This window comes from Anomaloglossus baeobatrachus, chromosome 8 (assembly GCF_048569485.1).
Source record: "Anomaloglossus baeobatrachus isolate aAnoBae1 chromosome 8, aAnoBae1.hap1, whole genome shotgun sequence".
NCBI lineage: Eukaryota > Metazoa > Chordata > Amphibia > Anura > Aromobatidae > Anomaloglossus > Anomaloglossus baeobatrachus.
The window spans coordinates 147302501-147590858 of record NC_134360.1 but is presented as its reverse complement, the minus strand read 5'-3'; the positions used below and the strand labels follow the sequence as shown (position 1 = coordinate 147590858).

Genomic DNA, 288358 nt, shown 5'->3' with positions numbered 1-288358 from the left:
CGCTTTGTTTTTTGTTTTCTCTAATATGATATTTCTTCCATTTAAGCTTACGGATGAATAGATTTAAATCTTTCACCCCTTCAAACTTGTCAAAATCAGATGTAGGCACAAAACCCAGGCCCTTACTCAAAACCGATTTCTCTGCCTCTGTTAAAATATGCCCTGACCGATTAATTATCTGGGCTGACCAGGTGGTGGGGGAATATTGTTTTGTCTTTGCTTGTTCCTTAGGTAGTAATGCGTCTGTTCTAAAAAACGGAAATTACCCCGTCCCTTTCCTTTATTTTTCCCTTTTCCGAGGGAAGCTGTATTTCTCCCTTCTAAATCTGATGCTTCTGTGTCCGTAGAGGTACTTTCTGGCTCACTCTGTCTTATTAATCTATTGGAGAAGAAAGTATAAGCCTTGTTGATCTCTAAATTCTTGTAGATCTCTAACATAGAACTTCTGTTTTTTTTCTTTTAGATGATATTGGAATTTTTCAATGGTGTTCTGCAAAGTCACCTCCTTCGCTGCAAATTCACCGTCACCAGAAATTTTTTTTGTTATATCAATCTGTTCCTTCAAGGCTAACTCCAAGCCTGCCAGGTTTTCCGTTCCTCCTCCAATAAACATGCCATCAGCCTGAGTGAGCAGTCAGTAACCTCTTTTTCTCATTTTAGGGCCAATTCAGGGCCTTTATACCTGAAACCGGGTGTGAGAGATATCCTTACATAGCTAGGGACTATTCTATCCTTTAGATAATTTTCAAGCGACTGTACTTCTCACCAAGAGGTGGTTCGCTCCTTATAAATCCTGGTTAAATCATTAAAAGCACCATTGAGAGTTTGGATTAGTGCACCCTGCCACACCAAAGCGGGTGAGTTTGTTCCTATTCCACATTCTTAGACATCCTGGACATCAGGATAGGTGTCTGGATGTCTGTTTGTTAATGTGCACTAGCCCCCCTTAACAAGCAGGGGGTATTGTGGCACTGTCGTGCAGGCAATGTTATAGTGGAAATAATTGTATATAAGCCCTGGACATTGCCACTTGTGCAGAACCAATGTGTGCCTGCGTGGTCGAATATAATATCTGATAGTACCATCTTTAATATCTTGACATGTCATGTGGCAGGGTGCACTAATCCCTTTATATGGTTGAAGGGTGTTGCAGCACTTCAGTCTCTGCAGCAGACATTGTTTTTAAAATATAGAGGTAAGGTACTCCTTTCCTTTTTAGAGAAACTAATAAAAGTTACATTGTAGGTATTTTTGCTGATTTAGTCTCTACTGTACCTCTAAATACCATACCAGTGGCTGTATTAAGTTGTTTGATGTGATATGGCGGGTTTCTTAACCGCAGGCATTAATACGAATAGCTGGATCTCGGAGGCAAAAGAAGTATTCTCGGAGAGAAACTTTGTACAAAAAAAATATACACCAACTCTCAATGGTGCTTTTAATGATTTAACCAGGATTTATAAGGAGCAAACCACCTCTTGGTGGGAAGTACAGTCACTTGAAAATTATCTAAAGGATAGAATAGTCCCTAGGTATGTAAGGATATCTCTCACACCTGGTTTCAGGTATAAAGGCCCTGAATTGGCCCTAAAATGAGAGGAAAAAGAGGTTACTGACTGCTCACTCAGGCTGATGGCATGTTTATTGGAGGAGGAACAGAAAACCTGGCAGGCTTGGAGTTAGCCTTGAAGGAACAGATTGATATAACAAAAAAATGTTCTGGTGACGGTGAATTTGCAGCGAAGGAGGTGACTCTGCAGAACACCATTGAAAAATTCCAATATCATCTAAAAGAAAAAAAACAGAAGTTCTATGTTAGAGATCTACAAGAATTTAGAGATCAACAAGGCTTATACTTTCTTCTCCAATAGACCAATCAGACAGAGTGAGCCAGAAAGTACCTCTACGGACACAGAAGCATCAGATTTAGAAGGGAGAAATACAGCTTCCTGCGGAAAAGGGAAAAATAAAGGAAAGGGACGGGGTAATTTCCGTTTTTTAGAACAGACGCATTACTCCCTAAGGAACAAGCAAAGACAAAACAATATTCCCCCACCGCTGGGTCAGCCCAGGTAATTAATCTGTCAGGGCATATTTTAACAGAGGCAGAGAAATCGGTTTTGAGTAAGGGCCTGGATTTTGTGCCTACATCTGATTTTGACAAGTTTGAAGGGGTGAAAGATTTAAATCTATTCATCCGTAAGCTTAAATGGAAGAAATATCATATTAGAGAAAACAAAAAACAAAGCGCCGAGTTGGGTATTCCTGAGGACATATTGGAGAACGTTAGACTGTTGTACAGTATTGGTGAGATTGATCCGTACCTTAATGGCCGGGGCCCATTTACACACCTTAAACAAAAAAGTGACAAGATGCCACCATCAGTGAGTGATGTAGCCTCTATTGAAATCTTCGGCAGTATGGTCACTCGTGATATTGAAAATCTTTAATTGGGACGTTCACGAGATTTTAATCTCTCCAAAAGAGAAATGGAGGGTCTGCTGTCACTAGAGATGAGCGAACCGGTCGTGGTTCGGCTCGAGTTCGGTTCGTCGAATGGAGGTCTCGTTCGAGTTCAGTTCGTCGAACGTTCGACGAACCAAACTCGAACCGCATAGGAAACAATGGCAGGCAATCACAAACACATAAAAACACCTAGAAAACACCCTCAAAGGTGTCCAAAAGGTGACAAACAACTCACAACACAACACAAACACATGGGAAAGTGACAAGGACATATACTCATGCGAAAACAAAAGAGCTGGACAAGGAAAAAGAGGAGGAGACACAGATATAGGCATGGCACGCCCTTCTAAAATCATGTAAAACACCGGAAGGTGTCTCCCTTTTTTCCAAAAATTGGGCCACACACATACCCACCCCTTCAGTGGCAGCACTTGTGCCCCAGTTGTACACTTCACAGCTAGATTTGCATCAAGCACATTCAAAAATACGCCATACTTAACCGTTCCCAGGATGACCCCGGGGTAGGTAGCAAAGTCTTTGCTGAACCATGACTTGTTCATCTTGGCTCCTTGCTAAAAACACGGCAAGCAAGGGTTACTCCAAGCGGAGTCTCCCTTTTTTCCAAAAATTGGGCCACACACACACCCACGCCTTCAGTGGCAGCAGTTGTGCCCCAGTTGTACACTTCACAGCTAGATTTGCATCACCACATTCAAAAATACGCCATTCTTAACCGTCCCCAGGATAACACCGGGGTAGGTAGCAAAGTCTTTGCTGAACCATGACTTGTTCATCTTGGCTCCTTTTTAAAAACACTGTAAGCAAGGGTTACTCCAAGCGGAGTCTCCCTTTTTTCCAAAAATTGGGCCCCACAGACACCAACCCCTTCAGTGGCAGCAGTTGTGCCCCAGTTGTACACCTCACAGCTAGATTTGCATCAAGCACATTCAAAAATACGCCATTCTTAACCGTCCCCAGGATGACACCGGGGTAGGTAGCAAAGTCTTTGCTGAACCATGACTGTTCATCTTGGCTCCTTTTAAAAAACACGGCAAGCAAGGGTTACTCCAAGCGGAGTCTCCCTTTTTTCCAAAAATTGGGCCCCACACACACCCACCCCTTCAGTGGCAGCAGTTGTGCCCCAGTTGTACACTTCACAGCTAGATTTGCATCAAGCACATTCAAAAATACGCCATTCTTAAACGTCCACAGGATGACCACAGGGTAGGCAGCTAAGTCTTTCCTGATCCCAGCTCTGTTCATCTTGGCTCCTTTTTAAAAACACTGTAAGCAAGGGTTACTCCAAGCGGAGTCTCCCTTTTTTTCCAAAAATTGGGCCACACACACACCCACCCCTTCAGTGGCAGCAGTTGTGCCCCAGTTGTACACTTCACAGCTACAGTCAGGGCCAGAAATATTTGGACAGTGACACAAGTATTGTTATTTTAGCTGTTTACAAAAACATGTTCAGAAATACAATTATATATATAATATGGGCTGAAAGTGCACACTCCCAGCTGCAATATGAGAGCTTTCACATCCAAATCGGAGAAAGGGTTTAGGAATCATAGCTCTGTAATGCATAGCCTCCTCTTTTTCAAGGGACCAAAAGTAATTGGACAAGGGACTCTAAGGGCTGCAATTAACTCTGAAGGCGTCTCCCTCGTTAACCTGTAATCAATGAAGTAGTTAAAAGGTCTGGGGTTGATTACAGGTGTGTGGTTTTGCATTTGGAAGCTGTTGCTGTGACCAGACAACATGCGGTCTAAGGAACTCTCAATTAAGGTGAAGCAGAACATCCTGAGGCTGAAAAAAAAGAAAAAATCCATCAGAGAGATAGCAGACATGCTTGGAGTAGCAAAATCAACAGTCGGGTACATTCTGAGAAAAAAGGAATTGACTGGTGAGCTTGGGAACTCAAAAAGGCCTGGGCGTCCACGGATGACAACAGTGGTGGATGATCGCCGCATACTTTCTTTGCTGAAGAAGAACCCGTTCACAACATCAACTGAAGTCCAGAACATTCTCAGTGAAGTAGGTGTATCTGTCTCTAAGTCAACAGTAAAGAGAAGACTCCATGAAAGTAAATACAAAGGGTTCACATCTAGATGCAAACCATTCATCAATTCCAAAAATAGACAGGCCAGAGTTAAATTTGCTGAAAAACACCTCATGAAGCCAGCTCAGTTCTGGAAAAGTATTCTATGGACAGATGAGACAAAGATCAACCTGTACCAGAATGATGGGAAGAAAAAAGTTTGGAGAAGAAAGGGAACGGCATATGATCCAAGGCACACCACATCCTCTGTAAAACATGGTGGAGGCAACGTGATGGCATGGGCATGCATGGCTTTCAATGGCACTGGGTCAATTGTGTTTATTGATGACATAACAGCAGACAAGAGTAGCCGGATGAATTCTGAAGTGTACCGGGTTATACTTTCAGCCCAGATTCAGCCAAATGCCGCAAAGTTGATCGGACGGCGCTTCATAGTACAGATGGACAATGACCCCAAGCATACAGCCAAAGCTACCCAGGAGTTCATGAGTGCAAAAAAGTGGAACATTCTGCAATGGCCAAGTCAATCACCAGATCTTAACCCAATTGAGCATGCATTTCACTTGCTCAAATCCAGACTTAAGATGGAAAGACCCACAAACAAGCAAGACCTGAAGGCTGTGGTTGTAAAGGCCTAGCAAAGCATTAAGAAGGAGGAAACCCAGTGTTTGGTGATGTCCATGGGTTCCAGACTTAAGGCAGTGATTGCCTCCAAAGGATTCACAACAAAATATTGAAAATAAAAATATTTTGTTTGGGTTTGGTTTATTTGTCCAATTACTTTTGACCTCCTAAAATGTGGAGTGTTTGTAAAGAAATGTGTACAATTCCTACAATTTCTATCAGATATTTTTGTTCAAACCTTCAAATTAAACGTTACAATCTGCACTTGAATTCTGTTGTAGAGGTTTCATTTCAAATCCAATGTGGTGGCATGCAGAGCCCAACTTGCAAAAATTGTGTCACTGTCCAAATATTTCTGGACCTAACTGTAGATTTGCATCAAGCACATTCAAAGATACGCCATTCTTAACTGTCCCCAGGATGACACCGGGGTAGGTAGCTAAGTCTTTCCTGATCCCAGCTCTGTAAATCTTGGATCATTTTAAAAAACAATGTAAGCAAGGGTTACTCCAAGCGGAGTCTCCCTTTTTTCCAAAAATTGGGCCACACAGACACCCCATCAGTGGCAGCACTTGTGCCCTAGTTGCAAACAGGATGTTTTGATTTGCATCAAGCACATTCAAAAATACGCCATTCTTAACCGTCCCCAGGATGACACCGGGGTAGGTAGCAAAGTCTTTGCTGAACCATGACTTGTTCATCTTGGCTCCTTTTAAAAAACACAGCAAGCAAGGGTTACTCCAAGCGGAGTCTCCCTTTTTTCCAAAAATTGGGCTCCACACACACCCACCCCTTCAGTGGCAGCAGTTGTGCCCCAGTTGTACACTTCACAGCTAGATTTGCATCAAGCACATTCAAAAATACGCCATTCTTAACCGTCCCCAGGATGACACCGGGGTAGGTAGCTAAGTCTTTCCTGATCCCAGCTCTGTTCATCTTGGATCATTTTTAAAAACACTGTAAGCAAGGGTTACTCCAAGCGGAGTCTCCCTTTTTTCCAAAAATTGGGCCACACAGACACCTCTTCAGTGGCAGAACTTGTGTCCCAGTTGTACACGTCACAGGTAGATTTGCATCAAGCACATTCAAAAATACGCCATCCTTAACCATCCCCAGGATGACACCGGGGTAGGTAGCAAAGTCTTTGCTGATCTCAGATCTGGTCATCTTGGATCATTTTTAGAAACACTGAAAGCAAGGGTTACTCCAAGAGAAGTCTCCCTTTTTTCAAAAAATTGTGCCACACAGACACCTGTTGAGTGGCAGAACTTGTGCCCCAATTGTACACTTCACAGGTAGATTTGCATCAAGCACATTCCAAATTAACAAGCATTTACTCTCCCTAGGATGACACAGGGGTAGTAAAGTCCTTGCGGATCCATGACTTGTTCATTTTGATGAACGTTAGTCTGTCCACTTGTCCTGATCCCAGCTCTGTTCATCTTGGATAATTTTTAAAAACAATGTAAGCAAGGGTTACTCCAAGCGGAGTCTCTCTTTTTTCCAAAAATTGGGCCACACAGACACCCCATCAGTGGCAGCACTTGTGCCCTAGTTGCAAACAGGATGTTTTGATTTGCATCAAGCACATTCCAAATCCACAAGCATTTACTCTCCCCAGGATGACACAGGGGTAGTAAATTCCTTGTGGATCCATGACTTGTTCATTTTGATGAACGTCAGTCTGTCCACATTGTCACTGGACAGACGCGTGCGCTTATCTGTCAGCACACACCCAGCAGCACTGAAGACACGTTCAGAGACAATGCTGGCAGCTGGACAAGACAAAATCTCCAAGGCATAAGTTGAGAGCTCTGGCCATTTTTCAAGATTTGAAGCCCAAAATGAGCAAGGCTCCATTTGCAAAATCATGGCATCTATGTTCATTTGGAGATACTCCTGTATCATCCTCTCCAGCCGTTGACTATGTGTCAGACTTGTTGTCTCTGGTGGCCTTGCAAAGGACGGTCTAAAAAAATTATGAAAAATTCCATAAAATTGCTGTTACCAGCACCAGATACGGTGCTACTGGTACGGGTAGACTGATGAAGATGATGAGACCGTCCCATGTTTGTCAAGTTACAACTGGGAGATTCACTCCCTGCACCAGCACAGTTGTTTGGTGAAAAAGCCGAGCTAAGATCAAGTAACAGCTTCTACTGATACTCCTGCATACGTGCGTCCCTTTTTATGGCTGGAATTATGTCACAAAATTTGGACTTGTACCGGGGATCTAATTGTGTGGCAAGCCAGTGGTCATCATCACTTCTAATTTTGACAATATGAGGGTCATGTTGGAGGTAGTGCAGCAAGAAGGCGCTCATGTGTCTTGCAAAGCCATGCGGACCAAGTCCACGCTGTGTTTGTGGCATAGAGGTGCTAACCGTTCTTTCTTCCTCTGACATCTCCCCCCAACCTCTTTCAACAGAAATTTGACCAAGGTCTCCCTCATCCGCTGAGTCTTCCATGTCCATGGACAGTTCGTCCTCCATTTCTTCATGTTCTCTTCCACCTTCCTCAACATTTCGCCTGCTACCATGCGCCCTTGTTGATCCCTGTCCCCCATGGTCCCATGCCTGCCGCGTTGGTGATGATGAACGTCTGCACCTTGGTGATGTTGTTGTGACTTGCGCATATGAATCCTACTCCTGTAGTTCCTCCCCTTCCTGTTGTCTCACCCCCTGACTCCGAATAGTGTTTAGCGTGTGCTCCAGCATGTAAATGACTGGAATTGTCATGCTGATAATGGCATTGTCAGCGCTAAACATATTCGTCGCCATGTCGAAACTGTGCAGAAGGGTGCATATGTCCTTGATCTGAGACCACTCCATCAGGGGGATCTTCCCCACCTCTGCATCTCGTTGGCCCAGGCTATACGTCATGACGTATTGCACCAGGGCTCGGCGGTGCTGCCACAGTCGCTGTAACATGTGGAGAGTCGAATTCCAGCGTGTCGGCACATCGCATTTCAGGCAATGAACCAGCAGGCCGAAAGACTTCTGGAGCGATGCAAGTCGCTCAGCTGCGGCGGTTGAACGGTGGAAGTGAGCAGACAGTTTTCGTGCCCTGGTCAGAAGGCCATCTAGGCCGGGATAGTGTGTTAAAAATTGCTGGACAACAAGGTTCAACACGTGAGCCATACAAGGCACGTGTGTCACCTTGCCCAGGCGAAGGGCCGCACCCAGGTTTGCAGCATTGTCGCACACAGCCTTACCAGGCTGCAGGTTGAGTGGAGACAACCATTTATTAAACTCGGACCGCAGAGCTGACCACAACTCCTCAGCTGTGTGACTCCTATTCCCAAGACATGTCAAGCTAAAGACCGCCTGATGCCGTTGCGCTCTGCTGCCAGCATAGTAATGAGGGGTGCATGATTCCTTCTGCGCAGTGAGAACGCTGGTGGCCTGACAAGGCAGGCTTGGGGCGGAGGTGGAGGACCCAGATGAGGTGGAGGAGGCAGAAGCAGTGGCGGAACTTGGACAGACAGAGGATTGACACACAAGTCGTGGGGACGGCAAGACTTGTGCAGCAGACCCTTCACCATCTATCACCATAGTTACCCAGTGCCCAGTCAGCGACATGTAACGTCCTTGTCCATGCTTACTGGTCCAAGTATCGGTGGTGAAATGCACCCGTTGACACACAGAGTTTCTCAAGGAAGCGATGATGTTGTGTGCGACATGCTGGTGTAACGCGGGCACACCTTTCTTAGAGAAGTAGTGGCGACTGGGCAAATGGTACTGGGGCACAGCGACAGACATAAGGTCTCTAAAATCCTGTGTGTCCACCAGGCGGAAAGGCAGCATTTTGGTAGCCAAGAGCTTACAGAGGGATAAAGTCAACCCCTTAGCTCTGTCATGGGTCGCAGGAAATGGCCTTTTATTTGTCCACATCTAAGGGACAGAGATCTGGCTGCTTTGTGTAGACGGTGTTGAGTAGGGTGTCCCTGGAAAAATGCAGCTTTGTGAGGAAAGTGCAGGCGTAGACATGATGTTGCCTTCATCCAACGGTTGTGCTATCGATGTCTGAGAGAGCTGTACACACGTACTTGTTTCCTCTTTGATAACAAACTGACGACCTACCAAGCAAACTGCCTGTTGCGGTTACAGTGGTGGAAGTTGTGCGTGGAAAACCAGGTGTGACAGCTGTCCCCACTGTCCTAGAAGATGAAGAGCGCGCGGATGCACTGGAAGGGGCAGGCGGTGGATGGTTCGCTCCGCTAGGACGCATTGCAGCACGGTGAGCTTCCCACCGGGACATATGATATTTATTCATGTGACGATTCATGGAAGAAGTTGTCAAACTGCTGAGGTTTTGCCCTCTATTAACAGAATCATGACAAATTTTACAGATCACATAATTTGGGCGATCTTTTGCTATGTCAAAAAAGGACCAGGCTAGGCAAGGCTTAGAGGGTATGCGACCTGCTGATCCACCCCGACTAGTGCTCAGAGGCACAGTGGTGGCTGAGGATGCATTTGTAGACGTGCTACCAGTACTCCTACTCTGTCCAGGAAGGCGCAAGGTAACTTCGTCGTCAGTTGCATCCTCCTCCATCGTCTCTGTTGACCTCCTCGAGTGCCTGACTGTGGGTTGACAGTAGGTGGGATCTAGAACTTCCTCATCAATAGTTGTGTTTGCACTCCCCTCACCCTCAGACCGAGCCTCTTCTTGCCCTGTCCGAATATTTAAAGTTGTCATCCCAATCTGGTATCTGCGTCTCATCGTTATCAGTATGTTCCTCATTGTCTATAACAACAGGTGTTACACTTTGTGAATAAGGGTCAACATTATGCTCAGAAACTTGGTCCTCACGGCCTGAATCAGAGTCACAAAGGTTCTGGGCATCACTGCAGACCATTTCCTGGTCTGTACTCACTGTACCTTGGGAGCACACCTCTGATTCCCAGGCTACAGTGTGACTGAACAGCTCTTCAGACTCAGCCATCTCAGTTCCACCATACTGTGCAGGGCGGATGGAGACTTCAGAACTGGGAGAAAGCAAGTTTGATTGGGATGACAACTCAGAGGACTTGTGTTTTTTGGATGCGGTAGTTGAGGTGGCGGAGAGGGCACTTGTTGAACCACTTGAGATCCATTCAAGCATTTTCCTTTTTAGGCCATCATCTACCTTTGTTCCAGTTGTTCGTGTCCGTAAAAAAGGGAGCACATCGGATTGTCCACGGTAAGTAGTAGACATCTTACTTTTGCTGGAAGATGGTCTATCTTCAGCAGATGTTAATGGAGCTTTGCCACCTTCCCCAATGACAAACCCTTTTTTTCCTTTTCCAATACGCCTCTTCCCCTTTCCACCAGCATCTGTCATTTTGCCACTCATTTTGATTGCGACAAGATTGTGCACTTAAAATGTGGTAGTAAATTGAGAGGTGGTGTAAATTTCAGCGGTGGTCTAGCTTTATTAACAGCAGAATAAACAACAATAATTATCCCTGACAATGCAACTACGGCCCTTAAACTGGCAGCAGTGTTTGCTAGTATAATGGATTAGTAACAATGAGTTTGAGTGTACAATGCAGGCAGACGTGCTGCAAATATCTTTGCACTAGTGGAACAATACAGAAGTCCAACAGCCACGTTTAGGATGCCACTAAGTTCACTCAGTTTTTGCTAGTATAATGGCTTAGTAACAATGAGTTTGAGTGTGCAATGCAGGCAGACGTGCTGCAAATATCTTTGCACTAGTGGGACAATACAGAAGTCCAACAGCCACGTTTAGGATGCCACTAAATTCACTCAGTGATTGCTAGTATAATGGCTTAGTAACAATGAGTTTGAGTGTGCAATGCAGGCAGACGTGCTGCAAATATCTTTTCACTAGTGGGACAATACAGAAGTCCAACAGCCACGTTTAGGATGCCACTAAGTTCACTCAGTGTTTGCTAGTATAATGGCTTTGTAACAATGAGTTTGAGTGTGGAATGCAGGCAGACGTGCTGCAAATATTTTTGCACTAGTGGGACAATACAGAAGTCCAAAAGCCACGTTTAGGATGCCACTAAGTTCACTCAGTGTTTGCTAGTATAATGGCTTAGTAACAATGAGTTTGAGTGTGCAATGCAGGCAGACGTGCTGCAAATATCTTTGCACTAGTGGGACAATACAGAAGTCCAACAGCCACGTTTAGGATGCCACTAAGTTCACTCAGTGATTGCTTGTATAATAGCTTAGTAACAATGAGTTTGAGTGTGCAATGCAGGCAGACGTGCGGCAAAAATCTTTGCACTAGTAGGACAATACAGAAGTCCAACAGCCACGTTTAGGATGCCACTAAGTTCACTCAGTGATTGCTAGTATAATGGCTTAGTAACAATGAGTTTGAGTGAGCAATGCAGGCAAACGTGCTGCAAATATCTTTGCACTAGTGGGACAATGCAGAAGTCCAACAGCCCCGTTTAGGATGAAACTAAGTTCACTCAGTGTTTGCTAGTATAATGGCTTAGTAACAATGAGTTTGAGTGTGCAATGCAGGCAGACGTGCTGCAAATATCTTTGCACTAGTGGGACAATACAGAAGTCCAACAGCCACGTTTAGGATGCCACTAAGTTCAATCAGTGATTGCTAGTATAATGGCTTAGTAACAATGAGTTTGAGTGTGCAATGCAGGCAGACGTGCTGCAAATATCTTTGCACTAGTGGGACAATACAGAAGTCCAACAGCCACGTTTATGATGCCACTAAGTTCACTCAGTGTTTGCTAGTATAATGGCTTAGTAACAATGAGTTTGAGTGTGCAATGCAGGCAGACGTGCTGCAAATATTATTGCACTAGTGGGACAATACAGAAGTCCAACAGCCACGTTTAGGATGCCACTAAGTTCACTCAGTGTTTGCTAGTATAATGGCTTAGTAACAATGAGTTTGAGTGTGCAATGCAGGCAGACGTGCTGCAAATATCTTTACACTAGTGAGACAATACAGAAGTCCAACAGCCACGTTTAGGATGCCACTAAGTTCACTCAGTGATTGCTAGTATAATGGCTTAGTAACAATGAGTTTGAGTGTGCAATGCAGGCAGACGTGCTGCAAATATCTTTGCACTAGTGGGACAATACAGAAGTCCAACAGCCACTTTTATGATGCCACTAAGTTCACTCAATGTTTGCTAGTATAATGGCTTAGTAACAATGAGTTTGAGTGTGCAATGCAGGCAGACGTGCTGCAAATATCTTTGCACTAGTGGGACAATACAAAAGTCCAACAGCCACTTCTATGATGCCACTAAGTTCCCTCAGTGCTTGCTAGTATAATGGCTTAGTAACAATGAGTTTGAGTGTGCAATGCATGTAGACGTGCTGCAAATATCTTTGCACTAGTGGGACAATACAGAAGTCCAACAGCCACGTTTAGGATGCCACTAAGTTCATTCAGTGTTTGCTAGTATAATGGCTTATTAACAATGAGTTTGAGTTTGTGAAGGGCAGGAGGGTACAGTGGCAGGGTTGTGGGTCTCTGGGTAGAGGAAAGGAAGCCTGCCTTTCTATCCCTCCTAATGGGGAAATGCAGCGAGGAAATCCTTGACCTTAGCTACACAGACGCTGTCATCTTGTGTAGCTGTTAAACTCTGTTTTCACGGACCTGTCACCTATGGCTCTGACCCTGCCGGTATTAGCCCTTAAAAGGACTGATAGAAAGTGCTATCCCTATTCTGTACAACGCTGTGTATAGAGCGTACACAGCAGTATCGGAGATAGGCGCTGCGCTAGCGGTGACTGACACCAAGGACGCAGAAGAGATAATGGCGTCCAGATGGGCAGATACTCGTTTTTATAATGCAGGGACATGTGACATGGACATCCTATCACACATGCCGTTGCTTCTCTGGCTAAAAGTACACTTAGCTGTGTGTGTGTCTGGGATTGGCTGACATGCTGGCCCGCCCCACTACACGCGCGCGCTTAGGGAAGGAAGACAAGGAAAAAAAAAAAAATGGCGATCGCCATTATCCATACAGCAGTGATCTGAATGCACTGTTCCCTCACACTATACACTGAAATTTCATAATAATGTTAGTCACAGAGTGACTTACATTATTACAGCGGAAAGCCAGATAGTAATTAGCTGGTCTTTTTGCTGCTAGAACCGTTCTCGAACGTATCTAGAACTATCAAGCTTTAGCAAAAAGCTCGAGTTCTAGTTCTATCTAGAACAGCCCCCAAAATCACTCGAGCCGCGAACTGTAGAACCTCGAACCGCGAACCGCGCTCAACTCTAGCTGTCACTAGAGCGTTCATCCGATATAGTAATAAAAAAATCGGATAAAGGTGGAAATGTTGAACTAATGGATGTTGATAACTACATCTGGCCCTGATACAGTCAGGGCCAGAAATATTTGGACAGTGACACAAGTTTTGTTATTTTAGCTGTTTACAAAAAACATGTTCAGAAATACAATTATATATATAATATGGGCTGAAAGTGCACACTCCCAGCTGCAATATGAGAGCTTTCACATCCAAATCGGAGAAAGGGTTTAGGAATCATAGCTCTGTAATGCATAGCCTCCTCTTTTTCAAGGGACCAAAAGTAATTGGACAAGGGACTCTAAGGGCTGCATTTAACTCTGAAGGCGTCTCCCTCGTTAACCTGTAATCAATGAAGTAGTTAAAAGGTATGGGGTTGATTACAGGTGTGTGGTTTTGCATTTGGAAGCTGTTGCTGTGACCAGACAACATGCGGTCTAAGGAACTCTCAATTGAGGTGAAGCAGAACATCCTGAGGCTGAAAAAAAAGAAAAAATCCATCAGAGAGATAGCAGACATGCTTGGAGTAGCAAAATCAACAGTCGGGTACATTCTGAGAAAAAAGAAATTGACTGGTGAGCTTGGGAACTCAAAAAGGCCTGGGCGTCCACGGATGACAACAGTGGTGGATGATCGCCGCATACTTTCTTTGGTGAAGAAGAACCCGTTCACAACATCAACTGAAGTCCAGAACACTCTCAATGAAGTAGGTGTATCTGTCTCTAAGTCAACAGTAAAGAGAAGACTCCGTGAAAGTAAAAAAAAAAGGGTTCACATCTAGATGCAAACCATTCATCAATTCCAAAAATAGACAGGCCAGAGTTAAATTTGCTGAAAAACACCTCATGAAGCCAGCTCAGTTCTGGAAAAGTATTCTATGGACAGATGAGACAAAGATCAACCTGTACCAGAATGATGGGAAGAAAAAAGTTTGGAGAAGAAAGGGAACGGCACATGATCCAAGGCACACCACATCCTCTGTAAAACATGGTGGAGGCAACGTGATGGCATGGGCATGCATGGCTTTCAATGGCACTGGGTCACTTGTGTTTATTGATGACATAACAGCAGACAAGAGTAGACGGATGAATTCTGAAGTGTACCGGGATATACTTTCAGCCCAGATTCAGCCAAATGCTGCAAAGTTGATCGGACGGCGCTTCATAGTACAGATGGACAATGACCCCAAGCATACAGCCAAAGCTACCCAGGAATTCATGAGTGCAAAAAAGTGGAACATTCTGCAATGGCCAAGTCAATCACCAGATCTTAACCCAATTGAGCATGCATTTCACTTGCTCAAATACAGACTTAAGACGGAAAGACCCACAAACAAGCAAGACCTGAAGGCTGCGGCTGTAAAGGCCTGGCAAAGCATTAAGAAGGAGGAAACCCAGCGTTTGGTGATGTCCATGGGTTCCAGACTTAAGGCAATGATTGCCTCCAAAGGATTTGCAACAAAATTTTGAAAATAAAAATATTTTGTTTTGGTTTGGTTTATTTGTCCAATTACTTTTGACCTCCTAAAATGTGGAGTGTTTGTAAAGAAATGTGTACAATTCCTACAATTTCTATCAGATATTTTTGTTCAAACCTTCAAATTAAACGTTACAATCTGCACTTGAATTCTGTTGTAGAGGTTTCATTTCAAATCCAATGTGGTGGCATGCAGAGCCCAACTCGCGAAAATTGTGTCACTGTCCAAATATTTCTGGACTTAACTGTATGTGTTTAAACATTTTGAGCGAAGTCAATGGGTATGGCAAGCTTGCCATCAACTCAACCAAAACCTTTTTGTGTGAGTTGAGGGACATTCTTGTGAGAGCAAAAGAAAACGGTTTGATAGATAAAAAGGAATTTGAGTTCCTACTTCCGAGATTTCCAGTGACCCCCACCTTCTATTGTCTCCCAAAAATACATAAGGGAACTAATCCACTTAAGGGGAGGCCTATAGTCTCGGGAGTGGGTGGCCTTACCCAGAATCTGGGAATTTATCTAGATGAACTTCTGAAACCGTTTGTTTGTTCCCTCAACTCACACTTAAGGGACACGACGGACCTCTTGAGAAAACTTGAGGGTATCACTCTTGAAAAAGATGTGATATTAGCCAGTATTGACGTCGAGTCATTGTACTCCTCAATTAAACATGATATAGGTCTCAGAGCTGTAGCACACTTCTTGAATGGTCGGGGTAAGCAATTTAGTGAACATAATGCCTTCTTATTGGAAATTTTGGAATTTTGCCTTACACATAATGTCTTTACATTTGGGAACCAGCTTTACCACCACCTCAGTGGCACCGCGATGGGCAGCCCTTGTGCGCCATCGTATGCAAATCTACTCCTGGGCTGGTGGGAGGAGACATTGGTGTTTGGCGATGACTCTGTCCTGCCCACAGACAAAATTCTGCTGTGGTGCAGGTTTATTGATGACATCTTTATCCTGTGGAAGGGCTCAGAGTTAGAACTATCTCAAATGGTAGGGAAATTGAACAAGAATGATCTTGGTTTGTTCTTTACATTTGAAGTGAATAATTTCAAATTACCTTTTTTGGATGTCCTCATTGAAAAATCAAGTCAGGGGAACATTGTCACCAGTACCCACCATAAGGAGTCGGCAACTAACTCACTATTAAGATGGGAGAGTGGTCAACCAATTGCTCTTAAAAATGGCATCCCCAAGAGCCAGTTTTCCAGAAATAAGATAAATTGTTCGAGTGAAGAGAAGTGTTTGCTACAGTTTGATGACCTTGAGAACAGATTTCGTGAAAGAGGATACCCAAGTAGGGTTATCAGAAAGGCACGGGAGGAGATCAATGGTGTAGGTAGGCCGTCTCTACTCTGCCCCCCACCAAGAGAGGGAGGTACGGCTGAACTGGTCCGCTTTATTACAACATTCAATAATGGCTCAAAGGCTATGAGAGAGATACTGGAGAGACATTGGCCCATTCTTAAAATAGGTCTAGATATTGGCAAGTTTGTCCCTGTTAAACCCCAGATCACTTATAGGAAAGCAAGATCACTGCAGGACAGGTTGACGCATAGCCACTTCGTCGATGACAGAAGAACAGGATGTGATTGGCTTAAGAGTAATTTGAAAGGATTCTTTCGCTGTAGTGGGTGTCTGGCTTACAGTGTGCTGAAGGTGGGGAAGACGTTCTAGAGTAACAATACAGGGAGAAATTATGACATCTGGTGTTTTGTCAATTGTCGGACAAGAGGTGTTATTTACAAAGCTGCATGCTCTTGTGGACTGGAATATATAGGCAAGACGAGGAGAGAATTCAGAAGGAGAATAGGTGAGCATTTAAAGGACATTAGACTAAGAAACGATGCCCCATTGGCGAAGCATGTGAATTCAATTCATTGGGGAGGCACTGGCCATGTAACGTTCCAGGGTATTGATGTTGTGTCCCACCACTTAAACAAGGAGGTGACTGGGACAAGAAGATCCTCCAGAAAGAATGTAGGTGGATTTTTCGACTTAAGACGGTTCACCCCCTTGGTCTGAACAAATCCCTGTACTTTGCATCCTTTTTGTAGGTGGAGGATTGATAACAGCTAGGAGGGAAAGCCGTCGTATGAGCGGGGGCGCCAACCACTGCAATGTAGGGTGCCAACCTCCGCAGGTAGGCAGGGTGAGCTATATTAAGTTAGTGCAGCTGGTATTGGAGTTGATAGGTTGTCTCCATTTTCCTTTCCCTGGGGTACCGTCAGATTTTCCTGATTAAAACTAGGACCTTTTGAATTCCCTACATATAGATACAGTTAGGTCCAGAAATATTTGGACAGTGACACAAGTTTTGTTATTTTAGCTGTTTACAAAAACATGTTCAGAAATACAATTATATATATAATATGGGCTGAAAGTTCACACTCCCAGCTGCAATATGAGAGTTTTCACATCCAAATCGGAGAAAGGGTTTAGGAATCATAGCTCTGTAATGCATAGCCTCCTCTTTTTCAAGGGACCAAAAGTAATTGGACAAGGGACTCTAAGGGCTTCAATTAACTCTGAAGACGTCTCCCTCGTTAACCTGTAATCAATTAAGTAGTTAAAAGGTCTGGGGTTGATTACAGGTGTGTGGTTTTGCATTTGGAAGCTGTTGCTGTGACCAGACAACATGCGGTCTAAGCAACTCTCAGTTGAGGTGAAGCAGAACATCCTGAGGCTGAAAAAAAAGAAAAAATCCATCAGAGAGATAGCAGACATGCTTGGAGTAGCAAAATCAACAGTCGGGTACATTCTGAGAAAAAAGGAATTGACTGGTGAGCTTGGGAACTCAAAAAGGCCTGGGCGTCCACGGATGACAACAGTGGTGGATGATCGCCACATACTTTCTTTGGTGAAGAAGAACCCGTTCACAACATCAACTGAAGTCCAGAACACTCTCAGTGAAGTAGGTGTATCTGTCTCTAAGTCAACAGTAAAGAGAAGACTCCATGAAAGTAAATACAAAGGGTTCACATCTAGATGCAAACCATTCATCAATTCCAAAAATAGACAGGCCAGAGTTAAATTTGCTGAAAAACACCTCATGAAGCCAGCTCAGTTCTGGAAAAGTATTCTATGGACAGATGAGACAAAGATCAACCTGTACCAGAATGATGGGAAGAAAAAAGTTTGGAGAAGAAAGGGAACGGCACATGATCCAAGGCACACCACATCCTCTGTAAAACATGGTGGAGGCAACGTGATGACATGGGCATGCATGGCTTTCAATGGCACTGGGTCACTTGTGTTTATTGATGACATAACAGCAGACAAGAGTAGCCGGATGAATTCTGAAGTGTACCGGGTTATACTTTCAGCCCAGATTCAGCCAAATGCCGCAAAGTTGATCAGACAGCGCTTCATAGTACAGATGGACAATGACCCCAAGCATACAGCCAAAGCTACCCAGGAGTTCATGAGTGCAAAAAAGTGGAAAATTCTGCAATGGCCAAGTCAATCACCAGATCTTAACCCAATTGAGCATGCATTTCACTTGCTCAAATCCAGACTTAAGACGGAAAGACCCACAAACAAGCAAGACCTGAAGGCTGCGGCTGTAAAGGCCTGGCAAAGCATTAAGAAGGAGGAAACCCAGCGTTTGGTGATGTGAATGGGTTCCAGACTTAAGGCAGTGATTGCCTCCAAAGGATTCGCAACAAAATATTGAAAATAAAAATATTTTGTTTGGGTTTGGTTTATTTGTCCAATTACTTTTGACCTCCTAAAATGTGGAGTGTTTGTAAAGAAATGTGTACAATTCCTACAATTTCTATCAGATATTTTTGTTCAAACCTTCAAATTAAACGTTACAATCTGCACTTGAATTCTGTTGTAGAGGTTTCATTTCAAATCCAATGTGGTGGCATGCAGAGCCCAACTCGCGAAAATTGTGTCACTGTCCAAATATTTCTGGACCTAACTGTATTTTCCACCATGTGTGGCTATTTTGTTTCTCCAGTATGTCTCTCAATATAAAGTCAGTCGGACAATACATTATAAGTCCTCAATTATGAACAGTTATCTTATTTGTTATATCTGTTAGGATTTCTCTCTAGAAGCTTACTTAAAGATTCAGTTTATATTTGAGCAATCCCTGGGTCATTGTAGGCCCATACATATTGTCTGGTAAATTATCTGCCCTGTTCCTTCTCCGCTATATGTGATAGACGTGGCTTAAATATACATAGAAGGAATTGCCCTTTTAAGGTCTCAGCGCATGCGCAATTAGGTCATTTGCTGAGTACTGTTTCTTGTATATGGAGGTTTGGGCTTTGTGGACGCTAATGCGTTCTGGTCATGCTCCTCAGTTTGGAGACGTCATGATTGCACTGGGAGGCTCTGACGTCGCATCTAAAGGGACTTGCGTTCCACCGCGTTAGGCGGAAGCGGGGAGCGCAATTATGGATATGACATCAGACGCCGGCGGGAGAGCTACGATTATTTAAACATGGTGACTGCTGACAGGATTCGTGCTGTCACTGTCTGGTAAGTCTGCTTCTCCGGGTTTCTTTGCTAAGGGAAAGCTATATAGGGGATTTGTGCATGTGGAACCCCTGCTCTATTGTCCCGTTTTTCTCTTTATATTTTCTAGTTAACCCATAAAAGGTTTCATACTAGATACCTATATCTCTTCAAGCTCCCCTGATGAATAAAAATTAGGAAATGCGTCGGGAGGAGGAGAATCTGGGATGGGACAGCAAGTCTATCCTAAAGGGATCCTGGGCCCAGTTTAATGAGGGGCCATGGAGACGCCTATAATGAGGAGAAGCTGCCCTTGTGGGAAAAGGTCACACCAAAGCGGGTGAGATCGTTCCTATTCCACATTCTTAAGGCCCAGTCACACTAAACAACTTACCAGCGATCCCAACAACGATCCAACCTGATAGGGATCGCTGGTAAGTTGCTAGGAGGTTGCTGGTGAGATATCACACTGCGACGCTCCAGCGATCCCACCAGCAACCTGACCTGGCAGGGATCTCTGGAGCGTGGCTACACGGGTTGCTGGTGAGCTCACCAGCAACCAGTGTCCCAGCCCCCAGCCAGCAGCGCCGCGTGGAAGATGCTGCGCTTGGTAACTAAGGTAAATGCTACACGTGCAAGAAGCAGGAACCGGCACTGACAGTGAGAGCAAAGGAGGCTGGTAACGAAGGTAAATATCGGGTAACCAAGGACAGGGCTTCTTGGTTACCCGATGTTTACCGTGGTTACCAGTCTCCGCACAAGCCGGCTCCTGCTGCCTGCACATTTAGTTGTTGCTGTCTCGCTGTCACACACAGCGATCTGTGCTTCACAGCGGAACAGCAACAACTAAAAAATGGCCCAGGACACTCAGCAACAACCAACGACCTCACAGCAGGGGCCAGGTTGTTGCTGGATGTCACACTAAGCAACATCACTAGCAACATCGCTGCTACGTCACAAAAGTTGTTCGTTAGCAGCGATGTTGCTAGCGATGTTGCTCAGTGTGATGGGGCCTTTAGACATTGCTATGGTTGAGATCCCTATGTATGGTTATCTCAGAGCACTGTCAAGTCTTATCAGAACCTTGAGTACATGTTTTCGTCTGATACCTGAACATCAGGATAGGTGTCTGGATGTCTGTTTGTTAATGTGCACTAGCCCCCCTTAACAAGCAGTGGGTATTGTTCCTGTTGTGGAGGCAATGTTATAGTGGAAATAATTGTATATAAGCCCTGGACATTGCCACTTGTGCAGAACCAATGTGTGCCTGCGTGGTCGGATATCATATCTGATAGTACCATCTGTAATATCTTGACATGTCATGTGGCAGGGTGCACTAATCCCTTTATATGGTTGAAGGGTGTTGCAGCACTTCAGTCTGTGCAGCACACATTGTTTTTAAAATATAGAGGTAAGGTACTCCTTCCCTTTTTAGAGAAACTAATAAAAGTTACATTTTAGGTATTTTTGCTGATTTAGTCTCTACTGTACCTCTAAGTACCATACCAGTAGCTGTATTAAGTTGAACATTGTCTATACCTAAAGCATAGCTGTTTCTCTGTCCCCAATCATGACAAACATAATGCTCTACTGTATTTCTACTGTCCCATAAACCCAAGAAGCAACAATATTCTGTGAAACCTCATTGCATTCCCATTAGCAGACCAATCACTTTCAAATCTCCACAGATATTCCATTGATGATGCTTATATTGTATAGCATCCAAAACAACTGACAGATCATCATAACTTTCCTTTAGATGACATGAGTGAGCAATAGGGATTGATGGTTTCAAATTTACATTGTAAAGCAACAGTGCTTTAAAACTTCTCTGGGATTTTATTATTATTTGTCACGCTCCCCGGGTCCTCGGATCCCCTCCCCGGGTCCCCTGCTCCGATCCCCGGGTCCTCAGCTCCGCTCCCCGGCTCACCTGCCACGCTCCCCGCTCTCCAGCCTCCGGTGCCCGCACTTCCCAGGCCCCCTGGTCTCCGCTCCCGGCGCCCGACGGCTTCCCAGTTCCTGGCCGGCTCCCCTGCGTCCTCCCTTCAGCTTCCTGCCCTGGCTTCTGGCACCCGGGCCGCGCGCATGTGCATTAGGGCGCGCGCGCGGTCACTGAACCTTTCTTAAAGGGCCAGTGTCAATTAACAGGAAATGATGCACTCAGGTACAGGGTATATAGGGGGTTAATGTCCAAGGGAGCGGGGCCTGTTCTTCGTGTTTTCCCAAGCTAGGAGTCAGGTCTCCTTGTGTTCTATGAGATACTTACCTCTCTGTCTTCTAGAGCCGATCCTGCATCGCCATCCGGTCCTGCGGTACCTCGAACCCCGAACGCTGCCCATCTGCCATCCTGACAGTCCGTACCATCTCAGATCCCTGCGGTGACCCGTCATCTCGCTCCAACGGTTCCGGACCCTGCCTGACACCATCACGGCTTCCGAACCTGAGCTCCGTCACCCGGACCACCATCCGTGACCTCGTGGTCCCAGGGACTTCTCCATTTGCTCTCAGTGCACGGACTGTCCTGCTACCCACAGTGCTCCGGCTACCGGACTCCTTTCCCTCATCCGGGAGTTCGGCCCAGTGGATCCACCTCCAGGGTCTACCCGTCCATCTGGCCCTAACATTATTGTTATTATTATTATTATTATTGTTATTATTATTTATTATTATAGCGCCATTTATTCCATGGCGCTTTACAAGTTAAAGAGGGTATACGTACAACAATCATTAACAGTACAAGACAGACTGGTATAGGAGGAGAGAGGACCCTGCCCGCGAGGGCTCACAGTCTACAGGGAATGGGTGATGGTACAATAGGTGAGGTGGGATGAGTCAATAAACAATCGCCAATCTGCAACAAAATACTCTTAATTTAATTCTTCAAAGAGGTCATTCACATTGTAACAGTACACCATTGGTTCATCAACTGTTAAACATTCTGTTAAAGTGTTACTTTTGTTTCGGTAATAACACACTATGACATCATCATGAAGAAGATTCTTCTGCTTTAGCCTAAATGCAAGAAGTTCAGCTTTATCTTTTGACAATGAAAGGTCTCTGATGAGATCATTTAATTCATGTTGAGTAAAGCGTTCTGGCTGCTCGGCTGCTCGATCAGGTACATACTCATCTTAATTTTAGGTCTCCATGTCTTCACCAGTAGCTTCAGCTCAGTCTTCATATTCTACTTCATTTGCATCCAGTCCAGACAGCAGTGGTACAGAAACTGGCAAGGTACCATCATGTGGAACTGGCCAAATCGCAGATTCAAGTTCGGGGTAATTAATCTTATGTTTGTTCTTTGTAGAAAAGCCCTTCAGTTTGACAAAACAAAAGTTGCAGTCATTACTATGATTTTTGGGTTCTCTCCAAATTATGGGAACAGCAAATGGCATAGCAAATTTCATCATATTCAACTAGTCATGAAAACCATTTGAACAACTTGAGCATATAACAAGAGGGGCCCAGCTTACATTGAAAATGCAGAAATAACTAAGCATATTTTTGAATCTGCACTAGAGTTGAGCGTGGTTCGCGGTTCGAGGTTCTCCAGTTCGCGGCTCGAGTGATTTTGGGGGCTGTTCTAGATCGAACTAGAACTCGAGCTTTTTGCTAAAGCTCGATAGTTCTAGATACTAGAGATGAGCGAACCGGCCGTGGTTTGGCTCGAGTTCGGTTAGTCGAACGGAGGTCTCGTTCGAGTTCAGTTCGGCGAACGTTCGACGAACCGAACTCGAACCAATAGGAAATAATGGGAGGCAATCACAAACACATAAAAACGCATTATAAATGTACACATACAGTTAAACATTGCCATAACATTTAAGCCCGCTACACACGCTTCAATATATCTCACAATCCGTCGTTGGGGTCAAGTTGTAAGTGACGCACATCCGGCATCGTTTGTGAGGTATCTGCGTGTGACACCTACGTGCGATCAGGATTGAACGCAAAACCGTTGATCGCAAACACATCGTATCTTGGTCTAGAATTGGGCGTTTTGTTGCACGAACCTAGTCAATTGAAACGTGTGACATCCCTCATACGATTTTGGTGTCTGATGCTATGTGCGCAGGTGTGCGCCATGCACCGCAGCTTAAAAAAGGTCCGCTTCAGAGCGCAGCTGAAAAGCTGTGTTCTGAAGCGCCTCACAATGTCTGTCATTCACTAATCTCTGTCAGTCGGTCACTATCTCTGTCCCTCACTCTCTGTCCATGTCAGTCTATCCCCCTCTCTCATATACTCACCGATCCCCGATCCCCGGCGCTGCACGGCATTTACACTGCTCCGGCGGCTTTTACTGTTTTGAAAAAGCCGGCCGCCCATTAAACAATCTCGTATTCCCTGCTATCCCCGCCCACCGGCGCCTATGATTGGTTACAGTGAGACACGCCCCCACGCTGAGTGACAGGTGTTACACTGCACCCAATCACAGCAGCCGGTGGGCGTGTCTATACTGTGTAGGGAAATAAATAATTAAATAATTAAAAAAAACGGCGTGCGGTCCCCCCAAATTTTAAAACCAGCCAGATAAAGATATACGGCTGAAGGCTGGTATTCTCAGGACGGGAAGCTCCACGTTATGGGGAGCCCCCCAGCCTAACAATATCAGCCAGAAGCTGCCCAGAATTGCCGCATACATTATATGCAACAGTTCTGGGGCAGTACCCGTCTCTTCCCGATTTGCCCTGGTGCGTTGGCAAATTGGGGTAATAAGGAGTTATTGGCAGCCCATAGCTGACAATAAGTCCTAGATTAATCATGTCAGGCGTCTATGAGACACCCTCCATGATTAATCTGTAAATTACAGTAAATAAACACACACACCCGAAAAAATCCTTTATTAGAAATAAAAAACACAAACATATACCCTGGTTAACCACTTTAATCAGCCCCAAAAAAGCTCTCCATGTCCGGCGGAATCCAGGATGCTCCAGCGTCGCTTCCAGCGCTGCTGCATGGAAGTGACCGGAGCTGCAGAATACACCGCCGCTGCTCCGGTCAGCTTCACACAGCAACTGAAGACAGCCGCGCGATCAGCTGAGCTGTCACTGAGGTTACCCGCTGTCACTGGATCCAGCGGTGGCCGCGGGTAACCTCAGTGACAGCTCAGCTGATCGCGCTACTCACCTCAGTTGCTGCGTGGAGGTGAGAGGAGCGGCGGTAAGTAGCGCAATCAGCTGAGCTGTCACTGAGGTTACCCGCGGCCACCGCTGGATCCAGTGACAGCGGGTAACCTCAGTGACAGCTCAGCCAATCGCGCGGCTGTCTTCAGTTGCTGTGTGGAGGTGACAGGAGCGGCGGTGTCTGCTGCAACTCCGGGCACCTGCATGCAGCAGCGCTGGAAGCGACGCTGGAGCATCCTGGATTACGCCGGACATGGAGGGCTTTTTTGGGCTGATTAAAGTGGTTAACCAGGGTATATGTTTGTGTTTTTTATTTCTAATAAAGGATTTTTTCGGGTGTGTGTGTTTATTTACTGTAATTTACAGATTAATCATGGAAGGAATCTCGGGGAGACGCCTGACATGATTAATCTAGGACTTATTGGCAGCTATGGGCTGCCAAAAACTCCTTATTACCCTGATTTGCCAACGCACCAGGGCAAATCGGGAAGAACCGGGTACAGTCCCAGAACTGTCGCATCTAATGTATGCGGCAATTCTGGGCGGCTGTTGGCTGATATTGTTAAGCTGGGGGGCTCCCCATAACGTGTAGCTCCCCATCCTGAGAATACCAGCCTTCAGCCGTATGGATTTATCTGACTGGTTTTAAAATTGGGGGGGAACGCACGCCGTTTTTTTAAATTATTTAATTATTTATTTCACTACACAGTATAGACACGCCCACCGGCTGCTGTGATTGGGTGCAGTGTGACACCTGTCACTCAGCGTGGGGGCGTGTCTCACTGTAACCAATCATAGGCGCCGGTGGGCGGGGTAAGCAGGGAATACGAGATTGTTTAATGGGCGGCCGGCTTTTTCAAAACAGTAAAAGCCGCCGGAGCAGTGTGAATGCCGTGCAGCGCCGGACATCGGGGATTGGTGAGTATATGAGAGAGAGGGCTGCTCAATTCAGTTACTCAGGAGTTTAGCGGTCACCGGTGAGCCCTTCACAGGTGACCGCTAATCAGGGCGCGACACAGACAGAGCCGCAGCATGACAATGAAGTAGGGGGAAGTTAACCCGAGTTCATTCTGATCGTGCGGCTCTGTCTTTGTCTGCTGTCATCTGCCATTCAGCTCTGCTACATGGCTGTCTGTGTCTGCTGTCAGCGGCCATGTAGCAGAGCTGAATGGCAGATGACATAGTAAAAACGCATCCCTACACATTACACACGCTTGTCAAGTCAATAAATAAAAAAAAAAAAAAAAGGTGCCCAATGCATACGTCACAGAACACATGATCTAAAGGATCGCACACAAAATTGATCAATTTAACATAGACTACTAACGCTCGTGTGACAGCAAATGAACGACCTACGTGCAATCTCATAAGATCCCGTATGCAACCTGGGCATGTCACATCGCAAATGCGATTGTACAACTAATTGCAACATGTAAAGCAGGCTTTACCGGTCCATGCGATCCCTCCTGCACTCTGTCTCCTGTCGCTATTCCGTCCGATGATCGCTGACTCCTCCCAATGACCAGCACTGTCAGCAGTGATGCAGGACCTATCGTGACGTCAAAATAGCCATGTGACTAGTCACGTGGCTATTATCTCATTGGCTACAGACTGGTCACATGGCTTTGACATCATGTCCTGTCCTAGGTCCTGTCATTGCACTCTACGGTACACGGTTCACATTTGTGTATCGCCGTGTACCGGCGACATGCTCTAGCACACGGTTGACTCCCCATTCCGTTAGGGACCGGCTGACACAGCCGGTCATTAACGGAGATCACCGTTGCCATAGCAACACAGTTAGCGGTGACGTCACCGCTAACCGCGGCTCCGGGAAGTACATGATCGGAGCACCATTGCTATGGTAACGCGTCTGTCAGCATTACTGCTGTTACCGCTAACAGCCAGCAGCACTGATCACTCACGGAGTGAAGGCTGCACGCTGCTTCCCGTGCAGCCTTCATGGAGTGAAGGCTGCACGGGAAGCAGCGTCTTCCCCCATGCAGCAGTGATGGAGCAGAGCTGCATTTGTTGAACGAGAAAGACAGAAGACCATGAATCGTGGAGGGCTGACAGGGGGTAATAAAGATGGAGTCTCTAATGTGTCTGTGTATTTATTTCTATTAAAGTATTTTTTCTCTGTGTGGTGTCTTTTTTTAACCCTTTATTGGAGATTCTTAATGGCCGGGTCAAACGTGCCTGACATTAAGAATCTCTGGCTTAATACTAGCTAGTAAAACAAAGCTAGTATTAACTCATTATTACCCAACAAGCCACCCGGCTTCAGGGCTGTTGGAAGAGTTGGATACAGCGCCAGATGATGGCGCTTCTATGAAAGCGCCATTTTCTGGAGCAGCTGCGGACTGCAATTCGCAGCAGAGGCGCCCAGAAACCTCGGGCTAACCTGTGCTGCGGATTCCAATCCCCAGCTGCCTAGTTGTACCTGGTTGGACACAAAAATGGGACGAAGCACACGTCATTTGTTTTTTAATTATTTCATGAATTAATGAAATAATAAAAAAAAAACGGAAAATAGGTATGGACCCGTGAAAGCGCCCCTAGAGGTGCGAAACGGTACCGTCGTCCTCGTGCTCCCCTCCCTCAACTCCCTCATGTCTGTTACACCTGTCAGCATCAAAAAATAAAGCTGTCTGAAGCTACCTGCAGAGTGCTGCCCGCTCCTTTATTTTCTATGAATTGATGGCTTCGTCTGGGCAATAGCACCATGGTTGAGACAGCAGCTTCCATCATACCAGGAATTTTTTCAGGATTGTGCCCGATGTCACAAAGCAACAACCACACTGCTTAGTGGTGAAACGAGATCATCTCACTACCTCTTGAAAGGGTAAGCAGTGCTGTGCACTTTTCCTTCTATGTTATTTCAAATTAAAAAAAACGGGCTTCTGGGGGCTGTACCTGGCTAGCATACAAAAATATGGCGAAGCCCACGTCATTTTTTTGGTGGGCAAAAAACTTCTGCATACAGTCCTGGATGGAGTATGCTGAGCCTTATAGTTCTGCAGCTGCTGTCTGCTCTTCTCCATACAGACAGACAGCAGCTGCAGAACTACAAGGCTCAGCATACTCCATCCAGGACTGTATGCAGAAGTTTTTTGCCCCCTGAAAAAATTATGTGGGCTTCGCCATATTTTTGTATGCTAGTCAGGTACAGCAGGCAGGTACGGCTGCCCCCAACCCCCAGTTGCCTATTTGTACCTGGCTGGGAACCAAAAATAAAGGGAAGCCCTTTTTTATTATTTCATGAATTTCATGAAATAATTAGAAAACAAATGACGTAGGCTTCGCCCCATTTCTGTGTCCAGCCAGGTACAACTAGGCGGCTGGGGATTGGAATCCGCAGCACAGGTTGGCCTGAGCTTTCTCGGCCCCACTGCTGCGAATTGCAGTCTGCAGCCGCCTCAGAAAATGGCACTTTCATGGAAGCGCCATCTTCTGGCGCTGTATACAACTCTTCCAGCACCTGCCTGCTATACCTGGCTAGCATACAAAAATATGGCGAAGCTCACATCCTTTTTTTGTAGTTTTTTGGCAAAAAACATAAAAAATGCTTCCCTTGATTTTCCATTGCCAGTGAAGGTAACACCAAGCAGTGGGGGTTAGCAGCCAGTAACTGCTTGGATTACCCTTAGCTAGCAATAAAAAAAATGCAGCGGGAGCCCATATATATTTTTTTTAATTATTTATTTAAATAACTAAAAACAAAATGGGCTTCCCTGTATTTTGATTGCTGGACATCACAGTGCTGTAAAAATAAATCTTTAAAAAAAATGACGTAGCGCTCCGCGGTATTTTTGATTCTCAGCGCAGATAAAGCAAACAGCTATGGGTTGCCACCCTCATCTGCCTGCCGTTACCTTGGTTGGCAATCAAAATACAGGGAAGCCCATTAATTTTTTCTATTTAAAAAATAGTTAAAAAAAATGACTTTGGGTCCCCCCATTTTTGATAGCCAGCTAGGGTAAAGCAGACGGCTGTAGCCTGAAAACCACAGCTGGCAGCTTTACCGTGGTTGGGGATCCAATGTGAAGGTCCCCCCAGGCTCTTTTTTTATAATTATTTTATAAATATTAATAATTACAAAAAACAAGTAGGGTCCCCCCCAAATTGGATCACCAGCCAAGGTAAAGCGGACAGCTGTGGTCTGGTATTCTCAGGGTGGGAAGGTCCATAGTTATTGGGCCTTCACAGCCTAAAAATAGCAGGCCGCAGCCACCCCAGACGTGGCGCATCCACTAGATGCGCCAATCCTGGCGCTTCACCCCAGCTCATCCCGTGCCCTGGTGCAGTGGCAAACGGGGTAATAAATCGGGTTGATACTAGCTGTAAAGTCACCTGAGATCAAGCCCAGCAGTTTGTGATGTCATGGCGTCTATTAGATACCTAACATCATAAACTGTCAGTACTAACAAAAAAAAAATGAAAAAAGAAATTTATTTGAAAAAACAGTCCCCAAAACATTTCCTCTTTCACCAATTTATTGTAAGAAAAAAAATAAAGGGGTCCCACGATGACTCTGGACCATCTAGAATATGGGTGGGAGACACTCAGGGAACATATCCCCCATTTTCTAGGAGTGCAGACCCTTCAGGGGAGGAGTGTGGGTGCAATGAATCTGCACTCACTCTCCCCGGGTCCACAGCAGCAGAGTCCATGTCGTAATGGTTGCTACCAAAGCTGCAATGCCCTCCTCATGAGGTAAGGGCATGCCTAATCAGGAGAACTATTCTACATTTCCAAATATTGGTATTTGCTGATATTATTGCTATTCCACCTACTATATATTGGGGATAGGATCTTGGAGATGGAATACCCCTTTAAGTCCAGTTATCCAGCTGAATGAATACTTAACAACAGAGCTCGCTATTTAGATGTGTTTTCTTGTGGCGTATAACGGACTCTCATGTTTGGTAGTCGTTCAGCAGGGAAACTATAAAAGCAAATCCCTCCATTTGGAAATGTAGTATAGCTCTCCTGATCAATTATGTTCCTTTCCTCATGAGCAGGGCATTGCAGTAATAATTATAATTTATTCATTTATATAGCGTTATTAATTCCATAGCGCTGTATGTCTTTGGAGTGTGGGAGGAAACCGGAGTACCCGGAGGAAACCCACGCAAACACGGGGAGAACATACAAACTCCTTGCAGATGGTGTCCTTGGTGAGAATTGAACCCAGGACCTCAGCGCTGCAAGACTGCAGTGCTAACCACTGAGCCACCGTGCCACCCATTTAGCTTTCAGATGCATAACCACCACTCACTGTGTCTGAACACAGGAAGCTGAACTGACAGCCGCTCTGTGCATGCGGCAGCGTCTATTGTGAAGGGGAGGGCCGTGGGGGGATAAACGCTGCACAGGTACCGTGGGACACCGGGGAACACCGGTGGGGTTATAGGGGGTGACCTGGCAGGGCCTGGGGAGAAGTTTTCTGTCGCATGTGTTATGGCACATGCGACAGAAATCAGAGGAGTAGGTTGAATGCGGCCGGCACGCTGCTGTGCGCGCGGCCATCTTGGATTTCTGGGAGGGCATCAGGGGGGCACTATGGCGACACCGGGGGACCGGAGGGGACCGGGGAGGAGATTTATCATGTTTGTTCATGCCAGATGGGAGATAAATAATTTTTTACCAGCGCTGTCATTTACTGTAACGTGATCATCGGTGTACGGTGTATACCTGTGATCACGTGAGCGGGGACCGGAAAAACCGTCCTGAATCATGATCTCCAGGGTCTCAGCTAGCCCTGAAACCCCGGAGATTTTCTGACGCTGGGGGCGTTAGTCACTCATTTCTGCCTGCTGTTTATAAACGGCAGATCAGAATAAGGCTACATTAACACGACCGATCCATTTTTGCGGTCTGCAAAAAACAGTCCGTTTTTTTTCACGGGTGCATCCGTGTGGCATCCGTTTCCGTTCCGTAGACGGTCCGTATGTCATCTGTTTGTCATCCGTGTGCCTTCCGTTTTTTGTGTACTGCAAAAAAACTGAATGAGGGAAAATACATAAATTTACCCAGGATCCATAGCTTCATCCTACATGAGGCGGTCACATGTTTACTCCAGTGCCATTTTCTACTGCTTTTCACAGCGTAGAGCGCTCTGGTTATTTTCTTGTGCTTGTGCACTTCATATCAGTCTTTTCTGCCATTATAATGGCAGAAAGACACATAATGTCCCACTCTCCTGCATTTTGTAATTTTGCACCCTTTGGTGCCTTTCATGTGGCACTAAGGGGTGCTTAGCTTTGTATTAAGCCAAAAAAATGAAAAAAAAATGACGTAGGGTTCCCCCTATTTTTGTAGCCAGCTAGAGTAAAGCAGACGGCTGCAGCCTGCAGACCACAGCTGGCAGCCTCACCTTGGCTGGTAATCCAAAACTGAGGGCACCCCACGCTGTTATTTTAACTTAAATAAAGAATTAAAAAAGAAAACACGTAGGGGTCCCCCCAAAATTGGATCACCAGCCAAGGTAAAGCAGACAGCTGGGGTCTGATATTCTCAGACTAGGGAGGTCCATGTTATTGGACTCTCCCCAGCCTAAAAATAGCAGGCCGCAGCCGCCCCAGAAGTGGCGCATCCATTAGATGTGCCAATCCTGGTGCTTCGCCCCAGCTCATCCCGTGCCCTGGTGCGGTTGGAAATGGGGTAATATATGGGGTTAATACCAGATGTGTAATGTCACCTGGCATCAAGCCCTGGAGTTGGTGAGGTCAGGCGTCTATCAGATACCCGACATCATCAACCCAGTCAGTAATAAAAAAAAATAGACGACAAACACATTTTTATTTGAAAAAACACTCCCCAATACATTCCCTCTTTAACCAATTTATTAGAAAGAAAAACAAATCCAGGTCTGGTGTAATCCAAGGGGTTGCCATTACGATCCACACTGTCCCAGTCAATGAAGAGCAGGATGTTCCCCATTGGCTGGGAGAGCAGTGCAGTGACCTGCGCTAACATCAATGGGTCAGCCCAGGTCACTGCAGGGGATGACAAGTGCTGCTGTCAGTGAGGTACATTACCTGCGCTGATCTCCTGCACTGTTGACAGCAGCTGTCACTGAGTTCAATGACCACCGCCTTCACAGCCAAGTATCGAGAGCGGCCCGTAACGTCACCGCTAGTCAGTCTCGGGTCGGAAGCGAGAGAAGGTGATGTGACAAGCGGCGGCCATGGAGGACAGTGACAGGCTGAGGTCGGGACTTCATCACCGCAGGTAAGCCGAGCGGCACCATGAGTGCAGGTGGGCGGAGCCATGTGTGCTGGCGGCGGAGTGCGAAGTGGGTGGCGCAGAGGACGTCAGTGTCGTGGACTGCTTGGCTGGGGACAGGTGAGTGTGTGTGTGTGTACATGCCACATGCAGGAGGGGGCGGAGTGATCTGAGCGGGGAAGTGTGGGCTTCCTGCACGTAACTAGGATAAACATCGGGTTACTAACCAAAGCGCTTTGCTTGGATACCCGATGTTTATCTTAGATACCAGCTTCTGGCAGGCTGCCAGCGATGGCTCCTGCACACTGTAGCTGTAAAAAGCCCTGCTTTTTGCTACTAGAACCGTTCTCGAACGTATCTAGAACTATCGAGCTTTGGCAAAAAGCTCGAGTTTTAGTTCAATCTAGAACAGCCCCCAAAATCACTCGAGCCGCGAACTGGAGAACCTCGAACCGCGAACCGTGCTCAACTCTACTAGATACGTTCGAGAACAGTTCTAGCAGCAAAAAGACAAGCTAATTACTAGCTGGCTTTCTGCTGTAATAGTGTAAGTCACTCTGTGACTCACACTATTATGAAATTTCATGTATAGTGTGCGGGAACAGTGCATTCAGATCACTGCTGTTTGTATAATGGCGATTGCCATTTTTTTTTTTTTTCCTTGTCTTCCTTCCCTAAGCGCGCGCGTGTAGTGGGGCGGGCCAGCATGTCAGCCAATCCCAGACACACACACAGCTAAGTGGACTTTTAGCCAGAGAAGCAACGGCATGTGTGATAGGATGTCCATGTCACATGTCCCTGCATTATAAAAACAAGTATCTGCCCGTCCGAACGCCATTATCTCTTCTGCGTCAGGGTGTCAGTCACTGCCGGCGTAGCTCCTGTCTCCGATACTACTGTGTACGCTCTATACACAGTGCTATACAGAATAGGGATAGAAGTTTCTTTCAGCCCTTCTAAGGGCTAATACCGGCAGGGTCAGAGCCATAGGTGACAGTCAGGGCAGTGAAAACAGATTTTAACAGCTACACAAGATGACAGCGTCTGTGTAGCTAAGGTCAGGGATTTCCTCGCTGCATTTCCCCATTAGGAGGGATAGAAAGGGAGGCTTCCTTTCCTGTACCCAGACCCACAACCCTGGCACTGTACCCTCCTGCCCTTTGCACACTCAAACTCATTGTTACTAAGCCATTTTACTAGCAAACACTGAGTAAACTTAGTGGCATCCTAAACGTGGCTGTTGGGTTTCTGTATTGTCCCACTAGTGCAAAGATATTTGCAGCATGTCTGCCTGCATTGCACACTCAAACTCATTGTTACTAAGCCATTATACTAGCAAACACTGAGTAAACTTAGTGGCATCCTAAACGTGGCTGTTGGACTTCCATTACTGTCCCACTGGTGAAAAGCTATTTGCAGCACTTCTGCATGACACCCTCATGCACATTTTGCTACGCTAATTTTATAGCAAACTCAGGGAATTTCTTGCTGCATTTGATCATTCGGAGGGATAGAAAGTGAGGCTTCCTTTACTGTCCTGGTGCCAACAGAACATGGCCACTGTACCCACCTGTCCACTTTTGCCACGCTATTTAATTTGCCCAAAGAGCTGACTGTTTTTCTGCCTTCCTAAAATTGTCTGTAATACTAAGTTAGTGTTCCTTTGCTGCCAAGCAAGGTACAACACATGTGCATTCTACACTCCTTTCCATTTCTGGAATGCAAATATTAACTGCAGGTAGTCCAGCCAATCTGTGACGAAGGTGCAGGTGTGGATATAATGTAGCCTGCATCAAATGTTGGTTTTCTCGATGTGTGAAAGGTCAACAATACCATCTGTTTCCACTTCCAAAACAAGTGATGACCTGCCAATCACACTCCCTGTTGCGTGTAAAGGGGTGGAAGTTCAGTGTGAAAAACCATGTGAGACTGCTGTCCCCACAGTCACAGAGGATAAAGAGCACGCAGATGCACTTGATGGGGCAGACGGTGGTTGCACAGGCACGCTAGGCCGCATTGTAGCGCAGGGAAATTCACATTGCGACTTATGCTTCATTTTAAGTCATGTACAGGGTGGGCTCCCCAGTATGCAGCAAAACCAGGCAACAGGAAAAGAACTCTAGTCAGTTTGGTTGATAAATGATTGTTTAACTTTACCAAAACAAACAATAAGAACCATGCATACAATTTAAATAATTGAACAATCTATTCTGTTGCCTACTACCTGCTAATCCCTCTGCGTAGCAGTAATTGTGTGTTTGTGCGTGTGTGTGCGAACACGACTTACCAGTGGTGCATCACAAGAGCTTCCCAGTTATCTACGTAAACATAGACAAAACACATTACCCCCCCCCTGAATACCCTTGTTAGCAGAAGCCTCACAGATAAGGCAGATGATAACAGTGTGAATGCAAACCACACAGCTCTGCAACACAGTCATGGAAATCTTGAAAATCAACAGTCAATGCAAACATGTGTCGCTGACCCTCTATGATTAAAACTGTACGTGACAATTTGACAGTTTAGAGGCAGCAAGTCTTATTGTCTATAAATAGTCGGCCTACCCAGAACAGATATGTGTTTTGCTAATAAAACAAAGTGTTGCGTGCCCGCATTATTGTCTGGGCACAGCCTACCGTACCCAGGTACTGTGATGTCCAGTTGCCAGAAATACAGACTTTACGCTCCTCTCACGGTAAGCAGTATAGACAGCACCGTAAGAATGTTGGTCTGTGGCACAGGATGCTGCTCACTGGCGTTACGGTACTCCTCACCAAACTCCAAAATGACTCCCCTCACAATTGAACGAAGAGTTTCCGCGGTGGCTCCTTGCTGTAACACACACCTTTAGCTTTTCCTTCTGTTCATAGACAGCATCTTCAAGTCCACACCCGAAGAGCAATTTCTCCTCCACGTCTAAGTGTGGAGAGGCAGCTAGTGCGCATGCGTGTGCCGATTTTCCCTAGCCGCAGCCTAACTACAGTGTTTCGCCTAGTGAGTATGCTCAGCCTGACTGTACCATTGCTGAGGCTAAGTTTTCATTTCGGGATACAGCGCATGCTCCCACACTTAGTGCGAAAAGCCTCTTTGCACAGGTAATTGCATTCCGTGCCGGGTCTAAGTCCTGTTTTGTGCCTAGACACCATGCTAAAGCTGATAGTCTTTTTTCAGAGACTGTATTTCATGCTACTGAGCATGCTCAGGCACTTACTGCATCAGAGACTAGGTCCGGTAATGAACTCTTTTGCCCTGCCCCTGATGTGGGGGGCCCATGTAGACCACAGGGCATCAGCTGTCCTGACGATGTGGCCAGGCCACTCCCAAATGGCTTGCAGAGGCCCGCCCCTATGACTTGTCACCTCATTATTGATGGTCAGACGATGACTGGTGAGGTGTTTGTGTCGTGGCAGCCATGAGGTCATTATTGAAGTTGCGGTTCCAAATAGGACGCTAGTTATGCCACTCATGACGTGTCACTCTGCTTTTGTCTTAAGGAGGTGCATTGTGGTCCACCCTAGTTTGGGGCGGACCCAAGTTATAAAACGGGCTGAAGCCAACAAGGAGGTGCGCAGTCTTCTATTATGCTCCGAAAGAGCACACCTCCATGTGTTAAACCCTTTGCGGCTTTAGGCCAGAGGTAGGCAGGGATAGGGCGTCGATGCAGGCCGCCACCGCAGTTGGTAACGCAGATCGGTTAAGACCAGCTCCTGTCCTACAAGTCCTGCTTGTGCAGCCCAGTGGCATTAACAGGCCTGCTGGTGCTGATGCACCTGCTGTCCACAGGTGTGGCCCCAATGCACACGGTCAGCGTACTCAATGGCCCCTGTGATGTTAACAGGGAGTTCCTGGGCTGGGTAGGCGTGTGGACCCTGTGACGCTAACAGGGCTCCCAGTCTCCAGATCTGAGTGGCGTCTAACTCGGTTCAGGATACTATTAGTTTCATAGCCACACAGCTCTGTATCCTCCACCTAACCTTCCAGTTGCCAACCTCTCCTTTTCCATCTGGGAGCACGGTGGACACTGACTGCTGATGGGGATATATACCTTTCTCTTTCTTTTCTTATTAATTTTCGTTATATAGCGGTAACATAGTATATACCACCTTATCCAAATCTGCCAGTCCCACCGTAACAGATGGTGTTTCTTCAGCAAATGTTACTTTTGCTTAACCATCAAACCCACGGACAAAAACTTGTTCCCCCTTTCCAACACACCTGTTCCCCTTTCCACCAGCATCTGTCCTTTTTCAACTCATTTTGTATATGACCAAAAGTGCAACTCTGCAGGGACACCGTACTCAATGCCATCTCAGCACAGCAGCCAGCCCTCGGTCCCTCAGATGTGGACAAGTAAAAGACCATTTCCTCCTATCCATGACAAAGCGTTGAGATTCACTCTGTGCAGCACTGGTGTTTAGTGGAAAAGCAGATCTAAGATTGCGTACCAACTTCTGCAGATATTCCTGTATACGTGCGTCCCATTCTATGGCAGGAATTATTTCGCCAAATTTTGTCTTGTACCGGGGATCTAACAGTGTGGCAACCCAGTAGTTAGCATTACTTCGAATTCGTACAATCCGAGGGTCATGTTGTAGGTAGTGCAGCAAGAAGGCGCTCATGTGTCTTGTGCATCCAGGAGGACCAAGTCCTTGGTGTGTTGGTGGCAGAGAGGTGAGAATCGTGCCTCTTTCCTCTGCCCTCTCCCCCCAACCTCGCACAACCGAAATGTGAGCAAGCTCCCACTCATCTGCTGAGTTTTCCATGCCCATCGCCAGTTCGTCCTCCATTTCTTCATGGGCTCCTGCACCTTCCTCAACACTTTTTGCTGATACTATGCGCCCTTGTTAATCCCTCTCCCCCACCATGACTGCCGCCTAGGTGCCGCTGACCATCTGGACCTCGTAGATCTTGTTATTCCTTCCGCATATGACTCCTCCTGTACTTCCTCCCCTTCCTCTTGTCCCAACACCTGACTCCGAATAATGCTTACACTGTGCTCCATCATGTAGATGACCAGAATTGTCACGCTGAGAATGGCATTGCCAGTGCTAAACATCTTCGTCGACATTTGTAAACTGTGTAGAAGGGTGCATAGGTCCTTGATCTGACACCACTCCAGCAGCATGATCTGCACCACCTCTGGATCAAGTTAGGCCAGGCTATATGTCATAACGTATTGCAGCAGGGTTCGGCGGTGCTGCCAAAAACGCTGCAACATGTGCAGATTCAAATTCCTGCGTGTCGGCACATCGCATTTAAGGCGTTTAACCACCAGTCCTAAAGACTTCTGGAGAGACAAAAGTTGTTGAGCTGCTGTGTGCGAACGATGGAAGTGAGCACATAGTGAGCGTGCCCGCTGCACAAGGCCATGTAGGCCGGGATGGTGTTTTAAAAACTGCTGGAGAATTAGATTCAACACGTGAGCAACACAAGGCCCGTGTGTCACATTGTCACGGCGAAGGGCCGCACCCATGTTTGCATCATTGTCACACCTGGCCTTCCCTGTCTGCTGGTTGAGTGGAGACAACCATTGATGAAACTTGGTCTCCAGAGCTAACCGTCCACAACTTCCCAGCGGTGTGACTCACATTTCCCCTACATTTCAAAGTAAACATTTGACCGCCTGATGGCCTTGAGCTCTGCTGCCAGCATAGTAAGGAGGTGTGGGGGATTCCTTGGGTGCAGTTACAAGGATGGGTGGCCTGACCACAAAGGGTTTGGGCTGAGGTGCAGGAACAACACGAGGTTGATGAGGCAGAAGCAGTGGAGGAACTTGTACATACAGAGGAAGGATTAAAGCACACAACTCGTGGGGACGGAAAGACTTGTACAGCAGACCCTTCTCCATCTCTCACCATAGTTACAAAGTGCCCAGTCAGCAACATGTAACTCCCCTGTCCATGCTTACTGGTCCAAGTATCTGTGGTGAAATGCACCCTGTCACACACAGAGTTTCTCGAGGAATCGGTGATGTTGTGTGCGACCTGCTGTGGTAGCGCGGGCATGCCTTTCTTGGAGAAGGAGTGACGAATGGCCATCGGCTCTTGGGGCACTGCAATGGGCATAAGGTCTCAAAAATCCTCGGTTTCAAAAGGGTGTAAAGGCAGCCTTTCTGTAGCCAACAAGTTGCAGATGCTGAAACTCAACCTCTTAGGCATGTCATGCCCTTCGAAAAGCATGTAAAACACAGCGAGGGGACTCCAACCACAGTCTCCCTCGTTGCCACTAATTGGGCCACACACACCCCACTTGACTGGCATCAGTTGATGCCCCTTTTCAAAATGAAACAGATGCTTTGCATGAAACACTCTCAAAAATACGCGTGCCTTTCACCTCCCCTGGCTGAGCCAGGGGAAGAAAAGTCCTCTGAGAGCCATGACTTGTTCATCTTGGTTCTTTTTTCAAAAGCGAGGAAACTCCAACCACAGTCTCCCTCGTTTCCTCTAATTGGGCCACACACACCCCACTTGACTGGCATCAGTTGACCCCATTTTCAAGATGAAAAAGATGCTTTGCATGAAGCACTCTCAAAAATACGCGTGCCTTTCACCTCCCCTGGCTGAGCCAGGGGAAGAAAAGTCCTCTGAGAGCTATGACTTGTTCATCTTGGTTCTTTTTTCAAAAGCGAGGGGACTCCAACCACAGTCTCCCTCGTTTCCACTAATTGGGCCACACACACCCCACTTGACTGGCATCAGTTGACCCCATTTTCAAGATGAAAAAGATGCTTTGCATGAAGCACTCTCAAAAATACGCGTGCCTTTCACCTCTCCTGGCTGAGCCAGGGGAAGAAAAGTCCTCTGAGAGCCATGACTTGTTCACCTTGGTTCTTTTTTCAAAAGCGAGGGGACTCCAACCACAGTCTCCCTCGTTTCCACTAATTGGGCCACAGACACCATACTTGACTGGCTTCAGTTGACTCCATTTTCAAGATGAAAAAGATGCATTGCATGAAGCACTCTCAAAAATACGCGTGCCTTTCACCTCCCCTGGCTGAGCCAGGGGAAGAAAAGTCCTCTGAGAGCCATGACTTGTTCATCTTGGTTCTTTTTTCAAAAGCGAGGGGACTCCAATTACAGTCTCCCTCGTTTCCACTAATTGGGCCACACACACCCCACTTGACTGGCATCAGTTGACCCCCATTTTCAAGATGAAAAAGATGCTTTGCATAAAGCACTCTCAAAAATATGCGTGCCTTTCACCTCCCCTGGCTGAGCCAGGGGAAGAAAAGTCCTCTGAGAGCCATGACTTCTTCATCTTGGTTCTTTTTTCAAAAGCGAGGGGACTCCAACCACAGTCTCCCTCGTTTCCACTAATTGGGCCACACACACCCCACTTGACTGGCATCAGTTGACCCCATTTTCAAGATGAAAAAGATGCTTTGCATGAAGCACTCTCAAAAATACGCGTGCCTTTCACCTCCCCTGGCTGAGCCAGGGGAAGAATAGTCCTCTGGGAGCCATGACTTGTTCATCTTGGTTCTTTTCTCAAAAGCGAGGGGACTACAACCACAGTCTCCCTCGTTTCCACTAATTGGGCCACACACACCCCACTTGACTGGCATCAGTTGACCCCCATTTTCAAGATGAAAAAGATGCTTTGCATGAAGCACTCTCAAAAATACGCGTGCCTTTCACCTCCCCTGGCTGGGCCAGGGGAAGAAAAGTCCTCTGAGAGGCATGACTTGTTCATCTTGGTGAACGTTAGTCTGTCCACATTGTCAGTGGACAGATGCGTGTGCTTAGCTGTCAGCACACCCCCAGCAGCACTGAGGACACGTTCCGAGAAAACGCTGGCTGCGGGACACAACAAGATCCCTAAGGCGTACGTGGTGAGCTCAGGCAATTTATCAAGATTGGAAGCCTAAAATGAGCAGGGCTCAAGTTGCACAGTAATGGCATCGACGTTCCCTTGCATATGCTCATATCTGTGTCTCCTCCTCTTTTTCCTTGTCCTGCTCTTTTGTTTTCGCATGCGCATATGTCCTTGTCACTTTCCCATGTGTTTGTGTTGTGTTGTGAGTTGTTTGTCACCTTTTGGACACCTTTGGACTTTTGGATTGCCTGCCATTGTTTCCTATGCGGTTCGAGTTCGGTTCGTCTAACGTTTGCCGACCTGAACTCGAACGAGACCTCCGTTCGACGAACCGAACTCGAGCCGAACCACGGCCAGTTCACACATCTCTAATCTGCACATCAAACTCTATAAAATAAACATATTACTTTTGCTGGTAATTTTTTTCTGTTAACCAGTTTTATGTTCACACATAGCGTTTTTGCTATATTTTTGCTATCTCATTATTTCAAAAAAGTCTGGAAAAACCACTACAAAAATGCTTAAACAATTGACATGCTTCTTTCAAAAATGCTGCAGTTTTCCATTTCAGTCAGGAAAAAATAGGGATTGCGGGCATGAGATTTTTCAATTATTTTCCCATTTGTAAGGAGTGTGACTTCCAGACTGGTGAAGCCCATGCACTAAGTGCAAGGCCTATCAAAAATTGAAAGGAGGGATTGCAATACTCCTTGGAATATATGCAAAGAATGGCCACAGGAAACATTTTTTTCCCCCGTTTGGTAGGAGTGAGACTCCTAGACTGATAAACGGAAAGCTGAAGGGGGAAAATAGTGCAATACGGTCTTATCCAACTGACATGCACAAGTGATAAGGGAATGCGCTCACCTTCTGGGGTTGTGTGTCACACAACCAGATTCAAAGAATGTAATCAGCTGCTGCAAAGTACACACGCTTAACAAGCTGAAACAAAAATACAAAGAAGATCTAATGAAGGGGGTTAGAGGAAAACCACCTTCATTTGATCTTCATTGGATTTATGTCATATCTTCGGCAGTGCAGTATTAGCTCCACATCTCTTTTGTTCCTGATCTCCTAGACTGATAAAGCATATGCACTATGTGCAAAAGCTTTAAAAAATTTGGAGGCACTCCAATACACCCTGGAGCACACATAGAGTAGGGTCTCAGAGAACACATACATTTAGATGGAGTTGGACTGCTGTGGTTAACAAATAATAGAGCTGCTTTTGAGGCCACTAGTCAGGGTACAACTGGTACAACAAGAACTTTCAAGTAGTTGACTTCAATAATGCTCCAGCTAAGGTAGGTTGCAGTAGCTCATGTGCCTGCTTAGGGCAAAAAAAACTAAAAAAAGAGGAGTGAATTAGGGTGTTATCTGAAGTACAAGTATAATTCAAATTAGGAAATGCTCATCTTGTTTAGCTGTGTGAGACACAACTACAAGCACTCCTAAAAGGCTGCTGCAGACTCTTGGAATAAGCAATATGAGACGAAAGGAAAGGATTAAACCTGCGCTGCCAGGTGAAGAGATATTAAAACAAGATTCCTTGAATGTGATTTATTATTCCATTGCATTTCATAGAAAATGGTGATGGGCGATTCCAAACGGTAAAGTTCGAGGTTCGCACCGAACACATAGTGGTCATGTACACAATCCCGAACACAAGCTTTCTTGGGAAGCCCGTTTTACAGTTTGGGTTCAGTTTGGGTCCAGGGGCTGTAAAAAAAAAAGCACATTATTAAAAAACATTCTTATTATACTTACAGGTCCCGCAACAAGTCCTGCAGACTCTGTTTCCCAGCCGCTTCTGCTTCCGCGTCTGATCATTGCTGTGCCCCCCGGTAAGCACCACTGACTAAAGGACCTTCCATGACATCATGGCCATGTGAATGTGACCAGTCTGGTGTGACTGTTGTCCAGACATTGGCTTACAGACTGATCACATGGCTATGACATCATCAAAGGTCCTGTTAAAAGTGGTATTATTAGAGAATATAATCTATTTAATTTAGCCCTGAAAAGGACTGTTGGTTTTACGTTGCAGCAGCAAGGTCTGTAAGGCTAGACTCCTTGCCTACTTGCATTTAATACACTATTGTCATGAAAAACTCTTGAAGGGTCCTTACCCCCCTCCCCACCATCAGCCACAGATTGTCATGATGATTATCTGATTATCTGATGGTACAACTACAACCAAGGTAGTGCACGCAGAAACATCTCTTTGTTCTGTTGGAGGCAAAACTTCTAATACAGTTTTTACGTGGCCCGTTAATGCTAGAATAATAATCTTTATTATTAATAATAATAATCTTTATTTCTATAGCGCCAACAAATTGTGCAGCGCTTTACAATTCAGGAGGATCATATACAAACAAGTAACAGTTATAGAAAGTACAATATTTAGAGGGAAAAAAGGCAACCCTGCTCATGAGAGCTTACAATCTACAATGAGATATGAGAGGGGCACGTTACATGTGCTTATTTACAATGACAATCCAGCCATCTCAAGGAAATGGGGGATAGATAATGGCTTCCAGGACCAATTGGCCAGAACTTTGAGATGCATTTGGGTGCCATGGAGTTTGGCCTTGGGGTTATGTTGTGAGAATTTGTAGAGGGACTATGTGATTTGGATTTTCTTAGGGAGTGTGATAGGCTGCCCTACAAAGATGCGTTTTTAGGGTGCGTCTGAAGCTGAGTAAGTTGTAATTCGTCCTAACTTCTTGGGGTAGAGCATTCCAGAGGATTGGTACAGCTCGGAAGAAGTCTTGGATCCGGGAGTGGGAGGTTTGAATTAGTGTGGATGTTAGTCGAAAGTCATTTGCAGAGCGTAGAGAATGGGTGGGGTGATAGAATGAGACAAGGGCAGAGATGTAGGGGGGTGCCGCACTGTGGAGAGCTTTGTGGGTGAGAACAAGCAGTTTGAATTGGATCATGTGATATATGGGCAGCCAGTGCAATGACTGGCACAGAGCAGAAGCATCTGAGTAGCGGTTAGCCAAATAGGTGACCTTGGCTGCTACATTAAGGATGGACTGTAGAGGAGAGAGTCTTGTTAGGGGGAGACCAATTAATAGAGAGTTACAGTAGTCAAGGCGAGAGTGGATCAGGGCCACGGTGATGGTTTTTCTTGTTTCCATTGTGAGAAAGGGGCGGACTCTAGAGATGTTCTTGAGGTGCAAAAGGCAGGAGTGGGCAAGGGATTGTATGTGGGGGGTGAGGGAGAGATCAGTGTCAAGTATAACACCCAGACAGCGGGCCTGCGGCCTAGGACTTATCGTTGTGCCACACACAGAGAGGGAGATGTCAGGTTTAGGAAGGTTGGAAGACGGAGGGAAAAGAAGAAGTTCATATTTGGAAAGGTTAAGTTTCAGATAGAGAGCAGACATTATGTTGCAAACTGCAGTCAGGCAGTCACTTGTGCTCTGTAGTACAGCGGGGGTGAGCTCAGGAGATGAGGTGTATAGCTGTGTTTCATCAGCATAAAGATGGTGCTGAAAACCAAATCTGCTGATGGTCATTCCAACTGGGGCAGTGTAGAGGGAGAAAAGAAGAGGGCCAAGAACTGAACCTTGAGGGACCCCAACAACAGTGAGTGGAAGAGAAGATGTGGAGCCAGCAAATGATATACTGAATGAACGGCCAGAAATATAGGAAGAGAACCAGGAAAGCACAGTGTCCTTTAGGCCAATAGAATGGAGCATAGAGAGAAGGAGATGGTGGTCAAAAGTGTCGAAGGTGGCAGAGAGGTCAAGAAGAATAAGCAGAGAGTGGTCACCGTTATGTTTTGCTGTCAGTAGGTCATTGGTCACTTTGACAAGGGCAGTTTCTGTTGAGTGTAAAGCGCGGAAGCCAGACTTGAAAGGATCTAGAAGAGAGTGAGTGGAAAGGTAGCAGGTGAGTCGAGAATAGACCAGGCACTCCAAGAGTTTGGAGATGAAGGGGAGATTGGAGACTGGTCTGTAGTTGCTTGTGCAGGACGGATCAAGGGAAGGTTTTTTATAATAATGGAGTAATGATAGAGTGTTTGAGGGAGGAGGGAAAGATACCAGAAGAGAGAGAGCGATTGAAGATTTTAGTTAGGTGAGTGGTGACAACCGGAGAGAGGGACTGGAGTAGGTGTGAGGGAAAGGGATCAGTAGCACCTGTGGTAGGACGAGAAGAAGAGAAGAGCATGGAGACTTCCTCCTCTGTGACTGGGTCAAATGTGGAAAGTGAGCTGGATGGGATATGGGGAGGGATGGGATTCACAACACTTGGTGACTGGGAGCTGATCTCTCGGCGGATGTTTTCGATTTTCTCTAGAAAAATGAAAAACATATTGCCAGAATCCCTGCAGAGCGCTGAATCGCTGAAAGCGCACCGTTTGGCTTTACTAGGAGATCGCTGGTATCGTGACAAATGAGTATTGGCGAATAAAATCATGCTAGATGCGTTGTGTTTGGTATCTATGTAAATGTAAAATCGAGATATAAAATATGACGCCAATATCTTTCACCTGTGTGGCCCAGGAGCAAATATATGTGAAAAGCTACAATTAAAGAACTTTGTGACAATCTTGGCACAGCCCACAAGTGATGATAAAATTAGGTCACAGAGAGGGGGGTTACCTGAGGACAGAAGAGCGATTAGCTCGTTGCTGGGGGCAGTCCGTATTGGAGGGCATCAGTAAGTGGTGATGCTGGCTCTTTCTACCATCTTTTTCTCTTGGAGCCCCTCCCTCCATAAATACGGATGTCACATCTATGGCACGAGTTTAGTAAGTTTCATGTTTATCCCTTTTATTTTTATGTAACTGTCTACACTGTATTTCTATTGTTCCCTTATGAAAAATCTTGTATATTTTTATAAACACTGCATATTTTTGGATTAAATATATAAACTTTAATAGTTTCTTTCCTTATGCTCTAGATATAAATCCAAAAACCCGTATGGCCTTATGCTATCTGTAATGGGTGACCAAACTGCCTGTACAAAAGGTTCGATGGTGGCAGCGGAATTATTGTGTAGAATTATTGGGCTGCTATCAGCAACGGGTACCGAGGTATATATATATTCCATTAGCAGGAATCGGCGATATATACATTACCCATGCTGGCAGACCTTCAATATCTGACATTAGTAGATCAGCAGCCTCACTTTGTTATTGTCCTGCAGTACCAAAAGTGGCCTACCTACTAGAGGGGCGCTAGAGAGCAGTCTGATTTTGACAAATGAGTGAACAGCATTGGGATATCTGAGTGACTCCCCCGGCTGTTCATGACAACTATCAATACTCCAGAAGCAGTATTAATATATTGTAGAATCAAATCTATTTCAATAAGCCCTGAAAAAGACTTATAGTTTAATATTACACTAGAAGGTACTGTCACGCTGTAAGACACTCTCTCTACACTATTTCTGGATATAGTGCACCGAGCATGGTGTCACAAAGTTGTATATAGACCCAATGATGCTATGCAGCCAGCCAATCACTGTAATGTCAGAAGCCAACATGGCTACGGTATTACCGTGATTGACAGCCAATCCTTGCATGTTTAGTGGCTAAAAAACAGACTCAAAACATGTGGGGCAGGAACACAAGCATGGCACCTGAGTACCAAGACACTTGTTTGAGTATCAAGAGTCTCGAGCACCTCAATGCTCAATCGAGAACACTTGCCAATCACTACAATGTAGAGAAGCAGCAAAGAGGTCCGTGGAGGAACGTGCCCTGGCTAGATAGGTCCAAAATAGAACTTTTCAGGCTAGATGCAAAGTGCTACGTGTGACAGAAAACTAACACTGCTTATTACCCTGAAAGCACAATTCTCACCATTAAAACATCATGGTGGTGGCAGCATCATGCCATGGGGAGGCTTTTATTCAGCAGGGACAGGGAAGCTGGTCAGAGTTGATGGGATAATGTTTTAGAGCTAAATACAGGGCAATCATGGAGGAAAAGCTGTTAAAGTCTGCAAAAGACTTCAGACTGGGGTAGAGGTTCACCTTCCAGTAGGACAATGACTCTAAACATACTGCCAGAGCTACAATGGAAAGGTTTAGATCAAAGCATATTGATCTAATATGCCCAGTAAAAGTGCAGACATTAATCCCATGAAAATCTTTGGCAAGACTTGAAAATACATTTTAACAAATGTTTTCCATTCAATCTCACTGAGCTAGAGCTATTTTGCAAAAACAAAATAGGCAAAAATTTCATCCTCTAGATTTGAAAAGCAGGTAGAGACATACCCCAAAAGACTTGCAGTAGTACAGGGAAAGGTGGTCCTACAAACTATTGACTCAGGGGTGAATCGAAGTTTACATCCCAATGTTCAGAATTATATTATTAAGATATTTATAGAACCATATATAGTTTCCTTTGCACAAATTATTGACACTAAGGGGTACTTTGCACGTTGCGACATCGCTACTGCGATATCGTCGGGGTCAAATCGAAAGTGACGCACATCCGGCGCCGGTAATAACGTCGCAACGCGTGAAGCCTAGATGTGCCGATAAATGATCGCAAAAGCGTCAAAAATCAGTGATCTGTGTAGCGTCGGTCATTTTCATAATGTTGCACCAATAGGAGATACGATGTTGTTCCTCGTTCCTGCAGTAGCACACATCGCTGTGTGTGAAGCCTCAGGAGCGAGGAAGATCTCCTTACCTGCCTCCACCAGCTATGCAGAAGGAAGGAGGTGGGCGAGATGTTTACGTCCCGCTCATCTCCGCCCCTCCGCTTTTATTGGCCACCTGCCGTGTGACGCCGCTGTGATGCTGCACGACCCGCCCCTTTAGGAAGGAGGCGGGTCACCGGCCAGAGCGACGTCGCAGGGCAGGTAACTGTATGTGAAGCTGCCGTAGCGATAATGTTCGCTACGGCAGCTATCACAAGATATCGCATGTGCGATGGGGGCGGGTACTATCGCGCTCGGCATCGCTAGCCAAAGCTAGCGATGCCGCAGCATGCAAAGTACCCCTTAGCGCTGGTATAAAGCACAAAAGCACAATAAAATAAATTTATATTTGTGGGTATAACGTAAAAAATGCTGCAAAGTCAATAGTTTTTGAATACTTTTTTATGCACTGTATGTGACAGTATTGTGACATTAATAATATTCGTGACACAAACATTACTGTTCTCATCAGCAGATGGCTCCTATACACTGGTATTGCTTATTTACACTTAATTTTCAAATATTAATATGTCCTATTTATACTAGGTGATAAGGTAACAAACCTCCAGGCACACGTTACACTTCTTCATTTAACATAATTTCCTGCTTTGATGTGTTAAATATCTAATAGTTTGTAGCTGATTTTCTAGAATGAAGTCACAATCAAGTAGAGGTGTCAGAAATGAAAAAAATAAAAATAAATGAGTGCCAAGAAATTTTATTGATTATTTAGGAAATTGATTTTAAAATAGATCACACATTTTGAATAACATAGCTTTGTAATGAGTATAATATCATAGAGAGATATAATTATTTGTCCCTTTTCACATTATTTTGTAATATATTACAAAACTATGTATACATTTTAGCTATGAACAGTACTCAAGTCATTTTAATGTTTCCTGAAGAATTGCATATATAAAGTATACATTTTCATTTAGAAATTAGAACAAAAGCCAAAAGTTAGCTGCTGTAAAAAAAAAATTGGATTTATTCTCCCAAAAGAGTGCAGATAGTTTTTGTTGAAAAATTGATATGTTAAACATACTGTAGATATCCTTCTAATAGTTTTTCCAACTGTATGAGCATTGGCTTTATACACAATAGCAACAAGTTAGCGGCATACTGTATGTGTATTATGTTGTGTGAATATAGTGTATCAGTATGTCATGAGTATATAATCAGAATTACATTAGAAATATGTACATTTCAATAAAATAAAATAAATACATTAGTCAGCCTATATGACACTTTATGAGATATGAATGTAATACAGATCACATATTGATGCAATATCAAAAAGATATAGGGTGAAAGAAGAAAGCTTTGTCTTTTGCTGCACCTGGAAAAATTCAGATCACAATCAGAAAAATGTGTAGCTTTTTTAAGTGGTGAAATTACTGCTTTTTAGGCCAGACTGGTTCCTTTGTCATGACAATACACCATGCTAAGAATTTTTTATACATCTAAACACAGTAGATAAAAAGAAGTCATAAACCTTTATTGATGGGTAGAGTTGTCTAAGGTCATTACAATTCTCTACCAATAAGTTTGGCATTTTCATAAATGAAAAGTATTCTTTCATGTGGGCCCGGCTGCACAAAAGCAACAGCAAGCTATCCTCAGGAGAGTGTATCTCAAGTGTATCGTCTGTATCCTCTGTATCCCCAGCCATACTCCAGTGATACATGTGAGCTGCTTTGAGTGATGTGAACATGGGTTCTCCTTGTCATATTCATCATCCTTCAAAACTGTCCCCATAATACAGTTATGTACCTGGCCGCTGTTGGTAGAAAAACCCACCCTCCAAGCCATGTGCGGACAATTGGCCTGATATTGGTGTAAATGGTCCCTCTTCCTCCTCATCTTCCTCCTTTTTCACCACCTCATCCATCATTGCCTAAAGCAATTTTTCAAGAACGCATATAAGTGAGATAGTAACGCTCATAAAGGATTCATCAGCACAGACTATGTTAGTGGAGTACTTGAAGCAGCGCAACACGGTACACACGTTCTGCGTGAAGGCCTACTCGTTGGTCGTAAAGTGGTGTTGTTCCGCAAAGCGACTCACCTGTGTATCTTGCAGCTAAACTTCCAATATTGCCTGGTGCTGCTCACACAGTCTCTCCAGCATATGCAAAGTGGAGTTCCAGTTTGTGGGTATGTCGTATATGAGGCAGTACGTAGGAAGGTAGAAGTGACACTGCAGTGCACACAAGTAGGCAGCAGTAGGATGAGGCTGCTGAAAGCACATACAGACAGCCTGCACTTTCTGCAGCAGCTCTGACATCTTAGGATAATATTTCAGGAACCTCTGTATCACCAAATTCAGCATAGGCACCAGGCAAGGGATGTGCATCAAACTGGCTAGATCCAGCACTGCTATGAGATGTTGACTGTTATCGCACACAATCAGGCCTGGCTCAAAGTTCACCAGCACCTACCCCTCATCATTTGTTTATTCACTATCCACAACTCATGCTCGATGTGGCATTTTTTTACCCAAATACAGAAGTTTCAGAATAGCCTGCTGTCATATCCAACTGACTGTGCTGAAATTAGTAATGAAGGTGTTATGCTGACCGGATGAGGAAGAGGTGGAAGGTGGAGAAAGCGAAGTAGGAGGAGGCAACATGGATAGAGAAACATCCAGCAATTAGTGGTGGTATGACATACACCGATATGTTTTCCGCCTCAGGCCCAGCCACCACTACATTTACCCAGTAGGCAGTTCTGTAGATGAAACTTCCCTGCCCGTGCATACTGATGCACGTATCTGTGGATATGTAGAGCTTTCCACCGATATCACTGCACAGTGCACACCTGATTTTGTCTGCAATTTGTCCATGCAAGAAAATGATTGCTCGCCTGAAAAAGTAGTGGTGGCTGGGAATCTCTATAAGTTTTTTATAAGTGTCAATCTCCACCAGCCTAAATAGTAGCATTTAAAAGGCCAGGAATTTGGAAATGCTGCCATTTGGGACCAGGGCTCATAGGTGGGTAGGGGGTTATTTTCCTTTCTCTACATTGTTTGGGGGTTAAGCAGCTGAACGCTTCAATGGGATGGTGTGGAGATGCTCAGTGACACTACTGGTGGTGGTAGTGCTGTCACATCCTTTCATTTTAGGGAGCCAGGGGGCCCTTTTGTTTTGGGGGTTGAGGAGGAAGCCAGGACCATAGTAGAAGAGAGAGCAGGAGGAGTCTCAAATCTTTCATGTTCTTTTCAGGCGTATACTCCACTGCAGCAGGTCATGCTTTGCATTCAGATGCCCTGTCGTGCAGGTGTTTTTCAGGTTAAGAACATTAATGACTTGCCTCTGACTCTGACAGTACAGACCACAAACCACCTATCTCTTGTTGTCAGCACATCGTCTGAAGCAATTCCACAAAAGAAAGGTCCTTTGAACTGCCAATGGTGGTCATTGAGTACAGGTCTTAAGTTAGATTTAACAAATATAAACACCCATCCACCTTTTTTGTCTTACCTGTCCCTCCTGAATGTAGTATAACCCTCTACATTTGTCACCCAGTCATGGCTGATCCAGCCAGATTTCCGTAATGCCCACCACATCATAATCTATGGTTGACATAAGAGTCTCCAATTCATTCATTTTATTTACAAGACTTCTTGCATTTGACAATAGACATCTAATAATATTAACACATAGTTTACTCCTTGCCTCCCTACATTCCTTGCATTTCCCAGCCCTCTAATCCTTCATTGATCCCTATTGTCTCACTGCTTCTATCTGCTTTATCTATCAACTTATTTGCTCCACTACTCTCCCCCCAAGATCCTAGTTTAAAGGCTCCTACATCTGTCTGACAATTTTTCTCCCAGCACAGCTGAACCCTTCCCATTGAGGAGCAGCCCATACCTACCATAGAGCATGTGGCTAACAGAGAAGTCTGCCCAGTTCTCCATGAACCCAAACCCCTCCTTCCTGTACCAAAATCTAAGCCATGTATTTATCTCCCTAAGCTCCAGCTGTATTTCTAGTGATGCCCGTGGTAGTATTTCTGAAAACATCACCTTGGAGATCCTGGACTTCAGCTTTTTTCCTAGTTTAGTGTATTAATTTGAAAAGACCTTCCACCTCCCTCTATCTTTGTTATTAATACTAATGTGCACTATGACCGCTGGGTTTTCCCCAGCCCCACCCAGCAATCTGTCTCTCCGATCCACAATATGCCGAACCTGAGCACCTGGCAGACAACACACTGTTTGCTATTCACAGTCTAGGCGATAGATGACCCTCTCTGTCTGCCTAATTATAGAGTCCCCTACCACCAACATTTTTCTGGTCTTTGCTGCACTCCTATTTCCCCCTTCCTACAGCAGTCATTTTCCTGGTTGCTAGGAGCAACATCCTGCTGTAGTGATCCTAGTCCTGGGCCTGCATTGCTAATATCAGGCAAACAGGCATATTTACTAGATTATGCCAGATCAGGACTAGGCATAGATTTCTGCAAACCCAATTATATGTGTTGAATACTTACAAACATTTATTTTAACAAGTCTACTGTGTGTGAATAATATATCTCCATAACATAACTGAAATGACAATGAGCAAACCAAAATGACATGTACATATATATGAGACAGAGTGACGTTTGTTACTATTGTTTCAGATATTTGCTGGCTGCCCTATGGAAAACTGTATGGATCACTTCTGTATTAACTGTCATTCATTTTTCCTTAAATTCCATTTTGACATTTTTTTGCCAGTCATACTTTCTCGGCTCTGTGCAGTCTGTTTACCAGCTCTTCCACACCACTACACAAAGTAGCCGATGAAAATCTAATTTTGTCAAAAGTATTTTTTTATTACTAAACCTAGAAAATCCATTCTATGCTCCATCAGATTATTTTGTCACATATCAGTAATTTCCTTAGCCTGCCATTATTGTTCCACTACTGTATAATTCACTATATTGCTATCCATTAATTACCCACCATTAAGTCAAGTTCACCAGTTCAATGAAATAATATGTAATTGTATAGTGGTTTTGAATTACAAAATTAATTATTATATGTACCGCACACTGCTTTTCTAAAGGCCCTGTCACACACAGAGATAAATCTTTGGCAGATCTGTAGTTGCAGTGAAATTGTGGACAATCAGTGCCAGGTTTGTGGCTGTGTACAAATGGAACAATATGTCCATGATTTCACTGCATTCACAGATCTGCCAAAGATTTATCTCTGTGTGTGACGGGGCCTTTAGTGCCGAATGATCTTTATGGTGCTGTGTGTGGATACATACTTATTATGAAAGTTGCACTTGAACTATTAATGAATGGAAATGTCTACTTAATATTTTTTGGAATTCCAAAAAATCTTGCATTAGTGAATTCAATTTTACCAATTTGTCATTTGACACATCTTTACTAGGGATGAGTGAATGTTTTCACCATGATTCGGTATCCGACGGATAACAGGCTATTCGCACCATTCGTTATCTGATAAAACAACATCCGCTCCAATACTTTCATTTTCATTTCTGACTTCCTGGCGCCTGTTTTCCAGCCAATGAACACATTTGATGTTGCTTGCCCCCACAGTAACGCCGCAGCCATCTTTGTTGTGGTGTCACTGTGATGCACAGCGTCATAGGGGCTATATACGCCAGTGGCCATTTTGTGAATACGCAGTGATAGGGAGCTGGCGGTGGTGATAGACTGTATTGTGTGCAGGAGAGTGCTCTTAGATCCAACTAATAAATAGTCCTTGTAACGGCTGAACACAGTGTCCAGTAGCTGCTAGCAGCTCCATAAATCATTTTTTTGACAAACAGAAGGCAGGTCTTTCAGTCTCTCTCTGTCTGTTGGTCTCTCCCTCTCCCACCCTCTCTCATACTCACCGATCACTGGCACGGCGCTCCATGGCTGTCACACTGCTCTGGCGGCTTCTCCAGCTTTTGAAAATGACGGTCTCTCATTATTCCATCTCGTATTCCCTGCTTCCCCCACCCACCAGCGCCTATGATTGGTTGCATTTAGATGCGCCCCCACACTGAGTGACAGCTGTCTCACTGCAACCAATCACAGAAACTGGTGGGCGGGTCTATGTAGTGCAGTAAAATAAATAAATAATCACATACACCGGAAAAAATCATTAATTTGGAATAAAAGACAAAAACCACCCTCTTTCACCACTTTATTAAAATCCCCAAATACCCCTCCACGTCCGGCGTAATTCTCAGAGGTCCAACGACGCATCCAGCTCTGCTACATGAAGCTAAGTGTTCTACGGCCGCTCCTGTGAGCTCCACACAGCAACTGAAGTGAGCCGCGCAAATAGCGGTGACATCACTCAGGTGACCCGTGGCCACCGCTCTCAGGTGGAGGACTGCAGCTGGCTGCAGGTAACCTGAGCGACAGCACCGCTGATCACGTGGCTCACTTCAGTCACTCAGAGGATTTGCAATCACCGGTGAGTCCTTCACTGGTGACCACAAATCATGCAGCGGCACATAGACAGAGACGCGCGATGACAATGAAGTCAGGTGAAGTCTCATAGCCAGCCATGCTCTATGCACTGCTTGCTGTCAATAAATAGAAACATTCCTCATCATCTCTGCTTGCTGTCATTGAATGAAAACACTTCCCAACACGTCTACTTGCTGTCAGTGAATGGAAACATTGCCCACCATCTCTGCTTGCTGTCAGTGAATGGAAACATTCCTTAACATGTCTGATTGCTGTAAATGAATGGAAACATTCCCGGACATGTCTGTTTGCTGTCAGTGAAAGGAAACATGCCCCACCATCTCTGTTTGCTGTAAGTGAGTAGAAACATTCCCGATCAGCGTTTTAGATGCATTTTTGACAGTGCGGTCCCACTCGGCTCTGCTACATCCCTATACAACATGGCTGGCTGCGAGACAGAGCCGCGCGATCAGAATGAACTCGGATGAACTTCACCCAACTTCCTTGTCATCGAGCTCTTTCTGTCTGTGGGACTCGGCCTGATTTGCGATCACAGGTGAAGGACTCACCAGTGACTGAAAATCCCCTGAGTGACTGAAATGAGCTGCACGATCAGCAGTGCCTTCACTCAGGTGACTCGCGGCCAGCTGGAGTCCTCCACCTGAGAGCTGTAGTCGCGGGTCACCTGAGTGACGTCACCGCTGATCACGCATCTCACTTCAGTTGCTGCGTGGAGCTCACAGGGGGACCGCATGCCGTTTTTTTAAACTATTCATTTATTTATTTTACTGTTCTACATAGACCAGCCCACCAGCGGCTGTGATTGGTTGAAGTGAGACAGATGTCACTCAGCGTGGGGGCGCGTCTGAATGCAAGCAATCATAGGCACTGGTGGGCGGGGGAAACAGGGAATACGAGATAGAATAATGAGCGGCTGGCATTTTCAAAAGCTGGAGAAGCCGCCGGAGCAGTGTGACAGCCGTGCAGCGCTGTGCCAGTGATCGGTCAGTGATCGGTGAGTATGAGAGAGGGATGCGGAGGGAGGGACCAACAGAAAGAGAGAGAGACCGAAAGACCTGTGTTCTGTTTGTCAAAAAAGCGATTACTTTGGTTTGGGAGCTGTTCTCGTGACTAGTAAACGCCGCAAGCTGCTCTGAGCATGTTATTCCAAGACACCAGAAATGCAGTCACGCACCTTCTACAGGTTGTGCCCATACTGTTTCTGCCTTTTCCCATCCATTGCAGCCTTTTCCTCAGTCACCACAGCTCGCCGTTAGGTCCAACGTGAAATTATTCAAGTTTCCCATAGACTTACATTGCACATCGAATATTCGCGAATAGTGCCAACCTATTCGTCGGATATTCGTCGAAACGGATATTTTGGAATTCGATCAACCCTAATCTTTACCATATTTCCATATTCATGTATGGGTTTTTTTAAGTTATTTAATTCTAAACAGGGCATTTAAGAAAAATGCATACAGGTGAAGTACCTTCTATTTATTCAAGACTATGCTTTATAGTGTGCATTTGTATGGCAATAATCTGTATTTGTGCCATACCGTGTACTCACAGTGCTTTGATTGTCAGGGGAGAATCCCTAAGAAGACACAAGAGAATGGCTTTTTTTTAAGAACAGATGAGTATTTTAAAACCAAAAATGATGAAAGTGTGTTTTGTATAACCTTAAAGGCCGCTTTACACGCTGTGACATTGCTAGCCGATAGCCCCCATCGTACGGCCAATATGTGGTGATCGCTGCCGTAGCGAACATTATCGCTACGGCAGCGTCACACGCACATACCTGCACTGCGATGTCGCTGTGACAAGCGAACCGCCTCCTTTCTAAGGGGGCGGTTTGTTCAGCGTCACAGCGACGTCACTAAGCAGCCGCCCAATCAAAGCAGAGGGGCGGAGATGAGCGGGACGAACATCCTGCCCACCTCCTTCCTTCCTCATTGCTGGCGGGACGCAGGTGAGGAGAAGTTCCTCGTTCCTGCGGTGTCACACACAGCGATGTGTGCTGCCGCAGAAACGAGGAACAACATCGTTACTGCAGCAGCAACGATTATTGGGAAGAGCGGGGCATGTCACCGATTAGCGATTTTGAACGTTTTTGCAACGATTCAAAATCGCTAATAGGTGTCAAACGCAACGACATCGCTAAAGCGGCCAGATGTGCATCACAAATTCCGTGACCCCAAAGAGATCGCTTTAGCGATCTCGTAGCGTGTAAAGCCACCTTAACCCTTCACCACCCAGCCTGTTGTCGCCTTCATCACCAGGCCAATTTCTTCAATTTAAGCAAGTGTCATTTTGACAGGTTATAACTCTGGAACACTTAAATGAATCACAGTGATTCTGAGAGTGCTTTTATGACATATTGCTCTGCATTATAATGGTAAATTTAGGACAATATGTTTTGCAACTCTTCGTGAAAATGTCGGAAATTTGGTGATTTTTCAAAATTTTCATTTTTATGCCCTTAAACCAGTAAAATTGCCAATATGACCACAATTTTTTTGATCCATCATTTTTTTTTGTTAAGAAGGTTCAAAGTTCATCAACAATTTCTTATGTTTCCACCAAAATGTGCAAAACCATTTTTCGGGACCATATCCCATTTGAAGTAACTTTGAAACGCCCAGCTAACAGTGCAGCTCCCCCACAACTGACCCCATTTTGGAAACTAGTTTCTTAAAGGAATTTATCTGGATATTTGGTGAGCACCTTGAACCCCCAAGTGTTTCACAGAATTTTATAAAGTTGAGCCGTGAAAATTAAAAAAAAAACAAAAAACATTTTTACCACAAAGTGTTGCTTTAACCCCAAAACTTTTATTTTCATAAGGATAACAGGAGACAATTCACCAGGCAATTTGTTGTGCAACTTCTTCTGAGTACACCAATACATCATATGTGGTGGAAATCTACTGTTTGAGCACACAGCAGGGCTTGGAAGGGAAGGAATGCCATTTAACTTTTTTAATGCAAAATTGGCTATAATCATTATCGAACACCATGTAACATTTGGCGAGTGCCTCATATGCCTAAACTAAAATAATGAGCTCCCACACAAGTGACATTATTTTGGAAACTATTGTGTAACAGTAACAGGAGATAATTCCCCATACAGTTTGTTGTGCAATTTCTCCTAAGTTTGTCAATACCCAAAATATCAGTGAAAACTACTTTTGAGGCACACTACAAAGTGAAGAAAGGAAGGAGCGCCATATTATTGTTCATATTTAGTTGGAATGATTTGCAGGTGCCATATCACATTGGCAAATCCCCTGAGGTGCCTAAACAGTGAAGCTCCCCACAAGTGACCCCATTTTGGAAACTACACCACACAAGGAATTTATTTACATGTTTGGTAAGCACCTAGAACCCCTAGGTACTTCACAGAATTCTCAAACATTGAGCCAAGAAAATGAAAAAAATACATTTTTTTACCACAAAAATGTTGTTTAACCGCAAATATTGAGAATTCTGTATGGTAACATGAGATAATAGACAGTATCATTTTTTTGTGCAATTTATTCTGAGTACGCATATACCCCATATGTGGTCAGAAACAACTTTTGAGGCACAGTACAATGTGAAGAATGGAAGGAGTGCCATATTTTAGTTCAGATTTATTTGGAATGGTTTGTGGGTGCCATGTCACATTGGAAGAGCACTTAAGGTGTCAAACAGAAGAAATCCCCTGCAATTTACCTAATTTTACAAATTGCACCCCTAAATGAATTCATCCAGTGGGGCAGCGAGCATACTGACTTTACAGGAGTGTCACCAAAATTTATACTATTGACGGTTAACAAAAAATAATTAACTAAAATGTTGGTTTAACCACAGATTTAATAATTTCACAAGGGGAATAGGTAAAATGGCCTCTAAATGTGTTATACAATTTCTCCTGAATGCACTAATACTCCCCATGTGATTGTACAGTATCGTTTGGGCGCACTGCAGGGCTTTGGAAAGAATGCCATCTGATTTTTAGAGCACAGATTTTCCTAGAATAGATTGTGGACTTCCTTTTCATAGCTCCTAAGTGCCAGAACAGAAGAAATCCCCTCAAATGACCAAATCTTGGAAATTACACCCCTTTGGGAATTCACCTGTGGGTGTAGTGATGATTTTGTCTCTGGAAAACACCCATGGTGTCAAACATAGTGATTGTTGCAGCTCAGAGAGCAGGATAAATATGAGCCTCGCCCTACTGTGATCTTTGGGAGGCAGAGTAAACAAATGAGCAGCAGTTAAACAATTAGTTTTACTTTTTTACGCTGTTTACATTGCGTTATTTTTATAGGGTAGCTTTCTTCCTCAGGTCAGTACAATTACAGTGATACCAGATTTATACAGGTTTTTTAGGTGTGGCTACTATCCCACTAAAAACACTTTTTTACAAAATAAGTTTTTTGCATCACTGAATTTTGAAAGCTATTTTTTTTTTATTTTTCTACCAACAGGGCCATTTGAGGGCTTGTTTTTTGCAAAATGACTTGTAGATTTTAATTTGTACCATTTTGAGCTATATAATATTTTTGGATGTCCTTGCTATTCCACTTTTTGTGTGACAGAATCATGAAGAAATGGCAATTTAGGTTTTTTAATTACGGCATTCACCCTGTGGTGATAGGACAGCTTTATTACTTGGTTCAGTTTTATTATAGCGACACCACATTTGTATAGTTTTTTTATATTTTGCCTCTTATACCATAAAAAATATTTTATAGGAAAAAAATAGTTTTTGTATTGCTGTATTCTGAGTGATATAATGTTTCTTATTTTTCACTGATGGAGCTGTATGGTGGTTTGTTTTTTACAGAACAATATTATGTTTTCATGATCCCTGAGGCTTCCCATAACTGGGTGACTCGGAGGTTGTCAAGATAACCTTGAGTCACCATGGTGATTATCCAGCCCTCAAGGTTACATCATGGTGGCGCTGATCAGAATTCAGAGGGAGGTCAATCCCTCTCCCAACCATCTAAGTGCCATGATCAATATCAATTGTAGCATTTAGGGGGATAAACAGCCAGGGATAGTCCCCGTGCCATATACCAGGTGTCTGTTTCATAAAGAAGTCGGGGATCAGCGCCGCGCTTATCACCATTCAATCCAAAGGATAATTTTCCGAGTCATTTATTAGGAAGCATGAACAAGTCTACGCGTTTCGGGGTCTCTACCCCCTTCCTCAAGACAATGCAACAATGACAGAAGATTTCTGTCATTGTTGCATTGTCCTGAGGAAGGGGGCAGAGACCCCTGAAACGTGTAGACTTGTTCATGCTTCCTAATAAATGACTTGGAAAATTATCCTTTGGATTGAATGGTGATAAGCGCGGCGCTGATCCCCGACTTCTTTATGAAACTGCTATCTCATTGTTACGGGTCCGCAGCTGTCTCCACTGACCTTTATGATTCATGAGGTGTTGTGACTTTCACAACATCCATAGGTGAGTGCACCCTAATATCCCTTCTATTGTTTTTATCAGTTAAGACCCTATGCGCCTGTCTTTCCTCCACAGTTTATAAATGTGCGAGTAGTCGGGATAGCTGAGTCCTCAGCGGTTTTCACAGGGGCACAGTTATTGTAACAGTTGATCATTCCGCCAATTTTTTTAATACAGCGGGCGGTCCTCTGATGTATTTGTATATGTATATATACAGCACAGACCAAAAGTTTGGACACACCTTCTCATCTCTAGAACAACTATTAAGAGGAGACTTTGTGCAGCAGGCCTTCATGGTAAAATAGCTGCTAGGAAACCACTGCACCACTTGGGGTGAGCTGGACCGCAGAGTGAAGGCAAAAGGGCCAACAAGTGCTAAGCATTTCTGGAAACTCCTTCAAGACTGTTGGAAGACCATTTCCGGTGACTACCTCTTGAAGCTCATAAAGAGAATGCCAAGAGTGTGCAAAGCAGTAATCAAAGCAAAAGGTGGCTACTTTGAAGAACCTAGAATATAAGACATATTTTCAGTTATTTCACACTTTTTTAAGTATTTCATTTCACATGTTTTCATTCATAGTTTTGATGCCTTCAATGTAAATCTACAATTTTCAGAGAAAACTCTTTGAATAAGAAGGTGTATCCAAAATTTTGGTCTGTACTGTATATAGGTTCTTCCTCCTCTGTAATAAACTGTTGATTTTCTTTGATGTCCTGATGAAGGAGCTGGTTCTCTCTGAAGCGTGTTGATATGAGCAAAAAATAAAGAGATGAAATAATCAACAAATGTTCCTTTAGTCATAATGCGGTATACACCCGATCTCCCCTTCTTACTACTTTTTTGGTATTTCTACACTAGCAGTTAAAATGGGAAAAATTATGGCTTTTTTGCTAGGGCTGATAAAAAAAATATTCCTTTTTGGTGACCGTCACAAACGTTTTTCTGCTTAATGAAGAAGCAATATTTTTTTTACAACTATGCAAAGTTGATCTCTTTATTTTTGAAACAGAAACAGATAATCCATTTGTAAAGTGAAAAATCAGTAATGCGGGAGCTGGAGAGACAAAAAAGGTGCAGATGAGGTCTTACCGAGGTCGAAATCGAGTGGGAGATAAAATCAGGGGTTGCTCACCCGGCGTGGTTGTGAAAGTCACAAGCAATGTATGGGCATGTGGTAGAAAATGCAAGTCTGCTGCAGTCCAATAGGTGAAATGTTTAATCGGGAGTAGGATGAGAATGGGTTAACCAACCAATGTATGAGGTGTAAGCTTCTTAGAAATTATGGTGATTTATTTCTATGTGTTTCAGAGCTGTAACTCCTTTTTCAGGATGAAGTTGTACATCTGTGATTTTATCCTGAAGAAGCAACTAGAGCTCCGAAACGCGTACAAATAGATACCATGTTTTCTAAAACGTTATCAACCTCATACATTATACAGCAGGGCGATGGTTAACCCCTTCTTCTCCTGCTGCCTCTTGAACATTTCACCAAGGGGACTACAGCAGCTGGAGGATTTTCTCCCACATACCCATACAGTGGTTGTGACTCTCACAACAACCTCAGGTGAGCAAACCCTGATTTCATCTTCCACCCGATCACGTCGGTAAGACCTGATTTGCACCTCTTTTGTCTCTCCCTCCTGGAAAGGAAAGAACTAATGTTTCTCATGCAGTACTGAAAAATATCTCTTTTTTTAGAGATCCATAACAGGCTTGCTTTTCACAAAATGATAGTTCAATAACAAAGGCTTTTATTAAACTGTCCAAAAATTATCTTTTAATTTGTTTATCCCCAAGTTTGTGTGGGTTTTCTCCAGGTACTTCAGTTTCTTTCCACACTCCAAAGACATACTGATAAGGACCTTAGATTGTGAGCCCCAATTGGGACAGTGTTGCCAATGTATGTAAAGCACTGTGGAGTTAATGGTGCTATACTCATATAAAGGAATAAATATTATTGTTATTGCACGTAGATGGGTATTCACAAGGAGGAGAGATCACAAGGCATCAGATAGTACGTCCTCAGGAAGGAAAAAGATATTGGTAAAAAGTGGATTTCAAGCAGAAAACCTAGAGGAGACTAAAGGAAAGGATGAGTTTCTTGGTGCAGGCCAAGGAGGCAATTGAAATGGTACGAAACTTTGCTCAGGAGAAGCAGAACTCCCAATTAAAGATGATTGAATGGAGGCAATTGGATAAATTGAATTTTGGAAAATGATTGTACTGTAGAGAAAGCTACATGGTCACCATATTGGTACATGAGTTCACTTATGGGGAGCTGTGGGTGACTTATAGCCAGTAGTGTGTGACTCAAATCAAATTTACTTGAATGAGCTAGTGGGATGCTGTACTGACATACATTCACTATTGTTGACCCTCTCATTTCATCTGGGAACTAAGAGTATCTGTGTGGAACCATTGATTTACACCTTGACCCGCAAGGTCCTCATAGGGAGATGTAGCTTTCATTGATGGTTTGCTTCACTTTTGTGAGTTGTAAGGAAAATAATGTATCATTATATGTAAACAGAAAGTTTCCACAACTGCATACTGTAAATGAAGCGTTCTTGAATTGTTGTGCCTACAATCAGATGTACATTGTTCTTAACAAGTTATTGATTAGCAAACAAGAGTTTGCTGTATTTGGCAGTCTCATGTGGGTGGGCCCAATTAATCAAGCAGTTTTTTTTAAATAATTCTGATATAAAACCGCTTGAAATGTCACAAAAGTGGCATAAATTATGACTTAAATATTCTTCAGTCCCTGAGTGGCATATATTCTTTACAATGCTGTATTGCAGGTGAAATACACTCAATATTAATTAAGGGGAACAAGTGTATTAATTCATTTGGCAAATATTACTCCAGTGCACTTGTTCATTAAGCCTGTCATGCATAACGGGGACAAAGATTTTAAAAACCTTAAAAATAAAGAGATAAAAATTTGAACTACACCTTTTTCCCAATTGAAAAATAAATACATTGTAAAATAATATGTATAGTTGTGATTCTCACATCCATAAAAGTCTGAGCTATCAAAATATTGTTATAGAACCTATAAACACCATAAAGAAAAAAAACCATTAAAATGCCAGAATTGAAAATTGATCAATTTTTTATTACATACCTCAAAAACTCATCATATCAAAGCAGCCTAACACAGGTCAATGGAAAAAATAAAAAAGCCACAGCTCTCAGAAAATGGTGACATGAGCCACATTTTTGTTAGAAAGTTCAGAATTTTTAAAGCCACTAAATCAATAAAAAAAACTAGACATGTTTTGTATCACCATAATCATATTAAACTGAAGAATCCCATTGCCAATTTAACACACAATGAAATCCATAAAAATGAAAATCATAAAAACAATGCTGGAAATGTGGCGGTTTCTTACCATTTTTACCTCACTTTGACTTTGTTTTTTCTTTTTTTTCAATTCATTTTGTAGAAAAGTAAATGGTGATGGAAAATGAAAAAAAAAGTGACTTTTGGAAGAGAAAAAAACGAAAGCATAAAAATAAAAATTGGCAGCATCCGGGGAAGAATGCAATATCGAGTGGTTGTCTCAAATTTACAAACAAAATAATTGATCTTTAGAAACATGAGAAATGTGACCTTCATGTTCTAACCTGATAAATGTCTGTACTACATTTTAGGCATTTAGCTCCAGTGATCAATTGCCCTCATTATCTAGTGCAGAATTAAATGTCCAGCATATAAAGTGTTTTTAGCTCCACATACAGTATGAATTGTTCCGTATATCCTTTGTTCATTTTGTAAATGAGACTCAAGCTATATAATTGTTTAAACTGCCAATATTCTGCTGACAAGATCACATTGCGGCAGCTGAGACGATCCAGAATGTTTCCATTTGTTAGATGATGTATTATGGAAATACCCCCACACTGGTTATTTCAGAGAAAAATACACCTGCGCTCTCAACCTGATTTGTCAGAATAAGAAAAGTAGTGTTTATAAAGTGAGTGGTGCACAGATGTAAGAAGCACCAAACACAAATTCACTGTGCCAAATTAATATTTGCAATGCACCATGCTGCACTATATTTGTGTACCATAACTGCTGTAATACAAAGTTAAAGCCGTTGTTCACTACTAATTTGTAAAGTTGATCCAGGCTGCTGCAATATTGAAAAGATATTCCGGAGACAGTCTGCTAAATCTTTTCTGGGGTAAACGGAAAGTGATTGCTGCAGGTAATGAGCAGCCTAGTTGTCCTAAAGTCTGTTTCAAATGCCAGTGAAAGATATTTTTCACTGACGGGTTACAAACGCATATATTCCTCCGTGTGCCGTGATTCATGGTACACATGGGTTGTCCATGTGCAATCCGTGATCCTTGATTGCACATGGAGATGAACTCACCTGTCCCCGCTCCTGCTGTCTGTGGTGCTGAAGTCTTCGGCTCTGCTGTGTCACTTTGCAGCTGCTTCCGGGTCGCCTGTGTGGTGCTTGAATAATGCATGAGAATAATGAGCCAGCCAGGAAGCAGCAGCCAACAGAGGCCAGAAACAGCGTCGCTCTAGAAGGTGAGTTAAAATGCTTTTTATTTTCACTGTCCATATTTTACTGGTACGTGTTTCACGGATCACGCCATAGTGTGGTCTGTGGAACATCAGTGATGCAAAAAAAAAAGGACATGTCTCCCTGCGGCAATCACAGACGCGTGTTTGCCGCACGGAGACAAGGTCAGTGAAAAATCACTGATGTTTGCGCAGACCCAATGATTATAATGGGTCTACGCATATCCGTGATTTTGGTACGTATAAAAACTAGCACATACGTACCAGAATTACCGACGTGTGAAAGAGGCCTAACAGAGTAAGCAGAATCTGTATGACTGTTCACAAGTATACAACAGAGGTTTGTGTGCTGTTTGCTACATAATTATGAAAAAAAATAAAAAATGAATAGTTACCCTGCAGTAAGCAAATAAACAGTAGTAATACTTGTAGAAAAGATAGTTTAACCCCTTTACCACCCAGCCTGCTTTGACCTTCATGATCCATCCAATTTTTTCAATTCTGACCAGTGTCACTTGCTAACATTATAACTCTGGAACGCTTTACTATTCTAGTGATTCAAAGACTGTTATTTTGTGACATATTAGAAACCATGTTAGTGGTAAATTTAGGAAGATTTTTTTTGTGATTATTTGTGATAAAAAATAATGGAAATTTGGTGAAAATGTTGAAAATGTAGCAAATTTCAAACTTTAAATTTTTATGCTGTTAAACCAGAGAGTTATATCACACAAATTAGTTAATAAATGACATTATGCACATGACTCGCCCACCCCAGGGCTTTGGGTGACCCGGTGTCAGGCCGGACTAGTCCCGGGTAGTCAGCGGTGGCGGGGCCCGACTCCGTGACCCTGGCGTGGTCAATTAATATGGCGGCTGTGGGTGTCATGATCAATAATAAAGTTTGTGGAAATATATATTCGTGATGCCACCTGTAGATTGCGGCTATGGAGCCACCGCTGCTAGATGGGGTCTCCAAGGCTGACGTAATGGCAGCTATGGTGGTTCTGCTCCCCACAGGTGGAGCAGTACTCCGGGGCAACCGTTGGTGCTTGTTAGAGTCTATGGTGTTGATAGATGCAGTGCAGGATAAAACAGACGACACAGGGTTGCAGTTCAGATGTTTTACTCACTGTGTGCCAGGATCCACTGTCAGGGACCTCCGCCGATCCCAGGTAGTTCAGGAGCCAATGCCGGTGCACCCCTCTCTGTGTCTCATTCCCTGACTGTCTTCTCAGCCTTGACTCTATTAGATGAACTGGTCTTGGCCTCCACCACAGGGCCTGAACAAGAGGGCTTGCCACACTGGTTTCTTGCCCTCTTCCCAGGGAAACTGTGGCAGGTGGTGGCCCTGGGCGCTTGCAACCACCCCGGGCCTTCGGTGTTACTTTATGAGGAAATGTCTTTCTTCCCTCTGTCTGGGGACCGTCCCCGAACGCAGCCAGATCCCTCCACCTGATCTTCCTGTGGAACAGGCCATGAGCCAATATGCCCTTCCGTGGCCTGGAATCCTTTCTTGCCTTCTTTGCCCACAGCAAATCCCAGCACGTCCACGGGCTGAAACAAAAATACAGTGGTGTTAACTGCAAAAAATGTTATATGGATTGTAACTGGTAAACAATAAAACATTTCATCCCTTTATGGGAGGCACTTTTACTTGAGCGTTCCAAACTTAGGAAAATAAACCTTTAAAGTCTGTGGGTGCACTTTACTGTCCAGTGCACTAGTGCTACAGGCACATTCCCACCATAATTCTGGTAGGGGGCACAACTGGTGCAACTATATACAATACTAAGTTCTGGGCACGCATAGTCCAGTGGCCCAAATGTCTTTTAAACTAGAACAGACCAGCCACATTACGTCCAGTGGCCTGGTAATTTATGCACATAACATACATTTATACATATCAAACATTTAACCTCCGACCACTCTAAGTCCAGTGGTCCGGTACAACAGAAACAATGGGGGGGTTAGGGACGTCTTCAAAAAGAATGCGGGGCAGGATGATGAAAAGGGGCTTTCTTCAAAAAGAACAATTAGCAGGGCGGTGCAGAGGGGACATCTTCAAAAAGATTGAGGGACAAACAGGAGCTATTTACTGTTCAGTTACTGTTCTTTTATTTAAATCTTGGGATCCAGCTCTGGCATGGCCCCGGACTGCAAGTAGGCCATGCTCAGACTGGTCTGAGTCCCTTGGTCCTGTTCTCCAGCTGTTGTGGGGCTGCTGCGGGGTGATGGTATTGGAGCTGCGTCCCAGTCCACCCAAGGTGAGACGGTGCCGGATGCGCAGGATGGAGGGCTGGGTAACGGCCCCACCAAGCAGTCTAGAGGCATACTGGGCCACGTGGCAGCAACCGAGGGCTCATCGGGTGCGGTGGTGACAAGTGCACATGGCGGAGGACTGGGCAGGAACCCCACCTGGCAATCCGGGCTTCGCCGGTCAGGAGTAACACTCTCCTTAACCGGCTCCGCAGCGGCTGCTGGATCCTCTCCACTCTCCAGGATGCAGGACGCCGCCCGGTTCTCAGGTGCGTGTCCCGGCTCGGTCACTCCTCTTCTGGCCGCTCCTTGCTCGGTGTCCATCAGACTCAAGCGTTCACCGCTAGTGCTCGGCTGCACCCTTCTCCACTCTGGAGGCGGGGCCGGGGGCTGTACCAGCTCTTGGCGCCAGGCTGGCAGCCAGCCCACCACAGCAGGCATCCCTCCGCCTACGATCCAGTACATTCTGGCAGTATTCTGGTCTGGCATCTAAGGTCACTTTGCCAGACTTTCAGTTTCTTTTTGCGCCATTTTTCAATCCTCCTTTTTGCATAGCGGAGGCGGGGCTTATTTTCAGGCTCTTTTGTCAGGCACGCCCCCCTTCTTCCCGCGCTTAGCAATTTTAATGGCGGCGGCAACTTTTTCACACAAGTTAAACAGTCTATTAAGCACAGTTCTGTAAGGCGCACAATACTTGGTGGGACCGGGCACGAAATCCTGTTCGTGATGCCAAAGTTGACTCACCCACCCCAGGGCTTTGAGTGACCCGGTGTCAGGCTGGACTAGTCCCGGGTAGTCAGCGGTGGCGGGGCCCGACTCCATGACCCTGGCGGGGTCAATTAATATGGCAGCTGTGGGGGTGATGATCAATAATAAAGTTTGTGGAAATATATATTCGTGACGCCACCTGTGGATTGCGGCTATGGAGCCGCCGCTGCTGGATAGGGTCTCCGGGGCTGATGTAATGGCAGCTATGGTGGTTCTGCTCATCACAGGTGGAGCGGTACTCCGGGGCAACCATTGGTGCTTGTTAGTGTCTATGGTGTTGATAGATGCAGTGCAGGATAAAACAGACGACAGAGGGTTGCAGTTCAGATGTTTTACTCACTGTTCAGTTCAATTCGGCCGTGGACCGGTTGCCCTTGGCGTGCCAGGATCCACTGTCAGGGACCTCCGCCGATCCCAGGTAGTTCAGGAGCCAATGCCGGTGCACCCCTCTCTGTGTCTTTTTCCCTGACTGTCTTCTCAGCCTTGACTCTATTAGATGAACTGGTCTTGGCTTCCACCACAGCACCTGAACAAGGGGGCTTGCCTCACTGGTTTCTTGCCCTCTTCCCAGGGGAACTGTGGCAGGTGGTGGCCATGGGCACTTGCAACCACCCCGGGCCTTCGGTGTTACTTTATGAGGAAATGTCTTTCTTCCCTCTGTCTGGGGACCGTCCCCGAACGCAGCCAGATCCGTCCACCTGATCTTCCTGTGGAACAGGCCACGAGCCAATATGCCCTTCCGTGGCCTGGAATCCATTCTTGCCTTCTTTGGGTGTCACCTGGGCCTTACTAGACCCCAGGGTATCCACCAGGAACTTCTTGCTGTCACTTTCTCTCCTTCACTCTCCTGAGGTAACTACCTCCCTCTCCTTCTCCCTCTGTCTCTCCCAGACTAGACTCAACTTGAACTTCCTGGTTCCCTTTTTCTGCTCTTACTTTCTGACTCCTCCCCCACACCCACTGGCTAGGCCCCACCCACACTATTGGGGACCAGGAATGGGACTTACGGCCCCATGAATACATCTATGGGGGTGGCTGCCACTATCCCTGACCCAGTGTATGCCTACCAATTGGTGTGTGCAAGTTTTAGTCTGTGGACCGGCATATGACCCAATTTTTACCCGGGATGGGATACCACACCTCTGACTGAGGTGCAATATCTCTGTGATGACGGAAGCCTCAGGGGCGCCACACACATGTCTACTTTTCATTAACAGTTTTTTTAAAAAAAATTGTTATGAAGTTAGAAGGGTTCAAAGTTTATCAGCAATTTCTCATTTTTCCAACAAAATTTACAAAACCATTTTTTTGGGACCACATCACATTTGAAGTGACTTTGAGAGGCATACGTGACAGAAAATACCAAAAAGAGACCCCATGCTACAGGGGCGTACAAAGAAATCAAGAGGCCCTATACCTGAATTTCTAACTGCCCCTTTCCCCTCCCAAAAAATTGAAATAATAATATTTAGCTGTGTTACAGAAGAGCAAATGCACAACTTTGCAACCCTTGCAAAGTAATTTCCGCCTATTGAAGCCCTTAGATTTTTCTTTCATTATAGCCATAAAGTTTGATGGCAGCAAAAGTGCCCCACAAACACTGTATGATACCACACAGTAAGTTCCTTAACAGTACTCTCCACATACACAGTATGATGACCTCCCTTCAACTACTCCGGCAATGAATGGTGACTCCAACACAGTAGGATCCAAAACTGTGACCTCCAAATAGTCTTCTATATAATATAATGCGCCCATATTTCTCCATATAGTATAATGCACTCCTCGTAGTCCTCTATGCATAATAATATACTCTCCTAGTTTTTCATATAATATAATGCACCCCCATAGTTCTCCATGTATTATAATGCACCCCCATATTCCTATATATATTATAATGCATGCCCATATTCCTTCATGTAGTATAATGCATCCCATATTCCTCCATGTAATGTAATTCACCCCTATATTGCTCCATATACCGTAGTATTACGCAGCCCCATACTCCTCCATATAGTGCTATGCGGCTTCCAAATACCTCCATATAGTATTATGCAGCCCTCATATAGTATTAGCAGCACCAATATTCCTCCAAATAATATAATTCAACCCCCATATTCCTCCATATAGTATTATGCAGCCCCCATATTCTTCCATATAGTAGAATGCAGCCCCCATATTCCTCCATATTGTATTATGCAGCCCCCATATTCATCCATATAGTATTATGCAGCCTCTATATCCTCCATATTTCTCCCATATCATTCAATGCACCCCTATAGTGCTCTGGCTACCGTGTACTCACTGATCAGATATATAAATAAATACTGTAAATGCTGACCTCTACTCCATTCCCTGCTATTGCGGTCTCTATGAAAGTGTTCGGTGCTCTGCACATCTCAGCACAGCAACACACAGTAGTGATGTCATCCTGCTCCGCTACTGCTAAGACATCAGAGTGCAGAGACAGCAAAAGAATCATTAGAGAAGGAGCACGTCTCTTGCTCTTTCATCAATGTTTTCAACTGTATTGGCATCTGAGATGCAGATACAATTGAAAGTGCGATACTGAGCGGAAAGGCCTGCGGACATGGAGGGTGGTGCTGGTGCTAGCACCGGGCTCCCTTACTCATGTGTCCCATAGCGGCCAGATGGTATACAGCATTGATGGTACGCCACTGTCATTCTAAAAACTGCACACCTCAAAGTACTCAAAATAATACTCATGAAGCTTATTAACCCTGTAGTTGATTTACAGGAACTAAAGCAACGTGGAAGAAAAAAATGTACATTTTACTTTTTCCCACAAAAATGTAACTTTATCCTCAAATATTATATTTTTAGAAGGGAAAAGCACCATAAAATGTGTTCTCTAATTTCATCTGAGCACACTGATACCGCAAATGTTATGTGATGGAAATCTAATGTTTAGGAGCTCAGAAGGGCTCGAAAGAGAAGGAGCGTCATTTGAATTTTAATTTGGAGAGCCTCTGATGTGCCTAAACAGTGGAGCTCCCATCTCATAACCCCATTTTGGAAACTAGACCCCTCAAGGAATTTATCTAGATGTATGGTGAGCACCTTGAACCCTCAAGTGCTTCATTGAATTTCATAGCAATGAGCTGTGAAAATAATAATAAAAAAAAATAATCATAAAATGTTTCTTTAATCCCAAATCTTTCATTATTACAGGGGTAAAAGGAGAAAATACACAATTTGTTTTGCAACTTCTCCTGAGTACACAAACACCCCAGACATGGTGGAAATCTACTCTTTGGGCGTATGGAAAGGCTGGGAAAGGAAGGAGAACCAATTAAATTTTAGAGAGCAAATTTGTCTGGAATAGATAGCGCACACCACATCTCATTTGGAGAGCCCTAATGTATCTAAACAGTGGAGCTCTCCCACAAGTGACAACATTTTGGAACAAGACTGCTTAAGGAATTTATCTAGCTGTTTGCTGAATTCTTGAAGCCCCAGGTGCTTAACAGAATTTTAGAAATTTTAGAACGTTGAACCATGAATATAAAAAAATCTTTTTTACCACAAAAAAAGGTTGTTTAACCCCAAATCTTTTATTTTCTCAACAGTAGCAACAAATTCTAGTGGGTACTTTGATACCTCGTATGTATATGAGGCGCTATATGAGTTTTTGAATGCAAAATTGGCTGGGATCGTTAGCGGACACTATGTCGTGTTTGAAGACCCCCTGATGTGCCTAAACAGGAAAGTCCCACAACAATCAACCCCATTTTGGAAACTAGACCTCCTCAAGAAAATTATGTAGATGTTTTGTAAGCACCTTTAACCTCCAGGTACTTTACAGAATTTTATTGATCATTATTGAGATTATTGAGTTTATTGAACATTGAGCAGTAAAAATAAAAAAAAAATACTTTTTTACCACAAATGTTGCTTCAACCCGAAATCTGTTATTTCACAAGGGTAACAGCAGAAAACGCACTAAACAATATGTTTTGCAATTCTCCTGAATATGATGATAAATATGGTGGAAATCAAATTCTTGAGTGCACGTCAACGCTTGGAAGGGAATGAGCGCTATTTGACTTTTTGAACTTGTTGACTTTTTGAAAATTGTCTGGAATCATTAACGGACACCATGGCACGTTTGGAAAGCCCCCAGATGTTCCTACATATTAGAGCTGCCCCAAAAGTGACCCCATTTTAGAAATTCGACCCCTCAAGGAATTTAGCTAGATGTTTAATGAGCACCTTAAACCCCCAGGTGATTTACAGAATTTTTGAGTGTTGAGCCTAGAAAATAAAGGACAATATTCTTAACCACAAAAATGTTGCTTTAATACCAAACTTTTTCAAATTCAGAAGTGTAATAGGAGATAATGCACCAAACAATATATTGTGCAAGTTCTCCTGAGTATGCCAATATCCCATATGTGGCCCATATGAGGCACAGAGCAAAGTGAAGAAGGGAAGAAGCATCATATTTGAGTTCAAATCAGATTTAGTTATAAAGGATTGTGGGTGCTATGTCACATTGGCAAAGCCTCTCAGGTGCCTAAGCAGTAAAGCTCCCCCACAAGTGACCACATTTTAGAAACCATACCCCTAAAGGTATTTATTTAGATGTTTGGTGAGCACCTTGAACCCTGGAGTGATTCACAGAATTTTATAACGTTGAGCCATGAAAATGAAAAAATACATTTCTAACCACAAAAATGTTGCTTTAACCTCAACTTTTTAAAATTTTGAACAATATAATTTTTTGCTCAATTTCTCTTGAGTACGCAAATACCCCATATGTGGTTGGAAGCTACTTTTGAGGTACTGTACAAAGTGAAGGAGGGAACAAGTGCCATATTTGAGTTTTATTTAGTTGGAATGGTTTGATGCCATGTCCCATTGTCAGAGCTCTTGAGGTGCCATTACAACAGAAACCCCCACAATTGACCCCATTTTATAAACTGTCAATGAATTCATCTTGTGCTGCAGTGAGAATATTGACACTACAGGTGTGTCACAACATTTTATACTTATACTATTACATAGTGAACAAAAAATAATTACATTTTTACCAGTAAAATGTTGCTTTAACCCCTGATTTCCAATTTTTACAAGGACAATAGGAAGAAAATACCCCATGGTGTGTTAATCAAACTCTATGTAGGCAATACCCCACATGTGACTGTATAGTGCTGATTGGCCATGCCACAGGGCTTGGACGGAAGGAGCACCATTTGATTATTGGAGCACAGATTTACTAGAATATTATGCAGACTTAATTTACATAGCCCCTAAGTGCCAGAAAAAAGAATCCCCCTTAAGTGACCACATTTTGGAAACTACACCGCTTTGTGAACTGTTCTATTGGTGTCAAACGCATCAATGTTGCAGAATTAAAAACTATAAATAAGCCCTTGTCATGCCCAGTACATTTTAGAGCCTGTACATTTTGCCTGGAGACCTGCACCCCATAAATTAAGCGGGCTCTCCTCACTACAATGCTAAAAATGTGGATGCTAATTGTTCTTTAAGCACATTATGTGGTTTAGAAGAGAGGGGGACATTTGGATTGGTGAGTGCAGATTTTGCTCTATTTCTTTTTTGAGGGAGGAAGCCATTGCATTTTTTCCAGAGCCTTTGTGCTACCAGTAATGTGGAAGGCTCTTATATTTCTATTAACAAATTATGGACCTGGGTGGGGACTTGTATTTTTGTGGCTTGACTTGGGGTCCACATTTATCCAATGCTCTATGTTGATCACTTACATCAAGCTTTCCATCTACATCTATGAAAAATGGGATTCAGTTTAAACCCTAGATGGATCCATTTACAAATGAGGCAGAAAATGTACATTAGACTCTGTTTGTTGTCTGTTCAGCAGTGTTTGTTTTTTCAAAGGTGAAAAAAACTGTTGATGACCGCACTTTTGTGTACATCTAAAAAGGCGCATAAAAAGATGGACACCATTACACCACAGGCCACACATAAGGTCTAAGTGACTGTCTCTGCCTCATTAAAGTGAATTTTATGTTGGGAATTTTGTCTCAATCACATTTTTTACATGTAGTCCCCGGTGTAAGTGCTCAGCATAGAGCACAGGAGAAATATAAGCTGTGTCAGATTGCGATCTTTGGGAGGCAGAATTAACAAATCAATAATTGCAGAAGAATTGGCTCTGTTTATTAATTTTTTAAGACGTTCACCTTGCGGTGTAAGTGATAGGGTGATAGCTTTTTTAGTTTTGACTACTATCACACTAAAAATGCTATTTTACTAAATAAAGGTTTTTCCATCAATGAATTTTAAAGCTATGGGTTTTTTTTATTTTTCTGCTGACAGAATCATGTGAGAGGATGTTTTTCTGAGATAAGTTTGACTTTTTACTGCTACCATTTTTGTGCACATAATATTTTTATTATCACTTTCTATTTCATTTATTGTGAGGCAGAATCATGAAGAAATAACAATTCAGGAATTGTTTTTTTTTTATTTTTTTTACGCCATTCACGGTGTCCAAAAAATGATCAGACAGCTTTATTATTCGGGGCAGTACGATTACAGTGATACCACTTTTTTATGTTTAGTAACTTTTACATCATAAAAACTATTTTATAGAAGAGCAGTCTTTGCATTGTTGTATTTCGAGAGCTATGGCTTTTTATTTTTTCGCTGATGGAGCTGTATGGCAGATTGTTTTTGTGGAACAAGATGACGTTTTCAGTACTATTTTTATTTAAGGTGCTTTCACTCATCTGTTTTTCGACATCAGGCACAATCCAGTAAAAACCGGAAAGAATGGATCTGGCGTGTGTTTCTGCTGGATCCGTTCTTTTCCCCATAGATTTGTCTTAGCGCCGGATTGTGCCGAATGGCCTTGCGTTGCATCCGGCTTTTGCCGGATCTAGCCTAATTAGCTGATCCAGCGGGCAGACGGAATGCTGATTGTAGCGTTTTTTTTCTCCGTCGAAAAACCGTATTGCGCCGACTCTGGCGCTGTGCGGTGCAATTTACAATGAAAGCATCTGGACGCCGGAACCAGCGTAATGCGGCAAAATCCAGATCTGGAAGCCGGATCCGTTTTTTTTTTATCTGAGCATGCTCCAATTTGCCTGATTTTGATAACATATATAAAGCCCTTCACTCCTCAATGACCACACTGCCTGCCGCCCTGTCCAGAGGTCCTGCCGTCCTGTCCAGAGGTCCTGCCATCCTACTTACAGGTCTTGCTGTCCAGAAGTCCTGTCCAGGGGTCCTGCCTTCCTGTCCAGAGGTCCTGTCGTCCTGTCCAGAGGTCCAGCTGTCCAGAGGTCCTGCCATCCTATTTACAGGTCTTATTTGCTTAGAGGTCCTGTCTAGAAGTCCTGTCCAGAGGTCCTGTCTGAAAAGTTAAGTTTTTTTTAATTTCCATAATGCAATTTTTTTAAATAAAGAGCTGTGTGGCTCCTACCTTGCAGAATTTTTTTTTTTTTTTTTAAAAAGTAAATACATTTTTTTTAAAGTTTTTCAAAAACCTTTGCATCCATTGTGTGATGTCACCAAGGTAACTTTATATTTTTGGGTTATGTATAACAGGAAAGCACCTATGGTACTTTAAGGTGTTATTTTAAAAAAAGCAAACATTTTGTACAATTTTTTTTTTATTTTACTAGGGTTTATAAAACATTACATCTATGGTAAATATATAATAAAGTGGGGTTTTAGGGGTTTAAGGTGGGAAGGAGGGTATTTAGTGTGTAGCGGTCTTTAGGATAGGTATAATCATATTTATTTCTTGCAGAAAGTTGCCCTGAAAACAGCATCAAGCTAAAAGCAATAAGAAAATATGTCTTTTTATTGGAGCCCTCCCTCACGTTCTTAGCGAAATTAGATATTTTTGTGGTAACATTTTTTGTAAACAAAAAATATTGCATTAATTATTTTTTAACAGGAAGCTGAAGCATCAGAGATGCTTCCAGAAGGAGAGGGACGGGGTGAAGAAATACCCGGAGCGGGCGCTCAGAGTGTAAGTTTCTTTTTACATGAACCGCTCATCACAGCACACCCAACACATCAAAGCAGATCATTTTTTTTTGTTTTTTTTTAAAGGCCTCCGATTCTAGGTCTCAAGGTAGAGCTCCTACAAGCGTGTCCCTGGGTCGTCGGCGTGAGCGTGGCGGCAGTAAGTGGAGAGTAAGTTTTTCTTATTTTTTTTTTGTTGTAACTTTCTACTTCATATTGATTTCAGTGTAATTTTTGTTTTTTTTTTCTTTTGCAACAGGCTTCACAGTGTGCTCCCGAATCTGACGGGGAGGAGGCTGGATGTATAAACATCGGCCTCCTCATCGATGAAGTCCAAGAGTGAGAGCCGCTGTGGAACATGGGGGACAGCCGCCATGCAGATTCCATCATTACCCGTCGGCTCTTGGACGAAGCATGCCGCGCAGTGGTAGAAGGTTGGGAGGACCTTAATCCTCGGGCCCAGAATCAAGCGCGTAAGTATTCACAGTTCAGTAGGTTATGTTGCAGGATTTAATGTGTTGTATACTAACCAATTTGTGCTTTCACCTTCCAGGTGACAAACTTCAGAAGCGGTGGCGGTCAGTAAGGGATTGCTTCAATAAGGAGTTTAATAAAGAGATGCAGGCCCCAAGTGGATCCAGAGGACGCAGATCCAAATACAAATACGCAAGATCTCTGTCGTTCCTCCAGACAACTATGGTGTGTAGAAGGTAAATATTCCCCACAACATGTACTAAGTAAAAATGTTTACATGTATAACCTTTTTTTGGCTTCCAGCCAGGGCCAATCAATAACAATATAATGAGTATTGGTTTTTTTTTCCCTTCTACCACAGCACCGTATGTAGCACTCGGGAGCCTACATCGAACCCTTTTGAGTGATGCCACAGGAGTCCGCCACTGGGGAACACTCCACCCATCTGCACCTTCCCTGCCTTCCCTCACATCTGGTCCCTCTCTCCCATCCACCAGCATTGTTCAGACTTCATTACATGAAGGTGCTGGTGATGATGTAGCTTTTCCCCTACCCCACCCCACCCCTCTCATACTGCTGCCCTCAGTAGACCATCTTTGGGTTCTGTGCGGCATCGCCAGAGGGGTCAGGATAGGAGCTATGCACCCGAGTTCTTGCATCTAAATGCAGCCTTCCAGAATGCAATCAAATTGTTATCTGAACAAACGAGTGCCGGTTTTAGCCTCATGCAGAACACTATGCATGAGTTGGGCACGCATCTGGATAGAATGCATTTAGATGTCAGGAAATCGCCGAATCAATGTCTTTCCAAACAGTACTCAAGCGCATGGAAAAGCTGTCTCCTGATCAGCAGATCCATGTAATGCAAGCCTGCCAGTATGCTCTGGTGAAGGTTAGCTCCCAACCCCCTCCACCCACCCCTCCTCCTGCACCTGCTCCCCCTCCAGAAACTGTACCTCCTCCCCCTCCTGTACAGTACCAGCATCCTGCCCCATACCAGCATCCTGCCCCGTATCAGCATCCTGCCCCATACCAGCTCCCAACCACATCTGTCCCTCCACTCCCTGCCCACTACTATTACTCTCCTCCCACACCCATCATGCCCCAAATACAACCCGCTTCTCCACCCACCACCTCTTCTGTCTCCCAATCCCTACACTCCACCCTTCAATCCTTACCAAATCCCATCCCATCTCCCGTTTTTCCTCTTGGTTTCTCCACCAGCCCTTCACCTTCTGTTAATTCTGTTACTTCACCACCACCACCACCACCACATTCCACCCTCCATACTCCTTGTCCAAGTGTTCCCATCTGACAGCCCCTCCAGTAATATCGCCACCCCATACTATACGAATTTATAAAGTTTTATAAAGTTTTATTTATGTAATAAATAAAAAATTTTGTTTGGTTAAATGATTTATTTTAATTCTTTTTTTTAATCATAAGGAAGAAAAACTTTGGATAACATGGTAACAAATCTTTGGTAACAAGGTAAAATACTTACAAAATCTAAAGGTACAATACTTACAAATCTAATAGGTACAATAATTGCAAAATGTAAAAAGGTACAATAATTACAAATTTAACAAGGTACAGAAATATTACAAATGAAAAAGTTTTTTAATCTACATAGAAATATTAACCCTGCTGTTCTGTTCGCATTTGCTATACACTTGTACTGTTCCCGGGTCAATATGACCCGATCTATTAATTCTTGATTTTTAGCTACTCTAATTGTTTTATTTGAATACTTTTTTCATTGAAATACTGTATGTGAACATGGTTGATCATAAACAAATGAAAAATTTAAATTCAAACTTAATTATTTATTTTTTTTCATAAAAAGGTTACACAGGCTTTTTGCAAATATTTTCGATTGTTGACATTCTGCACACAAATAATAAAGAAGCTTTACATTACTATTACTAAAACATGAAATTTTACTTTTTGAAAACAAATTTTATAAATCAACAAATGAAAAATCATAAAAACTTCAACCTTTTTAGAAAGAAAAAAGAAAAAACTGAACATGTTCATGCGTTTTTACACTGAACACAATAATAAGACACATGTCCTTTACACAGATATTTTGAACATCCAGCACATGGCAGATTAGTCTTATTGTCACAGGAAGATGGACAGAAGCTACATCTCTTCCTTTTTTTGCTGGTAACTGTGCTGGTTGAGGCCGTGAATGTGTAGTCTCTTTCTTGAGCAGCATGCTGGACACTTTTTACAATGGCTGTTGCTCCATCACTTCTGGGGGTCACTTTTCTGCTCTCAATATATGGCCTCACCAGGGATTTTCCCAATTCCTCAAGAAATAATCTTCTTTTATGCAGCTTATTCCGGTTACAATCGGGGTCGATTTCTCTCCATAAGACAAATGCATTGTATGCAGAAACGTCCAGTATGTTATAAAATAAAATCATTGGCCACCGATTGGTTTTGCGTTTGCATGTATATGTTGATATTGCTTAGTCTAAAGTATCAACTGCTCCCTTTGTGGCATTATAATCCAAAATAATGAAAGATAGATTATATGATAAGTACTCGGTGAGATGGAATCTTTGGTCAAAGAAGTTCAATCCCAATCTTATTATATTAAATCCTTGAGTTAGTGGAGCTACTAGCTGTAAAAATGATTTAAATATATTCTCCGTCTTTTTTTATTCTAATAGTTATGTTTAGCAATTTATGTGTTAAGAGATTCAGTTTAAAATTTCAGCCAAAACTCTACTATAACTCTAGTTTACCTTTTTCTTTAATCATATAACCTTTCCCTCTCCCCCCCCTTTTTCTTCTTCTTTATTTGTTTTCCCCCTTTCCCGTGCTCCACTTTTTCTATTTCAAAAATTGAATGTTAATTTAACTTTAGATTGTAATTTGACTAATTGTTGTTAAGTTTTACTGTGTGAACAATTTGTTTTGTTTGACCAAAATTTTAAAATAAAAAATATGTAAATAATCCAAAATAATGTCAGGCTTTCTGTCTTCTCTACCACTTACAGCATTGTCATGGTGCATTGTGCTTATTAGAATTACCTGTTTGGTTTTTTTTGGAACATAAGATACAACAGTTGTATTTCCAGAAAAATAAAAAGTAGAACTGTTCACCTCTCTCTTGCTAAGGATACCTTGCGGTAGTTCAGGTTTGTTTTTTCTCATAGTACCCAGCATGATAAGTTGTTTTTTCTTCAACATCTGGCCTAGTTGATAGGATGTAAAAAAGTTGTCACATGTGACATTTTGTCCTTTTAGTCCATGAGTCAAATCTAGAACAGCACGCATACCCTGATTTTTTTCAGGTCTTTCATCAGGTGTTTTTCCTGTATACACCATTTTGAGATGAAGTACACATAAAAAAACATAACTTTTGCAGTCAGAAATAATCAGAGACCTGTAGAACAGTATAAAATGCTATCGGGTCATATTGACCCGAACAGTACAAGTGTAATAATCAGGGTGTAGCAAAAAGTAAACAAAAAAAAAAACAAAAACAAAAAAAAAATGTAGAGCTCCACAAATGAGGAGAAGTCAAGGAACCACTAGTTTCAAATCCTCATTAAAAAAAATCTGCATGGTCTCAAAAATCATTTCGGGTCATAGTGACCCGAACAGTACAGCAGGGTTAAATCATTTGAGCCTGCCAACAAATTCTACCTTCAGATGACATAAAATATTCAGCATATTTGTCCCTGATTCTTGAAACTGCAACACTACTTCTAAAACGAAGATTAGTATAATCACACAAAAAGATTGGTTCCAGATTTATGTCATCCAAGGCGATTTGTTCCTTTGATATTACAAAATTATACAGTGCCACACATGCTTTTACGACCTCATCCACAGTTTGTGTTTAGGTTGATAGCAGTTAATAACACTCTCCATTTGCTTGTCAGGATCCCAAATGTGCATTCAACCATTCTTCTTCCTCTTGATAAACGGTAATTCAAACTTTTAGTGTTGGCGTCAAGCCACAGATTGAATATGGCTTGAGAAGATGTTCTGAGAGTTGAAATGCTTCATCTATGACAAAAACAAATGGCATTGGTGGCCCAGAGGTGTCTAAAAGCGGTCTTGTGGTTGGAAACTCAAAGGTGTTGCCATATAATTGTCACCACATGGCAGACATTTTAAACACTTGAGAGTCATTTGACCTGCCATAAGCTCCAATGTCCACTGCTACAAATTTATACTGGGCATCGGTTATTGCTAGAGTTGAGCGCGGTTCGTGGTTCGTGGTTCTCCAGTTCGCGGCTCGAGTGATTTTGGGGCATGTTCTAGATCGAACTAGAACTCGAGCTTTTTGCAAAAGCTCGGTAGTTCTAGAAACGTTCGAGAACGGTTCTAGCAGCCAAAAAACAGCTAAATCATAGCTTGGTTTCTGCTGTAATAGTGTAAGTCACTCTGTGAATCAAACTATTATCACATTTCAGTGTATAGTGTGCGTGAACAGCGCCTTCAGATCACTGCTGTTTCTATAATGGCGATCGCCATTTTTTTTTTTTTTTTTTCTTGTCTTCCTTCCCTAAGTGCGCGCGTCTTGTGGGGCGGGCCAGCATGTCAGCCAATCCCAGACACACACACAGCTAAGTGGACTTTGAGCCAGAGAAGCAACGGCATGTGTGATAGGATCTGCATGTCACATGTCCCTGCATTATAAAACCGGACATTTTCTTCACGGACGCCATTATCTGCCTTCTGCGTCTTTGGTGTCAGACATCACTGTCGCAGCTCCGTCTTCCTGAGTCCTATAGCCGATACAGCTGTATGCGCTGCATACACAGCGTTAGACAGCTTAGGGAGAGCACTTTATAGCAGTCCTTTTAAGGGCTCCAACCGGCAGGGTCAGAGAGCCATAGGTGACAGGTCCTGCAAACAGCAACAGCGTCTGTGTAGCCCAGGTCAGGGATTTCCTACCTGCATTTCACCATTAGGAGGGAATAGAAAGGCAGTCTTCCATTCCTCTACCCAGAGCACCACAATCCTGCCACTGTACCCTCTTGTCCTCTGCACACTCCAACTGATAACTAAGCCATTATACTAGCAAACACTCAGTGTACCTAGTGGCATCCTATACGTGGCTATTGGACTTTGCTATAGTCCCACTAGTGCAAAGACATTTGCAGAGCGCGTCTGCCTGCGTTGCACACTACAACTCATTCTAACCAAGCCATTATACTAGCAAACACTCAGTGTACCTAGTGGCATCCTATACGTGGCTATTGGACTTTGCTATAGTCCCACTAGTGCAAAGACATTTGCAGAGCGCGTCTGCCTGCGTTGCACACTACAACTCATTCTAACCAAGCCATTATACTAGCAAACACTCAGTGTACCTAGTGGCATCCTATACGTGGCTATTGGACTTTGCTATAGTCCCACTAGTGCAAAGACATTTGCAGAGCGCGTCTGCCTGCGTTGCACACTACAACTCATTCTAACCAAGCCATTATACTAGCAAACACTCAGTGTACCTAGTGGCATCCTATACGTGGCTATTGGACTTTGCTATAGTCCCACTAGTGCAAAGACATTTGCAGAGCGCGTCTGCCTGCGTTGCACACTACAACTCATTCTAACCAAGCCATTATACTAGCAAACACTCAGTGTACCTAGTGGCATCCTATACGTGGCTATTGGACTTTGCTATAGTCCCACTAGTGCAAAGACATTTGCAGAGCGCGTCTGCCTGCGTTGCACACTACAACTCATTCTAACCAAGCCATTATACTAGCAAACACTCAGTGTACCTAGTGGCATCCTATACGTGGCTATTGGACTTTGCTATAGTCCCACTAGTGCAAAGACATTTGCAGAGCGCGTCTGCCTGCGTTGCACACTACAACTCATTCTAACCAAGCCATTATACTAGCAAACACTCAGTGTACCTAGTGGCATCCTATACGTGGCTATTGGACTTTGCTATAGTCCCACTAGTGCAAAGACATTTGCAGAGCGCGTCTGCCTGCGTTGCACACTACAACTCATTCTAACCAAGCCATTATACTAGCAAACACTCAGTGTACCTAGTGGCATCCTATACGTGGCTATTGGACTTTGCTATAGTCCCACTAGTGCAAAGACATTTGCAGAGCGCGTCTGCCTGCGTTGCACACTACAACTCATTCTAACCAAGCCATTATACTAGCAAACACTCAGTGTACCTAGTGGCATCCTATACGTGGCTATTGGACTTTGCTATAGTCCCACTAGTGCAAAGACATTTGCAGAGCGCGTCTGCCTGCGTTGCACACTACAACTCATTCTAACCAAGCCATTATACTAGCAAACACTCAGTGTACCTAGTGGCATCCTATACGTGGCTATTGGACTTTGCTATAGTCCCACTAGTGCAAAGACATTTGCAGAGCGCGTCTGCCTGCGTTGCACACTACAACTCATTCTAACCAAGCCATTATACTAGCAAACACTCAGTGTACCTAGTGGCATCCTATACGTGGCTATTGGACTTTGCTATAGTCCCACTAGTGCAAAGACATTTGCAGAGCGCGTCTGCCTGCGTTGCACACTACAACTCATTCTAACCAAGCCATTATACTAGCAAACACTCAGTGTACCTAGTGGCATCCTATACGTGGCTATTGGACTTTGCTATAGTCCCACTAGTGCAAAGACATTTGCAGAGCGCGTCTGCCTGCGTTGCACACTACAACTCATTCTAACCAAGCCATTATACTAGCAAACACTCAGTGTACCTAGTGGCATCCTATACGTGGCTATTGGACTTTGCTATAGTCCCACTAGTGCAAAGACATTTGCAGAGCGCGTCTGCCTGCGTTGCACACTACAACTCATTCTAACCAAGCCATTATACTAGCAAACACTCAGTGTACCTAGTGGCATCCTATACGTGGCTATTGGACTTTGCTATAGTCCCACTAGTGCAAAGACATTTGCAGAGCGCGTCTGCCTGCGTTGCACACTACAACTCATTCTAACCAAGCCATTATACTAGCAAACACTCAGTGTACCTAGTGGCATCCTATACGTGGCTATTGGACTTTGCTATAGTCCCACTAGTGCAAAGACATTTGCAGAGCGCGTCTGCCTGCGTTGCACACTACAACTCATTCTAACCAAGCCATTATACTAGCAAACACTCAGTGTACCTAGTGGCATCCTATACGTGGCTATTGGACTTTGCTATAGTCCCACTAGTGCAAAGACATTTGCAGAGCGCGTCTGCCTGCGTTGCACACTACAACTCATTCTAACCAAGCCATTATACTAGCAAACACTCAGTGTACCTAGTGGCATCCTATACGTGGCTATTGGACTTTGCTATAGTCCCACTAGTGCAAAGACATTTGCAGAGCGCGTCTGCCTGCGTTGCACACTACAACTCATTCTAACCAAGCCATTATACTAGCAAACACTCAGTGTACCTAGTGGCATCCTATACGTGGCTATTGGACTTTGCTATAGTCCCACTAGTGCAAAGACATTTGCAGAGCGCGTCTGCCTGCGTTGCACACTACAACTCATTCTAACCAAGCCATTATACTAGCAAACACTCAGTGTACCTAGTGGCATCCTATACGTGGCTATTGGACTTTGCTATAGTCCCACTAGTGCAAAGACATTTGCAGAGCGCGTCTGCCTGCGTTGCACACTACAACTCATTCTAACCAAGCCATTATACTAGCAAACACTCAGTGTACCTAGTGGCATCCTATACGTGGCTATTGGACTTTGCTATAGTCCCACTAGTGCAAAGACATTTGCAGAGCGCGTCTGCCTGCGTTGCACACTACAACTCATTCTAACCAAGCCATTATACTAGCAAACACTCAGTGTACCTAGTGGCATCCTATACGTGGCTATTGGACTTTGCTATAGTCCCACTAGTGCAAAGACATTTGCAGAGCGCGTCTGCCTGCGTTGCACACTCCAACTAATTATAACTAAGTTGCATTGTCAGGGATATTTATTCTTTATTATTCTGCTGTTAATAAAGCTAGACCACCACTGCAATCTTCACCACCTCTCAATTTTTACTACCACATTTTCAGTCCACAATCTTGTCGCAATCAACATGAGTGGCAAAATGACAGATGCTGGTGGAAAGGGGAAGAGGCGTGGTGTAAAAGGCAAAAAAGGTTTTGTCCGTGGGGAAGGTGGCAAAGCTCCATTATCATCTGCTGAAGATAGACCATCTACCAGCAAAAGTAAGATGTCTACTACTTACCGTGGACAATCCGATGTGCTCCCTTTGTTACGGACACGAACAACAGGAACAAAGGTAGATGATGGGCAAAAAAGGAAAATGCTTGAATGGATCTCAAGTGGTCCAACAAGTGCCCTCTCTGCCACTTCAAGTACCGCATCCAAAAAACACCAGTCCTCTGAGTTGTCATCCCAATCAAACTTGCTTTCTCCCAGCTCTGAAGTCTCCATCAGCCCTGCACAGTATGGTGGAACTGAGATGGCTGAGTCTGCAGAGCTGTTCAGTCACACTATAGCCTGGGAATCAGAGGTCTGCTCCCAAGCTACAGTGAGTACAGAACAGGAAATGGTCTGCAGTGATGCCCAGAACCTTTGTGACTCAGATTCAGGCCGTGAGGACCAAGTTTCTGAGCATAATGTTGACCCTTTGTCACAAACTGTAACACCTGTGGTTATAGACAATGAGGAACATACTGATGAAGATGAGACGCAGATACCCGATTGGGATGACAACTTAAATATTCGTTCAGGGCAAGAAGAGGCTCGGTCTGAGGGGGAGGGGAGTGCAAACACAACAATTGATGATGACGTTCTAGATCCCACCTACTGTCAACCCCCAGTCAGGCACTCGAGGAGGTCAACAGAGGCGGTGGAGGAGGATGCAACCGACGACGAAGTTACCTTGCGCCTTCCTGGACAGAGTCGGAGCACTGGTAGCACGTCTACAACTGCATCCTCAGCCACCACTCTGCCTATGAGCATTATTCGGGGTGGATCAACAGGTCGCATGGCCTCTAAGCCTTGCCTAGCCTGGTCCTTTTTTCACATCGAAAAAGATCGCCCAACTCATGTGATATGTAACATTTGTCATGATTCTGTTAGTAGAGGTCAAAACCTCAGCAGTTTGACAACTTCTTCCATGAATCGTCACATGACTAAATATCATAAGTCCCGGTGGGAAGCTCACCGTGCTGCAATGCGGCCTAGTGGAGCGAACCATCCACCGCCCGCCCCTTCCACTGCATCCGCGCGCTCTTCATCTTCTAGGACTGTGGGGACAGCTGCCACACCTGTTTTTCCACGCAAAACTTCCACCACTGTAACCGCAACAGGCAGTTTGCTTGTAAGGTCGTCAGTTGGTTTGGAAGGGGAAACAAGTGAGTGTGTACAGCTCTCTCAGACATCGATAGCACCAACGTTGGATGAAGGCAACATCATGTCTCCGCCTGCACTTTCCTCACAAACCTGCATTTTTCAAGGGACACCCTACTCAACACCGTCTACACACAGCAGCCAGATCTCTGTCCCTCAGATGTGGTCAAATAAAAGGCCACTTCCTCCGACCCATGACAAAGCTAAGAGGTTGACTCTATCCCTCTGTAAGCTGTTGGCTACCGAAATGCTGCCTTTCCGCCTAGTGGACACACAGGATTTTAGAGACCTTATGTCTGTCGCTGTGCCCCAGTACCAGATGCCTAGTCGCCACTACTTCTCTAAGAAAGGTGTGCCCGCGCTACACCAGCATGTCGCACACAACATCACCGCTTCCTTGAGAAACTCTGTGTGTGAACGGGTGCATTTCACCACCGATACTTGGACCAGTAAGCATGGACAGGGACGTTACATGTCGCTGACTGGGCACTGGGTAACTATGGTGATAGATGGTGAAGGGTCTGCTGCACAAGTCTTGCCGTCCCCACGACTTGTGTGTCAATCCTCTGTCTGTCCAAGTTCCGCCACTGCTTCTGCATCCTCCACCTCATCTGGGTCCTCCACCTCCGCCCCAAGCCTGCCTGGTCAGGCCACCAGCGTTCTCACTGCGCAGAAGGAATCACGCACCCCTCATTACTATGCTGGCAGCAGAGCGCAACGGCATCAGGCGGTCTTTAGCTTGACATGTCTTGGTAATAAGAGTCACACAGCTGAGGAGTTGTGGTCAGCTTTGCGGTCCGAGTTTAATAAATGGTTGTCTCCACTCAAACTGCAGCCTGGTAAGGCCGTGTGCGACAATGCTGCAAACCTGGGTGCGGCACTTCGCCTGGGCAAGGTGACACACGTACCTTGTATGGCTCACGTGTTGAACCTTGTCGTGCAGCAATTTTTAACACACTATCCCGGCCTAGATGGCCTTCTGAACAGGGCACGAAAACTGTCAGCTCACTTCCGCCGTTCAAGCGCCGCAGCAGAGCGACTTGCATCGCTCCAGAAGTCTTTCGGCCTGCCGGTTCATCGCCTGAAATGCGATGTGGCGACACGCTGGAATTCAACTCTCCACATGTTACAGCGACTGTGGCAGCACCGCAGAGCCCTGGTGCAATACGTCATGACGTATAGCCTGGGCCAACGAGATGCAGAGGTGGGGCAGATCACCCTGATGGAGTGGTCTCAGATCAAGGACCTATGCACCCTTCTGCACAGTTTCGACATGGCGACGAATATGTTTAGCTCTGACAATGCCATTATCAGCATGACGATTCCAGTCATTTACATGCTGGAGCACACGCTAAACACTATTCGGAGTCAGGGGGTGGGACAACATGAAGGGGAGGAACTACAGGAGGATTCATATGCGCAAGGGACAACAACATCACGAAGGTCCAGACGTTCATCATCACCAACGCAGCAGGCATGGGACCATGGGGGACAGGGATCGACAAGGGCGCATAGTAGCAGGCGAAATGTTGAGCAAGGTGCAGGAGAACATGAAGAAATGGAGGACGAACTGTCCATGGACATGGAAGACTCAGCGGATGAGGGAGACCTTGGTCAAATTTCAGTTGAAAGAGGTTGGGGTCAGATGTCAGAGGAAGAAAGAACGGGTAGCACCTCTATGCCACAAACACAGCATGGACTTGGTCCGCATGGCTGCGCAAGACACATGAGTGCCTTTTTGTTGCACTACCTCCAACATGACAGTCGTATTGTCAAAATTAGAAGTGATGATGACTACTGGATTGCCACACTATTAGATCCCCGGTACAAGTCCAAATTTTGTGACATAATTCCAGCCATAGAAAGGGACGCACGTATGCAGGAGTATCAGCAGAAGCTGTTACTAGATCTTAGCTCGGCTTTTCCACCAAACAACCGTGCAGGTGCAGGGAGTGAATCTCCCAGTTGTAACTTGACAAACATGGGACGGTCTCGTCATCTTCAACAGTCTACCCGTACCAGTAGGACCTTTTCTGGTGCCGGTAACAGCAATTTTATGGAATCTTTTCATAATTTTTTTAGACCCTCTTTTGCAAGGCCACCAGAGACAACAAGTCTGACACATACTCAACGGCTGGAGAGGATGATACAGGAGTATCTCCAAATGAACATCGATGCCATGACTGTGCAACTGGAGCCTTGCTCCTTTTGGGCTTCAAACATAGAAAAATGGCCAGAGCTCTCCAGTTACGCCTTGGAGATTTTGTCGTGTCCAGCTGCCAGCGTTGTCTCTGAACGTGTATTCAGTGCTGCTGGGTGTGTGCTGACAGATAAGCGCACGCGTCTGTCCAGTGACAATGTGGACAGACTGACGTTCATCAAAATGAACAAGTCATGGATCCAGAAGGAATTTACTACCCCTGTGTCATCCTGGGGAGAGTAAATGCTTGTGGATTTGGAATGTGCTTGATGCAAATCAAAACATCCTGTTTGCAACTAGGGCCCAAGTGCTGCCACTGATGTGGTGGGTGTCTGTGTGGCCCAATTTTTGGAAAAAAGGGAGACTCCGCTTGGAGTAACCCTTGCTTGCTGTGTTTTTAAAAGAAGCCAAGATGAACAGAGCTGGGATCAGGAAAGACTTTGCTACCTACCCCGGTGTCATCCTGGGGACGGCTAAGAATAGCGTATTTTTGAATGTGCTTGATGCAAATCAAAACATCCTGTTTGCAACTAGGGCCCAAGTGCTGCCACTGATGGGGTGGGTGTCTGTGTGGCCCAATTTTTGGAAAAAAGGGAGACTCCGCTTGGAGTAACCCTTGCTTGCTGTGTTTTTAAAAGAAGCCAAGATGAACAGAGCTGGGATCAGGAAAGACTTTGCTACCTACCCCGGTGTCATCCTGGGGACGGATAAGAATAGCGTATTTTTGAATGTGCTTGATGCAAATCAAAACATCCTGTTTGCAACTAGGGCCCAAGTGCTGCCACTGATGGGGTGGGTGTCTGTGTGGCCCAATTTTTGGAAAAAAGGGAGACTCCGCTTGGAGTAACCCTTGCTTGCTGTGTTTTTAAAAGAAGCCAAGATGAACAGAGCTGGGATCAGGAAAGACTTTGCTACCTACCCCGGTGTCATCCTGGGGACGGATAAGAATGGCGTATTTTTGAATGTGCTTGATGCAAATCTAGCTGTGAAGTGTACAACTGGGGCACAACTGCTGCCACTGAATGGGTGGGTGTGTGTGGGGCCCAATTTTTGGAAAAAAGGGGAGACTCCGCTTGGAGTAACCCTTGCTTACATTGTTTTTAAAAGAAGCCAAGATGAACAAGTCATGGGTCAGCAAAGACTTTGCTACCTACCCCAGTGTCATCCTGGGGACGGCTAAGAATAGCGTATTTTTGAATGTGCTTGATGCAAATCAAAACATCCTGTTTGCAACTAGGGCCCAAGTGCTGCCACTGATGGGGTGGGTGTCTGTGTGGCCCAATTTTTGGAAAAAAGGGAGACTCCGCTTGGAGTAACCCTTGCTTGCTGTGTTTTTAAAAGAAGCCAAGATGAACAGAGCTGGGATCAGGAAAGACTTTGCTACCTACCCCGGTGTCATCCTGGGGACGGATAAGAATGGCGTATTTTTGAATGTGCTTGATGCAAATCTAGCTGTGAAGTGTACAACTGGGGCACAACTGCTGCCACTGAATGGGTGGGTGTGTGTGGGGCCCAATTTTTGGAAAAAAGGGGAGACTCCGCTTGGAGTAACCCTTGCTTACATTGTTTTTAAAAGAAGCCAAGATGAACAAGTCATGGGTCAGCAAAGACTTTGCTACCTACCCCAGTGTCATCCTGGGGACGGCTAAGAATAGCGTATTTTTGAATGTGCTTGATGCAAATCAAAACATCCTGTTTGCAACTAGGGCCCAAGTGCTGCCACTGATGGGGTGGGTGTCTGTGTGGCCCAATTTTTGGAAAAAAGGGAGACTCCGCTTGGAGTAACCCTTGCTTGCTGTGTTTTTAAAAGAAGCCAAGATGAACAGAGCTGGGATCAGGAAAGACTTTGCTACCTACCCCGGTGTCATCCTGGGGACGGATAAGAATAGCGTATTTTTGAATGTGCTTGATGCAAATCAAAACATCCTGTTTGCAACTAGGGCCCAAGTGCTGCCACTGATGGGGTGGGTGTCTGTGTGGCCCAATTTTTGGAAAAAAGGGAGACTCCGCTTGGAGTAACCCTTGCTTGCTGTGTTTTTAAAAGAAGCCAAGATGAACAGAGCTGGGATCAGGAAAGACTTTGCTACCTACCCCGGTGTCATCCTGGGGACGGATAAGAATGGCGTATTTTTGAATGTGCTTGATGCAAATCTAGCTGTGAAGTGTACAACTGGGGCACAACTGCTGCCACTGAATGGGTGGGTGTGTGTGGGGCCCAATTTTTGGAAAAAAGGGGAGACTCCGCTTGGAGTAACCCTTGCTTACATTGTTTTTAAAAGAAGCCAAGATGAACAAGTCATGGGTCAGCAAAGACTTTGCTACCTACCCCAGTGTCATCCTGGGGACGGCTAAGAATAGCGTATTTTTGAATGTGCTTGATGCAAATCAAAACATCCTGTTTGCAACTAGGGCCCAAGTGCTGCCACTGATGGGGTGGGTGTCTGTGTGGCCCAATTTTTGGAAAAAAGGGAGACTCCGCTTGGAGTAACCCTTGCTTGCTGTGTTTTTAAAAGAAGCCAAGATGAACAGAGCTGGGATCAGGAAAGACTTTGCTACCTACCCCGGTGTCATCCTGGGGACGGATAAGAATAGCGTATTTTTGAATGTGCTTGATGCAAATCAAAACATCCTGTTTGCAACTAGGGCCCAAGTGCTGCCACTGATGGGGTGGGTGTCTGTGTGGCCCAATTTTTGGAAAAAAGGGAGACTCCGCTTGGAGTAACCCTTGCTTGCTGTGTTTTTAAAAGAAGCCAAGATGAACAGAGCTGGGATCAGGAAAGACTTTGCTACCTACCCCGGTGTCATCCTGGGGACGGCTAAGAATAGCGTATTTTTGAATGTGCTTGATGCAAATCAAAACATCCTGTTTGCAACTAGGGCCCAAGTGCTGCCACTGATGGGGTGGGTGTCTGTGTGGCCCAATTTTTGGAAAAAAGGGAGACTCCGCTTGGAGTAACCCTTGCTTGCTGTGTTTTTAAAAGAAGCCAAGATGAACAGAGCTGGGATCAGGAAAGACTTTGCTACCTACCCCGGTGTCATCCTGGGGACGGATAAGAATGGCGTATTTTTGAATGTGCTTGATGCAAATCTAGCTGTGAAGTGTACAACTGGGGCACAACTGCTGCCACTGAATGGGTGGGTGTGTGTGGGGCCCAATTTTTGGAAAAAAGGGGAGACTCCGCTTGGAGTAACCCTTGCTTACATTGTTTTTAAAAGAAGCCAAGATGAACAAGTCATGGGTCAGCAAAGACTTTGCTACCTACCCCAGTGTCATCCTGGGGACGGCTAAGAATAGCGTATTTTTGAATGTGCTTGATGCAAATCAAAACATCCTGTTTGCAACTAGGGCCCAAGTGCTGCCACTGATGGGGTGGGTGTCTGTGTGGCCCAATTTTTGGAAAAAAGGGAGACTCCGCTTGGAGTAACCCTTGCTTGCTGTGTTTTTAAAAGAAGCCAAGATGAACAGAGCTGGGATCAGGAAAGACTTTGCTACCTACCCCGGTGTCATCCTGGGGACGGATAAGAATGGCGTATTTTTGAATGTGCTTGATGCAAATCTAGCTGTGAAGTGTACAACTGGGGCACAACTGCTGCCACTGAATGGGTGGGTGTGTGTGGGGCCCAATTTTTGGAAAAAAGGGGAGACTCCGCTTGGAGTAACCCTTGCTTACATTGTTTTTAAAAGAAGCCAAGATGAACAAGTCATGGGTCAGCAAAGACTTTGCTACCTACCCCAGTGTCATCCTGGGGACGGCTAAGAATAGCGTATTTTTGAATGTGCTTGATGCAAATCAAAACATCCTGTTTGCAACTAGGGCCCAAGTGCTGCCACTGATGGGGTGGGTGTCTGTGTGGCCCAATTTTTGGAAAAAAGGGAGACTCCGCTTGGAGTAACCCTTGCTTGCTGTGTTTTTAAAAGAAGCCAAGATGAACAGAGCTGGGATCAGGAAAGACTTTGCTACCTACCCCGGTGTCATCCTGGGGACGGATAAGAATAGCGTATTTTTGAATGTGCTTGATGCAAATCAAAACATCCTGTTTGCAACTAGGGCCCAAGTGCTGCCACTGATGGGGTGGGTGTCTGTGTGGCCCAATTTTTGGAAAAAAGGGAGACTCCGCTTGGAGTAACCCTTGCTTGCTGTGTTTTTAAAAGAAGCCAAGATGAACAGAGCTGGGATCAGGAAAGACTTTGCTACCTACCCCGGTGTCATCCTGGGGACGGATAAGAATGGCGTATTTTTGAATGTGCTTGATGCAAATCTAGCTGTGAAGTGTACAACTGGGGCACAACTGCTGCCACTGAATGGGTGGGTGTGTGTGGGGCCCAATTTTTGGAAAAAAGGGGAGACTCCGCTTGGAGTAACCCTTGCTTACATTGTTTTTAAAAGAAGCCAAGATGAACAAGTCATGGGTCAGCAAAGACTTTGCTACCTACCCCAGTGTCATCCTGGGGACGGCTAAGAATAGCGTATTTTTGAATGTGCTTGATGCAAATCAAAACATCCTGTTTGCAACTAGGGCCCAAGTGCTGCCACTGATGGGGTGGGTGTCTGTGTGGCCCAATTTTTGGAAAAAAGGGAGACTCCGCTTGGAGTAACCCTTGCTTGCTGTGTTTTTAAAAGAAGCCAAGATGAACAGAGCTGGGATCAGGAAAGACTTTGCTACCTACCCCGGTGTCATCCTGGGGACGGATAAGAATGGCGTATTTTTGAATGTGCTTGATGCAAATCTAGCTGTGAAGTGTACAACTGGGGCACAACTGCTGCCACTGAATGGGTGGGTGTGTGTGGGGCCCAATTTTTGGAAAAAAGGGGAGACTCCGCTTGGAGTAACCCTTGCTTACATTGTTTTTAAAAGAAGCCAAGATGAACAAGTCATGGGTCAGCAAAGACTTTGCTACCTACCCCAGTGTCATCCTGGGGACGGCTAAGAATAGGGTTTTTTTTGAATGTGCTTGATGCAAATCAAAACATCCTGTTTGCAACTAGGGCCCAAGTGCTGCCACTGATGGGGTGGGTGTCTGTGTGGCCCAATTTTTGGAAAAAAGGGAGACTCCGCTTGGAGTAACCCTTGCTTGCTGTGTTTTTAAAAGAAGCCAAGATGAACAGAGCTGGGATCAGGAAAGACTTTGCTACCTACCCCGGTGTCATCCTGGGGACGGATAAGAATAGCGTATTTTTGAATGTGCTTGATGCAAATCAAAACATCCTGTTTGCAACTAGGGCCCAAGTGCTGCCACTGATGGGGTGGGTGTCTGTGTGGCCCAATTTTTGGAAAAAAGGGAGACTCCGCTTGGAGTAACCCTTGCTTGCTGTGTTTTTAAAAGAAGCCAAGATGAACAGAGCTGGGATCAGGAAAGACTTTGCTACCTACCCCGGTGTCATCCTGGGGACGGCTAAGAATAGCGTATTTTTGAATGTGCTTGATGCAAATCAAAACATCCTGTTTGCAACTAGGGCCCAAGTGCTGCCACTGATGGGGTGGGTGTCTGTGTGGCCCAATTTTTGGAAAAAAGGGAGACTCCGCTTGGAGTAACCCTTGCTTGCTGTGTTTTTAAAAGAAGCCAAGATGAACAGAGCTGGGATCAGGAAAGACTTTGCTACCTACCCCGGTGTCATCCTGGGGACGGATAAGAATGGCGTATTTTTGAATGTGCTTGATGCAAATCTAGCTGTGAAGTGTACAACTGGGGCACAACTGCTGCCACTGAATGGGTGGGTGTGTGTGGGGCCCAATTTTTGGAAAAAAGGGGAGACTCCGCTTGGAGTAACCCTTGCTTACATTGTTTTTAAAAGAAGCCAAGATGAACAAGTCATGGGTCAGCAAAGACTTTGCTACCTACCCCAGTGTCATCCTGGGGACGGCTAAGAATAGCGTATTTTTGAATGTGCTTGATGCAAATCAAAACATCCTGTTTGCAACTAGGGCCCAAGTGCTGCCACTGATGGGGTGGGTGTCTGTGTGGCCCAATTTTTGGAAAAAAGGGAGACTCCGCTTGGAGTAACCCTTGCTTGCTGTGTTTTTAAAAGAAGCCAAGATGAACAGAGCTGGGATCAGGAAAGACTTTGCTACCTACCCCGGTGTCATCCTGGGGACGGATAAGAATGGCGTATTTTTGAATGTGCTTGATGCAAATCTAGCTGTGAAGTGTACAACTGGGGCACAACTGCTGCCACTGAATGGGTGGGTGTGTGTGGGGCCCAATTTTTGGAAAAAAGGGGAGACTCCGCTTGGAGTAACCCTTGCTTACATTGTTTTTAAAAGAAGCCAAGATGAACAAGTCATGGGTCAGCAAAGACTTTGCTACCTACCCCAGTGTCATCCTGGGGACGGCTAAGAATAGCGTATTTTTGAATGTGCTTGATGCAAATCAAAACATCCTGTTTGCAACTAGGGCCCAAGTGCTGCCACTGATGGGGTGGGTGTCTGTGTGGCCCAATTTTTGGAAAAAAGGGAGACTCCGCTTGGAGTAACCCTTGCTTGCTGTGTTTTTAAAAGAAGCCAAGATGAACAGAGCTGGGATCAGGAAAGACTTTGCTACCTACCCCGGTGTCATCCTGGGGACGGATAAGAATGGCGTATTTTTGAATGTGCTTGATGCAAATCTAGCTGTGAAGTGTACAACTGGGGCACAACTGCTGCCACTGAAGGGGTGGGTGTGTGGGGCCCAATTTTTGGAAAAAAGGGAGACTCCGCTTGGAGTCACCTTGCGGTGTTTTACATGACTTTAGAAGGGCGTGCCATGCCTATATCTGTGTGTCCTCCTCTTTTTCCTTGTCCAGCTGTTTTGTTTTCGCATGAGTACATGTCCTTGTCACTTTCCCATGTGTTTGTGTTGTGTTGTGAGTTGTTTGTCACCTTTTGGACACCTTTGAGGGTGTTTTCTAGGTGTTTTACTGTGTTTGTGATTGCCTGCCATTGTTTCCTATGGGCTCGAGTTCGGTTCGTCGAACGTTCGACGAGCCGAACTCGAGCCAGACCCCCCGTTCGGCGAACCGCCTCGAGCCGAACCGGGACCGGTTCGCTCATCTCTAGTTATTGCCATGAGGACGATAGAAAAAAACTTTTTGTAGTTATAGTACTCCGACCCAAAAGCTGCTGGTTTAACAATTCGGATATGCGTCCCGTCAACTGCCCCCAGGGAATTGTGAAACTTACATATCTGGAGGAATTTCCCGGCAATGTCCAGCCATCTTTCCTTAGTGGGCTGTGGGATGAATTCCTCCTGGAGACAGTCCCACAAGGCTCGGCAGGTATGTCTGACTATTCCGGGGATGGTAGAAATACCTAGTCTAAACTGGTAATGCAGGGATGAAAGCTATTCTCCTTTTGCAAGGAATCTGTAAAGGAAAGACAATAATTAATAAAAAAATACCAGCAACAACATTACAGTTAAAAGTCTCCTTAACAGGAGGAGAAACAATAAAAAAAAAGGCTTACCTAAGTGTAACCAGCAAACGCTCCACTAGTGATATAGAGTAGTGGCCGCAGGTGTCCATCTTCTGGAGCTGGTCTGCAATGTAGTCAACAAGGATGCCAAAATTCTCCACTAACATCTGTACATAGTTGGAAAATTTTTCAGGGTTTCCACTTAACTCCATGTAGAGTTTGGAAAAAAACCCACGGGTGATTCTCTGTGCCATCAGTGGATGTATCCAAAAGCGACGGCGGCGCTGACGCTTCATGCGCTGTCGCTCCTTCTAATGGACTATGACAGCGAACCGCTTGGCCTCAAATGCGAAGTCAAGCGATATCCTTGTGATATTTGCCAGCACAGCTTCCATGTTTGTCTCTTTGCCTCTCTCTTCAACCTGTAAAATATGCTTTAAACCACTGTATATATAGGTTTTCAGTAGCCAATCAACGTTTTGGAACTGGTTTGACTTTTTTTTTTTTAAAAAAAAAAAAACGGATCCGGCATAAAACAGACGTAACGGATGCAAAAACAGATGCACCGGCGCATCCATTTTTGTATCCATTTTGTCTGTTTTATGCCGGATCCGTTTTTTGACAGATCCAGTATACTGGTATACCGGATCCGTCAAAAAACGGATCTGGCACATTTGTTTTTGCACATTCTGCGCTGAATCCGTTGCAACAGGCACACCCCGGATTGTGCCTGACGCCAAAAAACTGATGTGTGAAAGCAGCCTTAGGGCCATCTCACACATCCAGCTTTTCACCAGATTGCCAGATCCGGTGCACTCCTGTACAGTGTGATACAGTACAAAGGCAGCACGACAAGCTCTGGTCACATGCTGTCATATGACCAGAGCATGTGTTCTGGAAGTTGCCGCTCTGCCATTGTACTGTATCACAGTGTACTGGAGTGCATGGGATCTGGCAATCCGGTGAAAAGCCGGATGTGTGAAATGGCCCTTACATGTGAGTTTTTGATTTATGTTTATTGCACTTTTTTTGTCAGTTGTATGATGAAAAGACAGTTTATTCCACGATTTTTTTATAACGGTGTTCACTGAAGGGGTTAACTAGTGTTACAATTTTATAGATCAGGTTGTTACAGGTGCAACAATATCAAGTATGTGTGCTTTGGGTTTATTTTTTGATACAATTATAAGTGTTTTTTGGAAATGGTTTTGTTTTATTGTCAGATTTTTTAAAAATATATTTTTCGATAAATAATTATTTTTTTTCCTTTTGTACTTAGACCCTATATGGGACATTACGTTTCACTTCTCAGATTGCAGCTGCACTGTATTGCAATGATCAACCATTACAGTATAGTGCAGCTGTCAGAGCTGCACTGTGAGAAGCCTCAGTGATCATGCTGCAGGCATGATCACTGAGGCTTCCCATAGTCTGATGACATGGAGGTCGTCATAATGACCTTGTTTCACCATGGCGATGATTGGGCCTTCATGACTACATCGCAGGGTCACCGATTGAAAGAAAAAGGGAGCATGAGCTCTCTCTCAATCCCCTAAGTGCCATGATAGGTATTGATCCTGGCATTTAGGGGGTTAAATAGCCAAGGATGGCCCATGGTTCATCCTTGGCTGTGAGAGCTGGGGTTTACCTTTGTGGAAAGCTGAGTTCCAGGCATTGATCGTGACAGGCATGGCACCAGTGCCCTCATGTTTGCCAGTATGTACCTCTACATCCTAGTACCTCTAGGTATGTCCAAGGTTGTGAGGGGGTTAATTGTCACACATTTGATCAAAGAAGCATAACAGCCATCCAACCAAGGCAAGGTGTACCCACTTGACATGGTTCCTAACTCTAATATTCCATCTTACAATATGCTGGCAGGCCTCAAAATAGACAGGGACGGAGAAGAAACTGGGTTTACCTGTGGAACCTTTTAGGCTTCATTCATTTGTTTGATGAAAGAAGCATAAAAGCCATTCCACACTTACATCTGTAGATAAAAGAGAGCTACCAGCGTAGGCGGATTATAATGAGGGCAATCTGGGCAACCGCCTGGGGCCCGAGGCTCCAGGGGGCTTATGCTACAAAAAGTAAATTGCCCCCGTTATAATCCGCATGAAACATTTAAAAGACGCTGAGTCATCCGCCCGCCCTGCAGCACGTCAGCAGAATGGGGGGCGCCATCAGGGTAATAAGGGGGGCCCAGGTCGCTCATAGAGAGCTGTCCTCTTTTTCTACTCTGATCTATGTGATCAGGGCACAGCAGGACAGGAAATGTACTGGAGCAAAACAGAGGCTGAGAAGGTGAAGGACCTCGCTTGATCACATGACTGGTGATGTGGCAGGTCCTGTTATCAGCTGCAGCAGCCTCCCTGCAGCTCCCAGTTTCTGCTTTCCTGCACTGCACCGATGAAGAGCTGCAAGATGTGGTAATGTATAGTGTGTATAAGGAGATGTGCCTGTGGTAGAGCTATGTGTGTATATGTGCAGGTAGTCTGTCTGTCTCTCTCCCTGGCAGGCTGTCTCTTTCTCTCTCTGGCTGGCTGTCTCTTTCTATCCATGACTGGCTGTCTCTTTCTCTTTCTCTCCCTGGCTGGCTGTCTCTTTCTCTCCCTGGCTGGCTGTCTCTTTCTCTCTCTGGCTAGCTGTCTCTTTCTCTCCCTGGCTGGCTGTCTTTTTCTCTCCCTGGCTAGCTGTCTCTTTCTCTCTCTGGCTGGCTGTCTCTTTCTCTCTCTGGATGGCTGTCTCTCTTTCTCTCCCTGGCTGGCTGTTTCTCTTTCTCTCCCTGGCTGGCTGTTTCTCTTTCTCTCCCTGGCTGGCTGTCTCTTTCTCTCCCTGGCTGGCTGTCTCTTTCTCTCCCTGGCTAGCTGTCTCTTTCTCTCCCTGGCTGGCTGTCTTTTTCTCTCCCTGGCTAGCTGTCTCTTTCTCTCCCTGGCTGGCTGTCTCTTTCTCTCTCTGGATGGCTGTCTCTCTTTCTCTCCCTGGCTGTCTCTTTCTCTCCCTGGCTGGCTGTTTCTCTTTCTCTCCCTGGCTGGCTGTCTCTTTATCTCTCTGGCTGGCTGCCTCTTTCTCTCTCTGGATGGCTGTCTCTTTCTCTCCCTGGCTGGCTGTTTCTCTTTCTCTCCCTGGCTGGCTGTTTCTCTTTCTCTCCCTGGCTGGCTGTCTCTTTCTCTCCCTGGCTGGCTGTCTCTTTCTCTCCCTGGCTGGCTGTTTCTCTTTCTCTCCCTGGCTGGCTGCCTCTTTCTCTCTCTGGATGGCTGTCTCTTTCTCTCCCTGGCTGGCTGTTTCTCTTTCTCTCCCTGGCTGGCTGTTTCTCTTTCTCTCCCTGGCTGGCTGTCTCTTTATCTCTCTGGCTGGCTGCCTCTTTCTCTCTCTGGATGGCTGTCTCTTTCTCTCCCTGGCTGGCTGTTTCTCTTTCTCTCCCTGGCTGGCTGTCTTTTTCTCTCCCTGGCTGGCTGGCTGTCTCTTTCTCTCCCTGGCTGGCTTTCTCTTTTTCTCCCTGGCTGGCTGTCTCTTTCTCTGTCTCTTTCTCTTTGTGTCTTTGTCAGTCTCTATCTGTCTCTTCACAGACATCTTATTACCTCACACATAAGCTTCTTATACTAAGAATGTCTTTCATTGGCTATAGCAACCAATCAAAGCTCCATTGACTTTAATGTAAGCAGGTTTTTTGGCAAATAACTGTAACGCAAGGGGTTCAATTTTCCCCTCAAAACGTAGTCTATGACATTCCCTGAGTCAAATGGGGTGTCTGTGCAAAATATTGTGATTGTAAATGTGATGGTGTGGATACCTTTAGCGGACACACACACACACACATATATACATAAATACAGACACACACACATATATACACATAGCTTTATATATTAGATATACACATATGGCTGACGATTCTGCCTGGGGCTCGTCATTTTGATGTCCTGAAAAACGGTGCATGCAGCTTTTTTTGGGCTGTCAGAATGATGACTAGAGGTTAATGTGTGATTGGTGAGGACTGTCTGCAGAATTGGAGATTTTCCAGTGATCGTGGGACTGTGGAGGGTTGGAGGTAAATATGCAGTAGAGGATCTCCGCTCACCTGGTAAATGCATCACCTGGGTCCTTTCTCTGGGGGATGGTGCAGGGAGGGCAGGTCCATGTTCAAAGAGACAAAGTCCGGCAATAGACAAAGTTGTTTCCAGCATCACGTCCAAGAAATAAGGGTAAAAACCAATTTTATTCCATAACTTGTGCAGATCTAGCAGGATATGTCCAAGTCAAAGAACCTCTTTTAGGTGTGAAATGCGTAAGACATTGTTTTATACTTCGTGGATGTTCATCCAGCCTAGTGCTGGTTTTACCCTTATGGAATAAAATTAGTTTTTTAACCTTATTTCTTGGACGTGATGCTGGAAACAACTTTTTTCTATTGCCGAAGTTTCAAAGGGTAGAGGCGGAGCTGTGGTGGAGGCGGAGTCTGAAGGGGCCCCGAAAATGTTGGCAGTATGAGGCTCTAAAATTCCTGGTGGCAGTCCTGGGCAGGACGTACTAACAACATACAGGGTGTGGCGCGGCTGAGGGGGTCCTGCCCACCTGTCTTCCAAAGAGGAGCATCCTCTGCAATGGTGACGGCAGGTGGCGTTGTTGCAGGCCACGCTGGAGTCCAGCAGCCTGAAGAGTGGAGACAGACCAGTGACCTGTTCTGTGGATGTGCCGGCCGACCTGTTCACTATCAGCAAGCAACGGCGTCACACTATGTGAAAGGGGGGGCAATGGCGGCACACTACGTGAAAGGGGGGCAATGGCAGCACACTATGTGAAAGGAGGGGGGACGAGGGTGTCTTTTATCAAAGTGTTCTGGGGCATCTGATCTATGTAGTTTCAAGTCTCCATTCCCAATACATCCACTGTGTATGTATAGATTGGGAATGGAGGATTGAAACTGCATGGGTGAAACGCCTCAGCACACTGTGCCCCACTGGCCCGCCCTTCATCTTGGATATTTCCAATGTCTGACTCTCCATACTGTGTGTGCCCCTCTATCAGGATATTCTGCATGTACATGATGTATGTAGTGGATATAATGGAGGGACACACACAGAGTGCAGACCGGGGATAACTGCCCACACCAATACCATACCCCATATATATTTTCACTAATATAATAAAGCCATGCACGCATTGAATATTTGGTGAGTTTTTTTACCTCAGTATTTTTTACAAATATGGAGGTAGAAAAGTCACTAAATGCTGAACGTGCAGACAATGCATTACAAATAATGAGGTAATGAACTCACCAAATACTCAGTGTGCACATGGCCCAAGGCCTCATGCACATGTTCAGTATTAGAGTTTGTGTTACCGTATTTGTTAAGCTATGTTCACATAGGGCAGTTTCACAGTTTTTTTTCCATTGGTTTAATGTAAATACATGCTAATAACAAGCTGTAGCTTTTGCTCAGATTTTGCTGCAGAAAAAAAAACACCCTGTGTGAACATAGGCTAAGGTCATGAGCACACGTTCAGTATTGGTGAGTTTTTACCTCAGTATGTATAATCACCAGCAGCGTATAGCCTGGTGATTACATGGTGGCATGGGCCCCCTGACAGTATGTTTATAGGTGTTTCAAGTTTAAGTTGTGGCATTGAGCGGTGCCAAATTCAGTATGGGGAATGAAGGGTTAATTCCCTTCATGTGGTAACACGAGCAGGCTGCTGTGATTGGTCAGCCTGCTGCGTGGTGGTAATGGAAGTTGTTATGATGGGAATTTATGGGGTTAATCTGCCCCCTGTGAGTAACGCGAGCAGGCTGTGTGATTGGTCAGCCTGCTGCGCGCCAATTTTAAAGTCTGTCATTGGTGGACAGAGGTAAATATGCAGGAGACTTGCCTTTATAAGGAGCCAGCTGTGAGCCAGCTGTGTCAGTTTCCAGCTGTGAAGAAAGAAGAATCCAGATGGAGTCCCTCCTGGAGAAGATGATGGCTCGGGTCGGCGCAGCGGACGGCGAGGAGTGGCTGAAGAGGTGTCTGGCGCCGGTGAACGAAGCCGCCGAAGTGGTCCTGGATCCAGCTTCGGATCTCGCCGGCGTTCCTGCGCGGAGGGAAGAACTTCTGCGGCCCGGAGAAGAAGATGTCCGGAGATCCCTGCGGAAGAAGAGGAAGAAGAGCGACGTCTACTCACCGCCTGCATCATGCTCTCAGCGGTCCGGCGGAGGGAGGAAGAGGTCGGCATCTGCTCGCGGTCGGCGCGGCGATGGGAGGAAGACGCCGGAGACATCGCGAGAGGCGGGAGTTCCGGCGAGAGGAGGGTCCGGAGCATCGCGAGACCGCCCAAGAAGCCGACGAGATTTGGCCGCGTCATCAGGGCGCGACTCCCAGAAGGCTCGGCGGGCGATTATCCCGGAAGTCGCCGTCGGGAGTTCCGCTCCGGCTGTTGTGGCCGGGTATAGCGGAGATCCTGGGTCGCTCACGGGCCTGTACGCGCCGCCAGCCCCATTGCAAAAGAGCTCAGCTGGGGCTTTGGCGGTGGCGACGCAGGTCTGGAGCTTGACAGAAGAATCCGAAGAGGACGTCGCAGCGAGCGGAGGTCGTCAACCCCAGTACAGCGCGTTGGATGGACCCGGGAGCGGAGGACATGGTGAGAGCCCCCTTGCTGGAGCACCCAATGTTAATTGTGTAAAGGACATGGTCATTAGGACTTTGTCTGAACTGCTTGGGGGCCATGTAGTGCTACCCCAGGCACCTGTTGCTGAAGTTTCTATTCAGGACAGGTTCCCTGGGGTGGCAGAGTCTCATTTAAAGGAAGCACTGACATGTGATGTTTCCCCTTTGGGTTTTCATCTCAGTGCTTCCCTTAAGGAAAAGATTTGGAGACAAGAATATGTAGAGATCTTTTCTCTGTTACCGGTTGCTAGGGAACTGCAGCATAAAGTGGAGAAACCGGATGGAAAACAAGAGGTTGAGTCAGAACGAAAGAAAAATTTTAAATCATTTTATTCATGGTTACAGGCTTTCTCCATTTATGCTGCAGTTCTTGGGGAGAAGTTTCCTAAATTGTGTAGTGGTTTGTTTCAGCACCAAGATTGTATTCTGGAGGCTTATCGTAATTTCGGTGGCTTAGCGTGGCTGAATTACGATGAGTCTTTCAGGCAGAAGTTGGCGGTTCACCCTGCTGTCAAGTGGGGTGTTAAGGATGTCGGGTTATGGCTGAATTTAATGCTGCCTCAGCGACAGAACCCTCACAGACAGCAGGTGAATGTCAATTCAAAAAGGGGGGTGTGCTTTGCATTCAATGAGTCCTCATGCAAGTGGCAGGGTACCTGTCGCTTTCGCCATGAGTGCTCGTTTTGTGGCGGGGCTCACCCCTTGTTTAAATGTTTTAAAAAGCATGGTCAGTCCACGGTTCAGCCATCTGGTGTTAGGGAGCAGTTTTTCAAAGGCTCAGACTCCAGTGAGCCTGGAAGGAATGCTCCCGTGGCTAGACCGTTTTCCAGACAGGCCGAAGGCAGCTCTGGTTCGTAGTGGGTTTCAGGCAGGTTTTCCTGTACCTTCTTTTGAAGGTATAGGTTGTAATGTAACTAGGAATTTACAATCAGTTGATAGCCATAAGGAGGTAGTCAGGGCACATATTGAAAAAGAGCTGTTGTTAGGCAGGGTGTCTGGTCCTTTTGAATTTCCTCCGTTTACAAATTTTAGGATATCACCTTTGGGGGTTGTCCCCAAGAAGGAGGTTAATTCTTTTAGGATCATACATTACCTGTCTTATCCAGCAGGTAGCTCACTGAATGATGCTATTGATCCTAATGCATCTTCGGTGAGTTACACATCCTTTGATGAGGCTGTGGATTTGTTACGGAAGTTTGGCCCGGATTGTTTCCTGGCCAAATCTGATATCAAGTCTGCCTTCCGGCTTCTGCCAATTAACCCCTTGGGTTTTAATTCTTTGGGTTTTTGTTTTGAGGGCTCTTTTTATTTTGACAGGTGCCTCCCTATGGGTTTTTCTTTATCATGTTATTATTTTGAGTCCTTTTCCACGTTTTTGCATTGGTCAGTTCAAGAGGGGTTTACAGAGGGGGGTATGTTACATTATTTGGACGATTTCCTTTTTGTTGGTAGGTCAGGACGTTGTTTGCAATTGCTAAATAAATTTTTGGGTTTGATGAAGTTTTTTGGGGTGCCGTTAGCTCAGGATAAAACAGTTTTCCCTTGTACGGAGCTTGAGTTTTTAGGGATTGTTCTGGATTCACAAAAAATGGAATTGAGGCTCCCTGGCCAGAAGATTACGAAGTTAAAAGGCTGTATTGCGAGTTTTTTAGTGAAGAAAAAGTGTACCCTGCGAGAGCTCCAATCTCTGCTGGGTGGTTTGAACTTTGCATTAAGAATTCTGCCAATGGGGAGAGTGTTTTCCAGACGTTTGTATGATGCAACTAAGGGTGTTAGGTGTTCAGGTTCACACATTAGAATTTCGTGTGAGATGAGGAAGGATTTAAGAATTTGGTATGAATTTTTAGAAAGTTTCAACGGGATTAGCTGCGTTCAACAGGATTTTATGTTGTCTCAGGATCTCCTTTGGTTTACAGGGGTGTCTAAGGAAGTGGGGTTCGGTACGATTTTTCGTACACACTGGTGCTTTTCTTCATGGCCTTCATCTTGGTTGTCGGAAGGTTTGCTGGAGAAGCAGGTGTTATTGGAGCTTTTTCCGGTTTTTGTTTCAGTGCATATTTGGGGTAAGGAACTAGCGAATAGGAGGATTATACTCATATCGCATTGTCAAGGTTTGGTTTTTGCTTTGAACACCTTGGTGGTGAAGTGTAGGTTTCTGGGTGGTGTGTTGCGCAGATTGGTTCTATTGTGTCTGAAGTGGAATATTTGGTTGAAGGCTCGTTTTGCTCCTGAGTGCAATAATGCTTCCGTTTTTTACCTCTCTTCTCAGCGGTTAGAGGAATTCAGGAAGAGTTCAGGAAAGATGGATCCCCTTTTGACTGCATGCCCGTCCCAGTTGTGGGAGGCAATTTTGGATTAGTAGCAGATTCCATTAAAAATTCTATTGCACCAGGGACTTGGAAGGCATACTCGGCTGCTTGGTTGGCATGGAATCAATTTTGTGATTCCAGGAATCTGGTTCCCCGCAAGTGTGATGTGTCGACAGCACTTGGTTTTTTGAATTTTTATGTTGGTTTAGGTTATCGTTATAATTTTTTGTATAAAACATTTTGTGGAATTTCTTTTTTCTTAAAATTATATGGTGAGGAGTCTCTATTAAGCTTATTTGTGGTTCGGCAGGCGCTAAAGGGTTGTAAAAAAGGTTGTGTTGTGCCTGATCGCCGCAGGCCTATATCCGTGAATCTCTTAGAAAGATTATGGTTTATGTTGAGTGAAGTTTGTTTTAACAATTTTGAGTTATGTTTATTTCGTGCAGCTTTTGTGCTTTGTTTCTTCGCAGCACTCAGAATTAGTGAGTTGTTGTCCCATAGTCGGTACAACACCTCGGGTTTATATAGAAAGGATGTTTATGTATCTGACTCTTGTGCGGTGTTATTTATTAGTAGGTCCAAAATGGATCAACTTGGTAAAGGGTGTTCTGTGAAGTTGCGTCCTTTATGGGATTCATGTATATGCCCCGTCACCAATTTATGTAAATGGCTTACTGTACGGGGGGATACCCCGGGTTTGTTGTTTTTACATGTAGACGGTTCGCCTGCCACTAAGTTTCAATTTAATACAATATTAAAAAAATGTATGGTTAAGTTGCAGCTAGATAGCTCCAACTTCTCATCACATTCTTTTCGGATCGGGGCGGCAACCGAGGCAGCAAGAGCTGGCCTCTCGGGAAAAAGAATTGGTAAAATTGGCAGATGGGCGTCAAAACGCTATCAGTTGTATATACGCCCGAATTTATTATAATTAATTTATTCTGTCTCTCTCCAATTCTAGGCCCAATGGTGATTTGGCTTGTAGGCCATTCGTTTATACACTGGGCGCAGAGGAGAGCGGCTTGTAGAAGTTACACAGAGAACTTATCTTTTCAGTATGAACTGATAAATGTTTTTTGGTACGGTATAAGGGGTCTGAAATTTTCTAATTTACTTGGCACCTTAAAAGGTATGCTGTTGACTCATCCGTATCCTGACCTTATAATTTTACACATTGGAGGGAATGACTTGGGTAAAATAAAGACTTTGGACTTGTTATCTAATTTCCGCAGAGATTTTGCGTTATTAAAGAATCTTTTTCCTTATTCAGCATTGATTTTTTCTGAAATTGTTCCGAGACTGGTTTGGAATGGCCAGCTTGCCTTTTTGGAAAAAATAAGGAAACGTGTCAATCGCGACATGGCAAAATTTTTTGTTAGTTTGGGCGACTTCTCATATCGCCATAGTGATCTGGAAGGTTTTACGGTTGGCCTGTACAGGTCTGATGGGGTACATCTCTCTGACGTTGGTCTGGACATTTTTAATGTGGGTATCCAGAATATGATAGAAAAATGGCTGCGGTGTTTGGGGGGGGCCTCGTATTGTTAATACTCGGCCGTTTGGGAAAAAATCGCCCAACTATGTTGGGTGGATTGTGGTTTTATAAGTGGTTAATGGTACTTTATGGTGGTATTTATGGAATTTTATGGTTATTGAATTTCAATAATATGGTGAATTTAATTTATCAAGTTACCAATAATAAAACACCACGGCCATTTTTATCCAAATGTCATGTGTCTGAGTATTTATTCTTTATTAATGGTAAGTTAATTGGTTATAGTGGGCTTTATGCTACCATGTATAATCACCAGCAGCGTATAGCCTGGTGATTACATGGTGGCATGGGCCCCCTGACAGTATGTTTATAGGTGTTTCAAGTTTAAGTTGTGGCATTGAGCGGTGCCAAATTCAGTATGGGGAATGAAGGGTTAATTCCCTTCATGTGGTAACACGAGCAGGCTGCTGTGATTGGTCAGCCTGCTGCGTGGTGGTAATGGAAGTTGTTATGATGGGAATTTATGGGGTTAATCTGCCCCCTGTGAGTAACGCGAGCAGGCTGTGTGATTGGTCAGCCTGCTGCGCGCCAATTTTAAAGTCTGTCATTGGTGGACAGAGGTAAATATGCAGGAGACTTGCCTTTATAAGGAGCCAGCTGTGAGCCAGCTGTGTCAGTTTCCAGCTGTGAAGAAAGAAGAATCCCCCGCCCGCCCTCCCAGTGTAAAGTCATGGTTTTTAACTGTTTATTATTTTTGTCGTGATGTTTTATTAGTTGGGAAAAAATCGCCCAACTATGTTGGGTGGATTGTGGTTTTATAAGTGGTTAATGGTACTTTATGGTGGTATTTATGGAATTTTATGGTTATTGAATTTCAATAATATGGTGAATTTAATTTATCAAGTTACCAATAATAAAACACCACGGCCATTTGTATCCAAATGTCATGTGTCTGAGTATTTATTCTTTATTAATGGTAAGTTAATTGGTTATAGTGGGCTTTATGCTACCATGTGTAAGGCCTCGTGCACATGTTCCGTCTTTGGTGAGTTTTTACCTCAGTATTTTTAAGGCCTCGTGCACATGAGTATTTGGTGAGTTTTTCACTTCAGTATTTGTTAAACTATGTTCACACAGGATGTTTTTGATCAGGTTTTTTTATGTTTTATTTATTTATTTTTTTTGGGCAGTAGTCTTGTTTCAAGCTGGACTGTTCAATGCTCTGCCTTATTGTTTGTTTTTTGATAAACTGAAGGGTATATTTACTAGATTAGTGGCTGTTTTTAAGGTTTTAGTTTCTGCAACTATTTTTCAGAAATTATCTGTTTCAGGTGTATGATGATGGACCTGTCACATGACCCGTGTGTAGGGATGGGGGGGCCCATGAATCCTTAACAGCCCGGGGCCCTGGTTACCCTTAATCCGCCCCTGCCTACCAGTGTATGAATTAAAATAGACTTCCTACCAAAGTAATGTTTTTTTTGTTTAGGACATAAAGACTGGTGTTAGACTGCTTTTATACATTCTAGAACCTTTATCCAATTCCCTATTACCATGTTTTGTTCAAAGAAAAGATGGTTTATTGGACAATGGCTGTATATCTACTATTTATTTTTCTTAAAACAAAAATCAAACTGTTTTATTACAATTGTCAATATTAAAAACCCATCAAACAATTGAAATAAAGTTTCAATGTAACATACTCATCTGACCCGATTCCTGCTCTCATTATCTTCAATGTGTCTCATTAGGTAAGTTAGGTTTTATCACCACTAGAGTTGAGCGCGGTTCGTGGTTCGTGGTTCTCCAGTTCGCGGCTCGAGTGATTTTTGGGCTGTTCGAGATCGAACTAGAACTCGAGATTTTTGCTAAAAGCTCGATAGTTCTAGATACGTTCGAGAACGGTTCTAGCAGCAAAAAGCAGGGCTTTTTACAGCTACAGTGAGCAGGAGCCATCGCTGGCAGCCTGCCACAAGCTGGTAACCAAGATAAACATCGGGTATCCAAGCAAAGCGCTTTGGTTAGTAACCCGATGTTTATCTTAGTTACGTGCAGGAAGCCCACACTTTCCCGCTCAGCTCGGTCCACCCCCTCCTGCCCGCGGCATGTACACATACATACACATACACAAACACACACACACACACATCCACCCCCCCCCCCCCGCCCCCCGCCCGCTCGCTCGCTCGCTCGGCTTACCTGCGGTGATGAAGTCCCGCCATCCCGACCTCAGCGCTGTCACTGTCCTCCATGGCCGCCGCTTGTCACATCACCTATCGCTTCCGACCCGAGACTGACACTGGCGGTGACGTCACGGACCTCTCGCGATACTTGATGTGAAGGCGCCGGTCATTGACCTCAGTGACAGGGGCTGTCAGTGTGCTGGAGATCAGCGCAGGTAATGTACCTCACTGACAGCAGCACTTGTCACCCCCCTGCAGTGACCTGGGCTGACCCATTGATGTTAGCTCAGGTCACTGCACTGCTCTCCCAGCCAATGGGGAACATCCTGCTCTTCATTGACTGGGACAGTGTGCATCGTCATGGCAACCCCTTGGATTACACCAGACCTGGATTTGTTTTTCAATCTAATAAATTGGTTAAAGAGGGAATGTTTTGGGGAGTGTTTTTTCAAATAAAAATGTGTTTGTCGTCTATTTTTTTTTTATTACTGACTGGGTTGGTGATGTCGGGTATCTGATAGACGCCTGACCTCACCAACCCCAGGGCTTGATGCCAGGTGACATTACACATCTGGTATTAACCCCAAATATTACCCCGTTTGCCACCGCACCAGGGCGCGGGATGAGCTGGGGCGAAGCACCAGGATTGGCGCATCTAATGGATGCGCCACTTCTGGGGCGGCTGCGGCCTGCTATTTTTAGGCTGGGGAGATTCCAATAACCATGGACCTCCCTAGTCTGAGAATATCAGGCCCCAGCTGTCTGCTTTACCTTGGCTGGTGATCCAATTTTGGGGGACCCCTACGTGTTTTTTTTTTTTAATTATTTATTTAATTTAAAATAACAGCGTGGGGTGCCCTCAGTTTTGGATTACCAGCCAAGGTGAGGTTGCCAGCTGTGGTCTGCAGGCTGCAGCCGTCTGCTTTACCCTAGCTGGCTACAAAACTAGGGGGAACCCTATGTCATTTTTTTTTCATTTTTTTGGCTAAATACAAAGCTAAGCACCCCTTAGTGCCACATGAAAGGTACCAAAGGGTGTTCCACTTTTTCTCCATTTTTTTCTCCACTTTCTCTCCACTTTTTCTCCACTTTTTCTCCATTTTTTTCTCCACTTATTCTCCACTTTTTCTCCTCTTATTCTCCACTTTTTCTCCACTTTTTCTCCACTTTTTCTCCTCTTATTCTCCACTTTTTCTCCACTTTTTCTCCACTTTTTCTCCATTTTTTTCTCCACTTTCTCCACTTTTTCTCCACTTTTTTCTCCACTTTTTCTCCTCTTATGCTCCACTTTTTCTCCTCTTAATCTCCACTTTTTCTCCACTTTTTCTCCACTTTTTCTCCACTTTTTTCTCCACTTTTTCTCCTCTTATGCTCCACTTTTTCTCCACTTTTTCTCCACTTTTTCTCCACTTTTTCTCCACTTTTTCTCCTCTTAATCTCCACTTTTTCTCCTCTTATGCTCCACTTTTTCTCCACTTTTTCTCCACTTTTTCTCCACTTTTTTCTCCACTTTTTCTCCTCTTATGCTCCACTTTTTCTCCACTTTTTCTCCACTTTTTCTCCACTTTTTCTCCACGTTTTCTCCACGTTTTCTCCACTTTTTTCTCCACTTTTTCTCCTCTTATGCTCCACTTTTTCTCCACTTTTTCTCCACTTTTTCTCCTCTTAATCTCCACTTTTTCTCCACTTTTTCTCCACTTTTTCTCCACTTTTTTCTCCACTTTTTCTCCACTTTTTCTCCTCTTATGCTCCACTTTTTCTCCACTTTTTCTCCACTTTTTCTCCACTTTTTCTCCTCTTATGCTCCACTTTTTCTCCACTTTTTCTCCACTTTTTCTCCTCTTATGCTCCACTTTTTCTCCACTTTTTCTCCACTTTTTTCTCCACTTTTTCTCCTCTTATGCTCCACTTTTTCTCCACTTTTTCTCCACTTTTTCTCCACTTTTTCTCCTCTTAATCTCCACTTTTTCTCCTCTTATGCTCCACTTTTTCTCCACTTTTTCTCCACTTTTTCTCCACGTTTTCTCCACTTTTTTCTCCACTTTTTCTCCTCTTATGCTCCACTTTTTCTCCACTTTTTCTCCACTTTTTCTCCTCTTAATCTCCACTTTTTCTCCACTTATTCTCCACTTTTTCTCCACTTTTTCTCCACTTTTTCTCCACTTTTTCTCCACTTTTTCGCCACATTTTCTCCACGTTTTCTCCACTTTTTTCTCCACTTTTTCTCCTCTTATGCTCCACTTTTTCTCCACTTTTTCTCCACTTTTTCTCCACGTTTTCTCCACTTTTTTCTCCACTTTTTCTCCTCTTATGCTCCACTTTTTCTCCACTTTTTCTCCACTTTTTCTCCTCTTAATCTCCACTTTTTCTCCACTTTTTCTCCACTTTTTCTCCACTTTTTCTCCACTTTTTCTCCACTTTTTTCTCCACTTTTTCTCCTCTTATGCTCCACTTTTTCTCCACTTTTTCTCCACTTTTTCTCCACGTTTTCTCCACGTTTTCTCCACTTTTTTCTCCACTTTTTCTCCTCTTATGCTCCACTTTTTCTCCACTTTTTCTCCACTTTTTCTCCTCTTAATCTCCACTTTTTCTCCACTTTTTCTCCACTTTTTCTCCACTTTTTCTCCACTTTTTCTCCTCTTATGCTCCACTTTTTCTCCTCTTAATCTCCACTTTTTCTCCACTTTTTCTCCACTTTTTCTCCACTTTTTTCTCCACTTTTTCTCCTCTTATGCTCCACTTTTTCTCCACTTTTTCTCCACTTTTTCTCCACTTATGCTCCACTTTTTCTCCACTTTTTCTCCACTTTTTTCTCCTCTTAATCTCCACTTTTTCTCCACTTTTTCTCCACTTTTTCTCCACTTTTTCTCCACTTTTTTCTCCACTTTTTCTCCACTTTTTCTCCTCTTATGTTCCACTTATTCTCCCCTTTTTCTCCACTTTTTCTCTACTTTTTCTATGGTCGGTCTACCCATTAGCTCTGCCATGCATAGTGTAGCTCTACACCTACTGCACATGTTACTTTATGATTGACATCTCTTTCGTACCAGAGCTGTCTAAGTCTACTCTGACCCCATATTTGTCATTACTATATTGTCCTTGTACTGTATTATGACATTTGTATCATGTGTTTCATTTCTTGCTGTGTTGCAATTTTTTTGCTGCATCCCAATTGTACCTCTACATTGTTCGAGTTTATGTTATTGTTCTCTCACTCTTATGTGATACTGATTATTGTCATTTTTCATGATTACATGCAGATAAGTCCAATCTGACGAAGGCTCAGGCCGAAACGTCATTTGTAACTTGTTTTGGACAAAAACATATATGCTTATGAAAAAAAAATTTTCTTAATACGGACCAATAAAGAGTGATTTTGCATTACTATCCGTTGTGACTTACTGACTTAGTCTGGGAGATATAGAGTGCCGAGGTTACTCACTAATTTTATCTATTATTACCTCTGAGCACCTATATACCAGTGAGCAGAGCTTCTTCTACAGTAGTTCTCCTGATTAGGCATGCCCTTACCTCATGAGCAGGGCATTGCAGCTTTGGTAGCAACCATTACGACATGGACTCTGCTGCTGTGGACCCGGGGAGAGTGAGTGCAGATTCATTGCACCCACACTCCTCACATGAAGGGTCCGCACTCCTAGAAAATGGGGGATACGTTCCCTGAGTGTCTCCCCCCCATATTCTAGACGGTCCAGAGTCGTCGTGGGACCCCTTTATTTTTTTTCTTACAATAAATTGGTGAAAGAGGAAATGTTTTGGGGACTGTTTTTTCAAATAAATTTCTTTTGTCGATTTTTTGTTTTTGTTAGTACTGACAGTTTATGATGTTGGGTATCTAATAGACGCCATGACATCACAAACTGCTGGGCTTGATCTCAGGTGACTTTACAGCTAGTATCAACCCGATTTATTACCCCGTTTGCCACTGCACCAGGGCACGGGATGAGCTGGGGTGAAGCGCCAGGATTGGCGCATCTAGTGGATGCGCCACGTCTGGGGTGCCTGCGGCCTGCTATTTTTAGGCTGTGAAGGCCCAATAACTATGGACCTTCCCACCCTGAGAATACCAGACCACAGCTGTCCGCTTTACCTTGGCTGGTGATCCAATTTGGGGGGTCCCCTACTTTTATTGTGTAATTATTAATATTTATAAAATAATTATAAAAAAGAGCCTGAGGGGACCTCCACATTGGATCCCCAACCACGGTAAAGCTGCCAGCTGTGGTTTTCAGGCTACAGCCGTCTGCTTTACCCTAGCTGGCTATCAAAAATGGGGGGACCCAACGTAATTTTTTTTTTTTAACTATTTTTTAAATAGAAAAAATTAATGGGCTTCCCTGTATTTTGATTGCCAACCAAGGTAACGGCAGGCAGATGGGGGTGGCAACCCATAGCTGTCTGCTTTATCTGCGCTGAGAATCAAAAATACCGCGGAGCGCTACGTCATTTTTTTAAAGATTTATTTTTACAGCACTGTGATGTCCAGCAATCAAAATACAGGGAAGCCCATTTTATTTTTAGTTATTTAAATAAATAATTAAAAAAAATATATGTTAGCTCCCACTGCATTTTTTGTATTGCTAGCTAAGGGTAATCCAAGCAGCTACTGGCTGCTAACCCCCACTGCTTGGTGTTACCTTCACTGGCAATGGAAAATCTAGGGAAGCATTTTTTTTTTTTTGCCAAAAAGCTACAAAAAAAGGACGTGAGCTTCGCCATATTTTTGTATGCTAGCCAGGTATAGCAGGCAGGTGCTGGAAGAGTTGGATACAGCGCCAGAAGATGGCGCTTCTATGAAAATGCCATTTTCTGAGGTGGCTGCAGACTGCAATTCGCAGCAGTGGGGCCCAGAAAGCTCAGGCCAACCGGTGGTGCGGATTCCAATCCCAGCTGCCTAGTTGTACCTGGCTGGACACAAAAATGGGGCAAAGCCTACGTCATTTGTTTTCTAATTATTTCATGAAATTCATGAAATAATAAAAAAAGGGCTTCCCTTTATTTTTGGTTCCCAGCCGGGTACAAATAGGCAACTGGGGGTTGGGGGCAGCCGTACCTGCCTGCTGTACCTGGCTAGCATACAAAAATATGGCGAAGCCACATAATTTTTTCAGGGGGCAAAAAACTTCTGCATACAGTCCTGGATGGAGTATGCTGAGCCTTGTAGTTCTGCAGCTGCTGTCTGTCTGTATGGAGAAGAGCAGACAGCAGCTGCAGAACTACAAGGCTCAGCATACTCCATCCAGGACTGTATGCAGAAGTTTTTTGCCCACCAAAAAAATGACGTGGGCTTCGCCATATTTTTGTATGCTAGCCAGGTACAGCTGGCAGCCACGGGCTGCCTCCAACCCCCAGTTGCCTATTTGTACCCGGCTGGGAACCAAAAATATAGGGAAGCCCGTTTTTTTTAATTATTTCACTTATTTCATGAAATAATTAAAAAACAAATGACGTGGGCTTCGCCCTATTTTTGTGTCCAGCCGGGTACAACTAGGCAGCTGGGGATTGGAATCCGCAGCACAGGTTAGCCCGAGGTTTGTGGGCGCCTCTGCTGCGGATTTCAGTCCGCAGCCGTCCCAGAAAATGGCGCTCTCATAGAAGCGCCATCATCTGGCGCTGTATCCAACTCTTCCAACAGCCCTGGAGCCGGGTGGCTTGTTGGGTAATCATGAGTTAATACTGGCTTTGTTTTACCAGCCAGTATTAAGCCAGAGATTCTTAATGTCAGGCACGTTTGACCCGGCCATTAAGAATCTCCAATAAAGGGTTAAAAAAAGACACCACACAGAGAAAAAATACTTTAATAGAAATAAATACACAGACACATTAGAGACTCCATCTTTATTACCCCTGTCAGCCCTCCACGATCCTGCTCTTCTGTCTTCTTTCTTTCTAGTGTAGTAGTAGTGACGATTGTAGTGAGGGGCATCACTTGGGGCTGGGGAACCTCCATCCTAACTACAATGCTCACTACAATCGGGAAGCAGCGTGCAGCCTTCACTCCGTGAGTGATCACTGCTGGCTGCTAGCGGTAACGCTGACAGACGCGTTACCATAGCAACGGTGCTCCCGGAGCCGCGGTTAGCGGTGATGTCACCGCTAACTGCGTTGCTATGGCAACGGTGATCTCCGTTAATGACCGGCTGTGTCAGCCGGTCCCTAACGGAACGGGGAGTCGACCGTGTGCTAGAGCATGTCGCCGGTACACGGCGATACACATATGTGCACCGTGTACCGGAGAGATGCACTCGCAGGTCCTACATGACGTGTCATAGTCATGTGACAGTCTGTAGCCAATGAGATAATAGCCACGTGACTGGTCACATGGCTATTTTGACGTCACGATAGGTCCTGCTTCTCTGCTGGCAGTGCAGGTCACCGGGAGGATTCAGCGATCATCGGATGGAATAGCGGCAGGAGACAGAGTGCAGAAGGGATCGCGAGGACCGGTAAGTGTTATGGCAATGTTTATTAACTGTTTGTGTACATTTATAATGCATTTTTATGTGTTTGTGATTGCCTCCCATTATAGCCTATACGTTCGAGTTCGGTTCGTCGAACGTTCGACGAACCGAACTCGAACGGGACCCCCGTTCGGCGAACCGGCCTCGAGCCGAACCGGGACCGGTTCGCTCATCTCTAATCACCACCCCAAAAATGGACAGGTTAGTAGATCAATTATGATCTGGGTACAGCTACAAAGTAGTGGGCAAATCTCCCTGTTTACATCCTTTAATAACATCCAGTCCCTAGCCACTTACAGTCATGAATAAAATGGTTGGCAATCTTGAAAATGTTGCAGAAAATAAAATATCTCTCTCAGACAAATATTGCAGTTACACATGTTTTGTTATCGACATGTTTATTTCCTTTGTGTGTATTCAAGCAGTACGAAAAAAAATGAGAAAAAACAAGAAAGCGAACATAATTTTAAACAAAATTCCAAAATTGGGCTGGACAAAACTGATGGCACCTTTTCAAAATTGTTGGTAAACAAATTTGTTTCAAGCATATGATGCTCATTTTAACTCACCTGTGCCAAGTAACAGGAGTGGGCAATGTGAAAACCACACCTGAAACCAAGTGAAAACTGAAAACATTGACTTAAGGCCACTTTACACGCAATGACATCACTAACGAAATGTCGTTAAGGTCACGCAATTCGTGACGCACATCCGGCCTCGTTAGTGATGTCGTTGTGTGTGAAATGCACAAACGACCATTAACGATCATACTTACTTACGTAATCGTTGATCGTTGACACGTCGTTCCTTCCCGATTATCGGTACTATTGCAGGACGCAGGTTGTTCGTCGTTCCTGCGGCAGCACACATTGCTATGTGTGACACCGCAGGAACGAGGAACATCACCTTACCTATGGCCGCTTGCAATGAGGAAGGAAGGAGGTGGGCGGGATGTTCGTCCCGCTCATCTCTGCCCCTCCGCCTCTTTTGGACGGCCACTTAGGCTAAGTTCACACATCCATTTTTTCCAATCAGGCATAATCCGGTTTGTGCCTGATGCAACGGATCCGTCTCCGATTGTATAAAAACTGATGCGACAGATCCGGTAAAAAACGGATCCATTTTTTTTTTATGCTGAGAGAGAGCCCCCATCATCATCGAACAAACACCGGCACTACCACCCCCACCATCACCACACACGCAGGCACTACTTCACGCATCATCACTGCACACTCAGGCACTACCGCATGCATCATCACCGCACACACAGGCACTACCGCACGCATCATCACCGCACACAAAGGCACTACCACACACATCATCACCGCACACGCAGGCACTACCGCATGCATCATCACCGCAGACGCCCCGGCGCTACCTCAGTGACATCACCGCTGACAGCACGATTCACTTCAGTTGCTGCATGGCGCTGATAGAGAGCGGCGGTGTTCTACTGCCGCTCCTGTCAGCTTCATGTAGCAGGGCTGAAATCATCGTGGGACCTCTGTGGATTATGTCAGACCTGGAGGGGTATTTGGGGATTTTAATAAAATGGTGAAAGAGGGTTTTTTTTGTCTTTTATTCCAAATAAAGTATTTTTTGGGTGTATGTGTTTATTTACTTTCGCTTACAGGTTAATCATTGAGTGTGTCTCATATACGCCTGCCATGATTAACCCCTTATTACCCCGATTGCCACCGCACCAGGGCAATTCGGGATGAGCCGGATAGATTCCCGGGACTGTCGCATCTAATAGATATGGCAATTCCGGGCGGCTGCTGGCTGATAATGTTAGGGTGGTGGGCTCACCATAACATGGGGCTCACCATCCTGAGAATACCATCCTTCAGCCGTGTGGCTTTATCTTGGCTGGTATCAAAATTGGGGTGGACCGCATGCCGTTTTTTTAAATTTTTTTTTATTTTATTCCTCAAGATATAGACCCGATTGGTTGCAGTGAGACAGCTGTCACTCAACGTGGGGGTGTGCCTGACTGCAACTAATCATAGGCGCTGGTGGGCGGGGGAAGCAGGGAATACGAGATTGAATAATGGGCGGCCGGCATTTTCAAATCAAGAGAAGCTGCTAGAGCTTTGTGACAGCCGTGCAGTGTCACGTCGGTGATCGGTGAGTGGGTGAGAGTGAGTGAATGAGTCAGTGAGTCAGGAGTCAGTGAGTAAGTGAGTCAGTGAGTGAAAGAGTTTGAGAGAGAGTGAATGAGTGAATGATTGATTTTCTGATGGGCAATGAATTTATATCACTTCTGGGCATGCTCAGAAGTAAAAACGGGATACGGTACATGCTTCCAGCATTTGAAGCATGCCACCGTATCCAGCTCGCATAGACTTTAATTATGCACCATGCCGCATAGCACTGCACTCGACGTTATGCAGTTTTTTGCCACTGCCAAAAAACGTTCCTCTCTGCGTCCTGTGCGGCCGCCAGAGTGACGATTTTTGCCGCATCTGGCAAAAAACGGATCAAACGCAAGTACATTGGGCACAATACGGTGCTAATAAAAGTCTATTAGGAAAAACCGCACCCAGCGGCAAAAAAAACTGAATGCGTTTTTCCCACAAAGCGCCGGATTGTGCCGCACAGCAAAAACCTGATGTGTGAACATACCCTTAATGATGTCGCTATGACGCCGTACGAACCGCCCCTTTAGAAAGGAGGCGGTTCGCCGGCCACAGCGACGTCGCTAGGCAGGTAAGTATGTGTGACGGGTGTAAGCAATGTTGTGAGCTACGGGCAGCAATTTGCCTGTGATGCACAACCGACGAGGGCGGGTACGCTCGCTAGCAATATCGATAGCGATATCGCTGTATGTAAAGTGCCCTTAAAGGCTACTTTACACACTGCGATATCGGGCGCGATATCGTCGTATGTGCGGCACGCCCTGTTCGTTAGTGCGATGTGTGTTCATCGCTGTGTGTCCATGTTTTAGTCGTGTGCTTACGGTCACATGTCACAATCTCTTTTATAGTCACCTTCCAAGCTATCTCGTTTCCCGATGTAATGAGGAACATTAGCATCGTTGTGTAGCGGTCTCACCGCATGGATTTCAAATTGTCATGGCGATATGGGCGTTGGTTCCCCACACAAAGTGCATCTTGATGTAGTAGAATTGTAAACTCGCTACACCCCTTCTTGCCGCGACTCATTTGTTTAATCAGCGCTATTGATTTTCATTGGATGTTGGTAGTATAAATGTGCGCAGATGCGTGTTCATTCTTGCAGCTTTTGTCTACCCATCAGCGTTTGTCCTCGCACAAGTGAATTTTGAAAACAACTGTAATCTGGACTTGCGAATCTTTGCTGCAAGGTATGTGTTATAGTATTTACTCAATATGTTTTTTTTTTTTTTTTGTTTAATTATTGTATTCTTTCTGTTGCATGATATTTAGTGCATATTTGTGACAAAAAACAAATTTGTAACTATACCAATTTCCCTAGAGAATAAACATGGTATATGAAATAATGTGTTGTTTTAATCAATTACGCACATATTTTTTAAAAACTTGAACATTTTTTATTTTAATTTAGATTCATTTATGAACTTGTATAAATTTTTAATATTTTAAAAATATTTTTTTGTTTAATTATTCATTTAAAAAACTTTCTACATACATGTTAAACATAGAAATATACAAAACAAACATCATTTATTTATGACGTTGATTAATATATTTATGGATTAGGGCATCATGCGCCGCAGAGGCTTCTTTTAGTCGGTTAGCAGACACATAAATATCATATAGTGTAATTATTTCTGAAAAGAATCAAAAACAAATGTCATTATTTGGTCAATATTTTAGCGTTTGGTTTTAAAAAATTATAAAAAAATAAAAAAAATTAAATTTTACATTGACCATTATGTTGTACAATCATGAAACTTACCATTACTGACAACTTGTTCTTCACGTTCATCTCCGGATGATGCGCTCATGTCCCAACCTGATCCTTTCCCACCTAATTTCAACATAAGTTAATTTTGTTAGAGTTTTATCCATCTAGCAAAAAATTTACCACTGAACTAAGTTTGCCAAACCACATCAGTACCATTGTCCTCCATATTCTCTTCAGACATTACATCAGCATCAGCATGTCCTGATGATGGTGAAATAACATCATAATCAAGGCTGTCTGCTTCCTCATTTAAAATGGGTAGGCTATTTTCACGGTTGGAATCCATGCTTGGAGCCAGCTGCTGACCCACATTTTCTTCATTATTGTTAGTGGGCTGGCTTGATTCATTATTCAATGAATTTACATCTGTTAACATTAAATAAAAAAAAATTTCATTAAACCAAAAAAAAAAAAATATGTTGTGATTATTTGATAGAAAAAATCACAGCAGACCTTAAATGATTTTAACAACAACAACTGTAATTTTTTCATATTATAAATCAGAAATATATATTATGTAAGGATGAAAAAATATCTTACCAGCTATCACTACCAGGTTACTTCGAATTTCTTCTATTCTCTCCTTATCCCTGTACTTTAAATCAGCCCATTTCTTCAGTACCTGCGTTGATGTGCGTCTGATATGAAATTTACGGTACAGGCCCCTGCATATTTTTTTAACAACACTTCTTTTATGTCCCATAGGACGTTGATATGTCTTTGCACATATATAGTCCAGTGCATCCATCCTTTTCACCAAGTATTGGACCTCCCCTTGGCCCCAGACCTTAGCACGTTTGTTGGTTGCCATTTTCCCTTTCAGTTTCGCTTTAGATCAGCAGGTACACAGTGTGGCGTGTCACATGGTCCTTTAGACGTTTGGACGTCATGACGTTTCTTTATTTACATGTTAACAAACTGAACATTGTATTACGCCGTAATGTACATTAATAAGACTTATGTGCTCATTTTTGTATCCGCAAATGCGTTGTTTTTTTTAACACTTTGTTGTTTAATTTATAAAAAAATTTGTATGTGATTTATATTTTAGTAAAGGAAATGTGGCGTATATTTTGGAAATCATAATGGTTTATGTCATGTAAAATTCTAAAATATTATTAAATCAAATTTATCATACGAGATAAATGATTGACAGAATGCTTGTAATGCTTAATTAGTTATTTATTGTTTTTTGTTCCTTTTTAAATTAATATGTTTGCCAGAATAAATATTTGGTTTACAATCATACATTATTTTGTGATGATTACAAATGTTTTGACCATAAAAAAAAAACCATATTCCCAATGTTGTATTAAGTAAAAATAAAAAATTTACTTTCATAACAGAATAAACATTTTTCCCTTCAAAATCATATTCTTTACACCCTTAAGGCAATTTTTTAAAAAATAATACCATTTTCAAAAATATTACTTACATTATTTTAACACAAACATGCTATCTCATGTTTAATGATCACCTTAACTCATTAATTAATTAGAAACATGCTGCCATGACACAGCCCCTGGGCCATTAACAAAATAACAATAATTGGTTCTGTTTTCCATTGCATCCATCATACTACGTGTCAGGGGTGGCTGTGGCAAAAGATTATCCAGTGGGTTAACTTGCTGACGCCATGCCCCAAGCTCAACAACGCCATTACTTTGATTTTCTACATCAACAAAGCCAGGTGGAACATATTCAAGGCCATCTCTTTTTCTGAGAAAATTATGCAAATAACAGCATGCAAGCACAACATTGTCAATGGATTCCAGTTTTAAGTTGATTGGCATGGAAAAGATACGAAATCTACTGCTTAAGATGCCAAAAGCATTCTCGACAACTCTTCTAGCTCTGCATAGACGATAATTAAAAATGCGTCTTTCTACATTCAAGCCTGTAAGTGGATATGGGTGTAACAAATGACGTTGTAATGGAAAGGCCTCGTCCGCCAAAAAAACAAAATTTAAATTTCCAATGGTATTTTGGTTGGTAGGTAATTGTAGTTGATTTTGTTTTAGCCGTAATGCAAACTCCGTATGTTCAAATACCCCACCATCAGAAACTCGCCCATTCATGCCGATATCAATGTACAGAAAATCATAAGTGGCGTTGACAACCGCCATAAGGATAATGCTGTGGTAGCCCTTGTAGTTGTAATAATATGAGCCAGAATTATGTGGCTGCATTATCCTTATGTGTTTGCCGTCAATTGCGCCACCACAATTCGGGAATTGCCATAATAGGTTGAATGTATTTGAAATATTTTCCCAATCACTTGGACTATTTGGCAAATGCATGTAGTCATGTAAAGCATGTGCTATTGCCAAACATGTCTCTGGAATTAATGAGCTAAGTAGAGAGCGGGACACTGCTGATGAATATTGAAGGTCAGTCAAACTGCGTCCTGTAGCCAAGAATCGAAGAGTCACCCCCAAACGCTCGTCTACAGGTACTGCCTGACGCATTACTGTATTATTGCGCATGATATAAGGGCGGACTTTCTCTAAAAGGTATGAGAACGAGCTTTCAGACATGCGTAAGTAGTTTCGAAAGTCATGTGGGTTATGCTCTTGTAGGTCTCTTACAAGGTGCATGTGTGTATAGCGTTGTCTCTCTAGTAGCCATTTGCGTGCCCAAATTCGTCTTTTTCTAGTTCTGCTTCGCATGTCATGATCCTCAGCAAGTGCAAGGGCTCCTCCGGCTACAAGCATGGCAGCTATGACGGCATTTTCAGGCTCACTACGCATATTTAGCCTGTATAACAGAGAATAATATAGTAATTTTTGTGTATTTTTTTTTTTTTATGTTTAAAATAATACAACATTTTTTTGGAGTCTCACAATAAAAACCTTTAACAGATATGAATCATATTCTTATTGGTCACAGTAATGTTTGACGGCTTTTAAACTTTAAAGTTTGGATGCCTGCAATCTTGATTAACATACAATAATGCTTAATATAATATATATAACTGTCATGTATTAAAGAAACACAAATACAGTCATAATATAGGCTATTTACTAAATTATGATTAACCCAATTTAAAAATACTAACATATTTAAATGGTATAATACAAAGGAAGACATAAACCAAAAAAAAAGAGGAAAAATATACAACAATTATTGAAACAAAAAAAAAAAAACAAACAAACTCACATGCGAAGTTTATCTCACGGACGAATGACGCCAAACTATACGCCGGACACGGAGGCAGCAGGACACGTCCAAAAACTACGAAATTAACCTAGGAAATGAACCCACCAAATGGAAAAACGCTAAAAGGATGTTAGCGTATTACATATATTATGGTCCAATCATGGAGCAGATGCGTTAGCAAATAGGAAACAAGTAGGCGTATTGAACATTTAAAACACCATACACGCCCGTATCGATGATGACGCTAGAGGCAACAATTTTTTAAGTCGCTTTAGTAGTGTCACACGTAACGAAAAGTATGTTGAAAGGAACGAGCAACGATAGTTACAACGAAATAACAACGATTTTTAGGAATTAGGACCCGTGTAGCCGATTAGCGATAAATCACGCTTTTGCGACGATTTTACATCGCTGAACGCTGTTACACAAAGCTATATCGCTAACGATTGCGGAAGTGCGTCACTAAAACCGTGACCCCCAACAACAAAGCTCGGGCGATATCGCAGTGTGTAAAGCCCGCTTTAGTCTTTGCATTGTTTGTCTGTGTTCTTAGCTAAGCATGAAGAACAGAACGAGGAAAAGAGAAGTGTCTGAGGACCTGAGAACTACAATTGTAACTGTAAGGTTACAAGTCAATTTCGGAATCTTGATGTTCCTTTGTCTACTATTTGCAACATAATCAAGATATTCACAACCCATGGCACTGTAGCTGACCTCTGTGGACGGCAAAGAAAAATTGATAAATGGTTGTAATGCAAGATAGTCTGATTTGTGGATAAGCAGCCTAAAACGTTCCAGAGAAATTTAAACTATGCTGCAGACTCATGGTGCATCATTGTCCGTGCTAACCATAAATAAAAAAGAGGAAAAAATATCCTCCAAAAATTAAGCAATTACTTACAGCAAAGAAAGGCAGCAGTTGTAAACCGCCCAGGCCCAAAACTAATAATTTAGCTGCTAGAGTATTAGTTTTTGGCCTGGGCGGTTTACAACTGCTGCCTTTCTTTGCTGTAAGTCAGTGCTAACCATCCATCGACTTTTGAATTATATTAAATACTGTAGCAGGAAAGCCAGGAGGACCCGAATGCTGACGCAGACACATAAAATTGCAAGATTGCAGTTTGCCACAATGTACGTAAGTAAGCCAAAAACCTTCTGGGAAAAGGTCTTGTGGACAGATGAGAACACCATAGAGATTATTGGTAAAGCACATCATTCCACTGTTTACCAAAAATTGAATGATGTCTAGAAAGAAAAGTGAAAATATGGTGAATATTCAAAGCTGTTTGGGGTTATTTTTTACCTCTGGCATTGCATTCCTTGGCTTTGTAGAAAGCATCATGAAATATGAAATATAAGATTACCAAAGGATTTTGTGTTTCAATTTAGTGCCTAGTGTCAAAAAGCTGGGTTTACGTCCTAGGTCATGGGTCTTCCAGTGGTACAATGACCTCAACTGTACTTCAAGAAATACCCAGAAATGGATGCTAACAAAACGCTGGAAAATTATATAGTGGTTGGCAATGTTTGGATTTAATTTCCATTGAACACCTATGGAGAGATCATAAAATTGTGTTGGGAGAAGGAAACATTCAAATATGAGTGATGTGGAGCAGTTTACAAAAGCAGAGTGGTCCAAAATTCCAGTTGAGAGGTGTAAGAAGCTTGTTGATGGTTATTAATGAGCGGACCCATGGATGCTTGGGTTTGCCTGGTTCTGCCAGACTTTAAAAAAAAGATTATTTTGGGACACAAACTTCATCCTGGATGCCAAACTCCATCTACATAAATGGAGAACCGAACTTGTGTGCTGTACAATGGTTGTATTAAGGGCATGTGGGGTTGCAAAAGGAAGCAAATTGGTGCAAACAAATTTGGATAAGGAATAAATATAAAAAGAAATCATTGGCTCACACCTGTTTTTGATAACAAACACAAGTAAAGCAAACAATGCGCACTGCAACCATCATCTGTCACCTTTACACTGGCTTGGTATCCAAAATAAAGGGGATCGTATGCCATTTTTTAAAAATTATTTAAATAAATATTTTTTTTAAAAAAAAATGGTGTGAGCCCAATTTTTGATAACCAGATAAGGGAAAGCAGACAGCTGGGGGCTGATATTATTATGCTGGGAAAGCCCATGGTTGTTTAGCCCCTCCCACCCTGAAAATAGCACCCAGCAGCTGTCCGTGAGATGCAGCATCTATTATATACACCAATTCTGGTACTTTGCCTGGCTCTTCCCAATTGCTCCTGTGTGGTAATTCTTTTGGGGCTGATATTAGCTGGGAATTGAGACACCATCATCAGATAAGTTAAAATTGTTACACTGCAATGGGGGTTACTGTTAAGTTGTGTTTATGGTGTTTTTAGTCAGTGTAGGGTCTAACAGGGTTATTTAGGGTTTCCCGTCGGTGAATGGGGGCGCCACAACTCTAGGGCATCATACCCTCCATTGCTAGGCAGAGAGACAAATTAGGGCTTAATTAGGGCCAGTTTGTATTTATTTCCATCTCCCACCTAGCTACTTGTTTCTATACACCCTGCACCCTACTTTTTCTTTGCATTTTGAGTTTTTGGTCACTTGACTTTTTAATGTATTTATTAAAAGTTAATTTTTAATGGGGTTATTTTTTCCTTGCAATTCTCACCAATTTATTACTTCAAAATAAACCCTGGAAGTTCTGACGCCCATTGTTTGCTACAGAGCTGCATTTTAAGAATGTTCTCAGAACGAGGCTTCATAGGTCCCTGCCAGTCAGCAGCAGCCTAGAATTTCTCACAAGCAATGATGTCATTTAGTTATTGATGTCACATCTTGTGAGAAATTCCGGGCTGCCACTGACCGACAATAACCTATGGAGCGTTGTTCTGAGAAAGTTCTCAGAACTATGCCCCATAGGAATTTCTGGACATCATGGGACATTACTCTTTGGATTACCCATAAATGACAAGAGGACAGTGGCGCTCAAGAGGGGATGAAATTACAATGGGACAAGGGGACGTGAGTATAAGTGGTCGGGGTAGTGCACTAGCAGGTATGGAAAGGGGGTTTTACACGCAGCGATATCGCTAGCGATATCACTGGTCAAAACACCCGCCCCCGTCGGTTGTGCGTCATGGGCAAATCGCTGCCCGTGGTGAACAATATCGTTAGGAGCCGTCACACGGACTTACTTGCCTATCAATGTCGCTGTGGCCAGCAAACCACCTCCTTTCTAAGGGGCCGGTTCATGCGGCATCACAGTGGCTTCACTAAGCGGCCGCCCAATAGAAGCAGAGGGGCGGAGATGAGCGGCCGTAACATCCCGCCCACCTCCTTTCTTCCTCATTGCCGGTGGCCACAGGTAAGCTGTAGTTCGTCGTTCCCGAGGTGTCACACATAGCGATGTGTGCTGCCTTGGGAATGATGAACAACCTGCATCTTCAACAATCAACGATTTTTTGAAAATGAACGTCGTGTCAACGATGGACGATTTGGTGAGTATTTTCCATTGTTAACGGTCTCTCGTTTGTGTCACACGCAACGACGTTGCTACCGATGACGGATGTGCGTCACGGAATCCGTGACCCCGGCGATATATTGTTAGATACGTCGTTGCGTGTAACAGGGCCTTAAGGGTGCCCAGGAGGAATACATATCATCCCTGAGGAAGAAGGTTTGTGCGCTTTGAATCTCATAAGATTGCATAACTCTTCATCTTGTTCAGGCTTCTCCACTATTAGCTAGTGATATCACTTTGCTCCGTAGTGTGCACCAGGCTGAAATAGCAGTCTCCGGCTGGGACTCTGCATTACTACACAACCTCCACTTCTTGCTCTGCCACATACATGAGGCTCCTACCATTGCTGCCAGTGCACCACTGACCAGGTCTCCTGGTAAATCTCCCATAGCAGGCACAGTACAGGCAAGTCTCCCTCTTGTCTTCATCTGCAATAGATGTACTCCTTATCTATAATTGTCCTGTACTAAATTTTAATTTAGTTATCTGTTCATTCATCCTGCAAATGTTCTGTTTGCACAGTCATCAATGAGAGTCAACAGTGCAGCATCTACTCTAAAGGCCCAGTCACACACAACGACTTACCAGCGATCCCGAAAACGATGCGACCTGATAGGGATCGCAGGTAAGTCGCTGGGAGGTCGCAGGTGAGATGTCACACAGTCAGATCTTACCAGCGATGCAGAACAATACAGGTCGCAGTAGCGACCTGTATAACGATCTCAGCAGTCACTGTGACCCTGTCACACAGTGTCAAACACAGCGATGTGTCCTGCACAGCAGGACATCGCCTTTGAAGAAACAGGCCTGGACCATTCTGCAACGATTAGCGATCTCACAGCAGGGGCCTGATCGCTGGTAAGTATCACACATAACGAGATCGCTAACGGGATCGTTACTGCGTCACCAAACGGTGACTCAGCTGCGATCTCGCTAGCGATCTCGTTATGTGTGACAGTACCTTAAGGGGTATTTCTCACATAGCGAGATCGCTAGTGAGATTGCTGCTGAGTCACAGGTTTTGTGACCCACCAGTGACCTCATCAGCAATCTCGCTGTGTGTGACACTAAGCAGCGACCTGGCCCCTGCTGTGAAATCACTGATCGTGCTGGGTCAATTTTTGCTTATTGCTCTCCCGCTGTGAAGCACACATCGCTGTGTTTGACAGCGAGAGAGCAACGATCTGAATGTGCAGTTAGCAGGGAGCCGGCGTCTGGAAGCTGCGGACGCTGGTAACCAACGTACACATTGGGTAACCAAGCGAAGCGCTTTGCTTGGTTACCCGATATTTACCTTGGTTACTAGCGTACGCTGCTCTCAGGCTGCCAGTGCTGGCTCCCTGCTCCCTGCACGCATAGCCAGAGTACACATCGGGTAAATAAGCAAAGCAGTTTGCTTAGTAACCCGATGTGTACCCTGCCTACGAGTGCAGGGAGCCAGCGCTAAGCCTTGTCAGCTGGTAACAAGGGTAAATATCGGGTAACCAAGCAACGCATTTTGCATAGTTACCCGATATTTACCTAAGTTACCAAGCGCAGCATTGCTTCCACGCGTCGCTGCTGGCTGGTGGCTGGTCACTGGTCGCTGGGGAGATCTGCCTGATTGACAGCTCACCATCGACCATGTAGCGACGCACCAGCGATCCTAACCAGGTCATATCATGGTCGGAATCGCTGGTACGTCGTTTAGTGAGACGGTACCCTAAGGCGGGCTTTACACGTTGCGACATCGCCAACGATATATCGTCGGGGTCACGTCATTAGTGACGCACATTCGGCGCCGTTACCGACATCGCAGCGTGTAAACCCTAGGAGCGACGATCACCGATCATAAAAACGTCAAAAATCGTTGATTGGTGACACGTCACTTCTTTTCATAATATCGCTGCTTCTGCCGGTACGATGTTGTTTGTCGTTCCTGCAGCACCACACATCGCTGTGTGTGACACCACAGGAATGACAAAAATCTCTTTACCTGCCTCCACCGACAATGCGGAAGGAAGGAGGAGGGCGGCATGTTATGTCCCGCTCATCTCCGCCCCTCAGCTTCTATTGGCTGGCCGCTTAGTGACGTGGCGGTAACATCGCTGTGACACCAAATGCACCTGCCCCTTGAAGGAGATATTGTTCGGCGGTCACAGCGACGTCGCCGACCAGATATGTGCGTGTGAAGCTGGCGTAGCGATAATGTTCGCTACGGCAGCTATCACCACATATCGCATATGCGACGGGGGCGGGTGCTATCGCGCTCGACATTGCTGGCAATTGCTAGCGATATCGCAGCTTGTAAAGCCCACCTAACTTTCTGAGGTCTGTTTCTCACAGTTCTAATATATTGATCCTTGCTGGTTCATCGTTAGCATATATTTGAAGGCAAGAAAACACCAACCTACAGCATTAGTTGTTAGTAGTTTTATATATATATATATATATATATATATATATATATAAATATATTTTTTTAGTTTTTTTTTAGTTTTTATTTTTTTCATCTATATGCAAATATAGATGATATTACATACACAGCTTTTATTTTATTACATACACATTTTGTACACAGCTACCTCCAGCAGTTTTAAGGCACAGCGCCCTTCTGCAGTATGTCCCCTACGAATTCTGAGCAGTCTCTGCTGCTGTAGACGAGAATCATTTTTATCGCTTATAGGTGTATTCATTTATTCGTCTATTTATTACCGCAGTCATTTGATTCCTTCATAATATATTTATACACACAGCCATCCACACATCAATTGAAGCTCATCTTCTGCATGTATTTTTTAACAGCACCCACCTACTGTTTTTTATACCATTATACCACCCTTCCCCCAGCAGGAGACTCTTTCCACCAAACATATACAAGTACTTTTATTTCTTCTAGCACGTTTCAATTATTTTTTAGTAATTTATTGGTAGGTCTGAAGTCCTCAGCATCAACTCTTTGGATTAGATTGGAGAATCCGAGATTGGTGATTAAGGGAGTGTGAGGAAGTCTTTATTTAAATAAACTTAGTGTGTGTTTTTTAACTCTGTGCTTAAAAGGTTAGTAATGGAAATGTCTAATAAACATCTCCCCATTACTTACCCCTGGGTTTGATGTCCGCTGTTAATTTGGAGCTGGCATTAACCCCAACGGTATTGCCCTTATTGCCTCCGGACCAGGGAAATTTGGAAGAACTCAATAAAGCACTAGAATTTGTACATCTAATGCTCTACTTCTGGGTGGGATGTAGGGTATTTTTTTAAGGCTGGGAATGGCTAAATAACCATTGACCTTCCCACTATCATAATTAGAGATGAGTGAACCGGACGCGGTTCGGCTCGAGTTCGGTTCGCCGAATGGAGGTCTCGTTCAAGTTTGGTTCGGTGAACCGGATCGGCGAACCGCTCGAACCGCATAGGAAACAATGGGAGGCAATCACAAACACATAAAAACACCTAGAAAACACCCTTAAAGGTGTCCAAAAGGTGACAAACAACTCACAACACAACACAAACACATGGGAAAGTGACAAGAACAAATTCTCATGCGAACACAAAACAGCGTTGCGAGGAAAAAGAGGACAAGACACAGATATATGAGTATATGCAAGGGAACATCGATGCCATTACTGTGCATCTTGAGCCTTGCTCATTTTAGGCTTCCAATCTGGATAAATTGCCTGAGCTCGCCACGTACGTCTTGGGGATCTTGTCGTTTCCTGCAGCCAGTGTTCTCTCGGAACCTGTCTTCAGTGCTGCTGGGGGTCTGCTGACAGATAAGCACACGCGTCTGTCCACTGACAATGTGGACATGGCTCTCAGAGGACTTTTCTTCCCCTGGGTCATCCAGGGGAGGCGAAAGGCACGCGTATTTTTGAGAGTGCTTCATGCAAAGCATCTTTTTCATTTTCAAAAGGGGGGGTCAACTGATGCCAGTCAAGTGGGGTGTGTGTGGCCCAATTAGTGGAAACAAGGGAGACTGTGGATGGAGTCCCCTCGCTGTTTTTTACATGATTTTCGAAGTGCATGACATGCCTAAGAGGTTTAGTTTCAGCATCTCAAACTTGTTGGCTACAGAAAGGCTGCCTTTACACCCTTTTGTCACCGAGGATTTTCGAGACCTTATGCCTATTGCAGTGCCCCAAGACCCAATGGCCATTTGCCACTCCTTCTCCAAGAAAGGGGTGCCCGCGCTAACACAGCAGGTCGCACACAACATCACCGCTTCCTTGAGAATTTCTGTGTGTGAGAGGGTGCATTTCACCACAGATACTTGGAACAGTAAGCATGGACAGGGGTGTTACATGTCGCTGACTGGGCACTGGGTAACTATGGTGATAGATGGAGAAGTGTCTGCTGTACAAGTCTTTCCATCCCCACGAGTTGTGTGTTTTAATCCCTCCTCTGTATGTACACGTTCCTCCACTGCTTCCTGCACCTCAGCCAAACCCTGTGTGGTCAGGCCACCCTTCCTTGTAACTGCGCCCAAGGAATCCCACACACCTCCTTACTATGCTCGCAGCAGAGCTCAAGGCCATCAGGCGGTCAAATGTTTACTTTGAAATGTAGGGTAAATGTGAGACACCGCTGAGGAGTTGTGGACGGTTAGCTCAATAGAGTGAGACCGAGTTTCATCAATGGTTGTCTCCACTCAACCAGCAGCCAGGGAATGCCGGGTGCGACAATGATGCTAAACAGTCTGCGGTCCTTCTTCAGGGCAATGTGACACACGTGCCTTGTATGGCTCACGTGTTAAATCCGAATCTCCAGCAGTTTTTAAAACACTATCCCGGCCTACATGTCCTTCTGTCAAGGGCACGGTGTAACGCCTGCCTGGATCGACACACTCAGACGGGCTGTAAAGGATAGGCTAGAGGGAACCCACTCACCAAGCTGGACCCCAAGAACCCTGAAACCCTTTAACCCCTATACAGTGATTTGGAATGACACAGGGCCCAAGTTGATCAATACCTGTGGAAGGCTGCAGTTCCAGAGAATAGTAGTCATGCATGGTCAAAACATTAATTGAGAAAAGAGGAACAGAATGGGAGGGACAGGACTTAATCAGAAAACAAGCAGAGGTGAAATGCAAATCGGCCAATGAGGTACCTAAACAGCAAGCAGGAAAAGTAGTCAGGTAACAAGCACACAAACTCATAAAACTAAAGTGGGGGTAACAGTAACCAGAGGTTAATAGCTATGTCTGGCAGTGGTCTTCAGACAGGAGGGGCCTAAAAAAGGGTGTTGTGTCTTCCCATTGGTTGTAGCTGAATGATGGTACTTTATCTGTGAGATACCCACCACCTCCATTCAGCCATTGGTTCTGCATATGTCAAGGTAACGCAGCCCAGTGGGTGAGCATAACCTGAGTCCACCTGCGCCGCTGGCATTGACTCCTCTCCCATCATCAGCACCATGTACGAAAGGAACACGTTGTCACCTTGCGACAGGAGTACAAATTGATGTAGCAGACTACGGTGGTGACTTAACAGCCGTGTGCGGCAATGATGCAAACATGGCAGCGTGCCTTCGTCAGGCCAATGTGACACACGTGACTTGTATGGCTCACGTGTTTAATCTGATTCTCCAGAAATTTTTAAAACAACATCACGGCCTACATGGCTTTATACAGCGGGCACGCTCACTATGTGCTCGCTTCCATCGTTCGCACCCAGTAGCTCAACAACTTTCATCGCTCCTGAAGTCTTAAGGTCTGGCGGTTAAACGTCTGAAATGCGATTTTCGACACGCAGGAATTTGAATCTGCACATGTTGCAGCGTCTGTGGCAGCACCGCAGAGCCTACCTGAAATACGTTATGATGTATACCCTGGGCTAACTTGATCCAGAGGTGGTACAGATCACGCTGCTGGAGTGGTGTCAGATCAAGGACATATGCACCGTTCTACACAGTTTACAAATGTCGACGCAGATGTTTTACACTTGCGATGACATTCTCATAGTGACAATTTTGTTCATCTACATGATGGAGTACACTGTAAGCATTATTCGGAGTCAGGTGTTGGTCCAAGAGGAAGGGAGGAAGTACTGGAGCAGTCATACGCGGAAGGGATAACAAGATCTACAAGGTCCAGATGGTTAGTGGCACCTTGGCGGCAGTCATGGTACAGTGGGGGAGAGGGGTTATAGTTTCAAGGGCGCATAGTATCAGCAAAACAGTTGAGGAAGGTGTAGGAGCCCAGGAAAAAATGGAGGACGAACTGGCGATGGGCATGGAAGACTCAGCAGATTAGTGAGAGCTTGCTCACATTTCGGTTGTGCGAGGTTGTGGGGAGAGGGCAGAGGAAGGAGGCACGATTCTCACTTCTTCGCCACCAACACACCAAGGACTTGGTCCTCCTGGATGCACAAGACACATTAGCGCCTTCTTGCTGCACTACCTACAACATGACCCTCGGATTGTACGAATTCCAAGTCATGATGTCTACTGGGTTGCCACACTGTTAGATCCCCGGTACAACACAAAATTTTGCGAAATAACTCCTGCCATAGAAAGGGACGCACGTATGCAGGAGTATCAGCAGAAGGTGGTACGCAATCTTACATCTGCTTTTCCACTAAACACCAGTGGTGCACAGAGTGAATCTCAACGCTTTTTCAGCGATAGGAGGAAATGGTCTTACTTGTCCACATCCGAGGGACCGAGGGCTGGCTGCTGCGCAGAGACGGCATTGAGTACGGTGTCTCTGCAAAGTTGCATTTTTGGTCATATACAAACGAGTTGAAAAAGGACAGATGCTGGTGGAAAGGGGAACAGGTGTGTTTGAAAGGGTAAAAAAGTTTGTGTTCATGAGTTTGGTGGTTAAGCAACATTAACATTTGCTGAAGAAACAACATCTGGTATGATGGGACTGGCAGATTTGGATAAGGTGGTATATACTATGTTACCGCTATATAAAAAATATTAAGAAGAAAAGAAAGAGAAAGGTAGATATCCCAATCGCCATTCGGTGTCCACCGTGCTCACAGATGGAAAAGGAGAGGTTGGCAACTGGAAGGTTAGGTGGAGGATACAAAGCAGGTTGACTCTCAAACAAATAGTAGCCTGAACCGAGTTAGACGCCACTCGGATCTGGAGATTTGGAGCCCTGTTAGCGTGACAGGGTCCACACGACCATCCAGCCCCGGAACTCCCTGTTAACAACACAGGGGCCATTGGTTATGCTGTCCGTGTGCGTAGGGGACACACCTGTGGAAGCAGGCGCATCAGCAGCAGCAGGCCTGTTTATGCCACTGGGCTACACTGGCAGGACTGGTAGGAAAGGAGCTGTTCTTAAATGTTCTGCATTACCAACTGTGGTGGCGGCCTGCATCGATGACCTATCCCTGCCTACCTCTGGCCTAAAGCTGCAATGTGTTCAACACGTGGAGGTGTGCTCCTTCGGAGCATAATAGAAGACTGGGTAGGCACCTTCTTGTTGGCTCCAGCCCCTTTTATAACCTGGGTCCGCCTTAAACTAGGGTGGACCACAATGCACCTCCTGGAGACAAAAGAAGAGTGACACGTCATGAGTGGCATAACTAGCATCCTATTTTGAACCGCCACTTGAATGATGACCTCATGGCTGCCACAACCAAAACACCTCAACAGTCATCGTCTGACCAACAACAATGAGGTGACAAGTCATAGGGGTGGCCCTCTGCAAGCCTGTTGGGAGTGGCCTGGCCAAATTGTCAGGACACCTGATGCCCTGTGGTCTATATGGGCCCCCCACATCAGGGGCAGGGACAAAGAGTTCATTACCCGACCTAGCCTCTGATGCAGTAAGTGCCTGAGCATGCTCAGTAGCATGAAATACAGTTTCTGAAAAAAAGACTTTCCGCTTCAGCATGCTGTCTAGCCACAACACAGGACTTAGACCCGGCACGGAGTGCAAGTACCTGTGCAAAGAGGCTTTTCTCAGTCAGTGTGAAGCCCCACAGGTGTTGTGTTGGTGCATTACCTTCAGGGACTCCACGTGGAGGAAGAGTCTGGTCACACTTAGGTTGCTTCTTTATATGTATTTTCGTGACGCCACTCTCGGTATTGCAGTCAGTGGGGACCGCCACTGCAGTGTAAGGGGACGCCTGGGGCTGATGTTGTGTGCAGTTAGTTTTAGTGGCCTCCCGAGAGTGAGTCAAGCCCCAGGGCCCTGTGTAAGTGTGTTGAGCCGCAGGTCGCAGAATAACTCAGGCACAGTCCAAACGAGCATGCGCTGTAGCCCAAAATTAAGACTTTGCCTCAGGAATGACACAGTCAGGCAGAGCATACTCAGTTTGCGAAACACTGGAGTTAGGCTGCGGCTGGGGTAAATCGGCACACAGGAAGGAGCAACTGCGGAAACACTTAAAGAAGAACACTTAAGGGAAGCAATAAAAGAAAAACAGAAAGCCTTAAAAGAATTAAAGAGGGTAGGTAGTGATGAGGCATTATATAATTATAGAAAATTAAATAAAATATGTAAAAAGCAAATTAAGTTAGCTAAGTTTGAGACAGAGAGACTCATTGCGAGAGAAAGTAAAAATAATCCTAAAATATTCTTTAACTACATAAACAGTAAAAAACTGAAAAGCGATAGTGTTGGCCCCCTTACAAATAGTCTTGGTGAAATGGTGGAAGGGGATGAGGGTAAAGCCAACCTGCTGAATGACTTTTTTTCTACGGTTTTTATACAAGAAAATGCCATGGCAGATGACATGACCAGTGATACCATAAATTCACCCTTGAATATTACCTGCTTAACCCAGCAGGAAGTACGCCGCCGCCTCGAAATCACTAAGGTTGACAAATCTCCGGGCCCGGATGGCATACACCCCAGAGTACTACAGGAATTGAGTTCTGTGATAGATAGACCATTATTTTTAATCTTCTCAGATTCCTTAATAACAGGGTCGGTACCGCAGGACTGGCGCATAGCAAATGTGGTGCCAATATTCAAAAAGGGGACAAAAACTGAGACGGGAAATTATAGGCCGGTAAGTTTAACCTCTACGGTTGGTAAAATCTTTGAGGGTTTCTTGAGAGATGCTATACTGGAGTATCTCAAGAAAAATAACTTTATGACAGAGTATCAACATGGGTTTATGAGTAGAGATGAGCGAACCGGTCCCGGTTCGGCTCGAGGCCGGTTCGCCGAACGGGGGTCCCGTTCGAGTTCGGCTCGTCGAACGTTCGACGAACCGAACTCGAACGTATAGGCTAGAATGGGAGGCAATCACAAACACATAAAAATGCATTATAAATGTACACAAACAGTTAATAAACATTTACCGGTCCCCGCGATCCCTTCTGCACTCTGTCTCCTGCCGCTATTCCATCCGATGATCGCTTAATCCTCCCGGTGACCTGCACTGCCAGCAGAGATGCAGGACCTATCGTGACGTCAGAATAGCCATGTGACCAGTCACGTGGCTATTATCTCATTGGCTACAGACTGGTCACATGACTATGACTTGTCATGTAGGACCTGCGAGTGCATCTCTCCGGTACACGGTGCACATATGTGTATCGCCGTGTACCGGCGACATGCTCTAGCACACAGTCGACTCCCCGTTCCGTTAGGGACCGGCTGACACAGCCGGTCATTAACGGAGATCACCGTTGCCATAGCAATGGAGCTAACCGCGGCTCCGAGAGCACCGTTGCTATGGTAACGCGTCTGTCAGCGTTACCGCTGTTACCGCTGACAGCCAGCACTGATCACTCACGGAGTGAAGGCTGCACGCTGGTTCACGATTGTAGTGAGGATGGAGGTTCCCCAGCCCCAAGTGATGAGCTGGTGCACCTCATCCTCACTACAATCGTCACTACTACTACACTAGTGAGGATTGTACTGAGGATGAGGTTCCTCAGCCCCAAGTGATGATCTGGTGAACCTCATCCTCACTACAATCGTCACTACTACTACACTAGTGAGGATTGTAGTGAGGATGAGGTTCCCCAGCCCCAAGTGATGAGCTGGGTAAACTCATCCTCAATACAATCCTCACTACTACTACACTAGAAAAAAAGAAGACAGAAGAGCAGGATCGTGGAGGGCTGACAGGGGGTAATAAAGATGGAGTCTCTAATGTGTCTGTGTATTTTTTTCTATTAAAGTATTTTTTCTCTGTGTGGTGTTTTTTTTAACCCTTTATTGGAGATTCTTAATGGCCGGGTCAAACGTGCCTGACATTAAGAATCTCTGGCTTAATACTGGCTAGTAAAACAAAGCCAGTATTAACTCATGATTACCCAACAAGCCACCCGGCTCCAGGGCTGTTGGAAGAGTTGGATACAGCGCCAGATGATGGCGCTTCTATGAGAGCGCCATTTTCTGGGACGGCTGCGGACTGAAATTCGCAGTAGAGGCGCCCAGAAACCTCGGGCTAACCTGTGCTGCGGATTCCAATCCCCAGCTGCCTAGTTGTACCCGGCTGGACACAAAAATAAGGCGAAGCCCACGTCATTTGTTTTTTAATTATTTCATGAAATAAGTGAAATAATTAAAAAAAACGGGCTTCCCTATATTTTTGGTTCCCAGCCGGGTACAAATAGGCAACTGGGGGTTGGAGGCAGCCCGTGGCTGCCTGCTGTACCTAGCTAGCATACAAAAATATGGCGAAGCCCACGTCATTTTTTTGGCGGGCAAAAAAATTCTGCATACAGTCCTGGATGGAGTATGCTGAGCCTTGTAGTTCTGCAGCTGCTGTCTGCTCTTCTCCATACAGATAGACAGCAGCTGCAGAACTACAAGGCTCAGCATACTCCATCCAGGACTGTATGCAGAAGTTTTTTGCCCCCTGAAAAAATTATGTGGGCTTCGCCATATTTTTCTATGCTAGCCAGGTACAGCAGGCAGGTACGGCTGCCCCCAACACCCAGTTGCCTATTTGTACCCGGCTGGGAACCAAAAATAAAGGGAAGCCCTTTTTTTATTATTTCATGAATTTCATGAAATAATTAGAAAACAAATGACGTAGGCTTCGCCCCATTTTTGTGTCCAGCCAGGTACAACTGGGCAGCTGGGGATTGGAATCCGCAGCACAGGTTGGCCTGAGCTTTCTGGGCTCCACTGCTGCGAATTGCAGTCTGCAGCCGCCTCAGAAAATGGCATTTTCATAGAAGCGCCATATTCTAGCGCTGTATCCAACTCTTCCAGCACCTGCCTGCTATACCTGGCTAGCATACAAAAATATGGCGAAGCTCACGTCCTTTTTTTGTAGTTTTTTGGCAAAAAAAATAAAAAATGCTTCCCTGGATTTTCCATTGCCAGTGAAGGTAACACCAAGCAGTGGGGGTTAGCAGCCAGTAGCTGCTTGGATTACCCTTAGCTAGCAATACAAAAAATGCAGCGGGAGCCCATATATATTTTTTTTAATTATTTATTTAAATAACTAAAAATAAAATGGGCTTCCCTGTATTTTGATTGCTGGACATCACAGTGCTGTAAAAATAAATCTTTAAAAAAATGACGTAGCGCTCCGCGGTATTTTTGATTCTCAGCGCAGATAAAGCAGACAGCTATGGGTTGCCACCCCCATCTGCCTGCCGTTACCTTGGTTGGCAATCAAAATACAGGGAAGCCCATTAATTTTTTCTATTTAAAAAATAGTTAAAAAAAAAATGACGTTGGGTCCCCCCATTTTTGATAGCCAGCTAGGGTAAAGCAGACGGCTGTAGCCTGAAAACCACAGCTGGCAGCTTTACCGTGGTTGGGGATCCAATGTGGAGGTCCCCTCAGGCTCTTTTTTATAATTATTTTATAAATATTAATAATTACACAATAAAAGTAGGGTCCCCCCCAAATTGGATCACCAGCCAAGGTAAAGCGGACAGCTGTGGTCTGGTATTCTCAGGGTGGAAAGGTCCATAGTTATTGGGCCTTCACAGCCTAAAAATAGCAGGCCGCAGGCACCCCAGACGTGGCGCATCCACTAGATGCGCCAATCCTGGCGCTTCACCCCAGCTCATCCCGTGCCCTGGTGCAGTGGCAAACGGGGTAATAAATCGGGTTGATACTAGCTGTAAAGTCACCTGAGATCAAGCCCAGCAGTTTGTGATGTCATGGCGTCTATTAGATACCCAACATCATAAACTGTCAGTACTAACAAAAAAAAAATCGACAAAAGAAATTTATTTGAAAAAACAGTCCCCAAAACATTTCCTCTTTCACCAATTTATTGTAAGAAAAAAAATAAAGGGGTCCCACGACGACTCTGGACCGTCTAGAATATGGGGGGGAGACACTCAGGGAACGTATCCCCCATTTTCTAGGAGTGCGGACCCTTCATGTGAGGAGTGTGGGTGCAATGAATCTGCACTCACTCTCCCCGGGTCCACAGCAGCAGAGTCCATGTCGTAATGGTTGCTACCAAAGCTGCAATGCCCTGCTCATGAGGTAAGGGCATGCCTAATCAGGAGAACTACTGTAGAGGAAGCTCTGCTCACTGGTATATAGGTGCTCAGAGGTAATAATAGATAAAATTAGTGAGTAACCTCGGCACTCTAAATCTCCCATACTAAGTCAGTAAGTCACAACGGATAGTAATGCAAAATCACTCTTTATTGATCCGTATTAAGAAAAAAAAATTTTTCATAAGCATATATGTTTTTGTCCAAAACAAGTTACAAATGACGTTTCGGCCTGAGCCTTCGTCAGATTGGACTTATCTGCATGTAATCATGAAAAATGACAATAATCAGTATCACATAAGAGTGAGAGAACAATAACATAAACTCGAACAATGTAGAGGTACAATTGGGATGCAGCAAAAAAATTGCAACACAGCAAGAAATGAAACACATGATACAAATGTCATAATACAGTACAAGGACAATATAGTAATGACAAATATGGGGTCAGAGTAGACTTAGACAGCTCTGGTACGAAAGAGATGTCAATCATAAAGTAACATGTGCAGTAGGTGTAAAGCTACAGTATGCATGGCAGAGCTAATGGGTAGACGGACCATAGAAAAAGAACGGAGAAAAAGTGGAGAAAAAGTGGAGAAAAAGTGGAGAAAAAGTGGAGAATAAGTGGAGAATAAGTGGAGAAAAAGTGGAGAAAAAGTGGAGAAAAAGTGATTAAGAGGAGAAAAAGTGGAGAAAAAGTGGAGCATAAGAGGAGAAAAAGTAGAGAAAAAAGTGGAGAAAAAGTGGAGAAAAAGTGGAGAAAAAGAGGAGAAAAAGTGGAGAAAAAGTGGAGCATAAGAGGAGAAAAAGTGGAGAAAAAAGTGGAGAAAAAGTGGAGAATAAGAGGAGAAAAAAGTGGAGAAAAAGTGGAGAAAAAAATGGAGAAAAAGTGGAGAAAAAGTGGAGAAAAGGTGGAGAATAAGAGGAGAAAAAAGTGGAGAAAAAGTGGAGAAAATGTGGAGAAAAAGTGGAGCATAAGAGGAGAAAAAGTGGAGAAAAAGTGGAGAAAAAAGTGGAGAAAAAGTGGAGAAAAAGTGGAGCATAAGAGGAGAAAAAGTGGAGAAAAAAGTGGAGAAAAAGTTGAGAAAAAGTGGAGAAAAAGTGGAGAAAAAGTGGAGATTAAGAGGAGAAAAAGTGGAGAATAAGAGGAGAAAAAGTGGAGAAAAAGTGGAGAAAAAGTGGAGCATAAGAGGAGAAAAAGTGGAGAAAAAGTGGAGAAAAAGTGGAGATTAAGAGGAGAAAAAGTGGAGAAAAAGTGAAGCATAAGAGGAGAAAAAGTGGAGAAAAAAGTGGAGAAAAAGTGGAGAAAAAGTGGAGAAAAAGTGGAAAATAAGTGGAGAATAAGAGGAGAAAAAAGTGGAGAAAAAGTGGAGAAAAAGTGGAGCATAAGAGGAGAAAAAGTGGAGAAAAAAGTGGAGAAAAAGTGGAGAAAAAGTGGAGAAAAAGTGGAGAAAAAGAGGAGAAAAAGTGGAGAAAAAGTGGAGCATAAGAGGAGAAAAAGTGGAGAAAAAAGTGGAGAAAAAGTGGAGAATAAGAGGAGAAAAAAGTGGAGAAAAAGTGGAGAAAAAGTGGAGAAAAAAATGGAGAAAAAGTGGAGAAAAAGTGGAGAAAAAGTGGAGAATAAGAGGAGAAAAAAGTGGAGAAAAAGTGGAGAAAAAGTGGAGAAAAAGTGGAGCATAAGAGGAGAAAAAGTGGAGAAAAAGTGGAGAAAAAAGTGGAGAAAAAGTGGAGAAAAAGTGGAGCATAAGAGGAGAAAAAGTGGAGAAAAAAGTGGAGAAAAAAGTGGAGAAAAAGTTGAGAAAAAGTGGAGAAAAAGTGGAGAAAAAGTGGAGATTAAGAGGAGAAAAAGTGGAGAAAAAGTGGAGAAAAAGTGGAGAAAAAGTGGAGCATAAGAGGAGAAAAAGTGGAGAAAAAGTGGAGAAAAAGTGGAGATTAAGAGGAGAAAAAGTGGAGAAAAAGTGGAGCATAAGAGGAGAAAAAGTGGAGAAAAAAGTGGAGAAAAAGTGGAGAAAAAGTGGAGAAAAAGTGGAAAATAAGTGGAGAAAAAGTGGAGAAAAAGTGGAGAAAAAGTGGAGAAAAAGTGAAGAAAAAGTGGAGAAAAAGTGGAGATTAAGAGGAGAAAAAGTGGAGAAAAAGTGGAGCATAAGAGGAGAAAAAGTGGAGAAAAAAGTGGAGAAAAAGTGGAAAAAAAGTGGAGAAAAAGTGGAAAAAAAGTGGAGCATAAGAGGAGAAAAAGTGGAGAAAAAGTGGAGAAAAAAGTGGAGAAAAAAGTGGAGAAAAAGTGGAGAAAAAGTGGAGCATAAGAGGAGAAAAAGTGGAGAAAAAGTGGAGAAAAAGTGGAGCATAAGAGGAGAAAAAGTGGAGAAAAAGTGGAGAAAAAGTGGAGAAAAAGTGGAGATTAAGAGGAGAAAAAGTGGAGAAAAAGTGGAGCATAAGAGGAGAAAAAGTGGAGAAAAAAGTGGAGAAAAAGTGGAGAAAAAGTGGAGAAAAAGTGGAGCATAAGAGGAGAAAAAGTGGAGAAAAAAGTTGAGAAAAAGTGGAGAAAAAGTGGAGAAAAAGTGGAGAAAAAGTGGAGAAAAAAGTGGAGAAAAAGTGGAGAAAAAGTGGAAAAAAAGTGGAGCATAAGAGGAGAAAAAGTGGAGAAAAAAGTGGAGAAAAAGTGGAGAAAAAGTGGAGAAAAAGTGGAGAAAAAGTGGAGCATAAGAGGAGAAAAAGTGGAGAAAAAAAGTGGAGAAAAAGTGGAGAAAAAGTGGAGAAAAAGTGGAGAAAAAGTTGAGCATAAGAGGAGAAAAAGTGGAGAAAAAAGTGGAGAAAAAGTGGAGAAAAAAGTGGAGAAAAAGTGGAGAAAAAGTGGAGCATAAGAGGAGAAAAAGTTGAGAAAAAGTGGAGAAAAAGTTGAGAAAAAGTGGAGATTAAGAGGAGAAAAAGTGGAGAATAAGAGGAGAAAAAGTGGAGAAAAAGTGGAGAAAAAGTGGAGCATAAGAGGAGAAAAAGTGGAGAAAAAGTGGAGAAAAAGTGGAGAAAAAGTGGAGATTAAGAGGAGAAAAAGTGGAGAAAAAGTGGAGCATAAGAGGAGAAAAAGTGGAGAAAAAAGTGGAGAAAAAGTGGAGAATAAGAGGAGAAAAAAGTGGAGAAAAAGTGGAGAAAAAGTGGAGAAAAAGTGGAGAAAAAAATGGAGAAAAAGTGGAGAAAAAGTGGAGAAAAAGTGGAGCATAAGAGGAGAAAAAGTGGAGAAAAAAGTGGAGAAAAAGTGGAGAAAAAGTGGAGAAAAAGTGGAGAAAAAGAGGAGAAAAAGTGGAGAAAAAGTGGAGCATAAGAGGAGAAAAAGTGGAGAAAAAAGTGGAGAAAAAGTGGAGAATAAGAGGAGAAAAAAGTGGAGAAAAAGTGGAGAAAAAGTGGAGAAAAAAATGGAGAAAAAGTGGAGAAAAAGTGGAGAAAAAGTGGAGAATAAGAGGAGAAAAAAGTGGAGAAAAAGTGGAGAAAAAGTGGAGCATAAGAGGAGAAAAAGTGGAGAAAAAGTGGAGAAAAAAGTGGAGAAAAAGTGGAGAAAAAGTGGAGCATAAGAGGAGAAAAAGTGGAGAAAAAAGTGGAGAAAAAGTTGAGAAAAAGTGGAGAAAAAGTGGAGAAAAAGTGGAGATTAAGAGGAGAAAAAGTGGAGAAAAAGTGGAAAAAAAGTGGGAAAAAAGTGGAGCATAAGAGGAGAAAAAGTGGAGAAAAAGTGGAGAAAAAGTGGAGATTAAGAGGAGAAAAAGTGGAGAAAAAGTGGAGCATAAGAGGAGAAAAAGTGGAGAAAAAAGTGGAGAAAAAGTGGAGAAAAAGTGGAGAAAAAGTGGAAAATAAGTGGAGAAAAAGTGGAGAAAAAGTGGAGAAAAAGTGGAGAAAAAGTGGAGAAAAAGTGGAGATTAAGAGGAGAAAAAGTGGAGAAAAAGTGGAGCATAAGAGGAGAAAAAGTGGAGAAAAAAGTGGAGAAAAAGTGGAGAAAAAGTGGAAAAAAAGTGGAGCATAAGAGGAGAAAAAGTGGAGAAAAAGTGGAGAAAAAAGTGGAGAAAAAAGTGGAGAAAAAGTGGAGAAAAAGTGGAGCATAAGAGGAGAAAAAGTGGAGAAAAAGTGGAGAAAAAGTGGAGAAAAAGTGGAGCATAAGAGGAGAAAAAGTGGAGAAAAAGTGGAGAAAAAGTGGAGAAAAAGTGGAGATTAAGAGGAGAAAAAGTGGAGAAAAAGTGGAGCATAAGAGGAGAAAAAGTGGAGAAAAAAGTGGAGAAAAAGTGGAGAATAAGAGGAGAAAAAAGTGGAGAAAAAGTGGAGAAAAAGTGGAGAAAAAGTGGAGAAAAAAATGGAGAAAAAGTGGAGAAAAAGTGGAGAAAAAGTGGAGCATAAGAGGAGAAAAAGTGGAGAAAAAGTGGAGAAAAAAGTGGAGAAAAAGTGGAGAAAAAGTGGAGAAAAAGTGGAGCATAAGAGGAGAAAAAGTGGAGAAAAAGTGGAGAAAAAGTGGAGAAAAAGTGGAGAAAAAGTGGAGAAAAAGTGGAGAAAAAGTGGAGCATAAGAGGAGAAAAAGTGGAGAAAAAAGTGGAGAAAAAGTGGAGAAAAAAGTGGAGAAAAAGTGGAGAAAAAGTGGAGCATAAGAGGAGAAAAAGTTGAGAAAAAGTGGAGAAAAAGTTGAGAAAAAGTGGAGATTAAGAGGAGAAAAAGTGGAGAATAAGAGGAGAAAAAGTGGAGAAAAAGTGGAGAAAAAGTGGAGCATAAGAGGAGAAAAAGTGGAGAAAAAGTGGAGAAAAAGTGGAGATTAAGAGGAGAAAAAGTGGAGAAAAAGTGGAGCATAAGAGGAGAAAAAGTGGAGAAAAAAGTGGAGAAAAAGTGGAGAAAAAGTGGAGAAAAAGTGGAAAATAAGTGGAGAAAAAGTGGAGAAAAAGTGGAGAAAAAGTGGAGAAAAAGTGGAGATTAAGAGGAGAAAAAGTGGAGAAAAAGTGGAGCATAAGAGGAGAAAAAGTGGAGAAAAAGTGGAGAAAAAGTGGAAAAAAAGTGGAGCATAAGAGGAGAAAAAGTGGAGAAAAAGTGGAGAAAAAAGTGGAGAAAAAAGTGGAGAAAAAGTGGAGCATAAGAGGAGAAAAAGTGGAGAAAAAGTGGAGAAAAAGTGGAGAAAAAGTGGAGCATAAGAGGAGAAAAAGTGGAGAAAAAATGGAGAAAAAGTGGAGAAAAAGTGGAGATTAAGAGGAGAAAAAGTGGAGAAAAAGTGGAGCATAAGAGGAGAAAAAGTGGAGAAAAAAGTGGAGAAAAAGTGGAGAATAAGAGGAGAAAAAAGTGGAGAAAAAGTGGAGAAAAAGTGGAGAAAAAGTGGAGAAAAAAATGGAGAAAAAGTGGAGAAAAAGTGGAGAAAAAGTGGAGCATAAGAGGAGAAAAAGTGGAGAAAAAAGTGGAGAAAAAGTGGAGAAAAAGTGGAGAAAAAGTGGAGCATAAGAAGAGAAAAAGTGGAGAAAAAAGTGGAGAAAAAGTGGAGAAAAAGTGGAGAAAAAGTGGAGAAAAAGTGGAGCATAAGAGGAGAAAAAGTGGAGAAAAAAGTGGAGAAAAAGTGGAGAAAAAGTGGAGAAAAAGTGGAGAAAAAGTGGAGCATAAGAGGAGAAAAAGTGGAGAAAAAGTGGAGAAAAAAGTGGAGAAAAAGTGGAGAAAAAGTGGAGAAAAAGTGGAGAAAAAGTGGAGCATAAGAGGAGAAAAAGTGGAGAAAAAAGTGGAGAAAAAGTGGAGAAAAAGTGGAGAAAAAGTGGAGCATAAGAGGAGAAAAAGTGGAGAAAAAGTGGAGAAAAAGTGGAGAATAAGAGGAGAAAAAAGTGGAGAAAAAGTGGAGAAAAAGTGGAGCATAAGAGGAGAAAAAGTGGAGAAAAAGTGGAGAAAAAAGTGGAGAAAAAGTGGAGAAAAAGTGGAGAAAAAGTGGAGCATAGGAGGAGAAAAAGTGGAGAAAAAAGTGGAGAAAAAGTTGAGGAAAAGTGGAGAAAAAGTGGAGAAAAAGTGGAGATTAAGAGGAGAAAAAGTGGAGAATAAGAGGAGAAAAAGTGGAGAAAAAGTGGAGAAAAAGTGGAGCATAAGAGGAGAAAAAGTGGAGAAAAAGTGGAGAAAAAGTGGAGATTAAGAGGAGAAAAAGTGGAGAAAAAGTGGAGCATAAGAGGAGAAAAAGTGGAGAAAAAAGTGGAGAAAAAGTGGAAAAAAAGTGGAGAAAAAGTGGAAAAAAGTGGAGCATAAGAGGAGAAAAAGTGGAGAAAAAGTGGAGAAAAAAGTGGAGAAAAAAGTGGAGAAAAAGTGGAGAAAAAGTGGAGCATAAGAGGAGAAAAAGTGGAGAAAAAGTGGAGAAAAAGTGGAGAAAAAGTGGAGCATAAGAGGAGAAAAAGTGGAGAAAAAGTGGAGAAAAAGTGGAGAAAAAGTGGAGAAAAAGTGGAGATTAAGAGGAGAAAAAGTGGAGAAAAAGTGGAGCATAAGAGGAGAAAAAGTGGAGAAAAAAGTGGAGAAAAAGTGGAGAATAAGAGGAGAAAAAAGTGGAGAAAAAGTGGAGAAAAAGTGGAGAAAAAGTGGAGAAAAAAATGGAGAAAAAGTGGAGAAAAAGTGGAGAAAAAGTGGAGCATAAGGAGAAAAAGTGGAGAAAAAAGTGGAGAAAAAGTGGAGAAAAGTGGAGCATAAGAGGAGAAAAAGTGGAGAAAAAGTGGAGAAAAAAGTGGAGAAAAAGTGGAGAAAAAGTGGAGAAAAAGTGGAGCATAAGAGGAGAAAAAGTGGAGAAAAAGTGGAAAAAAAGTGGAGAAAAAGTGGAAAAAAAGTGGAGCATAAGAGGAGAAAAAGTGGAGAAAAAGTGGAGAAAAATGTGGAGAAAAAAGTGGAGAAAAAGTGGAGAAAAAGTGGAGCATAAGAGGAGAAAAAGTGGAGAAAAAGTGGAGAAAAAGTGGAGAAAAAGTGGAGCATAAGAGGAGAAAAAGTGGAGAAAAAGTGGAGAAAAAGTGGAGATTAAGAGGAGAAAAAGTGGAGAAAAAGCGGAGCATAAGAGGAGAAAAAGTGGAGAAAAAAGTGGAGAAAAAGTGGAGAATAAGAGGAGAAAAAAGTGGAGAAAAAGTGGAGAAAAAGTGGAGAAAAAGTGGAGAAAAAAATGGAGAAAAAGTGGAGAAAAAGTGGAGAAAAAGTGGAGCATAAGAGGAGAAAAAGTGGAGAAAAAAGTGGAGAAAAAGTGGAGAAAAAGTGGAGAAAAAGTGGAGCATAAGAGGAGAAAAAGTGGAGAAAAAGTGGAGAAAAAAGTGGAGAAAAAGTGGAGAAAAAGTGGAGAAAAAGTGGAGAAAAAGTGGAGCATAAGAGGAGAAAAAGTGGAGAAAAAAGTGGAGAAAAAGTGAAGAAAAAGTGGAGAAAAAGTGGAGAAAAAGTGGAGCATAAGAGGAGAAAAAGTGGAGAAAAAAGTGGAGAAAAAGTGGAGAAAAAGTGGAGAAAAAGTGGAGCATAAGAGGAGAAAAAGTGGAGAAAAAAGTGGAGAAAAAGTGGAGAAAAAAGTGGAGAAAAAGTGGAGAAAAAAGTGGAGAAAAAGTGGAGAAAAAGTGGAGCATAAGAGGAGAAAAAGTTGAGAAAAAGTGGAGAAAAAGTTGAGAAAAAGTGGAGATTAAGAGGAGAAAAAGTGAAGAATAAGAGGAGAAAAAGTGGAGAAAAAGTGGAGAAAAAGTGGAGCGTAAGAGGAGAAAAAGTGGAGAAAAAGTGGAGAAAAAGTGGAGATTAAGAGGAGAAAAAGTGGAGAAAAAGTGGAGCATAAGAGGAGAAAAAGTGGAGAAAAAAGTGGAGAAAAAGTGGAGAAAAAGTGGAGAAAAAGTGGAAAATAAGTGGAGAAAAAGTGGAGAAAAAGTGGAGAAAAAGTGGAGAAAAAGTGGAGAAAAAGTGGAGAAAAAGTGGAGATTAAAAGGAGAAAAAGTGGAGAAAAAGTGGAGCATAAGAGGAGAAAAAGTGGAGAAAAAAGTGGAGAAAAAGTGGAAAAAAAGTGGAGAAAAAGTGGAAAAAAAGTGGAGCATAAGAGGAGAAAAAGTGGAGAAAAAGTGGAGAAAAAAGTGGAGAAAAAAGTGGAGAAAAAGTGGAGAAAAAGTGGAGCATCAGAGGAGAAAAAGTGGAGAAAAAGTGGAGAAAAAGTGGAGAAAAAGTGGAGCATAAGAGGAGAAAAAGTGGAGAAAAAGTGGAGAAAAAGTGGAGATTAAGAGGAGAAAAAGTGGAGAAAAAGTGGAGCATAAGAGGAGAAAAAGTTGAGAAAAAAGTGGAGAAAAAGTGGAGAATAAGAGGAGAAAAAAGTGGAGAAAAAGTGGAGAAAAAGTGGAGAAAAAAATGGAGAAAAAGTGGAGAAAAAGTGGAGAAAAAGTGGAGCATAAGAGGAGAAAAAGTGGAGAAAAAAGTGGAGAAAAAGTGGAGAAAAAGTGGAGAAAAAGTGGAGCATAAGAGGAGAAAAAGTGGAGAAAAAGTGGACAAAAAAGTGGAGAAAAAGTGGAGAAAAAGTGGAGAAAAAGTGGCGCATAAGAGGAGAAAAAGTGGAGAAAAAAGTGGGGAAAAAGTGGAGAAAAAGTGGAGAAAAAGTGGAGCATAAGAGCAGAAAAAGTGGAGAAAAAGTGGAGAAAAAAGTGGAGAAAAAGTGGAGAAAAAGTGGAGAAAAAGTGGAGAAAAAGTGGAGCATAAGAGGAGAAAAAGTGGAGAAAAAAGTGTAGAAAAAGTGGAGAAAAAGTGGAGAAAAAGTGGAGCATAAGAGGAGAAAAAGTGGAGAAAAAGTGGAGAAAAAGTGGAGAATAAGAGGAGAAAAAAGTGGAGAAAAAGTGGAGAAAAAGTGGAGCATAAGAGGAGAAAAAGTGGAGAAAAAGTGGAGCATAGGAGGAGAAAAAGTGGAGAAAAAAGTGGAGAAAAAGTTGAGAAAAAGTGGAGAAAAAGTGGAGAAAAAGTGGAGATTAAGAGGAGAAAAAGTGGAGAATAAGAGGAGAAAAAGTGGAGAAAAAGTGGAGAAAAAGTGGAGCATAAGAGGAGAAAAAGTGGAGAAAAAGTGGAGATTAAGAGGAGAAAAAGTGGAGAAAAAGTGGAGCATAAGAGGAGAAAAAGTGGAGAAAAAAGTGGAGAAAAAAGTGGAGAAAAAGTGGAAAAAAAGTGGAGAAAAAGTGGAAAAAAGTGGAGCATAAGAGGAGAAAAAGTGGAGAAAAAGTGGAGAAAAAAGTGGAGAAAAAAGTGGAGAAAAAGTGGAGAAAAAGTGGAGCATAAGAGGAGAAAAAGTGGAGAAAAAGTGGAGAAAAAGTGGAGAAAAAGTGGAGCATAAGAGGAGAAAAAGTGGAGAAAAAGTGGAGAAAAAGTGGAGAAAAAGTGGAGAAAAAGTGGAGATTAAGAGGAGAAAAAGTGGAGAAAAAGTGGAGCATAAGAGGAGAAAAAGTGGAGAAAAAAGTGGAGAAAAAGTGGAGAATAAGAGGAGAAAAAAGTGGAGAAAAAGTGGAGAAAAAGTGGAGAAAAAGTGGAGAAAAAAATGGAGAAAAAGTGGAGAAAAAGTGGAGAAAAAGTGGAGCATAAGGAGAAAAAGTGGAGAAAAAAGTAGAGAAAAAGTGGAGAAAAAGTGGAGAAAAAGTGGAGCATAAGAGGAGAAAAAGTGGAGAAAAAGTGGAGAAAAAAGTGGAGAAAAAGTGGAGAAAAAGTGGAGAAAAAGTGGAGCATAAGAGGAGAAAAAGTGGAGAAAAAAGTGGAGAAAAAGTGGAGAAAAAGTGGAGAAAAAGTGGAGAAAAAGTGGAGCATAAGAGGAGAAAAAGTGGAGAAAAAAGTGGAGAAAAAGTGGAGAAAAAGTGGAGAAAAAGTGGAGCATAAGAGGAGAAAAAGTGGAGAAAAAGTGGAGAAAAAAGTGGAGAAAAAGTGGAGAAAAAGTGGAGAAAAAGTGGAGCATAAGAGGAGAAAAAGTGGAGAAAAAAGTGGAGAAAAAGTGGAGAAAAAGTGGAGAAAAAGTGGAGCATAAGAGGAGAAAAAGTGGAGAAAAAGTGGAGAAAAAAGTGGAGAAAAAGTGGAGAAAAAGTGGAGAAAAAGTGGAGATTAAGAGGAGAAAAAGTGGAGCATAAGAGGAGAAAAAGTGGAGAAAAAGTGGAGAAAAAGTGGAGAAAAAGTGGAGCATAAGAGGAGAAAAAGTGGAGAAAAAAGTGGAGAAAAAGTGGAGAAAAAGTGGAGAAAAAGTGGAGCATAAGAGGAGAAAAAGTGGAGAAAAAGTGGAGAAAAAAGTGGAGAAAAAGTGGAGAAAAAGTGGAGAAAAAGTGGAGATTAAGAGGAGAAAAAGTGGAGCATAAGAGGAGAAAAAGTGGAGAAAAAGTGGAGAAAAAGTGGAGAAAAAGTGGAGCATAAGAGGAGAAAAAGTGGAGAAAAAGTGGAGAAAAAGTGGAGAAAAAGTGGAGATTAAGAGGAGAAAAAGTGGAGAAAAAGTGGAGCATAAAAGGAGAAAAAGTGGAGAAAAAAGTGGTGAAAAAGTGGAGAAAAAGTGGAGAAAAAGTGGAGATTAAGAGGAGAAAAAGTGGAGCATAAGAGGAGAAAAAGTGGAGAAAAAAGTGGAGAAAAAGTGGAAAAAAGTGGAGCATAAGAGGAGAAAAAGTGGAGAAAAAGTGGAGAAAAAAGTGGAGAAAAAGTGGAGAAAAAGTGGAGCATAAGAGGAGAAAAAGTGGAGAAAAAGTGGAGAAAAAAGTGGAGAAAAAGTGGAGAAAAAGTGGAGAAAAAAATGGAGAAAAAGTGGAGCACCCTTTGGTACCTTTCATGTGGCACTAAGGGGTGCTTATCTTTGTATTTAGCCAAAAAAATGAAAAAAAATGACGTAGGGTTCCCCCTAGTTTTGTAGCCAGCTAGGGTAAAGCAGACGGCTGCAGCCTGCAGACCACAGCTGGCAACCTCACCTTGGCTGGTAATCCAAAACTGAGGGCACCCCACGCTGTTATTTTAAATTAAATAAATAATTTAAAAAAAAAACACGTAGGGGTCCCCCAAAATTGGATCACCAGCCAAGGTAAAGCAGACAGCTGGGGCCTGATATTCTCAGACTAGGGAGGTCCATGGTTATTGGAATCTCCCCAGCCTAAAAATAGCAGGCCGCAGCCGCCCCAGAAGTGGCGCATCCATTAGATGCGCCAATCCTGGTGCTTCGCCCCAGCTCATCCCGCGCCCTGGTGCGGTGGCAAACGGGGTAATATAAGGGGTTAATACTAGATGTGTAATGTCACCTGGCATCAAGCCCTGGGGTTGGTGAGGTCAGGCGTCTATCAGATACCCGACATCACCAACCCAGTCAGTAATAAAAAAAATAGACGACAAACACATTTTTATTTGAAAAAACACTCCCCAATACATTCCCTCTTTAACCAATTTATTAGATTGAAAAACAAATCCAGGTCTGCTGTAATCCAAGGGGTTGCCATGACGATCCACACTGTCCCAGTCAATGAAGAGCAGGATGTTCCCCATTGGCTGGGAGAGCAGTGCAGTGACCTGAGCTAACATCAATGGGTCAGCCCAGGTCACTGCAGGGGATGACAAGTGCTGCTGTCAGCGAGGTACATTACCTGCGCTGATCTCCTGCACTGCTGACAGCACCTGTCACTGAGTTCAATCACCGGCGCCTTCCCCTCAAGTATCGCGAGAGGTCCGTGACGTCACAGCTAGTCAGTCTCGGGTCGGAAGCGAGAGGTGATGTGACAAGCGGCGGCCATGGAGGACAGTGACAGCGCTGAGGTCGGGATGGCGGGACTTCAACACCGCGGGTAAGCCGAGCGGGGGGGGGGGGTTTGTGTTTGTGTGTGTGTGTGTGTGTGTGTGTGTGTGTACATGCCGCGGGCAGGAGGGGGCTGAGCGAGCTGAGCGGGGAAGTGTGGGCTTCCTGCACGTAACTAAGATAAACATCGGGTTACTAACCAAAGCGTTTTGCTTGCATACCCGATGTTTATCTTGGTTACCAGCTTCTGGCAGGCTGCCAGCGATGGCTCCTGCACACTGTAGCTGTAAAAAGCCCTGCTTTTTGCTGCTAGAACCGTTCTCGAACGTATCTAGAACTATCAAGCTTTTGAAAAAAGCTCGAGTTCTAGTTCGATCTCGAACAGCCCCAAAAATCACTCGAGCCGCGAACTGGAGAACCACGAACCGCGAACCGCGCTCAACTCTATTTATGAGGAATCGATCCTGTCAAACTAATTTGATCGGCTTCTATGAAGAGGTAAGTTCAAGCCTGGACCAGGGAAATGCAGTGGATGTTGTGTATATGGACTTTTCAAAAGCTTTTGATACGGTGCCACACAAAAGGTTGGTACAGAAAATGAGAATAATGGGGATAGGGGAAAATATGTGTAACTGAGTTAAAAACTGGCTCAGTGATAGGAAACAAAGGGTGGTTATTAATGGTACGTACTTGGACTGGGTCTCAGTTCAGAGTGGGGTACCACAGGGGTCAGTATTGGGCCCGCTTCTTTTCAACATATTTATAAATGACCTTGTTGGGGGCATGCGGAGTAGAATTTCAATATTTGCGGATGATACTAAACTCTGCAGGGTAATCAATACAGAGGAGGATAATTTTATATTACAGGGAGATTTATGTAAATTGGAGGATTGGGCTGAGAAGTGGCAATTGAAGTTTAATGTAGATAAATGTAAGGTCATGCACTTGGGTAGAGGAAATAACATTTATGATTATGTACTTAATTGTAGAACACTGGGTAAAACAGACACAGAAAAAGACTTGGGTGTATGGGTGGATGGTAAACTTCACTTTAGTGGACAGTGTCAGGCAACTGCTGCCAGGGCTAATAAAATAATGGGATGTATTAAAAGAGGTATAAGTGTTCATGAAAAAAATATTGTTCTACCTCTGTACAAGGCACTAGTGCGACCGCACTTAGAATACTGTGTACAATTCTGGTCACCGATATATAAGAAGGACATAGCTGAACTGGAGAGGGTGCAGAGAAGAGCCACCAAGATTATTAGAGGAATGGGTGGGCTGCAATACCAAGACAGGTTATTAAACTTGGGGTTATTTAGTTTGGAAAAACGAAGGCTTAGGGGGGAACTAATCACAATGTATAAATATATGAGGGGACAGTACAGAGACCTTTCCAAAGATCTTTTTACACCTAGGCCTGTGACTGGAACACGGGGGCATCCGCTACGTCTTGAGGAAAGAAGGTTTAATCATAATCACAGACGAGGATTCTTTACTGTACGAGCAGTGAGACTATGGAACTCTCTGCCGCATGATGTTGTAATGAGTGATTCACTACTAACATTTAAGCAGATCATTTAATATAAGTCACTTCCCAACCTCATTGAAAGTGCCAGAACACCACTATCACTATAATAAACAAGCGAACTTGTGGTATAATTCTTAAATAAAATAAAATTTTATTGTTTATGCATTTAATATTGCCTCAGCAAAGAGTCCTCAAGGGGTTAACAGAATTGCATGTAATTTATTTACAACAGTTGAGATCGATTGACATATCAAAATACATACAATGTTAGGGTCAGTTAAAGATTATAAGTCACTAGCATAGGTTTTGGGTAGAATACATAAAAAAAAAATATCAATACATATTGTAATTTCCCATTACCACCTATTAATAGTAAGCCCAGCATCAAGGCTGCCTATACTGAACGCCCAACTGCGTTTCAATAGTATAACAAGGCCCTATATATATAATAATTGGAAACCACAATTGGTTTGTATTAAAGCCCGTAGAAAAAACAACTGTATGATCACAACCATATTACAATACTGACCAATTGCAGCAAGTCCGGATACCCCACCAGTCCCTACGCGCGTTTCACCTCTTCTTCAGGGGACGTATGGTGGACTGTGTGTAGGTCGGGTATATATAGTGCGGGCAATTAGTTTTAGATTGAAAAAAGTGGACTTCCTGTTGCGCCACGTGGGCGGTGTCTGACGTTCCCATAGGGGAGATCGAATGTCCATCACTGCATAGTGGAATCCCGGTCAGCTGTGCTCAAGCTTCCACATAGTTTATTTTACTACGCCCCATGAATGCAGCAAGCCGGCGAATCACGTGATACAGCCTTAGCCAATGGAGCGTCCAGGTGGAACAGTAAGAACCTCCTTATACCAGGCGTTTCAGTCGCCAATGAAGGAGGCCAGGTCAGCTCCCCACAGCCGCGTCATAGAACGTGACGCGTGTTGTCAAGGCAACCCCTAGCGTCCGACTGACAGACATGTGTTCCGAACATGACCTCATCCAAGGACAAGTATATACTTATATTACCAAAGTGCGGTCAGCCGGGATACAGACATCTGCCAGCATAGCGGGCGAACTGCAATTAGTTACAGTCAGCATGTATCTAACAGCCCGTAGCTGCACTCTTTAGTAACGGAGAAAGCAAAGCAAATCACGTGATACGGTTTTAGCCAATGAAGAGTCCTGACAGGACTGCAAAGGCCTATGTATACTAGACGCTTCAACCGCCAGTGAAAGAGGCCAGGTTAATCTATCACAGCCACGTCATAGGACGTGACGTGTGTTGTCACAGCAACCTCTAGCGTCTCACTGGCAAAAATATGTCCCAAACACGATTCCATCTAAATACGCGTGTGAACCTATGTTTCCTAGGTGCAATCAGGCAGGGAACAAATATACGTCAGTATAAAGGCCAAATCTCAGACCAACCGATTATAATCAACACATACATGACAACAAAAAGCTGCGCTCTTTAGCAACTCACGTGATACTTCTAATCCAATGAGGAGTTTTTTATCAAAACACCACGAGGTGCTCGGCCGTAAACAACTCACTCACCAATAAGGGAGGCCCAATTCACCCATCCTATCTACGTCACAGGCCGTAACATGTGTACCTATAGCAACCTCCATAATTTGTATTGGCATAAAAACGCCTCAAAAATGTGCCGGATCTAATTCTCCAGACCGCACTCTGTCCCTGTGGTCCTATAAAAGTCACCTCTAATCTCGGGTATATCCACCAGTTTGCAACACTACTTATATAATTCTAAGTATTTCTTTATAAGTAATTCTATATAATTCCAATAAACCATCCACCCATTACACACATAACAAAACACATAACAAAACCGCACAAGCGCCGCCGTTATAGATACAAGAGAACCTAAACTAGAATGCATATCTATATTGAATATACACCATACTTTATGCAAATTATATACAGTATATATAGAATGTGCATAACTACCCATGGTTCACCACATATCTCAATTTTAAAGATGAATTGCGTCCACATATAGACCAGGGCAATAGTGGCGGTGCTGTCCCTCCGAGCGTCCTCAGATAGCAGCAACACCCCACTATGCCTCCTAGGTTACACGGCGTGGCAGCTAAAGGAGACTCCCAAAACCGTCTCCCCCACCCGGTCGACGGGACCGGATGGGGAAGACGGATCCGGACTCAACCCAAGCCCCACGCACAACCTTGGGTCGCCCCCCATACCTATAATATAGCAGCAACCAACCACCTAAATATTCTTGAATATGTTCATGCAAAAAACCGTTAATACATTATAGATGTTCATAATAAAGCGGAAGCTGCATCCAGAGTAGTAGTTGACGCCAATTGCGGTTACTTCTTCGCAACATCTAACATTTAAGCAGAGCCTGGACGCCTTTCTTGAAAAATTTAATATTACCAGTTATGTATATTAGATTTTATGACAGGGTATTGATCCAGGGAACTAGTCTGATTGCCGGATGTGGAGTCAGGAAGGAAATTTTTTCCCCATTGGAACTTGTTTGCCACATTGGGGTTTTTTTTTGCCTTCCTCTGGATCAACATGTTAGGCTACGGGTTGAACTAGATGGACTTAGAGTCTCCCTTCAACCTTAAAAACTATGAAAACTATGATACTTCGTTCAATTGTGAGGGGAGTCATTTTGGAGTTTGGTGAGGAGTACCGTAACGCCAGTGAGCAGCATCCTGTGCCACAGACCAACATTCTTACGGTGCTCTCTATACTGTTAACCATGATAGGAGCATAAAGTCTGTATTTATGGCAACTGGACATCACAGTACCCGGGTACGGTAGGCTGTGCCCAGACAGTAATGCGTGCACGCAACACTTTGTTTTATTATGAAAACACATATCTGTTCTGGGTAGCACGACTATATAGACAATCATACTTGCTGCCTCTGCACTGTCAAATTGTCACGTACAGTTTAAATCATAGAGGGACAGCGACATATGTTTGCATTGAATGTTGCTTTTCAAGATTTATATGACTGTGTTGCAGAGCTGTGTGGTTTGCATTCACACTGTTATCATCTGCCTTATCTGTGAGGCTTCAGCTAACAAGGGTATTCAGGGTGGGTGATGTGTTTTGTCTATGTTTAGGTAGATAACTGTGAAGCTCTTGTGATGCGCCACTAGTAAGTTGTCTTCGCATACACACACACACACACACACACAATCACACAATTACTGCTGCTACGCAGAGGGCTTAGCAAGCAATAGGCAACTGAATAGATTGTTCTAATATTTCAATTTAATGCATGGTTCTTATTGTTTGTTTTGGGAAAGTGAAACAATCATTTATGAACCCAACTGCAAACAGTACTTTTCATCTTGTGTGGTTTTGCTGCATACTGTGGATCCCACCAAATACAAGATTTAAAATGAAGCATAAGTCGCAAAGGTAATTTCACTGTGCTACAATGCGGCCTAGCGGGCCTGTGCAACCACTGCCTGCCCCATCACATGCATCTGCGTGCTCTTCATCCTCTGTGACTGTGGGGACAGCAGTCACCCATGCTTTTTCACAATGAACTTCCACCCCGTTACCCGTAAGCGGGAGTGTGATTGGCAGGTCGTCACTTGTTTTTTAAGTGCAAACGGATGGTATTTTTGAGCTGTCAGACATCGAGAGAACCACCATTGGATGAAGGAAACATTATATCCACGCCTGCACCTTTGTGAAAGATTGGCAGGACTACCTGCAGTTAATTATTGCGTTTCACAAATGGAAAGGAGTGTAGAATGCACATGTGTTGCACCTTGCTTAGCAGCAAAGGAACAATAACTTGGTATTCCAGACAATTTTAGGATGGCAGACAGTGTCAGCTCTTTGGGCAAATTAAATAGCGTGGCAAAAGTGGGCAGGTGGGTACAGTGGCTGTGTTCTGTGTGTACCAGGACAGTAAAGGAAGCCTCACTTTATATCCCTCCTAATGATGAAATGCAGCAAGGAATTCCCTGAGTTTGCTATAAAAAATAGCGTAGCAAAATGTGCATGAGGGTGCAATGCAGAGGTGCTAGAAATAGCTTGGCACCAGTGGGGCACAAATGGAGTAAAACAGCTGGCAGCATTTTTTGCTATTATTATAGCTTATTAAAAACAGAGCAGGAGGGTGTAATGCAGAGGTGCTAGAAATAGCTTGGCACCAGTGGGGCACAAATGGAGTACAACAGCTACTTTTTGGATGCCAGTAACTGGCAGCATTTTTTGCTATTATTATAGCTTATTAAAAACAGAGCAGGAGGGTGCAATGCAGAGGTGCTAGAAATAGCTTGGCACAAGTGGGGCACAAATGGAGTACAACAGCTACTTTTGGATGCCACTAACTTTTTTTGCTATTATTATAGCTTATTAAAAACAGAGCAGGAGGGTGTAATGCAGAGGTGCTAGAAATATTTTGGCACCAGTGGGGCACAAATGGAGTACAACAGCTACTTTTTGGATGCCACTAACTGGCAGAATTTTTTGCTATTATTATAGCTTATTAAAAACAGAGCAGGAGGGTGCAATGCAGAGGTGCTAGAAATAACTTGGCGCCAGTGGGGCACAAATGGAGTACAACAGCTACTTTTTGGATGCCACGAACTGGCAGCATTTTTTGCTATTATTATAGCTTATTAAAAACAGAGCAGGAGGGTGCAATGCAGAGGTGCTCGAAATAGCTTGGCACCAGTGGGGCACAAATGGAGTACAACAGCTACTTTTTGGATGCCACTAACTGGCAGCATTTTTTGCTATTATTATAGCTTATTAAAAACAGAGCAGGAGGGTGAAATGCAGAGGTGCTAGATATAGCTTGGCACCAGTGGGGCACAAATGGAGTACAACAGCTACTTTTTTGATGCCACTAACTGGCAGCATTTTTTGCTATTATTTTAGCTTATTAAAAACAGAGCAGGAGGGTGCAATGCAGAGGTGCTAGAAATAGCTTGGCACCAGTGGGGCACAAATGGAGTACAACAGCCACTTTTTGGATACCACTAAGTTTCCTCAGTGTTTGCTAGTATAATGGCTTAGTAAAAATGAGCTTGAGTGCGCAATGCAGAGGTGCTGCAAATAGATTTGCACCAGTGGGACACTAATGGAAGTCCAACTGCCACTTTTAGGATGCCACTAAGTTTCCTCAGTGTTTGCTAGTATAATGGCTTAGTAACAATGAGTTTGAGTGTGCAAAGGGCAGGAGGGTAGAGTGGCAGGGTTGTGGGTCTCTGGGTAGAGGAAAGGAAGCTTGCCTTTCTATCCCTCCTAATGGTGAAATGCAGCAAGGAACTCCCTGACCTTAGCTACACAGACGCTCTTATCTGTAGCTGTTAAAACCTCTTTCCACGGACCTGACTGTCACCTATGGCTCTGAGCTTGCTGTAATTGGCCCTTACAAGGACTGAAAGAAACTTCTATCCCTATTCTATATAGCGCTGTGTGTAGAGCGTACACAGCAGTATCGGAGACAGGAGCTTCGCCAGCGGTGACTGACACACAGACGCAGAAGGCAGATAATGGCGTCCAGACGGGAAAATGGCCGTTTTTATAATGCAAGGGCATATGACATGGACAGCGTATGACACATGCCCTTGATTGTCTGGTAAAAGTCCACTTAGCTGTGTGTGTGTCTACGATTGGCTGACATGCTGGCCCGCCCCACTACACGTGCGCTTAGGGAGGGAAGGAAGATCAGAAAAAAAAAAAAATGGCGATCGCAGCAGCAGTGATCTGAACGCGCTGTTCCCGCACACTATACGCTGAAATTTCATAATAGTGTGAGTCACAGAGTGACTTACACTATTACAGCGGAAAGCCAGCTAGTAATTAGTTTGGCTTTTTGCTGCTAGAACCGTTCTCGAACGTAACTAGAACTATCGAGCAAAAAGCTCGAGTTCTAGTTCGATCTAGAACAGCCCCCAAAATCACTCGAACCGCGAACTGGCGAACCTCGAACCACGAACCGCGCTCAACTCTAATCATAATACAAACATTACCCGAACTCCAAACTCAAACAAGGTCTTCAGCCATTCTACAAGCGTTAATTGGCTGGCGATCCCAAATGATAACACGGACATCCGATTGGAAAACAATGTTCGAGTCAGAGACTCGGACACCCATTGCTCGGTACAAATCTTGAACTTTACAGCTCGGGTTGGTTCATCCCTAATGATGGTTATAGGAAGCTATTGACTGCAGTTATTTAATCCAAAGGATGTGCAACCAAAGGTTAGGTTGAAATTGCCATCAAATTTGTCCCATTCATTTTTGGAGCTTTGTGTGAAATAATGTCAAATTTGCCTTTTTTCCAGTTCTTTTGTGTTATTCCAATATACACAAATGAGATAAATGTGTTTAACAAAACACATGTAATTGCAATAATTCTCTGGGAAAAATACTTTATTTTCTGCAACAATTTCAAGGGTGCCAACACTTTTGACCGAGACTGTAAATACATGGATTCTACTATTCAATTTAATAACTCATCCAGTTTTCTACAGTACTATCATTCTGTATGGTCCTCGCATAGATACATGGATTTGACTCTTGACTAGGATTCACATAGCTAATTGGTTTGTCCTACTTTTAAATTGCTAAAGCTACATGTCACAGCAGCACCTTGCTTTTCCTTAATACTGTAGACCATTTCCTATTTTTTGTGCTCCTGACTAAAGGGGGCTTTACACGCTACGATATCGTTAATGTTTTGTCGTCGGGGTCAAGTTGTTAGTGACGCACATCCGGCGTCATTAACGATATCGCAGCATGTGACACTGACCAGCGAACTTAAGCGACCTCAAAAATTCACCATGGAGAGTTCGTCCCAAACTCAAAAATCGGTAAGGGTTGTTTATCCAGGTGGTTCATCGCTCATGCGGCAGCACACATCGCTATGTGTGACACCACAGGAGCGAGGAACGTCTCCTTACCTGCCGCCGGCCACAATGCGGAAGGAAGGAGGTCCTCCTCATCTCCGCCCCTCCGCTTTGATTGGCCGGCTGCTTAGTGACGTTGCGGTGACGTCGCTGTGATGCCGAACGTCCCTCCCCCTTGAAGGAGGGATTGTTCGGCAGTCACAGCGACGCCGCCGACCAGGTAAGTATGTGTGACGCTGCCGTAGCGATAATGTTCGCTACGGCAGCGATCACAAACAATCGCATGCGTGACGGGGGCGGGTACTTACACACTCGCTATCGCTACAAATTGCTAGCGATATCGCTACCGTGTAAAGCCCCCTTTAGGCTAGATTCACATGATGGTATGACATCCGATGCGAATGCATAGGATGTGATATGCTAAAGACTCTCGGCTCCTGCTGTACTGCCAGCATCAGCCGAGTGTCACGCAACTGTGATCCAATCCTGCAATTGGATCACAGCTGCGGAGGTGATATAGAGATTAATCCCTCCATTTCCTCCATTGTCAGCTAATGCGATTATCGCACTGCATTTGAATATTATCCGAGTGCAGTCCGATGTTTTACTTGCACCCACAGATTTGTATGGGTGCGAATGACACAGCCCTCGATAACAATCGCAGCATGCTGCAACTTTTCTCTCATCCATAATATGGATGAGAAAAAAGCTATCCATCTGCTCTCCCTCACTGAATAACATTGGTCCAAGTCCAATGCAAGATTTTACAGCATTGCACTCACTCGATTCATATGCTCGTGTGAGCATACCATAACCCCAATTGTTTTGGAGGAAGGTGTTGTTAGTCTAATCTACGTTTAGAATTCACCTTATGCCTCTGTGTACTCCACTCCTGTACAGTACCCTGAAGGACAAATCTGTTCTTTTGTCATCTACAACAGTATCGCAACCTGTGTGTTTTTATATCATCATTACGCATCAGTTATAAAACTTCCTTCTCTCCTGAAGCATATGGCAAAGGATTATTTACTGGGAGATATACCAACAAAACAATATTTGTAATTTCACATCATTCAGCACAAGTCAAGAAACAGAGTCATGTCTGCACTGCCTGGTTATTTCAAGCTCAATTGTGGAGGAGGGCAGGAAAGTTGAGCTCTGCTGAAAACCAGCTAACAATAATGTAAAACCACAAATCAGTTATACTGATGTAGATGGCATAAGGCAAAATAGTCCTGGCAGAATATTGTAAAGAGAAATACCGTACAATGTATTTGAGCACATTTTTTTTCTAAAATTAGACAATTCTCTGTCAATAGCGGAGACTGAGCAGAATTATGCTGGTGTAGCACCCCTGAGGTATCAGATGCCACAAGGAACCAGGACTCCAGGGACTGCAGGGTGCCTGTGAAAGTCTGGAACCTAGGCTCACTGGACTCAGCACGAGGCGGGGTGCAGACCCTAGGACCGCGGGACACTTTATGGTCAACTGTTAAATCTGCCAGGCGAGAAGATCTCCAGGGTCCATCGCCAACCAAAGAGTCTGAAGCATCAGCAGCAAAGAGGGGACCGGGGACTGACCCCCTTAAATATTCCAGGCTGCCTGCAATATAACCAAGACAGAAACGGAGGGGGTCCCAAGTAGCTGTAGGCCATAGGAGCCCATCAACAACAAGTGTGCACGGAGGACAGCCAACCCAGGCCACAGCTGGCAAGGAGAACAAGGGGAGTGGGTTCACCTGAAACCGGCTCCAGCGCGTTCAAACACTGAAAACAAGTAAAAAGACAAGGCAAGTTAAAACTGCAATACTGGTGTAGACTGTTTCCTTATCACCTCCATACACACACACACTCACTGTTTCCTACTATAACCCCCATCATCCACTGCTGGGGTCTAGCCCTGCTTGTGGAGGGCTCAAAACACCTAAGCTGCACTACTCCATCAGCCCTAGCAAGACTCTGCAGTGGCGGCTTCAAATAACCTGGCCGCACACCACAAGGGGCGTAGTCGACAAACTCTTTTATTTTCTTTTGTTTTTACCCCTTTTTATTCGGACTGACCCCAAGGGTCACAGAACTGGGCATCAGCCGCAACCACGACTCCCCTGAGTGTCACACACGTCCGGGACCAAGTACCCACAGCCCTGGGGCGTCACACTGACAGAAGCCAAGCATGCACTCTTCCCTCCTTTCCTTAATAATGGAACAGTAGCATCTATCTTCTGACCTGAAAGTGCTATTGTGACACTTTCAGGTCTGACAGTGCCTATATATTGAAAAGGTTTTACTGTTGTCTCTGAATTTGAATATAGCGTGCAGGGCCTAGCAGCTGACATGGAAAGAGAGCAGTGACTATGAGACGTTCTCTGGCTAAACCTTACTGGTGGGGGCTGACCAGGAACTGACTAGGAGGGAAGATGAGAAAACGAGGACTGGTGAGAAGCACTGTCTAACTTCTCTTTTGAAACTAATAAGCTGCAGGGAGGAGGCTTGGATCTCATGGGTTAACTCCTGTTATGTAGATACTGCACATTTTTGGCCAGGCTCTGCTGATTGGTTTCCTTGAAAATAGACCAAGAACCATATAAAACAAAGTTCGACAGCAAATAGTAAAAGCCAGTAAATTGCGAACATGCATTAAGTCATGTTAACTAAACAATGTGGTAACATGGGAATAACCTTTTAACAGATAGAGTCTGCAGAGGGGAAATCTAGTAAAAATGCAGGAGGCAAGACAAGTCATCTGTTCATCAGAAATAGTGTTATTCCTCATACACACACATAACAGCTTATACTGAAAAGATACTTGAAATTATGGTTACCTTTAAAGGCTTTCTGTCACCCCAATAGATCAATAGATGTGTCTAACCTATTAATCTGGGCATACATATAACAGAGTGCTGAAAATAATCACGCCTGAATGCCTCATATCACATGCCTTCTATGGGCATTTGCTTCATGTTTATTTGCGTAAATGGTTCTTATATAAGACTCGATAATGTGATGTGGCCTGCCAATCACAGGAATGTCAGTAGCCAATATGGCTATGGCATTACCATGATTGGTGGGCAATCCCCGCATGTTTAGTGGCTTAAAAATAGCTGTGAAAAATGCAGTGTTGGTATTCAAGCATGGCGCCTGAGCACCTAGGATACTCGATCAAGTACCGAGCGTGCCAGGTATCTCAATGCTCAAACGAGTACCGAGCAGTGATGAGCACACTCGCTCATCACTAGTAACAAGTCTCATGATCTTAATTTACCTCAAATGCCAACATGCATTTCTTCTTCTATTATATATGCAAATACCCTTTTCAGAGAGTTTAAGGGCAATCTGTAACTCCATTTGATGTATCTAACCTATTAATATGGGTATACAGGTTAAATAGTACTGTAAATAATCATACCTGAATGCCTCATATCAAAAGCCTTTTTTTGGAATAATCATATCTTATCCCTCTATGTAAATGAAGTCTTCCAGGCTATGGAGCTCATGTTTATTCTGTGCACGCTCCATAGAGTCACTGCTACTTCTGTTCCAGTGATCCGGCACCTGTGCAGAAGAAACGAATCAATCCCAATAGAAGGGCGGAATACTACAGTGGAATATTGGAAACTGCGGTGCGCAGGGAGAGGAATTCAGAACCACAACTAGACGTCACAGGGATTTTGTGATGCTGTAAGCATAGACAGCTATGCTAATGAAGCAAGGAGGCATGTACTATTGTGGCGCCCCTGAAGCTTCAGTCACCATAGAGTAGGGCGCCTCATTTAAGGTGTAGTGCTTAACTCGGATCCGGAGGAGGTCGGTACCAGTTTCACCACTTACACACTCAAATACACAACCAAGTTGCCCTCTCCAATGGGGACTGGGCTAGGGTAGGATCTTATGGTTGCCTTCAAACATGGGGGGCACCACCCACTAGTGACAGGGACCCGGGGGAGAGGCAGCCACTTATGGGGAGTTAGGAGCCAACAGTTGTCAGGGAGTTCTCCAGCAGAAGAGGACAGGAGGAGACGTGTCTTATCGATGCCTGGGGGGACACTGGATTTCACGCAGTTGCCGAGGGGAGAGCTTCATTGCTCTCTCAGAAATGGCACCACACGCAGGGTGCAGGACCCTAGGGAAGATCATTCTCCAAGTTTATTTTCCAGAATCTGCTGGGACAGGGAGATTTCAAGCTTCCCTGGCCACAAAGAGCCCAAAAGCACAGTGCCAGATAGGACCCTTAGCCTTAAACAGCACCAGACCCTATTATGGAGCTGCGGTACCTGCAAATAGGGACAAGAATACTACTCGAGATGGACTGGGGTCCCCAAGTAGCTTTAAGCCACGGGGATCCAACACAAAAAACTCTAGGAGGAACAAACCCACCAAGTACCACACCGGACTAACCTCCGAAGGAATTCGGGTTCGATGGAGCCCATCACAGCGGGTGACCAGTACTATTCGGGTGAGCAGCACAAAGAGTGAGTAAAGACACCTGGAACCGCAGCAATTGATTTGGACTCTTATTACCGGTGCCGCCACCCCACTCATTGGAGCCAAAGACCAACATCATCACTACTCCCCTCATCATCCTCCCCGAGACCCGCTCCACCTGTGGGGAGTGATATCATCTCTGGCTCCTACTACCATCCACCCCAGAAGACAGCGAAAGCAGCGGTGGCTAAATCCCTGGCCGCATACCAAAGGTGGCGTCACAACATTCATTCTACTACTACCTCCATCATCTTCCCTCCTTATTGGTGTACACCTTGGGGCACAAAGCCGGGCAGGCCTCCGGGACATCCCAGATGATCATACCAGCCCGGTGACAAGTAACGCAGGTACGAGATCCCCCGTGCCTGACACCCCCTGCCCCCTGGGTGCTACACTATCTTTTGCAATATCTGCCACATAGCCTGGAAGACTTAATTTTCATAGACAGATAAAAGACGATTTTACCACAAGAAGGCTGAATTGATGCATATAGGTATAATTATTTTTAGCATTCCATAACTTGCATGGCCAAATTATAAGGTTAGATACGTCAAATGGCGTGACAGAGTCCCTTATAGTAAATATGGATTTCCAGCAGAAAAGCCAAATGTATCAATCACACCCCATCACTTTACTGCATATAAACATTTTCAAACTTTTCTTAGCAATTCCTTATTTTGGTTTCCTTTAACCACATCAGTCAAATTTATGTGCAGATTCTCATTGGTATGGTTCTGTGTCTTCATTGCAATGCAGTAATAATGCAACCAATGCCCCATCATTGAAGGGTTATATAGTTTTATATCTATTTCAAGGGAGAGACCTGCACAGGCTGGGAGAAAATAGCTATCGAATATGGGAATATTGCATTTTGAAAGAATCAAGTATTTTATTATACAAATCAAGACGAGAAAGTTAAAGAAAAACATGCTGTGTTACTATTGTGCCACGTATATAAGGCACTAGATGGCAGCATTAACCCAAAATCTGCAGTAACAAAATGTTAGCAGGTTCTATACTGAAAATTGTAATCAATGTGCTGAAGGCTTCTACATTTTTAATCAGTGGTTCTATTTATTTGCATTCATATGTAAGGTATACAGTTTTTTATCTTACCAGGAGCTTGAATTACATAACAAGCGTCAAAGGGATTTGTTGCCAAGTTATCCGCAGTCAGAGCAAATGTAATGGTGCCGCTAAATTGTGTATGGCTTCATGTAATTCGTCTCTAACAATGGATATTGTGGTTGAGTTTGCAAAATAAAGAACCCGTATTTGCTAAAAGCAATGTAAAAGCATCAGATTCTTTGAAAATACAAAGTGCATTCCGCCACTATGTAGATGAAGATTTCCTAGGTGCACAAGATGTACTTCACTGGTAGTACTGTACATAAGACGAGGAACTCGGGGATTCTGTTCAGCAGAAATGTTTTTCTATGATATATTTCTACATTATTTTTTCAGAATGTATAGCAATTCTTCAAAAATGCATTTTCATTTCTACTATATATTTTTAAGCACATGCACTCCTGACTGTATAGGCTTTTTTTGTACATATCCACCAATACAAATTTCTTTCTGTCTGTGATGTCGTTGCTTTAGTTCAATTCAAACGTTATGCATGTGATTTGGAGCTCTGTATCAGGGAAATTAACTGGGCTTTGAAAACTGAAAAAAATATGAAAAAAATAAAATAAAAAATGAATTCCATAAAAAATAAGGTTGGAACTTCGTTCACACAATAGAATTGTGCAGCATCTTCACCTTGAAAAAGTACAGCAAAAGCTTTCAGAAAATAAAATGCAGTAGTTTTTCCACAATTTCATTAATTAAAATATTTTGAGATTTTCCTTTTAAATTAACAGAAGGATCCAGGATAAACAGAAATTACTGAAGCTTTTTAACCACTTCATATTCCTTCTTGCAGGAGCCAGAACTTTATTGTTCTACATCAACATTGCCTTAGGAAAACTTTTTTTTTTTCAATGAGTTGTAGTTTTGAACTATACTGGTATATAGCACACTGTAAAACAGGAAAAAATCAAAGTGCGGAAAAATGATGAGAACAATTGCAATTCTGATAATTGTTTTAGGATTTTCTCTTTGACTCATTCAATCTGCAGTAAAGACTGACCTGGCATTATGATTCTGCAGGTGAGTATGATTACGACAGTACCACACTTGCATTGTTTTGTTTTTGTTTCGTTTTTAGATTTTAATCACCAAAGTGTGGCGAGCTGTAGTCTTATTGGGTACATGAGACTTTTTGTATTCCTTGGAAGATGCATTTCTGAGGAGGTACAGTAACATAAAATTCTGGCCTTATATATATATATATATATACAGTACAGACCAAAAGTTTGGACACACCTTCTCATGCAAAGAGTTTTCTTTATCTTCAGGACTCTGAAAATTGTAGATTCACATTGAAGGCAACAAAACTATGAATTAAAACATGTGGAATGAAATACTTAAAAAAGTGTAAAACAACTGAAAACATGTCTTATATTCTAGGTTCTTCAAAATAGCCACCCTTTGCTTTCATTACTGCTTTTCACACTCTTGGCATTCTCTTGATTAGCTTGAAGAGTTAGTCACTGGAAATGGTTTTCAACAGTCTTGAAGGAGTTCCCAGAGACGCTTAGCACTTGTTGGCCCTTTTGCCTTCACTCTGCGGTCCAGCTCTCCCAAAACCATCTCGATTGGGTTCAGGTCTGGTGACTGTGGAGACCAGGTCATCTGGTGTAGCACCCCATCACTCTCCTTCTTAGTCAAATAGCCCTTACACAGCCTGGAGGTGTGTTTGGGGTCATTGTCCTGTTAAAAAATAAATGATGGTCCAACTAAATGCAAACCGGATGCAATAGCATGCCGCTGCAAGATGCTGTGGTAGCCATGCTGGTTTAATATGCCTTAAATTTTGAATAAATCTCCAACAGTGTCACCAGCAAAGCACCCCCACACCATCACACCTCGTTCACCTTTTCTGCAAAGACACGGTGGTTGGATCCAAAGATCTCAAATTTGGACTAACCAGACCAAAGCACAGATTTCCACTGGTCTAATCTCCATTCCTTGTGTTCTTTAGCCCAAAAAAGTCTCTTCTGCTTCTTGCCTGTCCTTAGCAGTGGTTTCCTAGCAGCTATTTTACCATGAAGGCCTGCTGCATAAAGTCTCCTCTTAACAGTTGTTCTAGAGATGAGAAGGTGTGTCCAAACATTTGGTCTTTACTGTATATATGCTGCATATATATATATATATATATATCTATAGATACTAGGTGCCTGGTAAGAGCCAGTAATTAATGACTTTGCTGACAATAGGAATGCTATTCTTTGTTCAGTATGAGCTTTAGATGTGTCTGAATATTTGTGATTATTGTGATGAAAGTAGAGTTAAGGGCTCTATGCTCTATGTCATCAAAGTAGGCTCATATTTATTGATGGGCGAATCCCCCGATGTTCATGTTCAGGAGACTCGCCCAAAACGTTTTATAAAGTTCTAGTTTGGGTTCTGAGATAACGGGAACTTGAGTCCAAACACCGGACTTGGACTTTAGAGTTATGGGATGGGGTGGGCGGGCTGTAAAATAAAGAATATCATTAATAATAAACATTGTCATTATACTTACAGGTCCCACGACGCGTCCTGCAGACTCTGTCTCCCTGCCGCTTCTGCCCTCTCGGTAACCACCATTGACGATAGGACCTTCTGTGACGTCATAGCCATGTGACCAGTCACATTTGAATGTTGTATTATCTCATTGGCTACAAACTGCTCACATGACTATGACATCATGCAAGGTCCTGTACTGTAAGTGGATATAGATGGACGAGAATGCTTGCCGGTACTCAGTGCTCGCCCGAGCATCTTAGTACTCGGTATACTCGGTGACCACCGTATACCGGCGAGATGCTCAGGCACATGCTCGGTTCCCCGTCCCTGCATGTTGGTTCTCTTTACAGAGTCAGCCCACATGCAGGGATTGGCTGCCACACACTGTAATGCCACAGCCAGTGAATAGCGGCGCCAGGAATCAGGTGATTGGAGATCACCATTGCTATAGTAACCCGCTAGTTAGGTTACTAAAGCAACAGTAGCAGCAGTAATGTCACCGCTTACCAAACAGCAGCATCTGCTCACTCATTGAGTAATTAGACAGAATGGGGAGCAGCAGCGTTCTTCCTCCCTTCGTGCTTTGTGATATAGCAGAGCGAGATCAGATGAAGAAGACAGAAGACCAGGATCGTGGAAGGGTGAGAGGGAGTAATAAAGATGGAGTCCCTAAGTGTGTCTGTGTATTTATTTCTAATAAAGTATTTTTTCTCTGTGTGATATCTTTTTTTAACCCTTTATTGGAGATTCTTAATTGCTGGGTCAAACTTGGCCTGACATTAAGAATCTCGGGCTTAATACCAGCTGGTAAAACAAAGCTAGTATTAACCCCTTATTACCCAGCGTGCCAACAGCCACCAGGGCCGCTGGTGAAGTTGAGTACAGCGCCAGAAGATGGCGCTTCTATGAAAGCAACATTTTCTGGGGCATCTGCAGACAACAATTTGCAGCAGGTGAGCCAAGAAAACATGGGCCACACTGCGCTGCAGATTCCAATCCCCAGTTGCCTAGTTGTACCTGGCTGGACACAAAAATTGGGCGTAGCCCACATCATTTTTGTTTTTAATTATTTCATGAAATTCATGAAATATTTAAAAAAAGGGCTTCCGTATGTTTTTGGTTCCTAGCCGGGTACAAATAGGCAGCTGGGGGTTTGGGGCAGCCCGTATCTGCCTGCTGTACCTGGCTAGCATACAAAAATATGGCAAAGCCCACATTATTTTTTTGTTTGTTTTTTTGGCAAAACACTTGAAAAAAAAGGGCTTCCCTGGATTTTCCATTGCCAGTGAAGGTAACACCAGCAGTGGGGTTTAGCAGCAAGTAGCTGCTTGGATTACCCTTAGCTAGCAATAGAAAATGCAGTGGGAGCCCACACATTTTTTTTAATTCATTTTTTAAATAACTAAGAAAAAAAAAATGGGCTATCCTGTATTTTGATTGCCAGCCAAGGTAAAGCAATGCAGATGGAGGTGGCAGCTCATAGCCATCCGCTTTATGTGCGCTGAGAATCCAAAATACCGCAGAGCGCTACGTCATTTTTTTAAAATGCTTATGTTTATACAACTTAATATTGTGTACATTTTATATATATATATATATATATATATATATATATACAGCTCTGTCAAAAATTAAGAGTCCACTGCAAAATTTTCAGTTTTTCTTTGTGTCGGGTCTGTGATTGCCTGACAGCACAGTACTGTAAAGATAAATAAATACAGTAATTTTAAAAAATAACGTAGCGCTCTGCAGTATTTATGATTCTCAGCGCAGATAAAACGGACAGCTACAGGCTGCCACCCCATCTGCCTGATTGACCTTGGCTGGCGATCAAAATACAGGAAAGCCCATTATTTTTTTTGTATTTAAAAAGATAAATTAAAAAATATGTGTGATCTCCCGCCGTATTTAGATTACCAGTCAGGTAAAGCCAAGCTGCAGGGGGCTGGGATTCTCCGCCCCTGGAAATGGCATATTGTTTCTTAGCGCCATCTCCAGGCACTTTACCCAGCTCGTCCAGTGGCCCTGGACACATGGGCAAAATATAACGTAGGCTACCCTCTTAGACCTACATGTTATTAGTTGTTTCATGACATGCCAACTATCTCCTAACTTAAGAGATTTGTCTGTTAGGTGATACATACAAAACGAGCAGCTACCGCACTTGTGATTCCCTATGGGAGTCGCTTGGTGTAACCAAGTGCATGGTGGTACATAGCGTTTTTTTACTAGGATGTCTCCTAACTTTTTACACCTTCAATGTGTTATCATAGGTTTGCTTTTTCCAATCTCTGCTAAATCCTTATCTTTTCAATAATGTGCCAGTTTTTATTTATGATCATTCGAATTATGCTTGAAATTAACCACAAACCTTTCTGATTTCCCTTCCTTTCTAGTTTGTTCTTTTGTTTTATCAATGGTAACAGCTCGCTTACATGCTTCATCAATATTATTAGTGGGTAGCCTCGCTCTATTAACCGCAATTTTAAATCTACAGATTGCTCTTTTAATTTAATAGAGTCACTAGTTATACTATTCAGTCTCAAAAACTGGCTATATGGAACTGACCTTTTTATATCTTTCGGGTGGGCACTGTTATGATGTAAAAGCATATTCACAGAAGTGGGCTTTCTGACTAGCTCACGCTCAGTTTTTTCCTCCTGATGAATGTTACGGCCGAAACACGTGTTGTGTGGCTCAGCAGTGGTGACCAATGGTGACTGGTAATTACTCATATTTTGGAAAGTTCGAGAATATTTAATCTTGTTTCTGTACCATACAATTACATGTGAGCAGTTTTTGTAATGCCTTTTGCCATTTGGTGTTGAGCATTTGCTAATTTTTTATGGGGGGTATATCTAATCCCTTGATGGATATGTTTATATAGTGTTGCACCTTGGTAGCATTATTGTACCATTTAGGAAAAATACCCATTAGGTGTGTTACTATTTTTCTACATTGATTTAGCAAATAATTTTTCTGCTTACAATCATCTTTGCTGAGCTCTGTTGTGCTTGTGCACTTATCATTACTTTGATCCTTGCATTTTAATTTGTTAATATTTGAATAATTGACTAATAAATATTAATGTTATATACTTTTTGTCCTTTTTGGCTATATTTCTGATTTTAGTTTTCATTTGATTCCATAGCTGGGTTCTAATTTTGTTACCTGGAGATGTTTTGATGGATGTATGTATGTATGTATGTATGTATCTCCTTGTGACGACACATTTTGGTAATTAATTATGTACTAGGACAAGGTAGGACTCTACTTCAAATACATTTGACTCAAGGTGAATGTCTGCCAATTTGAACTGTGGGTATATGTGCCTGCGATCTACCCACACCTGTTAATCCCTTAAATCGTGCTGTCAAAATGTGACAGCACAATTTAAACCACCACAGTGGGGAACGCACCTTTCCCCACCGCCATCAGAGGCCCAGTGATCCAGTCACGGGCAGCCTATAGTTTCCATGGTAGCACAGGGTAAGTGATGTCTCCTGTCACTATCAAGACATGGTTCCTGTTACAGCCAGCAGAGCAGTAGCAGTAACAGTAATTCAGCATTTCTTCTGAGCACAGCAGTATTTACAGGATATTTTTGTTCAACTCCTTTAATGAAACCTGAAAATCTACACTTCAATTGCATCTCATTTGTTTCATTTTAAACCAAAAATAGTGGCATGAAGAGAACAAATCACAAAGATTCAGTCATTGCCCAAATATTTCTTGATCTAGCTGTATTTGGAGGGCTATTTGAGGGCCTCTATAATTTTTGTAGGGCTATGTTGGGGCAATTATAATATTTGGAGGGCTATGTGGGTCCACTATAATATCTGAAGGGCTTTGTGGGTGCCCTTATACTTCATAGAGGGCTTTGTAGGGGCATCTTACTGTATGCAACCGATTACACAGTGTGAAGGTTTGTGCGGGGTGCATCATACAGTGTTGAGGGCTGTGTGAAGGCTATTATGCTGTTTGGGGAGCTGAGGGTTTACTGCTAGGCCCCCTTCACACATCCGTGTAGTTACATATTGTCAGGACCGGGAGGACTGGTAGACCCAGGAGGTGGATCCTCTGGACCGAGCACCTCACCGGGGGGCAGGGTACACGGCAGCCGGAGCACTGGCGTGGCCGGGACGGGAGCCGCGTCCCACAGGGGACAGGAAGAACAAAGTCACTGGGGTCACGGAGTTCCTAAGACTGTACGGTATACTGGTACAGGCCCCGGGTAGGAAAGACAAACAGTAGTCCAGGACACGGCACAAGGAGACCTGAGCACCTAGCTCACAAGACAAGGCTTCAAGACACGTTGATCAGGCCCCGCCCACATGGAAAGGCAAGTCTTATATACCCAGCACAGCCCTATGTCATTTCCTGCTTCAGGTGTGCTGGGCCTATAAGACCAGGAGAGTGGGCGCGGCCTGGTCCAATACAGAGGCATTAGTCAGAGTCAGACTCCTGAGACCAGGAACAGAACACAGGAGAGCACGAGCGGGGGCGGTAGCCGTGACCGGTGGACATGTGGACAGGATCAGTGGTCACGGAGCGGTGCCGGGATGGTGCGACAGGGTCAGTGGGTAAGGAGCGGTGCTGAGGTATCGGGAGCGTGACATTCCCCCCCTCTATGCCCCCCCCCCTTCGTGCACAGTACCCCAGGGGCACCCCGGATCGAGTCACCGGACCAGGACCCAATGCAAAGATGGGGAAGGACCGCTGACCCCGTACCGCCTTCTTGGCCGCACGACGCTTAGCCGAAGATCTACCAGCAGTGGCAACGGGGGCAACGGGAAGCGGGGGACAGACAGAAGCAAGACTGGGGTCGTAGACGATCGGATCGGGCGTCTCGGACCAGGTACAGGATGGTGTCTCATCCTCAGTAGCCGGTGACATCAAATTCTCAATAGCCAGGGACGGTGGGGCGACGCTAGACTGCGTTGTTTCTTCTTCAGGGCCCGGTAGTACCAAGGACTCAATCGACAGGAGTTGTGGTACGACGCTGGACTGCGTCGTCTCCTCTTCTGGTTCCGGTGGCACCACAGGTACAAGAGACAGGAGGAGTTGTGGTACGGCGCTGGACTGCGTCGTCACTTCTTCCTCCTGTTGCGACATGACAGGCCCAGGTGACAGGGACCGAGGAACAGGCTGTAGACAGTTATCCTGGCACAACGGACTCCAATGAGTGATTTTGCCAGAGCGCCAACTGATGTCAGGGTCATGGAGGTGTAGCCAGGGCAGATCCAGCAGGAGCGCGGGAGTCATTCTCGGGATGACGTACAAAGCAATAGTCTCAGTGTGCAGGGCACCAACACAGAGTCTCACGGGTTCGGTGGTGTACCGGACGGGTTCGTATAGTGGTTTTCCGTCCACGGAGGCGAACCAAAGGGGTTTAGCAAGCGGGATGACCGGTATTTGATAACGGTCCACTGTAGCTTGTAGAATGAAATTACCCGCTGCCCCCGAATCGATGTGAGCCTCTGCCGTGAACCGGACCCTCTCAGTCGTAACTTGGACAGTCTGTGTAACCGGGACTGAGGGGATTCCAGTACCAAGGGTGGCGGTTCCCAGCATCCCTTGGACTCGGGGTCTTCCTGGTCTCTCAGGGCATGAGCGGAGGAGATGTGAACCGCTTCCACAATAGAAACACAGGCCCTGAGCAAGTCGCTCTGCTCGGCGTTGCTCAGCTTGGCTCAGTCGGTCAATTTGCATTGGTTCAGGAGTAGAATCGCAGAACGGCAGTGGCGGAGGAACGGTAGACCTCTGCGGAACGGAGATGTGATGGATTGGTCGCTTCTCCCGGGATACTTCCTTGGTTCGCTCTTGGAAACGGAGGTCAATCCAGGTGGCTAGGGATATCAGAGCGTCTAAAGTACGGGGAATGTCACGACCGGCTAATTCGTCCTTAATGCGGCCCAACAGGCCCTCCCAAAAGGCTGCCGTCAATGCCTCGTTGTTCCAGCCTAGCTCGGAGGCAAGCATGCGAAACTGGATGGCGTACAGGCCCACCGTCAGGGTTCCTTGGCGTAGCCGGAGGAGCGAGGAGGTAACCGCGGTAGTGCGTCCCGGTTCATCAAAGGTACTTCGAAAAGCCTGAAGGAATTCCCGGATGTCGGTCGTCACCAGATCCTCGTTCTCCCACAATGGATTTATCCAGGCCAACACCTCGCCTTCCAGGTGGGACATCACAAAGGCTATCTTGGCTTGGTCGGAAGCGAAGAGGTGCGGGAGTAATTTGAAGTGCAGCGAGCACTGGTTCAAAACCCCCGGCAGTTCTTGGGGTCCCCGGCATACCGAGGCGGAGCAGCGAGGCGAAGTTGCGAGGCTGCGGAGACAACAGGTTCGGATCCAGACACAGTTTGCTGCGTGGACTGAGACAAGGTGGCGGTCTGTAATGTGTACAACCGGTGGTCCACAGACGTCAGGAACTTCAGTATGCGGTGTAAGGTTTCACGCTGTTGCACCAGTTCCTGGCGTAGTTCAGCCAGCTCAGACATTTGTGCTCCAGCGGGATCCATGGCCTGATCAGTCTGTCAGGACCGGGAGGACTGGTAGACCCAGGAAGTGGATCCTCTGGACCAAGCACCCCACCGGGGGGCAGGGTACACGGCAGCCGGAGCACTGGCGTGGCCGGGACGGGAGCCACGTCCCACAGGGGACGGGAAGAACAAAGTCACTGGGGTCACGGAGTTCCTAAGACTGTACGGTATACTTGTACAGGCGCCGGGTAGGAAAGACAAACAGTAGTCCAGGACACGGCACAAGGAGACCTGAGCACCTAGCTCACAAGACAAGGCTTCAAGACACGTTGATCAGGCCCCGCCCACATGAAAAGGCAAGTCTTATATACCCAGCACAGCCCTATGTCATTTCCTGCTTCAGGTGTGCTGGGCCTATAAGACCAGGAGAGTGGGCGCGACCTGGTCTTATACAGAGGCATTAGTCAGAGTCAGACTCCTGAGACCAGGAACAGAACACAGGAGAGCACGAGCGGGGGCGGTAGCCGTGACCGGTGGACACGTGGACAGGATCAGTGGTAACGGAGCGGTGCCGGGATGGTGCGACCGTGTCAGTGGGTAAGGAGCGGTGCTGAGTAGAGTTGAGCGCGGTTCGTGGTTCGAGGTTCTCCAGTTCGGGGCTCGAGTGATTTTGGGGGCTGTTCGAGATCGAACTAGAACTCGAGCTTTTTGCAAAAGCTCGATAGTTCTAGATACGTTCGAGAACGGTTCTAGCAGCAAAAAGCAGGGCTTTTTACAGCTACAGTGTGCAGGAGCCATCGCTGGCAGCCTGCCAGAAGCTGGTAACCAAGATAAACATCGGGTATCCAAGCAAAGCGCTTTGGTTAGTAACCCGATGTTTATCTTAGTTACGTGCAGGAAGCCCACACTTCCCCGCTCAGCTCGCTCCGCCCCCTCCTGCCCGCGGCATGTACACATACATACACACACACACACACACACCCACAATCCCCCCCCCCCCCCGCTCGGCTTACCTGCGGTGATGAAGTCCCGCCATCCCGACCTCAGCGCTGTCACTGTCCTCCATGGCCGCCGCTTGTCACATCACCTCTCGCTTCCGACCTGAGACTGACTAGCGGTGACGTCACGGACCTCTCGCGATACTTGGTGTGAAGCCGGTCATTGAACTCAGTGACAGGGGCTGTCAGTGTGCTGGAGATCAGCGCAGGTAATGTACCTCGCTGACAGCAGCACTTGTCATGCCCTGCAGTGACCTGGGCTGACCCATTGATGTTAGCTCAGGTCACTGCATTGCTCTCCCAGCCAATGGGGAACATCCTGCTCTTCATTGACTGGGACAGTGTGGATCGTCATGGCAACCCCTTGGATTACACCAGACCTGGATTTGTTTTTCATTCTAATAAATTGGTTAAAGAGGGAATGTTTTGGGGAGTGTTTTTTCAAATAAAAATGTGTTTGTCGTCTATTTTTTTTATTACTGACTGGGTTGGTGATGTCGGGTATCTGATAGACGCCTGACCTCACCAACCCCAGGGCTTGATGCCAGGTGACTTACACATCTGGTATTAACCCCATATATTACCCCGTTTGCCACCGCACCAGGGCGCGGGATGAGCTGGGGCGAAGCACCAGGATTGGCGCATCTAATGTATGCGCCACTTCTGGGGCGGCTGCGGCCTGCTATTTTTAGGCTGGGGAGAGTCCAATAACCATGGACCTCCCTAGTCTGAGAATATCAGGCCCCAGCTGTCTGCTTTACCTTGGCTGGTGATCCAATTTTGGGGGACCCCTACGTGTTTTTTCTTTAAATTATTTATTTAATTTAAAATAACAGCGTGGGGTGCCCTCAGTTTTGGATTACCAGCCAAGGTGAGGTTACCAGCTGTGGTCTGCAGGCTGCAGCCGTCTGCTTTACCCTAGCTGGCTACAAAACTAGGGGGAACCCTACGTCATTTTTTTTTTTCATTTTTTTGGCTAAATACAAAGCTAAGCACCCCTTAGTGCCACATAAAAGGCACCAAAGGGTGCTCCACTTTTTGTCCATTTTTTCTCCACTTTTTCTACATTTTTTCTCCACTTTTTCTCCACTTTTTCTCCACTTTTTCTCCACTTTTTCTCCACTTTTTCTCCACTTTTTCTCCACTTATTCTCCACTTTTTCTCCACTTATTCTCCACTTTTTTCTCCACTTTTTCTCCACTTTTTCTCCATTTTTTTTCCACTTTTTCTCCACTTATTCTCCACTTTTTCTCCACTTATTCTCCACTTTTTTCTCCACTTTTTCTCCACTTTTTCTCCATTTTTTTTCCACTTTTTCTCCACTTATTCTCCACTTTTTCTCCACTTATTCTCCACTTTTTTCTACACTTTTTCTCCACTTTTTCTCCATTTTTTTTTTTCCACTTTTTCTCCACTTTTTCTCCATTTCTTTTCCACTTTTTTTCCACTTTTTCTCCACTTTTTCTCCACTTTTTCTCCACTTTTTCTCCACTTTTTATCCATTTTTTTTCCACTTTTTCTCCACTTATTCTCCACTTTTTCTCCACTTTTTCTCCACTTTTTCTCCACTTTTTCTCCATTTTTTTCTCCACTTTTTCTCCACTTTTTCTCCACTTTCTCTCCACTTATTCTCCACTTTTTCTCCACTTTTTCTCCACTTATTCTCCACTTTTTCTCCACTTTTTCTCCATTTTTTTCTCCACTTTTTCTCCACTTTTTCTCCACTTTTTCTCCACTTTTTCTCCACTTTTTTCTCCATTTTTTCTCCACTTTTTCTCCACTTTTTCTCCACTTTTTCTCCACTTATTCTCCACTTTTTCTCCACTTTTTCTCCACTTTTTCTCCACTTTTTCTCCACTTTTTCTCCACTTATTCTCCACTTTTTTCTCCACTTTTTCTCCACTTTTTCTCCACTTTTTCTCCGTTCTTTTTCTATGGTCGGTCTACCCATTAGCTCTGCCATGCACACTGTAGCTCTACACCTACTGCACATGTTACTTTATGATTGACATCTCTTTCGTACCAGAGCTGTCTAAGCCTACTCTGACCCCATATTTGTCATTACTATATTGTCCTTGTACTGTATTATGACATTTGTATCATGTGTTTCATTTCTTGCTGTGTTGCAATTTTTTTGCTGCATCCCAATTGTACCTCTACATTGTTCGAGTTTATGTTATTGTTCTCTCACTCTTATGTGATACTGATTATTGTCATTTTTCATAATTACATGCAGATAAGTCCAATCTGACGAAGGCTCAGGCCGAAACGTCATTTGTAACTTGTTTTGGACAAAAACATATATGCTTTTTTTCTTAATACGGACCAATAAAGAGTGATTTTGCATTACTATCCGTTGTGACTTACTGACTTAGTCTGGGAGATTTAGAGTGCCGAGGTTACTCACTAATTTTATCTATTATTACCTCTGATCACCTATATACCAGTGAGCAGAGCTTCCTCTACAGTAGTTCTCCTGATTAGGCATGCCCTTACCTCATGAGCAGGGCATTGCAGCTTTAGTAGCAACCATTACGACATGGACTCTGCTGCTGTGGACCCGAGAAGAGTGAGTGCAGATTCATTGCACCCACACTCCTCACATGAAGGGTCCGCACTCCTAGAAAATGGGGGATACGTTCCCTGAGTGTCTCCCCCCCATATTCTAGACGGTCCAGAGTCGTCGTGGGACCCCTTTATTTTTTTTCTTACAATAAATTGGTGAAAGAGGAAATGTTTTGGGGACTGTTTTTTCAAATAAATTTCTTTTGTCGATTTTTTTTTTTTGTTAGTACTGACAGTTTATGATGTTGAGTATCTAATAGACGCCATGACATCACAAACTGCTGGGCTTGATCTCAGGTTACTTTACAGCTAGTATCAACCCGATTTATTACCCCGTTTGCCACTGCACCAGGGCACGGGATGAGCTGCGGTGAAGCGCCAGGATTGGCGCATCTAGTGGATGCGCCACGTCTGGGGTGCCTGCGGCCTGCTATTTTTAGGCTGTGAAGGCCCAATAACTATGGACCTTCCCACCCTGAGAATACCAGACCACAGCTGTCCGCTTTACCTTGGCTGGTGATCCAATTTGGGGGGGACCCTACTTTTATTGTGTAATTATTAATATTTATACAATAATGATAAAAAAGAGCCTGAGGGGACCTCCACATTGGATCCCCAACCACGGTAAAGCTGCCAGCTGTGGTTTTCAGGCTACAGCCGTCTGCTTTACCCTAGCTGGCTATCAAAAATGGGGGGACCCAAAGTCATTTTTTTTTTAACTATTTTTTAAATAGAAAAAATTAATGGGCTTCCCTGTATTTTGATTGCCAACCAAGGTAACGGCAGGCAGATGGGGGTGGCAACCCATAGCTGTCTGCTTTATCTGCGCTGAGAATCAAAAATACCGCGGAGCGCTACGTCATTTTTTTAAAGATTTATTTTTACAGCACTGTGATGTCCAGCAATCAAAATACAGGGAAGCCCATTTTATTTTTAGTTATTTAAATAAATAATTAAAAAAAATATATATGGGCTCCCGCTGCATTTTTTGTATTGCTAGCTAAGGGTAATCCAAGCAGCTACTGGCTGCTAACCCCCACTGCTTGGTGTTACCTTCACTGGCAATGGAATATCCAGGGAAGCATTTTTTATTTTTTTTGCCAAAAAACTACAAAAAAAGGACGTGAGCTTCGCCATATTTTTGTATGCTAGCCAGGTATAGCAGGCAGGTGCTGGAAGAGTTGGATACAGCGCCAGAATATGGCGCTTCTATGAAAATGCCATTTTCTGAGGCGGCTGCAGACTGCAATTCGCAGCAGTGGGGCCCAGAAAGCTCAGGCCAACCTGTGCTGCGGATTCCAATCCCCAGCTGCCTAGTTGTACCTGGCTGGACACAAAAATGGGGCGAAGCCTACGTCATTTGTTTTCTAATTATTTCATGAAATTCATGAAATAATAAAAAAAGGTCTTCCCTTTATTTTTGGTTCCCAGCCGGGTACAAATAGGCAACTGGGGGTTGGGGGCAGCCGTACCTGCCTGCTGTACCTGGCTAGCATACAAAAATATGGCGAAGCCCACATAATTTTTTCAGCAAAAAACTTCTGCATACAGTCCTGGATGGAGTATGCTGAGCCTTGTAGTTCTGCAGCTGCTGTCTATCTGTATGGAGAAGAGCAGACAGCAGCTGCAGAACTACAAGGCTCAGCATACTCCATCCAGGACTGTATGCAGAATTTTTTTGCCCACCAAAAAAATGACGTGGGCTTCGCCATATTTTTGTATGCTAGCCAGGTACAGCAGGCAGCCACGGGCTGCCTCCAACCCCCAGTTGCCTATTTGTACCCGGCTGGGAACCAAAAATATAGGGAAGCCCGTTTTTTTTAATTATTTCACTTATTTCATGAAATAATTAAAAAACAAATGACGTGGGCTTCGCCCCATTTTTGTGTCCAGCCGGGTACAACTAGGCAGCTGGGGATTGGAATCCGCAGCACAGGTTAGCCCGAGGTTTCTGGGCGCCTCTGCTGCGAATTGCAGTCCGCAGCTGCCCCAGAAAATGGCGCTCTCAGAAGCGCCATCATCTGGCGCTGTATCCAACTCTTCCAACAGCCCTGGAGCCGGGTGGCTTGTTGGGTAATCATGAGTTAATACTGGCTTTGTTTTACTAGCCAGTATTAAGCCAGAGATTCTTAATGTCAGGCACGTTTGACCCGGCCATTAAGAATCTCCAATAAAGGGTTAAAAAAAAGACACAACACAGAGAAAAAATACTTTAATAGAAATAAATACACAGACACATTAGAGACTCCATCTTTATTACCCCCTGTCACCCCTCCACGATCCTGCTCTTCTGTCTTCTTTCTTTCTAGTGTAGTAGTAGTGACGATTGTAGTGAGGATGAGGTTCACCAGCCCATCACTTGGGGCTGGGGCATCTCATCCTCACTACAATCCTCACTAGTGTAGTAGTAGTGACGATTGTAGTGAGGAAGGATGAGGTGCACCAGCTCATCACTTGGGGCTGGGGCATCTCATCCTCACTACAATCCTCACTAGTGTAGTAGTAGTGACGATTGTAGTGAGGAAGGATGAGGTGCACCAGCTCATCACTTGGGGCTGGGGCATCTCATCCTCACTACAATCCTCACTAGTGTAGTAGTAGTGACGATTGTAGTGAGGAAGGATGAGATTCACCAGCTCATCACTTGGGGCTGGGGAACCTCATCCTCACTACTATCCTCACTACAATCGTGCAGCAGCGTGCAGCCTTCACTCCGTGAGTGATCAGTGCTGGCTGTCAGCGGTAACAGCGGTAACGCTGACAGACGCGTTACCATAGCAACGGTGCTCTCGGAGCCGTGGTTAGCGGTGACGTCACCGCTAACTGCGTTGCTATTGCAACGGTGATCTCCGTTAATGACCGGCTGTGTCAGCCGGTCCCTAACGGAATGGGGAGTCGACCGTGTGCTAGAGCATGTCGCCGGTACACGGCGATACACATATGTGCACCGTGTACCGGAGAGATGCACTCGCAGGTCCTACATGACGTGTCATAGTCATGTGACCAGTCTGTAGCCAATGAGATAATAGCCACGTGACTGGTCACATGGCTATTTTGACGTCACGATAGGTCCTGCATCTCTGCTGGCAGTGCAGGTCACCGGGAGGATTAAGCGATCATCGGATGGAATAGCGGCAGGAGACAGAGTGCAGAAGGGATCGCGGGGACCGGTAAGTGTTATGGCAATGTTTATTAACTGTTTGTGTACATTTATAATGCATTTTTATGTGTTTGTGATTGCCTCCCATTATAGCCTATACGTTCGAGTTCGGTTCGTCGAACGTTCGACGAGCCGAACTCGAACGGGAGCCCCGTTCGGCGAACCGGCCCCAAGCCGAACCGGGACCGGTTCGCTCATCTCTAGTGCTGAGGTATCGGGAGCGTGACACATATGTCCGTCTGTGTATATCTGTGTATGCCGTGTGTTGTTCGTGAGCTATCCATGTGACATCCGGATAGCACATGGGCAACATGAACTTACCTGTCTCTGAGACTGCTGTCTCTGGCGCTGCTGTCACACTTGCTTTTGGCTCCGCAACCACTACAGTGAATAATTATGAGCATAATGAGCCGGCCTGTAAGTAAGTATGACAGCAGTGCAGGAGACAGCAGAACCAGAGACAGGTAAGTATAAAAATACATTTATTATTCAGTGACGTGTCACACTGATGTCACTTGGTTCGCCTCAGTGTGCGGTCCATGCGACATCTGTGCTGCCAGCAGAAAATGTACATGTCTCTGTGTGGAGCACACGGACACGCATGCACTCCAAATGGACACAAGGCTTGTGTTAAGACACGGATGTGTGCATACACCCATTGAGTTTCTTGGATCTACGTGTGTCCATGTCTCCGGTACGTTTGAAAACAGATGCCAAACGTGCCATAGACATGGATGTGTGAAACAGGCCTTAGACTGTTTAGAGGGCTAGTGGGGGGCATTAAACAGTGTGGAGAGTTGTATTGAGGTCATCATACTATGTGAAGAAGGAAGGGGGCCATTATACTGTATGTAGTCCCAGTATACTGTGTGGAAAGCTTTGTAGAGATCACAGTTGGGAATGTGTTTTGGGGGTCACCATACCTTTAAGGGGGCATTGTGGTGAGGTACAGTAGGGTCATCATACTGTGCATGTGGAAGGTTCTGTGGTGGAATTCAATATGAGGATACCATATTGTGTTTGGGTGGCACTTTTTATGGTATTATCCTTTATGGGTGCAATCAAAGGGGAATATATGTGCTTCAACAGGAGGAAAATTAATTTGTAAGGTCCAACAGGGTATGATGCAGCAGTGGCCGGTATAGCAGACTTGAATGACAGGATACAATGCAACAGCAGCGGTGATGTCAGGTACTGGAACACAGAACGGTATTAAGAATGTGGAACACAGCAGTAATTAAGGCCCTGAGAACTAGCAACGTATAAACCATGTTTCCCAGGTATCTCTCTTAAGAGTAAAGATGATCAAGCCTGTCAAGGTTCAGTTTGGTTTACATTACCCAACTGTCTCAGTATTTGATGCACAGATAGTCAAAAATATCCAAGCACCATTGAATTCAATGGGAGGCAAAACTTATGTGTTAGTAGGTGCTAGTGAGGATGGTGTTTGTATGGCCTAGGAGGGCTGCAAAAGAAAGAAAATAAGGAATACAGCAGGACAATTATACTTACCGAGTCTCTTGCACTGCTGAAACATTGCACCATATCCTCTCATTAACCCTCATACGTATTTACTGCTTCCCCTGCCCACCAGCAGTCCCAGTGTCTCTGATTACTTGTAGTCACACCACGTCCCTAACCTGTCTGACAACATCTGTGATTGAATAAAAATAATAAGGAGCAATCAATAGGCACTGTTGGCTTTTTCTTTTTTTTCTTTATTAATTTGCTACGCATATCAAGGATAAAAACATCCTCTTCCTGAGGCATAAATAGATAAATTGCTGCCTTAGGAAGAGGATGTTTTTATCCTTTAAATGCATAGCAAATTAATAAAGAAAAAAAAGAAAAAGCCGACAGAACCTCTTGATTGCTCTTTATTATTTTTATCCATTTTTTAGAAAACCCTGTGTCTGCCGAGCACGGAGCGTTATCAGCTGCAGTTGATGTTTACTACATTATTCACAGAGTTGTGCCTGCTGCACAACCCCATCAAGTGAGCCTTTCCACAAAAGCCATACTTTTCCCATAGGTGAATTGATTCACCCATTGCAGCGCATGTGTTTTTTGTAGAAGCTGTGATTTGTCGGAATCACACATGCTGTCTGAGTTATCTAATAGAGAGTAAAAATAAATAAAAAAACTAATTAGCATAGGGTCTCCCATATATTGATACCCAAAGCAGATAAAGCAGATGGCTACAGGCTACAGCCCCCAGCTGTGCACATTATCTTGGCTGTGCATCAAAATATGATGAATTTTTTTAAAAATTATTTGAATCAATCATTGAAAAAATGGTGCAGTCCCCCTCATTTTTGACATCCAGCCAAAATGAAACCAACATCTGGCGGCTGGTATTCTCAGGGTGAGATGCCCATGGTTATTGGGGGTCCCTCAGCCTAAAAATAGCAGCCTGCAGACACCCATAATTGTGGCATTCATTAGAACTTTACCAGCTTTGTCCCGATTGTCCTGGTGTGGTGACAATCAGGTTACTATAAAGGGTTAATCACAGCTCAAAGCTGCCAGGAAGCCCTAGATTAGCAATGGGAGGCATTCGATACTGTGGATCACCAGCTCCTACTCACTATGCTCCGCTCTATCGGGCTCAAGGACACCGTTCTTTCCTTGTTCTCCTCTTACCTCTCTGACCGCTCATTCACTGTATCCTTTGCCGGCTCCTCTTCCTCTCCTCTTCCCCTTACGGCCGGGGTTCCTCAGGGTTCAGTTCTAGGCCCCCTCCTTTTCTCTCTATACACAGCCCCTATTGGACAAGCAATCAGGAGATTTGGTTTCCAGTAACATCTCTATGCTGATGACACCCAACTGTACACATCTTCTCCTGACATCACCCCTGCACTATTACAAAATACTACTGATTATCTGTCCGCTGTCTCCAACATCATGTCCTCCCTCTATCTAAAACTGAACCTGTCAAAAACTGAACTTCTCCTGTTTCCTCCCTCTCCTAACCTTCCGAAACCCAATATTACCATTTCTGTGTGTGGCTCTACCATTACGCCCCAGCAGCACGCCCGCTGCCTAGGGTTATATTAAACTCCGATCTTTCCTTCACTGCCCACATTCGTTCATTTGTTCGTTCGTGTCACTTCCACCTCAAAAACATCTCAAGAATTTGACCTTTTCTTATCATTGACTCTGCAAAAACTCTTACTGTCGCTCTCATTCATTCTCGCCTGGATTATTGTAACACTACTAATTGGTCTCCCTGTTACTAAACCCTCACCTCTCCAATCCATTCTGAATTCAGCAGCCAGGAACATTTTCCTCTGCAACCGCTTCACTAATGCCTCTGCTCTTTGCCAGTCATTGCACTGGTTGCCTATCCATTACAGAATCCAATATAAACGTATCACTCTCACTTACAAAGCTCTTCACGGTTCTGCACCACTCTACATCTCCTCCCTCATCTCTGTCTATCACCCCACCCGTGCCCTCCGCTCTGCTAATAACTTAAGACTGACATCCTCAACAATTAGAACCTCCGACTCCTGTCTTCAAGATTTCTCACGAGCTGCGCCTATGCTCTGGAACACACTAGCAAGAGAAATCCGATTAATTCCCAACATCCACACCATTAAGCGGGCCCTAAAAATGCATTTCTTTAGACTAGCCTATCAACTCACTGCTCTGACTTAATCTAGTCCCTTTCTGCCCTTCAAAAAATTTACTTCCAGTTCTCGTCCCTTGTACCTGTATAAATTCTCACCGATGGGTTCATGCAGCTGCTTTTGAATACCCTATTAAATCGATGGCTGGACCATATATGACAAGCTTTTCTCCCCCCCCATTCACCTTTTGTGTCTCCCCTATTTCCTCATAGACTGTAAGCTTACGAGCAGGGCCCTCACTCCTCCTGGTGTCTTAATTTTGTTATTTTGTATTGTCTCATATTGTCTGTACATGTCCCCTCTTAATTGTAAAGCGCTGCGGAATATGTTGGCGCTTTTGAAATAAAACGTATTATTATTATAAAACGTATTATCTATGAGACCCCACATTACCAATTTGTAAGTGGAAAAAAATAAACACAAACACTGAAAAATATCTTTATTTAAAATAAAATTTAAAAAACGCCCTCTTTCACCCATTTATTAACCCCAAAACACCAGGTCTGATGAAATGGTCCCATGGTCCCATGATGATTACACATCTGCTACATCCTGTAGTCACAGCATGCAGGCACAGAACATGACAGCCTACTGCAGCTGCAAGCAGAGACTGACTGAGCCACAGCTGTGAGTAGTGACATCACTGATTTTACGTGCAGTCACAGCTGGAGGTTCCCACAGTACCCCACCTGTGACTGCAGGAAAACTTATCTCACGTGATGTATTTGAATTCAGTGACCTCACCTCAGGTGAACTGAATTCAATCAGATTTGCAGATTTGGTGAAGGAATTTGGTGTATAACTTTCAGTACCAAATCTGCATCTTTTGGCAAAATAAATCAGAAAAAAACTGATGCCATTTTTGTTCAGTTTTCTGACAGGTGATGCAAATTTGGTTTCGGACATGTCTGTACCAGATTTCTGCAGCAAATGTGCATCTCCTGGCAGAAAATTGCACCAACACTGTTTTTGTGCATTTTTCCCTAAGAGATGCAGATTTTGTGCTGAAATTTATAACCATATTCCTGCATCAAATCTGCATCTTCAAGCAAAAAAACCCATCAAAATGCAATGAAGTTCTGATTTTGTATTGATGCAATTTTTTGCCAGGAGATGCAAATTTGGTGTTGAAATGTCTGCTCCAAATGTGCATCCCTTGGCAAAAAAACACACTGAAATGGAGACAAAACCATTATTGTGCATTTTTTTTACCAAGAGATGCAGATTTGTTTCTGAAATTTACACACCAAATTCCTGCACCAAATTTGCATCTCCTGGCAAAAATAAGCATCAATATCACATCAAAACTGCATTGCGTATTGATGTGATGTTTTTGCCAGAAGATGCAGTATTGAGGAAGGAATTTAGTGTATAAATTGCAGCACCCTATCGGCATCTCTTTGTAAAATGCAGTTTTCTGACAGGACATGCAAGTCTAATTTAACTGAATGAGTTCAGTGAGGTCACCGAGTTCATTGAGGTCACCTGATGTTAGTTTACCTGTGGTCACAGGTTGGTTAACATGAGAACCTCAAGCTGTGACCACAGATAAACTGAGTGACATCACCGCTCACTCATAGCTGCGACTCAGTCAGTCTGTGATTAAAACCACAGCGTGTGGTCATGTTCTGTGCCCATGTGCCGTGATTTCAGTATGTAGCAGAGCCGGGATCATCATAGGACCTCGTGTGGATTACGTCAGAAATGGGTGTTTATGGTTAATAAATTGGAGAAAAATAATGGGTTTTTATGTATTTTATTTCAAATAAAGGATCATTTCGGTGTCTATGTTTATTTTGGTTCACTTACAGTTTAGTAATCGGGGAGTCTGATAAATGCTTCCCATTACTAATCTAGGGCTTAAGGCCACTTTACACACAGAGATAAATCTTTGGCAGATCTGTGGTTGCAGTGAAATCATGGACATATTGTTCCATTTGTACACAGCCACAAACCTGGCACTGAATGTCCACAATTTCACTGCAACCACAGATCTGCTGCAGATTTATCTCTGTGTGTAAAGTGGCCTTAAGTGGCAGCTTTGAGCTGTCATTAACCTCTTCTAAATCCTGCCCCATACTTATGTATTTATGTCACTTGAGCACACAGCTTTACTTGTCCATAATATTTCACTTTCCTTTGCAATATTTGTATGCATTCTTTATAATCATTATCTTAGAAACCTAAAGTGAAACATATATTATATTTTGATATATGAGACTTTTACAAGTTCAGTGATTGCAAATATACTTATTTTAAATAATTTGTGGAATTGTAAAAGTTGTGTGAATTTTAGGTTTTTCATTTTTACTTTGTTAACTTTATTTTACATATTTTTCAGTCCCCTCAGGGGACTCACAACTGCTCCATTTCAAAAAAGGGTTAACAACAACCTGCTCACTCAGATGGTGTCTTTTTTTATGTAAATAGTTTTGAGTATGATAACATTTTAAGTGGTAAAGAGCGAATATGCTGAAATTGGAATTTGGCCAGGAAATTAAATTTGCACCAAAGTTCTTTGATGTAAATTGAATGCTCCTTATTATGCACTGGGGTCTCTCCAGATCTTCTTTGAAGGTAATTTTACATGCAGGAGATATGTTGTAGAAATTCAATTTCATTATTTCATTATACAATTGGGATTTTTTTGTTGACCTACAAACATTCTGAGTAACAGGACAGTCACAGAACTTTGTGACACAAATCCGCAGAATGCACACATATTTGTTATGCTGGAAAATTATTACTGAGTATTTGACAGTGTTAGCAATCATTGGACAGTTTCAGTGTTTACTGGATATTTGTAATTCAAAATGCTTGCCATTTTCAATATGTTGGCTGTGCTGTTCAACCACTAAGGCACATGGTGTATCTAGTAGAGATGAGTAGATCTGCCTAAAGTTGAGTTTATCAAATTTTGTGGATTCTACAGGAAATCTTGATTTGCAGCAAAGTTATTCTCCGTGATTTGAATGTCCCCTAGACCCCAGAGCATAATAAATGTAAGCTGTAGAAAAGATAATACTTATACAAACATCATGGCTCACTACTCTGACCCCATCACTCTTGACCACCCCTTATCTACAACTAAAAAACTAGAAGGATCATCACTTCCTTACAAATCGTGTGTTCAATCTTTATTGGTGACAAAAATATCCATTATAAACAATGTCTATCCATTAAAAATGTATAATTTCTCTGACATGTTTCTGGCTATAAGCTCTTAGTCATAAAGTCATTGTGATGCATTTACAGAGCCCCTGAGGTGCCAAAAAGCCGAAATCCTCAAAAGTGACCTCACTATTCTGTACTGAATGTCTCAGTGCATTCATCTACTGCTGCAGTGGATATATTTTAACATCCATACCATGTCTCTTTTTTGCAATTTTTTTAGCACAGTGCCTGTACATTGTGTCCAGTACATTTCTGATTCCCCCTTCCACCAGGGAAGGACAGGGGGGCATGAGGGTGTTGAGAAACAGATAAATACAGACAAGAGAAAACCTAAACTCTGACACACTGCACACACAAAGGAATTGACAATGAGAGACTAGGGAGAAAAACAAGAACAGGAAGGTAACAACAAAAAGGCAACACGAGTTAACTCCACAACTGCATTAAGCAACAATTATAGCATCCACAAGATAGTCTATATCACAACAAATCTCCAGACTAACTAAGATAAAATATAGCTGGCACAGGTGGAAAGATTTAGCCAAAATATATGGGAGGGAAGCAAATGTGATTGGCTTCCCCACAACATGTGATCAAAGGAGAATAACAAGCAGATTAGCAGAGATTAACTTTTGCTAGCATGCTTACAAATCACCACTCTCCAGGTCAAGCACATAGTCTACCTGTGTTGATCACAGACATCAGAAAAGTTATCCGGCTGAGTGTCAGAATCTGTAGCCTACACAGAATCTGACAAGCCATGACAGTTGGCGAAGATTGTAAAAATCTTTGTGTTGTATTTGTGTGACAAATTTTGGATTTTTATTATTTTTTACATATTTTATTTAACTTTTTACTTTTCATTTTAGTTCGACTATGGAGCAAGAATCATTTTTGGTTTAGATCACTGGTTGCATGCACTGCTGTACTCGTACAACAGTGCTGGACACATGCCAGTTGTTCACTGATAGAGCCTGATAGACCCTGTTCACAGCTCACAGCTGCTCATCAGATGACTCCAGCGTAGCATGGCAACGATTGACACCTGTAATTATGATCGCAGAGAGCCAATCTTGTCAAACAGGGTTTTTTAACCCCCTTTTAACCACTTAGTTACCAATGTCGAGATTGACAGAGGAATTTAAGAGGTTAACTTTCTCCAATCGGTTCCAAAACTGGATGGGGCCAATGCCCGTAGGTGTCAGCTGTCATATGCAGTTGTCACCCATAGGATTTTCGGCCACAGGGGGAACACTATACATTTATTCCCAATCAACATTTTAAAAGACCATAAGGGAATAAAGCCTCTTAATGGACACCATTTAATGCATATCAGCAGTCATTAAGGGGTTAATAATCAACCAAAACCACAAGGTTAATGCTAGAGGTAGTAATAATTAACCAAAAACCACAAATTTACACTACTCTCATAAAAAATATATTTTAGTCAATAAATATTCTAAAATAGAACAATTGTGATGTTCTCTCTCTTATCATCAAGACCACATATAGGACAAAGACAATTGGTGCAGGTGTTAACCAGTGTTCAACCCTCGCCAAAAAGTAGGCTCAGGACAGATGGTTCGTAAGGATAATACTGTGCCACATGGATCCTAAGTTTTTCTTCTTCGCATTATCTCAGGGTCCTAAACCTCTGTTCCTATCTATACGCTATCCCTCACTGTCCTAGTAGCCTATAGCGGGGGTGACCATCACCAGAAAAAGTGATACGGTGTAGTGCAGGACAGAACCACAATTAAACAGACAACATAGATAACTTATGCGTTAGTTATCAAGGTTCTTCAATGGGACACGGTTTCCCTTGCATAGGTATAGAACTGTTAGGTAAGAGTCAAGAGGTCCACTTAGCTCATGAACCCCCTCAAACTCGCCCGATGCGTTTCACCCCCCCTAACGCAATACAGGGGATCATCAGGGGATCAATTCTGAATCACTTCATCAATTATCACACACAGGGGACTATTCCTGAGTTTCAGGCTAGGGCTTATTTCTTAGTTCATGTGTTACGTAGTTAAAGGAAGACTTGTTAGTCCGGTCAGATGTTACTGACTAGTCCCTGAGCTGGGATGTAATAGAAGGTTGTGCACGCAGTGGTGGTTGTCAGCTGTCATATGCAGTTGTCACCCATAGGATTTTCGGCCACAGGGGGAACACTATACATTTATTCCCAATCAACATTTTAAAAGACCATTAGGGAATAAAGCCTCTTAATGGACACCATTTAATGCATATCAGCAGTCATTAAGGGGTTAATAATCAATCAGTGTTTCTGGGTTTTCTATTCATTCCCTTTTATTGCTTCTTACTTAGAGCTCATTCATGCTTGTGTTTTTTCCGGTCAAGTACCATCCAATGTTTTTTCACAGATTGCTCTCATATCAGTGACAGTCTATGTTCACATATCTGTGACTTTTTGCAGACTGAGTGGTCCATGCTAAATAGCGAAGACATATCTAAAATTGATTTGAGTGTTAGATCAAACTTAGCAATGAATGTCTGTGGGTCCATGAAAAAAATCATCCATGTGCTGTTCGACTTTCACTGTACTATAGGAGAAAGTGGAGAAACTTTTTTTCTCATCAGTAAAAAAACTCAGAAAATTTGACCAAACTCTGATGAAACTCTTATGACACTCCAATGAAAATGTGATAAAATGCCTGATAAACTCTGGTCTCTTTTCTCAAATATGAAAAAAATTTATGTCTGAATGAGGTCTTATGATTAGAGTCGAGCGCGGTTCGTGGTTCTCTAGTTCGCGGTACGAATGATTTTGGGGGGTGTTCTAGATAGAACTCGAACTCAAGCTTTTTGCTAAAAGTTCGGCAGCTCGAGTTACGTTCAAGAAGTGTGGCTTTTCACATCTACAGTGTGCAGGGAGCCATCGCTGGCAGCCTGCGGTAAGCTGGTAACCAAGATAAATATTGGGTATCCATCAAAGCTTTGGTTAGTAACCCGATATTTACCCTGGTTACGTGTGCAGGGAGCCGACACTTCCCCGCTCGGCTGCGCCCCTCTCCTGCACTCTGCATGTACACACACACACACACACACTCACACTCACCTGTCCCCAGCCATGCAGTCCCTGACACTGACGTCTTCAACACCACATGGCTATGCTAGGCTCCACCCACTTTGCACTCCGCCACCCACACACATGGCCCCGCTAGGCTCCACCCACTTTGCACTCCGCCGCCTGCACACATGGCCCCACTTGGTTCCACCCACCTGGCACTCTGCACACATTACCCCGCTTGGCTCCACCCACCTGGCACTCTGCACACATTACCCCGCTTAGCTCCACCCACCTTGCACTCCGCACACATTACCCCGCTTGGCTCCACCCACCTTGTACTCCGCACACATTACCCCACTTGGCTCCACCCACCTGGCACTTTTCACACATTACCCCACTTGGCTCCACCCACCTGGTACTCCGCATGCATTACCCCGCTTTTCTCCACCCACCTGGCACTCTGCATACATTACCCTGCTTGGCTCCACCCACCTTACACTCTGCACCCCGCTTGGCTCCACCCACATGGCACTCCGCACACATTACCCCACTTGGCTCCACCCACATGGCACTTTGCACACATTACCCCGCTTAGCTCCACCCACCTGACACTCTGCACACATTACCCCGCTTAGCTCCACCCACCTGGCACTCTGCACACATTATCCCGCTTGGCTCCGCCCACCTCACACTCCACACACATTACCCCGCTTTTTACTTTTTGCTCCACTTTTTTTTTACACTTGGACTGTTCGGTCAAAATGACCAGTAGCCGTTTATACTAATCTCAAGCCATTTTTTCAGTAAAAAAAAGGACTCATTTTGGACTCATTTAGAAATTTCATGAGATTTCAAGAGTCCGTCAGTTTGATTATAAAGCCAATCGAATTTGAAAGAAGAGGCATAGACAAACTTGCCCCTATTAGAGATATGTGGAATAAATGGGTAGAGATTCTACAAATCTATATATATAATTGCCTTATTCTGTCTGTCTGTCTGTCATGCTCCAAAATTGTGTCCTTACGGTGACACAAAGCTGATTGGCCGCTGGGCTCGCCATGGCCCCGCCCCCCCACACGGATTGGCCTCTCGCCCCGGCTCTCTGCAGGCCCCGCCCCCCTCACGCAATGCACGCTCGCTCTGGCCCAACTGACACGGAGCTCCGACTCCCAGGTGAGTACACACACACACATCAGATCACACTCACTCTCACACACACCTCACACATCACATCCACACACTCACAACATCCTGGGATATCGCTTGCTTCTACACCGGCTCCGTCACGATCCCAGCAGGGCCAGACATACCCTTGCGATGCTGGGATCTTGACGGAGCCCGTGAACGCTGGTAACCATTATACACATCGGGTAACTAAGGTCCCTTGGTTACCCGATGTGTATCATAGTTACTAGTGTACACCGGCTCCGTCACGATCCCAGCAGCGCCAGACATAACCTTGCGATGCTGGGATCTTGACGGAGGCCGTGAACGCTGGTAACCATTATACACATCGGGTAACTAAGGTCCCTTGGTTACCCGATGTGTATCATAGTTACCAGCGTACACCGGCTCCCGCTACACATGTGCAGGGAGCCGGCATTATACTCCTCTCCCCCCAGGACTACTCCTCCTATTACAGTCCTCCTATTATACTCTTCTCTGAGTATAATAGGAGAACTATTATAGCATGGGGGATGTAGCATGTTGGGGTGCGCAGCATGGGGGATGTAGCACGATGGGGAGTGCGCAGCATGGGGGATGTAGCACGATGGGGAGTGCGCAGTATGGGGGATGTAGCACGATGGGGAGTGCGCAGCATGGGGGATGTAGCATGATGGCGGGTGCGCAGCATGGGTAATGTAGTACGATGGGGGATGTAGCACGATGGGGGATGTAGCACGATGGGGGGTGTGCAGCATGGGGGATATAGCACGATGGGGAGTGCGCAGCATCGGGGATGTAGCACGATGGGGAGTGCGCAGCATGGCGGATGGAGCATGATGGGAGGTGCGCAGCATGGGGGATGTAGCACGATGGGGGGTGCGCAGCATGGGGGATGGAGCATGATGGGGAGTGCGCAGCATGGAGGATGGAGCACGATGGGGAATGCGCAGCATGGAGGATGGAGCACGATGGGGAGTGCGCAGCATGGGGGATGGAGCACGATGGGGGGTGCGCAGCATGGGGGATGGAGCACGATGGGGAATGCGCAGCATAGGGGATGGGACACGATGGGGGGTGTGCAGCATGGGGGATGGAGCACGATGGGAGGTGCACACCTCCCCCCAACACACACACACACACAGGGAACCACAAACACTGCCATACACAGACACCCACACACACAGACAACGCTGCACACACACAACACCCAACACACAAACACCGCGGCATACATAAATATACGCACATACCGCACAACACACACATTGCACAAAACATACCTCCCCCCAAAACACACCACACCCACACAAACCGCGCAACACACACACACACAATGCGACAGCACACGGCGCTCCACAAACAACGCAACACACATACAACACCGCTCTCAACCCCCGCCACACCCAGACAACACCCAGAACATGTACAGCGCCCTACACAAACACTTGGTAACTACACACAACAACATCTATATATATATATATCTATATCTATAACAAAAATCATACATGAACTACACAATACGTAAATTCTAGAATACCCGATGCGTAGAATCGGGCCACCTTCTAGTATTTTATAATACTGGTGAAAATGTGACTGTAGATGAACAACTAGTGTCATTCAGAGGTAGGTGCTCGTTCAGACAGTATATTCCAAGTAAGCCTGCAAATTGTGACATCAAAATATTGACTCTGTGCAACAGCAAAAGTTCATACGCTGTAAAACGCTCGGGTATACATAGGAAAATAACACTGGAGAAAGTGCTGAAAAAAAATCAAGGTATGCGAGTAGTTTTGGATTTGACACACAAACTCAAAAGACAAAATGTTACATGCAACAACTTTTTCACATCATACCAACTGGAAAACTGTTGCTGAAAAGAAAATTTACCATACTGGGTACTGTTAGAAAAAATAAGCCAAAACTGCGGAAAGGTATCATCAGTAAAAGAGATGTGTATAATTCTACTTTTTATTTTACTGAGGATACAACAGTAGTTTCTTATGTTCCCAAAAAACACAAACAGGTCATTCTGGTGAGCACAAACCACCATGATAGTGCAATCAGTAATCAAGACGACAGAAAGCCAGACATGATTTTAAATTACAATACCACAGAAGGGGCAGTTGATACTCAAAATTATCTCATAGGCACTCATACCTGTAAACGCAAAACAAATCGATGGCCAATGGTTGATTTTTACAACATTCTTGATGTGTCGGCATAAAATGCATTTGTGCTATGGCATGAAATAGACCCAAATTGGAACAAAAACAAACTATATGAAAGAAGAATTTTTATAGAGGAGTTGAGAAAATCACTGGTTAGCCCATATATCGAAGAAAGAATAGTAACACCCAGAGGTGATGGAGCAGCAGCCATTGTCCACAGTATCTAACAGCATGCTTAAGAAAGTGAACCAACATCTTCCACCAGCACTGCTACGATACCCACGGCCTCAACCAGCAACACAACCAGCCTAAAATGGAAACCATGTGCCTTCTATCCAACATCAACTAATCACAAAACAAATGTGATATGTTGCAGTTGTGCAAAGTACTTATGCAAAACAAATGTAAATCATACTTGTGACAAATGCAAACAGTAAATTTAGCACCATGAACCTTATTTACCATTTTATATAGAACTAACTGAAATTTGTATTTTTTCGTTCTTTTTTTTAAATATATTTACATACAGCTTGATGTTATTAGGTATAGTTTACAGTTATATAAATATTTTTTTATGTGCAAATGTGCAATAAGCATTAATATTGCAATAATGCCATGTAACATTTTTTGACACAAAAAAAATTAAGTTTTTTATTTCAATTTTATTTATGAACAACCATGTTCGCATACAGTATAATAATGCAACAGGTATTAAAATAAAACACTTAAATTAGCTAAAAATCAAGACCAGAAAATTATATGTGTATAAGGCCGGGGCCACACGGGCACTACTGCGATCCACTTGCATGAGACTCGGCTCACACTGGCAGTACAGCAGAACCGAGTGTCATGCGTGTGTCCTTGCAACTGAGGTCCGTTCGTGCGAGCAGACCTCAGCTGCGGGGGGCGGGCCGGCTCTCAGGAGGTGAGGGAGGGATTTCTCTCCCTCTCTCCTGCGTAGCCATCTATTGCCATTCTCGCACTGCACTAGCGGTACACCGATGTACCGCGAGTGCAGTGCAATTTTTCTCTCGCCCCATTCACTTGAATGGGTGCGAGAGAAAGAGTCTTGCATTACAATCGCAGCATGCTGCGATTGTTTTCTCAGTCCGATTAGGGCTGAGAAAATAATCGCTCATGTGTGCTGACACACAGACTAGAATTGGTCCGAGTGGAATGCGATATTTTATCGCACTCCACTCGCACTGTTTTTCTCGCCGTGTGGCTTAGGCCTAATAGTCTCAAACAGAACAGCAGGGTTAAATGTTTGGTTTGGGGTCCAGACTTGTCCTGAACTTAACCCTAGACCTCAAACACCCTATAAGGACCTGAATTTTTTTGATGTACAATGGATGTAAAATGGTTATAGTAAGGTCAAGGGGGCTACAGAAGGAAACATAATGGGGGTAATGGCCCTGCAAACAAATGTGGATTGGGAATAGGGATTCTTTTTTTAATCTGGGAGGGGCCAAATACCCATGGGCTTTCCCACCCTGATAATATCAGACCCCAGCTGTCTGCTTTACCTTAGCTGGTTATCAAAAATAGGGTGGAACTCACACAATTTTTTAAAATTATCTATTTAACTAATTTAAAATATGTTGTGCAATCCCCTCTATTTTTGAAAAGCAGCCAAGGTAAAGCAGACAGCTGAGGGTTGCAGCTTGCAGTTGTCTGGTTTAAATAAGCTGGTTAAATACATGAGAGCCAACCTCATTTTTGCCTTCTTTATTGTTTACAGCAGTATACAGTTAACTTCAGCATGCAATAAAGCTTGTTGATTGCCTTTTAACATACTTTATTAGCATATGAACAGCACCCGAACTCCAAACCTGGGCAAAGACTTTTATAAAAGTCCATGCTCAAATTTGAGATCTGGACACCAGTTGCTCAGTACTAACCCTGAACTTTAACGTTCAGGTTTGCTCATCCCTAAACATAATGTAATATCTGCAATTATGTAGCCAGTCTCTGATTCAAACTGTCAACAGTTCTGGCATGATGAATCAGATGACAGATTCTCTTTAAGAAGCCTCTGTTTCTTTTAATATATTTTTAATGTTCTACCTTAAAGCTTTTCAACAAATGACAGGTAAGAATTTCATGTAAGGAGTAGAGTTGAGCGCGGTTCGTGGTTCTCCAGTTTGCGGTTCGAGTTATTTTGGGCGGTGTTCTAGATCGAACTAGAACTCGAGCTTTTTGCTAAAAGTTCGTTAGCTCGATTTACGTTCGATAACGGTTCTATCAGCCAAAAGCCAAGCTAATTACTAGCTGGCTTTTTGCTGTAATAGTGTAAGTCACTCTGGGATTCACACTATTATGAAATTTCAGCTTATAGTGTGCGGGGACTGCGCGTTCAGATCACTGCTGCTGGGATAATGGCGTAATGCCAATCGCAATATTTTTTTTTTCTTTTCTTCCTTCCCTAAGCGCACGTGTAGTGGGGTGGGCCAGCATGTCAGCCAATCCCAGACACACACACAACTAAGTGGACTTTTTGCCAGAAAAGCAAGGGCATGTGTCATAGGCTGTCCATGTCACATGTTCTTGCATTATAAAAACGGACATTTTTTTCCAGAACGGCATTATCTGCCTTCTGCGTCTGGGTGTCAGTCACCACTGACACAGCTCCTGCCGCCGATCCTGCTGTGTACGCTATACACACAGCGTTCTACAGATTAGGGATATAAGTTTCTTTCAGCCCTTTTAAGGGCTAAGTACAGCTGGCTCAGAGCCATAGGTGACAGTCAGGTCTGTGGAAACAGTTTTTAACAGCTACAGATAACAGCGACTATGTAGCTAAGCTCAGGGACTTCCTTGCTGCATTTCACCATTAGGAGGGATAGAAAGTGAGGCTTCCTTTCCTCTACACTGACCCACAACCCGGCCACTGTACCCTTCTGCCCTTTTTAGCAAAGCCATTTTAATTGCAGAGTGCTGGCAGTTAGTGGTAGCCTAAAAGTGGCTGTTGGACTTCAATAGTGTCACACTGGTGCCAAGCTATTTCCAGCACCTCTGCATTGCACCCTCAAGCTCATTTTTACTAAGCCATTATAATAGCAAACACTGAGCAAACTTAGTGGCATCCTAAAAGTTGCTGTTGGACTTCATTAGTGTCTCACTGGTGCCTAGCTATTTCCAGCACCTCTGCATTGCACCCACAAGCTCATTTTTACTAAGCCATTATAATAGCAAACACTAAGCAAACTTAGTGGCATCCTAAAAGTGGCTGCTTGACATCATTAGTGTCCCACTGGTACCAAGCTATTTCCAGCACCTCTGCATTGCACCCTCAAGCTCATTTTTACAAAGCCATTATAATAGCAAACACTGAGGAAACTTAGTGGCATCCTAAAAGTGGCTGTTGGACATCATTAGTGTCCCACTAGTGCCAAGCTTTTTCCAGCACCTCTGCATTGCACCCTCAAGCTCATTTTTACTAAGCCATTAAAATAGCAAACACTGAGGAAACTTAGTGGCATCCTAAAAGTGGCTGTTAGACATCATTAGTGTCCCACTGGTGCCAAACTATTTCCAGCACCTTTGCATTGCACCCTCAAGCTCATTTTTACTAAGCCATTAAAATAGCAAACAATGAGCAAACTTTGTGGCATCCTAAAAGTGGCTGTTGGACATCATTAGTGTCCCACTGGTGCCAAGCAATTTTAAGCATCTCTGCATTGCACCCTCAAGCTCATTTTTACTAAGCCATTATAATAGCAAACACTGAGCAAACTTAGTGGCATCCTAAAAGTGGCTGTTAGACTTCAATAGTGTCCTACTGTTGCCAAGCTATTTCCAGCTCCTCTGCATTGCACCCTCAAGTTTATTTTTACTAAGCCATTATAGTAGCAAACACTGATCAAACTTAGTGGCATCCTAAAAGTGGCTGTTGGACATCATTAGTGTCCAACTGGGGCCAAGCTATTTCCAGCACCTCTGCATTGGCACCCTCAAGCTCATTTTTACTAAGCCATTATAATAGAAAACACTGAGGAAACTTAGTGAAATCCTAAAAGTGGCTGTTGTACTTCATTAGTGTCCCACTGTTGCCAAGCAACTTCCAGCACCTCTGCATTGCACCCTCAAGCTCATTTTTACTAAGCCCTTATAATAGCAAACACTGAGGAAACTTAGTGGCATCCTAAAAGTGGCTGTTGGACTTCATTAATGTCCCACTGGTGCCAAGCTATTTCCAGCACCTCTGCATTGCACCCTCAAGCTCATTTTTACTAAGCCGTTATAATAGTAAACACTGAGCAAACTTAGTGGCATACTAAAAGTGGCTGTTGGACATCATTGGTGTCTCACTGTTGCCAAGCTATTTCCAGCACCTCTGCATTGCATGCTCAAGCTCATTTTTACTAAGTCATTATAATAGCAAACACTGAGCAAACTTAGTGGCATCCTAAAAGTGGCTGTTAGACATCATTAGTGTCCCACTGGTGCCAAGCTATTTCCACCACCTCTGCATTGCACCCTCAAGCTCATTTTTACTAAGCCATTATAATAGCAAACACTGAGGAAACTTAGTGGCATACTAAAAGTGGCTGTTGGACTTCATTAGTGTCCCACTGGTGCCAAACAATTTCCAGCACCTCTGGATTGCACCCTCAAGCTCATTTTTACTAAGCCATTAAAATAGCAAACAATGAGCAAACTTTGTGGCATCCTAAAAATGGCTTTTGGACATCATTAGTGTCCCACTGGTGCCAAGCAATTTTAAGTACCTCTGCATTGCACCCTCAAGCTCATTTTTACTAAGCCATTATAATAGCAAACACTGAGCAAACTTTGTGGCATCCTAAAAGTGGCTGTTGGACATCATTAGTGTCCCAGTGGTGCCAAGCAATTTTAAGAACCTCTGCATTGCACCCTCAAGCTCATTTTTACTAAGCCATTATAATAGAAAACACTGAGGAAACTTAGTGAAATCCTAAAAGTGGCTGTTGGACTTCATTAGTGTCCCACTGTTGCCAAGCAACGTCCAGCACCTCTGCATTGCACCCTCAAGCTCATTTTTACTAAGCCCTTATAATGGCAAACACTGAGGAAACTTAGTGGCATCCTAAAAGTGGCTGTTGGACTTCATTAATGTCCCACTGGTGCCAAGCTATTTCCAGCACCTCTGCATTGCACCCTCAAGCTCATTTTTACTAAGCCCTTATAATAGCAAACACTGAGGAAACTTAGTGGCATCCTAAAAGTGGCTGTTGGACTTCATTAATGTCCCACTGGTGCCAAGCTATTTCCAGCACCTTTGCATTGCACCCTCAAGCTCATTTTTACTAAGCCATTATAATAGCAAACACTGAGCAAACTTAGTGGCATCCTAAAAGTTGCTGTTGGACTTCATTAGTGTCTCACTGGTGCCTAGCTATTTCCAGCACCTCTGCATTGCACCCACAAGCTCATTTTTACTAAGCCATTATAATAGCAAACACTAAGCAAACTTAGTGGCATCCTAAAAGTGGCTGCTTGACATCATTAGTGTCCCACTGGTACCAAGCTATTTCCAGCACCTCTGCATTGCACCCTCAAGCTCATTTTTACAAAGCCATTATAATAGCAAACACTGAGGAAACTTAGTGGCATCCTAAAAGTGGCTGTTGGACATCATTAGTGTCCCACTAGTGCCAAGCTTTTTCCAGCACCTCTGCATTGCACCCTCAAGCTCATTTTTACTAAGCCATTAAAATAGCAAACACTGAGGAAACTTAGTGGCATCCTAAAAGTGGCTGTTAGACATCATTAGTGTCCCACTGGTGCCAAACTATTTCCAGCACCTTTGCATTGCACCCTCAAGCTCATTTTTACTAAGCCATTAAAATAGCAAACAATGAGCAAACTTTGTGGCATCCTAAAAGTGGCTGTTGGACATCATTAGTGTCCCACTGGTGCCAAGCAATTTTAAGCATCTCTGCATTGCACCCTCAAGCTCATTTTTACTAAGCCATTATAATAGCAAACACTGAGCAAACTTAGTGGCATCCTAAAAGTGGCTGTTAGACTTCAATAGTGTCCTACTGTTGCCAAGCTATTTCCAGCTCCTCTGCATTGCACCCTCAAGTTTATTTTTACTAAGCCATTATAGTAGCAAACACTGATCAAACTTAGTGGCATCCTAAAAGTGGCTGTTGGACATCATTAGTGTCCAACTGGGGCCAAGCTATTTCCAGCACCTCTGCATTGGCACCCTCAAGCTCATTTTTACTAAGCCATTATAATAGAAAACACTGAGGAAACTTAGTGAAATCCTAAAAGTGGCTGTTGTACTTCATTAGTGTCCCACTGTTGCCAAGCAACTTCCAGCACCTCTGCATTGCACCCTCAAGCTCATTTTTACTAAGCCCTTATAATAGCAAACACTGAGGAAACTTAGTGGCATCCTAAAAGTGGCTGTTGGACTTCATTAATGTCCCACTGGTGCCAAGCTATTTCCAGCACCTCTGCATTGCACCCTCAAGCTCATTTTTACTAAGCCGTTATAATAGTAAACACTGAGCAAACTTAGTGGCATACTAAAAGTGGCTGTTGGACATCATTGGTGTCTCACTGTTGCCAAGCTATTTCCAGCACCTCTGCATTGCATGCTCAAGCTCATTTTTACTAAGTCATTATAATAGCAAACACTGAGCAAACTTAGTGGCATCCTAAAAGTGGCTGTTAGACATCATTAGTGTCCCACTGGTGCCAAGCTATTTCCACCACCTCTGCATTGCACCCTCAAGCTCATTTTTACTAAGCCATTATAATAGCAAACACTGAGGAAACTTAGTGGCATACTAAAAGTGGCTGTTGGACTTCATTAGTGTCCCACTGGTGCCAAACAATTTCCAGCACCTCTGGATTGCACCCTCAAGCTCATTTTTACTAAGCCATTAAAATAGCAAACAATGAGCAAACTTTGTGGCATCCTAAAAATGGCTTTTGGACATCATTAGTGTCCCACTGGTGCCAAGCAATTTTAAGTACCTCTGCATTGCACCCTCAAGCTCATTTTTACTAAGCCATTATAATAGCAAACACTGAGCAAACTTTGTGGCATCCTAAAAGTGGCTGTTGGACATCATTAGTGTCCCAGTGGTGCCAAGCAATTTTAAGAACCTCTGCATTGCACCCTCAAGCTCATTTTTACTAAGCCATTATAATAGAAAACACTGAGGAAACTTAGTGAAATCCTAAAAGTGGCTGTTGGACTTCATTAGTGTCCCACTGTTGCCAAGCAACGTCCAGCACCTCTGCATTGCACCCTCAAGCTCATTTTTACTAAGCCCTTATAATGGCAAACACTGAGGAAACTTAGTGGCATCCTAAAAGTGGCTGTTGGACTTCATTAATGTCCCACTGGTGCCAAGCTATTTCCAGCACCTCTGCATTGCACCCTCAAGCTCATTTTTACTAAGCCCTTATAATAGCAAACACTGAGGAAACTTAGTGGCATCCTAAAAGTGGCTGTTGGACTTCATTAATGTCCCACTGGTGCCAAGCTATTTCCAGCACCTTTGCATTGCACCCTCAAGCTCATTTTTACTAAGCCGTTATAATAGTAAACACTGAGCAAACTTAGTGGCATCCTAAAAGTGGCTGTTAGACATCATTAGTGTCCCACTGGTGCCAAGCTATTTCCAGCACCTCTGCATTGCACCCTCAAGCTCATTTTTACTAAGCCATTATAATAGCAAACACTGAGGAAACTTAGTGGCATACTAAAAGTGGCTGTTGGACTTCATTAGTGTCCCATTGGTGCCAAACAATTTCCAGCACCTCTGCATTGCACCCTCAAGCTCATTTTTACTAAGCCATTATAATAGCAAACACTGAGCAAACTTTGTGGCATCCTAAAAGTGGCTGTTGGACATCATTAGTGTCCCACTGGTGCCAAGCAATTTTAAGAACTTCTGCATTGCACCCTCAAGCTCATTTTTACTAAGCCATTATAATAGCAAACACTGAGCAAACTTAGTGGCATCCTAAAAGTGGCTGTTGGACATCATTAGTGTCCCACTGGTGCCAAGCTATTTCCAGCACCTCTGCATTGCACCCTCAAGCTCATTTTTACTAAGCTATTATAATAGCAAACACTGAGCAAACTTAGTGGCATCCTAAAAGTGGCTGTTAGACTTCAATAGTGTCCTACTGTTGCCAAGCTATTTCCAGCTCCTCTGCATTGCACCCTCAAGCTTATTTTTACTAAGCCATTATAGTAGCAAACACTGATCAAACTTAGTGGCATCCTAAAAGTAGCTGTTGGACATCATTAGTGTCCAACTGGGGCCAAGCTATTTCCAGCACCTCTGCATTGCACCCTCAAGCTCATTTTTACTAAGCCATTGTAATAGAAAACACTGAGGAAACTTAGTGAAATCCTAAAAGTGGCTGTTGTACTTCATTAGTGTCCCACTGTTGCCAAGCAATTTCCAGCACCTCTGCATTGCACCCTCAAGCTCATTTTTACTAAGCCATTAGAATAGAAAACACTGAGGAAACTTAGTGTCATCCTAAAAGTGGCTGTTGGACTTCATTAAAGTCCCACTGGTGCCACGCTATTTCCAGCATCTCAGCATTGCACCCTCAAGCTCATTTTTACTAAGCCATTATAATTGCAAACTGTGCTGCCAGTTTAAGGGCCATAGTTGCATTGTCAGGGATAGTCTGTGTTGTTTCTTCTGCTGCCAATAAAGCTAGACCACCTCTGCAATATACACCACCTCTTAATTTTTACTACCACATTTTAAGTGGACAATCTTGTCGCAATCAAAATGAGTGGCAAAATGACATATGCTGGTGGGAATGGGAACAGGCGTGTTGGAAAAGGAAAAAAAAGTTTCTCTCCATGGGGAAGGTGGCAATGCTCCATTATCATCTGCTGAAGATAGGCCATCTTCCAGCAAAAGTAAGATGTCTACTACTTTCCGTGGACAATCAGATGTGCTCCCTTTTTTACGGAACAAAACAACTGGAACAAAAGTAGATAATGCACAAAAAAGCACATGCTTGAATGGATCTCAAGTGCTCCAACAAGTGCTCTCTCCTCCACCTCATCAAAAAAAAACTAGTCCTCTGAGTTGTCATCCCAATCGCATTTGCTTTCTCCCAGCTCTCAAGTTTCCACCCGCCCTGCACAGTATGGTGGAACAGAGATGGCTGAGTCTGCAGAGCTGTTCAGTCACACTATAGCCTGGGATTCAGAGGTCTGCTTCCAAGCTACAGTGAGTACAGACCAGGAAATGGTCTGTAGTGATGCCCAGAACCTTTTTGACTCAAATTCTGGCTGTGATGACCAAGTTTCTGAGCATAATGTTGACCCTTATTCACAAACTGTAACACCTGTTGGTAAAGACAATGAGGAACATTCTGATGATGATGAGACGCAGATACCAGATTGGGATGACAACTTAATTTTTCAGTCAGGGCAGGAAGAAGCTCGGTCTGAGGGTGAGGGTAGTGCAAACACAACGCTTGATGAGGAAGTTCTAGATCCCACCTACTGTCAACCCACAGTCAGGCACTCGAGGAGGTCAACAGAGGCGGTGGAGGAGGATGCAACTGACGACGAGGTTACCTTGCGCCTTCCTGGACAGAGGAGGAGTACTGGTAGCACGTCTACAACTGCATCCTCAGCCACCACTGTGCCACTGAGCACAAGTCGGGGTGGCTCTGCAGCTCGCATGGCCTCTAAGCCTTGCCTAGCCTGGTCCTTTTTTGACCTTGAAAAGGATGGGTCAAATCATGTGATCTGTAAAATTTGTTGGGAATCTGTTAGTAGAGGAAAAAACCTCAGCAGTTTGACAACTTCTTCCATGAATCGTCACATGAATAAATATCATATATCCCAGTGGGAAGCTCACCGTGCTGCAATGCGGCCTAGCGGAGCCGACCATCCACCGCCTGCCCCTTCCAGTGCATCCGCGCGCTCTTCATTTTCTAAGACTGTGGGGACAGCTGTCACACCTGGTTTTCCACGCACAACTTCCACCACTGTAACCGCAACAAGCAGTTTGTTTGGTAGGTCATCAGTTGGTTTGGAAGGGGAAACAAGTGCGTGTGTACAGCTCTCTCAGACATCAATAGCACCAACGTTGGATGAAGGCAACATCATGTCTTCGCCTGCACTTTCCTCACAAACCTGCATTTTTCCAGGAACACCCTACTCACCACTGTCTACACACAGCAGCCAGATCTCTGTCCCTCAGATGTGGACGAATACAAGGCCATTTCCTGCGACCCATGACAAAGTTAAGAGGTTGACTTTATCCCTCTGTAAGCTCTTCTCTACCGAAATGCTGCCTTTCCACCTGGTGGACACACAGGATTTTGAAGACCTTATGTCTGTCGCTGTGCCCCAGTACCAGATGCCCAGTTGCCACTACTTCTCTAAGAAAGGTGTGCCTGCGCTACACCAGCATGTCACACACAACATCCCCGCTTCCTTGAGAAACTCTGTGTGTGATCGGGTGCATTTCACCACCAATACTTGGACCAGTAAGCATGGATAGGGACGTTACATGTCGCTGACTGGGCACTGGGTAACTATGGTGATAGATAGTGAAGGGTCTGCTGCACAAGTCTTGCAGTCCCCACGACTTGTGTGTCAATCCTCTGTCTGTCCAAGTTCCTCCACTGCTTCTGTCTCCTCAACTTCTTCTGGCTCCTCCACCTCCGCCCCAAGCCTGCCTGCTCAGGCCACCAGCGTTGTAACTGCGCAGAAGGAATCACGCACCCCTCATTACTATGCTGGCAGCAGAGTGCAACGGCATCAGGTGGTCTTTATCTTGAAATGTCTTGGAAATAAGAGTCACACAGCGGCTGAGTTGTGGGCAGCTCTGGAGACTGAGTTTGGTAAATGGTTGTCTCCACTAAACCTGCAGCCTGGTAGTGCCATGTGCGACAATGCTGCAAACCTGGGTGTGGCCCTTCACCTGGGCAAGGTGACACACGTGCCTTGTATGGCTCATGTGTTGAACCTTGTTGTCCATCAATTTTTAACACACTATCCCGGCCTAGATGGCCTTCTGAACAGGGCACGAAAACTGTCTGCTCACTTCCGCCATTTAACCACCGCAGCTGAGTGACTTGCATCGCTCCAGAAGTCTTTCGGCCTGCCGGTTCATCGCCTGAAATGCAATGTGCCAAAACACTGGAATTCGACTCTCCACATGTTACAGCGACTGTGGCAGCACCGCTGAGCCGTGGTGCAATACGTCATGACGTATAGCCTGGGCCAACGAGATGCAGAGGTGGGGCAGATCACCCTGATGGAGTGGTCTCAGATCAAGGACCTATGCACCCTTCTGCATAGTTTCGACATGGCGACGAAAATGTTTAGCGCTGACAATGCCATTATCAGCATGACAATTCCAGTCATTTACATGCTGAAGCATACGCTAAACACTATTCGGAGTCAGGGGGTGGGACAACAAGAAGGGGAGGAACTACAGGAGGATTCATGTACACAAGGGACAACAACATCACCAAGGTCTAGACGTTCATCATCACCAAGGCGGCAGGCATACAACCATGGGGGACAGGGATAAACAAGGGCGCATAGTAGCAGGCAAAATGTTGAGGAAGGTGCAGGAGAACATGAAGAAATGGAGGAAGAACTGTCCATGGACATGGAAAACTCAGTGGATGAGGGAGACCTTGGTCAAATTTCAGTTGAAAGATGTTGGGGGGAGATGTCAGAGGATGAAAGAACGGTTAGCACCTCTATGCCACAAACACAGCATGGACTTGGTCCGCATGGCTGCGCAAGACACATGAGCGCCTTCTTGCTGCAGTACCTCCAACATGACCCTCGTATTGTCAAAATTAGAAGTGATGATGAGTACTGGCTTGCCACACTATTAGATCCCCGGTACAAGTCCAAATTTTGTGACATAATTCCAGCCATAGAAAGTGACGCACATATGCAGGAGTATCAGCAAAAGATGTTACTCGATTTTAGCTCAGCTTTTCCACCAAACAACCAAGGTGCACGGAGTGAATCTCCCAGTTGTAACTTCACAAACATGGGACGGTCTTGTCATCTTCAACAGTCTACCCGTACCAGCAGCACCGTATCTGGTGCTGGTAACAGCAATTTTATTGAATCTTTTCATAATTTTTTTAGACCCTCCTTTGCAAGGCCACCAGAGACAACAAGTCTGACACATAGTCAACGGCTGGAGAGGATGATACAGGAGTATCTCCAAATGAACATCAATGCCATGACTTTACAAATGGAGCCTTGCTCATTTTGGGTTTCATATCTTGAAAAATGGCCAGAGCTCTCCACTTATGCCTTGGCGATCTTGTCGTGTCCAGCTGCCAACGTTGTCTCTGAACGTGTCTTCAGTGTTGCTGGGTGTGTGCTGACAGATAAGCGCATGCGTCTGTCCACTGACAATGTGGACAGACTAACGTTCATCAAAATGAACAAGTCATGGATCCAAAAGGAATTTACAACCCCATTGTCATCCTGGGGAGAGTAAATGCTTGTGTATTTTGAATGTGCTTGATGCAAATCTACCTGGGAAGTGTACAACTCTGGCACAAGTGCTGCCACTGAAGGGGTGTCTGTGTGGCCCAATTTTTGGAAAAGAGGGAGACTCCGCTTGGAGCAACCCTTGTTTGCAGTGTTTCTCAAAATGATCCAAGATTAACAGATCTGGGATCAGCAAAGACTTAGCTACCTACCCCGGTGTCATCCTGGGGATGGTTAAGGATGGCGTATTTTTGAATGTGCTTGATGAAAATCTACCTGTGAAGTGTACAACTGGAGCACAAGTGCTGCCACTGAAGGGGTGTCTGTGTGGCCCAATTTTTGGAAAAGAGGGAGACTCTGCTTGGAGTAACCCTTGCTGTGTTTTTAAAAAGGAGCCAAGATGAACAAGTCATGGTTTAGCAAAGACTTAGCTACCTACCCCGGTGTCATCCTGGGGACGGTTAAGGATGGCGTATTTTTGAATGTGCTTGATGCAAATCTACCTGTGAAGTGTACAACTGGGGCACAAGTACTGCCACTGATGAAGTGTCTGTGTGGCCCAATTATTGGAAAAGAGGGAGACTCTGCTTGGAGTAACCCTTGCTGTGTTTTTAAAAAGGAGCCAAGATGAATAAGTCATGGTTTAGCAAAGACTTAGCTACCTACCCCGGTGTCATCCTGGGGACGGTTAAGGATGGCGTATTTTTGAATGTGCTTGATGCAAATCTAGCTGTGAAGTGTACAACTGGGGAAAAAGTGCTGCCACTGAAGGGTGTCTGTGTGGCCCAATTTTTGGAAAAGAGGGAGATCAGTGGGCTAGAGGCGGGGCATGCACAGATGAGATCTTGAGCTGAGAGCTCTATCTGCACATGTGCCGACTCCGAGTCCCATTATTTGAACCCCACACCACCGACAGAGCAACTCACATGCCGCACCGCCCTTTTTCACACAGCCCCAACCACAGACAGCACAATTACCACCGCAGCCAGCACAGTGCGACGCTGCCAACACATTGCCCATTCTCCACCTCCCGATAAGCTACTTTTGCATTATAAGATGCACCCCTCATTTTCCTTCCAAGTCTGAAAAATATGGTATATCATTTGGATTTGACCTCTTAAATAATTTAGAATTCATAGTTGCTGGTATATTAATATAATTTGCTACTAAGCTGTTGAAAAACCTCTTTATAAAGAATATGTGGTGAAGTTGTACAGGCGCTGAAATGTTTACTGTGATGTTTTAAAGTCAGGGAAAAAAAGAGAAAACATTTAAATACCGACCGGCAAAAAACAAATCCACTCTGGATTATAATTTATTAACTAATTTGAAATCTAATTTTAGTAATCTTGACGCTGAAGTTTAGCAATATAAAAAAAATTGTAAATTGAAGAAATGTGAGCAAATGAAAATCTGTTCCATACATATGAATGGGTTTATTTCTGCAGTGTGAGCATAGATTTCTGCCAACACATTTAGAGTTTTGGACAGTCACGGATATTTGTTTTTTAATCTGCTGTGTGAATATCTTACCGATACAGCTGTGATTCTGCTGAATAGTATGTGGAGATTTCACATCCCAAATGACAATAAGCTAACCAATATGACCTGTACAAATATATAAGATATAGTGACGTTTGCTCCTATTGTTTCAGATATTTGCTGGCTGACCTATGGAAAACTGTGTGGATCACCTCTGCATTATCTGTCATAATCACTTTTCCTTAAATTCTATTTTGACATTTCTTGCCAGACATACTTTCCTCGGCTCTGTGCAGTCTGTTTACCAGCTCTTCCACACCACTACACAAAGTAGCCGATGAAAATCTAATTTTGTCAAAAGTATTTTTTTATTACTAAACCTAGAAAATCCATTCTGTACATCAGATTATTTTGTCACATATCAGTAATTTCCTTAGACTGCCATTAGTTTTGCACTACTGAATAATTCACTATATTGCTATCACCCACCATTAAGTCAAGGTCATCGGTTAAAGAAAATAATATGCAATTGCAGTAGTTTAGAATTGCAAAACTGATTGATTATTTGATGTACCGGACACTACTGTTCTTAGAACTCAATGATCTTGCATGGTGCTGTGTGTGGATACATACTTATCATGCTAGCACTTATGGCAGCTGCTTTTAAATTATTGATGTATATAAAGTTCTACTTGACATTTTCTGTAATTTAAAAAACTCTTGTCATAGCAATTCATTTTTCACATTGAATCATAAACTGTAATTATATACAAGATTTCCATACTTATACATGTTTTTGAATGAGAAAAAGTTATTTAATTATATACATGAAGTTTAGGTGAAGGGCGTATAAGTGGGGCACCTGCTATTTACTGAACAGTGTACATTAACATAGCACATATGCATAAATCAATAGATATATAATATATACAGATAGGTCCAGAAATATTTGGACAGTGACATATGTTTTCACATTTTAGCGTTTTCCAAAACATATTCAAAATAAAGTTATATAATCAATATGCAGTTAAAGTTCAGACTCAACTTTATTTTGAGGATATTCACATCCTAAATGAAGTAAGGGTTTGGGATTTACATCTTTTTAATATGTAGCTGCCTCTTTTTCAAGACGGCAAAATGATTTGACTATTATCTCAAAAGTTCTTTAATGGACTTCATGAGCTATTCCCTCATTAATCCATAATCAATTAAGTAAGTATACGGTCTGGAGCTGATTCCAGGTGTGGCATTACCTTTTTGAAACTGTTACTGTGAACCCACAACATGCAGTCAAATGAGCTCTCAATGGAAGAAATAAGAGATCTATCAGAAAAAGGGCAGAAATGTTAGAAGTGTCCAAATTAACAGTTAATTTTGTTCTGCAAAACAAAAGACTGCTGATGAGCTTGGGATTTCAAAAGGCCTAGACGTTCACAGAAGACAACAGTGGTGGATGATTGCAGAATCTTTTCCATGATGAAGAAAAACCCCTTCAAAACATTCACCTGTTATGGTCAACTCCCTGTTTTTGGAGACTGACAGCTTTCTAACTGGAATTCCTAATCTCTACATGTGACTCTGCATTTAAATATTGTTTCATTTCTTTTGGTTCTGAAGTTGTTAATGTGAGTTTTTCTGCTAGAAGCTCTCCTGCAGCTAAGGTTAGCTGTAGCTGCTCTATAACCATGCCTCCTTGTGTTTAAATAGCTAGGTTGCCCAGCTAGCCTTGCTGATTATAGAATGTAGTTTGTATGCTGGCCTCCTTGGTGAAGGAACTGCTGAAGATTCTTCCTGAAGTTGGATCTTCTCCATTTTTGGTTTTACTCCCCTGTTAGTCTCACCTACCCTCTTGTATTAGTGCAGTAGTAGGCCTAGTGAGCCACACCACCCTGCTCACTAGCTAGGACTATAGTAGGGATTTTTTTAGGACTTCAGGTATTCCTGTTCGGCAACAGGTGTGGAGCTTGTATACGGTCTGTTGAGGAGTGTAGGTTACAGTGCCAGGTTTAAGCAGGAGGTGTTCACCTACCCTCTCACTAGTGCCAGGGCCTACCCTTGCTATTGTTTTCCTCATGTTTGCTCCTTTTTGTGGTGTAGTTTTGGGGTGTTTATTGTTGTGCGTCAGACATCTGTTGGTCTCAATGCGACCGTCATGTTAATTGCGTGACACAATTAAAGTGAAGAACACTTTCCAGGAAATAGATGTTTCAGTATCTACGTCTACCATAAAGACAAAACTTCATGAGAGCAAATACAGAGAATTCATCACAAACTGCAAACCAGCATTCAGCCTTAAAAAATTAAGGCCAGATTAAACTTTGACAAAAAATTGCTAAGAAGCCGCCCAGATCTGCAAAATCATGTTGCAGACCGATGAAACTAAGAACAACCCTTACCAGAATGATGGGAAGAAGAAAGTATGGAGAAGGCATGGAAGAGTCCATGCTGAGTAGGTACAATTGTAACTATTCCGTTTTAAAATTGCAATACATTTTTTTTCCAAAAGCCGTAGAGGGCTGAAATTTCGTGACATCTCTGCAGTTTTGGTCTAGAATATATTGGCCAAATTTAAAAAAAAAAGCTCCACCCCCTTCCGAGATAAGGGGTCGCTGTTAACGTTGTAAAATTATGCAGCCTGACAAAGGTTAAAGCACACCACATTTTCTGTAAAAAGAATTGTGGAGGCAGTGTGCTGGCCGGGCATGCATGGCTTCCATTGGCCCTGAGTCACTAGTGTTTATTGATGATGTGACTGAAGACAGAAGAAGCTGGGTTAATTCTGAAGTGTGCGAGGGGATACTTTCTGCCCAGATTTAACCAAACCAAAGCAAGGTTGAATGGATGGCATTTCCCAGGACAGAATGCTAAGGACCCAAAACACTGCAAAAGCAACATAAGAGTTTTTCAAGGAAAAGAAGTGGAATATTCTGCAATATCCAGGTCAATCAACAGATCTTAACCCCATCAAGCTACATTTCACATGTTTAAGACAAAACTTGTGACAGAAAGACCCACAAACAAGCAACAACTGAAGTAGCTGTGTTTGATGACATCCATGACTTCCAGACTTTTAGGCAGGCATTGTCTGCTAAGGATTCTATACAAATAATTAAAAATGAATATTTTTTATAGTAAAGTATATTTGCCAAATTTCTTCTGAGCCCCTGAAATGAGGATGATTTGCAGAAAATGGTTGCAATTTCTAAATGTTTCACAGGATATTTTTGTTCAACCTCTTTAATTAAACATGAAAGTCTACACTTCAATTGCTTTGCGGTTGTTTCAATCTAAATACAAAATAGTGGCATGCAGAGCCCAAATCACAAAGATTTGCTCACTCTCCAAATATTTCTGGACCTAACGGAATTCGAACATTACTGTGCAGTCTTCGCATTGTGAGTTCCAGGGGAATATACCTAAGAAGAGTAAGCAGCAGACAATTTTTTGTCAAAACAGAATAAGTTTTTACACTCTATATTATTTAAGTAGCATTGTGTAGAATTCAAGGAGGTTGTCCACTAGGTTGATATTGATGGTGTATCCTTAGCCCTCCGTCACATACAATATCGGTTCTAACGAGTTCACATACAATGTGACTGTCAGGCGCAGGCTAGAAAAATACCTATAATATCTAATGTTTGCAATTTCAGTGCTCTAAACGTGATCAGTGACCTTGATAGGGATGTAATAAAAGAGACTACACCTAATCAGGTGCAAAAAAAAAAAATATTTACTTAACATAAAACTAATAACTCTGAAATACAAACATTTCAAAACTCCCGCCAAATAGTCCCCAGTTCGACTCTGTCAAAAAACTCTACAAAGAAAATTTATGGAAACAAACTTAATTTTAAGGTACCTTAAGTACTATTAAACACATATTCAATCAGAATGAGATCTTGAAGTTTCTCCAGAAAAATTACACTTGCAGAGCATGTGATGAATAAAAACATAAAATACCAACCTTATTGAGTGTGACGTGTTCACATACAATGAGCCTGAGAGATTAGCACAGTTATATCTGTCCTCCTGAAGCTCTGCAATCCAACTGTGGTATGAGGTTTCACAGAGCTGTAAGAGACAGGAGACAACCTGGAGGGAGGGGATTTCCTCACAATCTGGTGAGGAAGGAGAAATGAAAGTAAAAGAGATGTGCCTGTCAGGCCTATCGTATGTGATGGAGGGTTAGGTTAGGTCATCAATATCTGATCATTGGAGGTCCAACTCTTAATAACACTACTGACAAGCTGTGCTGTGTTGGCATATACATTGTTTGCATCCAAACACTGCCACAGCTAATCACAGCTGATCAATGGGTTTCCAGTGGTTGGAAATTCACTGATCTGATGTTGGTGACCTTTACTGGGGAAAGGTATTCTGTATCAAATTGATGGCCACTAGTGTGATGACTATTTTAAACATTTTGCAAAACGAAAATGAAACCCCTTACATTTGAGGAACAATTGCATTCAAATGACATTAGTATCATCAAATTTGTAAAATATTCAAAAAAAGTTCCCCCTTTTTCATTTCAAAATTTTCAAAAAAACAATTTTTTTGAATCCAAGTATTCCATATAATGAAAAGCTCTCCAATCTCACGCGGATGCCAATGAACTGCTAAATTCTTGGAAACTTCGGTTTTCTGTTTAACAGCGAGAAACGGTGACTGGATCGAATAAAAAATATGATAATGGATATAGAATTGCTCTGGAGGGAAACTCTAGACTTCCCACCTTTATCCAGTGCACTCATCAGAAAGAAACTCAATTGTCTGATTGATCTAAATGACAAAAACAAAAAGAAACCTTCTGATAAATTCACTGCAACACTTTCTCAGTTATTTGATGTCACCAACGTTAATGGAGAATGGAAAAACTCGGAGGATAAAGAGCTCTACCTGAGGCAAGTTGAGAGTGGAGGCAAGGTTGGTTATTCGACGCTCAAACAAGCTCCTTTTGAATCAATTCATCCAAGAAAACGAACCCGACTATCAATATTTCAAGCTCAAGCCAGCACTTCGCAATCGCAACCCACATATGATACTGTCTCTGAATCTTTACCTGAGACTCCAAAGCCAACCTCTTCTTCCGCGTCATCTTCTCCTGAACGCACACCGAAATACAAAAAAACAAGCACTACAACAGCGAGTTTACTGGTACTAAAAAACAACATTTCTACACATAAAGCAAATAAAGTGCTTGCAAACATTGCTGAACAAGGTCATGATGTACCGGTTCCAAGTCAGTCAGGTGTCTGGAGATGAATAATCTCAGAAGGACAGAAAATGAAAACCAAAATTTTTGAAAAACTTCAAACCAAAGATCCCTATTGTCTCCACTTTGATGGTAAAAGAATCCAAGGGGAAGAGTATCAAGTAGTTCTGCTGAAAAATACCACAACCGAAATCAAACTTGGTATTCTGAAATGTGAGAATGGTTCTGCCACGGCTATTCACAAGGAACTACATCAGCTAATTGATGAATACGACGCTTGGGAAAATATTCGCATGATAATCAGCGACACGGCAGCAGTAAATACTGGTCGTTTAAACGAGATTGTAACGCTGATACAGGATGATGTCTTGAGAAAGGGCTTTCAGAAGCCACAATACATTGGCTGTCAACACCATTTATTCGACCTCCTACTGAAGCACGTCATGAATTTCCTTATTCCAGAGTCAATGAAGAAACCAGAACTCAATTATTTCTTCATTGACAAATTAACAGAAAACTATGCCTCACTTCAGATTGATTACCACCAAGTTGCAACAGATGATGTCAACACAGGCGAGAATCCTGGATGGCGAGATGATTTCAAGTTCTTATATGAACTATGTCAGGCATATCGTCATTACAAAACAACATCACGTTGGACTCAAATCAGTTGGAAGAAACTCCCAAACCTGCACATGGCAAGATGGAACTCGCGAGCTGTATATGCTGTTATAGCATTTTTTCTGATTCCAGAGTGGCGCTGCGTCCTCGGTATAGCATGCGACTTCATCTGCTATGAATGGGCAAATTCCCAGGTCTAACCAAAATGCTGAACGTGCTGTAAAACTGATGGAGGAACTACATGCAAAATCGAAAAAAATTTAATTTTTGAATCTAAAATTCATAGGAAAAAATAATTTTTAAACACTTCTTTTGTACATATTGTACTTATAATTAACTGTTTTATACCGGATTTGTTAAAAAACGAATAATAAAAGTTGCTTAGTTATTACTATTATCGTTTCAATAATGGAAAATTGCATATCCTTTTTTGGGGGGAAAAACCTTTTTTCCTTATTTCATTTGAATGAAAGGGGGACCTTTTTTAAAAAACAAAAAAAAGCAATACTTATTCTTAAATTACCCATAAAAGTTCCTCAATTGCACATGGTTTCATAAAAAACATTTTTTTATCATTACACTAATGGCCACCCCTTTAAGGCAGCAGATATCCTATCCATTTTCAGGGTGAAATAAGTCACAGTCTAAAGAAACAGCAGCTTCAATATCAGCAATATGAATGGAAAATCTGCAGTATATCAGCTCTACGTTCCTGGGGTGATGCTATTAAAATTTGTTGTTATGAAAAATTACTAATTAATAAACCTCCCATTGAGAAACAAAAAAGTACATATAAATAATTAAAAATATTTGTAAAATTTAAACTTGCAATTTATGCCATCCTACAAACTAATAAGTTATGATCACTATGAGGTTCAGAAGCTAGAAGAAAAAAATGTTTTATTCTTTAAAGAGTACAGTACATATCACTACCCATATTACAGCATATTATAGATCGCAGGCTATATACATATATATATATATATATATATATATATATTATATAAAGCTGAATGTGTGTGTGTATGTGTGTATGTGTGTATGTCCAGGATTGGCATCTGCACCGTCGCAGCTATGACCACAAAATTTTGCACACTCACACATCTGGACCCCAAGAGCGTCATAGGCTATGTTTTGAGGGGAAATGTTAATCCCGCGCTTTACAGTTTATAAGCGAATGGAGCTGGGAGCCACAGTGCAGCCAGAACTTCAGAAGAATGCGCAGCCACGCCCTTATATGGAATGTTGGCATGTCACAATGCAGCCAGGGAAAGAGACAGACACAGACAGGGAAAGAGGCAGGCACAGACAGGGTAAGAGACAGACAAAGACAGGTAAAGAGACAGACAAAGAGACAGACACAGGGAAAGAGACAGAGGGAAAGAGATAGACAGGGAAATAGAGGGAAAGAGACAGACAGGGAAAAAGAGGGAAAGAAACAGACAGGGAAAGTGACAGAGATAGATAGACAGACAGGGAAAGAGTCCTAGGCCCCCTTCTGTTCTCTCTATACACAGCCCCTATTGGACAAACAATCAGCAGATTTGGTTTCCAGTACCATCTCTATGCTGATGACATCCAACTGTACACATCTTCTCCTGACATCACCCCTGCACTATTACAAAATACTACCAATTGTCTGTCAACAACATCATGTCCTCCCTCTATCTAAAACTGAACCTGTCAAAAACTGAACTCCTGTTTCCTCCCTCTCCTAACCTTCCGAAACCCAATATTACCATTTCTGTGTGTGGCTCTACCATTACGCCCCAGCAGCACGCCCGTTGTCTTGGGGTTATATTTGACTCCGATCTTTCCTTCACTCCCCACATTCGTTCACTTGCTCGTTCTTGTCACTTCCACCTCAAAAACATCTCAAGAATTTGACCTTTTCTTACCGTTGACTCTGCAAAAACTCTTACTGTCGCTCTCATTCATTCTCGCCTGGATTATTGTAACTCTTTACTAATTGGTCTCCTGTTACTAAACTCTCCCTCTCCAATCCATTCTGAATTCCGCAGCCAGGATCATTTTCCTCTGCAACCACTTCATTAATGCCTCTGCTCTTTGCCAGTCATTGCACTGGTTGCCTATCCGTTACAGAATCCAATATAAATTTATCACTCTCACTTACAAAGCTCTCCTCAGTTTTGCACCACTCTACATCTCCTCCCTCATCTCTGTCTATCACCCCACCCGTCACCTGCGCTCTGCTAATGACTTAAGACTGACATACTCAACAATTCGAACCTCCCACTCCCGTCTTCAAGATTTCTCACGAGCTGCGCCTATGCTCTAGAACACACTACCAAGAGAAATTCGATTAATTCCCAACATCCACACCTTTAAGCGGACCCTAAAAACGCATTTCTTTAGACTAGCCTATCAACTCACTGCCCTGATCTAATCTAGTCCCTTTCTGCCCTTCAAAAAATTTACTTCCAGTTCTCGTCCCCTGTACCTGTATAAAGTCTCACCGACGGGTTCATGCAGCTGCTTTTGAATACCCTATTAAATCGATGGCTGGACCATGTATGACAAGCTTTTCTCCCCCCCATTCACTTTTTGTGTCTCCCCTATTTCCTCATAGACTGTAAGCTTACGAGCAGGGCCCTCACTCCTCCTGGTATCTTAATTTCGTTATTTTGTATTGTCTCATATTGTCTGTACATGTCCCCTCTTAATTGTAAAGCGCTGCGGAATATGTTGGCGCTATAGAAATAAAACTTATTATTATTATATTATTATAAAGAGATTGAGACAGATGGAAAAAGAGACAGAGACAGTCAGAGACAGACAGGGAAAGAGACAGACAGACAAAGAGATAGATAGAGAGAGAGACAGAGATGTATATACAGAGGGGGAGACAGACATTATAATTACATTTATATCTATTTGTTTTGTGGTTTTTGTGTGCAGAATACATTTTTGTTAATACATTCTATTTTGTAAACAGCAGTATTTAACCCGGGCGAAGCCGGGTAGTACAGCTAGTATATATATATATATGTATATATACATATGTATAGATAGATAGATAGACAGATAGATACATAGATATGAAATAAATTAGATTTGGAATAATAATGACCATAATTAAAGGATTTATGTTCTGAAAATTCTAGGTTATCCGAGCTTTTATTTTAGGTTTGCAATCTGCTGTGTTCTAATAAAACATGCGCCAAGATTCCAGGTGTGGTCAACAACTGTGTAGTAACCCGAAGTGCTCACTTGTCCTATTTTACCATTAGAGATACATGAAAGGTGCATAGAAAGGGGATATCTGTGCATAAAAACTGTGCTTGTAGAGCTTGAGAGCTTGAGAAAAGACCTGCAAGTAAAACACAGCATGTATTAGCCATATCGGCATATGGCTTAAAATATTTCATATATATACATATACAGTTCTGGCAAAAATTAAGAGACCACTTCAAAATTTTCAGTTTTTCTGATTTTTCTGTTTATTGGTATATTTTTGAGTAAAATGTAAATTGTTCTTTTATTCTATAAACTACTGACAATATTAAATCTTAAGAGAAAGAGTCTTTAAATTTACCAAGTATGAAACACACCCAAGGAGCAGACATGGTAAAATGTATAAACATTTTTATTTTCAATAAATGCATAGGGTGTGACATAAATACATAATAGTCATAAAATCAAATCTCACCAGTGATCTGCACAAGAGCCTGGATATGCAATTAAGTGCGTAAATGCAAGTGCAAAAGTAGCTGGCTAGGAGATGGCAAAGATCTCAAAGCATAGCCTAACAAGATAGGACAGCTTACCCAGCAGGCAGATCACTGAACTTGGACCCAGGTGTACACGTGGGAACCGACGTCCCAACACTTGTTTTGCGTGGTGTGCTTCGTAGGGGGACAATATGTTTCCGAATTTACAAGCAAAAAATGTTGTATTTATTTTCTAAAAATGAGAAATGGTCAAAATAACAAAACAATGCACTGGTTTCAGACACCTAAAATAATGTAAAGAAAATAAGTTCATAATCATTTAAAAACAATAATACTAATAATTAGAGATGAGCGAACCGGTCGCAGTTCAGCTCGAGCTTGGTTCGTCGAATGGAGGTCGTGTTCGAGTTCGGTTCGGCGAACCGGTTCGACGAACCACTCGAACCCCATAGGAAACAATGGGAGGCAATCACAAACACATAAAAACACCTAGAAAACACCCTCAAAGGTGTCCAAAAGGTGACAAACAACTCACAGCACAAACACATGGGAAAATGACAAGAACAAATTCTCATGCAAAAACAAAACAGCGTTACGAGGAAAAAGAGGACGAGACACAGACTATTTCACAGTTACTCCAAGCAGAGTCTCCCTTTTATCAAAAAATTGGGCCACACAGACACCCACATCTTCAGTGGCAGCACTTGTGCCCCAGTTGTAAACTTGACAGGTACATTAGCATCAAGCACATTCCAAATCCACAAGCCTTTATTCTCCACAGGATGACACAGGGGTAGTAAAGTCCTTGTGGATCTATGCCTTGTTCATCTTGATGAACGTTAGTCTGTCCACATTGTCAGTGGACAGACGCATGCGCTTATCTGTCAGCTCACACCCAGCAGCGCTGAAGACATGTTCTGAGACAACGCTGGCAGCTTGACACGACAAGATCTCCAAGGCGTAAGTGGAGAGCTCAGGCCATTTTTCAAGATTTGAAGCCCAAAATGAGCAAGGCTCCATTTGCAAAGTCATGGCATCGATGTTCATTTGGAGATACTCCTGTATGATCCTCTCCAGCCGTTGACTATCAGACTTCTTGTCTCTGGTGGCCTTGCAAAGGATGGTCTAAAAAAATTATGAAACGATTCAATAAAATTAGATATGGTGCTGCTGGTATGGTTAGACTGTTGATGACGAGACAGTCCCATGTTTGTCAAGTTACAACTGGGAGATTAACTCCGTGCACCACGGTGGTTTGGTGGAAAAGCCGAGCTAAGATCGAGTAACAGCTTCTGCTGACACTCCTGCATACGTGAATCCCTTTCTATGGCTGGAATTAAGTCACAAAATTTGGACTTGTACCGGGGATCTAATAGTGTGGCAAGCCAGTACTCATCATCACTTCTAATTTTTACAATACGAGGGTCATGTTGTAGGTAGTGCAGCAAGAAGGCGCTCATGTGTCTTGCGCAGTCATGCGAACCAAGTCCGCGCTGTATTTGTGGCATAGAGGTGATAACCGTTCTTTCTTCCTCTGACATCTCTCCCCAACCTCTTTCAACTGAAATTTGACCAAGGTCTCCCTCATCCACTGAGTCTTCCATGTCCGTGGACAGTTCGTCCTCCATTTCTTCATGTTCTCCTGCACCTTCCTCAACATTTTGCCTGCTACCATGCGCCCTTGTTGATCCCTGTCCCCCATGGTTCCATGCCTGCCGCCTTGGTGATGCTTAACGACTGGTCCTTGTAGATGTTGGTATCCCTTGCGCATATGAATCCTCCTGTACTTCCTCCCCTTCCTGTTGTCCCACCCCCTGACTCCGAGTAGTGTTTAGCGTGTGCTCCAGCATGTAAATGACTGGAATTGTCATGCTGATAATGGCATTGTCAGTGCTAAACATATTCGTCGCCATGTCGAAACTGTGCAGAAGGGTGCATAGGTCCTTGATCTGAGACCACTCCATGAGGGTGATCTGGCCCACCTCTTCATCTCGGTGGCCCAGGCTAGGCTATACGTCATGACATTTTGCACCAGTGCTCGGCGGTGCGGCCACAGTCGCTGTAACATGTGGAGAGTCGAATTCCAGCATGTCAGCACATCGAATTTCAGGCAATGAACCGGCAGGCCGAAAAACTTCTGGAGCGATGCAAGTCGCTCAGCTGCCACGGTTGAACAGCGGAAGTGAGCAGACAGTTTTCGTGCCCTGTGCAGAAGGCCATCTAAGCCTGGATAGTGTGTTAAAAATTGCTGGACAACAAGGTTCAACACGTGAGCCATACAAGGCACGTGTGTCACCTTGCCCAGGTGAAGGGCCGCACCCAAGTTTGCAGCATTGTCGCACACGGCCTTACCAGGCTGCAGGTTGAGTGGAGACAACCATTTACCAAACTTAGTCTCCAGAGCTTCCCACAACTCAGTGTGTGACTCTTATTTCCAAGACATTTCAAGATGAAGACCGCCTGATGCCGTTGCGCTCTACTGCCAGCATAGTAATGAGGTGTGCGTGATTCCTTGTGCGCAGTTACAATGCTGGTGGCCTGACAAGCCAGGCTTGGGGTGGAGGTGGAGGACCCAGACGAGGTTGAGGAGGCAGAAGCAGTGGAGGAACTTGGACAGACAGAGGATTAACCCACAAGTCATGGGGACGGCAAGACTTCTGCAACAGACCCTTCACCATCTATCACCATAGTCACCCAGTGCCCAGTCAGCGACATGTAACGTTCCTGTCCATGGTTACTGGTCCAAGTATCGGTGGTGAAATGCACCCATTCACACACAGAGTTTCTCAAGGAAGCGGTGATGTTGTGTGCGACATGCTGGTGTAGCGCAGGCACACCTTTCTTGGAGAAATAGTGGCGACTGGGCATCTAGTACTGGGGCAAATCGATGGACATAAGGTCTCAAAAATCCTGTGTGTCCACCAGGTGGAAAGGCAGCATTTCGGTAGCCAAGAGCTTACAGAGGGATAAAGTCAACCTCTTAGCTTTGTCATGGGTCAGAGGAAATGACCTTTTATTTGTCCACGTCTGAGGGACAGAGATCTGGCTGCTGTGTGGAGACGGTGGTGACTAGTGTGTCCCTGGAAAAATGCAGGTTTGTGAGGAAAATGCAGTCGGAGACATGATGTTGAAAAAGCAAAAAGCCAGCACTAAATGTGCACTTTAGCACTAAAAATTCCAAACTATACTTATTATAAAAATTTTGAGATCTTTGGCAAAAAATTGCAATTTTTTTGAGCTACCCCGCCATGTCACGGCAAATCTCATTTGGGGCAGTCCTATACTAAAATAAATTTATAAAATATGCCATACAGCCTCACATATGAATGGTAGAACTGCTCTTAGCAGCACTCACCTGGTCTATTTCAATCCCGTAACCATGACTGAGTCATGGCTGTGGGCGAGACAGGTCCAAGCAAATGCTGCATGAAGTAAATAGCCTGTGGACAGGGCCTGATGACTGAATGTGAACACTCACCAACCGCCAAAATCTAGACAGGTGGAATACATTCCAAATTGGGGTGCATAGCAAGGAGACATGATGTTGCCTTCATCCAACGTTGGTGCTGTCGATGTCTGAGAGAGCTGTACACTGGCACTTGTTTCACCTTCCAAACCAACTGACAACCTACCAAGCAAACTGCCTGTTGCGGTTACCGTGGGGGAAGTTGTGCATGGAAAACCAGGTGTGACAGCTGTCCCCACAGTCCTAGAAGATGAAGAGCGCGCGGATACACTGGAAGGGGCAGGCGGTGGATGGTCCGCTACGCTAGGCCGCTTTGCAGCACGGTGAGCTTCCTACTGGGACATATGATATTTATTCATTTGACGATTCATGGAAGAAGTTGTCAAACTGCTGAGGATTTGCCCTCTACTAACAGATACACGACAAATTTTACATATCACATGATTTGGGCGATATTTTGCTATGTCAAAAAAGGACCAGGCTAGGCAAGGCTTAGAGGACATGCGACCTGCTGAGCCAACCAGACTAGTGCTCAGAGGCAGAGTGGTGGCTGAGGATGCAGTTGTAGACATGCTACCAGTACTCCTCCTGTGTCCAGGAAGGCGCAAGGTAACTTCGTCGTCAGTTGCATCTTCCTCCACCGCCTCTTTTGACCTCCTCGAGTGCCTGACTGTGGGTTGACAGTAGGTGGGAACTAGAACTTCCTCATCAAGCGTTGTGTTTGCACTTCCCTCCCCCTCAGACCTAGCCTTTTCCTGCCCTGACCGAATATTTAAGTTGTCATCCTAATCTGGTATCTGCGTCTCATCGTCATCAGTATGTTCCTCATTGACTCTACCAACAGGTGTTACAGTTTGTGAATAAGGGTCAACATTATGCTCGGAAACTTAGTCATCACGGCCTGAATCTGAGTCACAAAGGTTCTGGGCATCACTGCAGACCATTTCCTGGTCTGTACTCATTGTAGCTTGGGAGCATACCTCTGATTCCCAGGCTATAGTGTGACTGAACAGCTCGGCAGACTCAGTCATCTCTGTTACACCATACTGTGCAGGGCAGGTGAAGACTTGAGAGCTGGGAGAAAGCAAGTGTGATTAGCATGACAACTCAGAGGACTGGTTTTTTTTGGATGCGGTAGTTGAAGTGGAGGAGAGGGCACTTGTTGGAGCACCTGAGATCCATTCAAGCATGTGCTTTTTTTGTGCATCATCTACCTTTGTTACAGTTGTTCGGGTCCGTTAAAAAGGGAGCACATCGGATTGTCCACGGAAAGTAGTAGACATCGTACTTTTGCTGGAAGATGGCCTATCTTCAGCAGATGTAAATGTAGCTTTGCCACCTTCCCCACAGACAAAAACTTTTTTTTCCTTTAACAACATGCCTGTTCCCCTTTCCACCAGCATATGTCATTTTGCCACTCCTTTTGATAGTGACAACATTGGCCACTTAAAATGTGGTAGTAAAAATTGAGAGGTGGTGTAGATTGCAGAGGGGGTCTAGCTTTATTGACAGCTGAAGAAACAACACTGACTATCCCTGACAATGCAACTATGGCCCTTAAACTGGCAGCACAGTTTGCTATTATAATAGCTTAGTAAAAATGTGCAGGAGGGTAGAATGCAGAGGTCCTGGAAATTGCTTGGCACCAGTGGGACACTAATGGGGTACAAGAGCCACTTTCTGGATGCCACTAAGTTTCAGCACTGTTTGCTATTAACATAGCTTAGTAAAAATGTGCAGGAGGGTGGAATGTAGAGGTGCTGGAAATTGATTGGCACCAGTGTGTCACTAATGGAGTACAGCAGCCACTTTTTTGATGCCACTAAGTTTCTGCACTGTTTGCTATTTTAATAGCTTAGTAAAAATGTGCAGGAGGGTAGAATTCTGAGGTGATGAAAATTGCTTGGCACCAGTGGGACCCTAATAGAGTACAGCAGCCACGTTTTGGATGCCACTAAGTTTCAGCAGTGTTTGCTATTATAATAGCTTAGTAAAAATGTGCAGGAGGGTGGAATGCAGAGGTGCTGGAAATTGCTTGACACCAGTGGGACACTAATGGAGTACAGCAGCCACTTTTTGGATGCCACTAAGTTTCAGCACTGTTTGCTATTAAAATAGCTTAGTAAAAATGAGCCGGAGGGTGGAATGCAGAGGTGCTGGAAATTGCTTGGCACCAGTGGGACACTAATGGAGTACAGCAGCCACATTTTGGATGCCCCTAAGTTTCAGCAGTGTTTGCTATTATAATAGCTTAGTAAAAATGTGCAGGAGGGTAGAATGCTGAGGTGCTGAAAATTGCTTGGCACCAGTGGGACACTAATGCAGTACAGCAGCCACTTTTTGGATGCCACTACATTTCAACAGTGTTTGTTATTATAATAGCTTAGTAAAAATGAGCAGGAGGGTGGAATGCAGGGTTGCTGGAAATTGCTTGGCACCAGTGGGACACTAATGGAGTACAGCAGCCACTTTTTGGATGCCACTAAGTTTCAGCACTTTTTGCTATTAAAATAGCTTAGTAAAAATGTGCAGGAGGGTAGAATTCTGAGATGATGAAAATTGCTTGGCACCAGTGTAAGGGGTAGTCGGACCCCTGGTAGTGAAGGAGCGGTTTTTCCCCCCCTGAAGATGCCACAGTAGTATGGTGGCAAATTGTAAATGTTGATGGTAAAATGTTACCTGTCATAAACTGTTTCCCCACTAGGTGCCAGTGTAGAGCAGTGGTTCCCCTGGTAACAGTGGCAGGGAAGGAAGGGGCAGGGCAGCCTAGGTGGGGAAGAAAGGGTTCTGAATGCAGAGTCCAGTGTGCAGTGAGATGTGAGAGGCGAGCAAGCTCGGTCTGAGGTGACGGGGTAGAGTGTGGGAGTGAGACGAGGCAGTCAGCCTGAGTGAGATCTCTTGGCTAGAAAGCAGAGGAAACCCATGAGAAACGGTGGAAGAGTTGGGACTAGTCCGGAGCCGGTGGTGTGTACTAGAGTGGAGTGCAGCTATCAGGCGGATAACAAGTGGCCCCTGCAGGCGAAGGTTAGTGCCCTGACAAAGAAGTGGAGAGGTGAGAACTTATCCAGAGCCGGTAGTGTGTGCTGGATCTGCCCTACAGTAAATCCGGGTTAGAGCGCAGCTACTAGGGGGTTAACGTATGTCCCCTGCAGGCAAAAGAAAGTGCCCGTAGAGAAAAAGGAAACCGTTTTTGTAGAAAAGCACCTGTAACTTGTAACGTACTAAAGTAAACCTGCTGCAAACAAAAAGATGGAAGCTTTGTTTAATAAATCGGTGTTTGGTTTATCTGCTGCCTGCAATTGTCTCTTTCCTGAAAGTGAAGAAGGAGCTGGAGAGCACAGAAAGAACGCTGTCATGAATGGGCCCCATGCATCCACACTCTGCCCCAACAACACACCTGTTTTGCAAGTAACGGCCGGGCCATGGTTCAGCCTGCGGCCCACAAGGCGAGGGGACCCGACTACACCCCCTGAGGTGCCCCCTGCCCCTGTTACATTTTGGCGTAGTCGGCAGGATCAAGCCCGCAGAAGAGAAACCCCGAGCAGAGACCAAGTGGTGCCTGATGTACTGAACAGGCCACAAGATGGCGGCAAGATGGCGGCCGTCCTCATGGATTTAGTGAAGGCACGAAAAGTGGGCGCCAAACGAAAAGCGCTGGGCTGGCCTGTAAGGAAGAAGCCCGGAGTGCACCGCCCAAAGAGGGGAGGTGCTTGCCCCGAGATACTGCAGAGGTCTAGAGACGTGGGCGGCGCCGCAAGAAAGAAGAGGCATCGCAAACGCTGTGCCGACCTGGTGGGTGAGGCCGGGGGCGGAGTATGGGCAGAAGCGGGAAAAGAAGAACCGCCTCCACCTTCCCCGGCGCGATTGCAACCCCGGCAGTGGAAGAAGAAGCAAACTCCAATACCTGGACCAAGCAGAATGGAGAACAGAGCGTGGCGCGCTCAGCATAAGCAAGCGCTCGCTGAAGCCTGTGGGCTGAAGAGTACCCCGACGGTCGCGCCAAAAGCGGCCGCCGAACCTACGGCTGGAGACAAGCCAAGAGAAGCATCGGCATTACTGGCGATACATCAGAGTATGGTGTCGCACCCGGTAGTTGTTGTCGGCATCCCACTGCGGTCCCGTCCAGCTACCCCCTCACCCCCGCAGGAGGCTGAAGGGCCTGAACCGGAGAAGGAAGTACCGGAGCCACCGGGTTATGAGCCGTTTCGTAGGCTACCCCGCTTACCTGGACAGTCCCTCTCCGACCATGTGAGGGCCCAGCGGGCCGAATGGCTGCGAGCATACCACCCAGCGTGAAGAGGTGGTCATCCGGAAGAGACGTCTGTTTGTTGTTGGGAGCCGGTGCTGTTAGGAGCCAGCAAATGTTACAGCTCAAGCAACATTAAAAGTACTGAACCCGGGAGAAGCTTAATGCAGAACTGTGCGTGGACTCCTTCCGTGACTGTTAAGAAGGAATCTTGTTGTCCTGTTGTTTTCTGCCCACCCAAAGACCGGGAGTGCTTGGAAATAGCCTCCAGGCAGAAGATCAGCTAAGACCGGGAGCGCCTGAGGAGGGCCTCCGGGCAGATGTGCGACTAAGACCGGGAGCTTCCCTGGAGGGACTCCGGGCACCAAACTTGTGTGCCAGTCTGTGTGTTTTAAGTATTGTGTTTTCCTACATGTGTTGTTTTGCAGGTGCGAACCTCGCCAGGAGGCTGAGGTTAAAGAGGGGAGGAATGTAAGGGGTAGTCGGACCCCTGGTAGTGAAGGAGCGGTTTTTCCCCCCCTGAAGACGTCACAGTAGTATGGTGGCAAATTGTAAATGTTGATGGTAAAATGTTACCTGTCATAAACTGTTTCCCCACTAGGTGCCAGTGTAGAGCAGTGGTTCCCCGGGTAACAGTGGCAGGGAAGGAAGGGGCAGGGCAGCCTAGGTGGGGAAAGAAGGGTTCTGAATGCAGAGTCCAGTGTGCAGTGAGATGTGAGAGGCGAGCAAGCTCGGTCTGAGGTGACGGAGCAGAGTGTGGGAGTGAGATGAGGCAGTCAGCCTGAGTGAGTACTCTTGGCTAGAAAGCAGAGGAAACCCATGAGAAACTGTGGAAGAGTTGGGACTAGTCCGGAGCCGGTGGTGTGTACTAGAGTGGAGTGCAGCTATCAGGGGGATAACAAGTGGCCCCTGCAGGCGAAGGTTAGTGCCCTGACAAAGAAGTGGAGAGGTGAGAACTTATCCAGAGCCGGTAGTGTGTGCTGGATCTGCCCTGCAGTAATTCTGGGTTAGAGCGCAGCTACTAGGGGGTTAACGTATGTCCCCTGCAGGCAAAGGAAAGTGCTCGTAGAGAAAAAGGAAAACATTTTTGTAGAAAAGAACCTGTAACTTGTAACGTACTAAAGTAAACCTGCTGCAAACAAAAAGATGGAAGCTTTGTTTAATAAATCGGTGTTTGGTTTATCTGCTGCCTGCAATTGTCTCTTTCCTGAAAGTGAAGAAGGAGCTGGAGAGCACAGAAAGAACACTGTAATGAATGGGCCCCATGCATCTACACTCTGCCCCAACAACACACCTGTTTTGCAAGTAACGGCCGGGGTTCAGCCTGCGGCCCACAAGGCGAGGGGACCCGACTAAACCCCCTGAGGCGCCCCCTGCCCCCGTTACACCAGTGGGACACTAATGGAGTACAGCAGCCACGTTTTGGATGCCACTAAGTTTCAGCAGTGTTTGCTATTAAAAATAGCTTAGTAAAAATGTGCAGGAGGGTGGAATACAGAGGTGCTGGAAATTGCTTGGCACCAGTGGGACACTAATGGAGTACAGCAGCCATTTTTTGGATGCCACTAAGTTTCAGCACTGTTTGCTATTAAAATAGCTTAGCAAAATGTGCAGGAGGGTGGAATGCAGAGGTGTTGGAAATTGCTTGGCACCAGTCGATCACTAATGGAGTACAGCAGCCACTTTTTGGATGCCACTAAGTTTCAGCAGTGTTTACTATTATAATAGCTTAGTAAAAAATGTGCAGGAGGGTGGAATGCAGAGGTGCTGGAAATTGCTTAGCACCAGTAGGACAATAATGGAGTACAGCAGCCACTTTTTGGATGCCACTAAGTTTCAGCAGTGTTTGCTATTATAATAGCTTAGTAAAAATGTGCAGGAGGGTAGAATGCTGAGGTACTGAAAATTGCTTGGCACCAGTGAGACACTAATGGAGTACAGCAGCCACTTTTAAGATGCCACTATATTTCAACAGTGTTTGCTATTATAATAGCTTAGTAAAAATGAGCAGGAGGGTGGAATGCAGAGGTGCTGGAAATTGCTTGGCACCAGTGGGACATTAATGGAGTACAGCAGCCACTTTTTGGATGCCACTAAGTTTCAGCAGTGTTTGCTATTATATTAGCTTAGTAAAAATGTGCAGGAGGGTAGAATGCAGAGGTGCTGAAAATTGCTTGGCACCAGTGGGACACTAATGGAATACAGCAGCCTTTTTTTGGATGCCACTAAGTTTCAGCACGTTTTGCTATTAAAATAGCTTAGTAAAAATGTGCAGGAGGGTAGAATTCTGAGATGATGAAAATTGCTTGGCACCAGTGGGACACTAATGGAGTACTGCAGCCACTTTTTGGATGCCACTAAGTTTCAGCAGTGTTTGCTATTAAAAATAGCTTAGTAAAAATGTGCAGGAGGGTGGAATGCAGAGGTGCTGGAAATTGCTTGGCACCAGTGGGACACTAATGGAGTAAACCAGCCATTTTTTGGATGCCACTAAGTTTCAGCACTGTTTGCTATTAAAATAGCTTAGTAAAATGTGCAGGAGGGTGGACTGCAGAGGTGCTGGAAATTACATGGCACCAGTGGGACACTAATGGAGTATAGCAGCCACTTTTTGTATGCCACTAAGTTTCAGTAGTGTTTGCTATTATAATAGCTTAGTAAAAATGTGCTGGAGGGTGGAATGCAGAGGTGCTGGAAATTGCTTGGCACCAGTGGGACACTAATGGAGCACAGCAGCCACTTTTTGGATGCCACTAAGTTTCAGCAGTGTTTACTATTATATTAGCTTAGTAAAAAATGTGCAGGAGGGTGGAATGCAGAGGTTCTGGTAATTGCTTAGCACCAGTAGGACAATAATGGAGAACAGCAGCCACTTTTAAGATGCCACTACATTTCAACAGTGTTTGCTATTATAATAACTTAGTAAAAATGAGCAGGAGGGTGGAGTGCAGAGGTGCTGGAAATTGCTTGGCACCAGTGGGACATTAATGGAGTACAGCAGCCACTTTTTGGATGCCACTAAGTTTCAGCAGTGTTTGCTATTATAATAGCTTAGTAAAAATGTGCAGGAGGGTAGAATGCTGAGGTGCTGAAAATTGCTTGGCACCAGTGGGACACTAATGGAGTACAGCAGCAAACCTTTTGGATGCCACCAAATTTCAGAAGTGTTTGCTATTATAATAGCTTAGTAAAAATGAGCAGGAGGGTGGAATGCAGAGGTGCTGGAAATTGCTTGGCACCAGTGGGACACTAATGGAGTACAGTAGCCAGTGTTTGGATGCCACTACATTTCAACAGTGTTTGCTATTATAATAGCTTAGTAAAAATGAGCAGGAGGGTGGAATGCAGGGGTGCTGGAAATTCCTTGGCACCAGTGGGACTCTAATGGAATACAGCAGCCTCTTTTTGGATGCCACTAAGTTTCAGCACTTTTTGCTATTAAAATAGCTTAGTAAAAATGTGCAGGAGGGTAGAATTCTGAGATGATGAAAATTGCTTGGCACCAGTGGGACACTAATAGAGGACTGCAGCCACTTTTTGGATGCCACTAAGTTTCAGCAGTGTTTGCTATTAAAAATAGCTTAGTAAAAATGTGCAGGAGGGTGGAATGCAGAGGTGCTGGAAATTGCTTGGCACCAGTGGGACACTAATTGAGTACAGCAGCCATTTTTTGGATGCCACTAAGTTTCAGCACTGTTTGCTATTAAAATAGCTTAGTAAAATGTGCAGGAGGGTGGACTGCAGAGGTGCTGGAAATTGCATGGCACCAGTGGGACACTAATGGAGTATAGCAGCCACTTTTTGTATGCCACTAAGTTTCAGTAGTGTTTGCTATTATAATAGCTTAGTAAAAATGTGCTGGAGGGTGGAATGCAGAGGTGCTGGAAATTGCTTGGCACCAGTGGGACACTAATGGAGTACAGCAGCCACTTTTTGGATGCCACTAAGTTTCAGCAGTGTTTACTATTATACTAGCTTAGTAAAAAATGCGCAGGAGGGTGGAATGCAGAGGTGCTGGAAATTGCTTAGCACCAGTAGGACAATAATGGAGTACAGCAGCCACTTTGTGGATGCCACTAAGTTTCAGCAGTGTTTGCTATTATAATAGCTTAGTAAAAATGTGCAGGAGGGTAGAATGCTGAGGTGCTGAAAATTGCTTGGCACCAGTGGGACACTAATGGAGTACAGCAGCCACTTTTAGGATGCCACTACATTTCAACAGTGTTTGCTATTATAATAGCTTAGTAAAACTGAGCAGGAGGGTGGAATGCAGAGGTGCTGGAAATTGCTTGGCTCCAGTGGGACATTAATGGAGTACAGCAGCCACTTTTTGGATGCCACTAAGTTTCAGCAGTGTTTGCTATTATAATAGCTTAGTAAAAATGAGCAGGAGGGTGGAATGCAGAGGTGCTGGAAATTGCTTGGCACCAGTGGGACACTAATGGAGTACAGCAGCCACTTTTTGGATGCCACTACATTTCAACAGTGTTTGCTATTATAATAGCTTAGTAAAAGTGAGCAGGAGGGTGGAATGCAGGGGTGCTGGAAATTTCTTGGAACCAGTGGGACTCTTATAGAATACAGCAGCCTCTTTTTGGATGCCACTAAGTTTCAGCAATTTTTGCTATTAAAATAGCTTAGTAAAAATGTGCAGGAGGGTAGAATTCTGAGATGATGAAAATTGCTTGGCACCAGTGGGACACTAATGGAGTACTGCAGCCACTTTTTGGATGCCACTAAGTGTTACGAGGGGGACCCGGGGAAGCGTGCCAAGATGGGGAATGGACAGCTTCCGCCGGTCAAGGTCCACTGTGCGGTGTAAGGGACCGCTGCTATGGTGGGTGAAGAGTGAGCGGGTTGCTGCTAGCGATCGTCTGGAATGTCACAGACGATCTATGTACACCGGTCTGCCCTAACCCGTGTGGGTTGTATGGCAGGGATCACACGGCTCGGTGTACCTGTTGCACGGGGAAGCACAGAGGTGCCCACGCACGTGTGCCAGTGGAAGTCACGAGAATATGGCACGAGGGTAGCACAGAGGTGCCCACGCACGTGTGCTTTCAATAACCAGGTGAGTCCAGTGGAGACTCGAGGAGCTCACCTGGGACAGGATCACGGCCTGTAGAAGGAGCTACTGCCGGAGCAGCAAGGAAGGGACACGGCCTGCAAACCAGGTGCTGCCTAAGCAGCAAGGGCCAAGCCCACAGAGGAAGATAATGCCTGAGCAGTGGCGTGGCAGCACGCTGCCAGACATCCAAACATAGAAGGACGGTCGCGCGCCGCCATGATGGCAGGAGGAGCTTTTAAGGAGGTGTAGCTCCAGCCAAGGGCGGGCGCGAGGCGGAGATGACGGACTTGACCCAATCAGGATCCACGACATCCCAGCCTGGCCAGTCAGGATTCACCACGTCACCAGCCTTGTCATCAAGCCGTGTGACGTCAGTGGGCGAATCAGGATCCACCAAGCATAGCACATGCTCACCCTCCTGCCTCTGGGAAATAGAGGCGGGATCCTCGGTCTCACAATGTGTAGAGATAACGGGAGTCTCACTGCTTCCCTGAGCAGCAAACCTCTGCACATTGCGCAACCTCACAGACCTTCGAGGCTGCTGAGTAGGAGGAGCTGCGGCAGGCAAGGAATGGGAGACCGCCTCATTTCTTGCAACAGGAGTACCACTAGGTGTCACCCTTGTGCTGCCTCTCTGAGGAGGTTTCTCCTGCACTCTGCGCAGTCTGGCAGACCTTCGGCGCTGCTGAGCAGGAGAGCTCGTGGCAGGCAAGGAGACTGTCTCATTCCTTGCCACAGGAGAGCCACGAGGTGTAACAACTAAGTTTCAGCAGTGTTTGCTATTAAAATAGCTTAGTAAAATGTGCAGGAGGGTGGACTGCAGAGGTGCTGGAAATTACATGGCACCAGTGGGACACTAATGGAGTATAGCAGCCACTTTTTGTATGCCACTAAGTTTCAGTAGTGTTTGCTATTATAATAGCTTAGTAAAAATGTGCTGGAGGGTGGAATGCAGAGGTGCTGGAAATTGCTTGGCACCAGTGGGACACTAATGGAGCACAGCAGCCACTTTTTGGATGCCACTAAGTTTCAGCACTGTTTGCTATTAAAATAGCTTAGTAAAATGTGCAGGAGGGTGGACTGCAGAGGTGCTGGAAATTACATGGCACCAGTGGGACACTAATGGAGTATAGCAGCCACTTTTTGTATGCCACTAAGTTTCAGTAGTGTTTGCTATTATAATAGCTTAGTAAAAATGTGCTGGAGGGTGGAATGCAGAGGTGCTGGAAATTGCTTGGCACCAGTGGGACACTAATGGAGCACAGCAGCCACTTTTTGGATGCCACTAAGTTTCAGCACTGTTTGCTATTAAAATAGCTTAGTAAAATGTGCAGGAGGGTGGACTGCAGAGGTGCTGGAAATTACATGGCACCAGTGGGACACTAATGGAGTATAGCAGCCACTTTTTGTATGCCACTAAGTTTCAGTAGTGTTTGCTATTATAATAGCTTAGTAAAAATGTGCTGGAGGGTGGAATGCAGAGGTGCTGGAAATTGCTTGGCACCAGTGGGACACTAATGGAGCACAGCAGCCACTTTTTGGATGCCACTAAGTTTCAGCAGTGTTTACTATTATACTAGCTTAGTAAAAAATGTGCAGGAGGGTGGAATGCAGAGGTTCTGGTAATTGCTTAGCACCAGTAGGACAATAATGGAGAAAAGCAGCCACTTTTAAGATGCCACTACATTTCAACAGTGTTTGCTATTATAATAGCTTAGTAAAAATGAGCAGGAGGGTGGAATGCAGAGGTGCTGGAAATTGCTTGGCACCAGTGGGACATTAATGGAGTACAGCAACCACTTTTTGGATGCCACTAAGTTTCAGCAGTGTTTGCTATTATAAAAGCTTAGTAAAAATGTGCAGGAGGGTAGAATGCTGAGGTGCTGAAAATTGCTTGGCACCAGTGGGACACTAATGGAGTACAGCAGCAAACCTTTTGGATGCCACCAAATTTCAGCAGTGTTTGCTATTATAATAGCTTAGTAAAAATGAGCAGGAGGGTGGAATGCAGAGGTGCTGGAAATTGCTTGGCACCAGTGGGACACTAATGGAGTACAGTAGCCAGTTTTTGGATGCCACTACATTTCAACAGTGTTTGCTATTATAATAGCTTAGTAAAAATGAGCAGGAGGGTGGAATGCAGGGGTGCTGGAAATTCCTTGGCACCAGTGGGACTCTAATGGAATACAGCAGCCTCTTTTTGGATGCCACTAAGTTTCAGCACTTTTTGCTATTAAAATAGCTTAGTAAAAATGTGCAGGAGGGTAGAATTCTGAGATGATGAAAATTGCTTGGCACCAGTGGGACACTAATAGAGTACTGCAGCCACTTTTTGGATGCCACTAAGTTTCAGCAGTGTTTGCTATTAAAAATAGCTTAGTAAAAATGTGCTGGAGGGTGGAATGCAGAGGTGCTGGAAATTGCTTGGCACCAGTGGGACACTAATGGAGTACAGCAGCCACTTTTTGGATGCCACTAAATTTCAGCAGTGTTTACTATTATACTAGCTTAGTAAAAAATGCGCAGGAGGGTGGAATGCAGAGGTGCTGGAAATTGCTTAGCACCAGTAGGACAATAATGGAGTACAGCAGCCACTTTTTGGATGCCACTAAGTTTCAGCAGTGTTTGCTATTATAATAGCTTAGTAAAAATGTGCAGGAGGGTAGAATGCTGAGGTGCTGAAAATTGCTTGGCACCAGTGGGACACTAATGGAGTACAGCAGCCACTTTTAGGATGCCACTACATTTCAACAGTGTTTGCTATTATAATAGCTTAGTAAAACTGAGCAGGAGGGTGGAATGCAGAGGTGCTGGAAATTGCTTGGCACCAGTGGGACATTAATGGAGTACAGCAGCCACTTTTTGGATGCCACTAAGTTTCAGCAGTGTTTGCTATTATAATAGCTTAGTAAAAATTAGCAGGAGGGTGGAATGCAGAGGTGCTGGAAATTGCTTGGCACCAGTGGGACACTAATGGAGTACAGCAGCCACTTTTTGGATGCCACTACATTTCAACAGTGTTTGCTATTATAATAGCTTAGTAAAAGTGAGCAGGAGGGTGGAATGCAGGGGTGCTGGAAATTTCTTGGAACCAGTGGGACTCTTATAGAATACAGCAGCCTCTTTTTGGATGCCACTAAGTTTCAGCAATTTTTGCTATTAAAATAGCTTAGTAAAAATGTGCAGGAGGGTAGAATTCTGAGATGATGAAAATTGCTTGGCACCAGTGGGACACTAATGGAGTACTGCAGCCACTTTTTGGATGCCACTAAGTGTTACGAGGGGGACCCGGGGAAGCGTGCCAAGATGGGGAATGGACAGCTTCCGCCGGTCAAGGTCCACTGTGCGGTGTAAGGGACCGCTGCTATGGTGGGTGAAGAGTGAGCGGGTTGCTGCTAGCGATCGTCTGGAATGTCACAGACGATCTATGTACACCGGTCTGCCCTAACCCGTGTGGGTTGTATGGCAGGGATCACACGGCTCGGTGTACCTGTTGCACGGGGAAGCACAGAGGTGCCCACGCACGTGTGCCAGTGGAAGTCACGAGAATATGGCACGAGGGTAGCACAGAGGTGCCCACGCACATGTGCTTTCAATAACCAGGTGAGTCCAGTGGAGACTCAAGGAGCTCACCTGGGACAGGATCACGGCCTGTAGAAGGAGCTACTGCCGGAGCAGCAAGGAAGGGACACGGCCTGGAAACCAGGTGCTGCCTAAGCAGCAAGGGCCAAGCCCACAGAGGAAGATAATGCCTGAGCAGTGGCGTGGCAGCACGCTGCCAGACATCCAAACATAGAAGGACGGTCGCGCGCCGCCATGATGGCAGGAGGAGCTTTTAAGGAGGTGTAGCTCCAGCCAAGGGCGGGCGCGAGGCGGAGATGACGGACTTGACCCAATCAGGATCCACGACATCCCAGCCTGGCCAGTCAGGATTCACCACGTCACCAGCCTTGTCATCAAGCCGTGTGACGTCAGTGGGCGAATCAGGATCCACCAAGCATAGCACATGCTCACCCTCCTGCCTCTAGGAAATAGAGGCGGGATCCTCGGTCTCACAATGTGTAGAGATAACGGGAGTCTCACTGCTTCCCTGAGCAGCAAACCTCTGCACATTGCGCAACCTCACAGACCTTCGAGGCTGCTGAGCAGGAGGAGCTGCGGCAGGCAAGGAATGGGAGACTGCCTCATTTCTTGCAACAGGAGTACCACTAGGTGTCACCCTTGTGCTGCCTCTCTGAGGAGGTTTCTCCTGCACTCTGCGCAGTCTGGCAGACCTTCGGCGCTGCTGAGCAAGAGCGCTCGTGGCAGGCAAGGAGACTGTCTCATTCCTTGCCACAGGAGAGCCACGAGGTGTAACAACTAAGTTTCAGCAGTGTTTGCTATTAAAAATAGCTTAGTAAAAATGTGCAGGAGGGTGGAATGCAGAGGTGCTGGAAATTGCTTGGCACCAGTGGGACACTAATGGAGTACAGCAGCCATTTTTTGGATGCCACTAAGTTTCAGCAGTGTTTGCTATTATAATAGCTTAGTAAAAATGTGCTGGAGGGTGGAATGCAGAGGTGCTGGAAATTGCTTGGCACCAGTGGGACATTAATGGAGTACAGCAGCCACTTTTTGGATGCCACTAAGTTTCAGCAGTGTTTGCTATTATAATAGCTTAGTAAAAATGAGCAGGAGGGTGGAATGCAGAGGTGCTGGAAATTGCTTGGCACCAGTGGGACACTAATGGAGTACAGCAGCCACTTTTTGGATGCCACTACATTTCAACAGTGTTTGCTATTATAATAGCTTAGTAAAAATGAGCAGGAGGGTGGAATGCAGGGGTGCTGGAAATTCCTTGGCACCAGTGGGACTCTTATGGAATACAGCAGCCTCTTTTTGGATGCCACTAAGTTTCAGCAATTTTTTCTATTAAAATAGCTTAGTAAAAATGTGCAGGAGGGTAGAATTCTGAGATGATGGAAATTGCTTGGCACCAGTGGGACATTAATGGAGTACAGCAGCCACTTTTTGGATGCCACTAAGTTTCAGCAGTGTTTGCTATTATAATAGCTTAGTAAAAATGTGCAGGAGGGTAGAATGCTGAGGTGCTGAAAATTGCTTGGCACCAGTGGGACACTAATGGAGTACAGCAGCAAACTTTTTGGATGCCACCAAATTTCAGCAGTGTTTGCTATTATAATAGCTTAGTAAAAATGAGCAGGAGGGTGGAATGCAGAGGTGCTGGAAATTGCTTGGCACCAGTGGGACACTAATGGAGTACAGTAGCCAGTTTTTGGATGCCACTACATTTCAACAGTGTTTGCTATTATAATAGCTTAGTAAAAATGAGCAGGAGGGTGGAATGCAGGGGTGCTGGAAATTCCTTGGCACCAGTGGGACTCTAATGGAATACAGCAGCCTCTTTTTGGATGCCACTAAGTTTCAGCACTTTTTGCTATTAAAATAGCTTAGTAAAAATGTGCAGGAGGGTAGAATTCTGAGATGATGAAAATTGCTTGGCACCAGTGGGACACTAATAGAGTACTGCAGCCACTTTTTGGATGCCACTAAGTTTCAGCAGTGTTTGCTATTAAAAATAGCTTATTAAAAATGTGCAGGAGGGTGGAATGCAGAGGTGCTGGAAATTGCTTGGCACCAGTGGGACACTAATTGAGTACAGCAGCCATTTTTTGGATGCCACTAAGTTTCAGCACTGTTTGCTATTAAAATAGCTTAGTAAAATGTGCAGGAGGGTGGAATGCAGAGGTGCTGGAAATTGCTTGGCACCAGTGGGACACTGATGGAGTACAGCAGCCACTTTTTGGATGCCACTAAGTTTCAGCAGTGTTTGCTATTATAATAGCTTAGTAAAAATGTGCAGGAGGGTAGAATGCTGAGGTGCTGAAAATTGCTTGGCACCAGTGGGACACTAATGGAGTACAGCAGCCACTTTTAGGATGCCACTACGTTTCAACAGTGTTTGCTATTATAATAGCTTAGTAAAAATGAGCAGGAGGGTGGAATGCAGAGGTGCTGGAAATTGCTTGGCACCAGTGGGACATTAATGGAGTACAGCAGTCACTTTTTGGATGCCACTAAGTTTCAGCAGTGTTTGCTATTATAATAGCTTAGTAAAAATGAGCAGGAGGGTGGAATGCAGAGGTGCTGGAAATTGCTTGGCACCAGTGGGACACTAATGGAGTACAGCAGCCACTTTTTGGATGCCACTACATTTCAACAGTGTTTGCTATTATAATAGCTTAGTAAAAGTGAGCAGGAGGGTGGAATGCAGGGGTGCTGGAAATTCCTTGGCACCAGTGGGACTCTTATGGAATACAGCAGCCTCTTTTTGGATGCCACTAAGTTTCAGCAATTTTTTCTATTAAAATAGCTTAGTAAAAATGTGCAGGAGGGTAGAATTCTGAGATGATGGAAATTGCTTGGCACCAGTGGGACATTAATGGAGTACAGCAGCCACTTTTTGGATGCCACTAAGTTTCAGCAGTGTTTGCTATTATAATAGCTTAGTAAAAATGTGCAGGAGGGTAGAATGCTGAGGTGCTGAAAATTGCTTGGCACCAGTGGGACACTAATGGAGTACAGCAGCAAACTTTTTGGATGCCACCAAATTTCAGCAGTGTTTGCTATTATAATAGCTTAGTAAAAATGAGCAGGAGGGTGGAATGCAGAGGTGCTGGAAATTGCTTGGCACCAGTGGGACACTAATGGAGTACAGTAGCCAGTTTTTGGATGCCACTACATTTCAACAGTGTTTGCTATTATAATAGCTTAGTAAAAATGAGCAGGAGGGTGGAATGCAGGGGTGCTGGAAATTCCTTGGCACCAGTGGGACTTTAATGGAATACAGCAGCCTCTTTTTGGATGCCACTAAGTTTCAGCACTTTTTGCTATTAAAATAGCTTAGTAAAAATGTGCAGGAGGGTAGAATTCTGAGATGATGAAAATTGCTTGGCACCAGTGGGACACTAATAGAGTACTGCAGCCACTTTTTGGATGCCACTAAGTTTCAGCAGTGTTTGCTATTAAAAATAGCTTATTAAAAATGTGCAGGAGGGTGGAATGCAGAGGTGCTGGAAATTGCTTGGCACCAGTGGGACACTAATTGAGTACAGCAGCCATTTTTTGGATGCCACTAAGTTTCAGCACTGTTTGCTATTAAAATAGCTTAGTAAAATGTGCAGGAGGGTGGAATGCAGAGGTGCTGGAAATTGCTTGGCACCAGTGGGACACTGATGGAGTACAGCAGCCACTTTTTGGATGCCACTAAGTTTCAGCAGTGTTTGCTATTATAATAGCTTAGTAAAAATGTGCAGGAGGGTAGAATGCTGAGGTGCTGAAAATTGCTTGGCACCAGTGGGACACTAATGGAGTACAGCAGCCACTTTTAGGATGCCACTACGTTTCAACAGTGTTTGCTATTATAATAGCTTAGTAAAAATGAGCAGGAGGGTGGAATGCAGAGGTGCTGGAAATTGCTTGGCACCAGTGGGACATTAATGGAGTACAGCAGTCACTTTTTGGATGCCACTAAGTTTCAGCAGTGTTTGCTATTATAATAGCTTAGTAAAAATGAGCAGGAGGGTGGAATGCAGAGGTGCTGGAAATTGCTTGGCACCAGTGGGACACTAATGGAGTACAGCAGCCACTTTTTGGATGCCACTACATTTCAACAGTGTTTGCTATTATAATAGCTTAGTAAAAGTGAGCAGGAGGGTGGAATGCAGGGGTGCTGGAAATTTCTTGGCACCAGTGGGACTCTTATGGAATACAGCAGCCTCTTTTTGGATGCCACTAAGTTTCAGCAATTTTTGCTATTAAAATAGCTTAGTAAAAATGTGCAGGAGGGTAGAATTCTGAGATGATGAAAATTGATTGGCACCAGTGGGACACTAATGGAGTACTGCAGCCACTTTTTGGATGCCACTAAGTTTCAGCAGTGTTTGCTATTAAAAATAGCTTAGTAAAAATGTGCAGGAGGGTGGAATGCAGAGGTGCTGGAAATAGCTTGGCACCAGTGGGACACTAATGGAGTACAGCAGCCATTTTTTGGATGCCACTAAGTTTCAGCAGTGTTTGCTATTATAATAGCTTAGTAAAAATGTGCTGGAGGGTGGAATGCAGAGGTGCTGGAAATTGCTTGGCACCAGTGGGACATTAATGGAGTACAGCAGCCACTTTTTCGATGCCACTAAGTTTCAGCAGTGTTTGCTATTATAATAGCTTAGTAAAAATGAGCAGGAGGGTGGAATGCAGAGGTGCTGGAAATTGCTTGGCACCAGTGGGACACTAATGGAGTACAGCAGCCACTTTTTGGATGCCACTACATTTCAACAGTGTTTGCTATTATAATAGCTTAGTAAAAATGAGCAGGAGGGTGGAATGCAGGGGTGCTGGAAATTCCTTGGCACCAGTGGGACTCTTATGGAATACAGCAGCCTCTTTTTGGATGCCACTAAGTTTCCGCAATTTTTTCTATTAAAATAGCTTAGTAAAAATGTGCAGGAGGGTAGAATTCTGAGATGATGGAAATTGCTTGGCACCAGTGGGACACTAATGGAGTACTGCAGCCACTTTTTGGATGCCACTAAGTTTCAGCAGTGTTTGCTATTAAAAATAGCTTAGTAAAAATGTGCAGGAGGGTGGAATGCAGAGGTGCTGGAAATAGCTTGGCACCAGTGGGACACTAATGGAGTACAGCAGCCATTTTTTGGATGCCACTAAGTTTCAGCAGTGTTTGCTATTATAATAGCTTAGTAAAAATGTGCTGGAGGGTGGAATGCAGAGGTGCTGGAAATTGCTTGGCACCAGTGGGACATTAATGGAGTACAGCAGCCACTTTTTGGATGCCACTAAGTTTCAGCAGTGTTTGCTATTATAATAGCTTAGTAAAAATGAGCAGGAGGGTGGAATGCAGAGGTGCTGAAAATTGCTTGGCACCAGTGGGACACTAATGGAGTACAGCAGCAAACTTTTTGGATGCCACCAAATTTCAGCAGTGTTTGCTATTATAATAGCTTAGTAAAAATGAGCAGGAGGGTGGAATGCAGAGGTGCTGGAAATTGCTTGGCACCAGTGGGACACTAATGGAGTACAGTAGCCAGTTTTTGGATGCCACTACATTTCAACAGTGTTTGCTATTATAATAGCTTAGTAAAAATGAGCAGGAGGGTGGAATGCAGGGGTGCTGGAAATTCCTTGGCACCAGTGGGACTCTAATGGAATACAGCAGCCTCTTTTTGGATGCCACTAAGTTTCAGCACTTTTTGCTATTAAAATAGCTTAGTAAAAATGTGCAGGAGGGTAGAATTCTGAGATGATGAAAATTGCTTGGCACCAGTGGGACACTAATAGAGTACTGCAGCCACTTTTTGGATGCCACTAAGTTTCAGCAGTGTTTGCTATTAAAAATAGCTTATTAAAAATGTGCAGGAGGGTGGAATGCAGAGGTGCTGGAAATTGCTTGGCACCAGTGGGACACTAATTGAGTACAGCAGCCATTTTTTGGATGCCACTAAGTTTCAGCACTGTTTGCTATTAAAATAGCTTAGTAAAATGTGCAGGAGGGTGGAATGCAGAGGTGCTGGAAATTGCTTGGCACCAGTGGGACACTGATGGAGTACAGCAGCCACTTTTTGGATGCCACTAAGTTTCAGCAGTGTTTGCTATTATAATAGCTTAGTAAAAATGTGCAGGAGGGTAGAATGCTGAGGTGCTGAAAATTGCTTGGCACCAGTGGGACACTAATGGAGTACAGCAGCCACTTTTAGGATGCCACTACGTTTCAACAGTGTTTGCTATTATAATAGCTTAGTAAAAATGAGCAGGAGGGTGGAATGCAGAGGTGCTGGAAATTGCTTGGCACCAGTGGGACATTAATGGAGTACAGCAGTCACTTTTTGGATGCCACTAAGTTTCAGCAGTGTTTGCTATTATAATAGCTTAGTAAAAATGAGCAGGAGGGTGGAATGCAGAGGTGCTGGAAATTGCTTGGCACCAGTGGGACACTAATGGAGTACAGCAGCCACTTTTTGGATGCCACTACATTTCAACAGTGTTTGCTATTATAATAGCTTAGTAAAAGTGAGCAGGAGGGTGGAATGCAGGGGTGCTGGAAATTTCTTGGCACCAGTGGGACTCTTATGGAATACAGCAGCCTCTTTTTGGATGCCACTAAGTTTCAGCAATTTTTGCTATTAAAATAGCTTAGTAAAAATGTGCAGGAGGGTAGAATTCTGAGATGATGAAAATTGCTTGGCACCAGTGGGACACTAATGGAGTACTGCAGCCACTTTTTGGATGCCACTAAGTTTCAGCAGTGTTTGCTATTAAAAATAGCTTAGTAAAAATGTGCAGGAGGGTGGAATGCAGAGGTGCTGGAAATAGCTTGGCACCAGTGGGACACTAATGGAGTACAGCAGCAAACTTTTTGGATGCCACCAAATTTCAGCAGTGTTTGCTATTATAATAGCTTAGTAAAAATGAGCAGGAGGGTGGAATGCAGAGGTGCTGGAAATTGCTTGGCACCAGTGGGACACTAATGGAGTACAGTAGCCAGTTTTTGGATGCCACTACATTTCAACAGTGTTTGCTATTATAATAGCTTAGTAAAAATGAGCAGGAGGGTGGAATGCAGGGGTGCTGGAAATTCCTTGGCACCAGTGGGACTCTAATGGAATACAGCAGCCTCTTTTTGGATGCCACTAAGTTTCAGCACTTTTTGCTATTAAAATAGCTTAGTAAAAATGTGCAGGAGGGTAGAATTCTGAGATGATGAAAATTGCTTGGCACCAGTGGGACACTAATAGAGTACTGCAGCCACTTTTTGGATGCCACTAAGTTTCAGCAGTGTTTGCTATTAAAAATAGCTTATTAAAAATGTGCAGGAGGGTGGAATGCAGAGGTGCTGGAAATTGCTTGGCACCAGTGGGACACTAATTGAGTACAGCAGCCATTTTTTGGATGCCACTAAGTTTCAGCACTGTTTGCTATTAAAATAGCTTAGTAAAATGTGCAGGAGGGTGGAATGCAGAGGTGCTGGAAATTGCTTGGCACCAGTGGGACACTGATGGAGTACAGCAGCCACTTTTTGGATGCCACTAAGTTTCAGCAGTGTTTGCTATTATAATAGCTTAGTAAAAATGTGCAGGAGGGTAGAATGCTGAGGTGCTGAAAATTGCTTGGCACCAGTGGGACACTAATGGAGTACAGCAGCCACTTTTAGGATGCCACTACGTTTCAACAGTGTTTGCTATTATAATAGCTTAGTAAAAATGAGCAGGAGGGTGGAATGCAGAGGTGCTGGAAATTGCTTGGCACCAGTGGGACATTAATGGAGTACAGCAGTCACTTTTTGGATGCCACTAAGTTTCAGCAGTGTTTGCTATTATAATAGCTTAGTAAAAATGAGCAGGAGGGTGGAATGCAGAGGTGCTGGAAATTGCTTGGCACCAGTGGGACACTAATGGAGTACAGCAGCCACTTTTTGGATGCCACTACATTTCAACAGTGTTTGCTATTATAATAGCTTAGTAAAAGTGAGCAGGAGGGTGGAATGCAGGGGTGCTGGAAATTCCTTGGCACCAGTGGGACTCTTATGGAATACAGCAGCCTCTTTTTGGATGCCACTAAGTTTCAGCAATTTTTTCTATTAAAATAGCTTAGTAAAAATGTGCAGGAGGGTAGAATTCTGAGATGATGGAAATTGCTTGGCACCAGTGGGACATTAATGGAGTACAGCAGCCACTTTTTGGATGCCACTAAGTTTCAGCAGTGTTTGCTATTATAATAGCTTAGTAAAAATGTGCAGGAGGGTAGAATGCTGAGGTGCTGAAAATTGCTTGGCACCAGTGGGACACTAATGGAGTACAGCAGCAAACTTTTTGGATGCCACCAAATTTCAGCAGTGTTTGCTATTATAATAGCTTAGTAAAAATGAGCAGGAGGGTGGAATGCAGAGGTGCTGGAAATTGCTTGGCACCAGTGGGACACTAATGGAGTACAGTAGCCAGTTTTTGGATGCCACTACATTTCAACAGTGTTTGCTATTATAATAGCTTAGTAAAAATGAGCAGGAGGGTGGAATGCAGGGGTGCTGGAAATTCCTTGGCACCAGTGGGACTTTAATGGAATACAGCAGCCTCTTTTTGGATGCCACTAAGTTTCAGCACTTTTTGCTATTAAAATAGCTTAGTAAAAATGTGCAGGAGGGTAGAATTCTGAGATGATGAAAATTGCTTGGCACCAGTGGGACACTAATAGAGTACTGCAGCCACTTTTTGGATGCCACTAAGTTTCAGCAGTGTTTGCTATTAAAAATAGCTTATTAAAAATGTGCAGGAGGGTGGAATGCAGAGGTGCTGGAAATTGCTTGGCACCAGTGGGACACTAATTGAGTACAGCAGCCATTTTTTGGATGCCACTAAGTTTCAGCACTGTTTGCTATTAAAATAGCTTAGTAAAATGTGCAGGAGGGTGGAATGCAGAGGTGCTGGAAATTGCTTGGCACCAGTGGGACACTGATGGAGTACAGCAGCCACTTTTTGGATGCCACTAAGTTTCAGCAGTGTTTGCTATTATAATAGCTTAGTAAAAATGTGCAGGAGGGTAGAATGCTGAGGTGCTGAAAATTGCTTGGCACCAGTGGGACACTAATGGAGTACAGCAGCCACTTTTAGGATGCCACTACGTTTCAACAGTGTTTGCTATTATAATAGCTTAGTAAAAATGAGCAGGAGGGTGGAATGCAGAGGTGCTGGAAATTGCTTGGCACCAGTGGGACATTAATGGAGTACAGCAGTCACTTTTTGGATGCCACTAAGTTTCAGCAGTGTTTGCTATTATAATAGCTTAGTAAAAATGAGCAGGAGGGTGGAATGCAGAGGTGCTGGAAATTGCTTGGCACCAGTGGGACACTAATGGAGTACAGCAGCCACTTTTTGGATGCCACTACATTTCAACAGTGTTTGCTATTATAATAGCTTAGTAAAAGTGAGCAGGAGGGTGGAATGCAGGGGTGCTGGAAATTTCTTGGCACCAGTGGGACTCTTATGGAATACAGCAGCCTCTTTTTGGATGCCACTAAGTTTCAGCAATTTTTGCTATTAAAATAGCTTAGTAAAAATGTGCAGGAGGGTAGAATTCTGAGATGATGAAAATTGATTGGCACCAGTGGGACACTAATGGAGTACTGCAGCCACTTTTTGGATGCCACTAAGTTTCAGCAGTGTTTGCTATTAAAAATAGCTTAGTAAAAATGTGCAGGAGGGTGGAATGCAGAGGTGCTGGAAATAGCTTGGCACCAGTGGGACACTAATGGAGTACAGCAGCCATTTTTTGGATGCCACTAAGTTTCAGCAGTGTTTGCTATTATAATAGCTTAGTAAAAATGTGCTGGAGGGTGGAATGCAGAGGTGCTGGAAATTGCTTGGCACCAGTGGGACATTAATGGAGTACAGCAGCCACTTTTTCGATGCCACTAAGTTTCAGCAGTGTTTGCTATTATAATAGCTTAGTAAAAATGAGCAGGAGGGTGGAATGCAGAGGTGCTGGAAATTGCTTGGCACCAGTGGGACACTAATGGAGTACAGCAGCCACTTTTTGGATGCCACTACATTTCAACAGTGTTTGCTATTATAATAGCTTAGTAAAAATGAGCAGGAGGGTGGAATGCAGGGGTGCTGGAAATTCCTTGGCACCAGTGGGACTCTTATGGAATACAGCAGCCTCTTTTTGGATGCCACTAAGTTTCCGCAATTTTTTCTATTAAAATAGCTTAGTAAAAATGTGCAGGAGGGTAGAATTCTGAGATGATGGAAATTGCTTGGCACCAGTGGGACACTAATGGAGTACTGCAGCCACTTTTTGGATGCCACTAAGTTTCAGCAGTGTTTGCTATTAAAAATAGCTTAGTAAAAATGTGCAGGAGGGTGGAATGCAGAGGTGCTGGAAATAGCTTGGCACCAGTGGGACACTAATGGAGTACAGCAGCCATTTTTTGGATGCCACTAAGTTTCAGCAGTGTTTGCTATTATAATAGCTTAGTAAAAATGTGCTGGAGGGTGGAATGCAGAGGTGCTGGAAATTGCTTGGCACCAGTGGGACATTAATGGAGTACAGCAGCCACTTTTTGGATGCCACTAAGTTTCAGCAGTGTTTGCTATTATAATAGCTTAGTAAAAATGAGCAGGAGGGTGGAATGCAGAGGTGCTGAAAATTGCTTGGCACCAGTGGGACACTAATGGAGTACAGCAGCAAACTTTTTGGATGCCACCAAATTTCAGCAGTGTTTGCTATTATAATAGCTTAGTAAAAATGAGCAGGAGGGTGGAATGCAGAGGTGCTGGAAATTGCTTGGCACCAGTGGGACACTAATGGAGTACAGTAGCCAGTTTTTGGATGCCACTACATTTCAACAGTGTTTGCTATTATAATAGCTTAGTAAAAATGAGCAGGAGGGTGGAATGCAGGGGTGCTGGAAATTCCTTGGCACCAGTGGGACTCTAATGGAATACAGCAGCCTCTTTTTGGATGCCACTAAGTTTCAGCACTTTTTGCTATTAAAATAGCTTAGTAAAAATGTGCAGGAGGGTAGAATTCTGAGATGATGAAAATTGCTTGGCACCAGTGGGACACTAATAGAGTACTGCAGCCACTTTTTGGATGCCACTAAGTTTCAGCAGTGTTTGCTATTAAAAATAGCTTATTAAAAATGTGCAGGAGGGTGGAATGCAGAGGTGCTGGAAATTGCTTGGCACCAGTGGGACACTAATTGAGTACAGCAGCCATTTTTTGGATGCCACTAAGTTTCAGCACTGTTTGCTATTAAAATAGCTTAGTAAAATGTGCAGGAGGGTGGAATGCAGAGGTGCTGGAAATTGCTTGGCACCAGTGGGACACTGATGGAGTACAGCAGCCACTTTTTGGATGCCACTAAGTTTCAGCAGTGTTTGCTATTATAATAGCTTAGTAAAAATGTGCAGGAGGGTAGAATGCTGAGGTGCTGAAAATTGCTTGGCACCAGTGGGACACTAATGGAGTACAGCAGCCACTTTTAGGATGCCACTACGTTTCAACAGTGTTTGCTATTATAATAGCTTAGTAAAAATGAGCAGGAGGGTGGAATGCAGAGGTGCTGGAAATTGCTTGGCACCAGTGGGACATTAATGGAGTACAGCAGTCACTTTTTGGATGCCACTAAGTTTCAGCAGTGTTTGCTATTATAATAGCTTAGTAAAAATGAGCAGGAGGGTGGAATGCAGAGGTGCTGGAAATTGCTTGGCACCAGTGGGACACTAATGGAGTACAGCAGCCACTTTTTGGATGCCACTACATTTCAACAGTGTTTGCTATTATAATAGCTTAGTAAAAGTGAGCAGGAGGGTGGAATGCAGGGGTGCTGGAAATTTCTTGGCACCAGTGGGACTCTTATGGAATACAGCAGCCTCTTTTTGGATGCCACTAAGTTTCAGCAATTTTTGCTATTAAAATAGCTTAGTAAAAATGTGCAGGAGGGTAGAATTCTGAGATGATGAAAATTGCTTGGCACCAGTGGGACACTAATGGAGTACTGCAGCCACTTTTTGGATGCCACTAAGTTTCAGCAGTGTTTGCTATTAAAAATAGCTTAGTAAAAATGTGCAGGAGGGTGGAATGCAGAGGTGCTGGAAATAGCTTGGCACCAGTGGGACACTAATGGAGTACAGCAGCCATTTTTTGGATGCCACTAAGTTTCAGCAGTGTTTGCTATTATAATAGCTTAGTAAAAATGTGCTGGAGGGTGGAATGCAGAGGTGCTGGAAATTGCTTGGCACCAGTGGGACATTAATGGAGTACAGCAGCCACTTTTTCGATGCCACTAAGTTTCAGCAGTGTTTGCTATTATAATAGCTTAGTAAAAATGAGCAGGAGGGTGGAATGCAGAGGTGCTGGAAATTGCTTGGCACCAGTGGGACACTAATGGAGTACAGCAGCCACTTTTTGGATGCCACTACATTTCAACAGTGTTTGCTATTATAATAGCTTAGTAAAAATAAGCAGGAGGGTGGAATGCAGGGGTGCTGGAAATTCCTTGGCACCAGTGGGACTCTTATGGAATACAGCAGCCTCTTTTTGGATGCCACTAAGTTTCCGCAATTTTTTCTATTAAAATAGCTTAGTAAAAATGTGCAGGAGGGTAGAATTCTGAGATGATGGAAATTGCTTGGCACCAGTGGGACACTAATGGAGTACTGCAGCCACTTTTTGGATGCCACTAAGTTTCAGCAGTGTTTGCTATTAAAAATAGCTTAGTAAAAATGTGCAGGAGGGTGGAATGCAGAGGTGCTGGAAATAGCTTGGCACCAGTGGGACACTAATGGAGTACAGCAGCCATTTTTGGATGCCACTAAGTTTCAGCAGTGTTTGCTATTATAATAGCTTAGTAAAAATGTGCTGGAGGGTGGAATGCAGAGGTGCTGGAAATTGCTTGGCACCAGTGGGACATTAATGGAGTACAGCAGCCACTTTTTGGATGCCACTAAGTTTCAGCAGTGTTTGCTATTATAATAGCTTAGTAAAAATGAGCAGGAGGGTGGAATGCAGAGGTGCTGGAAATTGCTTGGCACCAGTGGGACACTAATGGAGTACAGCAGCCACTTTTTGGATGCCACTACATTTCAACAGTGTTTGCTATTATAATAGCTTAGTAAAAAATGAGCAGGAGGGTGGAATGCAGGGGTGCTGGAAATCCCTTGGCACCAGTGGGACTCTTATGGAATACAGCAACCTCTTTTTGGATGCCACTAAGTTTCAGCAATTTTTTCTATTAAAATAGCTTAGTAAAAATGTGCAGGAGGGTAGAATTCTGAGATGATGGAAATTGCTTGGCACCAGTGGGACACTAATGGAGTACTGCAGCCACTTTTTGGATGCCACTAAGTTTCAGCAGTGTTTGCTATTAAAAATAGCTTAGTAAAAATGTGCAGGAGGGTGGAATGCAGAGGTGCTGGAAATTGCTTGGCACCAGTGGGACACTAATGGAGTACAGCAGCCATTTTTTGGATGCCACTAAGTTTCAGCAGTGTTTGCTATTATAATAGCTTAGTAAAAATGTGCTGGAGGGTGGAATGCAGAGGTGCTGGAAATTGCTTGGCACCAGTGGGACACTAATTGAGTACAGCAGCCACTTTTTGGATGCCACTAAGTTTCAGCAGTGTTTACTATTATACTAGCTTAGTAAAAAATGTGCAGCAGGGTGGAATGCAGAGGTGCTGGAAATTGCTTGGCACCAGTGGGACACTAATGGAGTACAGCAGCCATTTTTTGGATGCCACTAAGTTTCAGCAGTGTTTGCTATTATAATAGCTTAGTAAAAATGTGCTGGAGGGTGGAATGCAGAGGTGCTGGAAATTGCTTGGCACCAGTGGGACACAAATTGAGTACAGCAGCCACTTTTTGGATGCCACTAAGTTTCAGCAGTGTTTACTATTATACTAGCTTAGTAAAAAATGTGCAGGAGGGTGGAATGCAGAGGTGCTAGAAATTGCTTAGCACCAGTAGGACAATAATGGAGTACAGCAGCCACTTTTTGGATGCCACTAAGTTTCAGCAGTGTTTGCTATTATAATAGCTTAGTAAAAATGAGCAGGAGGGTGGAATGCAGAGGTGCTGGAAATTGCTTGGCACCAGTGGGACACTAGTGGAGTACAGCAGCCACTTTTTGGATGCCACTACATTTCAACAGTGTTTGCTATTATAATAGCTTAGTAAAAATGAGCAGGAGGGTGGAATGCAGGGGTGCTGGAAATTGCTTGGCACCAGTGGGACTCTAATGGAATACAGCAGCCTCTTTTTGGATGCCACTAAGTTTCAGCACGTTTTGCTATTAAAATAGCTTAGTAAAAATGTGCAGGAGGGTAGAATTCTGAGATGATGAAAATTGCTTGGCACCAGTGGGACACTAATGGAGTACAGCAGCCACTTTTTGGATGCCACTAAGTTTCAGCAGTGTTTGCTATTATAATAGCTTAGTAAAAATGTGCAGGAGGGTAGAATGCTGAGGTGCTGAAAATTGCTTGGCAGCAGTGGAACACTAATGGAGTACTGCAGCTACTTTTTGGATGGCACTAACTGGCAGCACTTTTTGCAATTAAAATGGCTTTGCATAAATGTACATGAGGGTACAATGCAGAGGTGCTGGAACTTGCTTGGCACAAATGGGACCCTAATGTAGTCTAGCAGATACTTTGTGGATGGCACTAGCTGGCAGCACTCTTTGCTAGTAAAATGGCTTTGCATAAAAGGGCAGGAAGGTACAGTGGCTGGGTTGTGGTTCAGTGTAGAGGAAAGGAAGCCTCACTTTCTATCCATCCTAATGGTGAAATGCAGGAAGGAACTTCCTGACCTTAGGTACACAGACGCTGTTATCTGAAGCTGTATACAGCATTTCCACGGACCTGACTGTCACCTATGACTCTGAGCCTGAGGAAATGAGCCCTCAAAAGGGCTGAAAAAAACTTCTGTCCCTAATCTGTAGAGCGCTGTGTGTATAGCGTACATAGCAGGAACGGCGACAGGAGCTGCGTGAGCGGTGACTGTCACCCAGACGCAGAAGGCAGATAATGGCATCCTGAGGGAAAATGGCCGTATTTATAATGCAAGGACATGTGACATTCACAGCCTATGACACATGTTCTTGCTTGTCTGGCAAAAAGTACACTTAGCCGTGTGTGTGTCTGGGATTGGCTGACATGCTGGCCCGCCCCACTACACGCGCGCTTAGAAAAAAAAAAATGGCGATCGGCATTTTCTCAGCACCACAGATGTAAAACCCGTCCCCCCCGCACACTATACGCCGAAATTTGATAATAGTGTGAATCACAGAGTGATCACTGTGATTTACAGTGAAAAGCCAGCTACTAATTAGCTAGGCTTTTTGCTGATAGAACCATTCTCGAACGTAACTCGAGCTGCCGAACTTTTAACAAAAAGCTTGAGTTCTAGTTCTATCTAGATCACCCCCCAAAATCACTCGAACCTCGAACTGGCGAACCTCGAACCACGAACCGCGCTTAACTCTACTAATAATGTTTTAACTCAGGAAGAGTTCAGAAATCAATATTTTGTGGAATAATTATGATTTTAAATGACAGCTTTCATGCGTCTTGGCATGCTTTAGACCAGTCTTTCACACTGATTTTGGGTGACCTTATGCCACTCCTGGTGCAAAAAATGAAACAGTTCATCTTTGTTTGATTACTTGTCACTATTAGGGATGATCGAATATCACATATATTCGGCAATATTCGGCTTCGCGAATATCCGATGAATAGGTCGCCACTATGCAAATATTCAATGTGCAATGTAAGTGTATGGGAAGCCCGAATAATTGCTATTCGGCAAGTATTCGGGTTTCCCATAGACTTACATTGCGTATCGAATATTCGCAAATAGTCGAATAGCGGCGACCTATTTTGCAAATATGGGCGTTGCCGAATATTTCATGTATTCAATCATCCCTAGTGACTATCCATATTCCTCTTGATTAAATTCTAGAGGTTTTCAATGGGGTTCAAGTCTGGAGATTGGGCTGGCTTTGACAGGATTTTGATGTGGTGGTCCTTCAACCACACAATGATTGACCTAGCTGTGTGGCATGATGCATTGTCCTGCTGGAAAAAACAGCCCTCAGAGTTGGGAAACATTGAGTGAGCAGACAGAAGCAACTGTTTTTTCCAGGATAACCTTGTAGATGGCTTGATTAATACATCCTTCACAAAGTTTAATCATGCACACTGCCCCCTACCCTCTTCAACTCTTGTATATGATATATTACACAGATGATAATTATCTTGCACGAAATAAGTTAAAGTGATAGGATATCAAAGATATAGTTTTTTTTTATGTAGCTTTCACTAGATTACACTCTAAATCACCATAGTAAAGGTGATGTGAGAGGTGTCCGGGGTGGAGGTCATGTGCTAATTGTGTTCTCACAGGATGAGGATCATTAGACATTCAGAAATCAGCAGCAGTTATGGGGACTTTGACATTACATATTTTATTCGAAACATAAAATACTAGTGGAAATGTAGGAATTCCTGGTTCGATAAAAATGTCAATGATATGTAAATGATGAAAAAAGTGAAAAAAAAATGTTCTAAACTTTTTTTATTAAATATTTATTACTTACATGCATTTGCATACCTTGGCATTACATTAATGATGTTATTAATGGTTGTCTAAGGATTGTGGACATGTCTGTCTAACCTGTTGTTTTCATAATTCTTTAGCTTTTTCTTCTTAGAGCTGTAATTTCCATATTGAAACTTCCATTTTCCTGTTAGAGAAACAGAATTATTTTCTATTGATCTTTCCTTTATTATTTAATTGTATTTTATTTGTAAATAAAATAGTTTTTTCTTTCATTATCCCTATTCTCACTTTTTCAGCACAGGTCCTGCTCTGCAATTGTCAATTTTGATGTCTCATGGCATAGTAAGGTGAAATATTCGAGTCAGGGACAATCCTTATTTAATACACCTTGTCATGGTGGATTGCCTTTTACACTTTTCTGTAAACAAAAATGTCAAACAAGTAAGCTATTTTTTTATATATGTATTGCAATTTACCTATTTACTGCACTGTTTCTATACATTGGTTTTATTCTAGGTTATATATACAGTATTTCAAATTTTTTACTTTATTTTTGTGGGCTATTATTTAGATTGGTGAAGTGTACCATTGTGTGCATATTTATAGCCAATTTTTGGTTGGTAGTAATTCTTAGTGCATCATCGAAAAGGTGAATTCAGCCTATGGGAGTATATGAAAGCCCTAGAATGTAGTAGCATGGGTCGGCAGGCCCAACAGCAGCCATATTGATCTAATGGCATGGATTTACCTGGTCAATATCTGTAGAAGAAATCTATATATGTGACAGTACAGAGTACTTCTTTAGCAGTGGTGCAACTACAGTCAGATGGACCCAAGTGAAAAATTTAGACCTGGGCCACCCTGCATGTTGGTCAAATTTATGGACGCTTGTAGCAATCTAGATTGCATAAGGACATATGTGTTTCCCCCTTCATTTAGTAGTAATGTCTTTCGTCTTGGTATATATATCCCCTATCCTGAGTAGAGATGTGCAAACCAGTCGCGGTTCGGCTCGAGCTTAGTTCGTCGAACGGAGGTCTAGTTCGAGTTCGGTTCGGCGAACCGGTTCGGCGAACCACTCGAACCCATAGGAAACAATGGGAGGCAAGCACAAACAGATAAAAACACATTATAAATGTACACATACAGTTAATAAACATTGCCATAACACTTACCAGTCCCCGAGACGTGTCCTGCACTCTGTCTCCTGCCGCTATTCCATCCGATGATCGCTGAATCTTCCCGGTAACCAGCACTGCCAGCAGTGATGCAGGACCTATCGTGACGTCAAAATAGCCATGTGACCAGTCACGTGTCTGTTATCTCATTGGCTACAGACTGGTCACATGACTATGATGCGTCATGTAGGACCTACGAGTGCATCTATCCAGTATGCGGTGATCGTTTGTGTATCGCCGTGTACCGGGGACATGCTCTGGCACGCGGTCAGGTTCCCAGTCTGCTTCCCCGTTCCGTTATAAACCGACTGCCACAGCCGGTCGATAATGGAGATCACCGTTTCTATAGCAACGCGCTTGTCAGTGGTGACGTCGCCGCTCACAAGCAGCAGCTCGGGGAATAGCACCGCCTTCTTCCTATGCAGCGCTGATGTAGTAGAGCTGCATGTGTTGAAGGAGAAAGAAGAAAGAAGAGCCGGATCGTGGAGGGATGCGAGGGAATAATAAACATGGAGTCTCTAATGTGTCTGTGTATTTATTTCTATTAAAGTATTTTTTCTCTGTGTGGTGTCTTTTTTTAACCCTTTATTGGAGATTCTTAATGGCCGGGTCAAACTTGCATGACATTAAGAATCTCTGGCTTAATACTAGCTAGTAAAACAAAGCCAGTATTAACCCTTATTACCCAGCAAGCCACCGTCACCAGGGTTGTTGGAAGAGTTGGATACAGCGACAGATGATGGCGCTTCTATGAATGCGCCATTTTCTGGGGCGGCTGCAGATTGCAATTTGCAGCAGAGGCGCCCAGAAACCTCGGGCTAACCTGTGCTGCGGATTCAAATCCCCAGCTGCCTAGTTGTAGTGTGCAATACAGAGGTGCTGCACATAGATTTGCACCAGTGGGACACTAATGGAAGTCCAACAGTCACTTTTAGGATGCCACTAAGTTTACTCAGTGTTTGCTAGTATAATGGCTTAGTAACAATGAGTTTGTGTGTGCAATGCAGAGGTACTGCACATAGGTTTGCACCAGTGGGACACTAATGGAAGTCCAACAGCCACTTTTAGGATGCCACTGAGTTTACTCAGTGTTTGCTAGTATAATGGCTTAGTAAAAATGAGTTTGAGTGTGCAATGCAGAGGTGCTGCACATAGGTTTGCACCAGTGGGACACTAATGGAAGTCCAACAGCCACTTTTAGGATGCCACTAAGTTTACTCAGTGTTTGCTAGTATAATTGCTTAGTAACAATGAGTTTGTGTGTGCAATGCAGAGGTACTGCACATAGGTTTGCACCAGTGGGACACTAATGGAAGTCCAACAGCCACTTTTAGGATGCCACTAAGTTTACTCAGTGTTTGCTAGTATAATGGCTTAGTAACAATGAGCTTGAGTGTCCAATGCAGAGGTGCTGCACATATGTTTGCACCAGTGGGACACTAATGGAAGTCAAACAGCCACTTTTAGGATGCCACTAAGTTTCCTCAGTGTTTGCTAGTATAATGGCTTAGTAACAATGAGTATGAGTGTGCCAAGGGCAGGAGGGTACAGTCGCAGGGTTGTGGGTCTGGGAAGAGGAAAGGAAGCCTCCCTTTCTATCCCTCTCAATGGGGAAATGCAGCGAGGAATTCCCTGACCTTAGCTACACACACTCTGTCATCTTGTGTAGCTGTTAAAATCTGTTTTCACGGACCTGACTGTCACCTATGGCTCTGACCCTGCTGGTATTAGCCCTTGCAAGGACTAATAGAAACTTCTATCCCTATTCTGTATAGCGCTGTGTATAGAGCGTACACAGCAGTATCGGAGACAGGAGCTACGCCAGCGGTGACTGACACCAAGACGCAGAAGGCAGATAATGGCGTGCTGGAGGAAAATGTCAGTTTTTATAATGCATGGACATGTGACATGGACATCCTATCACACATGCCGTTGCTTCTCTGGCTAAAAGTCCACTTAGCTGTGTGTGTGTCTGGGATTGCTGGCCCGCCCCACTACACACGCGCGCTTAGGGAAGGAAGACAAGGAAAAAAAAAAAATGGCGATCGCCATTATCCAAACAGCAGTGATCTGAATGCGCTGTTCCCGCACACTATACGCTGAAATTTCATAATAGTGTAAGTCACAGAGTGACTTACACTATTACAGCGGAAAGCCAGCTAGTAATTAGCTTGTCTTTTTGCTGCTAGAACCGTTCTCGAACATATCTACAACTATCAAGCTTTAGCAAAAAGCTCGAGTTTTAGTTTGATCTAGAACAGCCCCCAAAATTACTCGAGACGCGAACTGGAGAACCTCGAACCGCGAACCGCGCTCAACTCTAGTTCTGAGCATAATGTAGACCCTCATTCCCAAACTGTAACTCCTCTTGGTGGAGACAATGGGGAACATGCTGATGAGACTCAGATACCTGATTGGAACGACAACTTTACTATTCGATCAGGGCAGGAAGATGTTGGCTCTGAGGAGTCAGGACGAGGGGAGTGAAAACACACAGGATGAAGATGAGGTTGGAGACCATGCTTACTGTCAACCCACAGTCAGCAAGTAGATGAGGTCAGCAGAGGAGGTGGAAGAGGTTGCTACTGACGACGAGGTTAGGTTGCGTCTTCCTGGACAGAGCCGAAGTACTGGAACACGTCAACAACTGAATCCTCAGCCACAAGTATGCCTCTGAGCAGAAGTCGGGATGGCTCTGCAGGTCGCATGGGATGTAAGCCTTGCCTAGCCTGGGCCTTTTTTGACATTGCAAAGGATCACCCAATTCATGTAATTTGTAATATTTGTCACCAATCTGTAAGTAGAGACAAAAACTCACTAGTTTGAGTACTTCGTCCATGAACCGTCAAATGGATATGAAGTGATAGGTTGAGAGAGTATTGATGACCTTTATCCACTGTGAATGCAAGATGCTTATTTGCCATTAATTGTATGCATGTTGCTGACCACCCACAAGGGGCCGCTGTTTTGCATCTGCCTTTGACTGTTTGGTCACTATAGCAATAGCAAAACGGTCTTCGGCTTTGGACATGGAGACCGGAGGAGGTGCTGTATGTGAGCTGAAGGAAAAACGAAACTTGTGCGTAACAGAAAGGAGCCGCTGCGGAAACACTTAGGTGGATTGTGAGGAGACTCGTGTTGGACTTTGGTGAGGTGGACCGTAACTCCTTGAGCAGCATCCTGTGCTGGAGACTGCAATTCTACAGTTGCTGGCTATACTGATTACCGTGAGAGGATCGTCAAGTCTGTATTTATGGCACCTGGACACAACTGTACCAGGGTACGGTAGGCTGGGCCCAGCCAGGACTGCGTGCACGCAACACTTTGTTTTGGTAACAAAACACATATCTGTTCTGCTTAGGCTGACTATATAGACAATAAGACTTGCTGCCTCTGGTCTGTCAGTTTGTCAGTTACAGTTAAAATCCTAGAGGGACAGCGACACATGTTTGCATTGACTGTTGCTTTACAAGATTTCCAGGACTGTGTTGCAGAGCTGTGTGGTTTTCATTCACACTGTTATCATCTGCCTTATCTGTGAGGCTTCAGCAAACAAGGGTATTCAGGGGGGTTAATGGGTTTTGTCTATGTTTAGGTAGATAAGTTGTAAGCTCTTGTGCTGCGCCACTGGTAGGTCGTGTTCGCACACACACACACACACACACACACACAATTACTCCTGCTACGCAGAGGGATTACCAGGTATTAGGCAACTGTTTAGACAGCCCCTTGGTTAGGCAAAGGTTGGTGAGAAGGGGGTATAAATCGCCATTATAAGTGGCGCAGCATAGGGGTGTAGGCTTTTGGACTTGTGAATAGATTGTTCTATTCTTTCTGTTTTATGCATGGTTGTTATTGTTTGTTTTGGTAAAGTTAAACAATCATTTATCAACCCAACTGCCTAGATTCCTTTTCCTGGTGCGTGGTTTTGCTGTATACTGGGGAGTCCACCCTGTACACGACTTTAAATGAAGCATAAGTCGCAGTGGGAAGGTCACTGTGCTACAATGCGGCCTAGCGAGGCAGGGCAACCACCGTCTGGTGCATCTGCGTGCTTTTAATTCTCTGTGACTGTGGGGACAGCAGTCACACATGCTTTTGGATGCAGATCTTCCACCCCTTTACCCGCAACAAGCAGTGTGATTGGAAGGTCGTCAGTTGTTTTGGAAGTGTTTTCCTCACTGATTGGCTGGACTACCTGCAGTTAAAAATTGTGTAGCAGAAATGGAGAGGTGATGTAGAATGCAGAGGTTGTGTTGCCTTCTTGTCAGCAGAGGAATGTCACTGACTATCCTAGACAATGATACTATGCCCCAAGGAAATGCCTGCACTTTTTGCACTTAAAATTGCGTAGCAGAAATGGAGAGGTGGTGTAAAATGCAGAGGTGGTATAGCTTTCTTGTCAGCAAAGGAACGTCACTGACTATCCCAGACAATGAAACTATGCCCGAAAGGAATTGCCTGAGCTGATATAGACAGACGCTGTGATGAACCATTGCACAGCGCTGGCATAGACCTGCCTAGCAAAAATGGCTATGAACTGCTCTAATCTAGCCCTGAAAAGGGATGAAATTACAAGTAGTCCCTAATCCCTAAACCAATGTGTAGATTGCACTTTTTAAGTGTATAGTACCCACAGCAGCAGCAGCGGGAGTGGTGAATGTCACACCCGCAGCAGTGAGATAATGGCGCCGATGGGGAAAATGACCAGGTCATATAGGGCAAGGACATGTGACATGCACAACAAATAACATATGCCCTTGCTTGTCTGGAAAAAATCCACTTTGCTGTTTGTGTGTCTGTGATTGGCTGATAGCCTGGCCCGCCCCACTGCGTGCGGTTAGGAAAAAAAAGGCGATAACCATTCTTTCAGCACTCAGCAGCACTGATCTAAACCCCGTCCCCCACGCACACTATACGCTTAATATCATTAGTAACAGTGACTGACAGTATTACAATGAAAAGCCAGCTAGTAACTAGCCACGCTTTTGGTGATCGAACCGTTATCGAACAGTAACTCGAACAGTCAAACATGAAGCAAATCGTTCGAGTTTGTCGAAAGACTCAAACACCGCCCAAAACAACTCGAATTTGAAATTGGCGAACGGTTCGCTTCGAACATCACTCATTTCTACTTGTAAGTATAAATTCATGATGCTAAAAACAAACATGCATGGTAAAAACCATGAACAGCTTATGCGTTTCGAACATAGGAGTTCTAAGACGTGAGCCAAGTCTAAGAACATTTTCAAGTGTATGTCCCTCTTTCTAGTACATATGTCCCCCATAATGGTATATATACCACCCTTTCCAGGATCCATTCTGGTGTATATGTGAGTATTTTGATCACATGATAATTTTTATACATGTTGTCCTTCTCCAAGCTGTATAGGCTTGAGAGCCAACTACCGATTAAGTAAATAAGGTAATATCCATCTCTGTAATGAGTAGGGGTGTGGTGTAATAACATCAACAGCCTATATAAGCTGTGCTTAATTATTAGGCAACTTCCTTTCCTTTGGCAAAATGGGGCAGAAGAGAGATTTGATGGGCCCTGAAAAGTCCACAATTGTAAGATGTCTTGCAGAGGGATGCAGCAGTCTTGAAATTTCCAAACTTTTGAAGAGTGATCCCCAAACAATCAAGCGTTTCATGGTAAATAGCCAACAAGGTTGCAAGAAGCGTGTTGGGCAAAAAAGGCGCAAAATAACTGCCCATGAATTGAGGAAAATCAAGCGTGAAGCTACCAAGATGCCATTTGCCACCAATTTGCCATATTTCAGAGTTGCAACATTACTGGAGTATCAAAAAGCACAAGGTGTGCCATACTCAGGGACATGGCCACCAAGGTAAGGAAGGCTGAAAAACGACCACCTTTGAACAAGAAACATAAGATAAAACCTTAAGACTGGGCCAAGAAATATTTTAAGACTGATTTTTCAAAGGTTTTATGGACTGATGAAATGAGAGGGACTCTTGATGGGCCAGATGGATGGACTAGAGGCTGGATGAGTAAAGGGCAGAAAGCTCCACTCCGACTTAGACACCAGCAAGGTGGAGGTAGGGTACTGGTATGGGATGGTATCATCAAAGATGAACTTCTGGGACCTTTTCGGGTTGAGGATGGAGTGAATCTCAACTCCCAGACTGTTACGAACCGGCGCCGCCATAGCCGCAAGCAGCCTGCTGCGGTTCCTGTTGCACCCAGGCGCCGGCTGCCGTTCTTGGCCGTGCCTCGGGTCGTCCAGTTGGCTGTTCCTTCCACCACGTCTAAGTGTGGAGAGGCGGCTAGTGCGCATGCGTGCGCCGATTTACCCCAGCCAGAGTCTAAGCCCGGTGTTTTGCCTAGTGAGCATGCTCAGCCTGTTTGTGTTATGTCTGAGACTAAGTCCTCAGTTCAGGCTACTGAGCATGCTCCCACAATTAACCCTAACAGCCTCTTTGCACAGGTACTTGGACTTCATGCTGTGTCTAAGTTCTGGGATGTGCCTACTGAGCATGCTCAAACTGATAGTCTGCTTTCTAAGCCTGTGGCTCAGGCTACTGAGCATGCTCAGGCACTTAGTGCATCAGAGGCTAGGTCCGGTAAGGACCTCACTGAGCATGTCCGTGAGGTGGCAGGCCCTGATAGGGCAGAGGGTGTCAGGTGTCCTGATGACGTGGCAACTCCGGACTGGCTCGCAGAGGCCCGCCCCTATGATCTGGCACCTCAGTATTGGTCGTCAGACGATGACTGGTGAAGTGTTTGGGGCGTGGCTGCCATGAGGTCATCCATGACGTGGCGGTTCCGGATAGGTCGCATGTGACGTCACTGATGACATGGCACTCTGCTATTGGACCTTGGTGGTTCCACCCTGGGTTTGGGGCGGACCCAGGTTATAAAAGGGGCTGGAGACAACATGGAGGTGTGCAGTCTTCACTTTTGCTCAGTCAGAGCACACCTCCATGTTAGAGCCTCATTGCGGCATAAGCCTATGTTGGGAAGCGGTAGGTAGGGTTAGGCGAACGGTGCCTGTCACGCCAAGATTCGTGGCTCGGCACATCAGGGTCAGGCGCCGTGCTTCCCTCCTACCGTTACAGTCTCGCTATAGCAGCCCAGTGGCGTTAACTGGGCTGCGGCTGCTGTGCTTCCTGTCCGATTGTGCCCCCTACTCACACGGACAACGCACCTGCTGCGCTACCTGTCTGATTGTGCCTCCTACGCACACGGACAACGCACCTGCTGCGCCACCTGTCCGATTGTGCCCTCTACGCACATGGACAACGCACCTGCTGCGCCACCTGTCCGGTTGTGCCCCCTACGCGCACGGACAGTGTACCCCAGGACCCCTGTGGAGTTAACAGGGTGTTCCTTATCCTCCTTGGCTTCCCGGTCAACGCTACTGGTGTACACATCTGGCCTGACGTGTCCTACACACACGTGGCCAGTCGAGAGGTGGCCAGAAACGCTAATCGGAGGACCGCTCGGCCTGACGTGTCCTACACGTGGCCGACAGGGCGCTTTCGTGGCGGTCTTCTGGTCAACGCTACCTGGTTACCACCTGGCCTGACGTGTTTCCTGCACACGTGGTTGGTGTAGCGCTAGGTGCACCAAAACGCTAATCGGGTTGTCGTCCGGTCTGGCGTGTCCCAACACACGTGACCGGTTCCCAGAGTTCCTGGGTTATCTCAGAGCCATCCAGATCTATAGTCTCCGCCTAACCCTCAGGTGCCAGCAGCTCCATTGTCATCTGGAGCACGGTGGGCCCCGACTGGCGGTTAGGATATATACCCCCTGGTCCTAATCTGCCGGTCCCCCCGTAACAGTAAGACTGCGCCAGGGTCTGGCTGGCATGGCGGAGATGGATCAGCTACGTCAGTTCATGCTGCAGCTTTATGCCAGAGTGAGGTCTCTGGAGAAGTCTGCTCTTGCTGCTGATATGGATGATGTGGTGGCTCAAGCGGCTGCAATGGTGTCAGCCACCAAGCCTACTCCAACCCTCCCTCACCTCTCGCTGCCCAACAAGTTTACGGGGAACAGCAAGGCATGTAGGGGATCCGTGAACCAGTGCTCAGTCCATCTAGAGCTGTTGGCTGCACGGTTTCCTACAGAGAGGTCGAAGGTGGGGTTTATCATCTCCTTGCTCTCTGATAGAGCACTGGAGTGGGCTACACCATTGTGGGAGAGGAATGACCCCGTAGTTCAGGACTCTAAGGAGTTTTTGGAGTCCTTGCGACAAGTGTTCCTGGGGCCTCAGGTCACTCACGACTCGGCCCTACAGCTACTGACTTTGGAGCAGGGGCGTACCTCCTCAAGTCAATATGCTGTGAGTTTCCGGACACTTGCTGCAGAACTGGGGTGGTCAGAGAGGACTCTCATTCCACTGTTCTGGAGGGGATTAGCCTCGCACGTGAAGGACGCATTAGCGTCGCGTGAGGTACCAACTACCCTTGAGGGCCTCATGATTCTGGCTACACGCATTGACCTGCGGACCTCCGAACGTCAGCTGGAGCGCAGGTCAGAGGGTCGTTCAGCCACTGTAGTGGTCTCTCCTACTGCACCTCCCTTAGAGGACATCTCTGTCCCTATGGACATCTCTAGGGTTGGTGTTGCTAGGTCTTCGAGTCGCAAGGGCATTTCCTGTTTCGCTTGTGGGCAGTATGGTCATTATGCCAACCGTTGCCCAAAGCATCAGGATAAGCGACCACGATTGGTGACCATAGCTGGAGGTAGACTGGACTCTGCGTCATCCATTACGGTGACGTTTCCCGTGTCCATTTCCTTTAAGGGGTCAACATGGTCCACAAGGGCAAGTGTGGACACAGGTGCTGGGGATAGTTTCATCTCCTCCTCTTTTGCCTGGCGGCATGCCATCCCGCTGGTGCAAATGCCAAGGCCAGTGAGAGTCTGTGTGGTGGATGGGTCCTTGTTGCCCAAGTTAATTCACCAGCGGACAATGCCCATTACCCTTGCCATGTCATCTGGGCATAGGGAGACCATTTCATTTCTGGTTCTCCCTAAGGGTGCAGATGATATTCTGCTAAGTATTCCTTGGTTGAAGCGGCATTCCCCACATATCGACTGGTCGTCTGGGGTGATTACGCGGTGGAGCGAGTCTTGTAGCTCCCACTGCATGTCTCCATCTTCCGCCCGTCGCTCAGTGGTATCTGTGGCGACTATAGACCATTCGAGTGGGAGGGCCGCTAGAGGGGGGGTACTGTTACGAACAGGCGCCGCCATAGCCGCAAGCAGCCTGCTGCGGTTCCTGTTGCGCCCAGGCGCCGGCTGCCGTTCTTGGCTGTGCCTCGGGTCGTCCAGTTGGCTGTTCCTTCCACCACGTCTAAGTGTGGAGAGGCGGCTAGTGCGCATGCGTGCGCCGATTTACCCCAGCCAGAGTCTAAGCCCGGTGTTTTGCCTAGTGAGCATGCTCAGCCTGTTTGTGTTATGTCTGAAACTAAGTCCTCAGTTCAGGCTACTGAGCATGCTCCCACAATTAACCCTAACAGCCTCTTTGCACAGGTACTTGGACTTCATGCTGTGTCTAAGTTCTGGGATGTGCCTACTGAGCATGCTCAAACTGATAGTCCGCTTTCTAAGCCTGTGGCTCAGGCTACTGAGCATGCTCAGGCACTTAGTGCATCAGAGGCTAGGTCCGGTAAGGACCTCACTGAGCATGTCCGTGAGGTGGCAGGCCCTGATAGGGCAGAGGGTGTCAGGTGTCCTGATGACGTGGCAACTCCGGACTGGCTCGCAGAGGCCCGCCCCTATGATCTGGCACCTCAGTATTGGTCGTCAGATGATGACTGGTGAAGTGTTTGGGGCGTGGCTGCTATGAGGTCATCAATGACGTGGCGGTTCCGGATAGGTCGCATGTGACGTCACTGATGACATGGCACTCTGCTATTGGACCTTGGTGGTTCCACCCTGGGTTTGGGGCGGACCCAGGTTATAAAAGGGGCTGGAGATCACATGGAGGTGCGCAGTCTTCACTTTTGCTCAGTCAGAGCACACCTCCATGTTAGAGCCTCATTGCGGCATAAGCCTATGTTGGGAAGCGGTAGGTAGGGTTAGGCGAACGGTGCCTGTCACGCCAAGATTCGTGGCTCGGCACATCAGGGTCAGGCGCCGTGCTTCCCTCCTACCGTTACAGTCTCGCTATAGCAGCCCAGTGGCGTTAACTGGGCTGCGGCTGCTGTGCTTCCTGTCCGATTGTGCCCCCTACGCACACGGACAATGCACCTGCTGCGCTACCTGTCCGATTGTGCCTCCTACGCACACGGACAATGCACCTGCTGCGCCACCTGTCCGATTGTGCCCCCTACGCACACGGACAACGCACCTGCTGCGCCACCTGTCCGGTTGTGCCCCCTACGCGCACGGAGAGCGTACCCCAGGACCCCTGTGGAGTTAACAGGGTGTTCCTTATCCTCCTCGGCTTCCCGGTCAACGCTACTGGTGTACCCATCTGGCCTGACGTGTCCTACACACACACGTGGCCAGTCGAGAGGTGGCCAGAAACGCTAATCGGAGGACCGCTCGGCCTGACGTGTCCTACACACGTGGCCGACAGGGCGCTTTCGTGGCGGTCTTCCGTTCAACGCTACCTGGTTACCACCTGGCCTGACGTGTTTCCTGCACACGTGGTTGGTGTAGCGCTAGGTGCACCAAAACGCTAATCGGGTTGTCGTCCGGTCTGACGTGTCCCAACACACGTGACCGGTTCCCAGAGTTCCTGGGTTATCTCAGAGCCATCCAGCTCTATAGTCTCCGCCTAACCCTCAGGTGCCAGCAGCTCCATTGTCATCTGGAGCACGGTGGGCCCCGACTGGCGGTTAGGATATATACCCCCTGGTCCTAATCTGCCGGTCCCCCCGTATTGCAGACCTACTGCCAGTTTCTGGAAGACAACTTCTTCAAGCAATGATACAGGAAGAAGTTGGTATCGTTCAAGAAAATGAGTCTTTTCGGTTGATTGAGAACATAGTTGTTGATCAATAATAAAAAAATCCTCTAAAATAGAACTTGCCTAATAATTCTGCACACAGTGTATGTCCTTATTCTAGTATATCTTTCCCTCATTCTGGTATATATATATATATATATATATATATATATATATATATCCTTCATGCGGGTACATAGCTTGCCCATCCTGCTATATATGTCCCCCAGCCTGGGCCTATCATGGCATATATCTCTCCCATTCTTTTATTATCTGTACAAATAGTGCTTTTAACTCAATAAAAGCCCCCAAAACTTTTTACTCATCTTCCATTGCTTCCTTGACATAGAGATTCCACTTCTGTAGCCAGACAAAACAATCATTGATCTCTGGGAGAAACAGCTGTCTGTGGATGGATACTTGGCCTTGGTATTTCCCTTGTCATATCTTTAAACTTGTCAAAAAGTTGGATATTGACTTAAAGGGCCACTTAATATGGTGGTTATAGTGGTCTCCTAAAAAGAGCCACTCCTTGGCTGGGTCCTTCCCGGAGGGATATCTGGCTGGTTTCTGTGTCAAGACTCCTAACAGAGGCTCCACTGACTTTTTTGACTTCTGTAGCCAGGGCAGATGCTGGCAGCTGACATCACTGTGCCTGCTAAGGCAATGCATAAGTCATGCAGAACCAATGCCAGGCACATTAACGTCAAGTGCCAGACTCTGATTGGTCTGCAGCATGCATTGCGGTTAAGAGACCTGATGGGTCTCTGAGTTGCAATATGCTTCAACTGAATATGCATCCTCAAATGCACATTAAGCTAAATTAGGCGCTGGGATTGGCGGCCCCTCCTCCTGCATGGGACCGTCCCATTTGCATCACCTATGACCACAATTGTTATGCCCCTGTTCTTTAGATATTACAGTATCACTTTTTATACACAAAAAAACTGAAAACTTTTAGTAAAGCATGATTTTGTTATCCTCATTTCTCATAATAAGTTAGAAATTGACCTGCTGTACAAACCTGAGTAAAGTATGTCTAAGTACCTTCCCAAATTATATGCTTTTTGCCTTTTAATACTTTTAAGTGATCCATTCCACTTTATCAGCAATCTGCTAGCACTATGGATGCTAAACTTTTCTATCCCGTAATTAGTAGCATGCATTGCTCTTGCTATTGTCCAATGGTTTGTTTGACCTCAACTGAAAGCCTGACTCTATTATGCCTTTGTGCAGTTTGACAGACCAGAGAGCAGAAGCATGAAGATCACACTTCTTATATTCTCAGTGTTTCTACCAATATTGAGAGATCTCAATTGATAACATGCAGTGAACAACACATTATACAAGTATAAACTAGAAATGTTCTCCAAATTGGCACCCATATTATGCAAATATAACATTGATTAAACATATACTATACATCTGATCAAAATCAGAAAAGATGCAAAACTAAACTGTTCACATAAAACTTGATTTCATTAGATATAATATATTTAAAAAAAATGTAACCAATAAAAATCAGCAGGGGTTCCAACAAAGGTTCCACCTCACCAGACCACTATACTAACAATAATTACTGGTTTAACATAATGTTAATACTGTGTAAACATTCCCACTGTGCAATCATATTATTATCATATCATTAAGAGTAATAAACAACTGTTATAACATCAGGATCATAAAATTATATCCCTATATTAGTATACAACACTTTTAAAGTTGATTGTGAAAAAAAGTTATTTGATTGGAATATGCAACAATATTGAAATTCAACTATATAGAAAAAATGTTTGAACAAATGTCTGACTATACTATTAAAGCAGATAATACAGATATGTGTCTATTGTCAGAACACAGCAGTGAAATTGTATAGTGCTAAAAGGCATGTCACTGCTTAACATTTTGTAATGCTAACCATATTATGAGGGGGTAGACAGTGCCCTGGAGGTGAAAACCTGGTGCCCCGACGTGCGTTTCACTCCTGTTTTGAGGCATGTGGACGTGTGATATACTAATTTAGGGATATAATTTTATGATCCTGATGTTACAGCAATTATAGCAATTGTTTATTACTCTTAGGGGTACTTTACAGGTTGCGACATCGCTACCGATATATCGTCGGGGTCATGGTTGTTGTGACGCACATCCGGCGCTGGTAGCGACATCGCAATATGTAAATCCTAAGAGCGATGATGAACGAGCGCAAACAATCAAAAATCGCTGATCTGTGTCACGTTGTTCATTTTCATAATGTTGCTCCAGCTGCAGATACAATGTTGTTTGTCGTTACTGCAGCACCACACATCGCTGTGTGTGAAGCCGCAGGAACAACAAACATCTCCTTACCTGCGTCCATCGTCAATGCGGAAGGAAGAAGGTGGGTGGGATGTTATGTCCCGCTCATCTCTGATGACGTCGCGGTGATGATGCGGTGACACCAAACGCACCTCCCCCTTGAAGGAGGGATTGTTCGGCGGTCACCGCCACATCGCCGACAAGGTATGTGCGTCTGAAGCTGCCGTAGCAATAATGTTCGCTACAGCAGCGATCACCAGATATCGCATGTGCAACGGGGGCGGGTACTATCGCGCTCGACATCGCTAGCCGATGCTAGCGATGTCGCAAAGTATAAAGTACCCCTTAATGATATGATGATAATATGACTGCACAGTGGGAATGTTTACACAGTATTAACATTATGTTAAACCAGTAATTATTGATAGTAAAGTGGTCTGGTGAGGTGGAATCTTTGTCGGAATCCCTGCTGATTTTTATTGTTTAAAAATTGTTTTAAAATATATTACATTATACAAGTGTATTGTGGCCAGTGCTATAGAGTGACTATTTTATTTTTTGTGGGTAAGATGTATTTATTTATTTTTTTCCACTTATATAACAAGATTAATTTCTTAGCGCTTTACAGATTTCAGCGTTGTAACACAAATTAAAAAAAGGGATTTGAAGGTTGCCTTTTGTGAACATTATCAAAAGGGATCAGGTTGTCTGAAAGTACAGTGAGCGTTTAGATAAGGGTAAGTTCATTTTGTTTTTGTTGTACATTAATGTGCATGATTGGGTCAAAAATAGCTGAGGCCTTTGTAAAAAAAAAAAACAACTTTGGGGTTTCCTCTTGCATTCAAATATTGGCAAGGAATAGGTGGACCTATACACAGAGAACAACGAAGTTATGAAAATGCCTGGGCCAGTGACATTCCTAGGATATAAAATGGAGAGTTGCACTTTCAATCTGTATACTGGATAGAATAGCTGAATGGCCACCAAGAAGGGTGAGGTCACCAAGGTGGTAGATGCCCAAAGGTACAAACCCCATATGCACTCCAACAATATATCTCTGTATATTAGCGATATAAAAGACTGGAAAGAAGTTTTTTCATTTCTTTCATTTGGGTTAATAGTTTGGACATTTGGAATAAAATTATTAATTTTCCATAGCATTAGTCTAAGTTACAACAGTTTTGTAAATCAATTATTACATGCAGCATTAACATTTCTTAAAATAAATAAAATAGCAAAACGGGCTTTATTTACACAATATAATATACATACGATAGCGTTACATTGTACTAGAAGTAACTTTTAACATCTCGCTTTATTTTCCTGAACAATTATCCAATAATTGTTAAGGTCTATTGGAGTTATATAATGAGAGGTAATAATGTTGTTATAGACACACGGACTGAAAGGAACACGAAAATTATTGAACATAGTTTTTTGGGGAGCTTGTGTTATTTTAATACCTTCCTTATCAAGGCACAAACCTACAAACACATCTTCTAAATAAATATATTTAATGTTCAATGATGATCTTAAAATCTTAGGTGCCACATCTCCGGAGAATACATAGCCTGTGCCTGAGCAGAAGCTGGGATAAAATTCTTCAGGATAGAGGGAATGCGGCACGTGCCATTTACTGTTTTGATCCCTATGTGGTCGGTTATTTAACATTAAATAACCTGTAAAATAGTTTTGTTTTTGAGGTTGGTCTGGACCCAGTAGATCTAATAAACGTTCCGTATTAACAAACATATCACTGTCCGTCTTCATGACATATTTAGCTGTAGGGCAATAGTTGGAGACCCATTCTATTCCCATCAATGTTTTCAAAGTCAAGTTTTTATATGTATCCAGAAAGTCCTTTTGGATGATATCATGGTACGTCTCGCTTTCATCTAAGAGGGCATTAGGATCCTGCTGGCTGCTAGTGCCCAACAGAAACAAACACATGGTAGATGTTCCATTTATAAAATGTTCATTTCCAAATGTTTTCCTTATGGCTTTACGGTTGTGAATTTCACTTGCAATTGTTGCGATTAAAAATATTAGGAAGGGGCTTTGATCCTTGCATTTATTTGGTTCATTCATAATATATGGATAGGATTTGATATCTATGTACTCCGAAGTGGAGGACGATGATGTAGATGGTGTTTTGTAGTCCACTTTCTCAATTCTCATAAATCCATGTCTATTTTTGTCTAAAGTTCTTCGATTGCTTAAAGAATAACTTTTATTTCTTGCATTCTCTTGATAACTTAAATGTCCTTCCTGATAAAATCGATATGCAGCAAATAGGCTACTGAAGCCAAATATGTAAACCAAGGTCCTAATTAATACCCTAACAGAAATCAATGGTACTTTTGTATGTAACCGCATTGTAATTCATAGATTTTTTTACCATAGAGAAAGAAAAGGTAATAATGCAGATATTATTCTGAATTGGATTTTTTTCTCCAGCGCTAATATTTCCTCTTCATCTAAAAAAAAATATAATAAAAATATGTCAGATCAAATAACAGTAATTTTTGTCATCACAGAGAATCATCAGACTGTTCAGTGACACCTTAAGGTGTTATCGGAAGAAATTATTGAGTATGAATAAATAAAACCTCCATGTTTCAGGATTTGTCCTGCGTTTCTATGAATAATTTAGAATACATTTCAGTAAATTCCTAGCATTTTCAGTTGTAGTCAAAATTCGTCAATCTACCCCAATTACAAATTAAGTTTATTAGCAACAATTATTTATTATAATAAATTAATCTACTACAAACACTTCAAATGCTTCAAGACAACTAATATAACAAGTGCTTACTCCAAACTTGAAATAAAATGCCTCTTTTACTGACTGTTGTACAATAAGAACTATGTAACCCCTTCTAGACAAGAGTCTTTAATAAAAAATGAGTGAAACAATTTATAACAAATTAATTTTGTGTAGAGTGTTAGGATGTTCCTTGGACTTAGCAAAGTCAGACAATTTGCGTTTTGATTAGTGACAATTGCTAAAAGAGTGCCCAACACCATTTTACACATTACAAAAGATTGCATGAGCCAGAGAATATGTGGTTTTGGCCTGATGAAGAAGTCTGGGAACTTTGAAACACATTGACTAATAAAATATGTAATTCTCCCTGTAATACCTCCTGGATTGCCTTTATCATTTGATTTTTCAGCAGCAAAGTTACAGATACATCCTCCATGTTTTCCTTTCCATGAGCCAGAGAAGGCTCACATGACTTTGGGCATGGTTGAGTAGGATTACCCAGAATGCCTTGCAGCTATTACTTCATCTTGCATTGCACAACCAATAAGATGGACTACCATTCCCTGTGTAAATAACAGAGAGCAAAAGAGAAGGGTGTTTGATACTGCGCCAAAGGATCACAGGAACAGATGTTTAGATTAATGCATCTTTATTTCATCCAGGTCTATGCGTTTCCGGAGCCACTGCCCCCTTCCTCAGGACCGTCAGGAAAGACAAAACATCAAATCTGTGAACAGATTTGATGTTTTGTCTTTCCTGACGGTCCTGAGGAAGGGGGCAGTGGCTCCGGAAACGCGTAGACCTGGATGAAATAAAGATGCATTAATCTAAACATCTGTTCCTGTGATCCTTTGGCGCAGTATCAAACACCCTTCTCTTTTGCTCTCTGTTATCTGCCAATTGGGTGGCTGCAGCCTTGGATCAGATTCTACATGCGAATACAGTTGTTGTGACTCTCACAACGACATCTGGTGAGTAGTTTCACCCTCCTCCCACCCCTTATATACTGGGGTAAGACCCTATATGCGCTTTTCTCTCCACAGATTTCTTATCTGAATTCCCTGTGTAAAAGCAGAGGATGGCAATGCAGCTGCCATTTTAGGGTGTATCCCAATAGTGAGAGAACTTCAGAGCTTGCAGATAGGCAATAGCAATATGAAGAGAAAATCATAAATCATTTGACATATACTAAAGACATTGTGTGTTATACAATGCATTGAAGATTAGTGTTGTACTCTGGGATAGTACAGACATTAATAGAAAAGGAAAGAGAAATAGTTTAGAGCTTAGAGCAGCAATGACAGTGAGATTGATTATACAGTGAAATTGTGTGATTTGCAACTGTCAGACTGACTTTTAAGTTTTCATTCTTCATTCTTTTTGCATAAAGAAGCAGCATACCAACATTAATATGATTGATATGTGTTTCAAAGTGTAGTTTTTGAACAACTGTATTAGGCTGCGTGCCCACGATCAGTGTTTTCAGCATTTTGAATACAGAGTGTTTTCAATGCATCCAAAATGCTGCATTGTACAGTACAAACACAGTGGATGAATTTATAGACATCACATGTCCACTGTGCATGTACGGCCCACAGCAAAAATTGAAATGCAGTGCGGCTTTCTCAGCTGAAAGCATGTCAATTCTTTGCTGCAGAGTCACAAGCATTCTCCATAGGGAGAATACAGCAAGAGACCACAGCGCCACGACCCCTAGTCGTGAGCACAGGCAGCTGTTGTCTCCTGTGTTCTCCTGCGGAGGAGACTCACGGCTTCACCAGTCAGGATCCACCGCATCCATAACACAGCAAGTTTTGATTGTGGGCCCGTACTCTTAAGGTGGCTTTACACGGTAGCGATATCGCTAGCAATTTCTAGCGATATTGAGCGTGTAAGTACCCGTTCCCGTCGTGCAAGCGAAATCGTGTGATCGCTGCCGCAGCAAACATTATCGCTACAGCAGCATCACACGCACTTACCTGGTCAGCGTCGTCGCTGTGACTGCCGAAAAATCCCTCCCTCAAGGGGGAGAGATGTTCGGTATCACAGCGATGTCACCGCGACGTCACTAAGCGGCCGGCCAATCAAAGCGGGGGGGGGCGGAGCTGAGCATGATGTAAACATCCCGCCCACCTCTTCCTTCCGCGTTGTGGCTGGCTGCAGGTAAGGAGACGTTCCTCCCTCCTGCGGTGTCACACACAGCAATGTGTGCTACCGCAGGAGCGACGAACCACAACGAAAAACAACCCTTACCGATTTTTGAGTTTGGGACGACCTCTCCACGGTGAACGATTTTCACCATTTTTGAGGTCACTTAAGGTCGCAGGTATGTGTCACACACTGCGATATCGTTAATGACGCCGGATGTGCGTCACTAACAACGTGACGCAGACGATAAAATATTAACGATATTGTAGCGTGTAAAACCCCCTTTAGTGGTCAACTTTGATATCTGTACATCTATATTTCATATTGTAGCCTTTTGAGATATTTGGCTTTTCAACTCTGTACATAGCAATTCCGATTCAGATATTTTGGGGCAGGGAAAAATGAGTGTGTTAAAACAAAAGCAAAAAAAAACAAACATCCAGTGTTATTTCTGTTTCTAAACATTCTGCTATAGCTCCATCCCTGGTCACTGGGTAGCACCGCATTAACACTACAGGTACTACTGGACATCAGTAAAAGGTTAGGTGTCAGATTGATGAGACTAGTTGCCTCTTTTATATTTACTTGTGTTTTGGTGCAATGAACTGGTAGGTAATTACCTCTTTGCTGGGAGCAATGGGCAGGGCTCCCTTCTGTATAATCCCTAGCTAGATTGTGGAAGAAAAATTTCCAGCGTGGTCCAAGTTTTCATATAAAAAATCATCTTTATTAAATCAATCCATAAAATAGGGGTTTACAGGCGGTCAGCAAGGTATATCATGATATACCTTGCTGACCGCCTGTAAACCCCTATTTTATGGATTGATTTAATAAAGATGATTTTTTATATGAAAACTTGGACCACGCTGGAAATTTTTCTTCCCTGATTCCTCTATGGCAGCCTAGCCTTCCGTGCGCAGTCCTGGAGATACAGCGGACCACAGCAACTCGGTGAGCTGATTTTTTTCTCTTGTTTCTAGCTAGATTGTGGTTGGGCCTAAAATGAATTCTAGGCAAAATTATTGCCTTCAAGTTGAATAGTATTCCTTTCATTCTGTGGCTAGCTGTGTGTCTAGTAAGCAAATTATGGTTACAGAGTCAGACAGAAAAATATGCATTGAGTATGCATTGAGCTAAACCATTCCATCATAGGTCTGGCAGTATGTTTTGAGCTATTGTCCTGGTTTCTAACAGGTTTTCCTCCAGAATTGCCCTGTATTTAGCTCCATCCATCTTCCCATCCACTCTAACCAACTTCCCTGTCCCTGCTAAGGAAAAGTATTCCCACAGCATGATGCTGCTGCACTTGTATTTAATGGTGGACATGGTGTTTTTCAGGGTGATGTGCAGTATTAGTTTTCCACCACGCACAGTGTTTTGAAAGTTTTGCCTTTGTCTCCTTTGACCAGAGCACCTTCTGACTAGAGTTGAGCAATGTTCGAGGTTGAGGTTCGCCAATTTCATGTTCGAGTGATTTTGGGGGGTGCTCGAGATTGAACTCGAACTCGAGCTTTTTGCTAAAAGCTCGACAGTTCGAGTTACGTTTGAGAATGGTTTGATCACCAAAAGCAGGGCTTTTTACAGCTACAGTGTGCAGGGAGCCATCGCTGGCAGCCTGCGGTAAGCTGGTAACCAAAAAAAATATTGGCTATCCAAGCAAAGTGCTTTGCTTGGTAACCCGATATTTACCCTAGTTACGTGTGCAGGGAGCTGACACTTCCCCGCAGGGCTCCACCCCCTCCTGCACACGACATGTACACACACACACTCACCTGTCCCCGGCACTGATGTCCTCAGCGCCACATGGCCCCGCTAGGCTCCACCCACTTTGCATTCCGCCGCTCGCACACATGGCCCCGCTAGGCTCCACCCACTTCACACTCCGAACACATGGCCCCGCTTGGCTCCACCCACCTCGCACTCCGCACACATTACTCTGCTTAGCTCCACCCACCTCGCACTCTGCACACATTACCCCACTAGGCTCCACCCACCTTGCACTCCACACACATGGCCCCGCTTGGCTTACCTGCGGTGATGAAGTCCCGCCCTCCCGACCTCAGCGCTGTCACTGTCCTCCATGGTTGCCGCTTCACATTTCCTCTCTCTGCCGACCCGAGACTGTGAATAGCGGTGACATCACAGGCTCCCACGATACTTAACTGTGAAGGTGGCGGTCATTGAAGTCAGTGACAGCTCTGCTATCAGCAGTGCAGGAGATCGTCACCGCAGGTAATGTACCTCACTCCTGACAGCAGCGCTCGTCATCCCCTGCAGAGACCTGGGCTGACCCATTGATGTTAGCTCAGGTCACTCCATTGCTCTCCCAGCCAATGGGGAACATTATTTTCTTCATTGACTGGGACAGTGACTATGGTATGGATCGTCATGGGAACCCCTTGGATTACAGCAGACCTGGATTTGTTTTTCTTTCTAATAAATTGGTGAAAGAGAGAATGTTTTGGGCAGTGTTTTTTCAAATAAAAATGTGTTTGTCGTCTATTGTTTTTTATTACTGACTGGGTTGGTGATGGTATCTGATAGACGCCTGACCTCACGAGCCCCAGGGCTTGATGCCAGGTGACATTACATATCTGGTATTAACCCCATATATTACCCCATTTGCCACAGCACCAGGGCACGGGATGAGCTGGGGCGAAGCACCAGGATTGGCACGTCTACTGGATGCGCCACTTCTGGGGCGGCTGCGGCCTGCTATATTTAGGCTGGGGAGAGTCCAATAACCATGGACCTCCCTAGTCTTAGAATATCAGACCCCAGCTGTCCGCTTTACCTTGGCTGGTGATCCAATTTTGGGGGGACCCCCACGTGTTTTATTTTTTTAATTATTTATTTAATTTAAAATAACAGCGTGGGTTGGGTGCCCTCAGTTTTGGATTACCAGCCAAGGTGAAGCTGTCAGCTGTGGTCTGCAGGCTGCAGCTATCTGCTTTACCCTAGCTGGCTACAAAAATAGGGGGAAGCCCACGTCATTTGTTTTAAAAATGTATTAGTTTTTTTTGGTAAATAAAAGGCTAAGCACCCCTTAGTGCCACATGAAAGGCACCAAAGGGTGCAAAATTACAAAATGCAGGAGAGTGGAACATTATGTGTCTTTTTGCCATTATAATGACAGAAAAGACTGATATAAAGTGTACAAGCACAAGAAAATCACCAGAGCGCTCTATGCTGTGAAAAGCAGAAGAAAATGGCACTGGAGTGAACATGTGACCTCCTCATGTAGGTTGAAGCTATGGATCCTGGGTAGATTTATCTATTTTCCTTCCTTCAGTTTTTTTGCAGTACGTAAAAAAAAATGGAAGGCACACGGATGACAAACAGATGACATACGGACCGTATACGGAACGGAAGCGGATGCCACACAGATGCACCCGTGAAAAAAAAGGACCGTTTTTTGCGGACCACCAAAACGGATCTGTCGTGTGAATGTAGCATTATTCTGATCTGCCGTTTATAAACAGCAGGCAGAAATAAGTGAATAGCGTCCCCCAGCGTCAGAAAATCTCCGGGGTTTCAGGGGTAGCTGAGACCCTGGAGATTATGATTCAGGCCGTTTTTTCCGGTCCCCGCTCACGTGATCACAGGTATACACCATATACCGATGATCACGTTACAGTAAATGACAACGTTGGTAAAAAAATATTTATCTCCCATCTGGCATGAACAAACATTTCAGATGGGAGATAAATCTCCTCCCCGGTCCCCTCCGTTCCCCCGGTGTCGCCAAAGTGCCCCCCTCTCTCCCCTCCCGGAAATCCAAGATGGCCATGCGCACAGCAGCGCACCGGCCGCATTCACCCTACTCTTCTGATTTCTGTCGCATGTGCCATGACACATGCGACAGAAAACTCCTCGCCAGTCCCTGCCAGGTCACCCCCTATAACTCCACCGGTGTTCCCCGGTGTCCCACGGTACCTGTGCAGTGTTGATCCCCCGCGGCCCCTCCTTCACAATAGACGCTGCCTCATGTACAGAGCGGCTGTCAGCTCAGCTTCCTGTGTTCAGACACAGTGAGTGGCAAATGCAATGCCCTGCTCATGAGGTAAGGAACATAGTTAATCAGGAGAGCTACACTACATTTCCAAATGGAGGTATTTGATTTTATAATTGCCCTGCTAAATGACTACCAAACATGAGGGTCCGTTATACGCCACAAGAAAACATGTCTAAATAGCAAGCTCTGTTGTTTAGTATTCATTCAGCTGGATAACTGGACTTAAAGGGGTATTCCATCTCCAAGATCCTATCCCCAATATATAGTAGGTGGAATAGCAATAATATCAGCAAATACCAATATTTGGAAATGTAGAATAGCTCTCCTGATTAGGCATGCCCTTCCCTCATGAGCAGGGTATTGCAGCTTTGGTAGCAACACTTACAACATGGTGTCTGCTGCTGTGGACCCAGGGAGAGTGGGTGCAGATTCATTGCACCCACACTCCTCACATGGAAGGTCTGCACTCCTAAAAAATGGGGGATACGTTCCCTGAGCGTGTCCCCCCATATTCTAGAAGGTCCAGAGTCATCGTGGGACCCCCTTACTTTTTTTCCTTGCAATAAATTGGTGAAAGAGGGAATTGTTTGGGGTGTGTTTTTTCAAATACATTTTTTTGTCTATTTTTTTGTTAGTACTGACAGTTTGTGATGTTGGGTATCTGATAGATGCCATGACATCACAAACTGCTGGGCTTGATGTCAGGTGACCTTAAAGCAAGTATCAACCCCATTTATTACCCCGTTTGCCACTACACCAGGGCACGGGATGAGCTAGGGTGAAGCGCCAGGATTGGCGCATCTAGTGGATGCGCCACTTCTGGGGCACCTGTGGCCTGCTATTTTTAGGCTGTGAAGTGCCAATAACTATGGACCTTCCCACCCTGAGAATACCAGACCACAGCTGTCCGCTTTACCTTGGCTGGTGATCCAATTTGGGGGGGACCCTACTTTTTTTTGTAATTATTATTATTTATAAAATAATTATAAAAAAGAGCCTGGGGTGATCTCCACATTGGATCACCAACAACGGAAAAGCTGCGAGCTGTGGTTTTCAGGCTACAGCCGTCTGCTTTACCCTAGCTGGCTATCAAAAATGGTGGGAACCACACGTCATTTTTTTTGGGCTTCCCTGTATTTTGATTGCCAGCCAAGGTAACGCCAGGCAGATGGGGGTGGCAACCCGTAGCTGTCTGCTTTAACTGCGCTGAGAATCAAAAATACCGCGAGACATCATTTTTTTTAATGATTTATTTTTATAGCACTAAATAAATAATAAAAAAAAATATATGGGCTCCTGCTGCATTTTTTTGTACTGCTAGATAAGGGTAATCCAAGCAGCTACTGGCTGCTAACCCCCACTGCTTGGTGTTACCTTCACTGTCAATGGGAAATCAAGGGAAGCATTTTTTATTTTTTTTCCCAAAAAACTAAAAAACAAAAAATGACGGCAGCTTCGCCATATTTTTGTGTGCTAGCAGGTACAGCAGGCAGGTACGGGCTGCCCCCAACCCCCAGCTGCCTATTTGTACCTGGCTGGGAACTAAAAAAGCCCTTTTTTAATTATTTCATGAATTTCATGAAATGATTAAAAAAAAAATGATGTGGGTTTCACCCCATTTTTGTGTCCAGCCAGGTACAACTAGGCAGCTGGGGATTGGAATCTGCAGCACAGGTTAGCTCGAGGTTTCTGGGCCCCTCTGCTGCGAATTGCAGTCTGCAGCCGCCCCAGAAAATGGCGCTCTCATAGAAACGCCATCATCTGGCGCTGTATCCAACTCTTCCAGCTGCCCTGGTGACGGTGGCTTGCTGGGTAATAATGAGTTAATACTAGCTTTGTTTTACTAGCTAGTATTAAGCCAGAGATTCTTAATGTCAGGCAAGTTTGACCCTGCAATTAAGAATCTCCAATAAAGGGTTAAAAAAAATGACACCACACAGAGAAAAAATACTTTAATAGAAATAAATTCACAGACACACTTAGAGACTCCATGTTTATTACTCCCTCTTATCCCTCCACCACCCATGGTCTTCGGTCTTCTTTCTCCTTTAATACATGCAGCTCTGCTCCATCAGCAGCGCTGCATGGGAGAAAGACACTGCTCCCTGTGCAGACTTTTCACTCCGTGAGTGATCAGTGCTGCTGGCTGTTAGCGGTACCGTCACCGCTGACAGACAGGTTGCCATAGGAACGGTGCTCCGATCACGTGATTCCCAATGCCGCTGCTAGCGGTGACATCACCGCTAACAGGCGCGTTGCTATGGCAACGGTGATCTCCGTTATTTACCGGCTGTGTCAGCCGGTCAATAATGGAACAGGGAAGCAGAACGGGTAGTCAACCATGTGCCAGAGCATGTCGCCGGTACACGGCGATACACAAACGTGCACCGTGTACCGGAGAGTGCAATGAAAGGACCTAGCATGACGTTAATGCCATGTGACCAGTCTGTAGCCAATGAGATAATAGACACGTAACTGGTCACATGGCTATTTTGACGTCACGATAGGTCCTGCATCACTGCTGGTTACCGGGAGGATGCAGCGATTACCGATGGAAAGTCGGCGGGTGACAGAGTGCAGGACGCATCGCGGGCACCGGTAAGTGTTATGGCAATGTTTATTAACTGTATGTGTACATTTATAATGTGTTTTTATGTGTTTGCAATTGCCTCCCATTGTTTTTAATGGGGTTCGAGAGGTTCGTCGAACAGCTCGTCGAACGGGTCACCGTTCGACGAACCGAACAGGGCACCGTTCGACGAACCGAACAGGACTCGAACTCCAGGGGGGTGGCTCATCTCTACTTCTGACACACGCTTGCTGTGTCCCTTACATGGCATGTAGTCAGATGAGACCACAGCAGAATATCTTGTGATAAATGCAGAATGCCATGTATGACAGAAAAGTAACACTGCATATCACCCTGGAAATAGTATCCGCACCAAACGTGGTGGTGGCAGCATCATGCTGTGGGGCAGCTTTTCTTCAGCAGGGACAGAGAAGCTAGTCAGATTTGATGGGGAGATGGATGGAGCTAAACATTGGGTAATCCTGGAGGAAAATCTGTTAGAGGCTGCAAAAGACGTGAGACTGGGGCATAGGTTCACTGTTAAGCAGGACAACAACACTAAATATACTGCCAGGGCTACAACAGAATGGTTTAGATAAAAAAATAATCATGTGTTTGAATGGTTAAGTCACAGATCTTAGAAGACTTGAAGCAGTAATTGCAGTGAAGTAATGATTCTAAGGGAGCTGAATTCAAATGCACATAACAATTTTCAGATTGACATTTTTAAGGGGAACCTGTCACATCCTTTTTCAATATTAAACTGCCCCCAATGTCTCAATGTCTTGTTAGTGATGCAATGTGCATCATTAACATAGTTTTATCAAGCAAAAGTGACTTATTAAAAAGGCAAACAAACTATTTTTATGATCAGGTGAATTTATTAGATACCTTCTTTTTCAGTCATAGGGTGGCACTTGCCTTTAGTTCACGCTCTTTGTGTGCGCACTACCAAGGAGACACGATAAAGCCCGGAGTATGCACACAGAATTTGGGTGTACGTTCCCAGATTCATTTCATGTGTGTACCTGTTCTGATGCTTATCACATCTCTTTGGGAATGCACACAGTAAGCGTGTCTCTTCTTCCACCACTATACTCTAAGAAGAAAGAAGAGGAATGCACAGAGCGCATGCCTGGACATTGGACCAGTCACAGCAATCAACCATAATGTGGGGGCATGCATAATCTGAAGACGGAACCTGACTGACCGTGCCTGAACCGAAGGACACTCCTATGAATTAAACAGAAAGTATCTAATGCATTCACCTGACTATCGAAGTGGTTTTTTTAATATAAACTCGGGGAACTTCTGTTTGACAAATCAATGTTAGTGATGTACATTTCATCATTAACAAGACATTAGGGTCAGTTTAATAAAATAAAAGGACGCAACAGGATCCCTTTAAAATATTTTGAAAACCATGTTAACTTCCTATACACTTTACAAATACTTGCTACTTAGTTTTAGTATATTACATAAAATCCAAATAAAATATATTTAAGTTTGTGGGTATAACTAGAGTTGAGCGCGGTTCGAGGTTCGAGGTTCTCCAGTTCTAGGCTCGAGTGATTTTGGGGCCTGTTCTAGATCGAACTAGAACTCGAGCTTTTTGCAAAAGCTCGATAGTTCTAGAAACGTTCGATAATGGTTCTATCAGCAAAAAAAACAGCTAATTCCTAGCTGGCTTTCCGCTGTAATAGTGTAAGTCACTCTGTGACTCACACTATTATGAAATTTCAGTGTATAGTGTGCGGGAACAGCGCATTCAGATCACTGCTGTTTGTATAATGGCGATCGCCATTTTTTTTTTCCTTGTCTTCCTTCCCTAAGCGCGCGCGTGTAGTGGGGCGGGCCAGCATGTCAGCCAATCCCAGACACACACACAGCTAAGTGGACTTTTAGCCAGAGAAGCAACGGCATGTGTGATAGGATGTCCATGTCACATGTCCCTGCATTATAAAAGCGGACATTTTCCTCCAGCACGCCATTATCAGCCTTCTGCGTCCTTGGTGTCAGACATCACTGGCGCAGCTCCGTCCTAAATCCTATCGCCGATACAGCTGTATGCGCTCCATCCACAGCGCTGGACAGCTTAGGGAGAGCACTTTCTATCAGTCCTTTTAAGGGCTTGTACCGGCAGGGTCAGAGAGCCATAGGTGACAGGTCCTGAAAACAGAGACAGCGTCTGTGTAGCTAAGGTCAGGGATTTCATCGCTGCATTTCCCCATTAGGAGGGAATAGAAAGGCAGGCTTCCATTCCTCTACCCAGAGCCCCACAATCCTGGCACTGTACCCTCCTGTCCTCTGCACACTCCAACTCATAACTAAGCCATTATACTAGCAAACACTCAGTGTACCTAATGGCATCCTAAACGTGGCTATTGGACTTTTGTCTAGTCCCACTAGTGCAAAGACATTTGCAGCACCTCTGCCTGCATTGCACACTCCAACACATTATAACTAAGCCATTATACTAGCAAACACTCAGTGTACCTAGTGGCATCCTAAACGTGGCTATTGGACTTTTGTCTAGTCCCACTAGTGCAAAGATATTTGCAGCACCTCTGCCTGCATTGCACAGTCCAACTCATTATAACTAAGCCATTATACTAGCAAACACTCAGTGTACCTAGTGGCATCCTAAACGTGGCTATTAAACTTTTGTCTAGTCTCACTAGTGCAAAGACATTTGCAGCACCTCTGCCTGCATTGCACACTCCAACTCATTATAACTAAGCCATTATACTAGCAAACACTCAGTGTACCTAGTGGCATCCTAAACGTGGCTATTAAACTTTTGTCTAGTCTCACTAGTGCAAAGACATTTGCAGCACCTCTGCCTGCATTGCACACTCCAACTCATTATAACTAAGCCATTATACTAGCAAACACTCAGTGTACCTAGTGGCATCCTAAACGTGGCTATTGGACTTCTGTATAGTCCCACTAGTGCAAAGACATTTGCAGCACCTCTGCCTGCATTGCACACTCCAACTCATTATAACTAAGCCATTATACTAGCAAACACTCAGTGTACCTAGTGGCATCCTAAACGTGGCTATTGGACTTCGCTATAGTCCCACTAGTGCAAAGATATTTGCAGCACGTCTGCCTGCATTGCACACTCAAACTCATTATAACTAATCCATTATACTAGCAAACACTCAGTGTACCTAGTGGCATCCTAAACGTGGCTATTGGACTTTTGTCTAGTCCCACTAGTGCAAAGATATTTGCAGCACGTCTGCCTGCATTGCACACTCAAACTCATTGTTACTAAGCCATTATGCTAGCAAACACTCAGTGTACCTAGTGGCATCCTAAATGTGGCTATTGGACTTTGCTATAGTCCCACTATTGCAAAGATATTTGCAGCACCTCTGCCTGCATTGCACACTCCAACTCATTATAACTAAGCCATTATACTAGCAAACACTCAGTGTACCTAGTGGCATACAAGAAGTGGCTGTTGTACTCCATTAGTGCCCCACTGGTGCAAATCTATGTGCAGCACCTCTGCATGACACCCTCCTGCTCTGTTTTTAATAAGCTATAATGATAGCAAAAAATACTGCCATTTAGTGGCATCATAGAACTGGCTGTTGTATTCCATTGGTGCCCCACTGGTGCCAAGCTATTTCTAGCACCTCTGCATGACACCCTCCTGTTCTGTTTTTAATAAGCTATAATGATAGCAAAAAATACTGCCATTTAGTGGCATCATAGAACTGGCTGTTGTATTCCATTAGTGCCCCACTGGTGCCAAGCTATTTCTAGCACCTCTGCATGACACCCTCCTGCTCTGTTTTTAATAAGCTATAATGATATCAAAAAATACTGCCATTTAGTGGCATCATAGAACTGGCTGTTGTATTCCATTAGTGCCCCACTGGTGCCAAGCTATTTCTAGCACCTCTGCATGACACCCTCCTGTTCTGTTTTTAATAAGCTATAATGATAGCAAAAAATACTGCCATTTAGTGGCATCATAGAACTGGCTGTTGTATTCCATTAGTGCCCCACTGGTGCCAAGCTATTTCTAGCACCTCTGCATGACACCCTCCTGTTCTGTTTTTAATAAGCTATAATGATAGCAAAAAATACTGCCATTTAGTGGCATCATAGAACTGGCTTTTGTATTCCATTAGTGCCCCACTGGTGCCAAGCTATTTCTAGCACCTGTGCATGACACCCTCCTGCTCTGTTTTTAATAAGCTATAATGATAGCAAAAAATACTGCCATTTAGTGGCATCATAGAACTGGCTGTTGTATTCCATTAGTGCCCCACTGGTGCCAAGCTATTTCTAGCACCTTTTCATGACACCCTCCTGCTCTGTTTTTAATAAGCTATAATGATAGAAAAAAATACTGCCATTTAGTGGCATCATAGAACTGGCTGTTGGACTCCTTTATTGTGCCACTTGTGCCAAGCAATCTCAAGCACCTCTGCATTCTACCCTCATGCACATTTAGCTATGCTAATTTTATAGCAAACTCAGGGAATTCCTTGCTGCATTTGATCATTGGGAGGGATAGAAAGTGAGGCTTCTTTTACTTTCCTGGTACCCACAGAACACGTCCACTGTACCCATCTGTCCACTTTTGCCACGCTATTTAATTTGCACAAGAGCTGACTCTTTTTCTGCCTTCCTAAAATTGTCTGGAATACTAAGTTAGTGTTCCTTTGCTGCCAAGCAAGGTACAACACATGTGCATTCTACACTCCTTTCCATTTCTGGAATGCAATTATTAACTGCAGGTAGTCCAGGCAATCTGTGACGAAGGTGCAGGCGTGGATATAATATAGCCTGCATCCAATGATGGTTCTCTCGATGTCTGACAGCTCAACAATACGTTCTGTTTCCACTTCCAACACAAGTGATGACCTGCCAATCACACTCCCTGTTGCGGGTTAAGGAGTGGAAGTTCAGTGTGAAAAACCATGTGTGACTGCTGTCCCCACAGTCACAGAGGATGAAGAGCACGCAAATGCACTTGATGGGGCAGGCGGTGGTTGCACAGGCACGCTAGGCCGCATTGTAGCACAGTGAAATTCACATTGCGACTTATGCTTCATTTTAAGTCGTGTACAGGGTGGGCTCCCCAGTATGCAGCAAAACCAGGCAACAGGAAAAGGACTCTAGGCAGTTGGGTTGATAAATGATTGTTTAACTTTACCAAAACAATCAATAAGAACCATGCATACAATTTAAATAATTGAACAATCTATTCTGTTGCCTACTACCTGCTAATCCCTCTGCGTAGCAGTAATTGTGTGTTTGTGCGTGTGTGTGTGTGTGTGTGTGTGCGAACACGACTTACCAGTGGCGCATTACAAGAGCTTACAAGTTATCTACCTAAACATAGACAAAACACATGACCCCCCCTGAATACCCTTGTTAGCTGAAGCCTCACAGATAATGCAGATGATAACAGTGTGAATGCAAACCACACAGCTCTGCAACACAGTCATGGAAATCTTGAAAAGCAACAGTCAATGCAAACATGTGTTGCTGTCCCTCTATGATTTAAACTGTATGTGACAATTTGACAGTGCAGAGGCAGCAAGTCTTATTGTCTATAAATAGTCGGCCTACCCAGAACAGATATGTGTTTTGCTAATAAAACAAAGTGTTGCGTGCCCGCATTATTGTCTGGGCACAGCCTACCGTACCCGGGTACTGTGATGTCCAGTTGCCAGAAATACAGACTTTACGCTCCTCTCACGGTAAACAGTATAGACAGCACCGTAAGAATGTTGGTCTGTGGCACAGGATGCTGCTCACTGACGTTACAGTGCTCATCATCAAAGTACAACACAACTCCCCTCACAATTGAACGAACTGTTTCCGCGGTGGCTCCTTGCTGTAACACACACCTTTAGCTTTTCCTTCTGTTCATAGACAGCATCTCCAAGTCCACACCCGAAGAGCAATTTTATATTTCTATAGTGACCAAAGGCAGATCCAAAAAAATAGCAGCCCCTTGTGTGTAGTCTGCAACAATGCATGCAATGAACGGCAAATAAGCATATTGCGTTGACAGTTGCTAAAGCTGAGCAATACACCTTCACGCTGTCAATTTATATCCATGTGATACTTCATGGAGGAAGTACTCAAAAGTGTGAGTTTTTGCCTTCTACTTACAGATTGTTAACAAATCTTACAGATTACATGACTTTGGTGATCCTTTGCAATGTCCAAAAATTCACAGGCTAGGAAAGGCTTACAGCCCATGCGACCTGCATAGCCAACACGACATCTGCTCAGAGTCAAAGTTGTGGTCCAGGATTCAGTTGTTGACGTGCTTCCAGTACTTTGTCTCTGGCCAGGAAGACGCAACGTAACCTCGTCGTCAGTAGCATCCTCCTCCACCTCCTCTGCTGACCTCATCGACTGGCTGACTTTGGTTTGACAGTAAGTGTTGTCTCCAACCTCATCAATAACCCTGTGTGTTTTCATTCCCCTCGTCCTGAGTCCTCTGAGACAACCTCTTCCTGCCCTGACCGAATAGTAAAGTTGTCCTTCCAATCAGGTATCTTTGCTCCTCATCGTGTTCCCCATTGTCTCCACCAGGAGGATTTAATTTTTGTAAATGAGGGTGTAGATTAGGCACAGCACCTTCTTCATTGGGGCCTGGATCCCAGTCACAAAGCTTCAGGCTATCTGCGCAGATCATTTCCCCTGTCTCATGGAACTCGCTACCTCAACACGTTAGATTATATGCTACACACGCAAGCTTCAAACTGAATCTGAAAACTCATCTGTTCAGAAATGACTATAACCTTCAATGACACCACCACCATACGTACTTGACGCTCAACCTAAACAACTCCTACTGTCTCCTCCCAAAAATCCTTTAGAATGTAATCCCGCAAGGGCAGGGCCCTCTTCCCTCTGTACCAGTCTGTCTATAGTTACTTGTAAATGTATTCTGTATGTAACCCCCTTCTCATGTACAGCACCATGGAATCAATGGTGCTCTATAAATCAATAATAATAAAAATAATAATAACTTCCTTGTCTGTACTCATTGCAGCTTTGGAGCAGACCTCTGATTCCCAGGCTATAGTGCGACTGAACAGCTATGCAAACTCAACCATCTCTGTCACCCCATACTCAGCAGGGCTGGTGGAAACTTGAGAGCTGTTAGGAAGCAAGTGCGATTGGATTGACACCACAGAGGAATGGAGTATTTGGGATCTTGAAATTGGGGTGGAGGAGAGGCCACTTTATGGAGCAATTCAGATCCATTGAAGCAGCTGCTGATTTGGCCTCATCTACATTTGTTAGCGATGGTCGTGTCCATGAAAAAAGGGATCATATCAGATTATCCATGGGAAGAAGTACACCTGTTCTTTTTGATGTTATTTGTTATTACAAAACGGTGACGCCTTAAACGCAAGCAGCCTGCTGCGGTTTCAGTTGCGCCCAGGCATCAGCTGTCATTTAGGCCTGTGCCTCGGGTTGTCCAGCTGGCTGCTTTCTCCTCCACGTCTAAGTGTGGAGAGGCAGCTAGTGCGCATGCGTGTGCCGATTTACCCCAGCCGCAGCCTAAATCCAGTGTTTCGCCTAGTGAGTATGCTCAGCCTGACTGTGCCATTCCTGAGGCTAAGTCTTCATTTCGGGCTACAGCGCATGCTCCCACACTTAGTGCGAAAAGCCTCTTTGCACAGGTACTTGCAATCCGTGTCGGGTCTAAGTCCTGTGTTGTGCCTAGACACCATGCTAAAGCTGATAGTCTTTTTTCAGAGACTGTATTTCATGCAACTGACCATGGTCAGGCACTTACTGCATCAGAAACTAGGTCCGGTAATGAACTCTTTGGCCCTGCCCCTGATGTGGGGGGCCCATTTAGACCACAGGGCATCAGGTGTCCTGACGATGTGGCCAGGCCACTCCCAAATGGCTTGCAGAGGCCCGCCCCTATGACTTGTCACCGCATTATTGATGGTCAGACGATGACTGGTGAGGTGTTTGGGTCATGACAGCCATGAGGTCATCATTGAAGTTGCGGTTCCAAATAGGACGCTAGTTATGCCACTCATGACGTATCACTCTGCTTTTGTCTCCAGGAGGTGCATTGTGGTCCACCCTGGTTTGTGGCGGACCCAGGTTATAAAAGGGGCTGGAGACAACAAGGAGGTGCGCAGTCTTCTATTATGCTCCGAAAGAGCACACCTCCATGTGTTGAACCCATTGCGGCTTTAGGCCAGAGGTAGGCAGGGATAGGGCGTCGATGCAGGCCGCCACCACAGTTGGTAACGCAGAACGGTTAAGACCAGCTCCTGTCCTACAAGTCCTGCTTGTGCAGCCCAGTGGCATTAACAGGCCTGCTGCTGCTGATGCGCCTGCTGTTCACAGGTGTGGCCCCAATGCACACGGTCAGCGTCCTGAATGGCCCCTGTGATGTTAACAGGGAGTTCCTGGGCTGGGTGGGTGTGTGGACCCTGTTACGCTAACAGGGCTCCCAGTCTCAAGATCCGAGTGGCGTCTAACTTGGTTCAGGCTACTATTAGTTTCATAGCCACACAGCTCTGTATCCTCCACCGAACCTTCCAGTTGCCAACCTCTCCTTTTCCATCTGGGAGCACGGTGGACACTGACTGCTGATGGGGATATATACCTTTCTCTTTCTTTTCTTATTAATTTTCGTTATATAGCGGTAACATAGTATATACCACCTTATCCAAATCTGCCAGTCCCACCGTAACAGATGGTGTTTCTTCATCAAATGTTACTTTTGCTTAACCACCAAACCCACGGACCAAAACTTTTTTCCCCTTTCCAACACACCTGTTCCCCTTTTCACCCGCATCTGTCCTTTTTCAACTCATTTTGTATATGACCAAAAGTGCAACTCTGCAGGGACACCGTACTCAATGGCAACTCAGCACAACAGCCAGCCCTCGGTCCCTCAGATGTGGACAAGTAAAAGACCATTTCCTCCTATCCATGACAAAGCGTTGAGATTCACTCTGTGCAGCACTGGTGTTTAGTGGAAAAGCAGATCGAAGATTGCGTAACACCTTCTGAAGATACTCCTGTACACGTGCGTCCCTTTACATGGCAGGAATTATTTCGCCAAATTTTGTCTTGTACCGGGGATCTAACAGTGTGGCAACCCAGTAGTTAGCATTACTTCAAATTCCTACAATCCGAGGGTCATGTTGTAGGTAGTGCAGCAAGAAGACGCTCATGTGTCTTGTGCATCCAGGAGGACCAAGTCCTTGGTGTGTTGGTGGCAGAGAGGTGAGAATCGTGCCTCCTTCCTCTGCCCTCTCCCCCCAACCTCGCACAACCGAAATGTGAGCAAGCTCTCACTCATCTGCTGAGTCTTCCATGCCCATCGCAAGTTCGTCCTCCATTTCTTCATGGCTCCTGCACCTTCCTCAACAATTTTTGCTGATACTATGCGCCCTTGTTAATCCCTATCCCCCACCATAACTGCTGCCTAGGTGCCGCTTACCGTATGGACCTTGTAGATCTTATTATCCCTTCTGCATATGACTCCTCCTGTACTTCCTCACCTTCCTCTTGGACCAATACCTGACTCCGAATAATGCTTACAGTGTGCTCCATCATGTAGATGACCAGAATTGTCACGCTGAGAATGGCATTGCCAGTGCTAAACATCTTCGTCGACATTTGTAAACTGTGTAGAAGGGTGCATAGGTCCTTGATCTGACACCACTCCAGCAGCGTGATCTGCACCACCTCTGGATCAAGTTAGCCCAGGGTATACGTCATACAGTATTTCAGCAGGGCTCTGCGGTGCTGCCACACACGCTGCAACATGTGCAGATTCCAATTCCTGCGTGTCGGAACATCGCATTTCTGGCGTTTAACCGCCAGACCCTAAGACTTCCGGAGCGATGACAGTTGTTGAGCTGCTGGGTGCGAACGATGGAAGTGAGCACACAGCAGCATGCCCGCTGCACAAGGCCATGTAGGCCGGGATGGTATTTTAAAAATTGCTGGACAACCAGGTTCAACACGTGAGCCATACAAGGCACGTGTGTCACATTGCCCTGAAGAAGGGTCGCAGACTGGTTTGCAACATTGTCGCACCCGACCTTCCCTGACTGCTGGTTGACTGTAGACAACCATTGATGAAACTCGGTCTCACTCTCCAGAGCTAACCGTCCACAATTCCTCAGCGGTGTCTCACATTTCCCCTACATTTCAAAGTAAACATTTGACCGCCTGATGGCCTTGAGCTCTGCTGCCAGCATAGTAAGGAGGTGTGTGGGATTCTTTGGGCGCAGGTACAAGGAAGGGTGGCCTGACCACACAGGGTTTGGGCCGAGGTGGAGGACCCACACGAGGTTGAGGAGGCAGAAGCAGTGGAGGAACTTGTACATACAGAGGAAGGATTGACACACAAGTCGTGGGGACGGCAAGACTTGTACAGCAAACCCTTCTCCATCTCTCACCATAGTTACCCAGTGCCCAGTCAGCAATATGTAACTCCCCTGTCCATGCTTACTCGTCCAAGTATCTGTGTTGAAATGCACACTGTCACACACAGAGTTTCTCAAGGAATTGGTGAGGTTGCGTGCGACCTACTGTGGTAGCGCGGGCACGCCTTTCTTGGAGAAGGAGTGACGACTGGCCATCGGCTCTTGGGGCACTGCAATGGGCATAAGGTCTCGAAAATCCTTGGTCTCAAAAGGGTGTAAAGGCAGCCTTTCTGTTGCCATCAAGTTGCAGATGATGAAACTCAACCTCGTAGGCATGTCATGCCCTTCGAAAATCATGTAAAACATAGCGAGGGGACTCCAACCACAGTCTCCCTCGTTGCCACTAATTGGGCCACACACACCCCACTTGACTGGCATCAGTTGACCCCCCTTTTGAAAAAGAAAAAGATGCTTTGCATGAAGCACTCTCAAAAATACGCGTGCCTTTCCCGTCCCCTGGCTGACCCAGGGGAAGAAAAGTCCTCTGAGAGCCATGACTTGTTCATCTTGGTTCTTTTAGAAACACAGCGAGGGGACTCCAACCACAGTCTCCCTCGTTGCCACTAATTGGGCCACACACACCCCACTTGACTGGCATCAGTTGACCCAATTTTCAAGATGAAAAAGATGCTTTGCATGAAACACTCTCAAAAATACGCGTGCCTTTCGCCTCCCCTGGCTGACCCAGGGGAAGAAAAGTCCTCTGAGAGCCATGACTTGTTCATCTTGGTTCTTTTCGGAAACACAGCGAGGGGACTCCAACCACAGTCTCTCTCGTTGCCACTAATTGGGCCACACACACCTCACTTGACTGGCATCAGATGACCCCCCTTTTGAAAAAGAAAAAGATGCTTTGCATGAAGCACTCTCAAAAATACGCGTGCCTTTCCCGTCCCCTGGCTGACCCAGGGGAAGAAAAGTCCTCTGAGAGCCATGACTTGTTCATCTTGGTTCTTTTAGAAACACAGCGAGGGGACTCCAACCACAGTCTCCCTTGTTGCCACTAATTGGGCCACACACACCCCACTTGACTGGCATCAGTTGACCCAATTTTCAAGATGAAAAAGATGCTTTGCATGAAACACTCTCAAAAATACGCGTGCCTTTCCCGTCCCCTGGCTGACCCAGGGGAAGAAAAGTCCTCTGAGAGCCATGTCCACATTGTCAGTGGACAGACACGTGTGCTTATCTGCCAGCAGACCCCCAGCAGCACTGAAGACAGGTTCCGAGAGAACGCTGGCTGCAGGACACGACAAGATCCCCAAGGCGTACGTGGCGAACTCAGGCAATTTATCAAGATTGGAAGCCTAAAATGAGCAGGGCTCAAGTTGCACAATAATGGAATCGATGTTTCCTTGCATTTACTCATATATCTGTGTGTCCTCCTCTTTTTCCTTGTCCAGCTGTTTTGTTTTCGCATGAGTATATGTCCTTGTCACTTTCCCATGTGTTTGTGTTGTGTTGTGAGTTGTTTGTCACCTTTTGGACACCTTTGAGGGTGTTTTCTAGGTGTTTTTATGTGTTTGTGAATGCCTGCCATTGTTTCCTATGTGGTTCGAGTTCGGTTCGTCGAACGTTCGACGAACCGAACTCGAACGGGACCTCCGTTCGGCGAACCAACCTCGAGCCGAACCGGGACCGGTTCGCTCATCTCTAGGTATAACATGAAAAAATGTAGAAAAGTTCACAGTGTATGAATACTTTATGAAGGCTGTTTCTATGAAATGCTCCAGAGAAGATATGCTTTGGAGAAACAGCCGGGGACGTTAGCTAGGGAAGAGACTCGTCCCGGTCTAGTTCAGGCTGGCTCTTCGCAGCACCGCTGAATGTCATAGACTAGTCTCCTGCATAGCTGGTCACTTCTCAAGCTGTAATAATACTTTGGATTTAGCTACACCAGAGATTCAGGTTATTTCCAATTTCAAACAGATTTAAATGTACCCTTTCATCTTCTTACACAGGTATAGGTAATTTTATTATCTAGCTCTTTGAGGCTTATCTCTCTTCAACATTATGTCTCATCATCTTATCTCTTGTCCAGCAGAAAACCGCTCTCATATGTTCTTCTCTTCAGAAATTGCAACAACAAAAAGGAAAAGTCTTGAAATTATGGAAATAGCATGATTAATAGACATATATATATGTAAAGCATGAAAAAATGGAAAGCAATAGTTAAAACATCTCGATTTATTCAGCATCAAATATAAGTGTTTTGTGCAGAAAAACACACACTTACATGCCTTAGAAGCTATCAATAGGACAATTAAGGGTTGTCTAAGGAGTGTTCTACCACACTGAATGCACTTGGGCATGTAAACCATTAAGATCTGCAGCTTGTAGCTCAATTTGTTTGCAATTTTCAAACAACAATGTCCCAGATGTGTGTTGTGGCGTCACCGACACAACAAATCCCCTGTAAATATTCCCCTTTACGATGGTTGTGATGATGGACGGCCGTGCGAGTCCGGGTCCGGTCACCACTTGAGCCGCAGCAGCGAACCCTAGATCCGAGTGGGCCCAGAGAAGCGGCAGCAGCCCCCGCCCGCAACAATTGCGGTTGTTATTTGAACTACAACGATATAGTACAACGTGTGCCTTTGTGAGGTGAGGAAGGATACACCGGCAAATGTCAACTTCTGTCCGCTAGGGGTCTCTGCTAAGACTGGCGTGGAGACTCTTTGTTACTGCTAGAGAGAAAGGCAGTAGCCATGAGGCAAAGCCTCAGGTCATGTAAATGAGATCTCCATGAGAGGCTTGAGAGCTCTGTGCCCTGAAGTATAGAGACTGTCCTGTTTGCCGGTGTGTTGAGTAATAGTGAAGCAACAACTGCTCTGGGGAGTGCTTGCTGTTGTGAGATACTTTTCCTGGGGTAGCTGCAGACTTTTGTGGAGTTGAATCCCTTCGAGCTTCTTCATTAACAAAGCCAGAGGAATCACTTGTAGCCCGACATAGGACCTCCTCCGCAAATAACGTGTTATACAATCTGGCTCGATTCCAGTCCCCAGCAAGCAGAGGATCTGCTGAACTTTTGCATACATAATTTCTGAGCTCAGGCCCCACCAAAGAAGTCCGCGTGCACACAAAAATAGTGTTTGGCATGAAGCCTGGTTAAATAGAATGCAGCCATTGTAAGAAGAACTGAATACCTAAACATTTAACTAATACAGATTGTGGTCAGTGGTTATATTTAGTGCGCGGTCATTCTTCTTCTATGTATGGGTTCAAGGGGTAGGTATAGACCTTTGTATAAGCTTGCAAACTGTTGTGCTGTCTTGTCAGAGAATGGTGGTCCTGGTCAAACCTGACTGGGTATATGTTATATAGTTTTGGTAGTTTTTCTTGTTGCATTGTCGAAAAATTCCCATCGAGTGCCCTTTAGTAAAAACTTCCAGGTTTTCTGCAACTGTGTGGCCTTGTTTCTGATCCATAACCCACTATATCCTGATATGAATCTCTCAGCACTTAGATTACACCTTACTATATGTCCTTTCCTGCTGCTTTTGATGCCTATTTCTGTTATAATCTTGCTTGGATCATATTTGGTTTTATTTAATAAAGCTTGTTTTTTTTACATTTTTTACTGTTGCGGTCTCATTATCATCTTTTTCGTTCTCTATTTTTTGTGTATAATCGAGGCTAACATCCTTCTTCTTTAATGACATCATCTACTCAGCATCCCTGTCTAGTTCCCAATGCTTTGTTTACCACAGACTAATCATCACCATTCCTGATTTGGCGATCTGTTGCCTCTTTGTGGGAAATGGGAACTGGATAAAAACCCTTAATCCCACCTCAAGATTTTCATTGGGGGTCGAGCGTGTTTATAGCAATGTTAATGTCTCAGCTACCACATCTTACAGAACCAGCAAAACAGCTTGACATTAGAATCATGCCCTCCATCTCCAGTAATATATTATGGAAGCACAAATTCTGATTGTTTAACTTTCCCAGTTATATATAAAAAAGAAATTGTTCAGGTGTTGTACTGCATGTGTATTAGACCCCAGAATGCAGTGGCTTGGCAGACTATAGGGCAAAGCAGAAACATGTGTAATTGATGGAACGAAAATTCTACTATGTACAGCATTAAAGGTTAAGGTGACAGAGAAGGTGAACTAAGCAGAAAGTGGACCCAGCTGAAGGTGTCGCTGTCAGAGGCAACATCATACTGCTCTGAATTACATGAACGATGTGGCATATATTCCATAAGTCTCCCACTTCCACTTTCCTTTTATGCTTACTAGTGGCAATAAATGACCAGCTGTGATCCATGTTTCATACTACTACTGCCAGACTGTAGCGGTCAGCAGTGCCAGTGGGCCAGTGGTGATGCTACTGCTACCAGGTCCCACATTTTTTTCCTGTGGTATGTTTTTTTTTTCTCATATGCTACCATATCTATTACCAGTGCCAGATTTTTAGTTAACATATATGTTGAATACACTGTAACTATAGTGTTAAAGTAGCTTAAAAGGGTGCTTTACACGCTGCGACATCGCTAATGATATATCATCAGAGTCACGTCGTTAGTGACGCACATCCAGCGTCGTTAGTGACATCGCAGCGTGTGACACCTAGGAGCGACGATCAACGATCGCAAAAATATCAAAAATCGTTGATCGTTGACACGTCGCTCCTTTTCATAATATTGCTGGTGGTGCATGCCGCTGGTTGTTCATCGTTCCTGTGGCATCACACATCGCTATGTGTGACATCGCAGGAACAATGAACATCTCCTTACTTGCGTCCACCTGCAATGAGGAAGGAAGGAGGTGGGCGGGATATTCCGGCCGCTCATATCTGCCACTCCGCTTCTAATGGACGGCTGCCATGTGACGTCGCTGTGACGCCGCACGAACTGCCCCCTTAGAAAGGAGGCGGTTCGCTGGCCAGAGCGACATCGCAGGGAAGGTAAGTCCATGTGATGGGTGTAAGCGATGTTGTGCGCCATGGGCAGCGATTTGCCCGTGACGCACAACCGACGGGGACGGGTACGCTCGTTAGCGATATCGATAGCGATATCGCAGCGTGTAAAGTGCCCTCTAGGCTGTGGCAATGTTCATGTAGTGGCAAAAAAAGTTAGGTTTATAGCATAAATTAAGCTTATACAACAATAGCTTCCTCATAATGTTGGTGTGAGTTGTATGTGTCTACAATTAAACAAGTTAAACCGATGTGCCAAAAATGACCTAAACAGTTAGATGTCTCGATTTCCTATAATAATTTGTTTCACCATTTTAGTTAAAAGCAGATTTATTTCCAGTGCACCAAAGAGCCACATGTAGAAAATAGCCACTATGTATGAATGTAACGCCCCTGAAGCCATCAGGGAGCTACAAGGTACTGCATCCCCACCAGGATGCAAGACCAACCCCGTAGAGACCCAAAAGACCAGTGCCGATAACAACCAAACACTCCAAATAATCTCCGTTTTCCTCAAATTTCCTCATAGACTGGCACCAGGCTAGAGTCGGACCAATGGATAGCCGCCTAGAGGTGGAGCCAATGCAGTCCACTAGTCAAGCAGGTGGGATAGGCAGACAGTGGAAAGACAGTCAGTGAGACAGTAGTGAGTCAGTGACAGTGAAAGAGTTGAAGTTTGGGACACAGTAGAAACGGGAGAACCGGGGACATGACCAGACACTCCAACCCCACAGGGTTCACGCTACTGTCATATGGACTGCTGTAAAAGACAACCAGGAGGGGACCCCCAGTTGCTTCAAGCCATGGGGACCCACCAACTAAAGACAGGTGCAGGGGAAAAAAGCCAACAGGTCACTAAACCGGCACTGAGACAAAGGGGACCTGCAGTTGAGACCAGCTTGCCTCGGGTGACCAATACCAGCTTGCAGTGAGTAAAAGAACCAGTTACACTGAAACCTCTTGTGTAGCCTACCTTCTTTCAATGCCC

At 44.3% G+C, this 288358-nt stretch overlaps 1 protein-coding gene across 1 annotated transcript; it reads right to left on the bottom strand.

Moving 5' to 3' along the window:
- Nucleotides 1-261602: 261602 nt before the first annotated feature.
- On the bottom strand, nucleotides 261603-262943 carry LOC142249307 (beta-1,3-galactosyltransferase 2-like). Its single transcript, XM_075320940.1, has one exon. It carries the CDS (start codon nucleotides 262856-262858, stop codon nucleotides 261785-261787), a length of 1074 nt encoding a protein of 357 aa, XP_075177055.1. The 5' UTR covers nucleotides 262859-262943; the 3' UTR covers nucleotides 261603-261784.
- Between the last annotated feature and the right edge of the window lie 25415 nt (nucleotides 262944-288358).

What these genes read in the sequence shown, in the direction of transcription:
- LOC142249307 (XM_075320940.1), bottom strand. Translation starts at nt 262,858, where the DNA reads ATGCGGTTACATACAAAAGTACCATTGATTTCTGTTAGGGTATTAATT.